A 251,230-nucleotide genomic window follows, 5' to 3' on the forward strand; every position below is an offset into this window, starting at 1 on the left:
CCACAGGCTAGTCAGGAGTTCAAAGTGACTCCCTCTGCCTAACTTCAGTAAATTTTCCATTGGGAAATTGTCTGAATTACGTTTTTGAGAGAGTTACATGTAAACCATATTGTAAGCGCTCAGCGTAAAGCGCAGGATAAAGGTGAGCCGCGCCTTGGGAGCAGAATAAACAAACAAACAAAGCAGTATAATAAACAGCAGTTGAAGAATTGGCTTTATTACTATTTTTTACGCCGTTCTACTTGAAGTGTTAGGTCGGCTTTATTCCTCAAGTCAGTACAATTACAGCAAAACCAGATTTAAATAGCATTTTTTTGTTTTGCCGGCTACTACACTAAAATGTGAAAATTTAAAACAGAGGCTCATACTAATGCAGAGAAATGACGGCAGAGCCCAAAACTACCCACAGTCCCACTCCTATACACAAAGACTATGAAAATACACTCTAGAATGCTAACAATTAATATAGCTTTCTCATGAGCCAGATCAGACACCCCCATACTTTGCACTGACGAGGGGCAAGCACCCCGAAACACCGTGTCTGCAAATTGGGATTCTGATCTGGCTTATATATCCTGAGTCATATTGCAAAGGATTGTTGAAAATCCACTTGTGACTTTTAGGATCGCTACTTCCAATAGGTGGCGCTGTGCTAGAGTTTGTCTCCTTTACTGGAGAGACAATTTGAATATTTCTTAGAGGGGCGTGGCAGCTATAAGTCCCCTTACCTGGCAGCCAGACTGGCTTGCAAAGTCTCCTTAAGGAGAATAGTATTCCCCCGTGGTCCCCACATAGCTTTCTCATGAGCCAGATCAGACACCCCCATACTTTGCACTGACGAGGGGCAAGCACCCCGAAACACCGTGTCTGCAAATTGGGATTCTGATCTGGCTTATATATCCTGAGTCATATTGCAAAGGATTGTTGAAAATCCACTTGTGACTTTTAGGATCGCTACTTCCAATAGGTGGCGCTGTGCTAGAGTTTGTCTCCTTTACTGGAGAGACAATTTGAACAATTAATAAGGGATCTCTGGTATTGCATTACTGTTATAGGAATATTTGAAACAAGAGATACTTAGCTTATGTATTGGCCAATGCATGTGAGCCCTGTAACCAGCAGCAAGGTGATCTGAATTTACCGGAACCCTAACTTAAATGCCTCTATTTGGGTTAAAAACCTACATTTCTGGGCAGAAAGGATCCAGCTATAAAGAAGGATGGACACACCCTGGTAATAGGGTATTTTCAGCTAGCACCTGTTGGATGTGCGGGTCACTCTTGTTGATATAATTGTAGTGCATTAATTTCTGACTGAGCACTCCGCCCTATAAAAAGGCTGTGTCCATCCTCCTTTATATCTGGATCCTTACTGCCCAGACATTGAGGTTTTTAACCCAGATAGAGGCATTTAAATTAGCTTCCTGGTATAATGAGATCACCTTGCCGCTCGTTACCGGACTCACATGCATTGGCCAATACATAAGCTAAATATCTCTTTTTTTCAAATGCATATTCCTATAGCAGTAATGCAATATCAGAGTTCCCTTATTCATTATTAGCATTCTAGAGTGGAGCTGTATGCATATTTGTAGTTATAGCGTGTTTTCAGCTAGCACCTGTTCACACCTATTGGATGTGAACAGTCTTTTTGTATATTTGTAGTGCATTTCTTTTGGACTGAGCATTCCACCCTATAACCAGGCTATGTCCATCCACCTTTATAGCTGGATCCTTCCTGCCCAGACATGTAGATTTTTAACCCAGATAGAGGCATTTGTCCCAGTATACAAGAGATCACCTTGTTGTTGGTTACTGGGCTCATATGCATTGGTCAATACACAAGCTAAGTATCTCTTTTTTTAAAATATTCCTATAGCAGTGATGCAATACCAGAGTTCCCTTATTCATTATTAATATTCTAGAGTGCAGCTAAATGTGTTTTTGTTGTTATATTGTGTTTTCAGCTAGCACCTGTTTACAGATCTTGGATGTGTGGGTCAGTCTTTTTGATATAATCTAATAAACAAAAAAGCTGTTGCACGAAGACTTCATAAGGTAATTTAAACAAGATTTTTTTCACTACAGGTAGCCATTAAATCCTTAAAACAGGACCATTATGGTCATCATAACTTTATTTTAACAGGTTAAATCCTGATGACAGGTTCTCTTTAAGTTAGACGTATTACATAATGGTGCATTTACTCAGGGGAAAAGGACAAACACTTACACAATGGCCTATTCTTACCGAGCCCAGCCCTGAGACTGCCACTACACAAATTTCCTGAGCAAAACTAAACTCTCTTCACGTCCAATAGAATATGTATAAAATCAAAAACATTATGCATTTAATTCTATAAAATTTGTGAATGGGAGAAATTATAGTAGTAGCCGCTAACCAAAGAAGGATCATCCATATGATGTATGAGCGCACAAATCCTCTTCTTAATTACAAGAAATAATCATTACAGCATAAAATGTTATTTTTTTCTGCTTCCTTATCTGCTAAGAATAAGATTTTAATGACAATAATGAGTTGACAACTACTACAGATCCTGGCCAATTTTCCAGATTTAATCTTTGTTTTGGCCTCAAAACATTTTAACCATGCTGTAGAGGAAATGAATGAAGACAATATAGTCATAAATCAGTTTATATTTATACATAATTGCAAATAATATAATTAAATAATGCATTACCGCACATGAGGAATTTAGCTTTTTACAAAAATGAAGAAACATCTCGATTTTATCAAGTCTTTTACGGAAAAGAATAACGCAACGCATAAATATAGTAGTAAACCACATAATAATACAGTTGGCGTCTATGCAGGCAGTTGCTCTAGGAATGCCTCTAGTATAATACAGATGAGATCTATCTTTTCTAGATTTCAGTTTATTTTTGCTGTCAGTTTTGAACTCTTTTGCCAACACATTGCTTGTCGGGTGTCAACATTACACTGACATCTGCCAATAAGGGTGATGTTGAAGTCACTCGCAGCAAAACAGATGAGACACACTGCAGAAAGGGCCAAGTAATGAAATGCTGGGGGCTTGGGGGTCATTTATTTTTGGCTGCCATTGTCTTTGTGTTTTGATGAGGAAAGCTGTGAGCGATCTTTACGATGGGCCTCAAGACGTTCTTTCATGTTTCGTTATGTTGAGCTCAGTAAACATCCTTGGAAAATTTCTTTTGTACTGAATTACAGTGTAAGTTGAACATAATTACATAAAGGAATGAACTTTCTAAACTAAAGTTTCCTTTTGATGACTCTAATGCAATGAGCCATTCAGAAAAGTACCATATTTTTCGTTTTATAAGACTCACTGGATTATAAGACGCACCCCAAATTTAGAGATATAAAAGGTAAAAAAAATGGTTCTGTCTTATACTCTAGTGGTGTCTTACCGGAGAGGGGGCAGCAGCGGTGGTGGGGCTGGGTCACAGGAGGCAGGGCAGTGCTGGAGTAGGGCAATACTGCAGGGGCTGCGGTGGGGGCTGTGCTAGCTGTGCGGAGTTGGGCAGTGAAGAAGGTGTCACAGATGCTGTGTTGGCGGTGCGGTCTTCAAAGAAATAGTGCCTGGAGTCGGCACATGCGCAGATTAAGCTCTCAGCTCAATGACAAGCTGAGACCTCATATGTGCACTCGCCACCTCCAGGTGTTATTTTCCCTAAGTCCACTGCTGGGAAATCAATGGGCCGATGGCGGCATGTGCACAGATGAGATCTTGAGCCGAGAGCTCCATCTGTGCTTGCACGGACTCTGGGAGCCATTATTTGAAGCTTGCACTACCAACAGAGCATCTCATCCGCTGCACCGCCCTGCTCCACACAGCCCCCAAAGCAGTCAGCACAGCGCCCCACAACAAGCACCATGCCCATTCTCCACCTCCCGGTAAACTACATTCGCATTATAAGACACACCCCTAATTTTCCTCTCACATTTTTGGTAGGAAAAGTGCATCTTATAATACAAAAAATACATTAAATTAATAATATATAAATGTTATAGTTAGAATTCCATGGATTTGGGTTTGAGCAAATCCTTCTGGATCATTCATGTAAACCAAGGTAAACTTGATGATGGAGAGATCAGGGCTCTGTGAGGGCCATATCATTATTTCTCATTGTTCTTCCTCATACTTCATGAAGATAGTTGTTAATGACATAGGCTGTATGTTTGGGGTCGTTTTGCTGGTGCAGAATAAATTTGGAGCCAATCAGATGCCTCCTTGATGGCATTGAAGTATGGATAAGTATTCCCTCAATATTTCTCAGCATTGATGACACGATTAATTTTGACCAAATTCTCAACTACATTTGCTGAAATGCAGCCCTAAACTTGCAAAGACCCTCCAACATGCTCCACTGTGGTCTGCAGACAGTCGCTTTACAGCCCTTAGGGGTACTTTGCACACTATGACATCGCAAGCCGATGCTGCAATGCCGAGCACGATAGTCCCCGCCCCAGTCGCAGCTGCGATATGTGGTGATAGCTGGCGTAGCGAAAATTATCGCTACGCCAGCTTCACATGTACTCACCTTGCCCTGCGACGTCGCTCTGGCCGGCGACCCACCTCCTTATTAAGGGGGCGGGCCGTGCGGCATCATAGCGACGTCACACGGCAGGCGGCCAATAGAAGCGGAGGGGCGGAGATGAGCGGGACGTAAACATCCCGCTCACCTCCTTCCTTCCGCATAGCCGACAGGAGCCGCGGTGAAGTAGGTAGGAGATGTTCCTCGCTCCTGTGACTTCACACACAACGATATGTGCTGCCGCAGGAACGAGGAACAACATCGGACTGTCGCAGCAAGGTAATTATGGTTTTCGCCGACGCTACACCGATGATACGATTACGACGCTTTTGCGATCGTTAATCGTATCATCTAGGCTTTACACACTACGATGTCAAGAGCGACGCCGGAAGTGCGTCACTTTCGACATGACCCCACCGACATCGCACCTGCGATGTCGTAGTGTGCAAAGTACCCCTTAGGCAATTAAACTGCCTTCTATTATTGCTAAATATTTCACATTTTGATTCATAAGTCTAGAGCACCTGCTACCATTTCTGAACCGCAGCTCTTATGTTTTTATGTATAGTTGAGTCACTTGGCCTTGTTTTCATGTCGAAGGTATGGCTTTTTGCCCACAATCCTCCCATGAAGAGCACATCTGGCCAGCCAGATTTATCGAAAAGCAGATGGGTGGGGCTTGGTTCCACCAGTTCCAGTTTGGAGCTTTTGACACTGTCTGATATCTTCTGAATTTCATGAAGAAGTAAGCATGATGTGTCTTTCATCTACTGCACTAAGTTTCCTTGGCAAAACACTGTTAATATGATCCTCAATGTTGTCAATTTCATGATAGCATTAACCCTTTCACCCCCGGGCGATTTTTCGTTTTGTTCTTTTTTTTGCTCCCCTTCTTACGAGAGACGTAACTTTTTTATTTTTCCATCAATCTTGCCATATGAGGGCTTGATTATTGCAGGACGAGTTGTACTTTTAAATGAAACCATACATTTTACCATATACTTATATATATATATATATATATATGTATAACTATACAGTTTATATATATATATATATATATATATATATATATATTGTACTGGAAAATGGCAAAAATAATTCCAAGTGCGGAAAAATTGCAAAAAAAGTGCAATTGAACGATTGTTTTTGGGGCATTTAATTCCCTTGTTCACTATATGGTAAAACTGATATGTCGGTGTGATGCTTCAGGTTGGTACAAGTTCGTAGACACCAAATATGTATAGGTTTACTTTTATTTAAGGGGTTAAAAAAAATTGAGAAGTTTGTCCCCAAAAACTTTTTGCACCATTTTCCGCTATTTTCTACTATGGGTAGTGAAACTGCAGAAATGATCCCTGCTTGGAATAATGCTAATGATAAGAATAGTTTGACCAGGAATTCACCAGAGTCTTGAGCTCCAAATGACTGCTCACAAGTTCCCCTCCACCTATGGGCGCTGGTGCACCAATGGTATGTCTGTCCCTGGGCAAAATCCTTAAACAAAGTCACGCTTAAATAAAAAAAAAATAAAAAATAAGGATTTAATCAATAAATAAAATATTAGTATATTCTCAAGTGTGAACACAAATGACAGCACTATAACCAAATATTTATATGATAAAAGTTTTTGTACTTTTGGCAGATTGCTGTACCTTTAATCTTATTTTCAACACATCCTTCATTGATATACAGGGAGCTGTAAGGATGAAAAGGTCACTGTACTTATTATTAATGTAATACATGTGAATGACAAAAAGGTTATATGCGTCAATGGAAAGAGCCAAAGATATAAAACATTTTGACATTTTGGCTGTGGGATTTTCTATGGCCGCAGACTAAGCTTAGAAAATGTAAATAGTTTTCTATTTTTATAATTTATGAGAAAGTTTCTTTGTCACTGTCCAAGGAGTGTTCAAGTCAAAAAACAACTTATTTTATGCCTTTTTACGCTAATATATCGCTTCAATGGCAAAAATGGAGTTAGTTTGGATGAAGAAGACAATATGTGACGGCTGTAACCCAAAATAATTATTTCATGATATAAGGAGGGCAGACCTATCAGTATGCCTTTATAAAGGATAGATTTGAGATGGGCGGTTCCGGACTGTAAAAGTCCGGATCCGCTCTTGTTATTTAATACCTGTGCACTAATCTCGGGCCCATTGTTCTCAGTGAACTCTGGGCAATTATTCAGATACGGCCACATGGGTAATTAAGAAAAAAGAAAGAAAAAAGAAAGTAAGAATAAAGAAAGCGTTTTATGCTTACTAGTCTCCCGCACAGTGGTAACACTACTTCTGGGGCCGCTCATTAACCTCATGCATATGCACTGCTTCCACCGTACACCAGCAGTCCCAGCACCTGTGATTTGTTGCAGTGAGACCACGCCCCCAGTCTGTGTGACAGCATGTCTGACCACTTGCAATAGCGCACACTGTCTGCATGTCTATGTTGATCTAAAGATAAAGAAAGAAAAAAAAATGTACCCCATGTTATGATACCCAGTACACATAAAGCATAAGGCTATAAGTTGCAGCCCCTAGCTGTGCAAGTGCACACAGTTATCTTGTGTTAAAATAAGAAGGATCCCATGCTGCTTTATTTTTAATTATTAAAATAAATATTTAAAAAAAAAAAACAGTGAGTAGTCCCCCCATTTTGATACCCAGCCATAATAAATCCAACAGCTGGGGACTGGTATTCTCAGGTTGGGGAGGTCCATGGTTATTGGGCCCCCCAGCCTAAAAATAGGAGCCTGCAGCCGCCCCAGAATTGTCACCATCCATTAGATGCGATGTGGCGCCCCTGACCTGGTCAGGCACCACTGAGTACTGCACCCATGCTGGGGGCAGTACAATACAGGTAATCCAGAAGGCTGACCGAGGTGTGACTACACAGGCGCATAGTAATCAGGTCTCACACATCTACCTTTGAGTGGACCTCTGGGGAATCCAGGAGGGGGCGTGGCCTCCATCTCCACTCAAGGGGTGTGGTGGAGAGCCTGGTTGCTAAGTTGCGTAGGCAAGACAGTGGGAAGGGAGTAGTGAGCCAGTCTGAAGTGGAGCTCAGGGAGAGCAGACACAAAGAGGAGACCTGAGGCTGCCACTAGTCAGACAATGTACGCGCAGTGACTACCGACGGGGGAGATCAGTCACCTGGTAGTGCCACCCAAAATCCACCCTAGGCTAGAGAGAGCAAAGGGGTGGCAGAGTAAGGGGACTGCCAGGGAGGTACCAGGCACGCAAGGGTAACAGGTCCAAGTGCAGAGATTTATTCAATTTTCTCCTGCCAAACCTGCCGGTGGGGGCACTTCAGACCCACGCCATACCACCACAGAGTCCGCAGCCACGTAGCAAAGTGAGGGCCCATAGTTCACAGGAGGCAAGCAGCCGGAGTGACCTGGTCCACGCTACAAGCAAACGGGCCAAAAGAAGGGGAGAGAGGCATCAGCAACTTCCCTGGGCGACCCCAGCAGGGCTTTAAGTAGGGGTCACCCCAAAACACACAGGGCTAGGAAGGCAAGTTGGTAGTCACCCTCATCAGCCAGCTGGAAGGATACCTGGTTCCAGCCTGGTTCATCCCAGCTACGCCCGGGTTACTTACTCTACCATCAACTGTGAGTAAAAACCATGAAAGACTGCCTGGACTGTGTTTGAGTCATTCTGCGCCTTGTGGTTCCACCCACTCAAAACGGGCTCTGGGGCCAGCCCTACTCTCGTGGGGCCACACCATCTAAATGCACCTACCAACAACCCCAGGCACCCCTTAACCTGCAGTGGCGGTCCCCTGACCGCAATACCGAGAGTGGCGTCACGAAAATCCTAAAGAGAAGGTTCCCTACCTGTGACCAGACCATCCGACGTGGAGTCCCTGAAGGTAATGCACCGACACAACACCTGTGGGGCTTCACAGTGACAATACCAACACTTTACCTGGCTTATATTGATTGCCCAGGTGCGGTGGCAATCGGAGCAATAAGGGGTTAATGACAGCTCATAGTTGCCATTAAGCGCTAGTTTAATAGTGGGCAGGGTCTATGAGACCCCCCGTTAGTAATCTGTAAATCAAAAGAAATAAACACAAACAGTGAAAAAAATCCTTTATTTGAAATAAAGTACAAAAATAACCATCCTCTTTATTACCCCAAATACCCAGTTCTGATGTAATCCACACAAGGTCCTACAATGATCCCAGCTCTGCTACATACATACTGAAGTTACAGTGCACGGGCAAAAAACATGTCTGCATGCTGTAGCTTCAGGCAGAGACTGAGCCACAGCAATCAGTGGTGACATCACTCAGTTTATTTGCGGTCACAGCTGGAGATTCCCACGGTACCCCACCTTTGACCGCAAGTAAACTGACCTCAGGTGACCTAATTAAATTCAGTAACCTCACCTCAAGTGAGGTCACTGAGTTCTCAGACCTGCATCTCCTGCCAGAAAACTGTGTTTTTTTTGCCACGAGAAGCAGATTTGGTGCCAAAATTTATACACCATATTCCTGCACCTTCTGGCAAAAAAACCCACATGCGGTTCTGATGCAATAGAGATGCAAGTTTTTGCCAGGAGATGCAGATTTGGTGCAGGAATATGGTGTATAAATTTTGGCACCAAATCTGCAGCTCTTGTAAAAAAATGCACAAAAACGGTTTTGACGCCGTTTTTTGTCAAGAGATGCAATTTTTGTGCTGAAATCTGCATCAAATTTCTAAAGATTATTATTAAAGAAGAAAAAACAAAAAGCCAGCACCAAATGTGCACTTCAGCACTAAACATTCCAAACTGTACTTATTATAAAAATTTTGAGATTTTTGGCAAAAAATTGCAATTTCTTGAGCTGCCTCGCCACGTCACGGCAAATCTCATTTGAGGCAGTCCTACACTAAAATATTTTTATAAAATGTGCCATACGGCCTCACATATGAATAGGAGAACTGCTCTTAGCAGCACTCACCTGGTCTATTTCAATCCCGTACCCATGACTGAGTCATGGCTGTGGGCGGGACAGGTCCAAGCAAATGCTGCATGAAGTAAAAAGCCTGTGGACAAGGCCTGATGACTTAATGTGAACAGTCACCAACGCCAAAATCTAGACAGATGGTATACATCCCATTATTAAAGAGTAGAAATTAGCAGAGCTCTACAAAGTTTCTAGATGCTCATAAAATATACGTGTGAGACAGGAAAGAGGTAGGACTGCACTGATCATAAGAGCTTGCAATCTACAGGAGAGAGAGAGGATCCTGCTGACCTTAAGAGCTTACACTCTACAGAAGAGAGGACCCTGCTGACCATAAGAGTTTACACTCTACACGAGAGAGAGGTAGAGAGGACTCAGCTGACCATAAGAGCTTACACTCTACAGGAGAGAGAGATAACCATGCTGACCATAAGAGCTTACACTCTACAGGAGAGAGAGATAACCATGCTGACCATAAGAGCTTACACTCTACAGGAGAGAGGGATAACCATGCTGACCATAAGAGCTTACACTGTACAGAAGAGAGAAGAGAATCATGCTGACCATAAGACCTTGCACTCTACAGTAAACAAAGGACTCTGCTGACCATAAGAGCTTACACTCTACAGAAGAGAGAGAGGACCCCACTGACCATAAGGGGTACTTTGCACGTTGTAACATCGCTAGCATCGGCTAGCGATGCCGAGCGCGATAGTACCCGCCCCCTTCGCACATGCGATATCTTGTGATAGCTGCCGTAGCGAACATTAGCGCTACGGCAGCTTTACACGCACTTACCTGCCATGCGACGTCGCTATGGCCGGCGACCCGCCTCCTTCCTAAGGGTGCGGGTCGTGCGGCGTCACAGCGACGTCACACGCCAGGCAGCCAATAGAAGCGGAGGGGCGGAGATGAGCGGGACGTAAACATCCCGCCCACCTCCTTCCTTCTGCATAGCCGGTGGAGGCAGGTAAGGAGATGTTCCTCGCTCCTGCGGCTTCACACACAGTGATGTCTGCTGCCGCAGGAACAAGGAACAACATTGTATCTCCTATTGGTGTGACATTATGAAAATTACCGACGCTACACAGATCACTGATTTTCGATGCTTTTGCGATCGTTTATCGGTGCATCTAGGCTTTACACGTTGCCACATCGTTACCGGCGCCGGATGTGCGTCACTTTCGATTTGAGCCCGACGATATCACGGTAGCGATGTCGCAGCATGCAAAGTATCCCTAAGAGTTTACACTCTACAGGAATGAGAGAGGAATCCGCTGATCACAAGAAATTACACTCTACAGGAGAGAGAGGTCCCTGCTGACCATACGAGCTTACATTCTACAGAAGAGAGAGGACCCTGCAATGCTGACCATAAATATTTACATAAAAGAGACTTAACAAGTGACTCTGGAGAGGGAAAATGACTATGCCATACAAACTGTGTTTGGCAGAGAACCCCTGATTTGGGATGTCCCAGGTACTGACCACCACTGTATAAGTTCTGATCATCTGTAAAATCTCATAGTGGCAGAACATTATGGGAAAGCCAGCACAACCACACAAGACATTACCTGGCTCTTCAATGCTTCAGCAATGTTGGAAATGGTAACTTGCAATTTTTTTTTGCAAACAGCTAATTAAATCTCAAAGTGTTTGAATCCACGTGAACCCACAGATTTTAGGAAATTCGACTCAAACTTAATACCCTGGGCCCCGATAGATCTGCTCATCTCTAGGAAAGAATGGTCTAAACTATGAACAGCCAAAGGCTCAAAAGAATTTTAGTAAAACAAGAAAGAATAACTCAAAAGAGTTCTAAATGTTTTATATTTAATATGTACAGCGGAAATAAAAAAATATTAATACTCTATTGGGGTTGGAGCTACCCTAATAGTTGATCATCGACAAATTAAGAAACTTATAGACACCACGGTTGGAAGAGTTATGACTGTTATTGAAAAGAAGGCTGCTGCATTTGTCACTGTTATTTATTTGAGAAGTCAGAAATGTATTTTTGAGAATAATTATGTTTTTTTACTTAGTTTTTAGATATTCTCATAAGAATGACAAAATCTCACTTTTCCAAATATTCAGGTTTCACATTTATTAACCTTTCGGACTGAACTGACCGACAACACTGTAATTGTTCAGTAATATAATTAATCATCAAAAATACAAATTGTCTACTAATTGTGCACACAATGTACATACACTACCCTATAATAACAAAGCAAAACTAGGTATTTTATTTATTCTAATTAAAAATGAAGAAACTAAGACACTACATTTAATTAAGTATTCTGACCATTTGCTCAATACATTGTTTGGCACGCTGTGCAGACATAACAGTATTTTGGGGTTTGAAGCTTCAGTTATTTTGGTAATTGTTTCCATCTTTGTTTGCAGATCTTCTCCAATTCTCACAGGTTGAATCTGGAAGGTTACGAGCATCATTTCTTTTCAAATATGTTTGATCATGTTACATCTGCAGCTGGGTCACTTAGCATCTCTTCTTTCAACATGTACAGTGGGTACGGAAAGTATTCAGATCCCTTTAAATGTTTCACTCTTTGTTTTATTGCAGCCATTTAGTAAATAAAAAAAAGTTCATTTTTTTCTTATTAATGTTCACTCTGCTCCCCATCTTAACAGAACCCCCCCCCCCAGAAATGTAGAATTTATTGTAAATTTATTAAACAAGTAAAACCTAAATATCACATGGTCACAAGTAGTTACACCCTTTGCTCAGTATTGAGTAGAAGCACCCTTTTGAGCTAGTACAGCCATGAGTCTTCTTGGGAATGATGCAACTAGTTTTTCACACCTGGATTTGGGGTTCCTCTGCCATTCTTCCTTGCAGATCCTCTCCAGTTCTGTCAGATTGGATGGTGAATGTTGGTGGACAGCCATTTTCAGGTCTCTCCAGAGATGCTGGGTTTAGGTTAGGGCTCTTGCTGGGCCAGTCAAGAATGGTCACAGAGTTGTTTTGAAGCCACTACTTTGTTATTTTAGCTGTGTGTTTAGGGTCATTGTCTTGTTGGAAGGTGAATCTTCGGCCAAGTCTGAGGTCCAGAGCACTCTGGAAGAGGTTTTCTTCCAGGATATCTCTGTACTTAGCCGCGTTCATCTTTCCTTCAATTGTAACCAGTCATCTTGTCCCTGCTGCTGAAAAACACCCCCATAGCATGATGCTACCACCACTATGTGTCACTGTTGGGATTCTATTGGGCAGGTGATGAGCAATGCCTGGTTTTCTCCACACATAGAACTTTTTGGTGAAAATTCTCATCAGACCAGAGAATCTTGTTTCTCATAGTCTGTGAGTCCTTCATGTGTTTCTTGCAAACTCTTTGTAGGCTTTCATATTTCTTGCACTGAGCAGAGGCTTCCGTCGGGCCACTCTGCTGTAAAAGCCCGACTGGTGGAGGGCTGCAGTGATAGTTGACTTTGTGCAACTTTCTCCCATCTCCCTACTGCATCTCTGGAGCTCAGCCACAGTGACCTTGGGGTTCTTCATTACCTCTCTCACCAAGGCTCTTCTCCCATGATTGCTCAGTTTGGCTGGACGGCCAGGTCCAGGAAGAGTTCTGGTGGTCCCAAACCTCTTCCATTTAAGGATTATGGAGGCCACTGAGCTCTTAGGAACTTTGAGTACTGCAGAAATTCTTTTGTAACCTTGGCCAGATCTGTGCCTTGCCACTATTCTGTCTCTGAGCTTGTTAGGCAGTTCTTTTTACCTCATGATTCTCATTTTGTCTGACATAACTGTGAGCTGTGAGGTCTTATATAGACAGGTGTGTGCCTTTCCAACTCAAGTCCTATCAGTTTAATTAAACACAGCTGGACTCCAATGAAGGAGAAGAACCATCTCAACGAGGATCACAAGGAAATGGACAGCATGTGACTTAAATATGAATGTCTTTGCAACGGGTCTGAATACTTATGACCATGTGATATTTCAGTTTTTCTTGTTTAATAAATTTGAAAAAAAATCTATATTTCTGTTTTTTTCTGTTAAGATGGGGTGCAAAGTGTACATTACGGAGAAAAAAAAACTTTTTTGAATTTACCAAATGGCTGCAATGAAACAAAAAGTGAAAAATGTAAAGGGGTCTGAAAACTTTCCATACCCACTGTGCAGAAAACAGTTCTTTTTTATATCAGCTCACCCCGTCTATTTTCGTGTAGTGCTCCGAGTCCAATTAAAACTGGGCGGTGCAAGGAAGGATACCAGGCGATCCAAGAAGCATATTTGTAGAAAGGAAATCCAGCATCTCGTCCGGTTGGAGTAGAAATAAAATAAACTTTATTCCATTATATTAAAAAATTCCAAAAAAGGGGATTTCCGTACCCCCTGTATATACAACATATATACAGAAATATATCAACATATCATTGAATATATCTCAAGACAATACCTCATATATAAAGCAAAATAAAAGCAGCTATTAGTTGCTGGTCTGCATTCATAAAGTGGGAACACTGTGCTCAATAGTATCTCAAAACCCCCAAAACTCTGCACCATAACTTTGCATAGCCCACACCACCTCCCCCCTTCTTTCCAAAAGCCACTTTTATTTGAACTGTCCTAAGGGAGGGAAAACAGGAAAAGAAGGGACGCCCGAACCATCTGTAGTCAGGGACCCCTTCCCTAACATGGTTTGCACTCGTATAAGACCATACAATGTGTTAAAATGGTACCTTTAACGTTCAGGGTTCGTACTGAACACTGGGTATCCGTGGCTCAAACCCCAACACGGTCCTTTACAAACAAAAGTCTGTGCCTGAGTTTGGATGCAGTTTGTGTGCTAACCACCCAATCGGGGTGCTCGGGTATGGTCTGTGCTCAGACCAGTGAGAGCTGCTTGTAGTCTCTGAATGGCTTTCACTGAGGGTACAAGGAAATGGAAAAATAAAACACCCACCCTCCCTTGGAAACGCTCGGTTTACGGCTGGCTGTATGTGAGTGGAGAGCCGAACTGCTGAATCATTGACTTACATTATACTCATTACTCAAATCTAACCTTTAAGTTCGGGTTCCCATTGACTTATATGGGGTTCGGAGACTGGGAAAAAGTTAAAGTCAAGTCTGGGTCCCGAAGCAAACGTTTAACTAAAGACCGGCCAAACCTGGCGAACCTGAACTTCCATGTTTCCGCTCATCTCTAATCATGACCCCCTGTGTGTGAGCTTAGCTTTAGATTGTCCTTCCTTTGAAATTTTTGACCAAAGCTTATACTGATAGAAAATAATACTTGCAATACTCACCTGAATGATTCACCACTGCTCCTAACCATTGCTTTCCCCAGTCTCTACTGCTTCTATTGCTGTTGTGGTTTTCAGTGACAAACTGACCGCTAAATGTGAGGACATCCCAAAGTAGTTGTCTGGGACTGAGATATTGATGACCTATCCTTAAGGGCCATTTACACGCTGTGACATCGCTAATGATATATTGTCGGGGTCACGGTGTTTGTGACGCACATCCGGCGCCGTTAGCGACATTGAAGCGTGTGACAGCTAGGAGCGACGAGCAACAATCTGAAAAACAGCAAAAATTGTTGATCGTTGACACGTCACTCTTTTTCCAAATGTCGTTGCTGTTGCATGCTGCTGGTTGTTCCTCGTTCCTGCGGCATCACATATCGCTGTGTGTGACACTGCAGGAATGACGAACATCTCCTTACCTGCGTCCACCGGCAATGTGGAAGGAAGGAGGTGGGCGGCATGTTCTGGCTGCTCATCTCCGACCCTCCTCTGCTATTGGGCGGCCGCTTAGTGACGTCGCTATGACGCCGAACGAACCTCCCCCTTGAAGGAGGGATTGTTCGGCGGTCACAGCAACGTCACAGAACAGGTATGTGCATGTGACGCTGCCGCAGCGTTAATGTTCGCTACAGCAGCGATCACCACATGTCGCACGTACGACGGGGGCGGGTGCTATCACGCACGACATTGCTAGCGATGTCGCAGCGTGTAAAGCACCCTTAAGGATACTGTGACAAATGGCATCAGTTAGTTGATGAGAGTGCAGACAGTGTTGTGTATTCAAAGAATTTGTTTTTTAAAATATCATTTTTGAACAATGCTTTAATTTCTTTCATTTATATATACATTACTCACAAAAAGTTAGGGATATTTAGCTTTTATGTGAAATTTATGTAAAACATAAAATGTTTACACTACTGAGATATTTTATGATACAAATAGGGCATTTAAGTAGAAGCATGCAATGGTGATTTCTTCATCTCAAACAATTTATTGCAACAAAAAATAAAAACAGTGGTGGATATACCCCCAAATTACTGTCAATGTGTCAATAACTTATCATGTGGCCTTGACATTATCTACAGCTTGACAGCGATGTCTCCTTCTATTCACAAGTGGAGTTATTGTCTGCTGAGGCATCGCATCCTACTCTTCTTGAAGGGTGACCCTCAGGTCATTGAAATTCTGGGTATAGAGTTACAAGCCTCTATACAGAGACTCAGCTGATCCCATAGCTTTCTATGGGATTCAGGTCTGGAGAAAGTACAGGCGACTCCATTAGAGGTACCCCAGCCATTCCCTAATGATACGACTTCGATGAGCTGGAGCATTGTCATCTATAAACATGAAATTAGGCCAGTGTTGTTCATGCAGAGGTACAATGACTGGATTAATGATGTTATGCAAGTAGTAGGGGCTTGTCATAATTTCTGCTCAGAGTGAATTGACTTTCATCATTGAACAACACTGAGGCCCACTGGTCCCTCATCCAGCAACAGAATAGCACCTATGTCTGTGTCTGGTGCTTTTAATATGCCTGCAGTTGTGGGGCATTCATCACCTGCTTCCCAAGGAAATTGTTCACAATGAAGTGGTCATCAGTGTGGGATGTGGCCAAAAGACGTCCACTTCTATACCTTTCTGTGACTCGTCAAGTCTCTCTGTATTTCAGTTGCAACCTGCTGATGACACTCTGTGACACTCTAAGCTCAGTAGCCATTTCCATCTGAGAACATCCTGCTTGAAGCCTTGCAATGGCGAGATACTGTTAATGAAGTGTTAGGTGTCATATTGTTCTCATGCAGTTAAAATGTGAACAGCATGATGAGGAGCATGATTTAAATAAGAATTCTAATTGAACCCAGAAAATTATTGTACGATTCCTAGATCAAACACCTGTTGTGAATTTTGCCATTAAGTTCCTTTTTTGAAAACAGAAAGTTGTGCAAAAAGTACTGAAACACTGAACAGTTGGACGTGTGAAATCAGAGGTTTAGAGAAGGTCACATTAAGTTCTCCTTAAAGGGTTAGAGTGCATTTTAGGATCATCCTGAAATTTCACCCAAAAGCCAAATATCCCTAACTTTTTATGAGTAGTGTATATATTAACCCCTCTTGACCTTTGATGTGCATGTACGTCAAAGGGTGTGTCCCAGCCTTTGAATTGGGCTTATATGCCGAGCCCACATATTTCCTGGCAGATGATGGCGGTGTTATTCAGCTATTATTTTAACAGCTGTCCATGGCTGTTAACCTGTTAAATGTTGCTTCCAATCTCTGACAGCGAAATTTTACACAAACCGGAAGGGGGCGCATCATTCCATGCGCCCATCAGCGTGCTTGTGATTGTGACGTGATTGTGAGGCGTCGATAGATTGGCATGACAGCTGAGGGTCTGCTGAAGACTCCATGTCTGTCATTACGATTCTCCTTGTGAAAGCTTTTATAGAAAACAGATAGACAGCAATCACATTGAGTGTTGCTGAAAAACCTCATGAAATATATATACTAGCAACAACCGAGGGATTTACAACAAAACGTCCACACGGGACGGGATGTGAATGGGGTAATCCAGTCTTCTTTTTTATTGCATGGTTCACGAGCACTTTAAACCACTAAGACACTATTGTCTGCAATTTCTTATTGTACAGTAATAGAAGTTACGTTTTATTGTAAATTCCTGGTGTTAATAGGAGATTGGGATTTTCACTATACATAGCAGTGCTGATGCACTGCTATGTATAGTATAAGTGATCTGATTATCACAGCTTCAAATGCCCTAATAGGATTTTTAAATACACTAAAAAGTACAAAAAATGTTTTTAAAAATATGAAAAAAGTAAAAAAAAAATCACAAAAGTTCAAATCACCCCCTTTTTCCTCCCTTAAAAATGAAACAATTTAAAAATAAAAAATACACTTATTTGGGATTGCTGAATTTGTAAAAGTCTGACCTATACAAAATATACTGTAACATAAATTAATCCGGTCAGTAAACGACGTAATGAGAAGAAAATCAAAACGCCAGAATGAAGTTTTCGGAGCTGCTACAACAATGCAATAAAATACAATAACAGATGATCAAAACATTGTATCTACCCCCAAGTGGTATCAGTAAAAACATCAACTCTAGGCGCCAAAAATAAATCCTCACACAGCCACATATCCTGATAAATTAAAATGTTACGGGTCTTGGAAATTAGCTACAAATCAAAATATTGTGTGTTACAAATTTCTGAATTTGTTTTTCACCACTTCAAAAAAAGTATACGTTTGGTATCTGTATAATCATACTGACCTGTAGAATCATACTGCCAGGTCAGTTTTAATGTATCTTGAGCATGATAAATAAAAAACACACAAAAAAACCATTGTGGAATTGCACTTTTTTGCAACTTTAATACACTTGGAATTTTTTTTCTGCTTTTCAGTGATGAAAAGAATGGTATCATTAAAAAAATACAACTTCTTTCTAAAAACAAGCCTTCGTATATATCTATATAGACGGAGAAATAAAACATGTATAGCTGTTGGAAGAAGGGGAAGAAAAAACAAAACCGCAAAAATGGAAAATCGCTCGGTGGTGAAGGGGTTAAAGGGAACCTGTCAGGTGCTTTACGCGTTCTAACCTACAAGCAGGGTGATGTGTGGCCTAGTAACCCCTTCCTACCCAAGCCTGTATTGTAATAATGTGTAATATGAATGTATAAAAAAGTTTTATAACTTACATGTTCCCTATGTAAATGATCAGAGGGTCTAGTCCCCTGGGTGTCGCATTGCCCCATGGGCGTTTGCATGTTTTCCTTGGTATTTTCTCCATGTGTGCATAATGCCATGGATTTACATGAGAGATGTCACCGTCGCTCCTTGAGAACCCGCGCTTGCGCGCTTGCCATTCCCACAGCCTTCTTATCCGGGTGCTTACGTCTTGGATTCAGATGCGCTCTGCGCATGCTCAGAAGACTCCTGCGGTTCTGACCATGCATAGAGCGTGTCTGAAGCCGACAACCAAGTACCTGGATAACAAGGCTGCGGGAATGGCAAGTGCGCACGTGCGGGATTTCAAGGAGCTGATGGGGACATCGCTCATGTAAATCCATGGTATCACACCCACAGTGGTGTGATACCACAGAAACCATACAAACACCCATGGGGCAAGCGACACCCAGGGGACTAGAGTCTCTGATTATTTACATAGGGAACATGTAAGTTATAAAACTTTTTTTATAAATTCATATTCCACAATATTACAACACAGGGATGGGTAGGAAGGGGTTACTAGGCCACACATCACCCTGCTTGTAGGTTAGAGCGCATATGGGGCCTGACAGGTTCCCTTTAAGCAATGGTAAGCTATGGACTTCCTTCTATTGACCACAGAAGAGAGGCACAGAAACTCTTGATCTGGAGAACTTGCATTACATACAGTTAGGTCCAGAAATATTTGGACAGTGACACAATTTTCGCGAGTTGGGCTCTGCATGCCACCACATTGGATTTGAAATGAAACCTCTACAACAGAATTCAAGTGCAGATTGTAACGTTTAATTTGAAGGTTTGAACAAAAATATCTGATAGAAATTGTAGAAATTGTACACATTTCTCTACAAACACTCCACATTTTAGGAGGTCAAAAGTAATTGGACAAATAAACCAAACCCAAACAAAATATTTTTATTTTCAATATTTTGTTGCGAATCCTTTGGAGGCAATCACTGCCTTAAGTCTGGAACCCATGGACATCACCAAACGCTGGGTTTCCTCCTTCTTAATGCTTTGCCAGGCCTTTACAGCCGCAGCCTTCAGGTCTTGCTTGTTTGTAGGTCTTTCCGTCTTAAGTCTGGATTTGAGCAAGTGAAATGCATGCTCAATTGGGTTAAGATCTGGTGATTGACTTGGCCATTGCAGAATGTTCCACTTTTTTGCACTCATGAACTCCTGGGTAGCTTTGGCTGTATGCTTGGGGTCATTGTCCATCTATGAAGCGCCGTCCGATCAACTTTGCGGCATTTGGCTGAATCTGGGCTGAAAGTATATCCCGGTAGACTTCAGAATTCATCCGGCTACTCTTGTCTGCTGTTATGTCATCAATAAACACAAGTGACCCAGTGCCATTGAAAGCCATGCATGCCCATGCCATCACGTTGCCTCCACCATGTTTTACAGAGGATGTGGTGTGCCTTGGATCATGTGCCGTTCCCTTTTTTCTCCAAACTTTTTTCTTCCCATCATTCTGGTACAGGTTGATCTTTGTCTCATCTGTCCATAGAATACTTTTCCAGAACTGAGCTGGCTTCATGATGTGTTTTTCAGCAAATTTAACTCTGGCCTGTCTATTTTTGGAATTGATGAATGGTTTGCATCTAGATGTGAACCCTTTGTATTTACTTTCATGGAGTCTTCTCTTTACTGTTGACTTAGAGACAGATACACCTACTTCACTGAGAGTGTTCTGGACTTTAGTTGATGTTGTGAACGGGTTCTTCTTCACCAAAGAAAGTATGCGGCGATCATCCACCACTGTTGTCATCCGTGGACGCCCAGGCCTTTTTGAGTTCCCAAGCTCACCAGTCAAATCCTTTTTTCTCAGAATGTACCGACTGTTGATTTTGCTACTCCAAGCATGTCTGCTATCTCTCTGATGGATTTTTTCTTTTTGTTTAGCCTCAGGATGTTCTGCTTCACCTCAATTGAGAGTTCCTTAGACCGCATGTTGTCTGGTCACAGCAACAACTTCCAAATGCAAAACCACACACCTGTAATCAACCCCAGACCTTTTAACTACTTAATTGATTACAGGTTAACGAGGGAGACGCCTTCAGAGTTAATTGCAGCCCTTAGAGTCCCTTGTCCAATTACTTTTGGTCCCTTAAAAAAGAGGAGGCTATGCATTACAGAGCTATAATTCCTAAACCCTTTCTCCGATTTGGATGTGAAAACTCTCATATTGCAGCTGGGAGTGTGCACTTTCAGCCCATATTATATATATAATTGTATTTCTGAACATGTTTTTGTAAACAGCTAAAATAACAAAACTTGTGTCACTGTCCAAATATTTCTGGACCTAACTGTAGTTGCTTATTCATTTGAATTGTGTCATGTAAGATCATATTTTCAATGGAAATGTGTGATAGTCTGCAGCTTTGCGATAAATCAGTAGAGGACACGCACATAGTTATAAAGAAGGAATGAATAGATTTGTACACAAAATGAGATACAAGCAAAAATGATTGAATCAGTTTGCAGGATCCAGGACCAGCAGGGACGTCAGAAATTTTGTGGATGCCGGAATGCCACTTATCAATCAGAATCCCGGGCACTATTTCAAATTTGTAGGCTCGACACAATGTCATTGTTGCAGCATCATGCCAGGTCTATTACTTGTAAGGGGCACTAGGGAAGCTGGCTGGTAGGCGGCGGTCCACAGAGCTCCGGTCTGGCGGTCTCATACTACTACAAATTGATTTGCTCGTCTTTACGTACAAGCTTTTTTGAGGTTAGAATGCATTTACATTCACTCTGAAGCCATGTATTCCCCAATGCCATTCATTTCGGCATTTTTACAATAAAGCAACTTCCTTTCGATGTTCAGTATTTAATGATCCTATAAGTCCTTAAGTTAAAAACATCCCTTAATGTGTACTACTTCCAGATAATCTTATTTCTTACACTTAGTAGCTCATTTTCTCTTTGTCCATTAGCTACTAATGTGCTAGCTCCAATTACGCCTTCTAATAATAAGTACATAATAAATGACTACCTGCTACATAGCAACAGTAATTCAGAATTAGCGTAGGTCACAAGACTATATAACCATACTAGTTCTAACAGTGTGACTGATAACATGCATATGTGCTGTTGGGAGATAGAAGTGTATGCACCTCACAGGAAGATATTGGACATACCAATGATATTGATTAGTTGATTTGTCTGAATTAATCGGTCTAATATTCTGTGCTGATTAATTTTAAAACTAATCTTTATAGGGATTTTATATGTAGCTTTACATCTCCCTTCAACTACCATATCATGAAAGAGAATCTGTCAGCAGGTTTTTACTATGTAATTCAAAGACAACTGGAGATAGAGGCGAACACCTACAGTTTAGTTATGTATCTGTAATTCTACCACCAGGGGGCGCAGGAACAAAGGAGAGATGTAGAGCTCCTAGGTGTAATGCGGCGTCTGCCCACTAGATGTCACAAGTATCTAGACAGCGAGGTAGCAGAATGGTTGTACACGCCGAGAGTCAGAGCCAGGAGGTCACGTCAGTGCAAAGGAGGAAGAGAATCCAAAGTGACATGGACGCCTAAGGTCGGTAGCTGGGGGGTAATGTCAGATACAGATGGGGAGCACAACCGTCATCAGAGAGCAAGCTGTGTTCAGAAGCTGAAGGGTAACGTCAGTACAAAAGGGGGAAGCAGGACTGAAGGAACAAGACAAGCGGAGGGTCAGGAAGTCAGGGAGCACAGACAAGATGGACGAGGCGGAGGACAGGTAGAGGAGTCGGGGTAGTAGGACGAGGATCAGAACGAACTCACAGGAACAGAAGCGCACACTGAAGAGCAGGAATGATCATTGGCGAAGTCCCGGTGGAAACATCCCAGAGATAAAGCAAGGCGATTACCGTAACGAGTCACCAAACATGCCCCGCCCACTGGCAAGGACCCAGGGAATACAAACAACCGAGCAATAGACAAAACCCAATGGCTCTGCAAGAAGCAGAGCCAAAGGTGAATTGTGACAGTATCATTTATTACCCTGCTGTTGACTTAGTGATGGTTTTATTACCTGGGATTATCGATAATTGCTAGAACTACACCACCTCCCCGTCTGATTAGCACGTCTCTATCTATAAATTTTGTACATAGAAAGCTGTGATGTGGGCGGAGTTAGCTTTCTCAGCTTTGCTGCATTGCTAAATCTAAAAACTCTCATTGAACCACAACTGCTGCACCCAGTAAACTAAGGGATGCATCAGTGGATTCAGAGTCTCTTTGCCTACAACATGCTGCTCTCAGATGACATAGCAAAAATTGGCTGACAGATTCCTTTAAAACAACTGTCTATTAGAGCAAAGCCATAATCTGTGGCTACAGTTTAACTACAGTGACAACAGGGAGTCTGTGGTAGTCTGCAACACACCTCTTCAACCCCACCGGTTCAAGCTTCTGCTCTATTTTTCCCCTCCAGCTCTGCCTCTTCAGCTTAGCTGATGAGAATGAACACATATATGTCAGGGTCTCTAAGTAGTCAGAATTGATTTCCAGCACAAGGAATGATTATTCAATATAAATTACTAAACCATTGTTGAGAAAAAGAATAGGAGAAATTTGTCAATGTCTCAGGAAATTGAGCCTAAATAAGGGACTCCTGGAGGCTTGTGTCAAAGTGATATCTAAGCTTGAAAACTAATCTTCATACGTTTTATGTATCTTATTAACAAATTCTGAAATAATAAAGGGTCAGAATTAGTGATGGGCGGACCCAGACTGTAAAACTCTGGACCCGAGCAGGTTCAAAGGTACCCGAATGCCGGGCCTGGGCCCAGAGGGAATTCTAAGTACTGATCTGGATCCAGCACTCGGATAATACAAAAAAATAAAGGAAAAATAAAAAAATAATATAGCAAGCGGGCTATACTTACTGAGTATACGGCGCAGGTGTAACTGTTCCCGCGGCCATTCATTCACTTCCGGGACCGCTCATTACCTTCATTGTACAGTACAGACCAAAAGTTTGGACACACCTTCTCATCTCTAGAACAACTATTAAGAGGAGACTTTGTGCAGCAGGCCTTCATGGTAAAATAGCTGCTAGGAAACCACTGCTAAGGACAGGCAACAAGCAGAAGAGACTTGTTTGGGCTAAATAACACAAGGAATGGACATTAGACCAGTGGAAATCTGTGCTTTGGTCTGATGAGTCCAAATTTGAGATCTTTGGATCCAACCACCGTGTCTTTGTAGAAAAGGTGAACGGATGGACTCTACATGGCTGGTTCCCACCGTGAAGCATGGAGGAGGAGGTGTGATGATGTGGGGGTGCTTTGCTGGTGACACTGTTGAGGATTTATTCAAAATTTAAGGCATACAGAACCAGCATGGCTACCACAGCATCTTGCAGCGGCGTGCTATTCCATCCGGTTTGCGTTTAGTTGGACCATCATTTATTTTTCAACAGGACAATGACCCCAAACACACCTCCAGGCTGTGTAAGGGCTATTTGACTAAGAAGGAGAGTGATGGGGTGATACGCCAGATGACCTGGCCTCCACAGTCACCAGACCTGAACCCAATCGAGATGGTTTGGGGTGAGCTGGACCGCAGAGTGAAGGCAAAAGGGTCAACAAGTGCTAAGCATCTCTGGGAACTCTTTCAAGACGGTTGGAAAACCATTTCCGGTGACTACCTCTTGAAGCTCATCAAGAGAATGCCAAGAGTGTGCAAAGTAGTAATGAAAGCAAAAGGTGGCTACTCTGAAGAACCTAGAATATAAGACATATTTTCAGTTGTTTCACACTTTAAGTATTTCATTCAACGTGTTTTCATTCATAGTTTTAATGTCTTCAATGTGAATCTACAATTTTTAGAGTCTTGAAAATAAAGAAAACTGAATGAGAAGGTGTGTCCAAACTTTTGGTCTGTATTGTATATGCACTGCTTTCTCTCCCACCGGCATCTGTGATTGGTTGCAGTCAGATGCGTCTCCATGCTGAGTGACAGCGTGTCAGCTGACTGCTTCAAATCACAGACTCTGTCTGCGGGTCACTATTGTACTGTAAAAATAAATAAATAAAAAAACATTTTGGCATAGTGCCCCCCGTATTATGATACCCAGCACAAATAAAGCATATGGCTACAGGCTGCAGCCCCCAGCCGTGCACTTATCTTGGCTGTGTATCAAAATATGAAGAACTGCATGCAGCTCTTTTTTTTAAATTATTTAAATAAATAATTTTAAAAAACAGTGTGCGGGCCCCAACAATTTTGAAACCCAGCCATGACAAGTCCATGGAGCTGGACTTGTCTCGTGTCTCGCTAGGTATGGCGAAGTACCAAGCGAACAGCAAAAGAGAAGGGAAGGGAAACCCTGTGTCTAGGGAAGGGGAATATGGGGACCCCTGACCAAACCTACCTCTGGTCCCTGGGGTCCCCCACCACCCTAGATAGGTTCCGCACCTATGCACCAAGCTGGATACCTGACCCAGATATCCCTAGAGCTGGGCCCTAAATGGAGAACAGGTTGGATGAGCTCTTTGTAAAAACCCACTAAAAAATAAACAAGACACAAGGAGGAAACATGAGGGAAAATGCATGAACAACTTATCCACAGATAGCTAAGTAGAATCGATGCTACAGATGAGTACAAGCCACCTGCTTGCAACCAGATCTTGAATGAACTAAATATCACCAGCAGAAGTCCAGTAAAGATGGGAGTATTTAAGCATAAGGAGAATACTGATAATCAGCAGCTTGATGGAAAATGAGCTCCCCTGGGTCCTAAAGGGGAAGAGATGAAAACCCAGCAGGGAATACTAACAGCAGGAAGAATAGATAGTCAGGGAGCACTTTGGCCAGCCAAATGCTGTGACCTTCTATTGCCAGAACCCACATGACTGTCTGTCACCCATGACATCTCACCTCTTCCTTTGGTCCCCTGCTAAATCTTTACATTTTATTGCCCTGAATCACTGTAGCATTCCAGAGAAAACTGAGCCTATCTGCAATTGTGCATCCAAGATGTCATTCATCCTGCCCGCGGATTACACACCAGAGCAGTATGTTTCCTACATCTAATATGTCGGAAAACTTTAATTGAACATCAGATTAGACTGAAGGTCTAGAAGTAAGTTCCATTTATTTTTGGGGCATCGGAGAGGATTGGTCTCTAGGGATGCTCGAATACATCATATATTCGGCTTCGCAAATATTTGCTAAATAGGTCACCACTATTCGACTATTCGCGAATATTCGATGCGCAATGTAAGTCTATGGGAAACCCGAATAACAACTATTCGGGCTTCCCATAGACTTACATTGTGCATCGAATATTCGCATAGCGGCGACCTATTCGTCGGATATTCGCGAAGCCGAATATTTGAGGTATTCGATCATCCCTATTGGTCTCTGCATTGTTCCCATCTTGTCCCTGATACCAATAAACGCAAAAAATTTTCATTTTATGTGCATTGATTTTAAAGTTTGAATAAAGTTTTAAGTTGAATAAGAAAGTCATTTGCCTCTGAAATCCCATGGCACAATGCAATGTGACACGCTGGCCCAAAGAAATTCAATCTCCACTAGTTCATTTGAGAACATTTCCCTTATTTCTACACAACACAGATGAAATATTACCAATGCTATTTTATATTCATGGATACAGACTACAAAGAAACCCTGTGAATTCTTATCCTACAGACATGTATTTCTCCCTTCCATTTGCCACTTCTGCTTGCCAACTTACTGAAGTTTGTAGATTGGCAGATGCCTTGAGTCCAGGATGAGACTACACAAAATGTATTTATAGTCTCTAACCTTGGAAACGCATAAAGAAAGAATACATTAGCACTGCAATCCGAAATCGTGAAATTCTTAACCGCTTATGCGCATTCAGTAGATATAAAAAGTCTACACACCCCTTGTAAAATACCATTTTTTTGTCAAATAAAAAAATTCAAATCAAGAATAATAATTACAGATTTTTTTCCACCTTGATTAACAAACTAAAATCCATTTTAGGGAGCAAATAAAAATAACAAAACTAAAATAATATAGTTTAATAAGTGGGAACGCACTTTTATAATTGGTGATGTGATTGGCTAATTCTGAATACAATTATATGTAAACTGATGTTACATAATAGTCATTAACATTGATTCTGATTATCCTCATATAAAGTTTAGCTGTTCTAGTACGGTTTTCCTGACATTTTCTCAATCGCATTTTACAGCAAATGTCATTGTCCATAAACAGCTTACAACACAGCAAAGGGATTTCATTTTTGAAAGTTATCAGTCAGGTGCAGAGTACAAAAGATTTCCAAGGCATTCGGTACACCATGTAAGACAGTGAAGAAGGTCATCAAGAAGTGGCTTAAGCATGGCTCAACAGTGACATTACCTAAAACTAAACATTCCTCAAAAATTGATTAAAAGACAAGAAAATTGGTCTGGGAAGCTGCCAAGATGCCTACAGGAAAATTAAAGGAGCTGCAGGAATTTCTGGCAAGTTCTGATTCTGTGCTACATGTGATAACAATCACTCGTATTTTACATATGTTTGGCCTTTGGGGTAGGGTGGCAAGATGGAAGCTTTTTTTGTACAATAAAACAAACATGCAAGCCCAGCTTTGTTTTTCTAAAACCTATATCAAGTCTGCCAAAAGCATGGGGGAAAACATGTTATGGTCTAATGAGAACAAGGCTGAACTTTTTGGCTATATGTCAGGGCCAGGTGGACGGGCAGACCCAGGAGGTGGATCCACTGGGCCGAACTCCTAGATGGTGGTAAGGGGTCCGGTAGCTGGAGCACTATAGGCAGCAGAACAGTCCGTGCACAGGAGTATAACGGAGAAGTCCCTGGGACCACGGAGTCACTGGTGGTAGTCCGGGTGACGCAGCTCAGGTTCGGAAGCCGAGAAGATGTCAGGCGGGGTCCGGAACCTTTGGAGCGAGATGACAGGTCACCGCAGGGATCCGAGATGGTACGGACTGTCAGGATGGCAGATGGACAGCGTTCGGGGTTCGGGATTCGGTCTGGACCGGATGGCGAGGCAGGCACGGCTCTACAAGAGAGATAGGTGAGTATATACACATATACACCAGGAGACCTGACTCCTAGCTTAAGAAACACGAAGATCAGGCCCCGCCCCCTTGGACATAAACCCCCTTTATACCCTGTACCTGTTTTGCATCATTTCCTGTTAATGGACGCTGGCCCTTTAAGAAAGGGTCAATGACCGCGCGCGCGCCCTAATGCGCATGCGCGCGGCCCGAGTGCCAGAAGCCAGAGCAGGAAGCTGCGAGGAGGAAGCAGCAGGGCCAGGATGGGGCTGTGAAGCCGACGGACGCCGGGTGCGGGGACCAGGACGCTGGGGACGCGCTGGCAAGGGGTGCTGGAGAGCGGGGAGCGGCGGTGACCGGACCAAGGAACCGGGAAGCGAGACGGGGGACCCGGGGAGCGTGACAGGTGAGCCGGAGGGCAGCACAGGGGACCCGGGGAGCGTGACAGTACCCCCCCCACACGTCCCCCTCCCCGCAACCGGGACAGGAAGGCACGGATCAGCGGAGTACCCACATTCTCCCGGGGCTCCCAGGACCTATCCTCAGGACCATACCCTGCCCAGTCCACCAGGAAGAACTGTCGACCCCGTACGGTCTTCATGGCCACGATATCCCTTACCACATAGATGTCGTCATCGGCAATAGGCAATAGGTGGAGGAGCCGAACTGGCAGCAGCGGAGAAGGGACCCAGGACAACCGGCTTGAGCAGGGAGACGTGGAATGAGTTGGGTATCCTCATCGTGGCCGGGAGCTGTAGCTTGTAGGAGACCTCATTGATCTTGTTGAGGACTTTAAACGGCCCGATGTAGCGAGGACCCAGCTTGTAGGATGGTATCTTCAATCGGACGTACTTGGATGCAAGCCAGACTAGATCTCCAGGAGAGAAACACGGAGGATCCAGACGTCTCTTGTCTGCGTGTCTTTTCATCCGCAGGGAAGCACGCCCAAGGGACGCCTTGACAGAGTCCCAAATGGTTGCAAAGTCACGGGCTACAGTATCAGCAGCAGGGACATCCGAAGAAGGGGATACAGGCAATGGGACGGAGGGCTGAAGTCCGTAAACGACATGGAAGGGAGAGCTGGAGGACGACTCACTGATGTGGTGGTTATGGGAGAATTCAGCCCAAGGAAGAAGCGTGGACCAGTCGTCGTGATGGGCGTTGACATAGTGACGTAAGAAAGAGGTCAATATTTGATTGACCCTCTCCACTTGGCCATTAGACTGAGGATGGTATGCAGATGAAAAGTCCAGAGTCACTCCCAGATGGTTGCAGAGAGCCCTCCAGAAGCGGGAGGTGAACTGAGTTCCTCTATCGGATACGATGTGAGATGGAAAGCCATGCAAGCGGAAGATGTGATGTATGTAGGCGTCCGCGAGTTCCTGAGCAGAGGGCAATCCAGCCATAGGGACGAAATGAGCCATTTTAGAGAATCGATCCACCAAGACCCATATGACTGTGTGTCCGGAGGACAATGGCAAGTCTGTAATAAAGTCCATCGCTATGTGTTGCCACGGATGAAGGTATCGGCAGAGGCAGAAGACGGCCATATGGCAGGTGTTTGGGCGTCTTGTTCCTGGCACAAGAGGAGCAGGCAGAGACAAAAGCAGCGACGTCCGTGCGAAGGGATGGCCACCAGTAATGACGTACAATCGCACCCCATGTTCTCTTCTGACCAGCATGACCGGCTGTTTTCGAGGCATGACCCCAGTGTAACACTATTTGCCTGTCTGTCTCAGAGACATAGGTCTTCCCGGGCGGTATCTGGGCCAGGGTGACAGGGGCCACCGGAATGATTTTGCTAGGACAGATGATGGGTTGGGTAGTCTCCTCCTCCTGCTCCATGGGCATGAAAGACCTGGACAAGGCATCAGCGCGTACATTCTTGTCCGCGGGTCGGAAATGGAGCTGGAAATCAAACCTGGTAAAGAATAAGGACCACCTGGCTTGCCGTGGGTTCAGTCGCTGAGCAGACCGCAGGTATTCCAGGTTCTTATGGTCCGTGTAAATGATAACGGGGTACACTGCTCCTTCCAGAAGGTAGCGCCATTCCTCCAGAGCCAGTTTCACTGTAAAATAAATCAATAGCGCAATCTAAGAGCACCCGATGTATTTGTGTTAGATTAGTGTAGTTAGAAGCTGCTCACCTGTTTTAGTTGTGCGCCCTCGCACAACCTCGGTGATGAGCGTGTAATTCCTCTGTTTTTGAGGGGCTGTGGTAACTGGTGTTATCCGATCCTTTTGGCTGGATGGAGCTGGAGGCTTAACGCTGATGGCTCCTGGTTCACCGACTCCTTTGATCCTGGAGCTTTCAGGTCGGCTCTCCGTCCTCCCGCTGGATTAATCAAAGTGAACTGATAGATTCTGTGATCCTCAGCAGCTCTTTGCCGGATTCCCCTTCAGGAGTAGGCAATGTAGATAATGGTGATGAAACCGGTCTTTGAGCGCTAATGATGGATCAGATTCTAAATGTTCTTTTGAAGATTAGGCTTTATTGTTAAAAAGATAAAGCTCTTGTTATCACTTCACAACGCGTTTCAGCAAGATCCCCTTGCTTTCCTCAGGACCTGAGGAAAGCAAGGGGATCTTGCTGAAACGCGTTGTGAAGTGATAACAAGAGCTTTATCTTTTTAACAATAAAGCCTAATCTTCAAAAGAACATTTAGAATCTGATCCATCATTAGCGCTCAAAGACCGGTTTCATCACCATTATCTACATTGTCCAGAGCCAGTTTGACTGCCAAGAGCTCTCGGTCACCGATGGTGTAGTTGCGTTCAGGCGCTGAGAAGCTCTTGGAGAAGAATCCGCAAGTCACCATCTTCCCGGAGGAGGACTTCTGCATGAGCACTGCTCCGGCTCCTGAGGAGGAGGCATCCACCTCCAAGGTGAACTGGCGGTTTAACTCCGGACGGTGGAGTACAGGAGAGGAGGCAAATGCCCGCTTCAGCGAGCCAAACGCGGCGTCGGCCGCAGGTGACCAGTCCTTTGGATTAGCCTCCTTCTTGGTCAAAGCGGAGAGAGGAGCAGTCAGAGCCGAGAAGTGAGGGATGAACTGGCGGTAATAGTTGGCGAATCCCAGGAAGCGTTGGATTGCCTTCAGTCCAGAAGGAGGAGGCCAGTTGAGAATGGAGGCGACCTTCTTTGGATCCATCTGCAGTCCGGTATCAGAGATGATGTACCCCAGGAAGGGGAGAGAAGACTGCTCAAAGACACACTTCTCATACTTCGCGTACAGACGATTCTCTCTCAGTCTTTGTAGAACCAGCTGCACGTTCTCTCTGTGGGTCTGGAGGTCCGGAGAGAAGACAAGGATGTCATCCAGATATACTACCGCACAGACGTAAAGAAGGTCCCGGAAAACGTCGTTCACCAGTTCTTGAAAGACGGCTGGGGCGTTACACAGGCCGAAGGGCATCACGCAGTATTCATAGTGCCCATCGCGCGTATTGAACGCGGTCTTCCATTCGTCCCCAGAGCGGATGCGTACCAGATTGTAAGCACCCCGAAGATCCAGCTTGGTGAACACACGAGCTCCTCTAAGCCGGTCAAACAATTCGGGGATGAGCGGCAGAGGGTACTTGTTTTTTACGGTGATTTGATTCAAACCCCGGTAGTCTATGCATGGGCGTAAGTCGCCCTCTTTCTTCTTGACAAAGAAGAAACCTGCTCCAGCAGGAGAGGAGGATCTCCGGATGAATCCCCTTGCCAGGCTCTCTGTGATGTAAGTAGACATGGCCCTTGTTTCGGCTGGAGACAATGGATATATCCGTCCTCGAGGTGGTGTTGTTCCAGGGAGCAGGTCGATGGCACAATCGTAAGGACGATGTGGCGTAAGTACCTCGGATTCCTTTTTATCAAAGACATCTGCAAAGGACCAATAGGCCGAGGGCAGCCCCGGTAGGTTCTCTGGAACCGGAGGTCGTCGGATGGGTTGTATGGTCTTCAGGCACTTCTCATGGCACGAAGAGCCCCATCGGGTGATTTCGCCAGTGCCCCAGCTGACTGATGGTTCGTGTGTCCGCAACCAGGGAAGTCCCAGCAGGATTTGATGGGACATGTGTGGGAGGACGTAGAGAGCGATGTTCTCGGTGTGCAGGGCACCGATACGCAGTTCCACCGGCTTGGTGATCCAGGAGATGGTGTCAGAGAGGGGTCTCCCATCCACAGAGGCAATCACGAGGGGCTTGTCGAGTGGAGTAACAGGCACCTGGTACTTGTCCACCGTGGCCTGCTGGATGAAATTGCCTGCTGCCCCGGAATCGAGGTATGCCTCAGCCGTGAACCGCGTCTCTCCCGTTGTCACTTGCACAGTCCACGTAACCGGGTCTGAGAGAGTCCCAGCACCTAGGGTGGCCTCTCCTACCTACCCTAGGCTTTGGAGTTTCCCGGCCTCTCAGGACAGGAGCGTAGCAGGTGTGTGTCCTCTCCGCAGTAAAAGCAGAGGCCCTTGGCGAGCCGCTCAGCTCTACGTTGTTCAGACTGCCGCACTCTGTCGATCTGCATGGGCTCGTGGACGGGGACCCCAGCTGTCGAAGATTGAAGTACGGCGGGCTTCTGCGGAGGAGAGGAATGCCGTACCGGTCGTCTCTCATGGGACACTTCCTTGGATCGCTCCTGAAAGCGGATGTCCACTCGAGTCGCTAGGGCGATCAGGGCATCCAGGGTGGTCGGTACGTCACGACCCGCCAGCTCATCTTTAATTCGCCCCGAGAGTCCTTCCCAGAAGGCGGCGGTTAGGGCCTCGTTGTTCCACCCGAGTTCCGAAGCCAAGGTGCGAAACCGGATTGCGTATTGGCCCACCGTCAGAGTCCCCTGACGTAGCCGGAGAAGAGACGAAGCAGACGCGGAGGCGCGTCCGGGCTCATCAAAGGTGCCACGGAATGCCTGCAGGAAGTCCTGGATGTTCGTGGTCACAGGATCCCCCTTCTCCCACAAGGGGTTCATCCACGCCAGTGCCTCACCCTCTAGATGGGACATGATGAAGGCGACCTTGGCTTGATCAGAGGCAAACAAATGCGGCAGCTGCGTGAAATGGAGGGAGCATTGGTTTAAGAATCCCCTGCAGGTCTTGGGGTCTCCGGCGTACCGGGGTGGTGAGGCCAAACGAAGTCTGGAAGTATCTGAAGAAGTCGCCACGGGAGCTGGAGCCGTGGCTTGACTAGTGGAGGCCCGGGATGCTGAAGACGTAACTGCCGCTTGTAGCGTGTTCAGGCGGGCGTCCACAGATGACATGAATTGCAGCATGCGGGTCTGAGTCTCACGCTGTCGTTGGAGTTCCTCCTGTACGGCTGCTAGTGCTGCAGCGGGATCCATGGCCTGATCTTACTGTCAGAGCCAGGTGGACGGGCAGACCCAGGAGGTGGATCCACTGGGCCGAACTCCTAGATGGTGGTAAGGGGTCCGGTAGCTGGAGCACTATAGGCAGCAGAACAGTCCGTGCACAGGAGTATAACGGAGAAGTCCCTGGGACCACGGAGTCACTGGTGGTAGTCCGGGTGACGCAGCTCAGGTTCGGAAGCCGAGAAGATGTCAGGCGGGGTCCGGAACCTTTGGAGCGAGATGACAGGTCACCGCAGGGATCCGAGATGGTACGGACTGTCAGGATGGCAGATGGACAGCGTTCGGGGTTCGGGATTCGGTCTGGACCGGATGGCGAGGCAGGCACGGCTCTACAAGAGAGATAGGTGAGTATATACACATATACACCAGGAGACCTGACTCCTAGCTTAAGAAACACGAAGATCAGGCCCCGCCCCCTTGGACATAAACCCCCTTTATACCCTGTACCTGTTTTGCATCATTTCCTGTTAATGGACGCTGGCCCTTTAAGAAAGGGTCAATGACCGCGCGCGCGCCCTAATGCGCATGCGCGCGGCCCGAGTGCCAGAAGCCAGAGCAGGAAGCTGCGAGGAGGAAGCAGCAGGGCCAGGATGGGGCTGTGAAGCCGACGGACGCCGGGTGCGGGGACCAGGACGCTGGGGACGCGCTGGCAAGGGGTGCTGGAGAGCGGGGAGCGGCGGTGACCGGGCCAAGGAACCGGGAAGCGAGACGGGGGACCCGGGGAGCGTGACAGGTGAGCCGGAGGGCAGCACAGGGGACCCGGGGAGCGTGACACTATGATTACAAAAGGTATGCTTTGGCGTAAAGTCAACACTGCATATCACCAAAAGAACACCATACCCACAGTGATGCATGGTGGAAGCTGCATCGTGCTTTAGGGGTTATTTTAACAGCTGTAACTGGGACTTTAATAAAGGTGGTGGGAATTATGAACAGTTTCAAATCTCAGTCAATTTTGCAACAAAACCTTCAGATTTCTGAAGATAAAGAATTTCACCTTTCAGCACAACAATGACCCCAAACATATCTCCAAATCAATATTAAAATGGCTGCTGCTAGAAGAAAATTGAATTTTTAGAAATAACCAGCGAAAGCCCAGATCTGAATCCAACTGAAAATCTGTGGGTGACCTGAAGAGGGCGCTGTACACAAGTTTGTATCCCTACTATAAGGAATAGTGCGCAAAGATGGTCAATTCTACATCTGCCAAGCTGATAGACTTCTACCTAAAAAGACTACTTGTTGCCATAAATCCAAAGGGTACTTCAACAAAGTATTAATTAATGGTGTGTATATTTATGTAACCACAATATTCTACTGCTTTATTTTTCTTTTTCCACCTGAAAAGATTCATTTTGTGTCTCAATGAATTTGTACAGATTATGGGGGACATTAAAGTTGGAAAAAGTTCTGAAATGATTCTTTTGTGTATAATTATTTTATTTGACAAAAATGTGGCATTTTAACAGGGGTGTGTTGACTTTTTATAGCCATTGTATAGAAAAATAATCTAAATTATTATTATTATTATTATAGCGCCATCAATTCCATGGTGCTTTACATGTGAAAGGGGTATACATAATCTGGACAAGTACAATAATCATACACAATACTAGACACAGACAGGTACAGGAGGATAGAGGTCCCTGCCCGCGAGGGCTCACAGTCTACAAGGGATAGGTGAGGATACACTAGGTTAGGCTAGAGCTGCGGCGCTGTATGAGACTGAGGGTTACGGCAGGTTGTAGGCTTGTTGGAAGAGCTGGGTCTTCAGGTTCCTTTTGAAGCTTGTCAAGGTAGATGAGAGTCTGATGTGTTGAGGCAGAGCATTCCAGAGTATGGGGGAGGCACGGGAGAAATCTTCTATGCGATGGTGGGAAGAGGAGATGAGAGGGGAGTAGAGAAGGAGATCTTGTGAGGATCGAAGGTTACGTGCAGGTAAGTACCAGGAGACTAGGTCACAGATGTATGGAGGAGACAGGTTGTGGATGGCTTTGTAGGTCATGGTTAGCGTTTTGAACTGGAGTCAATGGGCAATGGGAAGCCAGTGAAGGGATTGGCAGAGAGGAGCACAATACTGCTGTGGATTTTAACCATGGGGTTGTGCAGACAAAATCAGCAGAATACTTTTTATTTCTGGGGGTGGAAAAAAATGTTAGCAGAGGTCACCAGATTTTCTGGTTGATGTTGACCTGCAGTGTAAATTCTAAAATCTGCAACATGTCAATTCATTTACAGTTGTGTTTGGATTTTCGCCACTGACTCAAATTGGGCTGAAAAAAATCCACAATTAAATTTATCTTGAAAATTTTGTTGTTGATTACTTATGGATCCAAAGCAAAACGCTTGGGTATTTAACAACTGATAACTTTTTTAACTTCTTTTTTCAGTTTCAGCAGTAGGGAAGCCAACACCAAAATACATATGAGTTCCTGCAGAAATAATCTGTATTCTCCTCAAGTGACCATTATTAGAGGGGAAAGGGAGAGGGAGAGGGAGAGGGAGACCGCGCGGATCCGGATTTTTACAGTCCGGGTCCGCTCAACACTAACCATAATACAATCTCCTTGCACATGTCTTTAACAAGGACCTGTCACCAGGTCAAAAACATCCATTCTTTGTCCTTATTTTATTCCCGATGCTGCCTTGAATCTTACACTTTTTACAAATCTGCTTTATAGTTCTACAGATATGATGCTTTTTAAATTATTATTAATTTTATGGTTCTAGAAATATGTTTTTATGGTCTTTACAAAAGTCCTGGCTCACAGGATCCTCTTGGGTGGGCCTTTAGACTGCTCTGCATAATTAACCTGGAAGGCACAACTCCTTCATAAAGAGCATTAAAATTGCCACTAAATAAATAGGCCCATATCTCTGGAACCATATAATGGAATAAAAAACAAACAGACAAAAGAAAAATTACTATTTGGGGGCAGCAAGAATAAAAGCACAAACTGAGCATTTTTCTCCCAGGTATAGGTCCTCTTTCAGGAGATGACTGAAAGTATGGAAGATCTACCTTCTTTATGATACAACCAGATGTAGCACCCGGCATTGCTCGGGATAGCAACTGTCTCTCTGTTTCTCTCCCGGTCTCTGTCTGTCTCCCTCTCAGTCTGTCTCTCTTTCTGTCTGTCGGTCTCTCTTGCTGTCTCTCCTTTCTGTCTTTCCATTTCTGTCTCTTTCTCTGTCTGTCTCTCTGTCTCCTTTCCCATCTGTCTCTCTATCTCTTTCCATGTCTGTCTGTCTCTCTCTCTCTTTCCATGTCTGTCTGTCTCTCTCTCTCTTTCCATGTCTGTCTGTCTCTCTCTCTCTTTCCATGTCTGTCTGTCTCTCTCTCTCTTTCCATGTCTGTCTGTCTCTCTCTCTCTTTCCATGTCTGTCTGTCTCTCTATCTCTTTTCTGCCTGTCTCTTTCTCTGTTTGTCTCTTTCCTTGTCTGTCTTTTTCCCTATCTGTCTCGTCTCTCTATCTCTTTACCTGTCTGTCTCTGTCTGTTTTTTTCCCTGTCTCTGTTTCCCTGTCTGTCTCTCTATCTCTTTCTCTGTCAGTCTCTGTCTGTCTCTTTCCTTGTCTTTCCCTGTCTGTCTCTTTGTCTGCCTGACTGTCTCTTTGTCTTCCTGTCTGTCTCGGTCTGTCTCTTTCCCTGTCTGTCAGTCTCTTTGTCTGTCTCTGACTATCTGTGTCTGTCTGTCTCTGTTTCTGTCTGCCTGTCTCTTTCCCTGTCTCTCTCCCTGTCTCTCTCATTATCTCTCTTCCGGTCTCTCTTCCTGTCTGCCTCTCCCTGTCTGTCTCTCCCTGTCTCTATCCCTGTCTGTCTCTCCCTGTCTGCATTATAACATGCTAACATTCCATTTAAGGGCATGGCTGCGCATTCTTCTGAAGTTCTGGCTGCATTGTGGCATCAGCTCAATTGACTTTAATGGAGGCAGGTTTTTTTGGCGAATAACTGTAAAGTGTAGGGTTTAAATTTCCCCTCAAAACATAATCTATGACGTTACCTGAGTCAAATGGAGTGTCTGTGCAAAATTTTGTGATTTTACATATGAACGTGCGGATTCTTTTAGTGGACAAACACACAAATACATACATACATACACTCAGCTTTATATATTAGATTTTAGCAATGTTTTCTCCAATCCCTCAAGATTTAACACTATCTGGACTTCAATATGTCTGTGCTTGGCTATCGAGTTCACTATAGAAATGGAATATGGTTAGATGTTTCCCTGATTAGTCAGCCACTGTATATGACATGTATATATATATCCACCTCAACCACTTATGACGGATCTACAAAATATGTTCTGCGTCGACATACTTTTCTATTTCATCACATTTGCTTTTAGACCTTTATCTCTACAAGTTATTTGCAGCTGTGTCCAGATCTTGAGCCTGAATATCGATTGGTCAATGGTAATTAATAAATATGAAATAAATCTAAAAATATGTTTATACAGCTTATTTCTTGATGGAGGAATTTGGAAAATATTACTGTATATAAGGCCTGAAAACCAGAATGAATATTCGGAATCACCAGTCTGACGAGATGTTTGGAAATTGGATATCTTGTTGGGTTGTTTTGTATAATTCAATAATCTACTATAATCTAATTTGATAATGTGTTGAGGAAGGGAACATAATGAAGCTTGCAGAAATGTTTCACAATCTATAGAGTGCAATTAGTATGCCGGAATAATGGCCACATGTAACAATTTACATAATTATGAACATGTCATGTCCTACACCGATGAAGGCTAATGAGCTCGAAACAGCAGCATGCAGGCAGGAATACATGAAGACATGCCTCTGGAAACACTCGGTTTAGGCTTCATCCAGGCGTCATGTTTTCACATACATGTTCTACTAATGTGTTTTTTATACTTACAGAACACATATACATTACCCATTGTTGTTGTTCATATGTCCATTTTGATCCAAATCGCAGATTGTAAGTCTATATATCTTGACAGCATCCATTTTCAACAATGCAATAGATAGAAGAAGCTTTGTAATTTATGAATTTATCTTTTTAGATGAGAAAATCACTATTCATAACACTGATAGTAAAAACCAACCAAACTGAAAAAAATCAGATCGTTGTTTTTTTTTGTAGACCATAAAAATTATTGATGTCCAAATGAGGTTGTATCTCTTCTATACAGACTGGAATGAAATAAAAACTGAAATGGCACAAGGCGCAAATGGTGTCTTACCTGGAAATACCAGATAAAGGATTCCCCAGATACACTAACCTGATGTGGTGCGAAACACAACCACTATAAGGCGCGTGATCAGTGCCGGATGCTGCAGATCCCAGGGTAAACGGTGATAATATACAAAGGTTAGACGGAAGCAAAAACAGGCAAAATGCAATCAAAAGTCCACATGAATATATTTTTTATTTTTTATTAATTAGAGGACATAGGTGAACAAGCAGAATTTATGAGGTAAAAAACAAAAAGTAGTGATGCAAAACTGCAGAAAATTACCTAGCGATAGCCAAAAATAAGGATTAAAAAATCCCTGTGAAATCAGGGTGCAATATACTATACTGCCCAAACTCTTTTGACTGCTCCTTGTTTTCAGGGTCGTACAAATAAATCCAGGTCTCATCCATAGTGACCAGTCGATCCAGGAAGTTCTTATCAGTCCGAAAACACTAACAAATGGATCGGGAAGTTTTCACCCGCATGCTTCTCTGATCTGTTGTCAGACATTTGGGGATCCATTTTGCAGATAGCTTCCTCATGTCCAAATGTTCATGGATAATGAGAGAACCACGTTGACGGGAAATCCTCATGATGTCTGCTATTACTTTAGCTGAAATTCATCGATTCTCCAGTATGAGGTTGTGCACAGCATCGACGATCTCCGGAACAACAACCACTCTCGGTCGTTCAGGACGTTCCTCATCATTGGTGCTGAAGTGCCCGTTTTAAATTTGGCAGCCCAGTTCTTAACTGTGGAATATGAAGGGCATTGATCCACCAATGTCTGCGACATATCACCATGAATATCCTACCCGGACTTTCCTTGCAGAAAAAATAATTTTATCACTCCTCTGCTCTCAGTGGCTTTGAATATCGCATTAGACTCCGCCATTTTGTTTTCCCACATGCGTAGAACACTGTTGCCATAGGCAACGAACACAAAATTTTGAAAACAAATATTAGACACATAAGGCTTTCATGTGATGTAACATTCGTTACCATACAAACAAAAAAAAGATCACAAAGCCAAATACTTATCAGCAGCCCCTCATGTAACTTCTCCAGAAGCTCTGAGATAGTGCCCCGCGGCCGGCAGCTACTATCCCAGTGTCTGTGATGCACATGAGGAACTCCGGATGCAAATGGTGGCATTACCTCAATTAGCTATAAAGTCCTGCTAGGTTCAGCACACTGCCTTACTTACACATAGGCCAATTTATTTAAAGTCACTTCAAATTCTCATAGGTCTGTACAAAAATAGATTTTGTAAATTTTGCTCAAAAAAATGACAACCTTATGGAAGAAAAAAAGTTTCAAAAATGATTCTGATGTAAAATAGACATGAGGTGAATGTTATATATTTTTTCATTTGTGTCGTATGATTATTAGTAACAAGGGTTTAAAAACTTAAAGTTTGAAAATTGCTCATTTTTACAAGATTTGTATGAAATTTCCATTTTTTTCATAAAATTAACGCTAATTTTATTGATGAAGATTCACCACTACCATGAAGTAGAATCATGAAGAAACAATCTCAGAATCACCGGGATTGGAAGGAGCATTTCAAAGTTATTATCATATAAAGTGAGTGATTTGAAAAATGGTGTTTTGATAGGAAGGTGAAAACAGAATCCAGAAATAAGGGGTCAAAAATCACCGTTTACAAATGTTTGTATCAGCAGGCTGCGTGGCTGGGTGCGGATTTTATATTCATGTGGGACTGAATGAAAAATCTAAATTCAATTCCTGACAGATGTGCCCCAATACGTCTGATAATATAGTGTGCTTTGTGTTTGTTTTGCTCTGTTTCCAATTGCGTTTGCTATTCTTAAGGCTGCTTTACACGGTACGACCAATTGTGCAATTTCACAATCGATCGTACCCGCCCCCGTCCTTTTTGCGTCACGAGCAAATCGCTGCCCGTGTCGCACAAAGTCAGTAACCCCCGTCACACATACTTACCTCTCGTGCGACCTCGCTGTGGGCGGCGAACGTCCACTTCCTGGAGTGGGAGGGACGTTCGGCGTCACAGCGACGTCACTCGGCCGCCGGCCAATGGAAGCGGAGGGGCGGAGATGAGCGGGACGTAAACATCCTGCCCACCTCCTTCCTTCACATAGCCGGCGGCAGCCGCGTGACGCAGGTGAGCTGCTGTTCATCGTTCCCGGGGTGTCACACGGAGCGGCGTGTGCTACCCCGGAAACGATGAACTACTAAATTAAACGATATTATGGAACCTAACGAGCAGTACCCGACTCACGATTTGTGAGCGATACTGCGTCGCTAGGATGCCGGATGTGCGTCACAAAAACCGTGACCCCGACGATCTATCGCACGATAGATTGGTGTAAAGCAGCCTTTAGCCTCACTTCTCCTGACCCTAAACCATCAAAGTGACATGATGCGTATTTACATCAGAAGTAATATTGGACATCTCTTCTGGAGGCTGCGCTTGCGAACACCTCTATTTTAGCCCAGATTTCTGGCTGGCTTAAACATGTATTTTTATACTCTCAAGTCATTTGGCTGGGCCAGCTAAGCACCATAATTTATTCCCATGCTCAATTTGCACATTGTTTGTCACAAGATATAATAGTCTTATTAGGGCCTCTTCAAAAGGAATGGGGGATGTGTTGAAGAAACCGGCGGGGGCTCTGCCGAGTCTTGGGGTTATAGTAGTTGCCTTACTCCCAACTAGTCCGCTTCATGAAGAAGGGGGACAGTCTGTAGGGGTGGTGAGATAATGCCGGCTCTAAGAGGAGTGGTATCGGTTACCTCTGAGTTAAGCTTCAGTTCCATTAAAAGAGAGGCAGACTCTGGATTTTCTTTCAACATCTTCTCATTATTTAGCTGATAAACATCTTCCTCCTCTGAGAAGGTGCACTTCTTCTTTCCCAGAGACATTAACTTTCTTGCTATTCTCACTATTTCGGCTTTCATAGTTTTCCACCGGCCCCCTTGTTTTACCGGTCACTTTCCCTGCGAATACAGGTGTTCTGGCCATGCTGACCTCCCTCTTCCCAGGGAACCTCAGCAGCATTCTACCTGCCAGTCCTCAAACAACAGGGCAACCTGCTCTGCTTCAGGAGACGACGACCGTCCACTCTGTGTACTCTGTAGCCTCCTCCTTGCTTGTCTTTTTCACTACCCTCTCTCCTTCCTTCTCTAACTACCGTAGTGCCCTCCCCACTCTCCTCAGCCCTCCCTTCCCCCTCCTGCACACAACTATGGGGACCCTGTGCCCTCTAGTGGTGAGCCTCCAAAACTACACCCCAACCTACCCTTCCATCCCTTACAGCAGGGGTGGGGAACCTCCGGCCCGCGGGCCGTATGCGGCCCGTGGCGACTTTTTATGCGGCCCCCGGGCACATTCCCGGGAACCGCTGTGCTCTGGCGGCAGCCGCGCTTTCCCGGCTGCTGGCCCTTTAAATCCCACTGCCTTATTACCTGAGGGTAGATGCTAAAATGCATGGGCTCTACCCAGATCCTGACTTCCAGGACCTGACTGCAGCCCATACATTCTAGGCTTAACCCCGGCCTGTGCTAGTGTGCTCTGGTGGGCGGGGTAAGCAGCATGCTGCGATAATGTCACAGAATAGCTGCAGCAGATTACCGGCCTGCCGGGCCTGTGCTGTGCTGTGTGTGTGACTTCTCTCCCACTCAAGTACTGTGAGTGCTCAACCCATCGCTGCCCCCCCTCCCGCTCAGTGCTGTGTACCCCCTTGTGCAGTGTGCTGCCACCCAGTGCTCTGCCCATGCTGCCACCCAGTGCTCTGCCCGTGCTGCCACCCAGTGCTCTGTCCGTGCTGCCACCCAGTGCTCTGCCCGTGCTGCCACCCAGTGCTCTGTCCGTTCTGCCACCCAGTGCTCTGTCTGTGCTGCCACCTAGTGTTGTACTTGTCCCCAGTCATGTCTGTGCCACCACCAGGGCTGTCCATGCCCCCCTAGTGACGTATATGCCCCAGCCCCTCCTGTGATGTGTACTCCCAGTGTCTCCTGTAATTTATGCGCCCCAGCGTCTCCTGTGATGTATAAGTGGGTCACCCGGGGACCAGGGGTACTCAGATCCGGGCCACGGGGTCACTTCTGTGGGTATCACGGTGGCGTGACCCGGTCTGTGATCCCAGGCTCCACAGTAAAAGGGGATTTGGTAAGGGAGATTTATATTGTCCGTGACGCCACCCACGGTTGTGGTGATTGTGGACACCACCGCTGCTCTTTATGGGGATCCCGGGAGCGTTGACAGGGAGGAGCTTGGTTGTTATTTCTCCCCTCCGTGGGTAGGGGGTTGGTTGTCCCGGGGCCCGGTGATGGGGTAAGCAGGGAGCAGGGCGCAGTGCTGCGGTGCGGTGCCCGAGGGCACGGGCGTACTCACAAGAATTTCACACAGAGTCACTGGTAAACTAGGAATTGCCGGTGTCCGCAGCCTTCAGTACGGGGGTGTTAGTGCAGCAGCTCCTGTTCTTTCCGTGCAGCCAGGTGCCTTTCTCTCCACTCTCTTCCTCTTTCTCCTCAGCCGGGAACGGGGAATCCACTCCCCTGCAGTGATCCGGGTCACCCTAGGTACCGAGGCGCCACCGCCCTGCTCCGGCTACCTCTGGCCCCTTCCTCACTACAGCCTGTCCCGGCCCTCTTGGAGCACGCTTTGCTATCAGCTTGGGAGCTACAACTCCAGACTCCTCTTCTGTCTGTCTCTCCAAACACTCTGCTCCAGCCCCTCCCCTCTGCTCTGTTTTTCTCTTACACTGGGGGAAGTGGTTTGTCCTGCTGCTCCAGTGTGGGATCAGGTTACCAAGGAGGATTAACTCTTTCTGTGACAACCTGGCTTTGCCAGGGTGTCACACACCCCCTTGGTAAAACACGGCCCGTCCTCGGGCCGTCTGGGCACCAACATTTATTGAAACTGGAAAAATCAACACATTACAATCATACATCTTCCCACATAGGGAGGTACGTTTTCTAAAACTTTAAACTGTTCTGCCACCCCACACCTGCGGAGCAGATGGCCTCCTCCTGAACTTGAGGGCGTTCAACAGGGGTGACAGTCCATAAAACAGTCAACTTGAAACTGGCGGGTAGCCGTCCATGCTCCACTACCACCGCCGCTGCCGCCACTCCCAGTATGGGGCACGGGTTCCGTGCTCTGCCACCTGCTCAGAAGCCAGGCCCACTTGGATGCCCTCGGCGCCGGCTACAACCGGCCTCGCTAACTGCCGAGGGCTCCATCTCTCACTGGCCTGCTCCTCCTCTCTACAGGTGCACTCCGGCTGCTCCACAGCCGTGACGGGGTACCTGGGAGCGGCTGGCGCCACATCTGGGGCAAACTTCCAATCGGGTGCCACCTCTGTTGCGGCCGGGCGGACTGCCGGAGCCGACGTCATCACCGTGGCGGCTGGGCGCACTGCCGGAGCTGGGTAAGATGTCATCGGGGGTTGTGGCTACTGCTTGTCCAGGAACGGAATTAGGCAAAGTCCTGGCGTCCCTGCCTTTACAGTCCTGGTCACATGAACTGCGGTTCCTTCCTCCTGCTCCCCCTTGGTACTCGGAAGCAGTCCTTCTAGCAACTTTTAAAGTTTTCCTTTTGCTTCCGGTCCTCCGGAGCTTCACTTCCGCCCGCGTTCTCAGGGGGCGGAGCCTCTTTTTCGCGCCCACCGCTTGGGGAAGAAGGCACTGGGCGGGAGATTTTCGCGCCCACAATGGCGGCAAAGATGGCGACTTTCAAAATTTTCGCAGCAGAGTACCGCTGACAGTCCAGAACAAGGCGCACTTCCTCCAGGTAACTGGATGGGTTCGATCCTGTTCGTGACGCCAAATGGGTCGCCCGGGGACCAGGGGTACTCAGATCAGGGCCACGGGGTCACTTCTGTGGGTATCACGGTGGCGTGACCCGGTCTGTGATCCCAGGCTCCACAGTAAAAGGGGATTTGGTAAGGGAGATTTATATTGTCCGTGACACCACCCACGGTTGTGGTGATTGTGGACACCACCGCTGCTCTTTATGGGGATCCCGGGAGCGGTGACAGGGAGCAGCTTGGTTGTTATTTCTCCCCTCCGTGGGTAGGGGGTTGGTTGTCCCGGGGCCCAGTGATGGGGTAAGCAGGGAGCAGGGCGCAGTGCTGCGGTGCGGTGCCCGAGGGCACGGGCGTACTCACAAGAATTTCACACAGTCACTGGTAAACTAGGAATTGCCGGTGTCCGCAGCCTTCGGTACGGGGGTGTTAGTGTCCCACACACGGTGCAGCAGCTCCTGTTCTTTCCCTGCAGCCAAGTGCCTTTCTCTCCACTCTCTTCCTCTTTCTCCTCAGCCGGGAACGGGGAATCCACTCCCCTGCAGTGATCCGGGTCACCCTAGGTACCGAGGGGCCACCGCCCTGCTCCTGCTACCTCTGGCCCCTTCCTCACTACAGCCTGTCCCGGCCCTCTCGGAGCACGCTTTGCTATCAGCCTGGGAGCTACAACTCCAGACTCCTCTTCTGTCTGTCTCTCCAAACACTCTGCTCCAGCCCCTCCCCTCTGCTCTGTTTTTCTCTTACACTGGGGGAAGTGGTTTGTCCTGCTGCTCCGGTGTGGGATCAGGTTACCAAGGAGGATTAACTCTTTCTGTGACAACCTGGCTTTTCCAGGGCGTCACATAAGCCCCCAGCATCTCCATACCGAGGCAAACCTGGAAAAGCAGCTGTGAGAACCAAGATGATCAATATCACCAAACAACACAGCCGCACCAAAGAGAAGCAGCTCCAGCCACAACTGTAGGGGTGAGTTAATTAATCGTCTGACCAAATATAACAGGGTAGTTTTCAAGTTGATAATTTTGTGCGGCCCCCAAAGGTTAGTAGGAAATTCCAAATGGCCCCCGGCAGTAAAAAGGTTCCCCACCCCTGCCTTACAGTGTGGCCATCTGATTTCCATCCATTCATATTTTGACTTTGAACTCAAAGGAAGGTGTGGGTTGTAGCTTAGGTAAATGGAAAAAATGCAGATGGGATCTTCTGAAATTGTGGAGAAAGGAGGCCACTGGTTTTTAGCATTCACAGTGTCCTCTTGTTTTGAGGCTTAGGGACTACACTGGGGGTCACTTTTTCATTTGGAGTACTCTGTTAAATGCATCCCTGCCTGTCCATTAGAGCAAGTTAGTCACTCCGGAGAGGGGCAGAAGAAGTACATAATCATAAATACAGCAGACATAAAACTTTAGGTACCTGTGCCCATATTCTATCTTTTATACTATTGTGAGATTAGTGAAAACTGCAGTAAATAGGATTAGTGAAGAGCGAGCACTACCATGCTTAGGTGCGCAGTACTAGAAACGAACAGGTTGGACTCTTGGACGGGCTCTACTCTATTACCGAGTATAATGGAAGTTAATGGGAAACTTGAGCATTTTTCTGGAAGAGCATAGTAATGCTCGCTCATCACTAGATTCTTTAACATGCAAGGTGCAATAGAAAAAAAACACAAAAAAGATGTGAACCTGATTTAAACAAAAGGTCAGTTTTTGACAATAAGATTCCTTAATTCTCCTACAGCTGTAAATATTTTAGATGTAAAGTCTCACCAGCTGAGGTGGATTCTTGAAGCCCCAGGTCCGAAAGTACAGTTTTCGTGCATAGGGTCTTGCAGCACTGGGGTTCAAATCCCACTAAGAACAACATTTGCAGGGAGCTTGTATGGTCTCCGCATGTGCGCGTGGGTTTCCTCTGGGTTCTCCTGTTTCCTCCCAAGGCCCAAAGACATACTGATAAGAAGTTTAGACTGTGAGCCTCAATGGGGACAGTAACTGTCACATCTATAAAGAACTGTGGAATTAATAGTGCTATATAAGTAAGTAATGTCATGGCCAAGACAGAAATGACGATTACGGTCGGGACGAGAAGGTGGATCTATTGGGCTATGGAGCACGGTCTTAATCTGGAGGGGCATGTCTAACCAACTACCTGCTACCTGGTCTTCTCTAGAGCCTATGGAGGTGAGGTTAGACTTGTGCTGCAGGTAGCCCCTAGGTACCATTCCAAGGTAGTCCCTGGGTTCGCAGTAACTGAGCCGAATGGCAACAGGCGAGAAGGAATCGGAGATACAGCAGAACAGGATCATCGGACCGGTGGATGCTGGTACAGGTGCAAGACAGGATGGCTGATACAGACTGCACAGGTTCAGATTAGGGTTCAGGTTCAGATACAGACCAGACGGCTGATACAGTCAGGATAGGTTCTGGTTCAGATCGGAACACGGATTAAGGAACACCGGGCAAGTACCAGTACACAGGAATGGATTCAGGAACACATTCAGGAACACAGGCATGTTCCGTGACACAGAAACGGATTCAGTAACCCAGGCTGGTACCGGGACATAGGAACAGAATTGGGAACTCAGGCTGGTATTTGGACACAGGAACGGATTCAGGAACGCAGACTGGTACCAGGATGCTGGTACAGATTCAGGAACTCAGGCTGGTACTGGGACACAGGAACGGATTCACAAACTCAGGCTAGTACCGGGATGCAGGAATGGAATCAGGAACTCAGACTGCTACCTGGGCACAGGAAAGACCTCAGGAACTCAGGCTGGTACCAGGATACAGGAATGGATCAGGTACTCAGGCTGTTCCCGGGACACAGGAATGGATAGAGGAACACAGGCGGGTACAGAGACACTGGAACACATTTAGGCACTCGGGCAGGTTAGGGGTAAGGATCAAGACTGGTTCAGGCATACGGGCGAGTACCAAATTTGGAACAGGCTCCAGGGACCAGACAATTAGCTTATAGCTACAAGGCATACTGGCTAGAGGAGACAAACGTTGCACAGACACCTCCTAATAGGGGAGGGTACACAATAAGGCAAGCTGCCTTAAATACCTGGTGACTCCCAGCGATAGCCTGGAAACTAGGAAAATGTGCACTGCTCCTTCAACCAAGTGCGCAGCCAGGTGACCCGCACGGAGTGTACAGCCCTGGGAACCGGGAGCCACGGTGGACACAGAAGCAGGCGGAACCTTTGGGCTGCCGGGGGGGGGGGGGGGAGGGTGTGAGTACATCAGTGTCCCTATCGGTTAGTGCAAAAACACCAGTGTTACAAGTAAATAAATAAAAAGAAATAAATAGAATACAAGTACAATAGAACAGGGTTGTAGAGGTGCTGTTGAGTCGATGAAACAGAGCTTTAACAATGACAATTAATGTAGCAGATCTTAAACTACAGCAGCTGAAATAGTGGCCATGGTACAATGGCAACTGACGTAGCAGAGCTGGGACAGTTAGAAATAACGTAGTAGTTTTGGAACTATTATGTAGCAAAGTTATGGCAATGAAGTCTGAAGCAGCAGTGCTGAAACAATGACTTAGGAGAACCTGAACAACATACCTGATGTAGTAGAGCTGGAATGGCAACGCTGACGAAGCAAAGATGAGCAATGGCAAATGATGTAGCAAAATTGGGATCATGATATAGCAGAGTTGTAGCAGTGAAGCCTGAAGATGGAAGAACTGTTAAAGATGTAATAGAGAGTAGTAACGTAGTCTAAAGTAGTAGTGCAGGAACAATAATGTAGCAGAACTGAAGCAGTAAAGTTTGAAGTAGCCATTGTAGCAAGTCATAGCAGAGCTAGCGAGTTTTAGTGGAATCCAAGCAGCACTCAGTGATGGAGCTAAGACAAATTATTATGATTGGGTCTGTATCTCTGTTGATTTTGCTCCACTGCTCAATCAGTTGTTGAACACTTCATGGTCAAAGAAATGCCTAGTGCAGTCAATGACTTATAGAAAGCCTGAATGAGAAGTTGCACCAGCACCCTCTAATCCCGGTATACCATCAACATCAAAAACTACTACATCTACTATTTTGTATGACCTCCATGATTTTTAAAAACAGCACCAAGACTGGAATGAACAAGTCGGTGACATATTACCATATCTATCTTTTTCCATTCTTCAAGAAAAACCTCTTTTAAAGCCTGGATGGTGAATGGAGAATGATGAAAACTTGTCTCAGGATTCCCCGTAGGTGTTCGGTTGGGTTCAGATGAGGAGACACTTGAATCACTTTCACACTCTGATACTTCAAAAGTGCAAAATGTGTGTTTGGAACATTATCATGCTGGAAAAGTGCAAACCTACCAAGGGCACAGAATTGTACATTGGTGAATTCAGGAAACCATAAATGAGATGTATCTCCCCGACACCAGCAGCACTTACGCAGCCCCCATAAGGACACTGTCACCATCATGTGTCACTGTAGGCACTATGCAATTAGAAAAATGCCCTTGGCAAAAGTGCACTTTTCCAATATGATAATGTTCCAAAAACACACATTTAAGGCCACTGTTGCATTTCTGAAGAAGAAAAGGTTGAAAGTGATTCAGGGGCCAAGTGTCTTCTGATCTGAATGCAACCAAACACCTATGTGGAATTCTGAAGAGACAATTCAACACCTACAACCTCAGTTTCTTTAGTAGGGCAGTGGTGATCTTGGAGGTATATTTGGGGTTATTATTATGTTGGAATACTGCCCTGCGGCGAGCGGGGCGATGGGTGGGTGAAGGAAGGTGTCGGTCCCGAGCCGCTCAGGAACTGCACGCTTTTGCTGCACTCCTTCTCTAAGGAGCCACTATGTGCAGATGTCATTTTGGGTGGGGTGCACAACACTTACTGGTTTCTTCATGCCAGTGTCCTCCACCCCGCTGGCGGTTTTCATCGTAGACACTTAGTAACACACTCGACACCAGTGCTCACTTAGCCAACCAGTAAGTTCACTTTACTCTTCACACCGTTATAATAGACATGACTATCCTTTCCTTCCTTCCTTTCAGTGTGGGGTACTACCTCTTGACCTGTTCCCCTCCACTATCTTGGATCTCGTCCTCAAGCTCTGGGATCTGTGTCTCCTTTACCTGACTCTGCTCAGCTTCATCCAATCCTGGGCCCTGGCAGCTTTGTAGCCGGACAACTCTCTAAGCCCATCGTGGTGAGCCGTAGGCTCTGGACCTCTCGATGGTACCTCAGGATTCCCTGACTGGCCCCAGCAGCAATGCCACATCTTCTCACAATTAAACCCTATTCTAAACTGTCTCCTCTAAATATCTCCCAACCATCCTCTTTCCCAGATCTGTCACTTCCCCTTTAAACCTATCTGTTTCATTCTGTCGCTATGTCAGCCCAGCCACTAGGGGGTGCCTTTGGTAACAGTCCCACTCTACTGTATCTGGAACCTGCAGCCAGCTAGCAGCATAACATATTAACATATGCAATCAGTACTTAATATAACACACAGATTACATAACATAACCGGTACAGGGAATGCCAATTTTCTGCAGGGTGATCATGTTCTGCCTTAATATGTCGTACTACATGTTGGCAATCATGATTCCCTCAATAAACTGTACCTTCTCACAGCTGGCAGCACTCATCTAGCCCCAAACCGTGACACTCCCACCACCATGCTTGACTGAAGGCAAGACACACTTATGTTTGTACTCATTTCTTGGTTGCCACCACACATGCTTTTCACCATCTAAACCAAATAAGTGTTTATCTTGGTCTCATCAGACCATAGCACATGGTTCCATTAATCCATGACCTTAGTCTTCTTATCTTTAGCAAACAATTTGCAAGCTTTCTTATGCACCATTACCTCTGGGACAACAGCCATGCAGACCAATTTGATGCCCTGTGCGGCGTATAGTCAGAGCACCGATAGGCTGACCCCTCACCTCTTTAATATTTGCAGCACTGCTGGCAGCCCTCATGTCTATTTTGAAAAGACAACCTGTGGATAGGACGCTGATCGTCTGCACTCAACTTTTTTGGCTGACGATAGCGAGGCCTCTTATGAGTGGAACCTGTATTATTCAACCACTGTATGGTCTTGGCCACTATGCTGCAGCTCAGTTTCAGAATGGTGGCAATCTTCGTATAGCCTAGGCCATCTTTATGTACAGCAATAATTTTTTTTCAGATCCTCTGAGAATTCTTTGCCATGATGCACTATGTTGAGCCACCAATGACCAGAATGAGAGAGTGTGTGAGTGATAACACCAAATTTAACACACCTGCTCCCCATTCACACTTGAGACCTTGCAACACTAATAAGTCACATGACACCCGAGTGAGAAAATGGCTAATTGGGCACAATTTGGTCATTGTTACTTAGGGGTCTACTCACTTTTGTGGTCAGTAGTTTTGACATTAATGGTTGTGTGTGGCGTTATTCGGAGGGCACACTAAATACACCTTTACACAAGCTGTACATTGATTCTTTTACATTGTATCACAATGTCATATCATCAGTGCTGTCCCATGAAAAGATATAATTAAATATTTACAAAACTGTGAAGGGTGTACTCTCTTTTGTGATATATTGTATATGTGTATATATATATATATATATATATATATATATATATATATATATATATATATATGTGTATATATATATATATATATATATATATATATATATATATATATATACACGATAGATAGAGATATATGTATATACAGTATATATGCAGTGTATATACAGTATATATGCAGAAGGATTTGCTGTTATTGTTGATCCTGAAAGTAAAGATGATTTTTGGGGGTTTATGGGAGTGATCGATTCTGATTAACAACCCATGGAAACATGTTAAGACTGTACTGTTCATTTGTCGAGTGAAAGCCTTTTTGTACGCCTAAAAATTATAGTCAACCAGCAGTATGAGTTCAAATCATACATTTTTTGTGCTTTTTATTGTCTAGGTTTGTGTGTTTTATTTATTTATTTTGTTTGTGCCATATTTATCTTTTCATTTGCGCATTTTGTAAAGTCACTTACCTACACTACCCTACATTCAGACTTTAAGACACACCCCCCACTTTCCCCCAACATTTGGGGGAAAAAAGTGCGTCTTATAGTCCGAAAAATATGGTATTTATGTGTTTGCTTTTTTTTGTACTTTACCATTGTGGGATAGAATTTAAGCTTTCCACAGGCTTTCAGCTGATTCATTAATTCTGAATCTTTCAAAAAGTTGCAGAATTTTTTACCAAATGTACAACAGTCCCTGAAGTGACTATGTACAGTATGCCAGAAAATTTCAGTGCAACTTTTACAACTTACCAAAACCTGCAACTATATGTGGTAAAGAGTCGCAAAAAAGTTTCAAAACAAAAGTAAATCGGATTTTTGAGCATGTGCAAAATTTATGACCCATGTTGGCAATTTTGAAGAATTTGGCTCAAAAAATGGTAACAAAACAGGACAAAAAAAAAGTGACTTAAAGGGAATGTCAGCAGATTTTTGCTGTGCAAGCTGAGGACAGCATGATATAGGGGTTAAACAACAAAAAGCAACTGTGTCTCTCTTATCTGTGTGTGAACTATTGTTTACTTAAACTAATGGCTTTATTACCCTGTGATTAACATTGCAGGACTAGAAACTGACTTGCAGAGAAGTCCGACACACCCCCTACTGTGAAGTACACCTTACTGTCAATACATAATCAATACATAATCTCTATTGAGAACCTGGTGTAGGCGGTGACAGCTCACCCAGCTCAGCTACATGCTTAAAACTCATGACTTTGGTATAGTCGAGCTACAGTGACCCCCCAAAAACATTTTACCTTATCCCTTAATAACTTAAGAAATAAAGCACATACACAAAGTTGGATGAAATGGCCACATCAGCTTTTTTTAAACATATACACTCAGAAAATGAACTTAAATAGGGTGTGGTCCTCAAAGGTCATAAATCTGGTGATTAACTAGTACCTTATTAACATTACCTTCCCACTAAACCACTCTTACTCCCAGCCGTAACCACCAACTCGGGAGCACCAATAAAAAGGGTGGAAGGGATAACTACCAAACCGGGACCCGACATTTCATTGCCGGTGGTCCCCCAAATCACCAGACCACCATACAAACCGGCCAATGAAAGTGATCCATAATTCCATGAACTCCCCAGTAACAATTTACAACAACTTTGAGGACCCACCCTAACCGCCAACAGCCACCATGATCATGCAATCACTAAAATTAGGGGAGGGAGGGAGGGCGGGACAATGCCAGGGAAGCGCAGGCCTAAGGGATCCTCCACCCCCAGTCTGGTCTATATATGCTCCATTTGACCCATAATCCCCACCCCCTTCTGGGGGTCACCTCCTCCTAACCAAGTCATGCTGGCCTCCAACCACACCAGAGGTGGGGTTCCAGTCTTGTACTATTCTTTGACTATCTAAGAACGGCTGCACCCAGTAATCTATGTGATACACCGTTGGATTCAGAATCTCTTTGCCTACATTATGTTTCCGTCAGATGAGGTAGGAAATACCTAGTACTGACAGATTCCCTTAAAAAACAAATTTTATACTAAATAATTGCTTTTTGGAGGCTATTTGTTATTATTTTTTTTCAGCTGCTGTAAGATGTACTAAATTCAATAAGAGGAGCACATGAGTGTAAATTATAGTGAATCTTTGTGCTATAAGTTTTAGTAAATGCCCGTATTTGACCATTATCCACTGCACTTTAAAAAGAGGCATCACAGAAGTAAAAAATAGCAAAGATAGCTTAATATTTTCTAAAAAGGTTCAACTTTTTTATACCTGAAATCTGATAAAAAGAATTCTCCCTTCTTTTTTTATTCTTTAGCCTACTGCATCTTTCAAATACAATTTTGCAAATTATCCCCCTTAAAATACCTAAGATACAACCATAACGACTCCGAAATCTGTAGAAGAAATAGTGTAAATTTTCCAATTAAATGAAAAAATAAATGGTGCAGTATATTACAGTAAAATGTCTACTATTCTACCATTATACAATATTTATAGTACTGGTGGATCAGCTTTTAGTAAAAGGATTCTTGTGGTTCTTGGATACGGAATGAAAAAGAAAAGTGAAGATAATGGAGTAGAGATAAGTGGCAGGAAATTAATAATGGGTTGATGTGGGGATGGGTAATGGTTAGATAATGTCAGTAACATTGAAGAATTTGCATTTCCAATATATTGTGTTGGGGCCAATAATACACACTATATAGGCTTGATAGAACAGCCCAACATTAGGATCATTAGCGCATATAACGTCATACTGCAACTGCGCTTAAAGGGAACCTGTCACCAGATTTGGCCCCTATAAGCTGCGGTCACCACCAGTGAACTCTTATATACAGCATTCCAGAATACTGTATATAAGAGCCTAGGATGATCTGTATATCATAAAAAACACTTTTATAATAATACTCACCGAAGGGGCAGTCCGGTCTGATGGGTGTCACTGCTCTCCGGTTCGGCATCTCTTCTCTGCTGCAATCACCATCCTCCTTCTACCCAGCCCAGTATGGATGATGTGTCCTACATCATCCACCCAGGCCGGTATTGCGGTCCTGCGCAGATGCCTTGCTGAGGGCAGATCAAAGTACTGTAATGCACAGGCACGAGGAAAAGTTAGGCTATGTGCGCACAGTGTGTTTTTCGGGTGCATTTTTGTGTGTTTTTGGGCTCTGCTCAAAACTGCATGACTTTGCTTCCCCAGCAAAGCCTATGAGTTTTCATTTTTGATGTCCGGACACAACTTTTTTTTTTTTGCTGCGTTTTTGAGCTGAAAAAAAAAAAATGGTCATGTCAATTCTTTTCTGCGTTTTCCACCCATGCAATGCATTGGAAAAACGCAGCAAAACACAACCAAAAACGCACCGAAACACGGCAAAAATGCATGCATTTTTACTGATGCGTTTTTGCTGCGGGTGCGTTTTTGTGCGGCAAAAAATGCACAAAAACGGAGCATCATAAAAACGCAGCGTGCGCACATAGCCTTACATGTGAGTTTGGGTCATTATCATGTTGGAATCTGAAGGAAGGGGATCATGCTCTGCTTTGGTATGTCACAGTAGCTCCCCACAACCGGCAGCACTCATGCAACATCAAACTATGATACTCCCACCACCATATTTGACTGTAGACAGGACACACTTGTATTTGTACTCCACACCTTGTTGCCACCACACACATCTGACACCATCTGAACCAAATAAGTTTATCTTGGTCTAATTAGATGACAGGACATGGCTCCAGTAATCCATGTCCCTAGTCTGCTTGTCTTAAGCAAACTGTTTGTGGACTTTCTTGTGCATCATCTTTAGTAGACGCTTCCTTCTGGAACAACAGACATGCAGACCAATTTGATGCAGTGTACGGCGTGAAGTCTGAGCACTAACAGGCGGACCCCTCACACTTGTAACCTTTGCAGCAATGATGGCAGCACTCATATGTCTATTTTGAAAAGACAACCTCTGGATAGGACACTGAGCACGTGCACTCCATACTTTGGTCGACCATGAGGAGGTCTGTTCTCAGTGGATCCTTTCTTGTTAAACTGCTGTATGGTCTTGGCCACCATGCTGCAGCTCAGTTTCAAGGTATTGGCAATCTTCTTATAGCCTTAAGCATCTTTATGTAGAGCAACAATTATTTTTTTCAGGTCCTTTGAGAGTTCTTTGCCATGAGGAGCCATGTTAAACTTCCAGTGACCAGTATGAGAGAGTGTGATAGCGATAACACTAAATTTACCACACCTGCTCCACATTCACACCTGAGACCTTGTAACATGAATGACTCACAGGACACCGAGAAGGGAAAATGTCTAATTGGGCACAATTGAGCCATTTTCACTTAAAGGGTACCTGTCATCAGAAATTTGGCTTTCAACCTAAATGTTTCCCCCTCTGCAGCTCGTGGGCTGCATTCTAGTAAGGTTTCTATACTTTTTGTGCCCCCTTTTAAACCAAAATAAATACTTTATAAAACTGTACCTTTCGGTTTGAAAATCTTGTAAATTATCCATGGGGTCGGGCCATGTGGCGTCCGTTGCTGTATCTTACGCCGTCCCCCATGCTCCAAATTACCCTCAGGACGCCGCCCACTGCGCCCGAGGTCCCGTGCACGCCGGGACACCTAGTGACGTGGTCGCAGGCACAATAGTATGGACGGCGCTGTGATTGCATCTCAAGTGCCCGCCCATACTCTCGTGCCCGCCCTTTCCCCACTGCCTCCAGCGTTCTGCGCCGGCCCGACGTCACCTCCTTCCCATCGTACCCTGCAGCAGGAAATAGATGGGAGGAGCGGAGCAGGCCACTACAGGAGAAGCGGAGGATCTGAGCGACGTACAGAGGGGAGAGCGCGCCCACGAGAGTATGGGTGGGCACTTGCGATGCAATCACAGCGCCGCCCATACTCTCGTGCCTGCGACCACGTCACTAGGTGTCCTGGCGTGCACGGGACCTCAGGCGCAGTGAGCGGCGTTCTGAGGGATGATTTGGAGCATGGGGGACGGCGTAAGATACAGCAACGGATGCCACACGGCCCGCCCCCATGGATAATTTACAAGATTTTCAAACCGAAAGGTACAGTTTTATAAAGTATTTATGTTGGTTTAAAAGGGGGCACAAAAAGTATAGAAACCTTACTAGAATGCAGCCCACGAGCTGCAGAGGGGGAAACATTTAGGTTGAAAGCCAAATTTCTGATGACAGGTTCCCTTTAAGGAGTTTAGTCACTTTTGTTGCCAGTGGTTTAGACATTAATGGCTGTGCTGTGTTGTTTAGAAGGCACTCCAAATTTACACTATTTACACTGTTATACAAGCTGTACACTGACTACTTTACATTGTATCAGTGCCATATCTTCAGTATTATTCCACAAAAAGATATGATAAAATATTTACAAAAATGAGTGGTGTAGTAATTTTTGTAATATACTGTATATATACAGCGTATGAAATAAGTATTGAACATGTCACCAATTTTCTAAGAAAATATATTTCTAACAGTGCTATAGATGTGAATTTCTAACAAAATGTCGGTAACAATCCATCCAGTACACACAGGCAAAGAAATCAAATCATACGGTGAATGTCCATAAATTTAGTTATGTGTAATAATGAAAAATTACATGGGGAAAAAGTATTGCACACACTTACAGTACTGTATTACTTCGTACAAAAGACTTTGCTGGTGATGACTAGGAATTAGAGATGAGTTGTCCAGTGATTTATCAGGTTCAACCACACTATAGATAAAGTTCGGTTTGGATCCCGGACTAGAACTGAACCCAAAGTCACTAATTGTAAGCTGAAAATAAAAAGTGTAAATAGGGTCTTACCAGGTATTATAGGGAATTGTACATGGAGTGACACTCACCTATTGGGGTTGTGTAATATACAACCCTTATAAAAGCTTGAGATAATGCCGGCTGCCGCAGCCCAATGTGGCTTAAACTTCAGTGCTGGAGGGAGAACGGGGTTAATGCCATGCTGCTGCCACGTGAATAAACTGTTGATTTAATAAACTTCTTTATTTTATAGGTCTACGCGTTTCAAGGATCAAAGTCCCCTTCCGCAGGACAAATGAATTTTGGTAAGGAGATGGATGTTTGAATACCGCGCCAAAGACCACTAGTGCAGGAGATGAATTTAACGTGACTTTATTCCATGTTCAGGTCTACGCGTTTCAGGAGCATCCGCTCCCTTCCTCAGGACAATACAGGCACAAGCAACATCAAAATCAGCAATCAAAGAATGAGCCGAAAACTATATACATTCCGGTGTGACGTCATTGATACGCCCACTTGGACCAGAAAAGAAAAAAATCGGCGGGAATTGCATACATTCATTGAATGACACAGTAACATAATTTCAGTGCAAAAACCGCTTTGCCTTATCATAAACATATCTATTAAAAATATCATAAAACTTCCAGTTTAATAAAAGGAAAAGAAAAATTGTTGGAGTCCCGTGTGTTTGTGAAAATAGAAAAATTATATATGTATGAAAGAATAGTGGTTATGTGAAAATGGACCAAGCGGTGAATCAGGATAGAACCTACAAGACATCCGATTAATATGTGTAAAGAATGTGACAGGGGATTAAACCATTAGACCATACAAGGCAGGCAGCGGTACATATAAGAACCCGTTCCTGCATCAACAAAAAAACAATTGTGAGTGCTATAAACACACTGTATAGAATACAGGGAGCTGAAAACTGCACTTCTCAGAACAAATGAGGTCGTGAAAGTTCAAACCGTGGGAAAAAACTTATACGCATGCGGGAAAAAAGGTAAGGAGCGAGATAGATATGTGAGGTCGAGAAAGTTCAAAGCGTGAGAAAAACACCAATGCGCATGCGAAGAAAAAATAAAGAGATTTACCGTGCTGAATATGCACGGGAAATGCTGATACATACAGAAGACCAATGTGAAAGTGAATGAAACAGTGAACATATATCAAAAACCAGAATTTACATCTAATTACAAGAATTAGAAAGGACAATAAATACAAAAATATAAAAATATCAATATATGTACAACACTTTTGGCAATCATTAAAATTACACAACCAACATGGATGCTAGCAAAAACATAAGACTAAAAATAATGATAAAAACAATATTAAAATATGAGGTAAGACCTGAATATGAGCTATAAAAAACACAATTAAAACCACATTAAAACCAACAATACAATTGCACGTTAATCAATTTTATAATTAATACCCTGACGTATACACCTAATAATTATATATAAATTTATTTGTACGTATATGGGTATATATGTATCTATAACACAGAACAAAAAGGATAAAAAACTCATATATATATATATATATATACATAAGAAAAATGTATACACATATATACATGAAATCCTAAAAATCATAAATCTCTCCACAACCCTCCAGGGAGACCTATCATTTCTGGTATTGGTTCACTAACCGAGAACCTAGCAGCTTATATAGACCAGATAATGGGTATACATGTGGTCAGGTTAAAAAGTTTTTTACGTGATTCCACCCACCTTATTAACATTATTAAGGATATTGAATGGAAGGAGTCCTATCGGTTTGTTTCACTAGATATTGCTGCATTATATACAAATATATTACATGATCTGGGTCTCGAGGTATTTCAGCAATTCCTGGGGGTTGATGACCGCCTACCAGAGGCACAAAAAAACTTCTTTTTGGAAGGCATGGAGTTCATTCTGGTGAATAATTTTTTTACCTTCCAGGATGTATTGTATCGCCAGCGACGTGGGGTGGCGATGGGCTCGAAGGTGGCACCCACGTTTGCAAATTTGTTCATGGGATTATTTGAGTTGCAATATATATATTCTTCAAAATTTTTTAAACATATTATCATCTATAAAAGGTACATTGATGATTTATTTATGATTTGGGATGACTCTGAAAATAGTTTAACTCCTTTCCTGGAACATATAAAGAACAATAATTGGGGCCTTACGTTTTCTCCTTCAGTGGATAAGAAAACTATAGATTTTTTGGACCTCACCATTAAGCATGAGGAGGGCACTATTATTACTAAAACGTTCTTCAAAAAGGTGGACAGTAATGGATATATTGATTTTACTAGTGATCATTATTGTAAATGGTTGTTAAATGTGCCTAGAAATCAATATCAGAGGATACGTAGGAATTGTACCCTTAATAAGGATTTTATTGAACAGGCAGGGGTCCTAAAGGACAGATTTTTAAATAAAAAATATCCACATTCGGTGATTAAAAGAGCCTATAAAGAGAATTTAAAATCCCAACAGGTGGAATTAATTAAAGGGAAAAAGAATGAGCCTATGACAAAAAAATGTTTCAAGAAAGAGCTTAATTTTTCTTTAAATTTTTGACTACCTACAGTAGGGATAGTGTGGCCATAAAAAATGTCATTCAAAGACATTGGAGCATTCTTCTTAATGATCCCTTTTTGAGGGATGTTCTCCCAAAAAAACCTGGGATTACGTTTAGGAGGGCTTCCAGTCTAAAAAACCAGTTAGCCCCCAGTAGATTGAGGACCCTTTTACCTGTACCTTTAAGTAATAAACCTGTTGGAGTTTTTAAATGTGGTATAAAAAACTGTCTTTGTTGTAGATCCATACAGCACAGAAGGGAGTTCTTTGGTTCGTCTCCAGGAGGTACTGAGTTCACTATTAAGAGTCATCTCACGTGTCAATCGGAATTTGTTGTCTACCTTATTGAGTGTGACTGTGGTATGCGTTATGTGGGCAGGACCACGCAAGCCCTGCATAATCGAATGAACTCGCACAGGCACAATGTAAAAATTGGGTTTATGCTCCATGGCCTATCTAGGCATATGACCATGGTTCATGATAAAAAATTTTGTCTTAAAGTTACTCCTATTGAGCAAATACCCCCATATACCCCTAATCGGAATGAATTATTAAACAAAAAGGAAACGTATTGGATTTATAAGTTAAATACCCTTAAACCGTTGGGGTTGAACGAGGTAACCGACCTTTTTCATTAGGGGTCTTTGCTTTTTGGTTTTATAAAAAATTTTTTAGGATTTCATGTATATATGTGTATACATTTTTCTTATGTATATATATATATATATATGAGTTTTTTATCCTTTTTGTTCTGTGTTATAGATACATATATACCCATATACGTACAAATAAATTTATATATAATTATTAGGTGTATACGTCAGGGTATTAATTATAAAATTGATTAACGTGCAATTGTATTGTTGGTTTTAATGTGGTTTTAATTGTGTTTTTTATAGCTCATATTCAGGTCTTACCTCATATTTTAATATTGTTTTTATCATTATTTTTAGTCTTATGTTTTTGCTAGCATCCATGTTGGTTGTGTAATTTTAATGATTGCCAAAAGTGTTGTACATATATTGATATTTTTATATTTTTGTATTTATTGTCCTTTCTAATTCTTGTAATTAGATGTAAATTCTGGTTTTTGATATATGTTCACTGTTTCATTCACTTTCACATTGGTCTTCTGTATGTATCAGCATTTCCCGTGCATATTCAGCACGGTAAATCTCTTTATTTTTTCTTCGCATGCGCATTGGTGTTTTTCTCACGCTTTGAACTTTCTCGACCTCACATATCTATCTCGCTCCTTACCTTTTTTCCCGCATGCGTATAAGTTTTTTCCCACGGTTTGAACTTTCACGACCTCATTTGTTCTGAGAAGTGCAGTTTTCAGCTCCCTGTATTCTATACAGTGTGTTTATAGCACTCACAATTGTTTTTTTGTTGATGCAGGAACGGGTTCTTATATGTACCGCTGCCTGCCTTGTATGGTCTAATGGTTTAATCCCCTGTCACATTCTTTACACATATTAATCGGATGTCTTGTAGGTTCTATCCTGATTCACCGCTTGGTCCATTTTCACATAACCACTATTCTTTCATACATATATAATTTTTCTATTTTCACAAACACACGGGACTCCAACAATTTTTCTTTTCCTTTTATTAAACTGGAAGTTTTATGATATTTTTAATAGATATGTTTATGATAAGGCAAAGCGGTTTTTGCACTGAAATTATGTTACTGTGTCATTCAATGAATGTATGCAATTCCCGCCGATTTTTTTCTTTTCTGGTCCAAGTGGGCGTATCAATGACGTCACACCGGAAGGTATATAGTTTTCGGCTCATTCTTTGATTGCTGATTTTGATGTTGCTTGTGCCTGTATTGTCCTGAGGAAGGGAGCGGATGCTCCTGAAACGCGTAGACCTGAACATGGAATAAAGTCACGTTAAATTCATCTCCTGCACTAGTGGTCTTTGGCGCGGTATTCAAACATCCATCTCCTTACCAAAATTATTATCACAGGGATGACTGCTGCCGCTGACCCAGTTTATATGCCTGCATAGTGGTTGTGACTTTCACAACTACACTTGGTGAGTAACCTCTGTGAATCACACCCTAAATGGTTTGTGGGGTAAGACCCTATTGCGCTCTCTTTCCACAGTGTTTTTCACGCAGGACAAATGAAGACATCAACAATATATGTTGTTGATTCTTCCTTTGTTCTGAAGGGGACTTTGATTCCTGAAACGCATAGACCTATAAAGAAGTTTATTAAATTAAACAGTTTATTCATGTGGCAGCAGCATGGCATTAACCCCGTTCAAAGTCACTAATTGGGCAGTTCGAGTCTCCACCCACATGCAATCAGCCACAAACAGATCACTTCCGAGGGCAGGTGGGCAGGGTTTTTCCATTTTCAATTTTTTTGTACACACTAAATTTGATCATGCTGATGTTACCCCCAGAGTGAGTCAATCAAACACTGATGGTATCTCGCACAGGGCTGGGTACCGAGCGTTCCTGAGCACAGCGACACTTACTCAAACGGTTAGCATACATAAAGCACAAAAAAAATCTGTGTTGTAAAGCCTGTGTTGGTATGAACACCGAACCTCAGGTTCGCTCATCTGTACTAGGGATGAGTGAAACCAGACTGTAAAGTTTGGGGTTCTTACCAGACACTGGGTGTCCAGGTCTCGTACTCAAGCACCGACTTTAAAAAAAAAAAGGTCTGTGTCTGAGTTTGGAGTTCAGATACTGTTCGTATTTAGAGATTAGCAATTCTGAGGTTCCGTGATAGTATAAAACACAGACTTTATTTACTTTACGTATGCAAACCACTTGCACAAGCATTGCTGTGCTTGGTTACACTCGGTGTTTAGCCCAGTGCGAGCCGCTTGCAGTGTTTGTTTGGCTTGCACTGGGGGTAACAACAGCAAGATCAGATGTATTGAGCACCAAACAAAAAAAAAAAAAAAAAATGTAAAACCCCGCCCACCCTTTCTCAGAATTGATTTGCTTAATGTGGGTGGAGACCAAGAACTGCCCAATTAGTGACAGTGTAAAAAATTAAATAAATAAAAGCCAATTCTCCAATTGTTGTTGATTTGTTCATTCTGCCTCCCAAATATTGCAGTAAGGTGCTGCTAATATTTATCCTGTACTCTACACTGAGCGCTTACACCACAGATTACGTTGTAAATCTCTGAAAATCGTGATTCAGACAAAATTTGCAATGAAAAATTCACTGTAATGACGCAGAGGAAGTCACTTTTTTAACTTCTGTCAGGCCTGCTGTACAGTGGTGTCCATCTTTTTAGCTGTACACAAAAGTGCAGTTGATAACAGCTTTGTTCACCTTTGAAAAAACGGACACCACTGAATAGAGGCCAAATGGAGTCCACAGCAAGTCGGGTGCCTCATTAGTGAATGCGCATCGGTTGGGGGTTTCACCTGAATCACGTATTTCGGAGATGTAGATGGAAACACTGATGTACACACGTGGTCAAAATTGTTGGTACCCCTCGTTTAATGAGAGAAAAACCCACAATGGTCACAGAAATAACTTGAATCTGACAAAAGTAATAATAAATACAGAAATGATGGCACCCTCCCCTCCTCCTTAACTTAATATTTTGTTGCACAACCTTTTGAGGCAATCACTACAATCAAACAATTTCTGTAACTGTCAATGAGACTTCTGCACCTCTCGACAGATATTTTGGCCACTCCTCAAGAGCAAACTGCTTCAGTTGTCTCTTTTTGAAGGTTGCCTTTTCCAGACGGCATGTTTCAGCTCTTTCCAAAGATGCTCAATAGGATTTAGGTCAGGGCTCATAGAAGGTGACTTCAGAATAGTCCAATGTTTTCCTCTTAGCCATTCTTGGGTGTTTTTAGCTGTGTGATTTGGGTCATTATCCTGTTGCAAGACCCATGACCTGCGACTGAGACCAAGTTTTCTGACACTGGGCAGCATATTTCTCTCTAGAATCCGTTATTAGTTTTGAGATTTCATTGCACCCTAGACAGATTCAAGACACCCTGTGCCAGATGCATCAAAGCAGCCCCAGAACATAACAGAGCCTCCTCCATGTTTCACAGTAGGGACAGTGTTCTTTTCTTGAAATGCTTCATTTTTCCATCTGTGAATAAAGAGCTGATGTGACTTACCAAAAAATTCAATTTTTGTCTCATCTGTACATAGGACATTCTCCCAGAAGCTTTGTGGCTTCTCAACTTGTAGTTTGGCAAATTCCAGTCTGGCTTTTTTATGATTTTTTTTCAACAATGGTGTCCTCCTTGGTTGTCTCCCACAAAGTCCACTTTGGCTCAAACAACGACAGATGGTGCGATCTGACACTGATGTTCCTTGAGTTTGAAGTTCATCTTTAATCTCTTTAGACTTTTTTCTGGGCTCTTTTGTTACTATTCATATTATCCATCTCTTTGATTTGTCATCTATTTTCCTCATGCGGCCACATTCATGGAGGTTGGCTACAGTCCCATGGATCTTAAATTTCTGAATAATATGTGCAACTGTAGTCAAGGGAACATCAAGCTGCTTGGAGATGGTCTTATAATCTTTACTTTTAACATGCTTGTCAATAATTTTCTTTCTAATCTTCTGAGACAACTCTTTCTTTCGCTTCCTCTGGTCCATGTTGAGTGTGGTACACACCATGTCACCAAACAGCACAGTATCTGTAGCCCTATATACAGGCCCACTGACTGATTACAAGATTGTAGACACCTGTAGTGCAAATTAGTGGACACACCTTCATTTAACATGTCCATTTTGTCACATTATTTTCCGGGGTACTATCATATCTTTCCAGGCCTATTTCATGAATGTTATTTTTTTTTTAAATTTTGTGGAAGCGTGGATGTTTTTGACTTTTGTCTGTTCATTTTCATAGATTTTTATTTATTATTACTTTTGTAATAATTCAAGTTATTTCTGTGACCATTGTGGGTTTTTCTTTCATTAAATGAGGGGTACCAACAATTTTGACCATGTGTGTAAGTTCTCAGCACAGAGCACAGGATAAATATGGACTAATCAAAAAATGTTACATACTCCATTTCAAGTCCGTCATCTGTTAACAGAAATATTGGGTGCTTCCATTGCACTGGTAGCACAAAAATTCCTGAACAGCGCTATAAATCACCTTAATAAATTGGGGGAAAAAAAAAAAAAACCATCCAGCAAAAACTGCACTCCCAAACCCAAATGCAGAAGTACACTTGCACAATTGTTTTTGGGGTCTTTTGTTTCCTAGATGGTAAAACTGTTGTATCCATATCATGCCCCATGTCAGTACGGGTTTGTAGACACCAAACATGTATACTATTACTTTTATCTAAGGGGTGAAAAAAATTCTGAAGTTTGTCCAAAAAAAAAAAAAGTAGCGCTTTTGGCACCATTTTCGGAGAGCCATAGCATTCTAATTTTTTGGCATCTGGGGCTCAGTGCCGGCTATTTTTTGCATCTTGCGCTGACGTTTCTAATTATAACATTCTTGTGCAGATGACATGTTTTGATCGCTGGTGTACGCACTTTTAAAAAGTTCTGCGGCAACCAAAAAATACGTAATTTTTACATTTGGAATTTTTTTCTCGCCATGCCGTGTACTGATCAGATTTATTTTATATTTTGATACATCAGGCATTTCTAAATGCAGCGATACCAAATATTATTTTAAAAAAGGAACCTATCACCAGATTTTTCCCTATTAAACTAAAAGAATCACCTTCTGCAGCTCCTGGACTGCGTGCTATGAAGGTGTACCTTGGCCCCGACTCCCCTTCCAGACCCCAAAAATAACTTTATAAAACTTGGTCATTAGGTATGCTAATTACCTGTGGGGCTCAGATGGGCGTGCTCATTTTCTGCTCCTGTCCCCCCTCCTGCAATCCTGCAACTGATCACCGTCCTCCTTTCTCGATTGACGGGATGATGCCTTCGTCATCATCCTCGTCGCATTTTCAAATCTCGCCCCTGTACAGTGTTGTTGGCTCGCGCAGGTGCAGTTCGCTCTGCATATCGCGGCCAGAGCAGAAAATATAGCTGCCGGTGAGCTAAATGCGCAGGAGCGAGATTATGGTCGGCGCTGTGCATGACCTCACCAGTGCCAGCCTCGTACCAGCCCATAATCTCACGCCTGCGCATTTAGCTCACCAGCACGAGGGCAGCTATGTTTTCTTCTCTGCCCGTGATATGGCAGAGCAAACAACGCCTGCGCGAGCCGACAAAACCGCACAGGCGCGAGATTTGAAAATGCGAAGAGGATGACGACGGATACGTCATCATGTCAATCAAGAGAGGACAGCGAACAGCGGCAGGAGGGGGGGACAGGAACAGAAAATGAGCACACCCATCTGAGCCCCACAGGTAATTAGCATACCTAATGGCCAGGTTTTATAAAGTTATTTTTGGGGTCTGGAAGGGGAGTCAGGGCCAAGGTGCACCTTCATAGAAAGCAGCCCAGGAGCTGCAGAAGATGATACTTTTCGTTTAATAGGGAAAAATCTGGTGACAGGTTCCCTTTAAGTGTTTTATTTTCAATGGGGGGAATGGGAGTGGATTTGAACTTTGTTTTTATTTTTTCATATTTTTAATAACTTTTTCTTTACGGTTTTCTTTATTTTCCTAGTTTCCCTAGGGGACTTTATCCCTGCACAGGCTGTCACTTGTGCATTTCTATTGATCAGAGCTGCACAGCTCTGATCAGCAGAAATGCTGCATTCTCGTTAGAGCAGGCGCTTTGTTTGCTCTGACAGGAACTATGTTATGATAGCGAGAGGGATCATCACATGACCCAGTCGCTTCCATGGAAATCATCAGCTGCCTGTGATCGCATCACGGGGGCGCCAATAGCGGCAGAGAAAGGGCTCTTCTCCACTTGCGTTTTAAAAATCACAGCAATAATCTGCTACAAATGTGAGTCGAGTGTCCTGCGTGTGGTCTGCATACGGTGTTTTTTTTCCTCTTCTCACCTAGCATCTGTATGACATGTGAGTGCTATGTGAGTGTAGCAGCGTCTGACTCGCTACGGGAAGAATCTCCAGTAATACCAGGCCTGGCCGCGGTTACCTGCACTGAACTCTGGAAGTGTCACCTGAGATCAAGAGATCAGCCCGGTCTGTATGCAGCTGTGCTGAACTGCAATCGCCGGGGAATCAATCACTCGGCGCTCGCTGTTCAGGCTGCACTCTGGAGCTCAGGTGACAGCTCCGGAGTTCAGTGCATGTAACCGAGGCCAGGCATTACTGGCGATTCCTCCGGTAGCCAGTCTGACGCGGTATGCAAGTGTCAAGGATCCGCGTGACATGCGTATGCCACCTGTATTCTGATTTTTTTTCTCACTCCCATAGGATTGCATGGGGGTGCGAGAGCGGAGACTCGGTGAAATCGCAGCATGCTGCGATTTCACCGAGAGCCCGAGTCGTGCTGTTAAAAATTTAGCAAGAGGACACAGCCTCAATGCTTAACACTGGTGCAAGTGCGATCCGATTTTTTATCGGATCACACTCGCACAGGAAAATCGCAAGTGGAGAAGAGCCCAAAGGCGCAATCTATGCATTTAAATCCAGCTGTCAGTATTTGACAACGTGATCTAAAGTGTTAGCAGGCACAGGTGGATTGTGGATTCACCTGCGCTTGTAAGCCACACATCTCTGTTGGTCAGGTCAGCAGGCATGTGCAGGGAATACTGTGTGCTCGCCGCTGGAGCCCGTGGTTACAGGAGGGAGGGGACCAAGGACTTACCTTGGTCGTAAAGGGTTTTTTGTCACCACTATGACATTTTAAAACTGTTAATATGGGCACACAGGTTATAGAATGCTGAAAAGTCATACCTGTATGTCTCCTATCATATTCCTTGTTGTGGATAAATCTTTTATTACTTTATGTAAATGAAAGTTAACTCCACCTCCAGATATTATTTTAATTAAAAGGGGTGTTCCCGGTGTGATGGATAATGACTGATCACTGCAGAGCTGTGTGTGATTAGGCTATGTGCGCACGTAGCGTTCTGTCCCTGCAGAAATTTCTGCAGCGATTTGAACAGCACACGTGCGCTTCAAATCGCTGCAGAAAGAGTCCATAATGAAAAAAAAAAAAAAGCAGATTCCATGCGCTCTGAGTGCAGCACCTCCCATAGACGGAGCGGGCGCTGCATGCAGAGAGCACGGAATAAGTGACATATCACTTCTTAGAACACGCGCTTCGGGCAGCAGCCAAAGCGCTGCGCTCTAATACGCCACGTGCGCACGTCTCCTGCATAATCTTCATAGATTAAGCTGGGGACGCAGGACGCATGCAGTTACGCTGCGGTGCAGATCACAGCGTAACTGAATGCAAATACGCAACGTGCGCACATAGCCTAAGGCCGGAGTGACACTTGTGAATCACTCGAACGAGTCTCGCATCGCATCACCCAACACGGCCTGATGCTCTCCGGAGTCTCAGCTGCATAGAATACATGTAACTGATCCGCTCCTGTCAGGAGAGTGCGCAGCCGAGCAGTGTGATGCGATGCAATACTCGTGCGAGTCACTCACAAGTGTGACTCCGGCCTGACACTTCTGCAGCTTTCTCTCAGCTTCAGCCTCCATCTCACAGTCAGTGTTGCAATATTCTAATATAACCTAACATGTTGATCCAGAGGAAAGCAAAAGAAACCCTGGGGCATGCAGTAAGCACCATATTAGTGGAAAAATCTCTTTCCAGACTCCACATACAGCAACTAGACTAGTTCCCTGGATCATTGTCCCATCATAGAATCTAGTGCACATAACCAGTAATATTATATTTTTCAATATATGCATACAGGCCTCTTAAATTTTAGTAGTGAATCAACCATTACAAAATTATGTGGCAGAGCAGTCCAAAGTTTCACTGCTCTTACAGTAAAGATTCTGCATCAAATTTCAGCAACATATATTTGGTATCGCCATGTTCAGAAATGCCTGATCAAAATATAAAATCAATTAATCGGTAAACAGCGTAGCGGCAAAAAAAAAAAATTCTAAATGCCAAAATTATGTTTTTTGGTCACCACAATTTTTGCACTAAATGTAATAACAGGCGATCAAAATATAGCATATGTGCAATAATGGTACCATTAAAAACATCAGCTCGAGACTAAGCTGTCACTGAGCCACAGATACCGAAAAATGAGAACGCTACGGATCACGGAAAATGGCGCAAAATATATGCCACTTTTTTCGGACAAACTTCTGATTTTTTTTAACCCCTTTTTTAATTCCTGTATGAGCCATATGGAGCTATGTTGCCACAAAAGGCAGGAAACAATGAGAAACATGGCTGGGGCCTAATATAAAGGGTGCATAAGGCTGCTGTCACACATCCAGCTTGAGATGTGCGGCTCAATCCGGCTGTGTAAGCTATGCAACGGATGCGGTGAAAACACAGCATCCTTTGCATAAGTTTTTCCCATGCGGCCCGTCCGGTTTTTGCCGCTTGCGGCATGCTACTGAGCATGCGCAGTGGCAAAAACCGCATGCGGCGGCTGGATGCGGTTTTTGCCGCATCCGGCCGCCATAGGCATGCATTGAAAAATGCGCCGCATCGGCCGGATGCGGCGCAATGCGGGTTTTTTTGCCGCACAAAAAAAAGTGCCAGGCAACGTTCCATCCAGCTGCTGCATCGGCTAAATCTGCCTCATGCGGCAAAAAACGGATGGAACGCAAGGCCATGCGGCACAATGCGGCACTAATTAAAGTCTATGCAGGAAAAACGCAACCGGCAGCAAAAAAAAACGGTTGCGATTTTCCTGCAAAGTGCCAGATTGTGCCGCATTGCAGAAACCGGAGGTGTGAAAGCGGCCTAAGTGAGGATCAGGGGGCTGCTGAAGACAAAAAGTAAATGGTCAGTGAGATCTGAACAATTTAGTGTGGGTTCTGCATGTGGGGACTGTGTGAGTTGTGAAAGAGCAATGTGTGAACGCAGCCCGATACAGAACCAACCGGCAGTTACTGTTCACCAATGTCACACCGAGCTTTATCATTATAGAAATGAAAAAAAAAAAATCATCCCATACTTCTAAGTCAGGTTTTATTAAAACAAGTATATCAATTCTAACAAAAGGAGAAAAATATATTTATACATTATTTGGAGAGAACCATTGATTCCATGCTGTATATGGTGATGGGTTACACACAAAATACAGATTCTAAGTTAGGCTATGTGCGCACGTTGTGTGTTTGCGTGCAGTTATGCTGCGATCTGCACCACAGCGGAACTGAATGCGTCCTGCGTCCCCAGCACAATCTATTAAGATTATGCAGGAGACGTGCGCACGTGGGGTATTAGAGCGCAGCGCTTCGGCTGCTGCCCGTTGCGCGCGTTCTAAGAAGTGACATGTCACTTCTTTCCTGCGCTCTGCCTGCAGCCCCTGCACTGTCTATGGGAGGGGCTGTAGTCAGAGCGCATGGAATCTTTTTTTTTTTCATTACGGACACTTTCTGCAGCGATTTGAAGCGCACGTGTGCTGTTCAAATCGCTGCAGAAATTTCTGCAGGGACAAACGCTACGTGCGCACATAGCCTTACAGCGAATAAACCAATCCTGACAAGCTGGTACAGAGGGAGCAGGCTCTGCCCTCAGGGGGCTGACAGTCTACAGGGTGATGGGGAGGAGACAGGTCGGGGATACAAATATATAACAATCAACTTTACAAATCAATACATAGAATAAAACCATGTGGGACATCGGGGACAAAGAAAAAGATCTTTTGTATCTGAGTCCTCTAAAATTGTGTTTCTGCATTCAGGCCTAAGCCACACACACATGAAAATCAGAGCAAGTGGAGTGCGATAAAATATTGCATTCCACTCGAACCAATATTAACCTATGTCCCAGCACGCATGGGCGATTATTTTCTCAGCCCTAATTGGACCGAAAAAACAATCGCAGCATGCTGCAACTGTAGTGCGAAAAAACGCTTTCTCACACCCATTCAAGTGTATGGGGCAAGAGAAAGATCGCACTGCACTCGCATTACACCGGTGTACAGCGAGTGCAGAGAGAGAATGGCAATAGCCGGCTATGGAAGAGAGAGGGAGATAAATCCCTCCCGCCCCTCTGCAGCGCCGGCCCGCCCCCCTTCTGCAGGGCTGGCCAGTCCCTCCTCAGAGGCAGCCCCCTCCCCCCCCCCCAACGTGCAGCTTCACCCCCTGCAAGCCCTCCAACGTGCAACACCGCCCCCTGCAAGCACCCTCAATGTGCAGCATCGGCCACCTGCCTAGCACAAGCCCACCCCTCCCCCCCCCACAACATGCGGCCACGGCTCCCTGCATGCCTCCCAACGTGCAGTCATGGCCGCCTGCCAGTCCCCCAACATGCATCCATGGGCCCACTGCAAGCCTCCCTCCCCCCAATATGCAGTATTGCCCAGTGTAGGCCCACCCCAACATGGAGCATCGCTGTCTGCCCTGTGTAACTCCCCATATTTCCCCCTCCACAGCACTGTGCTCGCAGCTTCAGTACATTCCCTGTGAATTGTACACGACCTGCAGCCCCCAGTAGTGACAGGACCCAGTTTTTTGTGCCCCAAAATACAGTCTGAGACTAAAGTACTACAACTAATGACCAAAAGCTGAATTATTCTGCCACCTCAGGGTCAGTATCCATCCGCTCTGCACAGGAGACCTGACGTAATCAACAAGAGGTCCCATGATGTTTCCAGCTCTGATCCATTAGAAGCTCACAGTGAGCGGCCATAAAGCACAACCGCTAAGGCTAGGTTCACATTTCCGTTAAAATGTATCAGTCACAATCCGCGGCTATGATAAACGGCATCTGTTTAGTGTATTCTGTTGTGTCCCATAGACTTGTATTAGTGGCGGATTGCGACTGATGACCTTGCGTTGCATCTGCTGCGCCGCGGTCAGTCGCTTTTTGACTGACCGCCAGGCGAGAGCAACGCAGAATGTAACGTTTTTCTGGCCGTCAAAATTAACGCGCCACGCAGGAATCCGTCAAGCTTGTAATGGATGTCTATGGTGCTGGATTCAAAAGTTTGTGACAAAAAAAGGCAGCATGTTCATTCAGAAACCAGCCCCGTGATCAGTCCCTCTCTCTCCTCCCTCTCTGTCTCTCCCCCTCCCTCTCCTCCACCTGAGAGCTGTGGACACTCGTAACCAAGGTAAATATCGGGTAACCACTTATCTTAGTTACCCGATGTTTACATTGGTTACGTGTGCAGGGAGCCCGGCTCCTAGCAGCTGCAGACGCTTGTAACCAAAGTAAATATCGGGTATCCAAGCAAGTATACCCGATGTTTACCTTGGTTACGATCCTCCACAGCTGTCAGATGCCGGCTCCCAGTCTGGCACGTTTAGTTCCCCTCACTCCCGATCACATGACTCCAATGCCCGCCCCTAAACATCCAGTGACAGGATCCTGCAAAATAAGACATGCGTTTGCATGCATTTTTTGCTGTAAAAGCAGGATCCGCTTTTGCAGCAAAAAAACGTTCAGGACGCATGTTAAAAAGACGTAGTGTGAAAGCAGCCTTTGCATGCTGTTTAGTCAGGATCCAGCGACTTGCAGTATCTGGACGCAGCTCAAAAACGCTACATGTAGCGTTTTTGAAAGATGTTAAAAAACTGCAAGTCGCTGGATCCTCATTATAAGGCTGGTTTCACACTACGTCTTTTTAACATCCGCTGAAAACGTTTTTTCAGCGGAAGTACGGATCCTGCTTTTACAGCAAATAACGTATGCAAACGCATATGTTATTTTGCAGGATCCTGCACTGGATGTTTAGGGGCGGGCATTGGAGTCATGTGATCGGGAGTGAGGGGAACTAGACTGGGAGGAGGCTTCTGACAGCTGCAGACGCTGGTAACCAAGGTAAACATCGGCCTTGGATACCCGATATTTACCTTGGTTACGAGTGTCTGCAGCTGCTAGGAGCAGGGCTGCCTGCACGCGTAACCAACGTAAACATCGGGTAACTAAGAGAAGTGGTTACGCGATATTTACCTTGGTTCCGAGTGTCCGCAGCTCTCAGGTGGGAGAGAGAGGAAGGGGGAAAGACAGAGATAGAGAGGGTGAGGGAGGAGTAGAGAGATAGACAGATCACGCGAGACTGGTTCTGGGCATGCTCAGTACTTTCTGGGCATGCTCAGTACAAAAGCAGGATCCTGTCTATCAGCACGCCAGCGTTCACATGCGTTTGCGTGCGTTATAGTCAGGATCCAGCAATTTGCAGTATTTGGACGGAGCTCAAAAACGCTACAAGTAGCGTTTTTGAAACATGTTAAAAAACTGCAAGTCGCTGGATCCTCACTATAACGCAGGCAAACGCAGGTGAACGGATGTTAACGCGAGTCCATTGCAAATGCATTGAAATGAAAACGCATTTGCACTGGATCCGTACTTCCGCTAAAATAACGTTTTCAACGGATGTTAAAAAGACGTAGTGTGAAACCAGCCTAACGCACGCAAACGCAGGTGAACGCATGTTAACGCGAGTCCATTGCAAATGCATTGAAATGAAAACGCATTTGCACTGGATCCGTTTCTGCGTTAAAAAAACGTTCAGGACGCATGTTAAAAAGACGTAGTGTGAAAGCCGCCTAACCCCCAACCCATCCAAATACCACTACACAGCCACCAGCATGGAGCCTTCTCACCATAAAAAAAAAAAAACCCACAACCCAAACCCTTCCGTTTCCCACTCTGAGGACACTGTCCGCCCCCTGTGCAGGAGGCAATGTCAGTCAGGGCGAAGAATGACGAGACCGGCGCTGCAGAGGAGAAGCGCATCCACAAATGCGAGACGCAGGAGGCAGTGGCACTGGCAGTGCAATAGCGTCGCCTCGCGCCTTGTAAAATCAGACCACGCCCCTAACACGTGGCGGAAGTGACGTCATACCGGGAAGGAGCCCGTACAGTCTGGCATTTACCAATACATGATGGCGCGCTCGGGGAGTCTGCGGACGAGGCGAGCTGGAGCGGCGGGCTTCCTGGCCGTGGTGTCGGTGCTGTGCTGGACACCCGGGCTGTGCGCAGTGGCGCAGGAGGAGGGCGCAGTGACGACGGTCACCTCCAGCAACTGGACGACGGTGCTAGAGGGGCACTGGATGGTGACGTTGTGAGTATCCCGCCGGAGCCCGCACACTGCTGCCCCCGCTCCGCCCTGTATAACGTTCTGTCAGCGGTGGTGTCTGGGGGTCTCAGCAGGCGCGAAGCCTCTTCTGCCCACTGTAAGCGGCTGCTGCTGCTTTTGACAGTCGGCAATATGTAACACCAGGGCCAATCAGATGTCCGCATGGGGACAGGCCCCGCCCCTCCCCTCAGACGTGTTAATCAAAAGAAAACAGGAAGTGCTTTAAAAATCACATGACTGGCTGTAGCTTCTGATTGGTAGAAAGATGTGTGAGAGTAAAGGAGTCAGCTGCTATGGAGGATGTACAGAGAGCTATAGGTGTGCATAGTGCGCACTGTAGATGATGTGTGCTGTAAGGTGCCATAGGTGGGCGCAGTGAGCACTGTAGCTGATGTGTGCTGTGAGTGCCATAGGTGTGCGCGGTAGGTGAGTGCTGTAGCTGATGTGTGCGGTGAGTGCCATAGGTGTGCGCGGTAGGTGAGTGCTGTAGCTGATGTGTGCGGTGAGTGCCATAGGTGTGCGCGGTGAGCGCAGTAGTTGTGCTGCTGTCATCACAGGCTGAGACGCTTCTACTCAGGAAATTTGCATTGGCAATAGCGTCTCTGGAACAAAAGATTTCAGATAAAAATTGCGTTTTTTTTCATAGAAATCCCTGGAATTTGTATGTATAGAAGTCCAGTGGGCGGGGCTACTCAGTGACAGCCTTCATGTGCATGTAGAGATGGCTGTCAGTCAGTAGGACCGCTCACTGGACTCGTACGCTTACAATCAGTGGGGATTTCCAGGAATGAAATCCAAGTTATATTTCCCAGTACCCTACAGATCATTCCCGGCTTCCCCTCTTTGTCCCCTGCTGTCCTCGGAGCTGACTGCAGGTCCTAAGTGTTCAGGACTTGGATGTGAGATGCTCACTCTCATCATGGGTAAAGTTACTATTTGCAATTCACTTGTTAAAAATCCTGTGATCTGAAGAGAGACTTTTAATTTGATGGTTTACCGCTCGTTGGTCTAGGTTACGGTTGCAGTTCAGCAGCGGTGGGTGAGTGTGCCCTGAGCTTACAAGCTGTTTTTAATAGATCTTGTAAGCGCTTTTTTAAGTTTCTGGCACTCACTGCTCGCTCCCAATTCCGCCATTTACAGTGCTGCTGTGCTTCTCATAAGCTACAGAGGCAAGGCTGCGTCATTGTGGGCGCGCAGTTTGGGCCGGCGGTGCGACTCCTCTGACCTGGACCGTCAGTCCAGCAGGAGCTCCCCTGGCAGGTGGGAGGCAGGGGAGCATTGTGCTCCTGAATAAGGTGGGATGATGTCTTCAAGCTGTGGTAGAAATTGTGTGAACGCCGTTCACTGTCATGTACTAACATTTTAGTTTAGAGCAGTTAGGCAGCAAATGTCGTCTGTCACATAAACAGCCTTACAACTTCCTGACGCCTGTAGTGCGATGTCCTATGAATTAGTTGTGGCCCATGGAGGCGTTATCTTGTCCTAGAAGTCGAGGAGCAGCGCCCTGTAGCAGACACTACGCTCGCTGTGACAGGCGCTCAGCCAGATAAAGAGCCCTGGCCTCCCAGATAACAAGTCTACAGAGCGCCATCTCTCAACAACGTTAGCTACTCCCTCAGATGTGTATAAAAAGTACCGAGGCTCAACGCCACCCTCCCTGCCTGTGTGCTAAGGGCTGAAGGAACCTGGAACCTATGAAAACTCTACCTGCAGATATAGGGTTAATCTGTAAGTAAATCGTGTTACAACGCTGCCCGGCCACCTTACTGAAAGTGCAGTTACTGGGAGACAATTAAAGTGGAAAATCCTTTTAAAAGGAATCTGTCACCAGGTTTTTGCCACCTAATCTAGGGCTTTAAACGTAGGGGCAGAGATCCTGATTCCAGCGATGTGTCACTTTCTGGCTGCTTAGTGTAGTTTTGACAAAATCACTGATTAATCAGTAGTAGATTATCATTACAGGACTACGTGGCGTGCTGCAGGTAGTCCAGCATATTCATGAGCTCTGTATAACTGCTAGATCTGCAGCAGAGAAAACATTGATTGTATCAAAATGTCAGTAAACAGCTCAGTAAGGGACACATCGCTGGAATCAGGATCTCTGTCTCTACATTACGCTGCTCTCAGATGGGGGAGCAAAAACCTGGTGACAGATTCCCTTTAAATGGACAACACAGGTACAGTGCCTTGTGAAAGTATTCTGCCCCTTTGAATTTTTCAACCTTTTTCCACATTTCAGACGTCAAACATAAAGAAAAAAATGTTAATGTTCTGGTGAAGAATCAACAACAAGTGGGACACAATTGTGAAGTTGAACAATATTTATTGCTTATTTTAAACTTTTGTTAGAATAAACTGAAAATTGGGGCGTGCAATATTATTCATCCCCTTTTAGGTAATACTTTGCAGCGCCACCTTTTGCTGCGATTACAGCTGCAAGTCACTTGGGGTATGTGTCTATCAGTTTGCACATCGAGAGACTGAAATTCTTGTCCATTCTTCCTTTGCAAATAGCTGGAGCTGAGTGAGGTTGGATGGAGGTGTTTGTGAACAGCAGTTTTCAGCGCTTTCCACAGATTCTCCATAGGATTCAGGTCTGGACTGTGACTTGGCCATTCTAACACCTGGATGCGTTTATTTGTGAACCATTCCATTGTAGATTTTGCTTTATATTTTGGATCATTGTCTTGTTGAAAGACAAATCTCCGTCCCAGTCTCAGGTCTGTTGCAGACTCCAACAGGTTTTCTTCAAGAATGGTCCTGTATTTGGCTCCATCCATCTTCCCATCAATTTTAACCATCTTCACTGTCCCTGCTGAAGCAAAGCAGGCCCAAACCATGATGCTGCCACCACCATGTTTGACAGTGGGGATGGTGTGTTCTTGGTGATGAGTTGTGTTGCTTTTACGCCAAACATATCGCTTGGCATTGTGCCCAAAATGTTCAATTTTGGTTTCATCTGACCAGAGCACCTTCTTCCACATATTTGGTGTGTTTCCCAGGTGGCTTGTGACAAAACTTTAAACATCACTTTTTATGGATATCTTTGAGAAATGGCTTTCTTCTTGCCACTCTTCCATAAAGGCCAGATTTGATTGTTGTCCTATGGACAGACTCTCCCACCTCATCTGTAGATCTCTGCAGTTCATCCAGAGTGATCATGGGCCACTTGGCTGCATCTCTGATCAGTCTTCTCCTTGGTTGAGATGAAAGTTTGGATGGACGGCCGGGTCTTGGTAGATTTGCAGTGGTATGATACTCCTATCATTTTCATATGATCGCTTGCACAGTGCTCCTTGGAATGTTTAAAGTTTTGAAAATCTTTTTGTAACCAAATCCAGCTTTAAACTTCTCCACAACAGTATCACGGACCTGCCTGTTGTGTTCCTTGGTCTTCATGATACTATCTGCGCTTTAAACAGAACACTGAGACTATCACAGAGCAGGTGCATTTATACGGAGACTAGATTACACACAGGTGGATTACATTTATCATCATCAGTCATTTAGGACAACATTGGATCATTCAGAGATCCTCAGTGAACTTCTGGAGTGAGTTTGCTGCACTGAAAGTAAAGGGGCCAAATAATATTGCACGCCCCAATATTCAGTTTATTATTTTTTACAAAAATTTAAAATAAGCAATACATTTCTTCTACTTCACAATTGTATCCCACTTGTTGTTGATTCTTCACCATAAAAGTTACATTTTTATTTTTGTTTGAAGCCTGAAATGTGGGAAAAGGTTGAAAAATTCAAGGGGGCCGAATACTTCTGCAAGGCACTGTATATACGGGCTCCTAGTCTTGTATGGGTGATTTTCTTCCGTGCTGCCAATAAAATAACAGATGTCTGGGATTTATTTTCATTTTTTACAGACACACAATCTATACATTATAGTGGGTAAGTGTTGTCTGTTACATTTACGTGAAAACGCTTCTGAATGAGCCCCAAGAGGCACCGTACAAATCAATACTGCTTGAATGACACGGCCGCACGGACTGTAAATGACAGCTGCGCCCGCCCTCACACTGCTTGTTGGTAAAGGAACCAGAAGACCCCGCACACAGGGTAGGGGGTCATCGCCTCGGTGGTGTGCGTTTTTTCTTGTTTACTTCAGCACAGTATTTACATGGGGCCCTATTCATTGTTGGTTTTGTGTTTTTTATTTCTAGGTGTTTTTGCCTGTTTTTATTTGCACCTTATTCTTAATCTGCTTCTTTTCAAGTCTATTTTATGTTTTTACTTGTTGTGTTTCTTTTCTTTTTATGTTAATCATCGTAGACTTTTTAAAAAGTTACTCCATTTTTGCGCAGATGTACCCCAATACTGCCTGGACTGACTTTATAAATGTCTGATTTTTTTTGAGCAGACAATGTACAACATTTTAGAAAAACATGCATTTTTTTTTACACTAAAAAGTCACAAAACATGTCAAAGTGTAAATTAAAGGGAACCTGTCAGGTGCAATATGCACCCAGTACCACGAGCAGTTCTGGGTGTATATTACTAATCTCTGCCTAACTGTCCCTGTATACACTAGCATAGATAAAGAGATCTTTAGGGTAAGTATTCCTAAGGATCCTTTATGATATGCTAATGAGCACAGGGACCAGTCGCATGGATATTACTTCCCCTGACTAGTCCGCCTTCTTAGCATGTTAGCACACCCACAGGGGCATACTAACATGCTATTCAATGTCCATTGCCTAGTGCTAGTGTCATCATCGGCAGTGACGCACGTAACTGTGTCCTTTGCACCGTCTCAGAATTCCGGGCTTAGGGTCAGTGCACATCACCAGAAGTGACCTGATTTTTGCTCATGCGCACTACACCAGTTTGAAACCGGGACACGTACACCCGACTTCATAGTGCGTGTGACCGGAAGTGTGAGGACTTCTAAGGCTATGTGCCCACGCTGCGGAAAATGCGCGGATTTTGCCGCGGATTTCTCGCGGAAAAGCCGCGGATTTTCCGAAAATCTGCAGCACAGCTACTCCCCAGCCATTTCTATGGCATTTGGGAAATGCTGTGCCCATGCTGCGGATTTTTCCGCAGCGGAAATCGTGCGGATTTCCGTGCGGAAAAATCTGCAGCATGTCAATTATTGTAGCGGATTTCTCCGCAGGGTCCCATATACTTACCTGCCTTGATAGAGACACGAGTCACTTTCTCCGTCCGGTGTAGCGGCAGCAGCGCGGTGGATCCAGCCAGGTACAGGAAGGAAGAGGTGGGCGGAGCTTGCACGAGCTCCGGTCATGTGACAGCCGGAGCTAGTTCAGGCCCGCCCACCTCCAGCACAGTGAAACCAGACGCTGCCTGACAGTGACCCGGCCGCCGGAAAGTGAGGTGCTGCATGACGGAGGTAAGTATAAACTTCCCCGATCACGGCAGCACTTGTTCTGCATTGAGGATGCAGTGCCGAAGCCATGGTACTGTATCCTCAATGCAGAATGCCCGCAGCATATCCACAAGACATTCCGCAGCATGGAAACAGACAAAAGTTGTGGTGCTGTTTCCTGGGAGCTCCTGCGGAATGTCGTGCGGATATATCCGCAGGACACTGTCCCCGTGGGCACATAGCCTAATGATGCGTACTGAGACAAAAATCAGTGGGGGCAGCAGAGATGAGCTTGACCATCCTCTGACGCTGCACATTCATTAACATGTTAGTAAGCCCGCAGGGACGTGCTTACATGCTAATGGGGCCAACTAGCCAAAGGAAGTAATGCCCTTGCGACTAGTCCCCACACTCATTAGCATACCATAAATGATCTTTACAAATACTTTTTCTAAAGATCTCTTTATCTATGTACTATAGGCTGGGACAGTTAGGCAGGGATTAGCAATATACACCCAGAACTGCTCGTGGTTCTGAATGCATATTGCAACTGACAGGTTCACTTTAAAGAGCATTTTGTTTTTTTGCACAAAATTCATTAATCTCTAGTAAGCAAAGTAGAATTTACCTTTAAAAAAAACAAACAAAAAAAATAAAAAATAAATAAAAACTACTGAATAAGAAAAGGAAAGCGACTTAAAAATACTCACATGATGACTTTGACCCCACATCATTCCTTAGATTTTTAGTTATTGTTTTTTCTTTCCTGAAGCAGACTTTTTTTTTTTTTTTTTTTACCTTCTCTGTGATCTCACTTGCAGCCCAAGTTAGCACAATCTTATTCTGTGGCTGACTCATGCACACTGACATTGAGTTTAGCAGGGCAGGTGCTTCTAGATCAGAAGTAGTTGTCTAATCTGGGATCTAATTACGTTATACCATGTTTATGTAGATACGATGCTTTGATCGCCCGTTATTGCATTTTTACTCAGTGTTGTGGCGACCAAAAAAAAGTAATTTTGGCGTTTGGAATTTTTTTTCTCACTAGACCGTGTACTGATCAGATCAACTGATTTTATATTTTGATAGATCAGGCATTTTTGAACTCAGGGATATCAAATGTGTATTTTTTTTTTAAATTGTTTTATTCTCAGTGGGGCAAAGGGGGGGGGTGATTTTGGACTTAGTTTTTTTTATATTTGAATATTTTTTAATACTCCTTTTTTTTTAATTTAAATTTATCTTTCTAGACCTCCTAGGGGACCTTATATCTGCACGCTCTGATCAGGAGAAATGCTGTTCTCCTGTGAGTGTCGGCGCTCTGCCAGCATTCACTGGAAAAATGTCATGGCAGCAACAGGGGTCATCATCTGACCACACACTGCTATGGCAAGCCATTGGCGCCCCGTGATTTCATCAAAGGGCCGCTGATGGTGGCGGGGAACAGCATGATCCCCACCGGAGCACGTTAGGCTAGATTTCACTTACAAAAATGTAGTGGACAAAATGCAGTAAAAACGCGCCAAACGTATGCATTTTTTTATGCGTTTTTGCCTCGAGTGCGTTTTTTTGGGGGGCCAAAAACACTGCATTTTTGTAGTTATGCACTATGTGAACATAACCTTTGATTGCCACGCAAGCCCACATTAAAGGGAACAGACAAGGCCAGGGACATACCAGTACGTCCTTGGTTGTGAAGGGGGTTAAAAGGACTCTTGAGAGGACGTTTTTTGCCATGTAATCTGAAGCCAGCATGCTGTAAGGCCCTGTGCCCACGGGAGAAAATGCCTGTGGATATTGCTGCGGAAAACCTGTGGATTTTCCAGACGAATCTGCAGGTTTACGCAAGTCCAGGCACTCCCCATGTTATCCTATGGGATTTGGGCAGTGCTGTTTCAATGCCGCGGAATTTTCACCTGCGGAAAATGCTGCAGATTTCCAGCAGCCGCAAAGAACTGCATGTCAATTATTCCTGCGGATTATTCCGCGCGATCGCGATACTTGCCTTGATTGAAGACACCGGAGACTCTTCCTTCGGTGTAGAAGAGCGGGACGGAGCCAAGAGTGGGCTGCAAGAGGTGGGCGGGGCCTGCACGAGCTGCGGTCATGTGACAGCCAGAGCTCGTCTAGGCCCCGCCCATCTTCTCCAGGAGTCGGCCGGAAACAAAATTGCTGTGCGATACAGGTAAGTATGAACTCACCGATCACTCCAGCACTTGTTCTACATTGAGGATGCAGTGCCAAAGCCATGGTACTGTATCCTCAATGCAGAATGCCCGCAGCATATCCGCAGGACATTCCGCAGCACATCCGCACCAAAAACGCAGCACAACTCAGACAAAGTTGTGCTGTGTAGTTCTGGAAGCTCCTGCGTAAATATCCAAAGGACACTTTCCCCGTGGGCACATAGTCTGAGGCTAAGACCCCACTTTGCGTTTCCACCTGCGTTTCAGGTGCTTTTTAGGTCCGTTTTGAGAAGCACCTTTTTCATGCCAAAAAGCATGCGTTTTGATTTTCCAGCAAAGTCTATGGAAAATGGGGATTTCTAGTCCGCACTTTGCGTTTCTAAACGCTGCGTTTAATTTGCATATTTTGTGGCAAAAAACATGCGTTCAAAGAAGCAGCATGTCAATTGTTTTTGCCATTTTGGGTGCGTTTTGCTAACATTGAAGTCAATGAGAAATGGCAAAAACCAAGATTCCTTCAAATTCCTGCGTTTTACCTGCTTTTTCAGTGTAGAAAACATGCATTTTGGACATCAAAATAATGATTTTATATGTCCCTTTACACACACTCATAGTCCGACAATTACATTTAAGAAAAATATGCATTTATTGCTATTTTAGCGATAAAATGTATATTACCGCTATAATTTTATGAAATAGATATATTTTCATTATTTTTCCCATATAGATTTGATCCTTTTTTTTTCCTTTTTTTTCATTCTGTTTGACTGTTAAAACTTTATTAAGCAGTGTCTTGATGTTCAAAATGCATCTGTCTAAGCGCAGGTGAAAACGCATGTAAAAAGCGCTGAAAACGCATCTAAAACGCGGTAAATACGCATGCGTTTTCAGCGCTAAAGTTCAGAAAAAGACAACTTTGTCCAAATCAATTAAGCCTAAAACGTGCGTTTAGAACTGCAAGTAGGTGAACGCAAAGTGGGGCCCTAGCCTAAGAGTTAACATGAAGTTTACAGCCAGCCGTTCTGGGGCAGCTGATGGTGACGATGAATGGTGAGATCCCTGCCGGAGCACATTAGATTGCGCTGTCAGAGTTAAAGGGAACATGTCAGGTGTACAGTAATATGCACCAAGACCCACGAGCAGTTCTAGATCCATATTGCTATACCCTGCCTAACCATCCCTGTATACAGGAACATAGATAAAGAGATCTTTAGAAAAAGTATTTCTAAAGATCTTTTATCGTATGCTAATGAGTGCAGGGACTAGTCCCAAGAGCATTGCTTCCCTTGCTAGTGGGCTCCATTAGTATATTAGTACACCCATGTGGGCATGCTAATGAATGCACAGCATCACAGGATGATCTCGCTCATCTCTCCGACGCGTAATTTCGGCTCAGGGATCATGTGCACTATGAAGCCGGGTGTATGCATCCTGGCTTCAAACTGAAGTAGTGTGCATGACCCAATCTTCGGGGGTCATGCGCATTGAGTCGAAATCCAGCGTTGGACGTGATGGCAGCGGAGAGGTGAGTGAGATCATCCTCTGACACTGCGTATTCATTAGCATGATAGCATGCCCACAGGGACATACTAACATGCTAATGGGGGCAATTAGCCAGCTAGTGTGGATGACGTAGGATGCGTCATGCACTGCGGCTTCAGAAGACGGAGGACAAAGGTGGCCGAAAGAGGAGGTGTCGGTACCGGAGAACGGAGACACCCATTTGACCCATCTGCTCTGCACACACCGTTAGGTGAGTATTCTAAAGTGGTTATGGTACTGTGCAAATTTATCACCCATTCTCTACAGCAGATGTCTCATGGTCAAAGCTTGAAATTCTGCTCCATCACAATTTATGGCACTGCTGAAGAAAGTTTTGCACTATGCATCTCTCTCTCAGTCCTATAGACAATGAATTGAGCTACCCTGTTCATATAAGAGCTCCAGGGTCAGATGTTAACCACAAGTGTCAGCACAATGTGATAAACATTATTGGCACTCTTGATTGTTTGATATAAAAAAGCCAATATCTTCAGAAATGAGTGGATACGTACCACTGTATAGCCAGCTTTACACGTTACGATTCTGCATACGATATCGTATGCGATTTGCAACGCCCCCATCGTATGTGCGGCACGTTCAATTTTATTGAATGTGCCGCACAAACTATTAACCCCTGTCACACGTACTTACCCGTCCATACGACCTTGATGTGGGCGTCGAACGTCCACTTCCTGGAGTGGGAGGGACATTCGGCGTCACATCGACGTCACGCGGCAGTCGGCCAATAGAAGCGGAGGGGCTGAGATGAGCGGGACGTAAACATCCCACCCACCTCCTTCCTTCCGCATTGCTGGCTGTGAGCTGCAGGACGCAGGTAAGATCTGTTAATCGTTCCCGGGGTGTCACACAGAGCGATGTGCGCTACCCCGGGTATGATGAACAACCTGACGTTCAATCCATGAGGAATGAACGACGTGCGTGCGATGAACGTTTTACCGTTCATTCGCAATCGCACGGAGCTGTTACACACTACAATGTACCTTACAATGCCGGATGTGCGTCACTTACGACGGGACCCCGCCGACACATCATAAGATATATTGTAGTGTGTAAAGCTCGCTTTAATCATTAGAATATTTCAATAGCATGGCAAAGTTAATTTGCTCTTAATACCTTCCTTAGGCTGCTTTCACACTACGTTTATTTAACATGCGTCCTGAACGTTTTTTTGCTGCAAAAGCGGATCCTGCTTTTACAGCAAAAAACGCATGCAAACGCATGTCTTACTTTGCAGGATCCTGTCACTGGATGTTTAGGGGCGGGCATTGGAGTCATGTGATCGGGAGTGAGGGGAACTAAACGTGCCAGACTGGGAGCCGGCTTCTGACAGCTGCGAGGCTCGTAACCAAGGTAAACATCGGGCTTGGATACCCGATATTTATCTTGGTTACGAGTGTCTGCAGCTGCTAGGAGCAGGGCTGTCTGCACACGTAACCAACGTAAACATCGGGTAACTAAGAGAAGTGGTTACCAGATATTTACCTTGGTTACGAGTGTCCGCAGCTCTCAGGTGGGAGAGAGAGGGAGGGGAGGAAGGGGGAAAGACAGAGATAGAGAGGGGGAGGGAGGAGGAGAGATAGACAGATCACGCGAGACTGGTTCTGGGCATGCTCAGTACTTTCTGGGCATGCTCAGTACAAAAGCAGGATCCTGTTACAACGCAACTCAACGCATTCTGCTAGGCAGGATCCAGCGCTCATTGAAATGCATTGCAGCTCGTGGCGCAATGTGAAGGATCCTGTGAGATGCGTTATTTTGACAAACGTAAAAAACGCTACAAGTAGCGTTTTTGAAACATGTTAAAATAACGCAAAAGTATGGATCCTGTGTCTAACGCACGCAAACGCATGCGAACGCAGGTGGACGCGAGTCCATTGCAAATGCATTGAAGTGAAAACGCATTTGCACTGGATCCGTTTTTCCGCTAAAAAAACGTTATGGACGGATGTTAAATAAACGTAGTGTGAAACCAGCCTTAAAGGGTTATTTCATCTCGTGCAATTATCGCGTTCTCTTTAAATACATATATGGTATATAAATGCGTAGTAGAGGCAGGTTCCATCATCGTTTTTGAGACCGGGGCACTGATGTGTATTGTTTTCAGTGGGGGGATGGAGAGAAGGTCTACTCATTGTGTTAAGCAGTGGGGTCCCCCTTGCCCTGCGCATGTAGAGCCCTGATTAGTCCATTATGTGGCCTATGTTACAAGTAGAAACAATCACTCCTGCATAGCCTGAATTTGTATTTTTTTATAGGGACGCTTTGTCTTCTTCCATCTCACCCAACCCTGGTAGACCGTTGCATTAGCTTGTGTAAGGCAGTCACCATCAATCGGCACTGTAGGGGATGAAGGTCACCATGAATGTAGGCGCTCATACTAGTATTCTTTCTATTTGTTAGTGTAAGGGTATGTGCCAACGATCAGGACTCACTGTGTCCTGGACGCAGCAGGTCCTGACCGGTGGGGCCACAAGTCTCCTCCGCCGGAGAACGCAGGAGACCGCAGCAGCTTGTACCCACGATCAGGGTTCAGTGCGCTGCGGTCTCTTGCTTGTTTTCTCCCTACAGAGGACGCATGTGATTCCGCAGAAAACAATTGACATGCTGCGGTCTGGAAAGACGCTTCGCAGGTCAGTGTTTGATGTGGAAAAACAAGCACAGTGGGCACGGGAGTTCTAGACATACCATCCACTGTGCTTGTAGCCGAAGCATGCTGTATCCAAAATGCTGCGAATGCTGATCGTGGGCACGCAACCTAAGATGTAAGATCAGTTCAGGAATACCTCACTTTTTTATTTCAACATGGAAGGATTGTGATAAGATGTGGCAATGATTTTTTTCATAACTAGGGAGTTCCTAACATTACTCTTTAGTAGACTTTTTACAGACTTTGTACAGATCAACTCACCAGACATGGTCCATCGGCTACGTCAGAAACCTGCAGCTGCTGGATGGATGACTCTCCCTTAGATTAGCCAGTCTGGCCAGAAGTTACAATTGCAGTGTGGCACACATGTGATGTCGAGCCAGGCTGGTTAATCAAAGGAAGAGCTGCTGCTCCCATCCAGCAGCCAGAGGTCACTGACATGGCCGATGGACCGGGTCCTGCAAATCGATTACCACCAATTCTGTTAGTCAGTATTACAAGTTTGATAGATTTATAAGCCTTGGCTAAAAATACTCAATAATGCTTAGAATAGTACTAGCTGTAGTACCCGATGTTTCCTGGGATAGTAACTATCTTTGTCTCTCTCCCAGTCCCTGTCTGTCTGTGTGTCCCTGTCTGTCTGTGTGTCCCTGTCTGTCTGTGTGTCCCTGGCTGTCTGTGTGTCCCTGGCTGTCTGTGTGTCCCTGTCTGTCTGTGTGTCCCTGTCTGTCTGTCTGTGTGTCCCTGTCTGTCTGTCTGTGTGTCCCTGTCTGTCTGTCTGTGTGTCCCTGTCTGTCTGTCTGTGTGTCCCTGTCTGTCTGTCTGTGTGTCCCTGTCTGTCTGTCTGTGTGTCCCTGTCTGTCTGTCTGTGTGTCCCTGTCTGTCTGTCTGTGTGTCCCTGTCTGTCTGTCTGTGTGTCCCTGTCTGTCTGTCTGTGTGTCCCTGTCTGTCTGTCTGTGTGTCCCTGTCTGTCTGTCTGTGTGTCCCTGTCTGTCTGTCTGTGTGTCCCTGTCTGTCTGTCTGTGTGTCCCTGTCTGTCTGTCTGTGTGTCCCTGTCTGTCTGTCTGTGTGTCCCTGTCTGTCTGTCTGTGTGTCCCTGTCTGTCTGTCTGTGTGTCCCTACTGACATCTTATTACCGCACACATAAGCTTGTACTCTGAATGTCTTTCGTTGCCTATAGCAACCAATCACAGCTGCTGTTAATAACCTATAGCTTGTAGCTCCATTGACTTTAATGGAGGCAGGTTTGTTGGAGAGTAACTGTAGAGCGTGGGGGTTAAATTTTCCCATCAAAACATTGTCTATGATGTTCCCTGAGTCACATGGAGTGTCTGTGCAAAATTTTGTGATTTGTAAATGCGATGGTGCGGATTCCTTTAGCATACATACATACATACATACATACATACATACATACACTCATCTTTATATATTAGATGTCTTGTGTTTCTCAATTGTCTTAAACAACAAGTCTAGATGCAGTGCACGAGATCACTGCTGAGTTCACAGTTTGGATTATTTTCTGATTCAGTATTATTGAGCTGTCTATTAATATCAAATTAAAGGGTCAGTCTGGCACCTAAAATGTCTTTTTTAAATATCTATCTTTAGACTAACCACTTTTGTAATTTTCTTTATTACACCATACTCTACACCTCATCCTATGCTGCCATTCCCTAACTTTTTTTTTTTTTTTTTTTTAATTTTACGTGACGTCACCGGAGGCTGGGGCTGCACTCACTCCCCTCATCATCTATCTCCCCTTCTGAAACAGGAAGTCACCAAGGGGCGGCGCTGCACTTACTTTCTTGCATCGGTGCACTCTGAAGACGTCCTGGATCTTGGGTGATTATATGCTGTTGGTGTGGAGTGCAGCGCATCAGTACTCAGCTTCTATCTGCATCTCCACTGTAGCTTCTGTGAAAGACGTCAAGAGACTAACATAAAATCAGTGAGTGACATCAGTGTCACTCACCAGCTTTGGGGCGACGCTGCTGTCACTCACTGCTTCTATCCCTGCCTGACGTCTTCTCTCACAGAATCTATGGGGGTGGTAGATATAGGAGCAGCATGTCGGCACTTCTCTAACCTCTTCCACAACGTCTGTCACCATGGATGCAGGACCGTCTTCAGAGGGGGAGGCGATGCAAGAAGTTAGTATGTAACTGAAGCACCGCGCTCTGTTGATGTCATGTTCCTGTAGGGGAGATAGATGCTGCAGGGTGTGAGTGCAGCCCCAGCCTCCTGTGATGTCACATTTCACTCCTCTCAAACGAAACTTCACAGGGAGTGCAGTAAAGAAAACAACACATCTAGAGATTAGCGGGATAAGGAGAAGTTTTGGGTATTGCGTAATAAAGCAAATGACATAGGTAGTTATGGTGTAAAAATAGATACAGTGGAACCTTGGATTAAGAGTAACTTGGTGTGAGAGCGTTTTCCAAGACAAGCAAAGCTTTTTACAAATGTGTAACTTGGTTTAAGAGCAATGCTTTGCAATAAGAGCAAATGCTCACCGTACACACTTCTGGTTCTGTCCTTTTACCGCGCTCTGACTGCTCTGGAGGTAACTTTCTGTACATATGTACTGTATACAGTATACAATTGTATAGTGCAGTATATACTATATAGCATGTCTATCAATTTGCTTTTGTGGATACAGTACTGTACTTTCTTTCTGCTAACCAGTACAGCACATTGCTTGTCCTGTAATCTAATTGCCTGTGCAGTATTTCTACCCCACATTTGGCTTAGTTTTGCCCTTATTTAGGAGAGAATAGATTTGGGGTGTGTTTTTTGTGTATTGTACTAGAATAAAGATTGTCATATTTATACATCATTTGTTTCTCTCTATAGCACACCAACAATTCTATTGTAAACTAAACTGCATTTAATTTGTTTTGTTTTTACTGTACAGTATTTTGTATTAGTGTACTGTAATATATGAATACAGAACATTATCTTGTATTACTGTAATAAGTTTGTATAAATACAGTAAATATTTTTGGGTTGTGGAACGAATTGGCTGTGTTTCAATTATTTCCTATGGGAAAATTTGTTTTGATATAAGAGTAACTTGGTTTGAGCGCACTCCCGGAACAAATTATGCTCATAATCCAAGGTTCCACTGTATTTAGAAAATACATTTTAGGTGCCGAACCACCCCTTTAAGCTGTGAACATGCAGCAACTGAATCTGACAAAATAATTTCTTCCCTAACTCTTAGGGGTACTTGGCACGCTGCGACATTGCTAGCCGATGGTAGCGATGCCGAGCGCGATAGTCCCCACCCCCGTCGCAGATGCGATATCTTGTGATAGCTGCCGTAGCGAACATTATTGCTACGGTAGCTTCACACGCACATACCTGCCCTGCAACGTCGCTCTGGCCGGCGACCCGCTTCCTTCCTAAGGGGGCGGGTCGTGCGGCGTCACAGCGACGTCACACGACAGACGGCCAATAGAAGCGGAGGGGCGGATATGAGCGGGACTTAAACATCCCGCCCACCTCCTGCCTTCCGCATAGTTGTTGGAGGCAGGTAAACAGAGCTGTGGAGTCGGTAAACCAAACCTTCGACTCAGACTCCTCAATTTCTCTTGCACCGACTCCGACTCCTACATATATTGCTTATAGTTAGGTGAAACAGTTATTGTAATACATGAACATGTGTATGTGAACATCAGACATTTAATTATTTTTATGATACAATAATCAAGATATTTGGATAGAACATAAAATATATTTATTGGAATACAACTTTAGAACACAAACTGTAATAAATTGTAAATATGTAATATATATATATATATTTTACATATTTACAATTTATTACAGTTTTTTGTGTTCTAAAGTTGTATTCCAATAAATTTATTTTATGTTCTATCCAAATATCTTGATTATTGTATCATAAAAATAATTAAATGTCTGATGTTCACATTGTACTACAATACATTTTTCACTTAAATATAAGCATTATACTAAATGTTATTATTTAGTAAAATATTCAGCACATTCTGCATTGCACTCCTGTCCCCAATTTATTATATATTTTAGGAGTCTGAGTCGGTGCATTTTATACCGACTCCGACTCCACCAAAATGAGCTCCGACTCCACGACTCAGACTCCACAGCCCTGCAGGTAAGGAGAAGTTCCTCGCTCCTGCGGCTTCATACACAGCGATGTGTGCTGCTGCAGAAACGAGGAACAACATCGTACCTGTCGCTGCAGTGAAATTATGAAAATGACCGACACTACACAGATCACCGATTTCCGACGCTTTTGCGATCGTTTATCGGCGCATCTAGGCTTTACACGTTGCGACGTCGTTCCGGGCGCCGGATGTGCATCACTTTCGATTTTGACCCCGACGACATCGCAGTAGCGATGTCGCAACGTGCAACATGCTGGGCGACGCTCCGTTGCTTCCGCCCAGCGGGAGGAACGCAGCATGTAACGTTGTTTTGAGCAGCGGAATCCTCTGGATTTCACTGCGCATGCTCCTTTTTTTTTTTTTTTTTTTTTTTTTTTTTATAACAAAGTTTATTTTGGCTCGCGGTGGCCGAGCGTTCAGCTGAGCGCCCGGCCGTCGGCAAGTGACAGTGCTCAGCTGATCACCCAGTGGCCGGCTGCAGGGAGCGATAAGCTGATCACCCGGCGGCCGGCTGCAGGGAGCGATGAGCTGATCATTCACAATAGTCTGCCGCCGGTAAAACTGTATAAAAAAAAAAAAAAATCAAAACGGATTCTGTTTTGCAGCATCCGTTGTGCCACTATATGCAACACATCCGTTGCATCAGTCACACAACGCAATGCAACGGATACCGTTCAACGCAAGTGTGAAACTAGCCTTATACTTGTCCTAACTCCATAAGTGAATAACTAATGTGCCACACAGACATTTATGACCCACTTCTCATGCCTCCTACGCATTACCCGGTTTCCCGCATTTGCGGTTTCCTGATCGAAAAGTGATATAGACCCGTTCCTCGAACACTTGACTGCTGGGGCGTTCGGGAAACTACAATGTAAAGTGATCCCGGCCACATATGGTGATGTCCTTTGCTGCAGCCAACCACAGGCATTAGGGCGTTAGCAGTCAGATGTCCAAATAATGGGATGTCGTTGTTTTGTGTCCGAGGACTTAGGCTATGTGCGCACTAGAAATGTGAATTTTCTCAAGAAAATTTCTTGAGAAACTTCTGGGAGTGAAAGATTTCCGGACCTCCGGAAAAAATCCGCACCAAATCCGCATGCGGAATAGCCGCGAATTTGCCGCGATTTTCCCGCGGGTGGTTCCCTGCGGATTTTGCAGGCTGTACTGCCGAAATCCGCAGGGTAGCTGCGGAAAAGAATTGACATGCTCATTTTCTCAAGAAATTTTCTCGAGAAATTCTTTTCAAGGAAATTTCTTGAAAAAAATCCGCACAGTGCGCACAGCTATTTTTTTTTTCTCATAGAATTTGCTGGGAAATGTCTGCACAAAGATTGCAGACATTTCTCAAGAAATTTCCGCGGCAAATCCGCGGGTAAATCCGCGGGTAAAACGCACTAGTGCGCACAGAGCCTTTGAGCTGCCCCTATTATTGATCTTTTTGTCTTATTACAGAACAAAGGGGGAGGCTCCTGCTGCAGCCAGTTTGGCCATCCTCTTGTTCTTTCGGAATGACGATCTGTCCACCACATGTATGCAGGGGCATGTGACGAGTTATCCTCTTTAGCCTCCTCCTGTACTAGTTTCGTTCATTACCATGAAGGAGATGCTATGTGTCACATACTCATTATTAACACAGTTTACTTTAGCATCAGACGGCCATCCCCTGCAATGCTTCTTATGCTGCACCGCAGTTTTGTCATCCGCGCAGCCTCTTCATGGCGGCCGGCGCTTCCTGTGGTTTGTATTCTGAGCAGCTTCTGCAAACTTCTCACTCATTCTGTCTGAGGAATAAAACAGAATAAGCCGTCCTGTCATTTCAGAACATTTGCTGGGCAGGTTTTTTTTTTGTTGTTTGTGAAGGAAAAAAATTGCCACGGGGACCATCTCTGCACCCTCTCCACCTCATTACGGCTATGGCAGCTGTTTCCTGCAGCAGAAAGCCGTTATTGCTGTTGGTTTTGCTTCATTTGATGAGACTTTTGCAGCGTTGGACAAACTTTAAAGGGAAACAGACTTAAGTTGACTTTATGCATCATTTCTATATTTCTCCAGTTTATCATTTTTTTTGTACTTTATCGTATTGGGAGTAGGAATGTAAATAATGTTAATTGACACCCTGCAGCCCTACTGGGAATTTCAAGCTCGACACGTTGCGGTGAGACGGTCAGTGGTGTGTAGGTCGCTGGTTACGTTTAAGGGGCACTTCCACTTCACTTTCATCTATCGCCTAATTGTGCGTCAGAGCTATATGGAACAGTAGCCAGGCATTTGCGGCCAGATTCCCATCAGTCTCACATTGATCACCTATAGAGTAGATCTAAGATCAATATTGACCCCAACAACCAGCATAGTGCTTGTTATGGCCACTAAAGTGGTGTGCGCCGCCCGCGGCTGGCAACCTGATATACGGAGGAGACCGATTATAGACAGCTTTTTAAATCAAATGGATATGGTGGAGAATTGGGAGCCAATGGAGGGATTTGTAGAGGGGAAAAGTGGAGTGGTATTGAGTAAGGCGGATCAGCCGGGCAGCAGAGTTAAGGATGGACTGGAGAGGTGCGAGGGTGTTAGCAGGGAGGCCACAGAGGAGGATGTTGCAGTAAACAAAGCAGGAAATCATGAGGGCATGCAGTAGCTTTTTCGTATATTGAGAATTGAGGAAAGAATGGATTCTGGAAATATTTTTGAGTTGAAGGTGGCAGGAGGTGGTGAGGGATTGGATGTGTGGTATGAAGAACAAGGCAGAGTCATAGGTCATTACGAGGCCACGGACTTCGGGTACTGGGGAGAGCGTGATGTTATTTATTGTAATATATAGATCAGGTAGAGAGTGAAGGTGAGATGGAGGAAATATAATTAGTTCAGTTTTGGCCATATTGAGCTTTAGGAAGCAAGAGGAGAAGGAGGATATGGCGGATAGACGCTCCGGGATTCTGGACAGCAGAGATGTCACATCTAGGCCAGAGAGGTAGATCAGTATAGTCAGCCTATAGGTGGTACTGAAAGTCATGGGATTTTGAGTTGTCCCAGATCCCAGTATAGATGGAAAAGAGTAAGAGTCCCAGGACTGAGCCTTGAGGGACGCCAACAGAGAGATGGCGGGATGAAGAGGTTGTGTGGGGATGGGAGACACTAAAAGTGCGATTGGAAAGGTATGAAGAAATCCAAGAGAGGGCGAGGTCTCTGACACCAAGGGAAGAGAGGATCTGTAATAGCAGGGAGTGGTCGACAGTATCAGAGGCTGAGGACAGGTCTAGAAGGAGTATGGAGAAGTGGCTGTTCGCTTGAGCAGTAAGTAAGTCATTTGTGATTTTAGTCAGGGCAGTTGCAGTAGAATGATGTGGACGGAATCTGTTCCAGGAGAGATGACGCTTGATGCAGTCAGCGACCGCTTGTAACTATATCTTTGGCACCATGTGTGGGGACCCTATACTTTATTCCTGATAGATATATTGAAAAGGAATAAATCCAAGTTGACTTTTATGATAAAATATAATGTCTTGAACTTTTGCTAGATAGATATATTTTTATATATATATATATATATATATATATATATATATATATATATATATATATATATATATATATATATATATATATATATATATATATATATATATATATATACATATATATATATACATACATACATACATACATACATACATACATACATACAGTTAGGTCCAGAAATATTTGGACAGTGACACAATTTTCGCGAGTTGGGCTCTGCATGCCACCACATTGGATTTGAAATGAAACCTCTACAACAGAATTCAAGTGCAGATTGTAACGTTTAATTTGAAGGTTTGAACAAAAATATCTGATAGAAATTGTAGGAATTGTACACATTTCTTTACAAACACTCCACATTTTAGGAGGTCAAAAGTAATTGGACAAATAAACCAAACCCAAACAAAATATTTTTTTTTTCAATATTTTGTTGCGAATCCTTTGGAGGCAATCACTGCCTTAAGTCTGGAACCCATGGACATCACCAAATGCTGGGTTTCCTCCTTCTTACTGCTTTGCCAGGCCTTTACAGCCGCAGCCTTCAGGTCTTGCTTGTTTGTGGGTCTTTCCGTCTTAAGTCTGGATTTGAGCAAGTGAAATGCATGCTCAATTGGGTTAAGATCTGGTGATTGACTTGGCCATTGCAGAATGTTCCACTTTTTTGCACTCATGAACTCCTGGGTAGCTTTGGCTGTATGCTTGGGGTCATTGTCCATCTGTACTATGAAGCGCTGTCCTATCAACTTTGCGGCATTTGGCTGAATCTGGGCTGAAAGTATATCCCGGTACACTTCAGAATTCATGCGGCTACTCTTGTCTGCTGTTATGTCATCAATAAACACAAGTGACCCAGTGCCATTGAAAGCCATGCATGCCCATGCCATCACGTTGCCTCCACCATGTTTTACAGAGGATGTGGTGTGCCTTGGATCATGTGCCGTTCCCTTTCTTCTCCAAACTTTTTTCTTCCCATCATTCTGGTACAGGTTGATCTTGGTCTCATCTGTCCATAGAATACTTTTTCAGAACTGAGCTGGCTTCATGAGGTGTTTTTCAGCAAATTGAACTCTGGCCTGTCTATTTTTGGAATTGATGAATGGTTTGCATCTAGATGTGAACCCTTTGTATTTACTTTCATGGAGTCTTCTCTTTACTGTTGACTTAGAGACAGATACACCTACTTCACTGAGAGTGTTCTGGACTTCAGTTGATGTTGTGAACGGGTTCTTCTTCACCAAAGAAAGTATGCGGCGATCATCCACCACTGTTGTCATCCGTGGACGCCCAGGCCTTTTTGAGTTCCCAAGCTCACCAGTCAATTCCTTTTTTCTCAGAATGTACCCGACTGTTGATTTTGCTACTCCAAGCATGTCTGCTATCTCTCTGATGGATTTTTTCTTTTTTTTCAGCCTCAGGATGTTCTGCTTCACCTCAATTGAGAGTTCCTTAGACCGCATGTTGTCTGGTCACAGCAACAGCTTCCAAATGCAAAACCACACACCTGTAATCAACCCCAGACCTTTTAACTACTTCATTGATTACAGGTTAACGAGGGAGACGCCTTCAGAGTTAATTGCAGCCCTTAGAGTCCCTTGTCCAATTACTTTTGGTCCCTTGAAAAAGAGGAGGCTATGCATTACAGAGCTATGATTCCTAAACCCTTTCTCCGATTTAGACGTGAAAACTCTCATATTGCAGCTCTGAGTGTGCACTTTCAGCCCATATTATATATATAATTGTATTTCTGAACATGTTTTTGTAAACAGCTAAAATAACAAAACTTGTGTCACTGTCCAAATATTTCTGGCCCTAACATATATATCTATATATATAATTGCCTTATTCTGTCTGTCTGTCTGTCATGCTCCAAAATTGTGTCACGGTGACAGTGTCACGGTGACAGTGTCACGGTGACAGTGTCACGGTGACAGTGTCACGGTGACAGTGTCACCGTGACACTGTCACCGTGACATGTCCTTACGGTGACACAAAGCTGATTGGCCGCTGGGTTCGCCATGGCCACGCCCCCCCACACGGATTGGCCTCTCGCCCCGGCTGCGCCCCCACACGGATTGGCCAGCCGCTCGCCCAGGCTCTGCCCCCCCCCCACAGATTGGCCTCTCGCCCCGGCACCCTGCAGGCATTGGCAACTCGCCCACGCCACGCCCCGCCCCACTCACGCAATAGACGTTAGCTCTCCCCCCTCCCCCCCCCCCCCCCCCCCCCCGCATTGCCCGAACTGCCACGGTCACGGACCCACGAATCCCAGGTGAGTACTGTACTCCCCCCCCCCCCCCTTTTCCCCCTCCCCAACGGGAGCCCACATCAGCGTACGCCGCCGCCGTATGCTGGTGTCGGCTCCCGTGCGAGCGGGGGACGTCTTGCGCTGGTAACCATGCTTGCATAGTTACCAGTAAATGAAGGTCCTGCAGCGGCGCGACTTCCACACGCACAAACATAACAGCACACACACACGCATACACACACATCAGATCGCACTCACTCTCACAAACACCTCACACACAATTCACACACACATCGCATCCACATACTCACAGCATCCGGCGATATCGCTTGCTTCTCGGCCTCGATACTGTGCTGTTGTGATCTTCCAGGACCTGACGGACGATCACATGGCCAGAGGCATGTGGTATGTCCGGATGTTGTGAGTATCAGCGCGTATGTGCGATATCGTCAGTGTCTGTGAGTGGATGCGATCGGGTGTGTGTGAGTGGATGCGATCGGGTGTGTGTGAGTGGATGCGATCGGGTGTGTGTGAGTGGATGCGATCGGGTGTGTGTGAGTGGATGCGAGGGGCTGAGGCTGGGGACAGAGAGGGGCTGAGGCTGGGGACAGAGAGGGGCTGAGGCTGGGAACAGAGAGGGGCTGAGGCTGGGGACAGAGAGGGGCTGAGGCTGGGGACAGAGAGGGGCTGAGGCTAGGGACAGAGAGGGGCTGAGGCTGGGGACAGAGAGGGGCTGAGGCTGGGGACAGAGAGGGGCTGAGGCTGGGGACAGAGAGGGGCTGAGGCTGGGGACAGAGAGGGGCTGAGGCTAGGGACAGAGAGGGGCTGAGGCTGGGGACAGAGAGGGGCTGAGGCTGGGGACAGAGAGGGGCTGAGGCTGGGGACAGAGAGGGGCTGAGGCTGGGAACAGAGAGGGGCTGAGGCTGGGAACAGAGAGGGGCTGAGGCTGGGGACAGAGAGGGGCTGAGGCTGGGGACAGAGAGGGGCTGAGGCTGGGGACAGAGAGGGGCTGAGGCTGGGGACAGAGAGGGGCTGAGGCTGGGGACAGAGAGGGGCTGATGCTGGTGCAGCATGGGGGATGGATTACAATGGGGGGTGCGCAGCATGGGGGATGGAGCACGTTTGGGAGTGCGCAGCATGGCGGATGGAGCACGTTTGGGAGTGCGCAGCATGGCGGATGGAGCACGTTTGGGAGTGCGCAGCATGGCGGATGGAGCACGTTTGGGAGTGCGCAGCATGGCGGATGGAGCACGTTTGGGAGTGCGCAGCATGGCAGATGGAGCACGTTTCGGAGTGCGCAGCATGGCGGATGGAGCACGTTTGGGAGTACGCAGCATGGCGGATGGAGCACGTTTGGGAGTGCGCAGCATGGCGGATGGAGCACGATGGGAAGTGCGCAGCATGGGAGATGGAGCACGATGGGGAGTGCGCAGCATGGGGGATGGAGCACAATGGGAAGTGCACAACACACCACACACACACACACACACACACACTGGGAACCACAAACAACTGCCCTACACAGACACCTACACACACAGACAACGCTTCACACACACAACACCCAACACACAAACACCGCGGCACACACAAATATACGCACATACCGCACAACACACACATTGCACAAAACATACCTCCCCCCAAAACACACCACACACACACAAACCGCGCAACACACAACGCTACAGACACACAGCGCTCCACAAACAACGCAACACACATACAACACCGCTCTCACCCCCGTCACACCCAGACAACATCCAGAACATGTACAGCGCCTACACAAACACTTGGTAACTACACACAACATATATATATATATATATATATATATATAACAAAAATCATACATGAACTACACAATACGTAAATTCTAGAATACCCGATGCGTAGAATCGGGCCACCTTCTAGTAATATATATATATATATATATATATTATAAGAAAGATACAGTGTATGTATGTGTATATATGTGTGTGTGTGTGTGTGTATATAGAATATATAATATTAGTACAGACAAACAGTTTGGACACACCTTCTCATCTCTAGAACAACTGTTAATAGGTGACTTTGTGCAGCAGGCCTTCCACTGTTAAGGACAGGCAACAAGCAGAAGAGACTTGTTTGGGCTAAAGAACACAAGGAATGGACATTAGACCAGTGGAAATCTGTGCTTTGGTCTGATGAGTCCAAATTTGAGATCATTGGATCCAATCACCTGTGTCTTTGTAGAAAAGGTGAACGGATGGACTCTACATGGCTGGTTCCCACCGTGAAGCATGGAGGAGGAGGTGTGATGGTGTGGGGGTGCTTTGCTGGTGACACTGTTGGGGATTTATTCAAAATTGAAGGCACAAAACCAGCATGGCTACCACAGCATCTTGCAGCGGCGTGCTATTCCATCCGCTTTGCGCTTAGTTGGACCATCATTTATTTTTCATCAGGACAATGACCCCAAACACACCTCCAGGCTGTGTAAGGGCTATTTGACTAAGAAGGAGAGTGATGGGGTGCTACGCAAGATGACCTGGTCTCCACAGTCACCAGACCTGAACCCAATCGAGATGGTTTGGGGTGAGCTGGACCGCAGAGTGAAGGCAAAAGGGCCAACAAGTGCTAAGGAAGCATCTCTGGGAACTCCTTCAAGACTGTTGTAAAACCATTTCCGGTGACTACCTCTTGAAGCTCATCAAGAGAATGCCAAGAGTGTGCAAAGCAGTAATCAAAGCAAAAGGTGGCTGATTTGAAGAACCTAGAATATAAGACCTATTTTCAGTTGTTTCACACTTTTTTTTAAGCATCTCATTCCACATGTTTTAATTCATAGTTTTGATGTCTTCAATGTGACCTACAATTTTTAGAGTCCTGAAAATAAAGAAAACTCTTTGAATGAGGTGTGTCCAAACTTTTGATCTGTACTATATATATATATATATATATATATATATATATATATATATATATATATATATATATATATATATATATATATATATATATATATATATATATATATATATATATATATATATATATATATATATATATGGGCGGCACCTCTCCCCGCATCAGTTGGTTTCCTGTCCTTGAACAGGGAGCCTCCAGAGATCCACTAGATCCAAGAAGGTCCTGATGGGCCGAAGATTCAAGTCCGGCGCCCGGCCGGCCGACTCTGGCAGCGGCATGGGTCCTGCTGCGGTCGGCCGAGGCGCTGTGGAGCTGCCGCAGCGGACCCATGCGGGTCAGGATTGCGTGCAGCGTGCCCGATAGGAGCGCCAGAAGCCTTCGGGGACCAGGTAAGTCCGGTCGGCCGCAGGGCTCTCCCGTCGCAGCGTACCCACGGGGGTCCTGTCTGCACGCGGGCTCCTTCCCTCCCTACTCCCGCCCCCCCCCTCTCCTTACCACGCGTACCGGCACCAGGGGCCGGGATAAGGGTGGCTGCTGCTGCGCTCCCTGCGGGGCGTCCTCGTGGCGGCAGATGCTATGGCGCTTCCGGGTGAAGGAGCGCCATGTTGTGTGTGGCGGAGGGGATGTCCGGGCTGTGCGCATGCGCAGCGCGCTTTTTCCTATTGGACGCGCGGATGGGTCGTCATCCGCCGGAAGTAGGGGGCGGAGTTGCCAAGGGTTCTTTGAAAATCAGAGCGGCAATCTTCTCTATGGTGCCTGTGCTCTGTTACCATGACTGACAAGCAGTCAGCTGCGTCTCCTTCGACTCCCTCCTCCCCAAAACCTCCCTCTGATCATGATACTGCCTCCCTGAAGCGGCAGCAGAGGGGTGGCAAGGATGACAGTGTCACCGGCTCAGGGGTCAAGCGTGGGGTGACTGATGACCGGTCCTCCAAGCGGAAGGACCCTGACTCTCCTGACAGAAAACGGCCCTCTAAAAGAGGGAAGTCAGATGATGTCCCTGCTGACCCGGTATAGCCTCTTGCATCTGTGGGTGAGTGCAACTCATGAGTTCCGCTTCTAATGGCGGTCGTCTTGTCTGTGTTTTTTTTCTAGGATCGCAGTAAACCTAAAAAGTGTTTATCTAAATCCAGACATAAGGAATGTGCCTTGTGCTGTAAAGAACTTTCTGGTTCCTTGACTAAGAGACTGTGCAAAGGCTGCATTCAGCAGACTTTGTCGGAGGAACAGCCGGGATTTGCCTCCGATCTCCGGTCCCTCATACGGGAAGAGGTCAGGGACTCCCTCCGATCCCTGTCTGGAGCACAGAGTGCTGGGGGTTCTAGGCCCCCTTCGCCTACCCAGGAGGACTCTGATAGGTCTGATGGGGAATGTGATTCCTCTGGCTCTACTTCCCGCTCCTCTTCTGATAGCGACTCAGGGGGTCGCCAGTGCTTCCCAATCGAAAATATGAAGAAGTTGGTTAAGGCGGTGCGGACCACCATGGGCTTCCCGGATGAGAAACCTGAAAAATCTATCCAGGATAGGATGTTCGGGGGCATGGAGCAGGAAAAACGACGCTCCTTCCCGGTGGTGGATAAAATACAAGCCTTAATTGCCCGGGAATGGAAGAGACCTGATAAGAAGCATTCCCTTCCAGGCGCCTTTAAGAGAAAATATCCGTTTGAGGAGGCCTCCTGCACCACATGGGATAAGGCGCCAAAATTGGATGTGGCTGTCGCTAAGGCGTCCAAAAAGTTTGCCTTGCCATTTGAGGACATGGGCTCTTTGAAAGACTCGTTAGATAAGAAAGCTGATCACTTCCTAAAGAATGCCTGGGAAGCTTCTGCCGGGGGACTGAGACCCGCCATTGCGGCTACATCCCTGACTATATGGATTGACGAACTGGAAGACCAGTTTAGATCACGAGCACCTAAGGAGGAGATTGCTTCCTCCCTCTCCAAATTGCGGGGGGCGGCGGCCTTCCTTGCGGACGCCTCGGCGGACTCCACTAAGTTGGCTGCAAAGTCAGCGTCCCTCTCCAATGCGGCTAGAAGAGCTCTCTGGCTGAAATGCTGGCCGGGGGATCTGCAAACTAAGTCTAAACTCTGCAATATCCCTTGTCAAGGTGAATATCTGTTCGGGCCGGTCCTGGATGACATCCTGGAAAAAGCTAGCGACAAGAAGGGCGGCTTTCCCTTTCCATCGTTTCCTTCTTCACGGCGGTCCTTTCGGAGGAAGCCAGTTCACCGCCCCACCCGGCCACTGGATCGGAATACCTGGTCCGATAGAAAGAATCAGGGAAAGGGGTTCATGTTCAAGGGCCCCTCAAAAGATCAGAATAAGTCATCCAAGTGACTCGCTTTCCCAGGTCGGAGGGAGGCTCTCTCAGTTCCTTCCGGCTTGGGAAAGGATTTCATCCAGTGCATGGATACTGGGCCTTATACGCTCCGGCCTCCGGCTCCCCTTCCATCGGCCTCCTCCTCCCCGATTCCTGGTTACCCCTCTGCGTCGTTCTCCGGCGGAACAGCTGGCTTTGGAAGCAGAGGTCCGTCACCTCCTCTTCAAGGGGGTTCTAATGGAAGTTCCCGCAAGGGAACAAGGAGAAGGATTCTATTCCACCCTCTTTCTGGTGGGGAAGCCCGACGGTTCCTATCGCACAATCATCAACCTGAAAGCCCTCAACTGGTTCCTTCAAATAGACAGCTTCAAGATGGAGTCCGTGGGGTCCATCGTGAAATATCTGTATCCCCACTGTCACATGGCTGTCATAGACTTGCGCGAAGCATATTATCATGTCCCAATCCACTCTCTCTTCCAATGCTTCCTCAGAATAGCCCTCCACATGGACGGTCGGGTCTGCCACTTTCAATACAAAGCCCTCCCCTTCGGTCTGGCCATCGCCCTGAGAATTTTTACAAAGATAATAGCAGAAATGTCGACATATCTGCGTCAGAGAGAGGTCCTTCTGATTCCTTATCTGGACGACTTCTTGATTGTGGGCGCCTCAGCTCGCCATTGTGCGGCCCTTCTCCGGCAGGTGCAAGCTTCCCTGCGGGAGTTGGGCTGGTTGATCAACGAGGAAAAGTCCAGATTACTCCCGTCCAAGGTTCAGCTGTTTCTGGGACTCACTTGGGACTCCAACACTCAACTTTGTCAGTTGCCTCCTTCCAAAGTGGAAGCCCTCCAGACCCAGATAGACCGCGGACTCTGCGGCACCGGCGCATGTCTCTCCGGGGTGCGATGTCCCTCCTGGGCTCCCTGACTGCGGCCATCCCGGCCGTCCGATGGGCTCAGGCACACACCAGGGTCCTGCAGTGGAATATCTTACAGCATCAGACCGCTCACGGGGACCATCTGGACAGACTCATCATTCTCGACCATCGCACATTGCAGTCCCTCTATTGGTGGCTAGATCCGGTCCACTTGGGCAGAGGGGTGCCTTGGAGGGCACCGGAGCCCATGGTGGTAACCACCGACGCCAGTCTCTACAGTTGGGGTGCACACTTGGACACTCATTTCATTCAGGGACGATGGTCTGGAGAAGAAGCTCAAAATTCTTGAATACAAGGGAATTGCTGGCGGTAGAAAAGGCGTTAGGTTGTTTCCTGCTGTTGTTACGGGTTCGCCATGTGAAAGTTCTGTCGGACAACCAAGCGACAGTAGCATATCTCAACCACCAGGGGGGTACTCGCTCCAGACACCTCATGTCCGTCACAAGCAGGATCATGTCTCGGGCAGAGGCTCATCTGGGCTCCCTGTCGGCAGTGCACATCCGAGGGAAGGAGAACGATTTGGCGGACTTTCTCAGTCGCACCCAGTTTCACCAAGGCGAATGTTCTCTAAATCAGTCCGTTTTCGACCGGATAACGGAGATGTGGGGGGTTCCCGAGATAGACCTCTTTGCAACACGAACCAACAGGAAGGTTCCCAGATTCTGTTCCCTGGATCCGAGGGATCATCCCCACTCGGTGGACGCACTATTGCTCAAGTGGAACTTCCGCCTCGCATATGCCTTCCCTCCACTCATCCTCCTCCCTGCAGTGCTCAGGAAGATACGGGAGGATCAAGCAGTTGTGATTCTCATAGCACCCTTTTGGCCAAAGAGATCTTGGTTTTATTGGCTGACGCATCTGTCCATCACCGATCCGTGGGTTCTCCCGGACCTACCGGATCTCCTATCCCAGGGTCCAGCCTTCCACCCGCAGAACACCAGGTTGCATCTGACGGCGTGGCTCTTGAGCGGTCGCTGTTAGGCAACAAGGGGTTTTCTCTGGGTCTGATCTCCACCTTGATGCAGTGCAGAAAGCCTGTCACTACTCGTATTTATGGGCGCATTTGGGCCAAATTCCTGACCTCTACGGGTGCGGATCCTACTAAGCCACCCTCTGTCCCGGTTGTCCTGGAATTCCTCCAGAGGGGTTGGGAACTGGGTCTGTCGGTTAGTACCCTTAAGGTGCAAATCTCCGCACTGAGCGCCTTGTATAACCATGCCCTGGCCGGAGATCCCTGGGTGTCTAGGTTCGTTAGGTCCTGTACTAGGTCTAAGCCTCGGGGCAACATGCCACTACCGTCCTGGGACCTTAACTTGGTCCTTTCAGCTTTAACACGGCCCCCCTTTGAGCCCTTAGATTCTATCTCTCTCAAGCATCTGTCCCTTAAGACGATTCTCCTGGTCGCCCTCACTTCTGCCCGTAGGGTTAGTGACCTTCAGGCCTTATCCATTTCTCCTCCGTATACCCAGTTTTTTGATGACCGAGTGGTTTTACGAACTGACCCTGCCTATTTGCCGAAGGTGCATTCCCACTTCCATAGATCACAAGAAATAGTGCTCCCCTCTTTTTATGCCAACCCTTCTACTCCGGAGGAGATGGGATGGCACTGCCTGGATGTTAGGCGTTGTCTTCAACGGTATCTGTTGGTCACCTCGGAAGGGAGGAGGGATAAGTCTCTGTTGTAGTCTTCCAGGGTTGTAGGAAGGGGCTTAAGGCTTCTAAATCCACCTTGGCCAGGTGGATCAGGGATGCCATCTCTGTTGCTTACACGGCCGGGGGTGAAGCCGTACCTCCTGGTTTGAAGGCACACTCCAGGTCGGAGGTCTCCATCGAGCAGATATGTAAGGCGGCAACCTGGTCTTCTCCGTCCACCTTTTTTAATCACTATCGCCTTGATTTGTCGTTCACCGACATCACCTTTTGGGAGGCGGGTTCTGCAAACTGTTGTCCCTCCCTAGGTCTTCCTCTCTGTAATTCTCTCGTGGTGCCGTCATGCGTGCTGGAAAAATACGTAATTACTTACCGGTAATGTGTTTTTTCTGAACCCATGACGGCACCCTTACATTCCCTCCCTGCACTTGGGGGTTGCTAGTTTGCTTCCTTTTTCGCTCCTCTTCACTGGGCGGTTATGGTGGCGGGATATGTTTTAACGATGTTCCTTGTTTCGGAGGTCCTGTCATGCTCGGTAATCAACTGATGCGGGGAGAGGTGCCGCCCCTTTTTTATTCTGGAGGTTTCCTGTCCATGAAGGGCGGATCCCCTCTCTCGTGGTGCCGTCATGGGTTCAGAAAAAACACATTACCGGTAAGTAATTACGTATTTCTCTCATATATATATCTATATATCTGTCTTATATGAAATGTGAAGCCTGAACATCGTGAAATTGATTTCATCCTGGACTTTACAGGGATTAAAATTTAAGAATTGACTTAGTTCTGTAATCCCAGCAATAAAGCAGTAAAGTAATCTTGTGACAAAAATTTGTAGGAAAGGGAGCATAAAAGGTCAAAAGACTGCAAAAACCTGAAACACCCCCCCCCCCTCCCCCAATCTGTACATGTTATTTGGGTTTTGTATAATGGATGTAAATAGTTTTTGGAAACTAAACTTTTGGGTGAAGTTGCCAGCGATAGGTGTCTGTGTTATATTTGGATATCTGTGCTGATCCTTTTAATAATAGGGCTGTAATACAGTACATATTCTATAATCCAGCATGTGACCTTGGCTCTTTTATTGGCATTCGGCATTCTGTCAGTATGACCGTGTGTGTGATCGCGCAGGATTCATTGTATGCCAGCTGTGCTCTCCTAAAGGGAAGATTGGAGCAGTTATCAGGCCACAATACCAACTGCTTTGTTTAGAAGATGTTTTCCTAAATTAAGATAACCAGCTTCTGACCTAATTTTAGTTCCTCTCCTAAACGATAACATCAATTTTCAGTAGTCATTCAATTATCATCACAGTCAGGAGTTTAATGATAGGTAACACCGCTATATAGATAACATGGGATCCACCATTCAATGGTGATGGAAACGACAATCCTCCTCCCTCCCTGCGCAGTCACCTCTGCTCAGCTCTCACACCGTGCCCACAACCTTCCTCCATGCACGTCAAAAACTCCTCTTCTGACTTGAAGTCCTCTTGAGTTGGCGTTTTGAATTATACCATTTTTCCGTAGATACGATGCTTTGATCGCCTGGTATTGCAGCAACAAAAAAATGGAATTTTGGCGTTTGGATTTTTTTTCTTGATAACACCCTGTACCAATCAGATGAATTAATTTTATATTTTGATAGATTGGGCATTTCTGAATGCTACGATACCAAATATGTGTATTATTTATTCTTTCTAATTATGGTTTAATTCTCAATGGGTGAAAGGGGGGGTGACAAACTTTTTTAAGTATTTTTTTTTTAAACCTCTTTTTTTTTTTTCCCCATTTTTACTAGTTCCCCTAAGGGACTTTATGCGGGCCTGTTGATCCGAGTGATGCTTTAGCGATCTAAGGGGTTAACAGGTGCTGGTGGATTGGAAATCGGAGAGTCACACATGTCAGCTGATCTGATCAGCAGCCGTGCAGGGATTCTTGCAGGATCCCACGGTAACCGGGGGAGATGACGACGTACATATATGTCCTAAGTCATAAAGAGGATAAAAGGGAATTTGTCACCAAGTTTTTGCTATCCTATCTGAGAACAGCATAATGTGGGGGCAGAGACCCTGATTCCAATGACGTATCACTTACTGAGATGCTTGTTTTGTATACACTGTGCATAGGCAGAAATCTGACAATCGATGGCAAGGCGTGGTTATAGAGATCTTATGGATATGGAGGACTACATAACAGCAGGTTTGATAGTCCTCTAGAAATAAAATCACTGTTTTCTAAGTAGGCGATGATTAATACTACATCGAGCAGCCGAGTAAGTGACACATAACTAGAAGCAGGATCTCTGCCCATAAATCGCTCAGGTTAGGTGGTAAAACCTGGAGACCGATTCCCTTTAGTAATATTATTGTTTAGAACAGTACAGAGTCTTAGGGGTAGTTTGCACACAACGACATCGCAGCTGCGATGTCGGTGGGGTCAAATCGAAAGTGACGCACATCCGGCGTCGCTGTCGATATTGTAGTGTGTAAATCCTTTATGATACAATTAACGAGCGCAAAAGCGTCGTAATCGTATCATCAGTGTAGTGTCCGACATTTTCATAATTGCGCGGCAGCGACGGTACAATGTTGTTCCTCGTTCCCCTGCGGCAGCACACATCGCTGTGTGAGAAGCCGCAGGAGCGAGGAATATCAGCTTACCTGCGTCACCGCAGCTCACGCCGGCTATGCGGAAGGAAGGAGATGGGCGGGATGTTTACGTCCCGCTCATCTCCGCCCCTCTGCTTCTATTGGCTGCCTGCCGTGTGACGTTGCTGTGACGCCGCACGACCCGCCCCCTTAGGAAGGAGGTGGGTCGCCGGCCAGATCGACGTCGCAGGGCAGGTAAGTGCATGTGAAGCTGCCGTAGCGATAATGATCGCTATGGCAGCGATCACAAGATATCACTGCTGCGATGGGGGCGGGGACTATCGCGCTCGGCATCGCAGCATCGGCTTGCGATGTCGCAGCGTGCCAAGTACCCCTTAGTATCTCATTCTGGTATAAGATGGTGATGTGCCGCATTACCAGGTCTACACTAATGTCACTAAGTCCAGGTGCCAGCAGCTCCCTCACTGTCTCCTGATGCCATGCCACTGCCACCCTTCTGCCCAGCGATGGACACAATCACTCCTCATGAGAAAATCCACAGACTTTGTAAGCCAGAGAGTTCATGGACCATCTAATTGCACAAGTTGTCATGTCTTGGTTTGGGGCCATCTTAACCTTGGCCCATATGAATCCGATATAAACGCTAATTTGACTTATATTGTAGTTAGAATCCTTTTTTTTATTTTTTTAGTCCGAGCCTATGTGTGCACAAATGAGTAAAAAAAATGTCAATAATTTACTTTGCATTCCTCTTCGTGTAGTGATCCTGAGTTATAGCCGGCGCTAAAGTCAAAAGCCTTAACAATTCTGGTTACTTCAAGGCTGGAATCTTCCAGCATTCTTTACTCTGAGGTTTTTTTTTTTTTTTACGTGACTTGCTCCTTAGGACAGTAATGTATCTGAATAGCCATTAAAAAAAAAGCACCCCAATGAAAATTTGTGGTAGCTAAACTTGTGGAAATGTATATGTAGTCTAATATACTCATTGATCTCCATCTTCTCCGGTATTTATCGCTGTTCTTTTCGGTTTTCTAGGTCACATATTTCCGGATCCTCGCTACACTACATATACATTTACAGGTTTAGAAATTAAAAAGTTTAATGATTCTTTAATCATGACGTACATAGCATGTCATAGGCAATAAAGGGATTAGTTTCCCTGCCTTTGATGTGAGCTTGCAAGCAGAGCCAGTCTTTCCATGCAGATGACGGCTGATTCATTCAGCCTTCATCTGCCTATAACAGCTGCGGCTGTTGACTGCCATTGTGAATCTCTGACAGAGGCATTTAATGCATACTGGTAGGGCGTGCATTCTTCCGAGCCCTCATCTATTCCTCCCCCTGTCGCTATCATAGACGTTAATTCTGGCACCGGCAGACACAGGGTTATGAATAGATAGCAAGACTCGATCCACATATTTCCTTCCTGTTGCACCTGTCAATCAAATAGCAGTGCATTGCTGGAACTTTACTTGCACATATTTCTGAAATAAAACATCTAATCTCTGAACAAAAGCTATGCTTACATTCAGCATCCTAGCACCAGTATAGCACTGGCTTTACTTTATATATGAAATTCCTGCTGGTTGGTTCCCTTTAAGCACATGAATGAGTTACAAGCTATACTAGTTTTTCCTACAATAGTGCAGTTCCTTCTGCTCTATAAGAAACTGCTTTAATTTCAGATATATTCAGTGTGACAGGAATCCTGGAATTATCTCATTACTTTTGGCTTCATCCTCTGTAAGTAGAGAACAAAGCTGCTTTGTAAAGGGTTTTTCAGTAAAATCTCTCACTACATATTGTACAGAAGACTGTCTCCAGAAGCTATTTGTAACTTTCTTATCCTATAATACATGGGAATCCATCTTGCATTGTCTAATGTATAACTACATCCAGCATGAAGTAAGCTGGCACTAAGGGCTAAAGGCCGCTTTACACGCTGCAACATCGCTCAAGCGATCTGGTTGGGGTCACGGAATTTGTGATGCACATCCGGTCGCTTTAGCGATGTCTTTGCGTGTGACCCCTATGAGCAATTTTGAATCTTCGCAAAAACGGTCAAAATCGCTCATCGGTGACATGCCCCCCTATTATCGAATATCGCTGCTGCTCGGTGTACGAAGTAGTTCGTCGCTCCTGCGGCAGCACACATCGCTATGTGTGACACCGCAGGAACGAGGAACCTCGCCTTACCTGCGGCCGCGCAATGAGGAAGGAAGGAGGTGGGCGGGATGTTACATCCCGCTCATCTCCGCCCCTCCGCTTCTATTGAGCGGCGGTTCGGTGACGTCGCTGTGACGCTGAACGAACCACCCCCTTAGAATGGAGGCGGTTCGCCGGTCACAGCGACGTCGCTAGGCAGGTAAGTAGTGTGACTGGTCCGCGTGATGTTGTGTGCCATGGGCAGCGAATTGCCCGTGTCGCACAACCGATTGGGCGTGACCGATATCGCAGCGTGTAAAGCGGCATTAAGAGTCTCAGCTCACGCACCTCCATACAACCTATGGGAGCGTGTGAAACATCGCACTGTACTCGCATATTATGCGACTGCAGTGCGGTGCACGCAGAGACCCAGTGGAGGAGATGGTCAGAAAGTGTTCCTTCCGTCTTCTCTGCACCTTTGATGCAATCGCAAGATCGCATCAGTCGCATGACCCTCGGCTGACACCCGCAGCAGAGGGTCATTAGCATATCTCTTCCGATGCTCTCACATCGGAAGCTATACACAAGTGGACATGAGCCCTTAGGCAGCAGCACACTATCTCTGCTCCCCAGTCTCCATCCTTCAAACTCATAGACATGAAGTCTCTCAAAGATGTTAAATAGGGAGACAGGAGAGAGCAGAGTGGACTAGTTGACTTCAATATGTTGTTCTTAAAGGGTCCTAGCCATTGTTATTCTATTATCATCATTTTTTTTTGTTTTTATACTTGAGAAGGTTTTATAATATGATCTTCATTTACCTCCTGAAATTTTGGAGGAGGCTATATGTTCCCTTTCAGCTGCACTCTGGCAGATTTCTGCCCATCACAACCTTGTCTAGGAATCCATGTTTATTTTGCTACGTTTTGGTGGACCCTTTTCTATACATAAATTAGAATATATTCTGGACGCCTTCTGACCAGAATGAGTTAAGCCCAAATCTGACTTTAGAGCACAATAACCTTCCGCGGCTGCTTATAATGCAATGTTCTTGTAATAAATGTCTTGCTCGGAGCTACTTTTTGAGTATGATTAAGATTCAGCCGTGCTGTGGAAATTGAAGTACATTGTTTTCTCTTCTGCCTTTTCTCCTCTCCCCTAAAGTCGCACAAATTGTTTTATCTCGGAGATGTTCATTCATAATCCAAAGGGCAGATTGAAGAGATGTTAGAGCCTTGGGAGACATTTCATTATGTTGTGCTCATCGGCCCTTACAGCATCACAGAGAAAGAAATCTCACTTCCAAAGCTTGTTGATTATATTTTGCAAACAGATTTGATTTATGTCACTCAACATTTTCTAGTCCGAGGCAGAAATATTCACGTTAATGCCATCAGTCACTGCTGACCTATTACTAGTAGGACAATATCTTCATTTATATGTGCCAAAGATAGTACAGCATCTTTCTACTTTGAATGTTGTAAATTTACAGCATCTGCCTGAGTTTGATAACACTGTGATGTTAGGCTGTGTTCGCACTTTGCGTTTTCACCTGCGTTTCTGCTGCGTTTTGAACTGCAGCTTTTTCATGCCAAAATGCATGCGTTTTGATTTTCCTGCAAAGTCTATGGGAAATGGGGATTTCTTGTCCGCACTTTGCAGTTCAAAACGCTGCGTTTAATTTGCATAATTTTGGTCAAAAACTCTGTGTTCAAAGAAGCAGCATGTCAATTGTTTTTGCCATTTGGGCTGCGTTTTGCTAACATTTGAAGCCAATGAGAAGTTGTAAAAAGCAAGAAACCTCAAAATGGCAGCGTTTTACCTGCTTTTTAGCTGCAGAAACATGCGTTTATGACATCAAAATAATGGAATGGTATGTCCCTTTAAGCGGGCTTTACACGCTACAATAAATCTTACGATGTGTCGACGGGGGTCACGTCATTAGCGACGCACATCCGGCATTGTAAGTATGATTGTAGCGTGTAAAACCTCCGTGCAATTGCATGAAAATCCGTTCATCGCATGCACGTCGTTCATTCCTCACAAATTGAACGTGCGGTTGTGCAATGTTCCCGAGGCAGCACACATCGCAGTGTGTGGCACCCCGGGAACATTGAATGACAGCTTACCTCCGTCCGCGGCTCCCGCCGGCAAGGCGGAAGGAAGGAGGTGGGCGGGATGTTTATGTCCTGCTCATCTCCGCCCCTCCGCTTCTATTGGCCGGCTGCCGCGTGACGTCGATGTGACGCCGAACGTCCCTCCCACTCCACTCCAGAAAGTGGATGTTCGCCGCCCACAGCGAGGTCGTATGGACGGGTAAGTACCTGTGACGGCAAATAATCGTTTGTGCGGCACAGTCAACAAATTGAACGTGCCGCACATACGATGGGGGCGGGTACGATCGCATACGATATCGTATGCTAAATCGTAACGTGTAAAGCAGGCTTTATACACATATAGTCCGACAATTAAATTAATGAAAAATAATAATTTATTAGAATTATAGCAATATAATATAAAACCACTATAATTATATTAAATATAACTTTTTGTTCCTTTTTTTTTTTCCCCCTTTTTCCATAGTGTTGGTATGTCAAAACTTTATTTAGTAGTGTTTTTGTAATCAAAATGCATCTGACTTTAAGCAATGGAAACGCAGGTAAAAAGCGCTAAAAACGCACGCGTAGTTACCGCAATTTAGTGGTCAAAAGCAACTTTGGCAAAAGCAATTTCTGCCAGAGGATGCGTTTAGAACTACAACTAACACGACGCAAAGTGCGGACATAGCCTTAGTGTGTAGTCTGTATAGCTTGTCTGCTCCACCATTCTAAAATATTAAAGAGACTGTCAGTAGGTTTTTTTGTATGTGATCTGAGAGCAGCATTATGTAGGGTCAGAGACCCTGATTAAAGCGATGTATCACTTAGTTTATGGGAAGTAGCCGTTGTGATACATGGTTCTCTCTGCTGCAGATCTAGCAAAGTTCAGGATGCTCAGCCCTGTATAACCCTGCCCACACCACTGATTGACAGCGTTCTGTGTACACTCTATAGTGACAGCTGTCAATCAGTGCTGGAGGCGTGGTTGGACCGGAAGGCATGATGCAGCAGTCCTGTAGTGATAATCTCCTGCTGATAAAACACAAATGGTATTGAAACAGCAAAACACAGTCTAGTGACTCCATTGGATTCAGGGTCTTTGTCCCTACATCATGCTGCTCTCAGACTAAATAGCAAAAATCTGGAGAAAGATTTCCTTTTAATATTGTGTACACTGAAAATATTTGCAAGGTATTTGTTTCCTACGTTTGTATATTAGTTACCAAAATCGGCCTCTGACTATTTGCTGTGAACGTGGAGGAGAGAGCTACTTGACTCATATTCCAGTCACAAGGCACTTGCAAACACCACATTTTTATTATTATTTTATTTATAGAGCACCATTGATTCCATGGTGCTGTACATGAGAAGGGGTTATATACAGAATACATATACAAGTTACAATAGACAGACTAGTACAGAGGGAAGAGGGCCCTGCCCTAGCGGGCTTACATTCTAAAGGACCACATGATTTGAAACACTGGAAAGAAAAGGAAGGACAGAAGAAACGGAAGGAAAGAAGTTAGAGGGGGCAAAATTGGACTTGCTGAATCTCTACTTTGGTCTGAGATCACTTTAACCCCTTAACACCGCAGGCAGTAAAATTACGTCCTAAGCGGTCATAGTGTAATCCCCGCCGGCTGCGATCCTTGCACATGTCAGCTGATTTGTACAGCTGACATGGGTGCCTCACAGTCACGAGTGGCTCCGCGATACACGTGTGCCTGTTAACCCCTTAAATGACACTGTCAAAATGTGGCAGGGATATTGAAATGCCGGTCGCTATAAATCTTGACTCGCGCAACTCCTTCGGTGGCAGTGTGATGTGATCAACAAAAATTAACGAGTGATCAGACTGCTGATCCTTATGGAAATTAGTAAAATAAAATAAAGGAAAAAGTTTTAAAAACTAAAAACCAAAAACCTAAAGGTTCAAATCACCCCCTCTTCGCCCCATTGAAAATTAAAGGGTTAAAAGAAATATATATAAATATATATATATATATATATATATATATATAGTTATCAATGTGTACAGAGATGCTCAATATATCAAAATATAAAATCAATTAATCTGATCAGTAAACAGCGTAGCAACGAAAAAACTACAAATGCCTAAATTACAGTTTTTGGTCTCCGCAAATTGTGTGCAAAATGCAATAACAGGCGATAAAAATGTAGCATCTGCGCAAAAATGGTACCATTAAAAATGTCAACTCGAGACGCAAAAAATAATCAGTCACTAAGCCTCAGCCTTTTTATGGACAAACTTGATTTTTTTTTAACCCCCATAGATAAAAGTAAAGCTATACATATTTGGTGTCTTCGAACTCGCCCCGACCTCAGGCATCACACCCACACATCAGTTTTATCATAAAATGAACACTGTGAATAAAATATCTCAAACATTAGTGCTATCGCACTTCTTTTGCAATTTTTCCCCACTTGGAGTTTTTTTGCTGTTTTCCAGTACACTATATGGTAAAACTTATGGTTTCATTTAAAAGTGCAACTCTTCCCATAAAAAATAAGCCCCGGGTATGTTCACACATCAGGTTTTTGCTCTGCGGAAAAACACATCTGTTTTTTTTTTGCCGCCGGGTGCAGTTTTTTCCTCATAGACTTTTATTAACGCCGGATTGTGCCGCATGTACTTGCGTTTGATCCGGTTTTTGCCGGATGCGGAAAAAATTGTCACTCCGGCGACCGCACAGGACGCAGAGAGGATCTTTTTTTTTTTTTTTTTTTTTTTTTTTTTTCCCCTGAGTCGAAAAAACGCACAGCGCCGGGTGCGTCGCTGTGCGGCATGGTGCATAATGAAAATCTATGCACCCCGGATCCGGTGGCATGCATCAAGCGCCGGAAGCATGTACTGGATCCGGGTTTTACTGCTGAGCATGGCCAGAAGGGATAAAAAGTCATTGCTTGTCAGAAAATCAATCAATCAATCACTCTCTCTTTCTTTCTCTCCCTCTCTCCCTCCCTCCCTCTCGCCCTCCCTCCCTCCCTCTCGCCCTCCCTCCCTCTCTCCCTCTCTCCCTCTCTCCCTCTCTCCCTCTCTCCCTCTCTCCCTCTCTCCCTCTCTCCCTCTCTCCCTCTCTCCCTCTCTCCCTCTCTCCCGCTCTCCCGCTCTCCCGCTCTCCCGCTCTCCCGCTCTCCCGCTCTCCCGCTCTCCCGCTCTCCCGCTCTCCCGCTCTCCCGCTCTCCCGCTCTGACTGACTCTCTCTGACTGACTCTCTCTGACTGACTCTCTCTGACTGACTCTCTCTGACTGACTCTCTCTGACTGACTCTCTCTGACTGACTCTCTCTGACTCATTCACTCACTCTCACTACTCACCGATCACCGGAGCGGCGCTGCACGACTGTCACACTGCTCCGGCGGCTTCTCCTGATTTGAAAATGCCGGCCGCCCATTATTCAATCTCGTATTCCCTGCTTCCCCCGCCCACTGGCGCCTATCATTGGTTGTGGTCAGCCACGTGATGGTGGAAGCGAGAGTGTCTGTGTATGTGCGGTGATGGTGCGTGCGAGAGTGTCTGCGTGTGTGGTGATGGTGCGTGCGAGAGTGCCTGCGTGTGCGGTGATGATGGGGGCGGTAGTGCCGGTGTTTGTGCAGTGATGATGGGGTCTCTCTCTCTGCATAAAAAAAACAAAAAAAAACAAAAATCTGATTCGTTTTTTTTTTTTACCAGATTCGTCGCATCCGTTTTTACACAATCTGAGACGGATCCGTTGCATCAGGCACAAACCCCGGATTGTGCCTGATTGGAAAAAACTGATGTGTGAAAGTAGCCTTAGTTGAAAAAAAAAAATCTGGATGAATTTGGGAAAAATCGTTCTTGGCGCTGATTCATTAACCCTTGCAGTATGCGAGAGCACAAAATGTTGAAACTGAGATAGTTACCACTATTGTATTATCTGGACTCCAGATTTTAATTTTGGGTACAGTGGGTTTGTTTCTCTGTGTTACATAAAGAGCATTAATTTCGGCATGGCTTGGCACAATGTCCTGCAGATGGCCTGCCTTGGGTTACTCTTGTTCATTTAGTTTTAAAAGACTAAAATAAGCATTAAAAGGCCAATAGCAAAATAAAGTATAAAATGAATGGTTTGCATTGGCATGGGTTGTCTTATTGTGATTGCATTCATTTTCCAGATGAATGACCGCGGTACGTTGCTGGCAGTAAAGCTGTTAGGCGACTTCCAGAAGTACTCAGTCTCTTCAATAAAACCTACCGCTACCTCAAATCTATCAGGAAGGGATTTATAATGCGGCTTTGCTGACAGATTGGTGTTTATTTTGGTGGCATTGACAAGGAAAGTTACATTTCACAGTTTATGAGCTTTTAGGTCTTTGAACATTAATTATAATACAGAAACTTATGCACTTTTAGAAGTCATCTGTATTATATGGCATTCCTGTTTAATGGAAAACGGGCAATAATTCTCAAAAAGGGAGTTCCTAATAAAATAGTTAAAGGGAACTTGTCAACAGTTTTGGGGCCTATAAGCTGCGGCCACCACCACTGGGCTCTTATACAGTGTGTCCACCCATATCCTGTCCACCGCCATTAACTTGAGAATGGCAGCAGCTATAGGCATAGAAGTGGTGTCTAGGTATAGTAAAGTAGTCATGCGCTACGCAATGAAACCACATATAGCGCCACCTGGTCGGAAACAACGGAGTTAGCATTATTATCTTGAAAACAGAACGAGATAGAGAAAAAAATGAATTACAAAGTTGTAGGGCATCATCAATTCAATACGAATCGACACCTTGCATACAGAAATGATATGATATGAAACCCATGACCCCCCCCAAAACATTGAATGTTGGTCACGCATATGGCACTCATTTAACTTTGATACTCATAGTGGCCACCGTCAGCTGCAATGCACATCTGGACTCTGGACAGCATACTGTATCTTGCTGCACGTTGTGCAATATGGTAGGTGACACGTTTCCACAAGCCTCTGTGATACGTCGTCGTTTGTCCTGCAATGTTGGTGGAGGGGTCGCATACACCTGCTGTTTTGATGTGACCTCACAGAAAGAAGTCCAATGGGGTCAGGTCAGGTGAGCGTGGAGGCCACTCCACACAGCCACCATACCCAATAACTTGTAGGAAGGTCTCCATGAGGTGGCGGTGGACAGGATATGGGTGGACACACTGTATACAGTATTCTTACATGCTGTATATAAGAGCCCAGGCCACTGTGTAGAACGTAAAAATCACTTTATAATACTTACCCAACTGGTCGGTACAGTGCAGACTGGTCAGATGGGTGTCTCAGTTCTCTGTGTGCGGCACCTCACCTTTTCGGCCATCTTTGTCCTCCTTCTGAAGCCTGGGTGCATGACGCGTCCTACGTCATACACGTGTGCCAGCATTGAGGTCCTGCGCACTACAATACTTTGATCTGCCCTTGATCTTAGCAGATCAAAGTGCGCCTGCTCAGGACCTCAATGCCAGCATGTTGTAATCCCAAAAGTTAACATCAACCCTTTAACCCTTTTTAAAGGGTCTATACTGACTTTTAGAATTGCTACTTCCAATGCGTGGCAATAGCGTTCAAGTTGTTTTCCACTCTGTAGAGGAAATTTGCATTACTTCTGGCATAACGTAGGACTCGAGATAGCACTCACCTTTTTTCTCCTTACAATTACATAGGTAGTATGCTAAATTTGGGTTTATGAAAACTGTTTTTAATTCTATACCTTGTACACTTTACTTTATTCACCTATACCTTGAGATGAACAAGAATATTCATTATTGTAGCCAAAAATGTACGCAATATTATATATACATTTATTGAACATTAATTCTGCAATTTTATTGGAAATTAATTATTAACTTGCTATCCAGATTAACTCTTTCTCCTTGTTCTTTGCTAACATCACCAAGGTTTCCAGGGAAGTTGTCCAAATGGGAATGTAAACAATTTAATGTTAAATTCATCCGACAAGCCAAGGCTTTGAAACGTTTCGGCATGTTTTCCACAATGGACTTAAATTTTGGATCTTTGTTGTTACTTATAAATTTCTTCACAACTTCTTTATGGAATCAGAAGGCCTTTTCTCAACAGCCTTCACTTTTGTTTGGAACTCGTCGTCCTCCATGTTTCCAAATATCCAGATCCACAAAAATGTCTTCCCTGAAACTTGCTACACACGTACTTAAACGTTTCTTCTTCTTTTGGTAGAGCTTTCACAAACTGCTTCATCAGTCCAAGCTTAATGTGGGGTGGTGGCAGGAGACCTTTAGTGGGATCAACTAAACTCTCCATACTTGTGTTCTTGAGTCCAGGTTGCAGTGATGTCTTCGTCGGCCAACTTTTTTGGCTCGATTGATAAGTCCTATCTCGGCTGTCCCATTCACACAAAAAGCACGGGAACTTGAAGGAGCAAAGAGAAAACTTTCAGATGACCACATATTGATCATCGTAGTTAAAGTTCTTGAAAATAAAGTGTAAATTCTCATAGCTTTCCTTGAAGTGCACAGAATGGCCTACTGAAACATACTTGTACTTGCTGCTATTGTGCAGTAGCAGCGTTCAGATTTTTTTTTTGGGGGGATGAATCAAAGTTTCCACTCACTCACATTGTACTCAATGTTACATTTTTCTATCAGCCCACAAACCTCACAGCAAAACAATAGAGCACCATCTTGAGAAAAGAATGGAAGGAATTCCTTTTCTCTGCTTCTGTGCCATGAAAAATAGGTACCAGGAGCTAGCAGTTTTTTTTTTTCGTTTTAGTCTAAAGCCCAAAAGTTCTGCAGAATGTTTAGGAAATCCAAGTTCCTGACTAAAATCATCTAATTTGTGCTGTGAAGAAAGATGAGGCTTGCTATGTCCAGCGTGAAAGTCTTCATTAGAATCCTGCTCTTCTTGTTCTGACTTTTCAGAATCTGTGTATCATCAATTCTCTCTGGAGGTGAAGGGACAGGTATTCCTGGACCGTGAGGCACAGGGCTAATCGCTGGCGGGAGGTTGGGGTACATAATTTTTTTTTTTTTTTGTTGAATTCCTCCATGTTGCACGTTCAAAAAATAGCAGTCATCACTATGATTTTCCTGTTTCCTCTTTATCATAGGATGCCAAAATTAAAGCTTTCTTACCTCCCTTTAGACCAGCGGTGGAGTACCTTTTTACTGCCGGGGGTTATTTGTACTTTTCTTTCAACCTTCGGGGGCCACATAAAATTATCAACTTGAAAACTACCTGGCTATATTTGGTCACACAATTACCTCACCCCTGCTGTGGTGGTTGGAGCTGCTTCTCTTTGCTGCGGTTGTGATGTTAGGGGATATTAATCATATTGCTTCTCACAACTGCTTTTCCAAGCAGGCTGGGGGCATAGACATTACAGGAGATGCTGGGGCATAAACATCACAGGAGGGGCTGAGGTGCATAAAACACAGGAGATGCTGGGGCATGCACATCACAGGAGAGGCTGAGGCATATACATCATCTCACATCACAGGAGGAGCTGGGGCATATTTATAGGAGGGGCATATGCATCACAGGGGAGGCTGGGGACATATACATTACAGGAGGGGCATATGGATCACAGTAGAGGCTGGGGGCGTATACATCACAGGAGAAGCTAGGGCATATACATCACAGGAGGGGCACGGATAACACTGAGAGGCCAAGGACATCACTGACGAGCATGGACAGCACTGGCGGTGGCACGGACAGAACTAGTGGGGTATGGACTGAACTGGGGAAGCATAGACAGCACCAGGTGGGCATGGATTGCACTGGGGGTCAGGAACAACAGTGGCGAGAGCACAGCACTGGGGGGTATGGATAGGAGTGGGGGACATTGAAAACGCTGCCCGTGCCATGGAGAGCATTTGCTACGGCACAGACAGCATTAGGGAGGCACAGACAGGACTGAAGGGCATGGACAGTACTGGTGGAGCATAGACATCACCGGGGGGGGGCATGGACAACAGTGGGGGTACTCAGCACTGAGGGGGTACAGAGCACTAAGGGGGCATACACACTCAAAGTAAGGAGGTACTCCGGCACAAAACGTCCATGCAGACAAAAAATGTTGGCGATTTAAAAAAACATCTTTCATTCCTATTAGATAAAATACATGGTGAAGGTAATATTTCCTAATTAGATTTTATCCTCACCATGTATTTTATCTAATAGGAATTAAAGATGTTTTTTAATCTCCAACATTTTTTGTCTGCATGGACATTTTGTGCCGGAGCACCTTTTTTACTTTGATTGTCTACAGACTCCCTTGTCTACTGAGCACCGTCCAGGAGTTTCCATCCAGCTGAACGTGCAACAAACTGGTGAGCTGAAACCTTTTTTTTTTTTTTTTTTTTTCCGGGCATACACACTACTAGGGGGTATACAGCACTGGGTTGCAGCCTCACAGCACAGGAAGGTGGGGGAGTCACACACCACAGGTCCGGGAGGCATGTGCAGCAGGGGGGCGGTAAAGCTCCTGCTCCTGTAGTTCTTCTGTGGGACGGGAGTGCAACTCATGCTTACTCCGCCCACAAGGTAAACCCTGAGCACGCTGCCATAAGCCTGTGTGGGGACCTCATGATATGCGTATGCAGATGCGTGCACGTCCTCACATCACCATTGGGATTTAAAAGGCCGGTAATAATAATAATAATATTCATTTATATAGCACTGTTACTTCCACAGAGCTTTACATACATTGGCAACACTGTCCACATTGGGGCTCACCATCTAAATTCCCTATCTGTATGTTTTTGGAGTGTGGGAGGAAACCGGAGAACCCGGAGGAAATCCACGCAAACACTGGGAGAACATACAAACTCCTCCGCAGTTGCCGCCCCAGCACTGCAGTCCCCGGGAATGTGCCCAGGGCTGCAGGAAAAGTCATTGCGGGCCGATGCATCCCCATCCCTGCTTTAGACCATTGTCATAGTTCTACACAAACAGCACATACTACTGTACATCACTTTTACTTATCACCTAGTAAAATCTTATCACACCAAAGTACACACTTTTCTAGTGAAGTCCATAATCTTTCTTCATTGTTTCTTCACTACAACATAACTGCAAATATAGCAACAGTTGTTGGGTTAATTATGACACCCCCTTGTGGCCATTTTGATCATGTTGTTAGAAACCAAAGCTTAATCCGCCATAACGACTTAATACTGAAAGGAATCTTGGTAAGCACAGCACCACACTCTCTTATGAACCCTGTCTAAATGAAAAATCTGCCTTTGCTCCCCATAGCAAAGTATGGTGCAAGAAAAAACTTAAGGAGTCAGGGTTTGTGAAAAAAATAGTACATGATGGAATTTGTTTGATATTTTTATTGAGCGCAGCAATCGAAAGTATATAAAAATCACCTCTTAATTCTCAAACAATTTCACCTTGAGCATTATTCTTCCAGATATCCTAAAATGTCTGAAGGAGCTTCATCAGAGAAAATAACTTTTCCCCATTTTCTCGGCATATAGTTATTTTTCTCAATATGGTGCTGTGGGTCGGACTCTCGGCAGCCCCATAGGTAATGATTAGATCGCAGGTTGCACGTGAGCATTGCTGTCCTATTCTTAGGCCCTGTGCGCACTTGTCGGATATTCTCGTGGCTTTCCTGCGGATTTGCTGCATGTTTTGCTGCAGAAAATGTTTATAACATCTCTGCAGTGATTCACCAGCAAATCCTATGGGAAAAAAAAAATGATGTGCGCACTAGGCGGATTTTGACAGCTGCATGTTTTGCTGCGGGATTCCCGCGGCAAATCAATTGCATGTCATTTCTTTCTTTATCGTTCCTTTGGGAGACCCAAACCTTGGGTGTATAGCTTCTGCCTCCGGAGGACACACAAAGTACTACACCTAAAAGGTGTAGCTTCTCCCTCTGAGCCTATACACCCCCTGGTCAACCAGTCCTAACCAGTTTTTCGCTTTGTGTTCAGGAGGCATACATGCACACATGCGTTCCCATATGATTTTTCCTTTTTTTCCTTTTTTTTTTTTTTTTGGAAGAAGATTGAAGAAATGCGGGTCTGGACCCCCAGCATGTCCCTTCTCACCCCACTGTGTCGGCGGTGTTGTAAGGTTGATTATCCAAGGCTGGACCCTTACATGCCGTGCTCCTTCACCATCCCCTCTGGGCTCTGGATTGAAGTGGGAGCCAGCACGGTCTCCATGCCTGGCAGGAGACCGGTCTCCATCCACAGCCCCTTGAGGACCCTGCTGGACCGGAGCACTCACCCTCAGGGACCGGGCCCTGCGTCTCAGAGCTAAGTACCTTGAGACGTTTTTATTTTGGGGGTCCCTGTTCTTTGTGTGGGTAGAGTGTGTTTACTGTGTCTTTACTGTGTTTTTTGATATTTCCGGCGGGTTTTCTGGCTTTTCGCCCGAGAACCGCGCCGATGGTGCCTGCGCGTCGGCCGCGCTGCTCAAATTTAGGCCCCGGCTTCGCCGGAGGCCTAGTTTCGATTTCCTGCCCTCGCATGTCACTCATGCCGAGGGACAGGCATGGCCCCTCCCAGCGGCCGTCCTGCACAGGGGAGGGACTCTCCCCACTGCTTGGGTGTGACTCCCCCTCTGCAGGCCTCTATGGCCTTCCAGATCCGCCCTTTAATACAGGGACGCCCCTGTCCCGCTCCCTCTCTTCGCTCCGGCGGCCATTTTCTTCACTCTGTTCTGGCGTCCGGCACTCTGCACACCTGCCGAGGTGCTGTGCATTTGGGGTCCGGGTTTCAGGATCTGGAGGGCACACATCACCGCTCCAGCGGTCTGGTAAGCCGCAGCCGGTCTCCGGTTGTGGACCCCTGCTATATTCTCCCTGGGAATCACTCCTTTTGTAGAAGCCGTTTTTCCTCCACTCAGGCAGCATATCTCACACAAGGAGCAAGGCTCCAAAGCTTTATGCTGTATGTGCTGCATGTAAGCTTCCGCTGCCTGAAGCAAGCACCTATCTACATTGTGAGGTTTGCTCTAACTTGGAGGTGCCACGGCCTGGGGTCTCGGCTCCAGTGGTCTCTCAGGCTGCTCCTGAACCTGTGGCTGAACCCCCGGCCTGGGTAGAGTCTTTTTCTAGGTCTATCTCCCAGTCATTTGCTGAGTCCATGGGGCTTTTGTCCAGGACTTTGATGAATATGCATCAGCCCCCTTCACAGGGTGCCTCTAATGCTCTTGCTAAGGGGCCCTTAGGACTGGAGATCAGAGGATTCATCAGGGCACGGACCCCGTCCATCTAAGAGGCGCCACGGGGTTCCCTCTCCCTCCTCATCCTGTGGCTCTGATTCAAGGGCTGAGGACTCGCAGGACGAGGAGGATGCCTATACAGGGGGCTCGGAGGCTAACTCCATGTGCCCCATTGACCCTTCCGAGGGTGACTCAGAATTTAGTGACTTGATTGCTTCCATTAATTCTGTACTGGATCTCAATCCGCCAGTATCAGAAGAGCAGCCCTCTCTGGCAGAAAAGCACCAGTTTACCTCGCCGAAGAGAGTAAAGAGTGTGTTCTTTAACCACTCCAGTTTTCAGGCCGCTGTGACCAAACCCAGGGCCTGTCCTGACAAACGCTTCCCAAAGCGTGGTTCTGATGACCGTTTTCCTTTTCCACCTGAGGTGGTCAAGGAGTGGGCTCACTCCCCAAAGGTAGACCCCCCCGGTGTCTAGGCTCTCAGCCCGGACCGTTGTCGGTGGCTGATGGCACTTCCCTTAAGGATGCTGCTGATCGTCAGATTGACCTTCTGCCAAATCCGTGTATGAAGCGGCGGGGGCCGCGTTTTCCCCAGCCTTTGCAGCAGTGTGGGCCCTCAAAGCCATCTCTGCTAGTCTGGAGGAGATGCGTTCCCTCACCAAGGACTCTATGCCCGAGATGGTTGCCTTAACCTCTCAAGCTTCAGCTTTTTCTTCTTATGCCATGTCTGCCATGCTAGAGGCTTCTCACCACACTGCGGTGGCTTCGGCTAATTCGCTCGTTATCCGCAGGATCTTGTGGCTTCGAGAGTGGAAGGCGGATGCTTCTTCAAAGAAATACCTTGCTGGGCTCCCTTTTGCTGGTTCCCGGCTGTTCGGTGAACAGCTGGATGAAATTATTAAAGAGGCTACTGGTGGGAAGAGTACTTCCATGCCACAAACCAAGACCAGGAAACCTGCCCAGGGTAGGTTTCAGTCGAGGGTTCGATCCTTTCCTTTCGTTCCTCCAACTGGTCGTCCTCTAAGCCCTCCGCCTCGCCTGCTACCTCAGCTAAGGACCAGAAATCCAGCTGGCGCTCCAGAGCGCATCCGCAGAAGACAGCAGGAGGTTCTGCCACTAAGGCAGCCTCCTCGTGACTCTCTGTCCGATCCAGCCACATCCTTAGTCGGTGGCAGGCTCTCCCACTTTGGCGACGCTTGGTTTCAACACGTCTCCGATCAGTGGGTGAGAGATATCATCTCCCACGGCTACAGGATAGAATTCTCTTCCAGCCCGCCAAACAGATTTTTTTCTCTCAACTCCCCCTTGCTCCAAGGCCGCCGCCTTCTCACAGGCCGTGGCAGTCTTGCAGACCAACGGAGTGATTGTGCCAGTTCCCGCCCGGGAACGGTTCAGAGGTTTTTACTCAAACCTTTTCCTAGTTCCCAAAAAGAACGGTACCTTCAGGCCCGTCCTGGATCTCAAGCTTCTCAACAAGCATGTTCGGGTGCGGCACTTTCGCATGGAGTCCCTGCGATCAGTTATTGCCTCGATGTCCCAAGGGGATTTCCTGGCATCCATCGACATCAGAGATGCCTATCTGCATGTGCCCATTGCAGTTTCTCACCAGCGTTGGCTACGCTTTGCAATAGGAGACTATCATTTCCAATTCGTGGCTCTCCCCTTTGGGTTAGCCACGGCCCCTCGGGTATTCACCAAGGTCATGGCAGCCGTGATTGCGGTTCTGCACCTTCAGGGGTTGGCAGTGCTCCCTTACTTGGACGACCTTCTAGTCAAAGCTCTATCCAGCGCAGACTGTCAGCGGAGTGTCTCGTTCACTCTCAGCACTCTAGCCCAATTCGGGTGGCTTGTCAATCTTCCCAAATCCACTCTGTCTCCGACCCAGAGTCTCATGTACCTAGGGATGCAGTTCGAGACTTTGCCGGCACTTGTGAAGTTGCCTTTAGACAAGCAGCTGTCACTCCAGTTGGCGGTGCGCTCTCTCCTGAGGCTCCGCCGTCATACCCTCAGGCGTCTGATGCAGGTGCTGGGTCAGATAGTGGCGTCCATGGAGGCTGTTCCCTTTGCCCAGTTCCATCTGCGCCCCCTGCAGCTGGACATTCTCCGCTGTTGGGACAAGCGGCCTTCCTCCTTAAAAATGTCAGTGGCTCTGTCGCCACGGTCCAAGAGCTCTCTTCAGTGGTGGCTTCGGCCCCTCTCCCTGTCCCAAGGGCGCTCCTTCCTGGCCCCGTCCTGGGTGATTCTCACCACGGATGCTAGTATCTCCGGCTGGGGAGCGGTGTGTCTCCACCACAGAGCACAGGGCACTTGGACTCCGTCCGAGTCAACCCTTTCAATCAATGTGCTGGAAATCAGAGCCGTACTTCTGGCTCTCCTAGTATTTCACCATCTGCTGGCGGGCAGGCACATTCGAGTCCAGTCAGACAACGCGACAACGGTTGCCTACATCAACCATCAAGGCGGGACACGCAGCCGCCGGGCAATGATGGAGGTACATTCTTACGGTACGCATTCTTCAATGGGCGGAGGACTCCAGGTCCACCATATCCGCAGTCCACATCCCAGGCGTGGACAACTGGGAGGCAGATTATCTCAGCCGTCAAAGCGTGGACGGTGGCGAATGGTCCCTACATCCGGCAGTATTTCAGTCGATCTGCCGCAGATGGGGCATTCCGGACGTGGATCTAATGGCATCCCGTCACAACAACAAAGTTCCTGTCTACGTGGCTCGCTCCCACGATCCTCAGGCATTCGCCGCGGACGCTCTGGTTCAGGACTGGTACCAGTTTCGTCTGTCCTACGTGTTTCCCCCTCCAGCTCTCTTGCCCAGAGTCCTGCGCAAGATCAGGATGGAGGGCCGTCGAGTCATCCTCATTGCACCGGACTGGCCCAGGCGAGCTTGGTATTCGGATCTACTCCAACTATCCGTAGAGATGCCGTGGCCTCTCCCGGACCGTCCAGACCTACTCTCGCAAGGTCCGTTCTTCCGCCCGAATTCTGCGGCCCTCAAATTGACGGCGTGGCTCTTGAGTCCTGGATTTTGACGGCTTCTGGTATTTCTCCTGAAGTCATCTCAACTATGACTCGGGCCCGTAAGTCTTCGTCCGCTAAGATCTATCACAGGACTTTGAAGATTTTCCTGTCCTGGTGTCGTTCTACCGACCATCCTCCTTGGCCGTTCTCCTTGCCGACCCTTCTGTCTTTTCTACAGTCCGGTCTGCAGCTAGGACTGTCCCTCAACTCTCTCAAGGGACAGGTCTCGGCCCTGTCAGTTCTGTTCCAGCGGCGTCTCGCTCGGCTGGCTCAGGTCCGCACCTTCATGCAGGGCTCGTCTCACATCATCCCGCCTTACCGGCGGCCCTTGGACCCCTGGGACCTTAACTTGGTTCTCACGGTCTTGCAGAAACCCCCCTTTGAGCCCCTTAGGGAGGTTTCTTTCTACCGCCTCTCACAGAAAGTGGCCTTTCTGGTTGCTATAACTTCTCTCAGGAGAGTTTCTGATTTGGCGGCGCTCTCCTCGGAGTCGCCTTTTTTGTTCTTTCATCAAGACAAGGTGGTTCTCCGTCCGACTCCGGACTTTCTTCCTAAGGTGGTCTCTCCCTTCCACCTTAACCAGGACATTACCTTACCTTCCTTCTGTCCGGCCCCTGTTCATCGCTTTGAAAAAGCTCTACATACTCTAGATCTGGTGCGTGCTCTCCGGATCTATGTGTCTCGCACCGCTGCGCTTAGGCGGTGCACCTCTCTTTTTGTGCTAACCACAGGTCGGCGCAAGGGTCTCCCTGCTTCTAAGCCGACCTTAGCCCGTTGGATTCGGTTGGCCATTTCGGACGCCTACCAAATTTCGCAGGCTCCTCCCCCGCCGGGGATCAAAGCGCACTCGACCAGGGCTGTCGGTGCCTCTTGGGCTTTTCGGCACCAGGCTACGGCTCAGCAAGTCTGTCAGGCTGCCAATTGGGCTAGCCTGCATAGCTTCTCGAAGCACTATCAAGTGCATGCTCATGCTTCGGCAGATGCGAGCTTGGGCAGACGCATCCTTCAGGCGGCGGTCGCCCATTTGTGAAGTTAGGTCCTGCCTACTTCTTAGTTTTATGTTTATTTCCCACCCAGGGACTGCTTTGGAACGTCCCAAGGTTTGGGTCTCCCAAAGGAACGATAAAGAAAAAGAGAATTTTGTTTACTTACCGTAAATTCTTTTTTTTTTTATAGTTCCGTCTTGGGAGACCCAGCACCCTCCCTGTTGCCTGTTGGCAATTTTCTTGTTCCGTGTGTTTTCACATGCTGTTGTCGTGAACAGAGTCTCCGGTTGTTCCGGTTCTTGCTCTGTTCTACTTTTGGGTGGCTATTCTCCTTCAGCTTTTGCACTAAACTGGTTAGGACTGGTTGACCAGGGGGTGTATAGGCTCAGAGGGAGGAGCTACACCTTTTAGGTGTAGTACTTTGTGTGTCCTCCGGAGGCAGAAGCTATACACCCAAGGTTTGGGTCTCCCAAGACGGAACTATAAGAAAAAAAATTTACGGTAAGTAAACAAAATTCTCTTTTTTCCGCACGTCGCTGCGGGATTTCACTCCATTTGACTGAAATGTAATCGAGAAATCCCGCAGGGAATAACGCAAGTAGCAAATTCTGTGCGGTTCATTGCGTTTTCCGGCGTTATTCCCTTCGGTATTTCGCGTTTTCGGGACATAATGTTCATCACTGCCCTGCGTTTTGCAGGGAAGGGATGTCATTATGACAGGAAGTGGAAGCCGTGCAGAGAGTAAACACACACACATCAGACACAGACATATAGTAAACACACATATCGCACTCACAGACAGACCTATAGAATACACATAGAAATCAAACGTACATATAAAAATGAAAAAAAAAAAAAAAGCGTGTGCTCCGCCATATTTTTACCGTCCAGCCGAGGTAAACACGCAGCGGTGGCCCGGTATTCTCAGGCTGGGGAGGGCGAGGGCCATGGTGAATTTCAGTCCGCAGCTGCCCCGGGATGGTCGCATCCATTATGCGACAGTCCCGGAGTGTCCCCAGCTCTTCCCGATCGCCGTGATGCAGTGGTAATTCGGGGTAATAATGAGTTAATGGCAGCGGATTGCCGCCACTAAGTCCAGGCTTAATCATGGCAGCGTCTGAGACAGCTGGCATGAATAACCTGTAAGTAAAGTGAAGAAACACACACCGAAATTTTTTTTATTTTCAATAAAATAACAAAAAAGCCCCTCTTTCACCCCTTTATTACACCCCTCAACACACAGCTCCAGCGTAATCCACCAAGGTCCCACGACGCTTGCATCCAGCCGCGACTGACACTGTGCAGAATGCAGCCTTGTAACAAAACTGCAGAGGTAACCACAGGTCATTTCTCACTGTCGATAATGTGAACACACTACCGCTCGGGAGAACTGCAGAATCTATCTATTGATTATCTATCTATCCCTCCATCTATCCTTCTATGTATCTATCTATTTCTATCTCGGAAGGAAATGACTTTTTTTTTTTTTTTTCCAATGTGCTTTATTGCATTGAATGCATTAAAACATTAAAACACATGTACCAACCTGCGGAAAAAAACGCACCAAAACCGCAACAAAACGCATGCGGATTTCAGTGCGTTTTTTTTTTGCGTTTTTTTTTTTCCGTGGGTGCGGAAATCTTTCAGTGCCTGCAGAATTTTCTTAAGAAAATTCCATTTTTTAGTGCGCACAAAGCCTAACTAGGCTAAGGCTATGTGCCCACGGGACAACATACCCGCGGATTTTGCCATGGAAAACCCGCTGATTTATCTGGATTTATCAAGATAAATCCGCAGGTTCTAGCAAGTACAGACATTCCCCATGTTATCCTATGGGATTTGGGGAGTGCTGTATCAATGCTGCAATATGTGCGGCTGTGGAATATGCTGCGGATTTCCCGCAGCCGCACGGAACTGCATGTCAATTATTCATGTGGAAATATCTGTGGATGTCCTGCCTTTCCACTATGGAGATTGAGGGCAGGACTTCCACAGGTATTTCCGCACTTGTTACGCAGGTTTACCGCAACAAAAATGCTAGAATCCCGCAGCAATGGATAGCTGCGGATTCCAGGCAGCAGCTGCAGTAAACCTGCGGACAAACCTGCAGCAAAGTCTGCGGGTACATTGTCCCGTGGACACACAACCTTAGGGGTACTTTACACGTTGTGATATCGCTAGCGTGCGTACCCACCCCCGTCGAATGTGCGTCACGGGCAAATCACTGCCCGTGGCGCACAACATCGCTAAGAACGGTCACACATACTTGCCTTCCTAGCGACGTTGCTGTTGCCGGCGAACCGCCTCCTTTGTAAGTGGGCGGTCCGTGTGGCGTCACTAAGCGGCCGCCCAATAGAAGCGGGGGGCGGAGATGAGCGGCCGTAACATCCCGCCCACCTCCTTCCTTCTTCATTGCTGGAGGACGCAGGTACGGTGATGTTCCTCGTTCCTGCGGTGTCACACACAGCGATGTGTGCTGCCGCAGGAACGACGAACAACATCGTACCTGCAGCAGCAACGATATTTGTGATTAGAACGACGTGTCAATGATATGGTGAGTATTTTTGATTAACGGTCGTTCCTGTGTTTCACACGCAACGATGCCGCTAACGAGGTCGGATGTGCGTCACGAATTCCCTGACCCCAACGACATCTCGTTAGCGATGTCGCAGCCTGTAAAGTGGCATTTAGAGTTGCCTTTTCTGCCTATTGGTGTGGGTTTCAGCAGTCAGAGATCCATTGATATTGCGGATGAGTGATCATTTTTCATCGAAAACAAAACCCCTTTTAATATTTTATTTGCCAGATGTATTCCACAAAAGCAAGAGCCATTCTTTCTATACTTTCCCCCTCCTATGATTTGGACAATGATTGAGACAACTTCTTGACAACAATGTAAACTATTGAATGCATAAAATGTACAGCATGGCGTTACTACTTGTGCTGCTGTGAAACAATGGTGTTTCAGTTTAGGGGGATTATCCCATCAACAACTTTGAGGGTCGTAAGGTCCAGTCACACTAAGCAACTTACCAGCGATCCCAACAACGATAGGGATCGCTGGTAAGTTGCTAGGAGGTCGCTGGTGAGCTGTCACACTGCGACGCTCCAGCGATCCCACCAGCAACCTGACCTGGCAGGGATCGCTGGAGCGTGGCTACACGAGTTGCTGGTGTGCTCACCAGCAACCAGTGACCAGCCCCCAGCGCTGCGCGGAAGATGCTGCGCTTGGTAACTAAGGTAAATATCGGGAAACCAACCCGATATTTACCTTGGTTACCAGCTCACGCAGCTACATGTGCACAGAGCAGGGAGCAGCGCACACTGCTTAGCGCTGCTCCCTGCTCTCCTAGTACAGCACACATGGGGTTAATTACCCGATGTGTGCTGCAGCTAAATGTGCACAGAGCAGGGAGCAGCGCACACTGAGCGCTGGCTCCCTTCTCTCCTAGCTACAGCACACATGGGGTTAATTAACCCGATGTGTCCTGCAGCTACATGTGCACAGAGCAGGAGCCGGCACTGACAGTGAGAGCGGCTGAGGCTGGTATCAAAGGTAAATATCGGGTAACCAAGGACAGGGCTTCTTGGTTACCCGATGTTTATATTGGTTACCAGCCTCCGCAGAAGCCGGCTCCTGCTGCCTGCACATTAGTTGTTGCTGTCTCGCTGTCACACACAGCGATCTGTGCTGCACAGCAGGACAGCAACAACTAAAAAATGGCCCAGGACATTCAGTAACAACCAACGACCTCACAGCAGGGGCCAGGTTGTTGCTGGATGTCACACTCAGCAACATCGCTAGCAACGTCACAAAAGTTGTTCGTTAGCAGCGATGTTGCTAGCGATGTTGCTTAGTGTGACGGGGCCTTAAAGGCCCAGTCACACTAAACAACTTACCAGCGATCCCAACAACGATACAACCTGATAGGGATCGCTGGTAAGTTGCTAGGAGGTCGCTGGTGAGATGTCACACTAAAGGTGGCTTTACACACTGCAACATCGCAAACGACATCGCTGTAACGTCACCGGTTTTGTGACGTAATAGCGACCTCCCCAGCGACATTGCAGTGTGTGAAACACATCAGCGACCTGGCCCCTGCTGTGAAGTTGTGATCGCTACAAATCGTTCAGGACCATTCTTTGGTCCTTTGTTTCCCGCTGTGCAGCATGATCGCTAGAAAGTCTCAGTGTGTAAAGGGGACTTCACAGCGACTTCGTTAGTGACTTCCCTTTCAAAAAGCTGCTTTACAACGTCCCCAATGACTAGCTAGGGCGTTCTGCAGGTCCGGATCGCTGTTGCGTCGTTGGCCAGGTTTGCCTGTTTGACAGCTCACCAGAGACTTTGTAGCGATCCCGGCCAGGTTGGGATCGCTGGTGGGATCGCTAGAAAGTCTCAGTGTGTAAAGGGGCCTTAAGCGACGCTCCAGCGATCCCACCAGCAACCTGACCTGGCAGGGATCGCTGGAGCGTCGCTACACATGGAAGCATGCTGCGCTTGGTAACTAAGGTAAATATCGGGTAACCAAGAAGCCGGGTACGTGTGCAGGAATTAGGGAGACGGCTTCTGCGGAAGCTGGTAACCATGGTAAACATCGGGAAACCAAGAAGCCCTTCCCTTGGTTACCCGATATTTACCTTCGTTACCAGCGTCCGCCACTCTCAGCTGTCAGTGCCGGCTCCCTGCACTCCAAGCCACAGTACACATCGGGTTAATTACCCGATGTGTACTCCAGCTACGTGTGCAGGGAGCAGGAGCCGGCACTGACAGCTGAGAACTGCGGACGCTGGTAACGAAGGTAAATATCGGGTAAACAAGGAAAGGGCTTCTTGGTTACCTGATATTTACCTTGGTTACCAGCGTCCGCAGAAGCCGGCTCCCTGCACATTCAGTTGTTGCTCTCTCGCTGTCACAGCGATGTGCGCTTCACAGCGGGAGAGCAACAACTAAAAAATGGTCCAGGACATTCAGCAACAACCAACGACCTCACAGCAGGGGCCAGGTTGTTGCTGGATGTCACACACAGCAACATCGCTAGCAAGTTGTGCCTCAGCAGCGATGTTGCTAGCGATGTTGCTTAGTGTGACGGTACCTTTAGTGATCAGATGGCCACTGATCTTAAGAACGAGGGTCCTATATATCAGTAGTGTCCACGCGTGACCACCCCTGCATTCTCTGTTTATGGGAGCGGTGGTCACACATGCACACCACCACTCAATTCTTGGGGCCGGTGGGTGTCTCGGCAGTCCGACCCTCAGAGTATGCAATTATAGCCTATCCGGTGTGTCGTTCACAGAAAACCTCTTTGTACGTGTCCCTTTGGTTGTGTGGGTTTTCTCCTTTTACTCTGGTGACTTTTATACTGATAAGTTATTAGGTTTCCCTTGAACTGGACACTGGTTGTCTGGAAGGAGAGAGATTGGGCTGTGTGTGAATGCACTGGCACTTTGTAGGCTAATAATAATAAAATGTAATATATTAACATTATATTGTTTCTCATTTCAGCTTTGCCCCTTGGTGCCCGGCATGTCAGCAGATGAAACCAGAGTGGGAGGATTTTGCAAGGAGAAGTTCATTCCTTGATATAAACGTAGCAAAGGTGGATGTGACCGAAGAACCAGGTACATTCATATCTGGTGACAGTTCTGCTCACAATGTCTGGCATGTTGTCCATTTTAGCTTAGTGTATGTTTGCTATATGCAGCCATATGTTATGTGGTCTGGGAATACTTTTAGGCTACGTGCGCACTGGGAAATGGAATTTTCTTGAGAAAATTCCGCATGCTCTCAAAGATTACCGCACCCGTGGTAAAAAACTGCGGGAAACCGCACCCGAAAACCGCATGCGGTTTGCCGCGGTTTTACCGCGGTATTGTTCGCGGTATTGCCGCGGTTTTGCTGCGTGCGGGTTGGGATGTGCTTTATTGCATTCAATGCAATAAAGCACATTGAAGAAAAAAAAAAAAAAGTCATTTAATTCTGAGATAGTAGATAGACAGAAGAATAGATAGAGGGATAGATAGACAGACAGATAGAGGGATAGATAGATAGAGGACAGATCGCTGCATTTCCCACGGTCGGCAGTGAGTTCACATTACCGGCCGTGGGAAATGACCGGTAATTACCTCTGCTGTCTGCTGCTTTCATTCAGCGCTGTGTCTGTGACAGTCGCGGCTGGATGTAAGCAGCGCAGGACCTGTGGATTACGCCGGAGCGGTGGATTACGCCGGAGCTTTGGTGCGGGAGGGGTTAATAAAATGGTGAACGAGGCTTGTTTGTTTTATTTAAAATAAAGGATTTTTCTGTGTGTGTTTTATTCACTTTACTTACGGGTTGATCATGTCACCATCATTAGCCCCTTGTATTACCTTGCTGCCACTGCTACACGGCAGCAAGAAGAGCCGGGGACACGCCGGTGCTGCCGCATAATGCATGCGACAGTCCCGGGGCAGCTGCGGCTGATATTCTCGGCTGCGGGAGGTGGAGTGAGGCGGGGGACATTAACCCTGCCCCTCTCCCTCCCCAGCCTGAGAATACCGGGCCGCCGCTGTGTGCTTACCTCGGCTGGACGGTAAAAATACAGCGGAGCCCACGTTCTTTGTTTTCTATATTTCCGTTTTCTTTCTATGTGTGTTCTATGTGTCCTGTGTCTGTGTTCTATGTCTGTGATGTCTGTGTGTGTGTGTATGATGTGTGTGTGTTTACTCTCTGCACGGCTTCCTCTTCCTGTAATGACATCACTTCCCTGCAAACCGCAGACAGGCGATGTACATTACCGGAGGTAAACCGCGAAATACCGCAGGGAATAACGCAGGAAAACGCAGTGAACCGCACAGAATTTGTTGCCTGCGTTATTCCCTGCGGGATTTCATGATTAACATTGGAGTCAATGGAGTGAAATCCCGCAGCGACGTGCGGAAAAGAATTGACATGCACTTGTTTTTGCTGCGGGAATCCCGCAGCAAAACATGCAGCTGTCAAATTCCGCCCAGTGCGCACAGGATTTTTTTTCTCCATAGGATTTGCTGGTGATTCACTGCAGAGATGTTATGAACATTTTCTGCAGCGAAACATGCAGCAAATCCGCGGCAAAATCCGGTAAGTGCGCACATAGCCTTAGAGAGTGCTATTTATCGCTATAACATAGGTAGTCAAGCAATTGCATTTTTGCATTCTACCAATGCTGGCTACGTTTTTTAACAATTACATATGAAAGCAGATAAAGCTTAGCGTTGGCTACTTTTTTTTCTTGTAATGTGCCATGGTCACCAAACTGCCTTCTTTCTGGATTAATGCAGATCTGCCAGCAGATTTCATAATACAACCTGCATATACTGTATTAATTAAAAGAATTCTAGACCCCTGATGAGGCTTGGGTACTTACTTTGAAAATCCATGTCAGAATGGCTATATAGTCCATTGTGACATGTTATTCTCAGTCTGACCACTCTGTGTGATTCACAGGTTATCAATGTCTCTGCTTCCAGCTAATGCTGGGATCTCACAATGCTCAGGATATGCCGCAGTGGTCAGTCAGGTTGAGTGGACGGAGTCTAACTAAAATTTGGCTCATGAGTTCTCATTCAGTACCTGGACTCCTAAAATGTTCTGTTTGGTATCAGGATTACACAGCTATTTTGACCTCTGTATTTTCATAGTAATTCCAGCCTCGTACAAGAGATCTTTTGAATAACGTTTGTAATTTGTACTGTGAATTCTGGTGATGGATCCACTGGTCTAAGGATAGGCCACCATTATTACAACAGTGGATGCTTTGACACCTTGTATCTCCAAGATTAGCTCAATGAATGCAGTAAATACAGCATCCCATTCATTGTTTGCCAAGCGCAGTCCTGTATGTTAAATGAAACACTAAGCAACATAGTGAGATGATTTTTTTTTTTATCGGATTAAGCTGCTTTCACACATCCGGTTTTTGCCGTGCGGCACAATACGGCACTCTGCAGAAAAAACGCAACCGTTTTATTTTGCCGCCGGTGGCGTTTTTTCCGCATAGACTTGTATTAGCGCCATAGTGTGCCGCATGGCATTGCGTTGCATCCGGTTTTTGCCGGATGCGGCATATTTAGCCCATGCGGCGGCAAGATGGAACGTTGCCTGTCACGTTTTTTGTGCGGCGGAAAAACCACATCACGCTGAATCCAGCGCGATTTACGATGCAAGCCTATAGATGCCAGATGCGGCGTCCTGCGGCAAAAACCGCATCCGCCCGCCGGATGCGGTTTTTTTGTGCTGCACATGCTCAGTGTGAAGCCGCATCCGTCAAAAACCGGACGGGCCGCATGGAAAAACATATGCAACGGATCCGTTTTTTTCGCCGCATCCGTTGCATAGGTTTTTGAGCCGGATTGTGCCGCTCAGCACAAACCGGATGTGTGAAAGCAGCCTTACACTGATTCATAGACTAGTGAACCCCTGCCTTAAAGCAACACTCTAGCCCTGAAGAGGTTCTTTAAACCTCAATCCACTGCCCCGGTCTTATGCTCACCCGCTGCAGTCTTCCATCAGATATCGCTGCTGTTCTGGCCCGTCTCAATCAATTTGTGGCCTTCTTGCTGCTCCAGTGTTTCGTGGAGCACATCAGAGGTTTTTCACTCAAAGTTTTTAACTTCTGGCCAATCAGAAGCTTTAGGCACAAGATGGCGCCATGGGACCAGAGCAACTCTGAAAAAAGGTGAAGATGCAAGGGGCTTAGATGTAATCCCTTCCCGCCAATTGACATACTGGTGTGCCATATTTTGCTGTGACTTCCCGCAAATGGACATACCAGTATGTCATGGCAATCATGTGACCACAGGAGCTGTGTCTGCACGATCACAGCACTGAGCACGGGTTAAGTAATATCTGAGCTCTGGCTGTCACACCCCTGGCTGTTTAACCTCCAAAACGCGGTGATCAATAGCGATATCTGCATTTAGGAGGCAGGGAGAGGGTGGGGTCTCCCTCTCCAACCTGATTGGAAACCCTCGCGATGAGATCATGAGAACCTGATTGTTGTCATGATAACCCCAGGTCATCTTGACTATCTCTGGGTCAGCCATCATTGCAGTAAATGATACCAGCAATCGGAGTAATAAAAGCTGATCCGACTTGGTCTAGAATGAATCCGACGAACAAAGTCTGTGGAGCATCGTTCTGACACTCCATAGACTATGCTTACAGGCAATTTCAGGTCAAGCTGCGCTGCTTGAGATCTGGCACCTCTGAAGAGCGATTACATTAGTAACATTATTGCTGTTCAGAGTTGCAGGGTCACACTACCTTAGTTGAGACCCAGTGCCTCTGATGAGCGGTAACATTACTAATGTCCACCACTCTCCAGGTGCCAGGTCTCACGCACAGTGCATCGTGACCCAGAGACTTTGAACAGTGGTGTTTATTAAAATAAATTTGTGTGTGTGTGTGTGTGTGTCTACTTTTGGATTTCTGGGTTAGTAATGAAATTGTCTCTCTAGGAAAGGAGCGCCACCGATTGGAAGTAGCAATCCTAAAAATCAAAATTTGCCTTTTCATATGACCTAGGATATGGGTTAGTAATGGGGATACCTGATAGACACCTCTGCATTACCAACATCAGGGCTTGATGCCAGCTGACATCAACCCCAACTACCATTAGCCCAATTGTTACTGCACCAGGTCAGTCGGGAGGAACCAAGGCGAAGCGCCAGACTTGATGCATCTAAGGCTAAGTTCACATTTCCGCTAAAATCTATCAGTCACAATCCGCTGCTCTTGTAAACAGCGGAATCCGTTTAGCGGATTCCGCTGCTCCCATAGACTTGTATGAGCAGCGGATTGTGACTGATGATGCTGCGTTGCACCCTCCGCCCGACTGATCAGTCGTGGAACGACTGACCGCCGGGCGGGGGCAACGCAGCATGTAACGTTTTTTGAGCAGCGAGATCCGTCGGATTTCGCTGCGCATGCTCTCTGGCTCCCTGCACACGTCACCAGCTTTGGTTGGTTACCCGATATTTACCCTGGTTACGGTGCAAGGAGCCAGCGCTAAGCGGTGTAGGCCCGTAACCAAGGTAAATATCGGGTAACCAAGGTAAACATCGGGTGCTTTGCTGTTACCCGATATTTAGGCTGGTTACGTGTGCAGGGAGGCCAACACTTCCCCGCTCGGCCCCGCCCCCTCCCGCACTCACCACATGTATGTACACACACACACACACACACACACACACACACACACACACACACACACACACCTGTCCCCAGCCATGCAGACAAGCACTGCCACTGACACCCTCGTCTGGCCCCGCCCCCTGCTCGGCTCCGCCCCCTCCCGCACTTTGCATGTGCGCACACACACATACATACATACATACATGCACATACACACACTCACTCACACATACACTCACCTGTCCCCAGCCATGCAGACCGCAGCACTTCTACTGACATCCTCAGCGCCTGGCCCCGCCCCCCGCTCGGCTCCGCCCCCTCCCGCACTTTGCATGTGCACACACATACATACATACATACATACATACATGCACATACACACACTCACTCACTCACAGATACACTCACCTGTCCCCAGCCATGCAGACCGCAGCACTTCCACTGACATCCTCAGCGCCTGGCCCCGCCCCCCGCACACAACGGAATCCGACAAAGAATTCTGTTCTTTGTCATCCGTTGTACAGCGTTGAACAGCGCATCAGTCACATGCGTCAAGCGACGCATGTGACTGATACAAATCAACGGAAATGTGAACTTAGCCTAATCGATGCAACACTTCACGGGTGGCTACAGGCTGGTATTTTTAGGCTGGGAAGGGCCCAATAACCATGGATCTTTCGAGCCTTATAATAGCAGCCCGCAGCTGTCTGCTTCACCTACGCTGGTTATCAAAAACGGGGGGGACCCAATGTTGTTTTTTTTTCCTTTTTAATTAATTAACACTAGAAGAGAGGGGTCATTTAACATTGCTACCTTTGGAACCCAGAGATGGGTCCAATGACCTGAAGGATTTTAGCTAGCATCCTATATGTAATTCAGGCCATTACTGTCGCACCACAGGAGGTTGTTGTTTTCCATTTGAGTTTAGCCATTTAGTTTCTAGTCAGTTCTATTCAGATTATTGTATAGTGTCATTTGACCCTCTTTCGGGACTTCAGGGGGGGAGCTCGAAATCTCTGGGGCTTCTAGTGTTAATTATTTATTTTGTTAATGGATTTTACAGCTATCTATTATTTGTCTATTGTTTACTTATCTTTGCACATCTGTGTCATGTGTTTTTTTTTATCCAGTACGTGTCACACGGATGTCACATGAATGGCACATATACCAGAGACCTTTACACATGAATAGCACACGGATTGTCAATGGAATGAGCCACAAATGCATTTTTTTAACAGGCGTGTGAAGGGGGCCTTAAAGTAGTTTTTGACCACATATGGGGCATTGGCAAACAAATTGTACTGTTCATTTTCTTCTATTACCCTTTTTGAAAATGAAAACTTTGGGGCAACAGGAGTATTTTAGTGGAAAAAAAAATAGTATTTTTTTTTATATTCACAGCCCAATGTTATGTAATTGCATGAATCACCTGAGGGTTAAAATTACTCACTACAGCCCAAGATGAATTCCTTGAGAGGTATAGATTCTAGAATGGGTTCACTTGGGGATTTCTGCTGTTTTGGCATGTCAGGAGATCTTCGAATGTGACATGGCGTTCCAAAATTCAAATAGCGCTCCTGTTATCCTTGCAAAGATGAAGAAAAAAAAATTGGGGTTAAAGCAATATTTTTGTGATAAAAATGTATTTATTCATTTTTACAGCTAAACTTGATCAAATTTTGTGAAGCACCTGCTTGTTCGCTGTGCTCACCAAACCTCTAGATAAATTCATTGAGGGGTCTAGTTTCCAAAATGGGGTCACTTGTGAGTTGTTCCACTATTTAGGGACATCAGGGGCTTTGCAAATGCGGCATGGTGTTCCCTAACAATTCTATACACTTTTGAGTGCCAAAATTCAAATAGCGCTCATTCCCTTCCAAGCCCTGTCATGCGCCCAAACAGTAGTTTTCCACCATTATGGGGTATTGACTTAGTACGGAAAATTGACACAAGAATTTGTATGGTGCATTTTCTCCTTTTTAGCTTTGTGAAAATGGGAAGAAAATGGAGCTAAAGCAATATTTTTATGGGAAAAAGTAAAATTTTCATTTTTTCCTTCCACATTGCTTTAATTCCTGTGAAGCTCCTAAAAGGTAAAATTTCTTGGATGTGGTTTTAAGCAGTTTGAGGGGTGCAGTTTTTAAAATGCTGTCTCTTTTGGGTATTTTGTGTCACTTCAAATGAGATACGGTCCCTAAAACAAAGAAAAAATAGGTTTTGTACATATTTGGAGGAAAAGTGAGAAGTTACTGATAAACTTTTAATCTTTTTAACGCCCTAACAAAAAAAAATTATGTTTCAAAAATGGTGCCGATATAGCGTAGAGATGAGCGGACCCGTGGAAGTTCGGTTCTACAACGGTGCCATCACCACTTGTCATTTATGTGGAAACTAATGTATGAGATACTTGATGGTGGGGTGAAGTTGGTAATACCTATAGACTGGCTCTTCACTACAATGCTGCCAAGAGGTAGGGATCAAGGGTGGCTGCAAATTCTAAAAGTGCAGCTTGATCTGTACCTCCTGTACTCATTGATGCTTTCGCTGTCGAACATCCTTGAGCTCCTACCCAAATCCAGTGTTATGGGAGTTAATTTGTGTGCGGCTCCAGTACTGCTTATTAGAGAATCATACCGCCACCTACAGCCCCACAAGGCAAGGGTGTCCTGTTTTTTTTTTAAGGGTCGTAGGGGGAGTCCAATTGAAATTTACTGCTCTCCATATGCTACCTATACAGGTATTTAATGTTGGATCCTACTTTCAATTTGATCCCGATTTGTTCATCCAATACATTTTGACCTATATCCAAATTTCACCAAAATTCTGGTATAAAATGCAAAAGTCTCAAAATTTTTATGCAAGACAAGATTGTGAAAAACAAAAATTGCAACTTTTGGCATTTTCACGCCAGTTTTCCCAAGCTCTGCCAAAGTGGGCAGAATAGCGGCATGGTGGGGGGTATCCAATTGAGTGTATCAGCTCACCGTGTGAAAGCTCAATCCCGATTTCGTCCTGGAGCACGGACAGGCACTGCCACAGCCCGGTACAACGTGAAAAGAGAAAAGGATGTCCAGCTCTTCAGGCAAAGAAATCACGTCTTTATTTCATCATGCAGACACGAAGAATGACATGACCAGCACTACGCGTTTCAGGTGAAACACTAACCCTTAATCATGATTAAGGGTGAGTGTTTCACCTGAAACGCGTAGTGCTGGTCATGTCATTCTTCGTGTCTGCATGATGAAATAAAGACGTGATTTATTTGCCTGAAGAGCTGGACATCCTTTTCTCTTTTCATGGTGGGGGTGACAACTCCCGCTCGGCAAATTCACTGTAGGCTAACACATGGAGTTAGCAAACTTACCATGAGTATCGTATAATGCTGATATGCATATATCTGCAACGCCACACTGAGTCCTCTATTTTCCATGATTTTAAAATGAGACCATGAACTATTTATTTTAGTCTACAGTTTGTTTTTTTTTGGTTTTTTTTTTTTTTTGAAGCTGAATTTTGGACATATTGGACTTCTGTATCCAGAACACTTCATGCTGCAGCTAATGTACTGACTAGGATTGATATCTTGCCAGCAGCTCATGGGAGGTCCAAGGACAAGCAGATGTCTGGCCAAGACCGCCTGTCATTTGTCAGTCCGCTGTTGAGTATATTCAAGGACTCTTTGTAAACTGCTGCTATATAAAGTGTTAGTGCCGCAGTGGTTCTGGTATTTCTAATCCTAAGCGAGAAGCTTTTATTCAACGGAATGATCATTCACTTTATACCCAGATCCCCAACATTGATCAAGCAGAGATTGTATAGTCTCAGTAGAATCCTTTATCATTAGAGATGGGTGAACCTGCATATGTTCATGTTTGGCGGGTCCGACCGGACATGGAAAACAAACAAAAAAAAAACCAAGCAACTAACATCTGAACTTGAATATCTGCCCAGACGCCGAACCCCATATAAGTCTATGATGACCCTAACATTGTGCTGTAAAATGGTCGGAGAAAAGCTTAGTGGGATTAAAGCAGAACAGTTATACTTACTGAGTGTCCTGCTCAGCTGTCACACCGCTTCTGGGTCCGCTCATTAATGCTCATACTTATTCACTGCTTCCCCCGCTCACAGTCAGTCCCGGCATCTGTGATTGGTTGCAGTCAGACCACACCCCCACCCTGTGTGACAGCATCTTTGGTTGTAATCACACACTCTGTCTGTGGCCCAATAGTGATGTAAAAATAAATAAAAAATTTGGCGTAGGGCCCCCATATTGGGATAGGGCAAAAAACTACAGGCTGCAGCCCCCAGCCATGTGCTAATCTTGACTGTGTATCAAAATAAGAGGGATTCTATGTGGCTTTTTTTGTTTTTTGACTTAAAAAAAATACAAAAAACACACCCTCTTACCAATTTATTAATCCACCAAACACCCAGGTGCAACATAATCCACATGAGGTCCCATGACGATCCTGGCTCTGCTACATCCTGAAGTCGCAGCGCGCTGATGGTTTTTTTTGGGGTTTTTTTTTTCCCTGTATGTTATTTCAAAGAGAGGATTTTTTCGGTGTTTTTCTTTTCACTTGCATGATTAGTAATGGGGGGGGGTCTCATAGACCCTACCCATTACTAATATAAGGCATGATGGCAGCTGTGTGCTGTTATTAACCCCTTATATTACCTAGATTGCCACCGCACCAGGGAAATCAGGATGAGACGGGTAAAGTTCCGGGATTGTGTCCTCTAATGAATTTGACAATTTTGGGTGGCTGCGGGCTGCTATTTTTAGGCTGGGGGGAAATAACCATGGGCCTCCCTAGCCTAGAATACCAGCCCCCAGCTATCTGCTTTATCTTGGCTGGGTATGAAAACTGGGGCGGGGGACCACATGCAGTTTTTAAAATAATTTATTTAAATAATTTTAAAAAAAGCACCATAGGGTCCGTCTTATTTTGATACACAGCCAGGATAAGCACATGGAATTCCAGAGCAAGGTGGACTGTGTGGGTGGTTTTTTTTTTTTTTTTTTTTTTTGTTTTTTTAATTTTCGGTGAACAAAACAGCTCAGTACACTGAGCCTAATTCGTGAAGAACAAACACTTCCAGCAGTGCGGACAATGCAGGTAATCACTCAGATACAAGCACAGCGCGATACTCGCCACAGGGATTTTGACGTCATTTTCTAAACCTCGAGCCTGAGGTTCGCTCAACTCTAGTAGTGTTAGGCCCTGTGCGCACTGGAAAACGGAATTTTCTTCAGAAAATTCCGCAGGGTCTAAACGAGTACCGCACCCGCGGTAAAAAAAAGTGGCAAACCGCATGCGGTTTGCTGCGGTTTTGCCGCGGTATTTTTACCATGATTTTGATGCGGGTTGGTACATGTGTTTTAATGCATTCAATGCAATAAAGCACATTGAAAAAAAAAAAAGAAAAAGTAATTTCCTTCTGAGATAGATAGTAGATAGATAGATAAATAGACAGAAGAATAGATAGAGGGATAGATAGAGGACAGATCAATCAACAATCGACACGCTGCATTTCTCCCGGCGGTAGTGTAATCACATTACCGGCCATGGGAAATGACCTCTGGTTACCTCTCTGCAGGCTCGTTGCGAGGCTGCATTCTGCACAGTGTCAGTCGCGGCTGAATGCAAGCGACGTGGGACCTCGGTGGATTATGCCGGAGCTGTGTGTTTGGGGGGGTTAATAAAGGGGTGAAAGAGGAGGCTTTTTTGTGTTTTATTTAAAGTAAAGGATTTTTCGGTGTGTGTGTGTATTCACTTTACTTACAGGTTAATCATGAAAGCTGTCTCATAGATGCTGACATGATTAAAGCCTGGACTTAGTGGCGGCGATGCGGAGCCCGCTTTTTTTTTTTTTTATATGTACGTTTGATTTCTATGTGTATTTTATATGTCTGTGTGTGTGTTTACTCTCTGCTCCGCTTCCTCTTCCGGTCATAATGACATCACTTCTTTGCAATCCGCAGGCAGTGATGAACATTATATCCCGAAACCGCGAAATAACGCAGGAAATAACGCAGGAAAGCGCAATGAACCGCACAGAATTTGCTGCCTGCGTTATTCCCTGTGGGATTTCACGATTACATTGCAGTCGATGGAGTGTAATGCCGCAGCGACGTGCAGAAAAGAAGTGACATGCAATTGTTTTCGCTGCGGGAATCCCGCAGCAAAACATGCAGCTGTCAAAATCCGCATAATGCGCACAGCATTTTTTTATCCCATAGGATTTGCTGGTGAATCACTGCAGAGATGTTATGAACATAACATGCAGCAAATCCGCGGCAAAAAAACGATAAGTGCGCACAGGGCCTAACAGTCTTGAGAAAGATCGGTAAGTATAACGGTCTGATACGTACCCTGAACTTTACAGTTCAGGTCCGCCTATCACTAGTTATAATATATCTATCTTGTTTTATCTTAATGGCTCCTACATATTATGATGATGGTTTTTTGGCAATTTAATTTACCTTTTAACAGCATCTAGTACCCAGACTGTTGTAAAACTACCACTCCCAACATGCCTAAATATTCATGGAGTTCTGGGAGTTGTCATTTCACAATAGTGAGGGATCTAAAGGTTGCTGATCCATGAGTTATGGTCTTCAGTGATATTTTTGAAAAGTAATGTATGGTACTTCAGGACCCCACTTCATCCAATGTCCGTCTTAGGCTATGTGCGCACTAGAAATGTGAAGTTTCTCAAGAAAATTTCTTGAGAAACTTCTGGGAGTGAAAGATTTCGGGACCTCCGGAAAAAATCCGCACCAAATCCGCATGCGGATTTGCCGCGGATTTGCCGCGGATTAGCCGCGGAATTGCCGCGATTTTCCCGCGGGTGGTTCCCTGCGGATTTTTGCAGGCTGTACTGCCGAAATCCGCAGGGTACCTGCGGAAATAATGGACATGTTCATTTTCTCAAGAAAGTTTCTCGAGAAATTCTTCTCAAGGAAATTTCTTGAGAAAAATCCGCACCAGTGCGCACAGCTATTTTTTTTTACCATAGAATTTGCTGGGAAATGTTTGCACAAAGATTGCAGACATTTCTCAAGAAATTTCCGCGGGCAAAACGCACTAGTGCGCACATAGCCTTACTGTGGTTGTGCAGTGTGGAGGAACAAGGAACTAGTTACTGTGGAGGAACGATGGACTGTTGAATAACAATGAACTCTGGAAGAACTGGGAATGAACTAGAGATTCTGGAGGAACTGGGAATGAACTAGAGATCCTGGAGGAACTGGGAATGAACTAGAGATTCTGGAGGAACTGGGAATGAACTAGATTCTGGAGGAACTGGGGACTTGGGAAAAACGAGGACCTGGAGAAAAACAAGGGATTAAGGAGTAATGAGGAACTGGGGGTTCCTGTTCTAATTATCAGTTTGGCTCCCCAGTATCATACATCTTGTGGCAAGGCGATATTCGTCTTATCATTTAAAAATTCATCAGATTGCAACTTATTAAAATATGTGGTTTTTCTGTTTTTTTTTTCTTAGGACTTAGCGGACGATTCTTTGTCACGACTCTTCCAACAATATACCAGTAAGTATTATCTTACTTTAAAGATTGCAGGATAATTGGAGCCAGGAAGGGGTTTATTTTTTACTTTCTAATATAAGTAAATTGTGATCTCTTCTCTTATGGAACTTTTTTTCCTTCTTGATTTCACCAAGCAGGAATAAAACCAGAGCTGTAATTTTGTAGTAAAAAAAACAACCAAAAAAAACAAAAAAAAAAACAGCATAACATACAACTTATGACTTGGATTGTTTGCAATGGTCACTTTGCTGTGAGTTGCAACGTGTGGCCGATGGCGATGCAGCTTTGCTGAAGCAACTTTTTTTTTTTTTTTTACGCCACACAACAAAGACTTCATATTATTTTTTTATTTTTTTTGTACAATTTCCCATTGTTATGTTATTCTGGTGAGAATCTACTTTTTACAGTTCTGTAAGCTATGAACATTAAGATTAATGGTCATATTTTTAACATCTGGATACTTTTTCCTTTCGCCCCCAGCTGTCAGCCAGTGTTGCAGGTATTGCTGCCTTCAGCTGTTTATTTCTCTGGCAGAGAGGGGGCAGATGTATGGTGGCATAGATGGCCAACTATGTAATACATCACCAACCAGAGTTTGCTGAAGCCGCTCTACATTAGTGTGTCGGACATTGGCTTGTAGACGGCTCCACCTATGTCTTTCATATGTCTAATGGGGTCCTTAACCCACTATCTGTGACTGTGTAATAAACGTATACGTGTCATACCAATTAGTTCTAATCTCAGGCACAGGGGACATTGTCTGCCATATGACAAAGCAACAGTAATAGAAACGTCCAGTGTTCTTGTACTTGTATGAATGTAGCATCAGGATCCAAAGTTTTAAAGGGAACCTGTCACCACTTTTTTGGCGTATAAGCTGTGACCACCACCACCATGCTCTTATATACAGCATTCTAACATACTGTATATAAGAGCCAAGGCCACTGTGAGAACATAAAAAACACTTTATAATACTTACCTAACGATCTCGCGGTTGGCCATATGGGCGTCTCCGTTGTCCGGTAGCGGCGCCGCCTCTTTCGGCCATCTTCATCCACTTTCTGAAGCCTGTGTGCATGACGTGTCTACGTCATACACACTCGCTGGTCCTGCGCAGGCTCAGGACCTGAATGCCGGCGAGTATGGATGAAGTCGGACGCGTCATGCACCGCGGCTAGAGAAGAAGGAAAACAAAGCTGGCCAAAAGAGGAGGCGCCGGCACAGGACAACGAAGACGCCCATATGGCCCACCGCGTAACCGTTAGGTAAGTATTATAAAGTGTTTATGTTCTCACAGCGGCCTGGGCTCTTATATACAGCATGTGATGTTAGATGACCTTAAGATAGATTAATCAATATCAGATTGGTGGGAGTCCTACATCCGCCACCCCTACTAATCAGCTCTTATTGGCTCTGACCTTTACAGGTTTTGTTCAATGTGTAGCCACCATTTCCGGGTGCTCAAGTTCTTATTGATGTGTATAGGAGCTGATCTGCAGTAGCCATCAGTGGCTGCTAGATATTGTGTTTACATTCTGCCAGAGCTAATAACAGCTGATGAATGGAGGTGACTCCAGAAATCGGATATTGAGGAGTTGTATTTGGGTCTATGCCATGACCTCTTAAAGGGAACCTGTCAGGTCCCATATGCCATGCAACCCGGCAGCATTCATACCTGTGTTCACAAATTATCTGCTTAACCAGCCCTGTGTAACACTGATCACTAATATGAATGTTTAAATAAACAACTTCTAAACCTTGCTTTTCCAATGCTAATTAGGGCTGGGAGTAGCCGAAGGGGCGTTGTTTACCTGGACTAGTCAGCCCTCTTTCCATGTTGTGACACCCCTGTGGGCGTGATAACATGTTTTCCACGAGCTGACATCATTGCCAGCTAATGTATATCGTGCACATGCATGCAGCTCATTTTGGCCACGTCAGCGCGTCTCAGAAGCAGAATTAGGTGCACTGCACTTGATCGTAAGGTCAGGAGACGGCTCACTGGTGTGTCAGTCTCTGCAAGGAGAAAAGCTTTTCCCTTAGACCCCCTTTGAGTGACATATAAATTATTTACAATCTATTTCTTTTCCGAATTGCTAAAGATGAACTTGATTTTTATGAATTCTTCAGCTATGGCTTATACATGTAACCTCGTGTCTCCTAGTGTCATGGATGGAGCGTTCCGACGTTATCATGGCTCAAGGATGGCTGAAGACCTTCACACATTCATTGCAGAACAGAAATGGAAAGTGATCGAGCCGGTGGCTGGATGGCAAGCGCCTTCTTCTATCTTGTAAGACAAAAATAAATTAAAAGCTTACCGTAATGTAACAGTTCACTTTAACACCAGATTTTTCTAGGTCTAGAATCTTGCCCAGATTTCTGATTTGTCTTTTCTGATGCAGACATCCAAATTCTATGCATAAGTAAGACCGAGTTATCCATGCAATGTGCAAAAAAAGTCTGATTTTAAATGTGGGCTCCTAGTATGGGACCTGTACTCCTCTCCACAACTGGGGTGGCCGCCTTTGTCCTGAGCTTTCTTCATCCACTTCTATAGAAGATGCAGAAATGGCGGACCACAAGTGATTGGTGGCTTCCATGTCTCCGTTCTCCACCTGGCTGCTCTGGGCGCCTCACAAGTGGGAGATACTTTATAAAATTCCATTTGACTTCCTGCAGCCATCCCTTGAATAATAACCTGATGTATTTTTGTTTACGGGATTGTCATTTTTACCGTCATATATAACCTTTTTTGTTTTCTCACTTTTACTGTGACCTACAACACTTTTTAGTTCAGGACTTAGACATTGATCTATGTGTGACAGAGGTCATCAATATCAGATCCACTTACATGCCCACCATCTGACACTCCCAGCGTCCAGCTGTTTTCAGGTCCTAACTCTTGGACAAGCCCCACCAATGGCTTCTTTTAGGGATGTTGTGCCCTACTATGAGAGGTAACATTTAGTACACACTGTGTTCTGCAGCGGTTTGATGGCTTCAGTTGTGTCCCTGATGGAGCCCCCCATTACATTGAGACATATAGAATTGAAATGAACGCTTGTGCTCCTTAGCGGCTACGTCCTTCTTTTTAGAGAGGCACAAGAACATAGTTGACTAAACTCTCTTGCCCATCTGTGATGTCAGGCTCCACCGTGAAGGAGCACAAGCGGAGTCCATTTCAATTCTGTTTGTCTCAATGTAATTAGTGGCTCCATCAGGGTCACATCTAAATCTTTTTTTTCAGGGATCTGGACGGAGGCCATAAAAGCCACTACTGAATGCAGGGTGTACCAAGCCTTTTCGGTATATATTGCTCCTGATATGTCTGTCTTAGGCCGAATACTGACTATGATGAACGGAGCTAGTCGGGGGTCTCCTGACCCAAACTCCACTGCCTCATAGGCATATATCAGACTGTCAGGTTTTTGTTACATGATCCACGTATGGTCCATACTCAGACCACGCAACATGGATGTGTGATTCCGGCTTTACTTGCATTCCCTGTAAAGATTACTACACTGGAGTATCTTTTTTACAAAAACCTACTTTCTGCCGTTTCTCTTATTTCTCATGGAAATGAAGGACTAATTTGATAGTAGATAGCATTACATATCCCTTAGTAATTAGGGAAGGCAGAGCATTACACATGGACCTCATTGAAAATAAAAGGCAACAACTTCAATAAGTATAAGCATACAGAGAAAGACAGAAGTCTTTAGATTTGCCTAGATATCCATATATCCCACTGTCAAAAAATGGCAATAAAGAGCTCTATAGTAAACATAGATATTTATTAGACAACAAGTACATGGGATATAAAAATTATCAAAACATTAAAGACAGGAATTTGACAAGGAAAGGTGAAAAAAATCCCCATGTGGGGCCACATGCAAAACCGTGTACAGAATAGCTCCCCGGTAAGAAAGGTGCTGAGGGGTAAAAACAAAACATGCATATAGAGCAAAATAGGAGAAAGATACTTTAGTAAATAAGCTGAACAACGTCAGAAATCTGCATGCTAAAAATCCAGTGAGCTAAAGGTATCACAGCAGCACAGAGTACCGATACAGGGGAGCTTACCAAGGTGAAGTAGATCGCATGGGGACAAGTCCCAACACGTGTTTCGTGCGACTTCCTCAGGGAACCCCTTATTTACTTTATTTACTAAAGTATCTTTCTGCTATTTTGCTCCATATGTATGCTTGGTTTTTACCACTCAGCACCTTTCTTACCGGGGAGCTATTCTGTACACTGTTTTGCATGTGGCCCCCACATGGGGATTTTTTCACCTTTCCTTGTCAAATTCCTGTCTTTTAATGTTTTGATAATTTTTATATCCCATGTACGTGTTGTCTAATAAATATCTATGTTTACTATAGAGCTCTTTATTGCCATTTTTTGACCGTGGGATATATGGATATCTAGGCAAATCTAAAGACTTCTGTCTTTCTCTGTATGCATATGCCTTCGTAAACTGGTTTTCCTGCCAGTTGTACAATAGAAACTAATGCATCACCGCTGCTTCTAGCGATCGGCTGCAGGCAGCATATGGGAAAATCACAATATAATACTACATTTCTTTGCAGGGGAAAATTACTTACTGGCCCAGACCTTCCCTTGCAAAATCAGTTGTCACATTTAGAAAGGGCTTGTCTTTTGGTCTGTAATAAGGCAGAGAGAAGAAAAAGGAATGTAGGTGATTCTTTTACAAATAAGAACCCGATATATAAAGTGTCTCACTTATGTCTCCATATACATTTACGTGAATAATATCTAAATCGGGTCATACAGTAAAAATAGCCTAAAGTGTCTTCATGTGTCTGGCTCAGGATACACTTGGCTCTCGCAGGCATTTCCTACAATTATGATCAGCAGGACTTTATTTTATTTGAAAAATTGATTGTAATCTTCAGACAAAAGACAAACAGCAGAAAGAATGAAATCTCCAGTTATATTTAGGAAGCAGACAGAAAGTTGAGATGAATACAAGATTTTTGTGATGCAAGTGAACCGCGCCTCGAATAATCCTCTCCCAGCGGTATAACCCAAGAGGAAAAATGCTCAAATCACATTAGTGGGGAATTTAAAGGGCTTGTCTAGGACTAAGGTCATTGATATTAGTTTGGAATCTGCAAACAGCTGGTTAGTGTGGGGGGGGGGGGGGGGGGGAGGGGAAGGGGTCGGACCCCATCAAATCGGATATTGACGACCATTCCTTTGGCTAGTTCCTCAGTTTTTAAGTCCTGGACAAAAGATCTTTTATATGTCGCAAAAAAATATTCTATTTCTCGGTAAAAGTGAGAAAGCAAAATATGTCAAGAATTTGAAAAAACAAACTTGATAAGTATTTAGAGATCCATATCATAAGGAAGTAAGAAATAACTGCGTCTGTGAATGCAGCGGTGAAGCCGATGATTAAGGTCGCGCAGCTCGGAGTACTGGCTGAACCGATTCTTTCAGTTGAGGACCCTCCTGGCGCTTGCTTTGACATTCGCATGCAGCAGGCGGTTTACGAGGGATCTAATACTATATAGTTTGATTATAGAGCATCCCACTCCATTCAGTGCATTGTAAAGCACAGTCCAGGGACAGGGGTGCAGTTTTCTGGCCCCCAAAAAAATATAGCATTCATGCTGAATGGCAGAAGCACAGCTTACTAAAGATTTTCAAAGTGTTCTGGTTCTTTGAAATGTCCATTATCATCAGTCAGATCTCGGATTGCAGTGCACTGACTGGCAGCGCTCGGGTTGGGAGACGCTCAGTCCTTCCATGCTTTATGATCGAAGACCGGACCGATAACTAACACATGAAGGAGCCCTAAGGAACGATGCCACATCCTGTGGATAGATCTGTCGTGTATGGTACAGTATCATCAGCACATCACTAGAATGGAGCGCTGATATTGTTAACAGAAAGGAATCCTTAGGAAAGTCAAACCCCCTTTGTCACTGTCTGGAGATTTCTGTAACTAGAAAGTGGTTACGGCAAGAAGCCATATTCAGAGCAATTACATTATGCTCAGAATCTTGTGCCCGATAACAAGTGGTGGCCCAAGGTCAGACATGATGTGCACTTAGGATGTATCAGATGATCATGTTGACTGGATGTCCTTCATCAGAAATAATTTTCTTATTTAAAAAATAAATAAATATATATTTATTTATTATCTCTATTATATCTATCTAATATATAAAGCAGAATGTGTGTCTTACAACCACGACATTTTCCACGGCCACCGTATTTGGCCCAGGGAACGTCATAGACTATGTTTTGAGGGGAAAACGTAACCCCCCGCTTTACCGTTAATCGATAAAAAACATGCTTACATTAGTCAATGGTGCTGGGAACAGATCTGTTATTATAGACTCCAATTATGTACAGAGAAAGAGACACACACACACACACACACACACACAGAGACACACACACAGAAAGAGACACACATAGAAAGAGACACACACGCACATAGAAAGACATGTATGCACACTGAAACAGTTTGGATGTGTGAGGTAATATATTCGCTCTTGACAGATACTCTGGTTATTTATCAGGTGGCCTATAGCAACCAATCACAGCTCTGCTTCTATTTTGTTACAGGTCAAGGAGCTCTGATTGGTTGCTATAGGAATCCAGGTGGTCGTATTTACAATCTCGAAATTTTGCACTGACACCTTATTTGACTCAGGGAACGTCATAGACTGTTTTGAGGGGAAAATGTAACCCTGCACTTTACAGTTAATCGACAGAATACCTGCTTACATCAGTCAGTGGAGTTGGGAACGGATCTGTTATTATAGACTCCAATTATGTTCAGAGAAAGAGACACACAGACACACACACAGAGTTTGGATATGTGAGATAATATTTTGGCTGTTTTGACAATTACCCTGGTTATTTATCAGGTGGCCTATAGCAACCAATCACAGCTCTGCTTCTATTTTGCTACAGGTGATTAATAGGAGCGGTGATTGGTTGCTATATAGGCAATAAAGGACATTGTTAGTATAAGAAGCTTATGTGTGAGGTAATATGATTTTGTGGGAGAGAGAGGACGAGGCAGAGAGAATAGAGTGACATAGTGAGAAGTGGGAGAGAGACAACGAGAGAGAGTTGGGGAGACTCTCGCTTACTATCCCGGGCAACGCTGGCTAGTAATATAATGTATATCTCTCTCTCTATTAAAATAGATTTTGCAATTCTGCTGCTGACATTGGGCCTCATATTAAACTCCCAGTTCCTGTTATTTCTATGGTCACTGGCAGCAGTAGTGACTCTGCCCCTATTGGTTTGTATAAATGCATTATCTGAGCATGCTGTAATCTGGGCAAAGGTCATGGTGCAATAAGGGAAGGGAGTGAGCTGTGACATCACTTACTGTGACTAGTAGATCCTGTGTTATCTACTGCATATGGCAGTGTTACCACTTATTGTAATCCTGCCTGTGATGATAATAAGACTGCAGAAAAGTCTGCTGTAAAGAACAGGAAGTATGAGTCTAATATTGGGTCTAGTGACTAGAATTGCAGGACCTGGTTCATTGGTAGATCACTAATCTGAGAGCTGCCACCTACCTGATGGCCTCCGTGGCTCTTCTTTTGATTAGCCTGCATTGTGCACCGTGGAAGTCGTCACTTAAGGAGCGGTTCACAGGGCTTACATCGATCCGCACCAACTCTATTAGTGACCATTGTGAATATTGAAAAAAAAAAACCAAAAACCCACAAAACAGTATTTGAAGGATTTTTCATTACACTTTGTCTACATTTAATATTGGTCTGTGCAATAATAGACCCGTATTCACCTCCCTGAGAATTGCCACTCTTAATCCTCACATGCAACTGTGTCAACCGTTGAACTGGTAACATTAACATCCAATGGGGAGCATTACATGACGCCTACAGTCTGCGCCTGCTGCCTTTTATTTCCGTTTGAACCAAAATTGATGGATTGAGAAGGCTGGACCCTCAGCTGTCCGCGGGTGGCCTGCAGCCATCACGTGACCCTCACCGGAGAGCGGAGGAGCGGCGATCTTCATGGCTGTGAGGGCTAGTCTTTTTGTTTTAAAACCCAATCTTTGACCAAACAATCTTACATATTGTTGTGGAAAACCCATATAACAAATCAGAGTTTATATAGTCGATTTTTTTTCCAGAAGGAACTTCCCTCTTAGGCTCAGTCCGGTGGAACAACTAAAAAGCCCAAACTGTGCGTTTCCAGTGCAGACGGCCATTGTAGTAATCCATGTCTGCCAGGCCCAGGACGTCTCTTGCAGCCCCCGGTCTCTAGCCAGATCAAGACTAGCTGTAAATTGTGACTATTGATTGTTTGTGTCGCGTCTGTAATGTGGACTCTGTTCTTTTCAGGATGTCTGGGATGGCCGGTCTGTTTCACTTATCAGGATGGATCCGGGTAAGATTTCTTGTCTTGTATATTTCTGCTACAACCGTCAGATAATCTTTACTTGTGTGAACAACATTCTGTATAATCAGATTCTACAATTTCTCTTCATACCTGTTACATCGACATACCAACAAGTGCCCAGCAGCCTCTGTAAGTGCTAAGATGTCTGCAAACATTGAGTATATGACATATGGACTGCATTACTGCTGTACGGAATATACTTTAGTGCATTAATTCATGAGAGCCCACCAGCCACAACAAGGCCCACATATCTTTGGATGGACCCAAATTATAGGCTTTTGTGCATTTTCTAAGTATATTCTATATGGCAGTGATGCAGTTTAAAGGGAACCTGTCAGGTGCAATATGCACCCAGCACCACGAGCAGTTCTGGGCGTATATTACTAATCCCTGCCTAACCGTCCCTGTAAAGAAATAACGCTTGGAACACCATGCTTAGTCTGAACTGGGTGCAAAAACCCTAAAAAACACTTCACTATATAAAGAGAAGGGCTGCACACCAGCGACAGTGCAAGGGGAATGAATGTAAAGCAGAAACTGCTGTATGAATACTGACATGAAAAATACAATAGCTATATGTAAAAATGAGAATATGACAATGGAATCTGCATAACTGCTATAAACTTTAAGAATAAAGAGAAATTTAGCTATTGAATTGATCAATACAATAGAGCGCCAACACCTCGTCACGGTATTCTCTTATTGGGGTCCATAGCTAATGTGTGTCCTCTCATGCAGTTATTTCTTAATTGGTTTATAGTCTTTCGTTTGTGAACCCGACCCCACCCACACCTATTGCCGGTCCACATTATACATATATAGCCTGGGTCTCAGCTTTCCACACACGGTAAGTTTTTTTTTTTTTTTTTTTTTTTTTTTTAACTGCATGAGAGGACACACATTAGCTAGGGACCCCAATGTAAGAGAATACAGTGACGAGGTGTTGGGGTTCTGTTGTATTGATCAATTCAATAGCTAAATTTATCTTTATTCTTAAAGTTCATAGCAGTAATGCAGATTCCATTGTCATATTTTCATTCTTGCATATAGCTATTGTATTTTTCATGTCAGCATTCACACAGCAGTTTCTGGTTTACATTTATTCCCCTTGCACTGTCGCTGATGTGCAGCCCTTCTCTTTATATCACCGTCCCTGTATACACTCGCATAGATAAAGAGATCTTTAGAAAAAGTATTTCTTTATCGTTCCTATGGGAGACCCAAACCATGGGTGTATAGCTTCTGCCTCCGGAGGACACACAAAGTACTACACTCAAACGTGTAGCTCCTCCCTCCTAGCATATACACCCCCTGCTAGCCAGTCCTAGCCAGTTCAATGCTTTGTGTTTCAGGAGGTCACACACACATGCATTCTCTGATTTTTTGATTTTTGATTTTTTTCTTTGGATCAAAGATTTGGAAGAAAAGCGGGTCCAGTCTGGACTCCCGGCATGTCCCTTCTCACCCCACTGTGTCGGCGGTGCTGTTAAGGTTGATTTTCCAGGGCTGGAGCCTTCACATGCCGCGCTCCTACAACACCCTCTGAGAGGCTCTGGTTTGAAGTGGGAGCCAACACGGTTCTCACTGCTTTGCAGGAGACCGGTCTCCATCCACAGCCCTGTTCAGGATCCTGTCGGACGGAGCGCTCATCCCCCAGGGACCTGGCACCTGCGTCTCACAAGCTAAGTACATGAGACGTTATTACCACAGAAAGTGGTCTTTCCAGGGGTCCTTTATACTTTATTTTGTGGGGAGAGTGTGTTTTATGTTTGTGTTAACATTTCCGGCCGGTTCTCCAGTTTTCACTGGAGAACCGCGCCGATGGTGCCTGCACGCCGGCCGCATGTTTAAATCTAGGCCCCGGCTTCGCCTGAGGCCTAGTTTCGGTTTCCACTGCCTCTGCTTGTCAGTCATGCAGAGAGACAGGATGGCTCCGCCCAGCGGCTGTGCAGCACAGGGAATGGACACTCCTCACTGAGGAAGGATTCCCTCCCCTGTCTACCTCATTTGCCGCTCTCAGAGTAGGCCCCGCCCCCTCTCCTCGCTCCGGTCGCCATTTTCTCAGCGTTCTCTGTGCCTGCATAGGCACAGAGATTCCACATTGTGACAAGTGGGGGCCTGGGCTGAGGGACTGGGGGCACAAAAATGTCTATTAAACGGCCTAGCAGCCACAACCTCCGGTTTGTGCAGCTGCTTATTTTATCTGTTATATACTCTGCTGGGGGCCACTCTGGTCAGAGCCCCCACCTCTGCAGCATGTCTCACATCAGAGCAAGGCTGCAGGGCTGTTTTTAATTTGCACTGTATGAGGACTCGTACGGCCGGTACCGAGCACATAAACACAGGAGACGCAGAGTCAGCCTGGAGGCTCATCAGTGGTCCCTCCAGCTGCTCCGGCTTCGGTGGCTGAACCCCCGGTTTGGGCAGAATCCGCTCTTTCCAGGGGATGACCGTCCCGGACTCTGCGGAGCATGCATTAGCCCCCTTCTCAGGGTGTTTCTGCTGCTACTCGCTCAGCAAAGCTCACGGAGGACTCTCCTTCTGGTCTCAGACCCCGTCCTCCTAAAATGGAGACGCAGGGTCCCCTGTCCTTCCCCGTCCCGCAGCTCTGATTCACGAGCTGACTCACTGGACGAGGAGGATGTCCCTACCAGGGGCTCGGACGCTACTTTATGTACCATTGATCTGTCCGAAGGTGACGCAGATGCTAATGATGGGATTGCGTCCATTATACTTGTACTGGACCTCCATCCGTCTGTATCAGGGGAGCACTCCCCGCTGGCAGAAAGGCATCAGTATACCTTAAACAGAACAAGGAGTGTGTTCCTTACCACTCTAGTTTTCAGCCCACTGTGTCCAGGCCCACAGCCTGTCCTGTCAGACCCCAAAGCGGAGTTCTGATGACTGTTTCTCCCTCCCACCAGTGGTGGTCAAGGAGTGAGCTAATTTGTCAAGGGTGGTCCCTCCGGTGTCTAGACTTTCAGCCCGGATAGTTGTATCAGTGGCTGACGGCACCTCTATAGGGATCCCACTGTACATTACTTTTGTACTGGACCTTAATCCGCCGGAGTTACCTTGCCTAAGAGAACAAGGAGTGTGTTCCTTAACCACTCCAGTTTTTCAGGCCTCTGTGACCAAGCCCAGAGTCTGCTCTGACAGACGCTTCCCATGAAGCGTGGTTCTGATGACTGTTTCCCTTTCCACCAGTGGTGGTTAAGGAGTGGGCTCATTCACCAAGGGTGGCTCAGCCCGGGCCGTTATATCAGTGGCTGATGGCTCCTCATTTATAGTTTTGCTGTCCACCAGGTTGTCCTTCTGGCCAAATCTGTTTAGGGGCGGCAGGAGCTTTGTTCTCCTCAGCTTTATAGCAGTGCGGGCTTTCGTAGCCTCCTCTGCTTCTCTAGAGGAGATGCGTTCCCTCACAGGGACTCTATGCCCGAAATGGTTGCCTGAACTTCCAGATTCAGCCTTTTCATCCTATGCCATGTCTGCCATGCTGGAGACTCTCACCGCACCGCGGTGGCCTCGGCTACTTTCCTCGCTATCCGCAGGCTCCTGTGGCTTCGGAAGTGGAAGGCAGATGCTTCTATAGAAGTTCCTTGCTGGGCTCCCTTTTGTTGGGACCAGTCTTTCGAAAACAACTGGATGAAATTGTTAAGGAAGCTTTTGGCGGGAAGAGTTCTTCCATGCCACAATCCCAAATCAGGAAACCTGTCCAGGGCAGGAATCAGCGGAGGTTTTCGTTCTTGCGTTCCTCCATCTGAGCGTTTTCTAAGCCCTCGGCCTCGTCCACTAGTTCGGCCAAGGATCGTAAAACCCAAATGGCGCTCGAAGCCGCGTCTTCAGAAACCGCAGGAGATGCTGCCACTAAGTCAGCTTCCTCCGGGCTATCTGGCCACGCCAGCAACGTCCTTAGTCGGTGGCAGGCTCTTCCACTTTGGCGACGTATGATTTTAACACATCTCCGATCAGTGGGGGCGGGATTACTTCTCCATGGCTACAGGATAGATTTCTATCCACCCGCCAAACAGATTTTTTCTGTCAACTCCCCCCTGTTCCAAGGCCGCCGCCTTCTCACAGGCCGTGGCATTCTTGCAGGCCAATGGAGTAATTGTACCGGTTCCCAATTGGGAACGGTTCTGATATTCTGCTTAAATCTATTCCTAGTCCCCGTAGAGGGCAGGTACTTCCGACCTGGATCTCAAGCTTTTCAAGCATGTTCACGTGCGGCGTTTTCACATGGAGTCTCGGTCTTGTTCCGGGTATTTTCACCGGATCAATTGATAACCCAAGGACATTCCCTAGCATCCATCGACATCAGAGATGTCTATCTGCATGTGCCAATCGCAGCTTCTCACCAGCGTTGGCTACGTTTTGCAATCGGAGTGGTCCAATTCGTGGCTCTTCCCTTGGAGTTAGCCACGGCCCCTCGAGTACTCTCAAGGTTGTGGCAGCTGTGATTAGGGTCCTGCACCCCTAGAGGTTGGCAGTGATCTTTTGCCCTGAACGGCCTTCTTGTCGGGGCTTCATCCAGTGCAGACTCTTAGCAGAGTGCCTCCGCTCACTCTCGCCACGCTAACCAATTCGGGTGGCTTGTCATTCTGTCCAAGACCACTCTGACTTCGAACCAGAAGTTCACGTACCCAGGGACGCAATTCGAGACTCTGTCGGCACTTGTGAAGCTGCCCTTAGTCAAACAGTAGTCCCTCTGCTGGCGGTCGACGTCGTTCCATCAGGCACCAAATACAGGTACTGGATCATATGGTGGCGTCAATGGAAGCGATTCCCTTGCCCAGTTTCTCCTCGGAGGCTGGACATTTTCCGCTGTTGGAACAAGCGAACTTCCTCCTTCCACGGGGTGGTGGCTTCGCCACAGACCAGGGGCTCGTTTCAGTGGTGGCTTCGGCCACTCTGTCTCAGGGACGCTCCTTCCTGGCCCCGTCCCGGGTGATCCTCACCAGGATACTAGTCCATCCGACTGGGGAGCAGTGTTTCTCCACCACGGAGCGCAGGGCGCTTGGACTCTGTCCGAATCAGCCCTCTGGATCAATGTGCTGGAAATCAGAGCTGTGTTTCTAGCTCTCTAAGCCTTTCACCATCTGTTGGCGGCTGGGCACATTCGAAGTCCAGTCAGACGACGTAACAGCGTTTACCTACATCAACCTCCAGGGCGGCACACTCAGCCGCCTGGTAATGTTGGAGGCTCAACGCATTCTTCAGTGGACGAAGGACTCCTAGTCCACCATATCCGCAGCCCATATCCCAGACGTGAAGACTGCGAGGCAGATTATCTCAGCTGTCCATCCGCGGTCCACGATCCTCAGGTTTTTGCGGCAGACGCACTGGTGCATGTTTGGTCCCAGCTTCGTCTGTCTTACGTGTTTCACCCTCGAGCTCTTGCCCAGAATCCTGCGCAAGATCAGTAAGGAGGGCCGTCGGGTCATTCTCATACTCCAGACTGGCCCAGGCAAGCTTAGTACCCTGACCTGCTCCATCTGTCCGTAGTGTTGCCATGGCATCTTCCGGACCGTCCAGACCTTCTCTCAAAGGGTCCGTTTTTTTCCGCCAGAATTCTGGATTCTCAGATTGACGGCGTGGCTCTTGAGTCCTGGATTTTGACGACTTCTGGTATCCCTCCTGAAGTCATCTCCACTATGACTCGAGCTCCGAAGTGTCCTTGGCCTTTTGGCCTTGCCGACCCTCCTGTCCCTTCTACAGTCCGGTCTACAGCTTAGGACTATCCCTCTTTAAGGGACAGCTCTTGGCTCTGTCAGTGTGTGCCAGCGGCGTATCATCCGGCTGGCTCAGGTGCGCTCCTTCAAGGGCGCATCTCACATTATTCCGCCTTACCGGCGGCCTTTGGAGCCCTGGGACCTTAATCCGGTCCTCACGGTTTCCGGAAACCCCCCTTTGAGCCTCTCAGGGAGGTTTCTTTGTTTCGTTTTTCACAGAAAGTGGTCTTTCTAGTGGCCATAATTTCCCTCAAGAGAGTCTCTGTTTTGGCTGCACTCTCTTCTGAGTCACCCCCTTTTTTGTTTTTTCATCAAGACAAGGTGGTCTCCGTCCGACTCCGGACTTTCTCCCTAAGGTGGTTGCTGCTTCCACCTTAACCGGGGCATTTTCCCTGCCTTACTTTTGTCCGGCTCCTGTTCATCGCTTTGAAAAAGCGTTGCATATCCTGGATCTGGTGCGGGCGCTCCGGATCTTTGTGTCTCGCACCGCTGTTATTAGGTGGTGCACCTCTCTCTGGTGCTGACCACTAGTCAGCGTAGCGGTCTCTCAGCATCTACGCCGACCCTGGTTCGTCTTAGGTCGGCCATTTCCGATGCCTACCAGTGTACTCAAGTGCCTTCCCCGCCTGGGATCAGGGCACACTTGACCAGAGCTGTCGGTGCCTCTTGGGCTTTCAAGCACCAGGCTACGGCTCACCAGGTCTGTCAGACTGCCACTTGGATTAGTCTGCATACCTTTTCGAAGCACTACCCAATGCAGGCTCATGCTTCGGCAGACGCGGGCTTGGGCAGACGCTTTTTTCAGGCGGCTGTCGCCCATTTGTGAAGTTAGGTTTCGCCTACTTCTCAGTTTGTCTGTTTATTCCCACCCATGGACTGCTTTAGAACGTCCCATGGTTTGGGTCTCCCATAGGAACGATAAAGAAAAAGAGAATTTTGTTACTTACCGTAAATTCTTTTTCTTATAGTTCCGTCATGGGAGACCCAGCACCCTCCCTATTGCCTGTTGGCAGGTTTCTTGTTCCGTGTGTCTTCACCGGCTGTTGTTGTTGCAGACAGAGGTTCCGGTTGTTCCGGGTTTTACTCTGTCTCTACTTGTGGGTGGATGTCCTCCTTCAGCTTTTGCACTAAACTGGCTAGGACTGGCTAGCAGGGGGTGTATATGCTAGGAGGGAGGAGCTACACGTTTGAGTGTAGTACTTTGTGTGTCCTCCGGAGGCAGAAGCTATACACCCATGGTTTGGGTCTCCCATGACGGAACTATAAGAAAAAGAATTTACGGTAAGTAACAAAATTCTCTTTTTCTAAAGATTGTTTATTATACGCTAATAAGGCCAGGGACTAGTCTCAAGGGACTTTACTTCCTTTGGCTAGTCGGCCTACATATCATGGCAGCACACCCCTGTGGGCATACTAACATGCTAATGAATGCGCTGCACATACCTCACTCAATGGCGGCTGGCAGAGGAAGGATGTGCACGATCCGGAGTCCCCGGCACTTCTGATCATGCGCACTATACCTCACTGATGCCCGGAAGCTTACATCAGTTTAGTGCGCATGATCGGAAGTCCCAGGGATAATACTTTTTCTAAAGATCTCTTTATCTATGCTAGACTATACAGGGACGGTTAGGCAGGGATTAGCAATATGCACCCAGAACTGCTCCTGTGTCTGTGTGCATATTGCACCTGACAGGTTCCCTTTAAATTTCATATATTCATTGATAACAGACATCTTATCTCTTACTGAGGCTGCTGTTTTTTCTATTGTTTCCATTTTATGCAGTTGTAACAGCTTGTTCATGTTCACACTTGCTGTATTCTGTTCAAAAGTGCTGGTCAGTTTTGTTTTGTTTTTTTTGCCCATTACCACCCATAGTCATAATTTTTTGAGTCCCATGAAGGGTTTCATCTGAGTCTTATAAGTTAGGATTTCAATCTATTCTCCAAGTATCATCCTTGTATCGGCTGAATTGATGCCACAATTCTCGCTAATTGTCATTGTATGCCGGAACACGGATCCTATAGATGAAATAGAGTTCTGACCCAAATTATTAAAGGGTTTGTCTCAGAGTAAAGGAAATGGAGGGGGGGGGGGTAGTAATAAAATAAATGAGCCATCACTAATTTGTTGATGTTTGCCGTCCCCAGTTACAGCGCTGAAGCTCCAGTGGTTCTCGCTAGATCTTATTTATTTTTCCTACAGATATGATGTCACATGCATCCACGTGACATCAGCAGCCGGTCACTGGTCCCAGCGTCTCATACCGTACATGCTAGCTTCACCGCTGAGGCCGGCTTTTGGCTGCAGAAGCCTTGTGGATGCATGGCACGTCACACAGCATTGCTTATTTCTAATCTCTTGGACAACCCTTTAACCCTTTCACGACATGCACCGTACATGTACGCCGCAAGTCTGGTGTGAGTTCGCCCCATAACCAGCAGGTAATGGCTGTTTTACTGCCTGGCTCTAACAATTGCGGGCGGAGTGGACCACTGCCCACCATTGTTAACCTGTTAAATTCTCCTGTCAAACTTTGAGAGCGGGATTTAACATGTGTTGCCATAAGGGTGTGCTATTTTAAGTGCCCATCAGTGTGACTGTGGCGTGATGCCAAGTGACTGATGGGCTACTATGATAACAGGGGGTCTGCAGACCTCCGAGCTCGATATAGAAGCCCTGCCTGTGGCCGAGCTTCAAAGGAGACTGTGATTTTCACTATATGCAGCAATGCTGTGGTATATACTGGGACATTGCTGTATGTAGTACAAGCGACCAGACGGTCACAGCTTCAAGTCCCTTAAGAAAACTATTAAGAACAGCGAAAAGTAAAAAAAAAAAGTTTTAAATATGAAACTTTTTTTAAAAAGTTCAAATCACCCATCTTGCCCATTAAGAAATACACATATGTGGTATTATTGCCGCATTCAGAAAAGTTTGATCTCTCCATCTGTCAAAATCTAAAATAATTAACCTTATTGTTAAACAATGTAAACAAAAAAAATATTACAGAATGTCAAAATTGATTTTTTTGGACTCTGCAACACCACAAAAAAATGCTGTAACAAGCGATCAGAGCGTCTGATCTGTCTCAAAATGGTATCAATATAAACATCATCCTGCAAAAAAGAATCCATCAACCGAAAAATAAAAATGTTACTTGTCTCGAAAAAATTGCAACACAACCTCCCCATTTTTTTTGCACACTGATGATTTTTTCTCCTCCACTAAAATAATGAAAAACTGTACATGTTTGGTATCCCCATAATCGTGCTGACAAGGAGAATCCGATTTTGAGGTCCTTTTTACCACAAAATAAGCACTGTAAAAACAATTCCGAATTTGTGCTTTTCACAATTTCATCCCCATTTAGAATTTCTTTTACAGTACAGAGCCCCGAAGACTATATCTGTGAAAATTACCAATAGGACTCGAATGTGAGAAAGGGATGATGGAATGAGCCATTTCGGTTAGGGTACTTTCACACTTGCGTTATTTTCCTTCCGTCACAATTCGCCCTTTTGGAAAACAGCGGAATCCGTTAACGGATTCCGCTGTTTCCCACAGATTTGTATGGATGACGGATTGTGCCAAAAGGACCTGCGTTGCTTCCGCTCAGCGGGAGGAACGCAGCATGCACGTTTGTTTGAGCAGCGGAATCCTTAGGATTCCACTGCGCATGCTCTCTCTGGCTCCCTGCACCCGTAACCAAGGTAAATATCTGGTAACCAAGCAAAGTGCTTTACCCAATATTTACCCTGGCCACGTGTGCAGGGAGCCCGACACTTCCCTGCTCGGCTCCGCCCCCTCCCGCACTCCACTCCGCATGTACACACACACACACACACACACTCACCTATCCTCAGCGCCATTGCCCCGCTCGGCTCCATCCACTCCGTACTCTGCCCCCCGCACACATTCTCGGCGGCCGAACGATCAGCTGATCACCTGGCGACCAGCTGCTGGGAGCGATCAGCTGATCACCCGGCGCTGGGAGAGATCAGCTCATCACCCGGCGACCGGCTGCTGGGAGCGATCAGCTGATCGTTCACAATAGTCTGCCGCCGGTGAAACTGTGTAAAAATAAAAAAAAAAAAAAAAAAAAAAGGCTGATTGCGTTGTTTGTACGATCTGTTGCATCCGTTGTGCCACTATAGGCAACACATCCGTTGCATCTGTCACACAACGCAATTCAACGGATACCGTTTAACGCAAGTGTGAAACTAGCCTTAGGAAATCAGCCCCAATCTGTTGAAGCCAAGTTTCCCGGGGCTTTTTTAGAGTGGGATATTGACTACCACTTGTCAGACAGGACCAGGATGAATCTGTGACGTTATCCCGGCCGGTACCTGCTGCGGTCCATCTACTGCAACACTGCTCAGTCCAGAAACGCTACTCTTCCCTTTATATAACAGCAAAGATCTGGCAGGATCCTACTCTTATGTAATAGGTTTGGATTGTATTTTATAAAAAAAACCCTCCAAAACATTAGTATTCAATAATGAATCACTTTAAAATGAAGCCAAATGCATGTTTCATTAGATAACCTAAGAGCAGTGCATCCACATTCCCACTCCGCTCAGCCAATTCTGGCTGCTGCTGCCGGTGTGCAGCGCTGTCCCCCTCTCTAGGCTCCAGCCCCCCTCCTGATGCCTAATGCTCACAGAAGTCAGGCTAACTTTCTTTGCTGTAGATTGGTGCCACCTTCTGGTCGTATCTGATAATGGCGCTGCTTTAGTTCTCAGGTATAAAAAGATACGAGATAAAATAAAAAACAAAAAAGCATCTAGGCAATTTTGGCCTCTTTGACCTAGACAATTTATTTTAATACGGTCTGTCGTTGGTTTTTAATGTACCTGACCATAACAATACCAAAATGGTTTTTTTTCTGTGTAAGTTTCTGTTTTTTGTGCACAGTAACTAATACTGCTCTATACAGTGCTGGCCAAAAGTATTGGCACCCCTGCAATTCTGTCAGATAATACTCAGTTTCTTCTTGAAAATGATTGCAATCACAAATTCTTTGGTATTATTATCTTCATTTATTTTGCTTGCAAAGAAAAAACACAAAAGAGAATGAAACAAAAAATCAAATCATTGATCATTTCACACAAAACTCCAAAAATGGGCCAGACAGACAAAAGTATTGGCACCCTTAGCCTAATACTTGGCTGCACAACCTTTAGCCAAAATAACTGCGAACAACCACTTCCGGTAACCATCAATGTGTTTCTTACAATGCTCTGCTGGAATTTTAGACCATTCTTCTTTGGCAAACTGCTCCAGGTCCCTGAGATTTGAAGGGGCCTTCTCCAAACTGCCATTTTGAGATCTCTCCACAGGTGTTCTATGGGATTTAGGTCTGGACTCATTGCTGGCCACTTTAGTAGTCTCCATTGCTTTCTATCAAACCATTTTCTAGTGCTTTTTGAAGTGTGTTTTGGGTCATTGTCCTGCTGGAAGACCCATGACCTCTGAGGGAGACCCAGCTTTCTCACACTGGGCCCTACATTATGCTGCAAAATTTGTTGGTAGTCTTCAGACTTCATAATGCCATGCACACTGTCAAGCAGTCCAGTGCCAGCGGCAGCAAAGCAACTCCAAACATCAGGGAACCTCCGCCATGTTTGACTGTAGGGACCGTGTTCTTTTCTTTGAATGCTTCTTTTTTTTCCTGTAAACTCTATGTTGATGGCTTTTCCCAAAAAGCTCTACTTTTGTCTCATATGACCAGAGAATATTCTTTCAATACGTTTTAAGCTTTCTTAGGTAAGTTTTGGCAAACTCCAGCCTGGCTTTTTTATATAGGTAGAGAAAAGGTACTCCAAAGTATCATAAGGGTTAAGGGGTGGTTCCAGATTCTGCTGGGACCCCACACCATTAGCACAAACTCAACAACATAGTTTGGTAAGAAAGAACAAGAGTTTTTAAAGTGCAAAGCAGTACAAGTTTTTATTTAGACAAGGTGAGGATAAACATCCAAAATATCATTAAAAACATGTTAAAAATTAATGGCGGATAAGTCCCACATACATTAATAACATTGGCAATGGTGTATACATACAAGACACATACCAGCAGTACTAACGGTTATACGAAAGGGACACGTGGGCATAGGATGTCAGTGAGCTGTTTCTCTGCATGCAGAACAGCCCATAAGCATTGCAGCACAATAATGTATCTAGCCCATATAGGGCAAATAGCCCCACTACAGCCCCTGCACCGATAGGCGTGTGTGATGCCTATAGTGAAAATGAACACCAATACTCAGCCAAGATAGTGAAGACAAAGGGGACACCGTCAGGAACGAGCCTCAAGACGACCTACGTACGTTTCGATTTCAACTAATGGTAATCTTCATCAGGGAGAGGCATCTCGTACCACTCACTCCCGATGGCAGGCTTTAAATGTGTGGAAGTAATCGCTCAAAACCCGGAAGTCTCATTGACGGCGGTCACGCAAGTACGCCGGGCCAAGTCGCGCGAGACGTCAGCCGTCACGTCACGTCGCTATCGCGCATGCGCGGGAGCGGGGACGCGTCTCCAAGGCTCCCGCGCATGCGCGCGACGCACAGACGGCCGCGGCTGCGCGCGCACCACCCCGGCACCAAGCGCGACCGCACAGAGACAGCCGCGCCTCACAACAGCAGAGGTAATCACAAATATCAGTCTCTATACATATAATCCGCGTCTTATGATGTTCAGTGTTGACTTTTTTATATCTCTGGGTAAGAAGTGGGGTCTTCCTGGGTATCCTGCCATACAGTCCCTTTTCATTCAGACGCCGACGGATAGTACGGGCTGACACTGTTGTACCCTCGGACTGCAGGGCAGCTTGAACTTGTTTGGATGTTAGTCGAGGTTCTTTATCCACCATCTGCACAATCTTGCGTTGAAATTTCTTGTCAATTTTTCTTTTCCTTCCATATCTAGGGAGGTTAGCCACAGTGCCATGGGCTTTACACTTCTTGATGACACTGCGCACCGTGGACACAGGAACTTTCAGGTCTTTGGAGATGGACTTGTAGCCTTGAGATTGCTCATGCTTCCTCACAATTTGGATTCTCAAGTCCTCAGACAGTTCTTTGGTCTTCTTTCTTTTCTCCATGCTCAATGTGGTACACACAAGGACACAGGACAGAGGTTGAGTCAACTTTTAATCCATGTCAGCTGGCTGCAAGTGTCATTTAGTTATTGCCAACACCTGTTAGGTGCCACAGGTAAGTTACAGGTGCTGTTAATTACACAAATTACAGAAGCATCACATGATTTTTCAAACAGTGCCAATACTTTTGTCCACCCCCTTTTTTATGTTTGGTGTGGAATTATATCCAATTTGGCTTTGACAATTTTTTTTATTTTTTTTTTCATTGAAGACAAATTAAATGAAGATAATAATACCAAAGAATTTGTGATTGCAATCATTTTCAGGAAGAAACTGAGTATTCTCTGACAGAATTGCAGGGGTGCCAGTACTTTTGGCCAGCACTGTATGTAAACAAGAAAAGAAAGTGTTCTGTTCCTTTTTAAAGTTGATGATTTTTAATCGTATGGCTATGTAATATAAAAACGGGCTCAATTTATACATACTGTATTGTGGGATAGAAGCAGAGGTGAGGAAAATTCACTACAAGGGGGGAGTGGAATGTGGGTCATCTTATTTTATAATTTTAAGAAAAAACAAGAAAAAAGACCTGGAGTATGAGATGGTATACACGCAGCTTGTAAGCTCATGTTCAAACTGGCCATAAGACAAAGAAAACCCAAGGTAAAACCAATATAGACATACCACACATACCATATATCAAAAATAGTGTTTACTAAATACCTTCTATTTAGTTATATGTGCTATGCTTTTATCTACAGCAAGGGCAGAGTATATGTCCATATTATTTTTATCTTGGCCTTTTTTTTATAATTTTAAGGTCAGGTTCTCGCAACATGTGCAACGTGTTTTTTTTTTTAGGACCACTTAGTCCTGTACGCGGCAGGTCCTGACCTGTGGGGCCGTGAGTATCCTCCGCCGGATCAGGGTCTGGCAGCTGCGGTCTCTTGCAATGGATGACGCTTGCGACTCTGCAGCAAACAATTGACATGCTGCAGCTCGGAAAGCCGCACCGCAGGTCAGCTTTCGCTGCGGGCCACACATGCACAGTGGGCATGGAATTTCTATATATTCCATACACTGTGCTTGTGCTGTACATCGCAGTATTTTGGACACGGCGAAAACACGCTACATCCAAAAGGCTGCAAACACTGATCGTAGGCACACACCCTTAGGAGTCAAAAGTAGAGCTGTAACCCGTGCAGCACCATCACAATGTTAATCTGCATAGCTAACAGGAAAGTAAAGCAGCTCCAATCAGTTCAGGTGTGCGTGTAGCTACGAGCTGCGACCTGCTGACCCAATCATAGGAGAGGCCACTCTCTGTTGTGATAGCCTGTGACATGCAGCGATCGTGTGTACATAGTTTGGTATGTAGCTGCTGAAGCCTGTGATTGGCTGCAGCAGTAAAAAGCCTGATGGGTTGGATATTATAACTACCAGTGCAGGTGGGAGCAGCAGTCCTGGAAGTAATGTGGGTTCCGGGAATGTGCAATTTTTTCCCTAAAAAAAAAAAAAAAAAAATCCCCTACCAGCCTAATATCTCAATTTTTAGAGTCTGGTAAAACCCTCTTTTATGCAAGACAGTTATGATTCAAGGGGAGGCATTACTGACGAAAAGCCAAGACTTTTCCGTTACTTGGCCATACCCGCTGGACACTTGGCTGCATGACTCGAGTTGGTTCATTTCATTAGTATGAAAGCCACAATGGGTTTCTGGAGACTTGTTTCCATGTGACTTATCCAGGATTGTTACTGGTTTAGAAAACACAGACTCCCCTTTAACCAGTGTGAACCCCAGATTGTATTGATGACCTTGACATCCGCCAAACCACTGATATTCTGTACATTTTACCATCCGCACCGCAGGTCATTTTCAGCACAGAGGTTTTCAGCGTCCGGTGGATGAGTTTATTAGGCTCTCTTTAATTTAGCTAACACTTTATTATCCCTCAGATTTTCTGTACACACATCCGCACCAAATAGGCAACATATAAAATAATTTGGCAGGTGCATAATGAACAATTATCCTATAAAAAAAGTTAATCGTGCTCTGAGGTCTGCGGGGAATTACCGCGTGCTGTACATAATCGCAGCCCCGTAATGACGGCCTGTATTATGTTAGTTATCGGGCTCGTCTGCAGCAGCCCCGGCAGAAGCTGTCGGTGCTTGGGGTGCGTTACTGATATCATATTTAAATGAGAAAAATTGATATTTTTGCCATCCACAAACATTACTTCGAGCACCCTGAGTGCGGAGCTCCCATTATAATAAAGCGGCTCTTTCGCTTTGGGTTGACAGCATGATTTGCCATGTCATGCTGTAATGTGGTTCCAGTATTATTGAGCTGTTTATCACTTTTCTTCAACACATGGTGACCCGGGGGGATAACAGATTGAGTAATTATTTACACTCGTCTACATCAGGATGGAGATACACTCAGACTACCAAGCAGTATTAAATGATGGAAGGCAGAGCAGGAAAAGTGCACGTCAGCGCTGCCCACTACTGAACTTTAGGGGCTCCCCCTGAAATACTGCTGCCTGTGTTCTTCATGGATGACCTCTTTTTATTGTTGGGGGGGTGAAAACCACTAATTGTCTAGATATACCCATTCCTTGAAGAGGGTTATTTAGCGCATTGCACATGGGCAGGTAAGGGGCTACTCACGGGGCGGCCTTTGGTCACTTGCCGGATATCTGCAGATGTTGAGTACATCCGATGACCCGATGTGGACATGAGCCCCTGGATCACATCTTTAAGAAGGAACAGGTCATCGGATTGGATACTCCAGTGTGCTTTTTTAATATATTCCTCCATAAACTGGTGAAATCCTGTGCAAAGGGTAGGACATGTCCCAGTCTGCATGACCAAAAGGCGCCATATGCAGCCCTATCATTCGTTTGTGAGCTTGTACCATGGAACGCTGTACTTAACATATTCTACATCTGAAAATTGCTGGTAGGTGCTATATAGTGGCTACTACAAGACCCTACAACCCTATGACCCAACTTTAGCATTTATTTTTTGCATGTATGTATAAGCAATATATGTGTATATAATAAATATATATATATATATATATATATATATATATATATATATATATATATATATATATATATATATATATATATATATAAATTAGTGTGTGTACATTTTATGTACTGTGTGTGTGTGTGTATGTATATGTATATTTTTTTTTTTTATTTAATCCATTATGTCATACAAAAAATAGAAGGCATTCCACACACATAATATGCAATCCAGCAAGGGACTACATGTTTCAGCGCTATGCGCCTTTTTCACGGTCCTACTTAAACTGAGCTCTAAGGCCACGTTGCCTACTTACATGCATTTACGCTGCGTATTGCACTGCAGCGTAAATGCATGCGTCCTGCGTCCCCTGCACAATCTATGTAGATTGTGCATGATATGTGCGCATGTTGCTTTTTTTTGAACGCAGCGTTTTGGGTGCTAAAATTTTGACCCAAATCCTTGCGTTCATAAAAGCAGCATGTCAATTAATTCTGCGTTTTGGATGCAGCTCCCACTCTGTCTATGGTGGGGGCAGCAGCCAGAGCGCATGAAATCGTCTTTTTTTTTAACACAAATACTGCATCCATTACGCAGTGTTTCTACAGCGATTTGAAGCGCACATGTGCTGTCAAATCGCTGCAGAACATTCAGCAGTTACGTGCGCATGTGCCCTAACACTGACAATATATCCTGTAATGTGGAACATATTCAAATGACCCTTAATTAAAAGCAGTGAAACAAACCATATATATATATATATATATATATATACATATATATATATAATATAAGCGCCTTGTCGGATTTGGCAACAAAACCACCAAAATGGTGCTTGTTGCTTGATTTTGAGCAAATTCTATGATAATGAAGTAAAAAAACCTCAAGATCCTTTAAAATGTTGGACAATTTGCCTTCAACTATACAAAAAACTAAACAAACAAAACTGAACTCCAAAATATCCCAAAGGGGGTAGTTGAGTACATTTGTGCAAAGGAAAGAAGGTAAAAAACAAAAGCAACTTTTAAAAGAAGTTGCATATGATGAATTAGGCCCAGACCGGCTCTGTTTACGTGTTCTCAGACTACCGTTTACCGGCCCGGTTAGTGCCGTGTACACAACCGCTATTCATTTTCACGCGGCTCACTCCTTATCGCTTATCCATTTTAGCCGCGTCTTTTCTACTGCTCTGTGCCGTTTGTGAACCAAGAAAATCAGCATGGACCGCGATATGCAATATGTTCCACTCAGATAAGAAAGCATTACAAAAGAACAAAGAAAGTAAAAGAAATTATCATAAAGAAAACCTTTGGTGAGAAATGCTGCAATTTGCGGGGCACTCCAAAGGCCATGGTATGTCAGTGTGAGCATGAAAATCAAATAATCTGCAGAAAATAACAATAAAACACTGGAAAAAGTGTCCTCAGCTAGAATAGCAGAAGGGCAGTGTATGCTGGGACATTGGTCAGTATCCACCGGGCTCCTGAAGGCAGAGACTTTGTGAATTCCAGCATATTGATTTCCTAATTGTATGCGCTGAGCCCAGAAGCTGCGCCGTTTGCTTCCCCTGGTCGTCTCCGTGTCACAAACCTGGAAAAGATAACAAAACAAAAAAGAAATAAAATTGCCATCACAGCCTATTGTCCTCAGGGTATCCGAAGAATCAATAGTTTATCTGTGCGAGAGTGACCTTGCGAGACATTGCATATCCTCTGTATTATGGCAATGATACCGCCACCGGAGATCTTGAAAATCGCTCGGCTTTCCTCAATGTTCTCAAAATTGCCTTTTCACACCGAGTTTCTTGAGCGCACGCTGATATTCATCACGCTAGGATTCCCTGTGTCTTTCCTTTATTGGTTCTGACAGAAGCGGTGAGAACGAGAAATCTTGTCCACCGCAGAAACAGACAATTACCAGAAAGGCTGAGGTCGGGGAAATAATGATCACAATGTCCTAGCACGACTACTCTCATCATTGTGACTGGTTTCAGTGTCACTCCTTCACTCCTTCCTTTCTTGTTTCATTGAAAGGCCTGAACTGATCTGCGTCTTCACTGTGTGATTGTAGCTCATATAGTTAGGAGGCGAGTGATGCTCTTCAACAGCTTCCCTACGCTCACACATTTCTTCTATTTACGCCGTTACAATTTTTTTTTTTTTCTAGTGATCACAGAATTAAAATACATATTTTTATATTTTATTAGATTGGACAATTATACACCCACACAATAACAATTACTATTATATTATTTTATCATTTGTTGTTTTAAGTTTGCTATTTTGACTTGGGGGGGATGGTAGTTAACCATTTACATTTTTATTAACTTTTAAAATATTTTACAAGCATCTTTGAATGATGTTGTGTGTGGGTGTGGGTGTTTTTAGAGAGTTTGAAACTTCGATCCCTTGATGGCTTGCACAGTACACTGCAATACAGAAGTATTGCAGTGCATTGAAAAATTGACAAACTCATTGCTGTAACAGCCCTTCGGCTCTGTGTGTTCTGATTTCTCTCTGTCATGGCTGCCATCCTCTGTGTGTTTGGATTCCTCTCTACCATAGCTGCCATGTTCTGTGTGTTCACTCCTTTCCGCAACTGCTGCCATGCTCTGGTTCTTGTTCCTCTCTGTCATGGCTGCCATGCTTTGTTTGTTCTGATTTTTCTATATCATAGCTGCCATGCGCTGTGTGTGTGGATTTCTCGCTATCATAGCTGCCATGCTCTGTGTGTTCTGACTCCTTTCTATTGTGGTTGCCATGCTCTGTGTGGTCTCATTCCTCTGTCGTAGCTGCCATGCTCTGTGTGTTCTCATTCCTCTGTCATAGCTGCCATGCTCTGTGTGTTCTGACACTTTTCTACCACCGGTGCCGTGCTCTGTGTGTTTTGACTCCTTACCACCACCGGTGCCATGCTCCATCCTCTGGGTGTTCTCATTCTTCTCCACCATACAGTAGTTGCCGTGCTCTGTGTGTTTTGATTTTTCTATATCATGGCTGCCATGCTCTGAGTGTTCTCATTCCTCTGTCATAGCTGCCATGCTCTGTGTGTTCTTACTCCTTTTCACCATGAGTGTCATGCTCTGTGTACTGACTCCTTTCTACCACTTCTACCATGCTCTGTGTGTTCTGACTCTTTTCCATCATAGCTGCCTCCTTTCTAAATGGGCCTTAATATAGATGCTTAAATGCACCTGCTGGAAGAAGGCAATCTAACTCTGTATTGCAGACCCCCACATTTAGGGTATGTGCGCACTAGGCGTTTTTTTCACGCTGCGTTTTTATGTGTGGTTTTGTCTCAAAAAAGCACCCGCGGCTAAAAAAACGCGATAAAAACGCATGCGTTTTTACCGCGATTTGGTGCGTTTTTTGCTGCGTTTTTGCTCACTGCGTTTTTAATCAGTGCACAATGCCATTAAAGATTGTTGATGAAAAAAAAAAGGTCTGATGTCATTTCCTTCTTCAAAAGGTTCATTGTATGCAGGAGAGCAGACAGCTGCAGAACTAGTGTATGCAGGAGAGCAGACAGCAGCTGCAGAACTACAAGGCTCAGCATCCTCCATCCAGGACTAAATGCAGGATTTTTTTGCCCCCCAAAAAAATGACGTGGGCTTCGCCATATTTTTGTATGCTAGCCGGGTACAGCAGGCAGGTACAGGCTGCCCCCAACCCCAGCTGCCTATTTGTACCCGGCTGGGAACCAAAAATATAGGGAAGCCCTTTTTTTTTTATATTTCATGAATTTCATGAAATAATTTAAAAAAAAAAAATGACGTGGGCTTCGCCCAATTTTTGAGTCCAGCCGGGTACAACTAGGCAGCTGGGGATTGGAATCCACAGTGCAGGGTGCCCATGCTTTCTGGGCACCCCCGCTGTGAAGTGCAGTCCCGCAGCCACCCCAGAAAATGGCGCTTTCATAGAAGCGCCATCTTCTGGCGCTGTATCCAACTCTTCCAGCTGCCCTGATGCCGGGTGGCTCGCTGGGTAATAATGGAGTTAGGGCTAGCTGTATATTATCAGCTGGCCCTAAGCCCGAAATTCATGGTGTCACGCCAATATTAGACATGGCCACCATGAATTTCTAGTAATGATAAAAAAAAAACACAACACACAGAAAAATATTTTTATTAGAAATAAAACACAACACAATTAGTGACTCCATCTTTATTGAAATAAAGAACCCCCCTCCGCAGTAATCCTGGGTCAGGGTCCCACGCCGTCTAATCCGGATCCAATATCATCTGATCGGTTTGCTGGAAGGCAAAGCGATCAGATGATGTGTCAGGTTCAAGGGGCTGAAGCACATCACACATCAGCTGATTGTATAAAAGCCGATTATACAATCAGATGATGCATCATTGCAAAAAAAAAAATAAATAAATAAATAAATACTCACGTCTGTGCTGATTACCGGCAGCTCCTGCAGCGATCGGATGAGAGTCTGATCCTGTCTCATCGCTGCAGGAGCTGCCGGTAATCAGCTGATGAAGTCTCCTGATGGCAGGATCAGCTGATAGCTGGCCGGGTGCGAAAAAGCCGGCGACACCGCGAGAATTACGATCAGCTGATGCGTCAGGTGACTGCATCAGGTGATCCACCGCCAGGTCCTGCAAGCTTCGTACGTGCACATAGCCAGAGCGGCGGGACCGGGACAGGAGCGGGCATGGCACCGGGACCCTGCAGACAGGTGAGTATATATGACATTTTTTTTTTCTACTGTTCACTTTTGTTTTCGCCGCTGCCTCCACCTCCCGCCCAGACATGGCGCCGCACGGAGCTGACATGGCACCGGGCGGGTTGTGGAAGCAGCGGTGACGGTACCGGGAGGATTCATGCTTCTGTGTTTACCAACAGAAGGAATCCTCTTCCTGTACACGTCACTTTACTGCCCACCCCTTGCGTTTATAGCTGCGTTTTTAGTCATAGAAGCGCAGCTATATGCGTTTATCATTGCGTTGTTGAACATCTCATTGAACTCAATGGGTGAAAAACGCAGTGAAAAACGCAGAAATAATTGACATGCTGCATTTTTGTGGTCACCACAAAAACGCAGCTACAAAAAAACGCTGTGTGCGGACAGCACTTCTGAAAACCCATAGACATTGCTGGGGAAGCAATGTCACTGCGTTTTCAGCACAAAAACGCCGCTAAAAACGCCTAGTGCGCACAAGGCCTTATTCTCATTTTCACAAGGAAGGACTAGAAGCAATGGGATGAAACTGATGGGGAGGGGACACAGATTAGATATTAGAAAAACCTTTTTGACAGTGAGGGTGATCGAGTGGAACAGGCTGCCACAAGAGGTTGAGTTCTCCTTCAATGGAAGTCTCTATAAAGAGGTTGGACGGACATCTGTCTGGGGTGATTTAGTGAATCCTGCTTTGAGCAGGGGCTGGACTAGATGACCCAGGAGGTCCATTCCAACTAATATTCTATGATCCTCAGTCCATCAACTGAGAAGTGCAAGTCTCGTGAATGAGCAGCACAGCTTATTTGCTGGGTACAGTCCGTGTAAGCTTTCCCTGGGCATGTACATAGTCATCCTGCGCTCGCTGGCATGAGCGGTAACTGGAGACTTTTGATTACAAGTGCCACATGGCCGCTGTGTGCGTTGCTTAATAGTGACCTTGTCAGGCTGATGACTTTGCAGCGTGTAACATGTTGCTTCTCAGTGCTGGGAAACAAGTATGTGTCAGATCATCACCCTAATGACTGTGAACACGCGCTGACCTCCCTGCATCCATTAGCCGGCATTGCTGGAGGACAAGGATTGTTATTTCTTTGGTTGTCAGTGGACGCGCAGTTATATACTGACTTCAGTGCTCACGACACTGGTCTGGCTGGATACATTCACTCTCCAGGCACTTATTAGAGGAACTTCTAATTTCATTATTTTTTTTTGTTTCTTGACTTTTTTTTTCCTTTGTCTTCCTTGTCTGTGATCAAACCAAACTCCAAAATGTCCATCTTCTCTACAGAGGTTTAAATTGGATTTTTTTCTTATTTGCATTGTTGGGAATACAGAAATCATTTTTTTTTGCCCTCTGCATTGTGCTGGACACAGTCTCTCCACATCTGTAGGGTGAGTCTGCAGAAAATTAATCGGAGGGTGCACATGACCTTACGGTTTACATGAGTATTCCGTCAGGGGCCTCTATTTGAGCAATGTTAAGATGTGCCCTTGAGGTATCTTTTCATACAAGTCTAAAATATCAACACATTGGATGCTGTGTGACCACCTTTCTGGTGGGAATTCTGTTTTTGGGCTTTTTAAAGGGAACCTGTCAGGTCCAATATGCACGCAGAATCACGAGCAGTTCTTGGTGTATATTGCTAATCCCTGCCTAACCGTCCCTGTATACACTAGTTTAAATAAAGAGATCTATAGAAAAAGTATTTCTAAAGATCTTTTATTGTATGCTAATGAGCAAGGGGACTAGTCCCCTGGGCATTAGTTCCCCTTGCCAGTCGGATCCATTAGCATGTTGGTACATCCCTGTGGGTGTGCTATCATGCTAATGAATGCGCAGCATCACCGGATGATATCACTCACCTCTCTGTCGCCATCGCGTCTGACGCTGGATTTCAACTCAGTGCGCATGTGTCCTGGCTTCAAACTGAAGTAGTGCGCAGGACTGAAAGTCTAGAATCATGTGTACTGAGCCGAAATCCCCCATCGGACGCGATGGCGGCGCAGAGGTGAGTGACATCATCCTGTGATTCTGCACATTTATTAGCATGTTAGCACAGCCACTGGGGACTAGTCCCCTCACTCATTAATATATCATATTGGATCTTTAGAAATACTTTTTCTAAAGATCTTTTTATCTATGCTGCTAGATACAGGGACGGTTAGGCAGGGATTAGCAATATACACCCAGGACTGTACGTGGGTCTGGTGCATATTGCACCTGACAGGTTCCCTTTTAAATGGAAGTCCCCAACAGAATGCTCAGGGAAGGGTGATGAGATCTCTCCCAAGTAAAGCTTATACATTAGGAATAGACCCAAAGTCTGAGGCTGCCCAACGCAAAGGCTTTGATGACAACCTTTCCTGTGTCACATGCAGCTGCCCGTATTCTCATCAGTTATCACTTACACATGCACCCTCGACTTAACTGAGCATGCAAGTGTCCTTTCTATGAGAAGGGACTGGCCATCTCTGGCAGTGGCTTATCTCATTTTGCCCAATATACTCTATCCTACGGTATTTCCCCTCTGTCATTTTCTGTTGGAGGAGATCCTTGTGAAGCCCATGCATAACTTAACTGAAGGAGCGAGGCCAAACAAAAGTTGTCAGAAAATGAAAGTTCATACCTACACCTACATTTGCAGTCCAGCCAAAAAAAACACTTCTTTAGAAGTGTATCATGAGTGTACAGTCCATGTGTCTGCTTTTACCATCAGTGTCATCAGTGTTTTTCAGTTACAAAGCTTCTCCTATGTTTTCCATGTTAAACACCTACTGCACATGGATTGTACACAGATACCATCCGTGTGCTGTTTGTGTTTTGCATGTACACTGGATCTGTGTAAAAACAGACGTGATTAGCACCATAGATTGTAATGGGTACATGTGGTATACGTGGAAAATTCCACACATGCAACACAGGAGTCTCAATGATGCCTATGAGAGAGCTGCGATGCACTTCAGTGTTTCACTTGTGCCATTGCAGCCGTATATTACATGGTGATCCGGCTGCAGAACGTTTGGCAGTTATGCCAAAGACAGCGACACTTTATGAAACTTTATTCACATGATGCGGATGAGGTTGTGATGTCATTGAACGTTGTGTTTCTGAAAATGCTGCAATGTAGTTTTTGTACAGTGACTTCATGATGAGCAACTGACCTCCAGTGTATGAGGATCACCTTTATTACTCAGTGGTTTACATCAACTGGAGAGCTTGTTACAGGTTGAGGACTACTTATAGGCAACTTGTGTGCTGTGCTGGGCCTGGGGAAAAGTCATGTCATGCAAAACATACATAGCAGGACACATTTTTAGGATACTTGCAGCAGCCAGGGTCACCTATCTGGCTAACCGCTACTCAGATGCTTCCTTTCTGTGCCAGTCACTGCACTGGCTGCCCATATATCACAGGATGCAGTTCAAATTGCTTGTTCTCACCCACAGCTCTCCACAGTGCGGCACCCCCTACATCTCCACCCTCCTCTCTGTCTATCACCCCACTCGTTCTCTACACTCTGCAAAAGACTTTCAACTAATGTCCTCACTAATCCGAACCTCCCACTCCCAGATCCAAGACTTCTCCCGAGCTGCACTAATCCTCTGGAATGCTCTACCCCAAGAAGCTAGGACGAATCACAACTTACTCAGCTTCAGATGCTCCCTAAAAACGCATCTTTTTAGGGTGGCCTATCACACTCCCTAGCCGAATTAAATTCACATAGTCCCTCCACGTCTTCTCAGAACATAACCCCACGTCAAACTCCATGGCACCCAAATGCACCTCAAGGTTCTGGCTAACTGGTCCAGGCAGCCATTATCTATCCCCCATTTCCTTAAGATGGCTGGACTGCCATTGTAAATAAGCACTTTTGCCTTGCCCCCCCCATCTCATTGTAGATTGTAAGCTCTCACGAGCAGGGTTGTCTTTTTTTTTTTTTTTTTTTTTTTCCCATTCTCCAATTATTGTATTTTCTATAACTGTTATTTGTTTGGATATGAACCTCCTGAATTGTAAAGCGCTGCGGAATATGTTGGTGCTATAGAAATAAAGATTTATTATTATTATTATTAGTATTATTATTATTATTATTATTAATAATAATTAATTATAATAATACAATAATAATAATATTATTACTCCTCTGCTTGTAAGTCACTTTAATCTGGCTCCATTTCTATTTCAGCAAATCCACAACTACTTCACAGGACCTCTGGGAATCCCAGCCTGGGGCTCATACATCATCTTCGTTGTGGCCACCCTGATGATTGGACTTATACTAGGTTTGGTAAGTCTTGTATATATACGGTATACAAAAATCATCACCTTGAATATGTGTAGTCTGCATCAAGTGCTCAGGTATATACATTTAAATTAAACAACAAAAAATGTAATATATTCACTTTCCATTTTTTTTTAAACCAGATTTTTGAGGTATAAACCAAACCTACCACTTTAACGGGAAACTGTAACCAGGATTTTCCCTTATAAGCTGTGGCCACCACCAGTGAGTGAGTCCTTATATACAGCATTCTAGAATACTGCATATAAGTGCCCAGGCCTCTCTGTATAATTTAAAAAAGACCTTTTATTATACTCACCTGCAGGACAATCGGGTCCAATGGGCATCACTTGTTTCTGTCCTGTGCCTTCTTTCTTCCATCGCCGTCCCCTTTCATAGCTCCGTGTGGATGACGCGTCCTACATCATCCACACAGAGGCCTCCATTGCGCTCCTGCACATGTGCACTTTGATCTGCCCTGATGAGGGCCGAGCAAAGTACTGTAATGTACAGATCAAAGTGCGCATGCACAGGAGTGCAGAGGAGATGTGTGGAGATGACGTAGGATGAGTCATCCACACGGAGCTGAGAAGAAGAACGGCAAATGCATAGGATAGAGGAGGCGCTGGACCAAAGACCAGCGACTCCCATTGAACTCGACCGCCCACCCCCAGGTGAGTATAATATACAGTATTCTAGAATGCTGTATAAAGGGCTTACTGGTGCTAGCCGCAGTTTTTAAGGGAAAATCCTGGTGACAGGTTCCCTTTAAGCAGCGCCTGTGCTGCATTCCATAAAGGTGCATGTTATTCTCTGACTACCCCTGTGCATCCCACAATTACCTTTTTATATTCTCCTGCATCCTTGGTTGCGGCTCCTTTCCCGTCCCCTTGTGATGATTGACGTGAATGACGCCTCATGCACCATCCAAGTTGCCGAGCAGAATCTTGCGCCTGTGCAGAGACTTTGCCAACTCGTGCACGCGCACCTCGCTCTGCCCTACTGCAGACAGAGCCGAATACATAGGAGCACATGCACAATCTGGCAATGTGTCTGCCAGGCGCAATATTTCTGCCTGGTGATGTGGATGGCTCAGGATTAGTCACGTCAATCATCACAAGAGCATGTTGATCAGCGTGGATAGGCGGAAAAGATGCCGCAACCAAGGACGCCCATCGGACCGGACTCAAAGATTTACATAGTGTGGGAAAATGTAAAAAGGTATTTGTGGGGTGTACAGGGGGGTCGTGATAACATGCATTTTTATGGAATGCAGCACAGGCGCTGATTAAAGGGAACCGGTCACCAGGATTTTCCATTAAAAACTGCGACTAGCGCCAGTAATCCCTTTTATAAGGCTATGTGCGCACTAGGCGTTTTTACCCGCGGTTTTGCTGAAGAAATTTCTTGAGAAATGTTTGAAATCTTTCTGCAGACATTTCCCTGCAGAAACCTATGTGAAAAAAATAGCTGTGCGCACACTGCATTTTTTTTCTCAAGAAAATTCTTTGTGAAGATTTTCTTGAGAAAATTTCTTGAGAAAATGTGCATGTCACTTCTTTTCCACAGGTAGCTGCGGTATACCCCCGGTATTTCACTCCATTCACTGTAATGTAATCGCGAAATACCGGGGGTATACCGCAGGTAGCAAATGATGTGCGGTATACCCCGGTATAGCCACGATTTACCTGCGGTAATGTTCATCGCTGCCTGCGGTTTTGCAGGAAGTGATGTCATTATGACAGAAGAGGAAGCGGAGCAGAGTAAACACACACGTCACACTCCCTGGACGCCGCACAGAAGCACTTCCGTGTGACCTCTGGCGGGTGCCCGTGCAGTCTGTGTCCCGCTCCAACCCCGCGGCTGCCTGCACTGCAGTGTCAGTGTCTGCCCGCAGTATCAGCAGCTTGTCACGCTGCAGTGCTGGCAGCCGCGGGGATGCCGAGCGCTGCTGTCAGGAGGTGAGATCATTACCTGCTGTGACGATCTCCTGCCTCCTGACGTCACCGCTGTCAATGCCCACGGCTTCAGACTGTCACTGGCGGTGACGTCACGGGCTCTCTCGATACTGCTGAGAACGCGGCGGGCATAGAAGGCAGTGAAAGCGCTGATGGCAGGACTGCAGGAGATCATCACAGCAGGTAATGATCTCATCTAACCTCCTGATGGCAGCGCTCTGCATCCCCTGCAGTGACCTGGGCTGACCTATTGATGTTAACTCAGGTTACTGCATTACTCTCCCAGCCAATGGGGAACCTTCTGTTCTTCATTGACTGGGACAGTAACTATGGTATGGATCGCCGTGGGACCCCCTTATTGGATTACGCCGGACCCAGATTTGATTGTTCTTGTCAATAAATTGGTCAAAGAGGGAATGTGGGGAATGTTTTTTCAAATAAAACTTTTTTTGTTGTCTATTTTTTATTTCTTACTGACTGGGTTGGGGATGTCGGGTATCTGATAGACGCGTGACATCACTAACCCCAGGGCTTGATGCCAGGTGACATTACACATCTGGCATCAACCCCATATATTACCCCGTTTGCCACCGCACCAGGGCAACGGGATGAGCTGGGGCGAAGCGCCAGGATTGGCACGTCTAATGGATGCCCCACTTCTGGGGCGGCTGCAGCCTGCTATTTTTAGGCTGGGGAGTGTCCAATAACAGTGGACCTCCCTAGTCTGAGAATATCAGACCCCAGCTGTCCGCTTTACCTTGGCTGGTGATCCAATTTGGGGGGGACCCCACGTTTTTTGTTTTAAATTATTTATTTAATGTAAAATAACAGCGTGGGGTGCCCTCGGTTTTGGATTACCAGCCAAGGTGAAGCTGCCAGCTGTGTTCTGCAGGCTGCAGCCGTCTGCCTTACCCTAGCTGGCTACAAAAGATGGGGGGACCTTTTTAATTATTTTATTTATTTTTTGGCTAAATACAAAGCTAGGCGCCCTTTAGTGCCACATGAAAGTCACTAAAGGGTGCCAGCTTAGAATATGCAGGGGGGTGGGACATTATATAGGTCTTTCTCATCTATCTATCTATCTATTCATCTATTCCTCTTTCCCTCTATCGATTATCTATATTATTTATTGCAGTTCAGCATAAAAAAAAAAGCAGGGACCAACCTGCGGCAAAAACGCATGCGTTTTTTCCGCGGTTTTGGTGCAGTTTTTTACTGCAGGTGCGGTAATGTTCAACTCCCAGAAGTTTCTCAAGACATTTTCTTGAGAAAAATCACTTTTCTAGTGCGCACATAGCCTTAAGCATTCTAGAATACTGTAGAAAAGAGCCCAGGCCATTCTGTATAACGTTAAATAAGACCTTTATTATACTCACCTGGGGGTGGGCGGTCGGGCTCAATGGGCGTTGCTGCTTAAGGTGCTACTTTTGGTTTATGGCTGGAAACACATCTATGCGAGTAAAATCGGTCCGACTGAGCTGAAAAATACTCGGCTGATTTTAGTTCACGTTAGGTGCGAGTGCAACGCAAGTGCGATGCTTTTTGCTCGCGTGTGTGTCGCGTTTGCAATGCTAGTTTCATGCAACATCTTAATTAGATAAAAGCTATTACACATGTGTCATTTAATTAACCTATGGGATTATGCTGTCACATTCATCTAATGAGCGAAGTTACTGCCACACTCGCAAATGTGAACGGTGGTGCGCGTGTGTGATGCTACTTTTTATACCCTTCCATAGGAAATCATTGGGACAAGGTGCGAGAAACTCGCAAAAAAGCAGCATGCTGCGATTTTTTTTCTCAGTCCGATTTGGACTGAGAAAAAAATCGCAGATGAGAGCTGAATCATTCACTAACGTGTCCGATTTCAATGCTAGTTTTTCTCGCATTGCTCTACTGCGAGAAACTCGCAAGTGAGAAGCAGCCCTATTACTCAAAAATCTGGTGACAGGTTCCATTTTAAATATTGTAAAGCTGTGTGTGTGTGTGTGTGTGTGTGTGTGTGTGTGTGTATATATATATATATATATATATATAGATAGATAGATAGATAGATAGATATACGTGTGTGTATATTTAGCGTACGTAAAATAAAAATGCAAAGTGAATTAACAAAAGAGAAACGTATATCTAATCAATCTTTGGTGTGAGCACCCATTGCCTTCAAAGCATCATCAATTCTTCTAGGTGCACTGCACACAGTTTTTGAGGGAACTCAGCAGGGAACATCTGGAAGAACTAACCACAGATCTTCTGTGTATCTACACATCTTGCAAATCCTTTTGGTTTCTTCCAGTCCTGAGCTGGTGGCACTGCTAGACATCCTCTTATTTCAAAATGAAATAACCATGAGGTGTCTTTTTTTCTGATGGACTAAGTTTCCATGGTCGACCAATGCATCTATGTCCTCATCGTTGTCCATTTCTCCAGTCTGCTTTGAAATCTTTGCCTGGGAGAGGCCTTGCTGATGGAGTATAACTACCTTGTGTCTTGCTGCCAGGGCTGTGGAGTCGGTAAGCCAAGCCTTCGACTCCGACTCCTCAATTTCTCTTGCACCGACTCCGGCTCCGACTCCTACATATATTGCTTATAGTTAGGTGAAAAATTTATTGTAGTACATGAACATGAGTATGTGATCATCAGACATTTTAATAATTTTTATGATACAATAATCAAGATATTTGAATAGAACATAAAATATATTTATTGGAATACAACTTTAGAACACAAACTGTAATACATTGTAAATATGTAATACACTATGTAATATACAGTAGATTACATATATATCTTGTGTGTGTATATATATATATATATATATATATATATATATATATATATAGAGATATATATATATATATATATATATATATATATATATATATATATATATATATATATATATATGTATGTATGTGTGTATATATATATATATATATATATATATATATATATATATATATATATATATATATATATATATATATAATTTTTTTTTATTACATATTTACAATTTAGTAGTTTTTTGTGTTCTAAAGTTGTATTCCAATAAATATTTTGTTCTATCCAAATATCTTGATTATTATATCATAAAAATAATTAAATGTCTGATGTTCACATTGTACTACAATACATTTTTCACTTAAATATAAGCATTATACTAAATGTTATTATTTAGTAAAATATTCAGCACATTCTGCATTGCACTACTGTCCCCAATTTATTATATATTTTCGGAGTCGGTGCATTTTATACCGACTCCGACTCTGACTCCACCAAAATGAGCTCCGACTCCGACTCCACGACTCCGACTCCACAGCCCTGCTTGCTGCTGTGCTCAGTCTTGACATGGTGAATACCCTGTGACATGGAACAGTTTTCTATAACCTCACCTTTGTAGCAGAGTTTAGCTGATGCTCACCAAGTAGTAAACCTCCTACACAGCAGTTCTTGTTACAGTTAATGACAGTGCTTTATCCATCTTTCAGGAAGGCTGCCAGGTATGGTTAAACATTATTTTCCTGCAAATTACCTTTTTCTCTGTAGGTAGATAGCTTTTGTAGAGGTGACAGGTTCCCTTCTAAGTAAAATACTAGACTGAAATCTCCATGTTTTCTCTTTCCCGATGTCCAAATGAGTTTACTTTAAAGGCTCATGTTCTTTCCCATGTTATAAACAGTGTGTCCTTTTTCCTGGCATGTCTAATCTGTAAGCTGTTCCCATAAATTAATGCTTTCTGCTGTTCCTTTAGTATTCTTGCTGGAAAGTTATGGAACATACAGTGTTGTCTTCCTGTTTCTATAGCATGGAGGAGGTATACTCCAGAGTATATTCCCACTCGAAGGCGACGTATGTCTCTGCAGAGATCTCCAGTAGCATTTGTTGCCAAATAGGGTTTTTTTTTTGGTTTTTTTTTTACAAAAAAACATAATCTAAAGCAATGTTTTGTTTGTTATGAAAAGAAAAAAAAACTCTCATGCAAAAATGTAATTTATTTGCCCTTCTGAGTAAAATAGACTATGGTTTTCTGGCCCAGCATGTACCAGAGCATTCACTGGGCCAATGCAATTTCCTCCCCAAATAATTAGGTGACCAGAGTCTGACTTTATTCTGAGTGTTGCTGTAAAGAAAAGGGAGAACATAGCAGCTGTTGTCAAGTGATTTATTCCTTTGTTTTTGGAGGCTGTAGGGATCAATAACAGAAGAACACCACAGAGCAAAGATCTAAGAAGAGAACACAAGTAACAAATGGCACGTCAGATGAGCGGACAGGTCCTCTTTATAGAAATAGTCCTGGTATATGGATATTAAAGAGGTGGTTCACCCATAATTATTATTGGCCACAACGATATTATGTTGAGAAACAAGGTTTCTCTCAAATACCCTTTGTTGCCAAAAGTGCCTGTGAGCGGTGCTATTGTGGACCGCTCACTCCCTTCTTGTAACCCCCCCCCGGGCTCTGTGACTTCTGAGATCTGGTGATGTCACGTCAACTTCCTGCTCACCTGACATCACCAAGGCCGTCCCCAGTCTCTGTGAGTCACTGGGCGGAGTTTCACCGCTTGTCACAGCCCAGCATCGCTTCAGCTTGCATGCGAAGGAGTGAGCAGGGAGATGCTGGGCTGTGACGAGCAGTGAAACGCTGCCCACAGCCCAGTCACTCACGGAGACTGGGGCCGGCCGCAGTGATGTCAGGTGAGCAGGAAGTTGACGTGACATCATCAGACATCAGAAGTCAGAGCCCAGAGGTCAGGCGATGGGCAAGAGTGGACCGCAATAGAGCCGCTCACAGGCACTATTGCCAACACAGTGTATTTGAGAGAAACCTTGTTTCTCAACATATTGTTGTGGCCAATAATGAATATGAATGAACCACCTCTTTAATGCAAGTTACCAGAACCGATCATTAGTTAAAGCTTGTTGGCGTATTTTGAAATGTATTCCCGTTTTATAGGTAATGTCCTGAATGAGGCAAGTAGGAAAAAAATCAGATTGGGGACTCGGAGCATTTATCCTCTTAACACAGAGCAGATAATGGTGATTGACCTCTCCCATCTTGGAATGCTCTGCTCATCTCTACTGAATTATTCCTAAGAGAAAAGGAATTGGTCGATTTCTGACTCCTTAGATTTTTTTTTATATATATATATATATATATATATATATATATATATATATATATATATAATATAGAAGGTGGCCCGATTCTACGCATCGGGTATTCTAGAATTTACGTATTGTGTAGTTCATGTATGATTTTTGTTATATATATATATATATATATATATATATATATATATATATATATATATATATATATATATAGAGATGTTGTTGTGTGTAGTTACCAAGTGTTTGTGTAGGCGCTGTACATGTTCTGGGTGTTGTCTGGGTGTGGCGGGGGGTGAGAGCGGTGTTGTATGTGTGTTGCGTGTGTTGCGTTGTTTGTGGAGCGCTGTGTGTCTGTAGCGTTGTGTGTGTGTGTTGCGCGGTTTGTGTGTGTGTGGTGTGTTTTGGGGGAGGTATGTTTTGTGCAATGTGTGTGTTGTGCGGTATGTGCGTATATTTGTGTGTGCCACGGTGTTTGTGTGTTGGTTGTTGTGTGTGTGCAGCGTTGTCTGTATGTGTGGGTGTCTGTGTAGGGCAGTTGTTTGTGGTTCACAGTGTGTGTGTGTGTGTGTGGTGTGTTGTGCAGTGCGCGCGTGTGTGTGTGCATCAGCCTCTCTTCTCTCAGCCTACCTCTCCCAGCCTCCCTCCTCCCAGCCTCCCTCAGCATCAGCCTCCCTCTCCCAGCCTCCCCAAGCATCAGCCTCCACCAGCATCAGCCTCTCTCCTTCCAGCCTCCCCCAGCATCAGCCTACGCCAGCATCAGCCTCTCTCCTTCCAGCCTCCTCCAGCATCAGCCTCCCTCTCCCAGCCTTCCCCAGGATCAGCCTCTCTCCTCCCAGCCTCCGTCGTCCTAGCCTTCCCCAGCATCAGCTTTCCCCTCCCAGCCTCCCTCAGCATCAGCCTTCCCCAGCATCAGCCTCTCTCCTCCCAGCCTCAGCCTCTCTCCTTCCAGCCTCCCCCAGCATCAGCCTCTCTCCTTCCAGCTTCCCTCAGCATCAGCCTCCCCTTCCCAGCCTTCCCCAGGATCAGCCTCTCTCCTCCCAGCCTCCTTCCTCCCAGCCTCCCCCTCCCAGCCTCCCTCAGCATCAGCCTTCCGCTCCCAGTCTCCCCCAGCATCAGCCTCCCCATGCATCAGCCTCTCTCCTTCCAGCCTCCCCCAGCATCAGCCTCCCCTTCCCAGCCTTCCCCAGGATCAGCCTCTCTCCTCCCAGCCTCCTTCCTCCCAGCCTCCCCCTCCCAGCCTCCCTCAGCATCAGCCTTCCGCTCCCAGTCTCCCCCAGCATCAGCCTCCCCAAGCATCAGCCTCCACCAGCATCAGCCTCTCTCCTTCCAGCCTCCCCCAGCATCAGCCTCTCTCCTTCCAGCCTCCCTCAGCATCAGCCTCCCGTTCCCAGCCTTCCCCAGGATCATCCTCTCTCCTCCCAGCCTCCTTCCTCCCAGCCTCCCTCAGCATCAGCCTTCCCCTCCCAGTCTCCCCCAGCATCAGCCTCCCCCAGCATCAGCCTCCCCCAGCATCAGCCTCCCCCAGCATCAGCCTCCCCAAGCATCAGCCTCCACCAGCATTAGCCTCTCTCCTTCCAGCCTCCCCCAGCATCAGCCTCCCCAAGCATCAGCCTCCCCCAGCATCAGCCTCTCTCCTCCCAGCCTTCCCCATGATCAGCCTCTCTGCTCCCAGCCTCCTCCAGCACGCCGTGCTCCTCTGCCGACACTCACACACCCGATCGCATCCACTCACACACACCCGATCGCATCCACTCACACACACCCGATCGCATCCACTCACACACACCCGATCACATCCACTCACACACACCCGATCGCATCCACTCACACACACCCGATCGCATCCACTCACACACACAGACACTGACGATATCGCACATACGCGCTGATACTCACAACATCCGGAGGTATCACATGCTTCTGGCCATGTGATCCTCCCGCAGGTCCTGGAAGCTAACAGCACAGTATCGCCGCCGAGAAGCAAGCGATATCCCAGGATGTTGTGAGTATGTGGATGCGATGTGATGTGTGAGGTGTGTGTGAGTGTGATCTGATTTGTGTGTATGTGTGTGCTGTTATGTGTGTGTGCTGTTATGTGTCTGTATTTTCCGCCGCTGCAGGACCTTGATGTGTGGATGCGATGTGATGTGTGTGTGATGTGTGTGTGAGTGTGAGCCGGTGTACACTGGTAACTATGATACACATCGGGTAACTAAGGGACCTTAGTTACCCGATGTTTATAATGGTTACCAGCTTTCACGGCCTCCGTCAAGATCCCAGCATCGCAAGGTTATGTCTGGCGCTGCCGGGATCCTGACGGAGCCGGTGTAGAAGCAAGAGATATCCCAGCATGTTGTGATGTGGGAGGTGTGTGTGAGAGTGAGTGTGAGAGTGAGTGTGATCTGATGTGTGTGTGTGTGTGTACTCACCTGGGAATCGGAGCTCCCTGTCAGTTGGGCCAGAGCGAGCGTGCATTGCGTGAGGGGGGCGGGGCCTGCAGAGAGCCGGGGAGAGAGGCCAATCCGTGTGGGGGGGCGGGGCCATGGCGAGCCCAGCGGCCAATCAGCTTTGTGTCACCGTAAGGACACAATTTCGGAGCATGACAGACAGACAGATAGACAGATAGACAGACAGACAGACAGACAGACAGACAGAATAAGGCAATTATATATATAGATATAATATATATCTATAAAAAAAAAAATCTATATATATATATAGTAACACCTGACATTTTCATCCTAATCTCCTGCTCCTGACTGTCAGTAGGGATGTGGACACAGCATGGAGGCCGTGCATTCCCATGGGCATAGGATGTGCCAGGTTTAGTGTTGCCTCTACTCTGTCCCCCTTACATGAGGGATTGATTGCTGTATTGATGTTGAATATACTTGTGTTTGGGAGATGTGGGTGATGGCTATTTATATGAGGACTTCCCATGTTCTACCATTGACACCTGTTCCCTGCTCTTTCTTATGCAGATCCTTGTACTTCTTGCGGATTGTTTTTGTCCAGCAAAACCTAAGTATAAAGCGGAGAGATCTGGTAAGTATAGCCATCACCGTCTATATTACTGTGAATAGAGAGTAACATTGAACTAGGCGAAGTTTCTATTTCTAAAAGATAGTGGTAACCACACTAAATGGAGAGCGTTGGGCTTGAACCTTGTTCAGATTTCATTTCTGCAGTGCAGGATTTCACTTCACTTGAGATGAACCCCATGGGGGTCATAGACTTCAATACTATGAGCAGAGTTCAGATGATCTCCAGTTGTGTTTTTCTTTGTCGCTCCATTGGGAGACCCAGACAATTGGGTGTATAGCTACTGCCTCCGGAGGCCACACAAAGTATTACACTTAAAAGTGTAAACCCCTCCCCTCTGCTATACACCCTCCCGTGCCTCACGGGCTCCTCAGTTTTTATGCTTTGTGCAAAGGAGGCACACATGCACGCATAGCTCCACATCTTAGTCAGCAGCAGCTGCTGACTATGTCGGATGGAAGAAAAGAGGGCCCATATTAGGGCCCCCAGCATGCTCCCTTCTCACCCCACTCTGGTCGGCGGTGTTGTTAAGGTTGAGGTACCCATTGCGGGTACAGAGGCTGGAGCCCACATGCTGTTTTCCTTCCCCATCCCTTTAGGGCTCTGGGTGAAGTGGGATCCTAATCGGTCTCCAGGCACAGGGGACCGTGCTCCCTCCGCAGCCCCTGGGGAATCTGCTGGACAGGAGCCGGGTATCGTCAGGGACAAGGCCCTGCTACTGTGAGGTACTCTGTGTCCCCGTGGGGACCGCGCATGGAGCGCTGGTGCCATATACACTGCAGCACTGCTGGGTGTGTTAGTGCGCCGGGGGACCACCGCGCCGGCCGCGCTGTGAGGTACTCTGTGTCCCCGTGGGGACCGCGCATGGAGCGCTTGTACCATACACACTGCAGCACTGCTGGGTGTGTTAGTGCGCCGGGGACTACCGCGCCGGCCGCGCTTATTTGCGGGCCGCGCTTATAAATTTAGTCCCCGGCTTTTGCGGCCTAGTATCGCATATTCCCGCCCACAGGCCTGCCAGTCATGGGAAGGGCGGGACGCTGCACAGGACGTCAGCGCTGAGGGCTGGAGCATACTCTGTATCCTCCTCCCCCCTCACTCAGCACAGTGGGGCACTGGATTCCCGCACTTTCTAGGGCACGCCCACGGCCCCCTCCTCCCCACAGGACGCCGGCAGCCATTACTGTCAGCACTTCTGACGCTGGAGAAGAGAGACACCAGGGAGGCCCAGGCAGGGATTCTGGTGATCACACATATCTATATATATATGCTGTTCATGTATGGTCGCACTGTTGAATTTTGGCTACTCCAGGAGAAGCCTTACAGTCCTCCCGGGCACTGTTCAATCATTACCGCCCCCGGACCTGCCAGTCAGGGGGAAGGGCGGGACAGTCGGGCTGACGCCGACAGTGAGGGCCGGAGCACACTTCGCTGTCCTCCGCCCCCCTCACTATTCACGCTACGGCACTGATCCCCGCAAGGTACTCAGTGTCCCCTTGGGGACGGTGCATAGAGCACCTTCGCCTCAGACTTGGCGACTACCGCGCCGACCGCGCCTGCTTGCCGGCCGCGGTCTGTAACTTTAGCTCCCGGCTTTTGCGGCCTAGCGCCTTAAACTCCCGCCCCTGGCCCTGCCAGTCAGGGGGAAAGGCGGGACGGTCAGTCGGAGGCTAGCAGTGACGGCTGGAGCACACTTGGCTGTCCTCCGCCTCCCTCACGTTTCACTCAGGGCACCAGATTCCCGCACTTTTGGGGTTACGCCCACGGCTCTCCCATCCACTGTACGCCGACAGCCATGTTTTCATGCTTCAGGGTCGGTACACCAGGGGGCTTCTTCTCGATGCTGGGCCCCCTAGAGTGATGAACTGTATATGTGATGCACTGTATATATGGATATATAATGTTTGTATGCAGTTTCACAGTTCGGCGGTACATATGTATCCTCAGTGATCACTGTGAACATTGCTCGGGCCATGTGGCTCTCGCTCAGCCGGTGTCGGGGGCAATGTGGAGCTTCGCCGGCGTTCCCTGTCCAGGCGGCAGGGACAGAGTTACAGCTTGCTGAGAAACTCTCTGGGTCATTTTCACTATCCATGTCTCAGGCTATGGACAAATGGTCGGCTAAGAGACTAGGAGTTTGCAGTCCAGCCCGGCCCCTTACACAGGCCCCGGGCACTGCGAGATCGCACCAGGCCTCTATCGGTCTGCGACAAAGCGTGTTCCTGGGGTGGCCTCTAGTTTTTACGTGGTGAACTCCAGCACGAACCGCAGTCCCAGTCCGGCTAAGCAGCCTTGCTTGGAATCTTCCCCGACTTCTTCAAGGGTCTCAGCTTGAGGACCCTCTAGAGGATGGGGCGGAGGTCGCAACCCAGGACTCTGTCCGGACGTGGCTCTCAAGGCTTCACAGATACTGTCCAGAAGCACAGAACGCCTTATAACACACGTTGTTCCTTCCCCTCTGACGTTGTTCAGGTTTGGGCTCAGTGTCATAAAGTGCCCTCCAGTCTCTTGACCGGCGGCTAGATCTGTAGTAGCAGTGGCTGGCGGGCCCACGCTCAAGAATGCCACGGACAGACAGATAGAATTCCTAATGAGATCCATCTATGAAGCCATAGGCGCGTCCGTTGCCCCAGCCTTTGCAGGGGTGGGCACTCCAGGCTATTTCAGCTGCTCTGCTCAGATCAATGCGGTCATCCTGTGCTTCGCAATAGCGTCTTTGACGTCTCAGGCGGTGGTATTTTCATCCTCCGCCGTGCACAGAGAACCTTTTCTGCATGGCGGTCCAGGTCAGGGGAGACATTCTGTCTTACGGTCACAGGATAGAGCTCAGTTCTCGTCCTCCGACTCGTTGCTTCAGAGCATCTCCGTCCCCCGAACGAGCCGATGCACGTTTCCAGGCGGTGAACACTCCGAAGGCAGGAGGAGTTGCGATCCTCGTTCCCATTCAAGAACGTAGTCGCGGCTTTTTACTCCAGCTTGTTCGTGGTACAAGATAGGACGGATCACTCCACCCTGTTCTGGACTTCACACTGCTCAACGGACAGAGAACCTGACGGTTCCGGATGGAATCTCTCCGCTTGCCATCGCCTTTGATGGCCCAAGGAGGCTTCCTAGCATCAATCGACATCAGGGATGTTTATCTCCACGTGCCGATTGTACCAGAATATCAGCGCTTCCTGCGCTTCGCCATAGGGAACGAACACTTTCAGTTCGTGGCACTAACTGCCGGCCTGGTGACAGCCCTACGGGCCTTCACCAAGGTCATGACAACGGTGGTAGCGGTCCTACTCTCTCAGGCAATCTGCTGGTCAAGGCCCCCTCTCGGGTGGCATGCCAACACAGCCTGAACATTGCCCTAGAGACTCTCCAGAGATTCGGATGGTTCATCAATTTTTCCTAAAGTCAAAATTGACACCGGCCCAATCACTGACATATCTCGGCAGGGAGTTTCATACTCTCTCAGCGATAGTGAAGCTTCCGCTGGACAAACAGCGTTCACTACAGACAGGGGTGCAATCGTTCCTTCGAGCCCAGTCACACCCTTTGAGGCGCCTCATGCACTTCCTAGAGAAGTTGGTGGCAGCAATGGAGGCAGCTCCGTTTGCGCAGATTCATCTGCGCCCACTTTATTGGGACTGTCTCCGCAAATGGGACAGCAAATCGACGTCCCTCGACAAGAACGTTGCTCCTTCTCGGGCAGCCATGGCCTCCCTTCAGTGGTGGCTTCTTCCCACTCTTGTCGAAGGAAAAATCCGTCCTGCCCACATCCTGGGCTGTGGTCACGGCGGACGCGAGTCTGTCAGGGAGTCTTCCTCCGCCACAGGGCTCAGGGTACATGGACTCAGCAGAGCCCTCCCTCCAGATCAATGTTCTGGAGGTAAGGGCAGTGTTCTAGCCCTAAAAGCGTTCCAGCCATGGCTGGAAGGCAGGCAGATCCGAATTCAGTCGGACAACGCCACGGCGGTGGCATACATCAACCACCAAGGCGGCACAACCAGTCGGCAAGCCTTCCAGCAAGTCCGGCGAATTCTGCTGTGGGTGGAAGCCACAGCCTCCACCATCTCCGCAGTTCACATCCCGGGCATAGAAAACTGGGAAGCAGACTTTCTCAGTCGCCAGGGCATGGACGCAGGGGAATGGTCTCTTCGACCGGACGTGTTTCAAGAGATCTGTTGCCGCTGGGGGAAGCCGGACGTCGACCTATTGGCATCCCGGCACAACAACAAGGTCCCGGCATTCATGGCACGTTCTCAAGATCACAGAGCTCTGGCGGCAGACGCATTAGCCTCAACCTGACTGCGTAGCCATTGAGTCCTGGACCCTAGCGTCTTCAGGGTTATCTCAAGAGGTCATTGCCGCTATGAGACAAGCCAGGAAACCAACGTCCGCCAAGATCGACCACAGGACGTGGAAGATCTTCTTATCCTGGTGCTCTGATCAGAGTTTTACTCTCTGGCCATTCGCCTTGCCCACTTTTCTGTCCTTCCTTCAATCCGGAATGGAAAAGGGGTTGTCTCTCGGTTCCCTCAAGGGACAAGTTTCGGCGCTTTCTGTGTTGTGTCCAAAAGCGTCTAGCCAAACTCCCTCAGGTACGCACGTTCCTGCAGGGGGTTTGCCACATAGTCCCTCCTTACAAGCGTCGGCTAGAACCCTGGGATCGGAACAGGGTGATACCGGCTCTTCAGAAACCACCCTTCGAGCCAATGATTGATATTCTTTTCCACGACTTCGCAGAAGGTGGTCTTCCTAGTGGCAGTCACGTCACTCCGCAGAGTGTCTGACATAGCAGCGCTGTCATGCAAAGCCCCCCTTCCTGGTGTTTCACCAGGACAAGGTGGTTCTGCGTCCGGTTCCGGAATTTCTCCCGAAGGTGGTATCCTCTGTTCATCTCAATCAGGATATCTTCTTACCTTCTTTTTGTTCTCATCCGGTTCACCAATGTGAAAAGGATTTGCACTTGTTAGGTCTGGTGAGAGCACTCAGACTCTACATTTCTCGTACGGCGCCCCTGCGCCGCTCGGATGCGCTCTTTGTCCTTGTCGCTGGCCAGTGTAAAGGGTCGCAAGCTCCCAAGTCAACTTGGCTCAGTGGATCAAGGAATCAATTCTTGAAGCCTACCGTTCTGCTGGGCTTCCGGTTCCTTCAAGGCTGAAGGCCCATTCTGCCAGAGCCGTGGGTGCGTCCTGGGCGTTACTGCACCAGGCTACGGCTCAGCAGGTGTGTCAGGCGACTACCTGGTTGAGTCTGCACGCCTTCACGGAGCACTATCTAGTGCATACCTACGCTCGGCAGATGCCAGCTTAGGTAGGCGAGTCCTTCAGGCGGCGGTTGTCCACCTGTAGGAAGGAGCCGTTTTACGGCTCTTTTACCGAGGTATTCTTTTACCCACCCAGGGACTGCTTTTGGACGTCCCAATTGTCTGGGTCTCCCAATGGAGCGACAAAGAAGAAGGGAATTTTGTTTACTTACCGTAAATTCCTTTTCTTCTAGCTCCAATTGGGAGACCCAGCACCCGCCCCTGTTCCCTTCGGGCTATTATTTCTTGTGTACACATGTTGTTCAGATTGAATTGTTCTTTGGTTCATGGTTTCAGTTCTCCGAACATCCTTCGGATTGAATTTACCTTAGACCAATTTATAAGTTTCCTCCTTCCTGCTTTTGCACCAAAACTGAGGAGCCCGTGAGGCACGGGAGGGTGTATAGCAGAGGGGAGGGGTTTACACTTTTAAGTGTAATACTTTGTGTGGCCTCCGGAGGCAGTAGCTATACACCCAATTGTCTGGGTCTCCCAATTGGAGCTAGAAGAAAAGGAATTTACGGTAAGTAAACAAAATTCCCTTCTTTTCTGAAAGTGTCTAGGATTAACCAAAAACTATCTGCCTGTGAGTGATGGACACTTTTAGAAAAAAGCACCAGCGGAGTTCATCTGAAGTCATTATCACTGCAGTCTATCTCCACACCGGGGGTTCGTCTCAATCCTGTTTTTAGAGTGATTTAGACCAAAAATCCAATCGCGCTGCAGAAATGCAGTGTGAACAGATCCTTACCTCCAAAATAGATGATTGAAATTGGGTTTTGTGTGTTTTTGTTTTTATTTTTACAAAAAAAAAATGGCTCAAGGGTGGCTTAGTAACCATGTATACAATAAGTATATCAAAGATAAAAGGGCCTCGCCCATGGTTTATTTATAGACCGGACAGTATCTATAACATAAGGGCTTCTGTTTGAGATAGATATTATGGTGAAATCAATAAGGGTTAAAACAAAAAAAAAAGGCGCTGGATGTCGTTCTTGGGGGGTAATAACATTATGATATGCGAGGACCAAATGGCTGGGGATGGATTGCTGATCCAGGGAGTTAGGCCTCTTTTACACCTCAGTTTTTCATGTAAAAGTGCTATCCTTTTTCCCCTCAGATAGCAGTCATACTATCGGGCTGGTCACATGTCCATGATTTTTTGCAGACCGAGTATTCCATGCAAAATTGCGGAGACGTGTCTGATATTGCTCTAAGTGTCAGATCAAACCTGGCTATGAAAAAGCTTATGGATCCGTCAAAACATCAGACCGTTTTTGGATTGATAGGAAAAGGTGGAGAAACCTTTTTTTTTTTTGGCCTAATCAGTGTAAAAAAAACCTGATATAAATTTGATAACTGTTCATTTTTCATCTACGTAAAATACTGAATGAGACCTTATTCTGATTGTCATGTGCAGAATCATGAAGATATAGTAAATTGAAAAAGCTGCACACTAAACACTATATTATAAGGAAATATTAGTAAAGCATAACCGCTATAGGAATATTAGAACAATGAAAAATACATTTGGCTAACTGTCAAAAATGAAAAACATGAAAAAATGAAAATTGCATAACTGCTACGGATATTTGAAATAGAAGAGATATTTAGCAAATGTATTGATCAATATAATTGTGCCCGAATACCACGAGAAGGTAATCCCTTATTATTCGGGAACCTAACCATAAATGCCTCTCTATGTGCGACTAAAAATATGCAGGTCTGGGCAGATAGGCTGCTGGCTATATAGAGTGGTGAACAGAGCATAGCAGACGGACGGGGTTCTCAGACAGAAATAACTGAATACTAATAAGAAAAGACTGTCTGCAACACCAATATGTGTGAACTAGGTGCTAGCTTAAAAAAACATACCGTATATACTGGCGTATAAGACGACTTTTTACCCCCTTAAAATAATGGCTACAGTGGGGGGTCGTCTTATACGCCGGATATACGGGGGGGGGGGGTGTGTATGTACACTGCAGCGTCCAGGGGAGGTGGGGGCAGCAGCTCTGGAGCACAGGGGAACGCTGCGGGCTGCATCCTTTGATCTCCTGCACCCGCTCATATAATATGCACAGCCGCTGTCCATCTCCAATGGTGCTGAAATCGCACGCAGTGAGGGGCTGGAGCAGCGGTGCATATTATATGAGCCTGCGTCCCAGTGTGATCGCACATGTCCCCCATGTGTTAGATTTGGCCACCAGGCTGCTGCTCATTCTAAAATAAAAAAGCTTTACTTACCCCTGCAGCGTTTCTCCCTGTGTCCCTGCTTCCACTGTGATCAGGCAGGCAGAGAGCTCAGCCTGCTGTGCCGATCACATGACCGCACTGACAACCAGGAAGTGGAAGAACAGAAGCACGGAGCCAGACAGGAGGGAGCTCAGCGCTGGAGGAGATAAGGAAAGAGGGTTTTATTTTACTTTGGGCAGCAGCCTAGGGGCCATATCTGACACAGGGGGACTTGTGCCCATTATGGGCCCCGGTGAGCTGCTTCTAACCCCCCAGATGTATGCCCTGCCAATCCCCCCCCCCCGCCGATGCCGCGGGTGCTGTACCCGCCGAGCCGCGGTGCAGGCCCCACAGAGCAGCAGAGTTGTGTGTATTTGTCTGTATGTAGCAGAGTTGTATGTGTTTGTCTGTATGTAGCAGAGTTGTATGTGTTTGTCTGTATGTAGCAGAGTTGTATGTGTTTGTCTGTATGTAGCAGAGTTGTATGTGTTTGTCTGTATGTAGCAGAGTTGTATGTGTTTGTCTGTATGTAGCAGAGTTGTATGTGTTTGTCTGTATGTAGCAGAGTTGTATGTGTTTGTCTGTATGTAGCAGAGTTGTGTGTTTGTCTGCATGTAGCAGAGTTGTATGTGTTTGTCTGTATGTAGCAGAGTTGTGTGTGTGTTTGTCTGTATGTAGCAGAGTTGTATGTGTTTGTCTGTATGTAGCAGAGTTGTATGTGTTTGTCTGTATGTAGCAGAGTTGTGTGTTTGTCTGCATGTAGCAGAGTTGTATGTGTTTGTCTGTATGTAGCAGAGTTGTGTGTGTGTTTGTCTGTATGTAGCAGAGTTGTATGTGTTTGTCTGTATGTAGCAGAGTTGTATGTGTTTGTCTGTATGTAGCAGAGTTGTGTGTGTTTGTCTGTATGTAGCAGAGTTGTGTGTGTTTGTCTGTTTGTAGCAGAGTTGTGTGTGTTTGTCTGTATGTAGCAGAGTTGTATGTGTTTGTCTGTATGTAGCAGAGTTGTATGTGTTTGTCTGTATGTAGCAGAGTTGTATGTGTTTGTCTGTATGTAGCAGAGTTGTGTGTTTGTCTGCATGTAGCAGAGTTGTATGTGTTTGTCTGTATGTAGCAGAGTTGTGTGTGTGTTTGTCTGTATGTAGCAGAGTTGTATGTGTTTGTCTGTATGTAGCAGAGTTGTATGTGTTTGTCTGTATGTAGCAGAGTTGTGTGTGTTTGTCTGTATGTAGCAGAGTTGTGTGTGTTTGTCTGTTTGTAGCAGAGTTGTGTGTGTTTGTCTGTTTGTAGCAGAGTTGTGTGTGTCTGTTTGTAGCAGAGTGTAGTACCATTGTTTCAGTCCAGTTGTGGCTTTATACAGCAGGGAGGAGCATTCCTTGCTGTACTAAGTGAACATTGGAGCGATTGATCTGTCAATGGCCCTTTAAAAACATATTGTACGGCTCTCGCGGAATTAAAATTAACATGTTGCAATCAAAGCAGACTTTTTTTCATTTGGGAGCGGGGTAGTCTTATACAGTGAGTATATCCCAAATTCTATATTTTTAGGGCAGAAGTTGGGGGTCGTCTTATATGCCCAGTCGTCTTATACGCCGGCATATACGGTAACTATAGTGTAGAAATCTGCTGAGTTTTGGGGTGCCAGTTAATCGTAATTAACAAGAACTACTGGATCTTTAAAAGGGGATTTATTACAAATAGGGAATTTACAATGACATACATAAGGGAAACCTAACTAAGGGAAAAGGGTACAATGAAAGGGGAAAGGTAATGGGAGAGGGTGGTGGAAGATGGGAAGTGGATAGACTGACTAGCTTGGTAGGATACCTTTTATATCAGACACACAATCACACATGGCCCATACAGTGCCCATCCCTGTAACACCTCCACATATTAGTAGCATCCAATCAGGTCACAGTCTTTTGAGTTGTCCAGGAACGTGCATATGGCTGTTGATGTCAATGCTCTCCTGAAGGTGGCTCTCCGAGGTCAATTTGTTAAAGCATTAAGAGGAGTCTTGACAAACCTGTCGATCCTGTGGATAGTGTCCTGGTATGTAGCAAAGGTCTTTCATATCACAAAGCCTGAGGACAGATTTACACTCCATTCAGGTTGGAGACCTGATGTCCATCTCCAGTACAATGGCTTGTATTCCACTTGAACAAGGGATTGTTTACCAATATCCATTTTAATAGGCTATAAACAGGACATTCAATTCATGATTACCACAGGTATTGTGTATCTTCCAAGAGGCTAAAGGCACCATGTTCAATTCACGTGAAGATGCAACCTTTATCATGTTGATAGGACAAAGGTCAGTTCATCACAGAACACACAATGGCCTTCTTGCCTCTTCAATGGCCATGAAACTCTTCACTGTACATGGCCGATTCCTTTGATGTACAGTCCTGGTAATGTTGGTAGCTCATAGATACAATATGGAGTCCAGTAATTCCTTATGATACATACATTGTCCATGTTGGCTTCCAACATATAGTAAAGTGAAAAAGCTGCACACTAACTAACTATACACTAGCCGTCCGTCTTGCTGTGCTCTGTTCACCCACTCTATGTAGCCAGAAACCTATCTGCCTAGACCTGCAGATTTTTAGTCGCACATAGAGAGGCATTTACGGTTGGGTTCTCGAATAATAAGAGATTACCTTGTCGTGGTATTCGGGCACAATTGCATTGATAAAATACATTTTCTAAATATCTCTTCTATTTCAAATATCCTTAGCAGTTATGCAATTTTCATTTTTCATGTTTTTCATTTTTTTTCCAGTTAGCCAAATGTATTTTTCATTGTTCTAATATTCTTATAGCAGTTATGCTTAACCTATATTTCCTTATAATATAGTGTTTAGTGTGCAGCTTTTTCATTTTACTATAGTTATGTGTTTTTTAAGCTAGCACCTAGTTCACACACATTGGTGATCCAGACAGTCTCGTTTCTCATTAGAATCCTGAAGGATTATATACAGAAAATGTAGAAAATTGTGGTGTTGTCTCTTTGGGGGAGTGAAATCTTCCTCAATATCAACATTACAGGGGAATATATTGAACTAGATGAAGACATACATATTTTTTGCCATACAAATTGCAACTTGTAACTATGGTGGACCTTTCAACAGCATGTCATAACACGTGTATGGGATTTACTTATACCTTCATTCTTAAGGCCCTGTCACAAATAAGGGATAAATCTTCGGCAGATCTGTGGTTGCAGTGAAATTGTGGACAATCAGTGCCAGGTTTGTGGCTGTGTACAAATGAAACAATATGTCCATGATTTCACTGCAACCACAGATCTGCCAAAGATTTATCTCTGTGTGTGACAGGGCCTTTAGGCCGGGGTCAGACGAGCGTGCAGCATCAGATGTGATACTCTAATGACACTCGGCTCAAGCTCTAAAAAACGCATAAAAAAAACTCAATAAAAATGTACTGTGTTCACACAGCCTAAGTGTTTAATTTCTCTATAGCACCACCAGTGTTCTTCCCAAAAATTCAAATGTCCTTATAATGCAGTACAAGATAAGTCATCCAGTGCTTGAGGTGCTCTTTGTGATTTGGTTTTGCCTAAAATTAATTACCGGATTTTTCGCTTTATAAGACGCACCTGATTATATGACGCACCCCCAAATTTGGTGAAGGAAAAGAGAATTTTTTTTTTTTTTAATGTTAAATGGGGTCCATCTTATAATGTCAGCGTCCCTCTAACAAATCATGTAGGGTATATGTCCCTCATAGCCCCCATCCTAAAATTAGCCCCCCTTAATCTGGATATGGCCCCCTTATATTGAATATAGCCCCCTTGTGATGGCACACGTTCCTCTGTGCTGCCCATGGCCCCTATAGATCGCACAAGTCCCCCTGTGTTAGATATCGCCCCCATAGTGCTGCCCATGGCACCTATATAGATCGCACAAGTCCCCCTGTGTTAGATATCGCCCCCATAGTGCTGCCCATGGCCCCTATATAGATCACACAAGTCCCCTTGTGTTAGCTATCGCCCCCATAGTGCTGCCCTTGGCCCCTATATAGATCGCATAAGTCCCCCTGTGTTAGATATCACCCCCATAGTGCTGCCCATAGTAAAATAAAACACTCTTTCCTTACCTCCTCCAGCGCTGATCTCCCTCCTGTCCCCCTCCGTGCTTCTGTTCCTCCACTTCCTGGTTCTTGGTGCCGGTCATGTGATAGGCACAGCAGAGTGAGATCTCTGCGTGCCAGATCACAGTGGAAGCAGGGACACCGGGGAGAAACGCTGGAGGGGGTAAGTAAAGCTTTTTTTTTATTTTAGAATGAGTAGCAGCACGGGGGCCATATCTAACACAGGGGGGGCATGTGCCATCACAGGGGAGCGCAGAGACATATAATATGCACCGCTCCCCCAGCCCATCACTGCGGTGTGATTTCAGCGAAAAATACGGTATATTAAACAAGAGAGTCCAAGTATTAAAGAGGACCTGTTAAAAAAAAATAAATAAATAAAATGGTTACAGTTTTTGAATTAAAATTGCTGAGCTCCCCTGATTCAGGCTTTTTTTTCCATTTTGCGTTGCTATGCTTCATTGCAGAGGATATTCACATTTGTTTCTTCTGGAGCGCAGTATGTGAAATCTCTGCTTTTCAGGCAATCTGTGAGATTCTTCAGTCTTCTCTGGGGGTGTGCGCTTTCACCTCTTCCTCCCAAACACTGCCAATCACAGCTTGGCGGTGTCTAAAACTGCTAAACTGTTACTGTTGGCACTTGGGAGGGAAAAGAAAAAGCACATGAAGAATCTCACAGATTGACTGCGAAGCAGAGATTTCACATAGTGCGCTCTAGAAGAAGCAAATGTGAATATCTCTGCAATAGAGTGACGCAGCACAAGATGGAATTGAGCGGCAAAATCAGGAGAATTCGGGGGGTATTTACCCCAATTTTTTAAAGCATGTGACAGGGTTATTACTCGGAAGTCCCTATCAGGATGTATGAAAATGGGTTTCTTAAAACAATTTGCCTTGAAATGCCTCCATTGCATTACAGTCACCATGAGATATTATGTTTATACAAACAGGCCAAATCTTGCCACTTTCTTGTATTATGTTTTATATCTTTTATTTCTTCCATATGTCCATCCTTTTAAGATAGACATCTGTCTAGGTGAAATAAATTAGTTTACATTACTATTTGCCTTTCAAAGGGGTGCATGTATCTTCTTTCTTGCCAAACACATGGTGCCTTGAAAGCTTGCAATTACTTCATTTAGCCAGCTATGCCCCCTTTAAATCTTTCTAGTTTGTGTCTTTTTTTTCCATGTTTAACCTTCCCACTTGCTCTGTACATTTACTATCTCACAGCTCTGTTTTTAGAAATAGATTGTCTCCTTGGTCAAATTGGTTTCTTTCTGTAAACGATAAAGCCACATTTGTTTGGTGAGGCCTCCATAATGCTCATCTGATCATTATCTTGTTCTGCTTTGTATATAAGATCTCCTTTTAGAGTCCTTACGAAAAAACTAGTCTATCTTTTACAGCCAAGTGCTGTTCATCATCCCGAGACAGCTGGAGGAGAACATTGATCCTTATCCGTATGTTTGTAGATAATGAATGACAATTCAGCTTAGATTGTATGTTCTTCATAAGTCTTCTATTTGAGGTAGAATAATGATCTGTTTCTTTGCCTTCTCTACAGATACCATATGTTGATATAAACATCAAAGGCCTCCTTTAAACTGTCGGGGGATTCACATGCACATTACTGTAGAGGTGATTGCGCTTGTGGATGAAACCCCATATGTGCACCAGCTTCATCCAGACTTGCTGAGATACAAGCCTGCTGTGCATGCCTATCACTAAAAGTTGCCTATCTGGGATGATTTAAAGGTGTCCATACACATGAGATGAATTTTAGCCGAACCATCCTCGTTGAAAGGAAATGGCTGTGTATTGCACTATCCCGATTCTTCCCCTGTTGGCTCAGTCCTTTACTCTAAAGGCCCCCATACACATTAGATCATGGGGTACCAGCTATTTCTCCCCATTGCACAGGAACATTTTACTCTGCCAAGCGTTCCTGTCCTCTCTATGAGCGAGCCACTACTAGAATCCTCTGACATCGGCTTATCTCCCAGCTGAACGAAAGGATCAGTTGATGCTTGCTTGTTTGGGTGGCTCTAAACACATTAGATTAGCTAAAATTGGTGGATTCCGACAACTTTTAGCTAGTGTATATGGGAGCCTTTAGGGTGATAAACTACCACCATTGACGTTCGACTAATAACTAAAGTGTTATGGCCAGCTTAGTCCACACAACTTAGCTTGTGTTCATCCGGCAGCTATCCCTCCGTTTCTCATTATCTAGTTCAGCCATGTGTTACGAATAGGGGGAAGAGGACTAAAGTCCTGCAAGACACCTTGACTTATCTCCCTGCAAAAGAAAAAGATAAGTTATTGAATATCCGTTTGCCTGCTCTTTTTTTTTCCTGAAGGCATGCCTTTTAGGGTTGGTACTAGTGCTGAGCGAGTAGTTATCTATTTGTACTCCCTATGCTGTTAGCGAGTACTGTGCGCTACTCGCATATTTGTTACGAGTTGTGGGCGCAATGTAAGTGAATTAGAAATTCTCGCTAACTAATGAGTAACCTGAAAGCCGTACTTTTCGTGCGAGTAGCGAATAGTACAGCTTTCGGGTTACTCGCTACTTAGTGAGTATTTCCCATTCACTTACTTTGCGCCCGCTACTCGTAACAAATATGCAAGTAGCGGACAGTACTCGCTAACAGCATAGTGAGTACGAATAGTCAACTACTCGCTCAACACTAGTTGGTACGAATCTATTCACAGGACTTGATCCAGAAAAAATGTAAGTGTGCCCTAAGAACAGCCTCTTACTTGACGGCGTCTGTGTTTCTTTTATCGATTAGCCTGCCTGGCGCGATATCACATGTGGCATGTCCTCAGGCCAGCTAATCAAGAGGAGCTGGTTGATGTCGGCAAATAGGAGGTGCTTTGAAAGGCTACAGCCCAATGGTCACAGATTGCTGATTATGTCCTTTGAATCAGTTTGCATGGTTGCACAGTTAGTCCATTTTGATAAAAATTGTTATCTACCTATTAGGCTTTGGTACCCTGGTAGAATACAGATAAAGGTCCCGAACAAGTCTTTCAACATCTGCATCATTATAAACTATGGTTGTTTTGAGCATTGTCCTCCAAGACACGGATCTGTACTTATTAGAACGACAGGGTTGCAGGTCTACCTCGAGAACCACTGTCCCTTTCTTATCTAAGCAGAGGTCAAATAACTATGGGTGTTTTCTATGCTTCATGCTCAACTAAGTGAACTTTTGCATATCAGTCCATTTGGTCATCGCCCACCTGTTTTGGAGTCCTTGACTGAAACTTGAGTTAGTACATACGGCTCAGAGCTTGTTACAAGAGGTAAGTGCAGACTATGGCGGGCAAGGTCGGAGCAGAAGACACAGGCACAGATGTCCCACAGGATCTTTGGGTCTGAGACATTGTAGCACCTACTCAGCTGTGTGAGCAGGTCTAGGTTAAGAATGAGATGTTTCAGTATACATGAAAAACCTGTGATCCAGCAGGGCATTCGTTATGCCAGTGATGGGCAGGGGCATCTGCTTTGTGTGTAACCACTGAATGAATAAATGCCCATATTACCAGTCGAGCATTTAATGACCACTGAATCATCTATTCTCCTTTACTCTTCTGTAGAGAAAATCAAGGAAGACGTGGATATTTCAGATCAGAAAGACTCTTCTGATGAACCAAAGGAAGCGACTGAAAATGAAGATGTAACTGAAGCAGATAATGACGGAGACAAGGAAGACGACCAAGCGGAGGACAGTGACGATGCGAATTCTAATAGTGGTGCTAAGGATTCAGAGGAGGACTCGGCAGTGGAGAAATCTGACCCAGAAGATGCGGAAGAGCAGGATAGTCAACCACAACCCCCAAGCCCGCCAGACACTGAGAGTGCCTTGAGGCATCGCAGACCTGAAGCCGTCGACAGTGGACAGTAAACCTAGAGATTTCCACTTGAGTTTATTGTTTATGGACCAAAGATACGTCCCCATTATTATTGCTGCAGTTTTTATGGTGTGATTTGTATTCTGCATGGAAACCTTCTTATTTACAGTCACTTTGTAAGAAAGTTTTAGAAGTTGTCTTTAAGTGTTTAGGTCCATAGCACAAGATAAGCAACCACACAGGTTGTTTTGGGGGTTTTCAGCCATTGTCCGTTTACATCATGAGATCCCTCTCTTCCCCCCCCCCCCCCCATCCCACCCTTACGTCTGATTTTGTATCAGTTTACAACAGATTTTATTTTTGTTTTTAATGACATAAGGGATTAGTCATACAATTTTTACAGCCACAAATTTTTAACTGTTTACAGATTTTTTTTGGCTTGATTTTTCTTCTTTGCTTCAGGCACAGTGTGTAAGGGTTATAGTGAAATGCAGATGTTTCTATTGTTTAGGTAAAGAAGAGTTTAAAGTTAGTTTAGTTAAATCTTTTTCTGATGCACATCTTCATTAATTAAAGGGATCCCATCTAGAAATGCGGGGGAAAAAAGCTATAAGAGAAAATGATCTAAAGTAAAAAGACCACCACTACTTATCTGCTAAATCCCCTGTTGTCCCCACAGTTGTTTTTTTTTTTTTTTGTAAAGACCTCATTTACATCCACATAATTTCCGCAGCCGATTGGCGATCTTGATCTGTATGTGCTGTTATCAGCACTGTGGCCAGTTGATTTAGTGCAGTGGTCAAGTGGATGTATGTGATGTTAGTGCTGTAATATAAGGCCAGAGTCACACTTGCGAGAGACTCGCATCGCGTTACCCGGCACGGTCTACCGCCCTACGGACAGGAACGGGTCAGCTGCATAGAAATGCATGCGGCTGACCCACTCCTGTTAGGAGAGTGTGTGGCCGTGCCGGGTGGTACGATGCGAGACTTGTGCAAGTCACTCACAAGTGGGACTCCGGCCTAAGGCCGGTGTCACACTTACGATTGCCTTGCGTGTATCTCGCGCGAGTTTCACGTTGCAACACCCGACATGGACTCACACTCTCCTCACAGGAGCGTCTCAGCTGCATAGAAATGCATGCAACCGACCTGCTCCTGTGAGGAGAGTGTGAGTCCATGTCGGGTGATGCACCGAGAAACTCGCGCGAGATACACACGAGGCAATCGCAAGTGGGACACCGGCCTAATAAATAGACTAGCCGGGACCATAGTAGCACTATGGCAGTGGGTTTTTTCTCTACAAATCTGTAATGGTAGTTTTTTTTTTTTTTTTACATTTTCTGTTGGTAGTTTCTTAAAGTCCTGGACAATCCCTTTAAGTATCTCCTCCTCCTCCCTTTGTTGAGATGGAACTGACAGGCACATTACAGGAATATCCTCTGGACTGGGACCTGTATTCGTATGTGTATAAGTTTTAGCTTAGGATCCCTAGTTATTAGGTGGTAGGTGAGCATTTTTTATTATCATTCTAAGCTTTTGTATTAATGTCTTTTTTGAAATATTAAAATATTTCTACATATAAAGTAGCAAAAGGGAATCTGTAAATGAAAAACATTTGAGTGACAATCTACTTAATGTACATTCATGAGTGCTGGGTCATATCTCTCATTATCACCCACATCCATGGCCTTATTCACCCCCAGTAACCACAGGCAGGAAAACCTCGCCATAAGACAGAGAGGATGGTCCCCTTATCGGACCACAAGTTCTGTGACCAATATCAGTCTCATCCTGATTAGATAGCTATAACTTATAGCAAGATAGACAGACACATTGATAAATGGTTGTTGCTCCCAGAAAGGAAAGCTACTTCTGTATTATGCTTTGGTAGGGTATATGGATGATATAAAGATCAGTCTCTCAGTAAAGACTGAGAAAACATACAGTATAGTAAATTAAAATGTGTGGGAAGGTAGAATATATATAGACAATCCAGTAGTAAATGCTCATTAGGAGTGAAGTATCACTCTAAATCCATGATTCTTGTTAATAAAGTGTGCAATGTAAGGTACAAGAAATGATGCTGCAATCGCCCATAACCTCTGAGTCTTTGCTCCAGTAAAAATATAAATGTATTGATCATTATGGCAGACGGACTTATCCAAGCTCTCTTTTCGCAAGGCCAGCTGTTTCGCATTTCATTTGATGCTTCTTCAGGTGCATCATGCGAGACACAAAAGGGCTGTTGGCTGGACTTATTAGGAGTGAGCTTGCATAAGTCTGTCTCCCCAATTGTCATGAAACTTGTATTTTACTGGAATTAAGACTCTGAAATGTTTTGGGCAAGTGCTGCAACTATTTCTGAACTTCACGCTGCATGTTTCTTTATATACAGTAGATGAGTAGATACTGAGCACCACCTGGCAATCTGGGGCCATAATAGAAAAATGTGTGCAGGAGGGTGTAGTGCTGATCTGACTCTTTAGATGTGACTGTTGTTTACAAGGTGTATGCCGTCTGACAGCACGCTGGTCTCAACCCAATAATGGCTGTGGACTGGAAGTCATGTGACACAACAGGTCCAACAGCACCCTCTACTGACACATTCTGCATATGCGCTAGACATCCGGAACATAAGCAAATGAAAATATTTTAAGAGCACTTAACATAGTAAAGGTGTGCAGCAAATCAGTGGGAACCAAGCCCTGAGACCCCACCGAACACTCAAAACTTCAATGTACTTCATTGAGCCTGTACACAGTGCACGCTCAGATAGAAGCTCTGCGTTTCTGCCTGTTGAGCCATGCGCTGCAAAAGCAGATATTTAAGTGATCGGAACATATCTCGGGTCCCAGACCCCAACAATAGGCTGCACATATTGGGTTCTATCATTTAAAAATAACCAAACTTTCACCTGCTCAAGTCCTGGATGTCCAGCACACTAACACTTATGGAGTGTGAGAAGACTTTACTGACCATACAGGGTGACTTTACACAGTCAGTGATAAAACAGCACAATCCTTCTGATAAGTAAATGTTCGTACGTCTTCAATATTCCCTTATTTACTACCTTTGAAAAGATTATAGATAAAGCGTGCAACTGCCTCAGCCTGATGTCTGCAAGGACACATTGCTTCCTCCAGCTTCTAAAGCTGGGTTCACACTAAGCGACAGCGACAACGAGGTCGCTGTTACGTCACCATTTTCGGTGACGTAGCAGCGACCTTGTAAGTCGCTGTTATGATCGCTGCTTAGCTGTCAAACACAGCAGAAGCAGCGATCATAACGTCGCTGTGCTACATGTGCAGAGAGCAGGGAGCCGCGCTTAGCGCTGGCTCCTTGCTCTCCTAGGTACAGTACACATCGGGTTAATTAACCCGATGTGTACTGCAGCTACATGTCACAGTGCAGAGAGCAGGGAGCCGCGCACACTGCTTAGCGCTGGCTCCTTGCTCTCCTTGCTACAGTATACATCGGGTTAATTACCCGATGTGTACTGCAGCCACATGTGCACAGAGCAGGAGCCGGCACTGGCAGCAAGAGCGGAGGCTGGTAACGAAGGTAAATATCGGGTAACCAGGGAAAGGTCTTCCCTTGGTTACCCGATGTTTACGCTGGTTACAGCTTACCGCAGCTGCCAGTGCCGGCTCCTGCTCGCTTCATTTCGTCGCTCTCTCGCTGTCACACACAGCGATGTGTGTGTCACAGCGGGAGAGTGACGACCAAAAAATGAAGCTGGACATTCAGCAACGACCGGCGACCTCACAGCAGGGGCCAGGTCGTTGCTGGATGTCACACACAGCGACAGCGACGGGACGTCGCTGCAACGTCACAGAAAATGGTGACGTAGCAGCGACGTCGTTGTCGCTGTGTGTGACACCAGCTTTACTCTCCCGTCCATTTATATCTTGTTGATAGATATGAGATATGTATATATGACTTAGACTGAATACACAAGGAGGTGTATAACAACTGATAAATCTTCTATATGGAATATTGGGTGATAAATGCTCCTACTGCACAGATTCTAGTTGTTGTATTACCTAGTAATGCGTGTTGAGCTAGTAAAGAACGGTCTTAAGTAAAAATCACATTCTTTTTAACGTAGCCAAACACCTTTGATAGCTTATGGGCCAAATGTTGTTTCTGCTGAGATCTATTCTTCCTTACCCCCTATAAACATGCAAGATCAACCAGCTGAGAACAAAGGATTGGGCCTGTTTATTTCAACATGCGCGATCCCTCTTTCTCTCAACATCTGCCACTGGAGAATAGTCCACACACACACACACACATAGCATATATTTCCTGTCTCCCGAAAAAGGGATTGAATGATTTTGCTGTTTTATATTTACCGTATTTTTCGAACCATAAGACGCACTTTTTTTCCCCCAAATGTTGGGGGAAAGTTGGGGGTGCGTCTTATGGTCTGACTATAGGGCTGCGGCTGGAAATGAGGGGGCTGCGGGTCATCGGGGGCACGAGCAGGCAGCAGCAGCGCCTGCCGTGACCACGTGGGCCCGCTCATTACATATGCACGCCCATCCTCCCGCCCATCTCTCAGCGCTGAAGCCGGCACTGACAGGTGGGCGGGAGGACGAGCGGGGACGCGCGCATAGCAAAGAGCCGGCCGCATGATCACCCCTGGCAATTACAGCCTAGAGTGATCATGTGCGGCTGTATTCACTGCCCCCCGCGCGTCATTACCAGCGCGGGGTGCAGTGAATCAGTACACTCACCCGTCCCCGTGTGTGGAGCCGCCCCCCTGCTGCACGCGATGTCTTCCTGTCTGTGCCGGTCAGCTGATCTGTGCTGAGATGGTCAGCTGATCGGCACAGACAGGAAGACATCGCGATGCAGCAGGGAAACGGCTCCACACACACAGGTCAGCGGCGCAGAGAGGAAGATGATCGGTGTGCAGGGAGTGAGGAAAAGGTGAGTATAAACGTTTATTTTTTTCTCTGTGCTATAGGATACAGGCCATATACCAGGATGGTATATGAGCACGATGGGGGCATATAGCAGGATGGGAGTATATGAGCAGGCAGGATGGGGGGTATATGAACAGGATGGGGGGTATATGAACAGGATGGGGGGTATATGAACAGGATGGGAGTATATGAACAGGATGGGGGTATATGAACAGGATGGGGGTATATGAACAGGATGGGAGTATATGAGCAGGCAGGATGGGGGTATATGAACAGGATGGGGGTATATGAACAGGATGGGGGTATATGAACAGGATGGGAGTATATGAGCAGGCAGGATGGGGGTATATTAACAGGATGGGAGTATATGAGCAGGCAGGATGGGGGTATATGAACAGGATGGGGGTATATGAACAGGATGGGAGTATATGAGCAGGCAGGAATGGGGGTATATAAACAGGATGGGAGTATATGAACAGGATGGATGGGGGGTATATCAATAGGATCGGGGTATATGAACAGGATGGGGTATATGAACAGGATGGGAGTATATGAGCAGGATGGGGGAATATGAGCAGGATGCTGGTATAGGAGCAGGATGGGGGTTTATAGCAGGATCATATACAAGGCAGGAGGATCATTACCAGGATGGGGTACCTTAGTAGAGAATTTGGGGACATTACCCCCATAACAGTGTCAGCAGCAGATCCTCGCCCCATAACAGTGTGTCATGACCACATTTTTTGCTTAAAGTTTTATTTTCCCATTTTCCTCCTCTAAAACCAGGGTGCGTCTTATAGTCCGGTGCGTCTTATAGTCCGAAAAATACGGTATGTGTATATATATATATATTATAATATCAAAATGTGTGTATATGGTCAACTCCAGCTAAATAAATGTAGTTGTCCCCCTACAAACTAAGAGGGCGCTTATTAAAGAGGACCAACCACCATTATTTTCATATATAAACTAAAGCCAGTGCTATACTGGCGCTATCATGCTGATTCTATACATACCTTTAGTTGTGAGATCAGATGTATGCTTTCTGAAATACAGGCAAGTAAAGTTTGTGAAATGCACTGATATTTGATGAGGTGCAGCGGAATATCTAATAGGTGGGTCGGGTTTTGCTAGTTATTCCCTCCCCTGTATGCCTATCTGTCCCTATAATGAAAAAACTCCTGCACTCAAAAAAGATTTTTGTGAAAATCTTTTGACTTTTATTTATTCTATAGTAAGCAGTTGATGAAGAATTTGACGTTTCGGCATGAGCCTTCTTCAATGACTGAAGCTAATAAGATATAACAATTTTTTTTTTCCTGTTATTCGGATGAGACACCAAAGGTCTTCTATATCAAGACTGAAAGTGTCCTCTAGGGAATATAAATCTTATTCACATATATGGTAATTGTCCTTGTCTTGTTAATTTTATGAACACCTCAAATCATTAGATATCAGAATAAGATCTAAGGAAGATCCGGTACAAATTCAGAGAATGGACCATAAGTTGTTGGGTCTTATCGTGTTAGTAAGTAATCCTATTTGCGACCGTGACAATAAGAGACTTCAATTGTGTCTTCCTTGAATGTGTCTAATGAGATCAGGTGAATAGGCTGCAAAGTGGAGGCAGGTTCTAAAAGAGAACCTCAGTGATAGGTACTGTAGCGAACTGTTGTGCCGGTGGTCAGAAGCAGAATGTTCCTGCCTGTCCCTGTCCTTCCTCCCTTCTTCCTCCCACTGCAATAACAGAGACAGGGGGAGGAAGGACAGGCAGGCAGACAAGAATAACTAGCAAAATTAATCCCACCTACAAACTTTACTTGCCCGTATTTCAGAAACTATACATCCAATCTCACAACTAAAGATATGTATACAATCAGCATGATAGCGCCAGTATAGCACTAGCTTTTGTTTATATAGGAAAATCCTGGTGGTTGCTCCTCTTTAAGGCCTCTTTCACACGTCAGAGAAAATCATGCACGTTTTTCACGGATGTGTCAAAGGTGTGTATTGCCCTCCGTGTGCCGTGTTTATGGCACATGTGTGTTCTCCGTGTGTTACCCGTGATGACACACTGAGAACGGGAATTTTTTGCTCACCTGTCCCTGGCATTGCTGTCCATGGTGCTGATCTTCAGTCTCCAGCCCTGCTGATTCCCCGCTGCTGCTGCTTCCGGTCCTCAGTGCAGTGAATATGTGATGAGCATAATGATTGGGGGTCAGAAGCAAGTGCCAGCAGCGGCAGAGACAGCAGCGCTGGAGAAGGGGAGTATAGAAATTTTTTTTTTTTTTTTCCACAGACACGTGTGTTTTCTTAGGTGTGTGTCACACGGATCACATCTGTTAGGTCCGTGGGACACCCGTGATGCCGGAAAAAAACGGACATGTCTACATGTGTAGCAAACGGACACACGTATGCTCCACATGGTCCATGACAAAACACAAACATGAGCGCAGACCCATTGATTTTAATGGGTCTACGTGTGCCCGTGTCTCTGGCACGTGAGGAAACGGACGTGTGAAGGAGGCCTAAAGCAGATCCATCTGATTAACCTGCCCTATTTAGGGATTTATGCCATCAGGACTAGTATAATAAAGCAAATTTGTCCTCATAGCGACTTGTCCAAAAATAGCAATAAAACTTACTGATCCTGAAAGGTCTCCTTAAGCCCTATTTAAAGATATCATTAGTAATGTACTACAAAATCACCTGACAGATTCCCTTTAAAATAGTGGATGGTATTACGTGGAATATGGGTGACCAATCAGAGATGACAGATTCACCAGTCGGCCGAGTCCTAGCAGACATGTAAGGCAGCTCACAGACGGAGCACGTTTCTGACCTAGTCATCCCGAAAGATGCACCTTTTGGTGAATTGGCGATCCTTGCTACAACAAACCTTTCGAAAGTCTTGATGAATTCTCCCCATATTGTTTTTGGGGGTTTATTACAGTATTTTTTAAATCTTCTTTCATTAACGTTCTTTATAGATGTCCCTTCAGATACAGATGTTACTTTAAGGTTTAATCGCTTTGGCATTTTTATAAGCATTTTAAAAAGTAGAAGGAAAAAAAAAAGCTAAAGCTACGTGAAGCAAAAGAAGTGTACGTTTTTAATCTTTGTGACGTTGTCTCTGATATGTAGGAGTAGACTGCTGCGGACCCTTCCTCCTCGCTTGTCATGTTATTATTATTGATGCTTTTTGTTTTTGTGATGTTTCTTTTGTAATGAAGGGTAAACTGTGGGACATGAAGGGATAAGTTTTACTTTTTGTAACTTTTTATTTTTTAAGTTTAAACATGTAAATATGGGAATAATCCTGCTTTTTTTCTAGATCTATGGATTATTCTTCTCAAAGATTATTTTTTTTTATATAAATATTTTAATGGCTTTGGCAGCTTTGATGTCTTGCTATCGCTGCTTGCACAGAAAGTAAGAATATTAGTCACAGCTCGAGCTTTTAGTATTGAATCCACAGAAAAGATGTTTACATTGGCTTTAGGGCTTTGTTTGGATCCTTTAAGTAATTGTACAGATTTTTAATCCATTTTGGTGTCAGGCGCCGTACAATGTCCTAATCTCACACAAACTGTACACATACATGTATTTACTGTGTATTTTCGTATGACTTTTTTTTTTAATTTCACATTTTTTTCCGGGGAGACATGTTAATCAGATTTAATCATTAGCATAATATTCATTAGCTCAGTTTTGCAGCTTTTTGTCTATGCAATAAATACAATGTTGTTTGTGGGACTTTCGCCCTGCGCCATCTTGTGGTAGTGAGTGAGAATTACAATGGATATTGAACTGCAATAAAGCTGTATTAGCAACACCTTCTTGCTTGTTTGTTGCTTTTTTTTTTAAATCAAATGAGTAGCACAAGGTAAAATATCACATATAACTAATTTTGTATTTTTCCTTAAAGTTCCTGGAGTTATAAGAATTGGACAACGAAAGCCAATGTTTACCTATATACTTGTTATATAATTGTTACTTTTTAATGGATTGGTTTGGGAAAGTAAACTGCCAGATTGTGGGATTAGGTGGCAAGTAAAGGGTTTTTCTGGGTTATTAAAATATATGAAAGTATAAGGCCCTGTGCGCACACTGCGTCTTTTGCCGCTGTTTTTGCTGCAGAAAAGATACGGTTTTTGTTCATAACCTTTCTGCAGTCCTTCCCCAGCATCTATGGGAAAACCAAAATTCTGTGCGCACACTGCATTTTTTTTCCTATAGGTTTTGCTGCAGAATTTCTGCAGCTTTTCTGCACCAAAAAAGTAGCATGTCACTTATTTTCCGCAGGTACCTGCATTTTTGCCATGGGTAAAAAAACGCAGGGACCAAACCGTTGCAAAACCGCGGTGCGTTTTTCCCGCGTTTTTGCTGTGGGTGCGGGAATTCTGCCAGAGGGTGCGGATTTTTTTTTTTTTTAAGAAAAGCAAATTTCCCTGTGCGCACAGGGCTTTTATATAGTTATACCGTCATATAATGTAGCTTAGTTCCTAATGTACAGTGGGGGAAATAAGTATTGAATATGTCACTAATTTCTATGTAAATATATTTCTAAAAGTGGTATTGCCATGAATTTGTCACCAGATGTCAATGTCAACCCATCCAATCCACACAGGCAAAGAAATCAAACCATAGATGTCCATAAATTAAGTTGTATAATAATGAGAATGATGCATGGAAAAAGTATTGAACACACTTAGTAAAATTTATTTAATAATTTGTACAAAAGACTTTGTTGGTGATGACCGCTTAAAGACTCCTCCTGTATAGAGAGACTAGTCACATGCATTGCTCAGGTGTGAGTTTAGAAAGCACCTTTACAAATACCGTATATTTACTTAGAAAATCTTCTGACAATTCTTTTCACTCCTGAGTCCGAAATCTTGCGGGGAGCACCTGATCATGGCTGTTTTATGGTGAAATGATGTTCTTTCCACTTCTGGATTTGGCCCCAACAGTGCTCACTGGAGCCTCCAGTAGATTAGAAATTGTTTTGTAACCAATACCGTGAGTATGTTTTGCAACAGTAAGTGGCAGGATTTCTTTCTAATTACTGATAGATTTCATGACTTTCCATGGCTTTTGCACCTCTCCTTCATATGTTCAATACTTTTTACCTGTGTCATTTCTCATTATCATACATAACTTATGGACCTCAATGGTTAGATTTCTTTGACTGTGTGGATTGGATGAGCTGTTACTGACTCTTGGTGAGAAATTAATACTAACATCACCCTTAGATATATTTTTACTTAGAAAATTGGTGACCTGTTCAATATTTATTTCCCCTACTATGTATAGTTGCTAAGCTGCAGTAACCAGAAGTGGCCACTACATGGCGCCGTTATTTATGTATAAAAAAAATAATCTAGAGCTACGTCGAACACTGCCGTGTGTGTGCTCTGAAAAAAATATAATGTATTCCTTAAGAAACACTTTGGCACACTAAATATTGTGGGGAAAAAAGGAATATAGTCCACCTTTTAATGTATGCAATTCAGATATAAATATACCGACGTTTCGGCTTATAGTCAGCCTTCATCAAGGCTTTTTTAGGAGTGTATAAAAGAAAAGCAAAGCATAACAACATGCTATATATGTACAATTGAGAAATAAAATATACAAACCAGTTATACATTTTCATTTTCCGTTTTCTATGTTTGTACATGGAAATTTATACATAGTCAAGGATCATCATGAAGTCCCCAAGATGAAGAGACCTATGATCATTAAAACAGGAATGAGCTAGTTTTCTAATGCATAAGAATAAAAGCAGTTAGAAGTTGTTTACAACCAGACAAAGCTGCCACCAGGTGGGGGGTACCTGGGGGCAAATTCCCGCCCCCCCCCACCACTCTGATCTGAACTTGTGTATAAGGTCTGCATATAGTTTTTTACATTCTGCCGTCTAGTTAACTCTTAAACTTATGAAACAGCGATAGGGCGACAAGGAGCTTAGTGTCTTTTAGACGTATACCTTGGGAATGAATAAGCCAATCTTCTCCAGGTATTATCCATTTCTTAAGGTATAACTTCCCCCAAATATCAGTGATCCTTCAGATATAACCTTCCATCTGCACAGAAATGGACAAGGGGTGCAAAAAAAAAAAATCCATACTTCATACATCAGTCATTTAACTTCACTGTGTGCTGAACTTTCTGGAAGAGTTGTCAAGACTAGAGTTGAGCGATGTTCGATTCAAACCGTTGTCCAATTTCAAATTCCAGTGTGGGCGGTGTTAGAGTTGTTCGACGAACTCGAACGATTTGCTTCAAGTTTGGCTGTTCGAGTTACCGTTCGATCACCAAAAGCGTAGCCAGTTGCTAGCTGGCTTTTCACTGTAATAGTGTCAGTCACTGTTAATGATATTATCAAAATTCAGCGTATAGTGTGCGGGGAGGGGGTGGGGGGGGACAGGTTTTAGATCAGTGCTGCTGCTGAGTGCTGAAAGAATGGCGATTGACTTTTTTTTTTATTTATTCCTAACCGCGTGTACAGTGGGGCGGGCCAGGCTGTCAGCCAATCACAGACACACTCACAGCAAAGTGGATTTCTGCCAGACAAGCAAGGGCATGTGTCATAGGCTGTGCATGTCATATGTCCTTGCGCTACAAGACCCGGACATTTTCCCCTTCGCCGCCATTATCTGTCTGCTGCGGGTGTGTGACAGTCACCGCTCCCGCTGCTGCTGATGTGTGCGCTATAGATTTATACACTGCAATCTACACATCGGTTTAGGGACTACTTGTAATTTGAGCAGTTTTCAGGGCTACATTACAGCCGTTCATAGCCATTTTTGCTAGGCCGGTCTGTGCCAGCGCTGTGCAGGGGTTTATCACAGCGTCAGGCTAAATCAGCTCAGGCAATTCTTGGGGCATAGTTTCATTGTCAGGGATATTACGTGAGAGGTCCCCCATTTTGTTATACCACATGTGCATTGTACCCCACCTGTCCATTTTTGCTACACAATTTTAATTGCAAAAAGTGCTGCCAGTTTTAGGCCTATAGTTTCATTGTCTGTGATAGTCAGTGTTGGTTCTTCAGCTGTCAATAAAGCTAGACCACCTCTTCATTGTACACCACCTCTCTATTTTTGCTACGACATTTTAAGTGTCCAATTTGTTCACAAACAAAATGAGTGGCAAAAGGACAGATGCTGGTGGAAAGGGGAACAGGCGTGTTGGAAAGGGAAAAAAGTTTGTGTCCGTGGGGTAGGTGGTAAAGCAACAGTAACATCTGCAGAAGAAAAGCCATCTTCCGGCAAAAGTAAGATGTCTACTACTTTCCGTGGACAATCTGATGTGATCCCTTTTTTACGGAACCGTCCAACTCGACCAAAGGTAGATGATGCACAAAAAAAGCACATGCTTGAATGGATCTCAAGTGCTCGATCAAGTGGCCTCTCCTCCACCTCAACTTCAACATCCCAAAGACTCCAGTCCTCTAAGTTGTCACCTCAATCGCACTTGCTTTCTAACAGCTCTCAAGTCTCCACCTGCCCTGCAGAGTATGGGGTAACAGAGATGGTTGAGTCTGCAGAGCTGTTCAGTCACACTATAGCCTGGGAATCAGAGGTCTCCTCCAAAGCGACAGTGAATCCAGACCAGGAAATGATCTGCAGTGATGGCCAGAAGCCTTGTGAGTCAGATTCAGGCCCTGATGAAGACGTTTCTGAGCATTATGTAGACCCTCATTCCAAAACTGTTACTCCTCTTGGTGGAGACAATGAGGAACATGCTGATGACGATGAGACTCGGATACCTGATTGGAATGACAACAATAGTTAATACGAATATGGTCAGGGCAGGAAGAGGTTAGCTCTGAGGACGAGGGGAGTGCAAACACACAGGATGATGATGAGGTTGTAGATCCCACTTACTGTCAACCCGCAGTCAGGCACTCAAGGTCAGCAGAGGTGGTGGAGGAGGATGTGACTGACAACGAGGTTAGCTTGCGCCTTCCTGGACATAGACTGTGTAAAACTGTAAAGGGGAAAAAAGCGCAATAGGGTCTCACCCGGTATGAGGGTGGACAGACAAGACAAAGAAGCACTCAGTGAGGTTGTGCCAGTCACAACCCCTTATGATAGCCTGTGAGTGCCCGGTGGTTTAGCTGCAGCCCCGGGAGAGGAATTTTGTATCACACAGGAAGAAGAGAAGACCGGGTTTAGGCCGTGCTAAAAACCACTGATGCGTGTAAATTAAAAGATTTCCTTTTTATTGGACAGTTCCTACGCGTTTCAGAGACATCAGTCTCCTTCCTCAGGAAAAGAAATCAACTCACTATTGGAACCTTTTATTGGACTGGAACTGTCCAATAAAAAGGAAATCTTTTAATTTACACGCATCAGTGGTTTTTAGCGCGGCATAAACCCGGTCTTCTCTTCTACCTGTGTGGGCATAGACTGAGTACTGGAAGCATGTCAACAACTGCATCCTCAGCCACAACTCTGCCTCTGAGCACAAGTCGGGGTGGCTCTGCAGGTCGCATGGGCTCTAAGCCTTGCCTAGCCTGGTCCTTTTTTGACATCGCAAAGGATCTCCCAAATCATGTGATCTGTAAGATTTGTCGCCAATCTCTAAGTTGAGGCCAAAACCTCACTAATTTGACTACTTCGTCCATGAACCGTCACATGGATATGAAGCATAAGTCCCAGTGGGAAGCTCACTGTGCTACAATGCGGCCTAGCGGAGCGGGTCAACCACCGTCTGCCCCTTCAAGTGCATCCGCGCACTCTTCATCCTCTATGACTGAGGGGACAGCAGTCACACATGCTTTGCGGCGCAGACCTTCCACCTCTTTAACCGCAACAGGCAGTGTGATTGGCAGGTCGTCAGTTGTTTTGGAAGTGGAAACAGCTGCTGGTGTTGAGCTCTCTCAAACATCGAAAGCACCAACTTTGGATGAAGGCAACATTATGTCTCCGCCTGCATTTTCCTCACAGACCAGAAGTTTTCCAGGGACACCCTACTCCACACCGTCTCAGCACAGCAGCCAGCCCTCGGTCCCTCAGATGTGGACAAGTAAAAGACCATTTCCTCCTAGCCATGACAAAGCTAAGAGGTTGACTTTCACCCTCTGCAAGCTGTTGGCTACAGAAATGCTGCCTTTCCACCTGGTGTACACAGAGGATTTTCGAGACCTTATGTCCGTCGCAGTGCCCCAGTACCAGATGCCCAGTCGCCACTACTTCTCCAAGAAATGTGTGCCTGCGCTACACCAGCATGTCGCACACAACATCAGCGCTTCCTTGAGAAACTCTGTGTGTGACCGGGTGCATTTCACCACCGATACTTGGACCAGTAAGCATGGACCGGGGCGTTACATGTCGCTGACTGGGCACTGGATAACTATTGTGAGAGATGGAGAATGGTCTGCTGTACAAGTCTTGCCGTCCCCCCGAGTTGTGCATCAATCCTCTGTATGTAGAAGTTCCTCCACTGCTTCTGCCTCCTCAACCTCGTCTGGGTCCTCCACCTCCGCCCAAAGCCTGTCTGAACAGGCCACCCGCATTGTAACTGCGCACAAGGAATCCTGCACACCTCCTTACTATGCTGGCAGCAGAGATCAATGGCATCAGGCGGTCTTTACTTTGAAATGTCTGGGAAATAAGAGTCACACAGCTGACCAGTTGTGGTCAGCTCTGGAGACCGAATTTTGTAAATGGTTGTCTCCACTCAACCTGCAGCCAGGGAAGGCCGTGTGCGACAATGCTGCAAACCTGGGTGCGGCCCTTCACCGGGGCAAGGTGACACACGTGCCTTGTATGGCTCACGTGTTGAACTTTGTTGTCCAGCAATTTTTAACCCATTATCTTGGCCTAGATGGGCTTCTGCACAGGGCACAGTAACTATCTGCTCACTTCCTCCGTTCAACCGGCGCAGCTGACCAACTTGCATCACTCCAGAAGTCTTTTGGCCTGCCGATTCACCGTCTGAAATGCGATGGGTTGACACACTGGAATTCGACTCTCCACATGTTGTAGCGACTGTGGCAGGACCGCAGAGCCCTGGTGCAATACGTTATGACATATAGCCTGGGCCAACCAGATGCAGAGGTGAGGCAGATCACCCTGATGGAGTGGTCTCAGATCAAGGACCTATGCACCCTTCTGCACAGTTTCGACATGGCGACGAATATGTTTAGCGCTGACAATGCCATTATCAGCATGACAATTCCAGTCATTTACATGCTGGAGCACACGCTAAACTGTATTCGGAGTCAGGTAGTGGGACAAGAGGAAGGGGAGGAAGTACAGGAGGATTCATATGCGGAAGGGATACCAAGATCTACAAGGTCCAGACGTTCATCCTCACCAAGGCGGTAGGCATGGGGAACGGTGGGGAAGAGGGATTAACAAGGGCGCATGGTAGCAGCCAAACTGTTGAGGAAGGTGCAGGAGCCCAGGAAGAAATGGAGGACAAACTGACAATGGGCATGAAAGACTCAGCAGATGAGGGAGACCTTGATCACATTTAGGTTGTTCGAGGTTGGTGGGAGACGTCAGAGGAAGGAAGCTATCACCTCGCCGACACAATCACAGCAAGGACTTGGTCCGCATGGATGCGCAAGACACATGAGCGCCTTCTTGCTGCACTACCTACAACATGACCCTCGGATTATCCGAATTAGAAGTAATGCTGACTACTGGGTTGCCACACTCTTAGATCCCCGGTGCAAGTCAAAATTTGGCGAAAAATTCCAGCCATAGAAAGGGACTCACGTATGCAGGAGTATCAGCAAAAGCTGTTATGCAATCTTAGCTCGGCTTTTCTACTTAACACCAGTGGTGCACAGAGTGAATCTCACAGTTGTAACTTGACAAACATGGGACTGTCGAGTCATCATCAGTCAAATCGTACCAGCAACACCGTATCTGGTGGTAACAGCAATTTTATGGAATCGTTTCATGATTTTGTTTAGACCATCCTTTGCAAGACCACAAGAGACAAGACGTCTGACACATAGTCAATGGCTGCAGAGGATGATACAGGAGTATCTCCAAGTGAATATAGATGCCATGACTGTGCAACTGGAGCCTTGCTCATTTTGGGCTTCCAATGTTGAAAAATGGCCTGAGCTCGACACTTACGCCTTGGAGATCTTGTCGTGTCCCGCAGCCAGCGTTCTCTAGGAATGTGTAATCAGTGCTGCTGGGTGTGTGCTGACAGCTAAGCGCACGCGTCTGTCCAGTGACAATGTGGACAGACTGACGTTCATCAAGATGAACAAGTCATGGATCCGCAAGGACTTTACTACCCCTGTGTCATCCTGGGGAGAGTAAAGGCTTGTGGATTTGGATTGTCCTTCATGCAAATCAACATGTCAAGTTTGCAACTGGGGACAAGTGATGCCACTTAAGTGGTGTCTGTGGCCCAATTTTTGGAAAAAAAGGAGACTCTGGTTGGAGTCCCCTTGCTGTGTTTTACATGATTTTAGAAGGGCATGACATGCCTATATCTGTGTCTCCGCCTCCTTTTACTCGTCCAGCTATTTTGTTTTTAATTAATTAAAACTGAATTTTATTTAGAACTAGAAATAGGCCCGATACTAACGCAGTTTGAGTGCAGTGAAATGAACATCTGTCTATGCTTAGTGGTGCTGACAGGAGCAGTGGACATGTGTCACACTGATTGCACTTTAGAAAATATATCAGTTGTAGGTCATCCCTCTGCATTTGTGTATTGTATGTGTTGCGTCATTTGACCTCTTTGACGATTGTGCACTCTCTCTTCCTTATTGTGTGCTGTATATTGGTATCTGGTGTTGTGTTTCTTGAAATGTGTTCACTATGCGCTGTCTCCCATGTGTGCTGTGTGTGTTTACACTATATGTTATCTTGTAAGTTGTCGTGACTATAATTGGAGTCTCTATCTCTGTGCCGCCTGCCATGTCTCGTCGCTTGCCGCAATTTGGGTTCCGCCTGCACTGTTGTCCCTGGTTATCATGGCTATGATGTGGGCGTGAACTGACAGTGCCGCAGTGCATTATGGGATACGCTTACATCTGCAACTGGCAATTATTTATATAGATACTGTATATAATAATTTAAAATTATTCAAAAAAAAGTAAGAAGTCCATATATCAGGATGGCATCACCACAGCACAATTGTGATTTATAATATTCATATATAATGATGCCATTATTAACAAAAGTAACATGCTGGGGAGAAGGAAAAATTGCACAAACTATTTGCCTATTATACATATAATAACTAATCCTCACAATGTATAGAAGGTAATTATAAATTACCGTAATGCCAGTGGTAATTAGTTGTATAAATCCTAATACAATAGGCTCCCATCAACCAATGTAAGGAAAAATGCACCAACAAGGTGGCTGCCTATTATAAATATATTGCACAATCCTCACCTTACATAGAGGGTAATTATAAATCCGTGCCAGTGCTAGTTATTTATATAAGTCCTATACAATAGGCAAGGTGAGGATGCATGAACAGTGTCATTATTCTCCAATATAACCCTACAGTGCTGAATGGCACCATTAATGATAATACTGATCCATCAAAGCTGCGATGTGAAGTATCCCAGGTGTCAACGCGCATTTCACCTCTTTATCAGGTACGTATGTTTGAGGGAATCCTATTGTTTTAAATTATTATTATTATATATTCTAAATAAAATTCAGTTTTAATTAATTGGGTTTCAGCACCATTTTTCTCTAATTGATATGTTATTATAATATTTATACAGAGGTAGTAGGATGTCAATTTGGGTTTACAGCACCATTTGAACACATATGTATCTGTGAGAGAACAAAATCCAATTTGTTCTTATGGTATCCATTTTGTGTTATAACTTTATGATGTCATGATGGTCAGGTAACACTGATGGGCTGGAATATTTCACATTTTTATTCACACCCCTACTGTTCCTATTGGTTTATAGTTCAGAAGAACCTTGTTCTTTTGTCTCTGACCCTATTTAAACTGGTCACATGAGTGAATAAAGCAGAAGTCTCCAGTACATTATATTATGCTGTGTGCTGTATTGATTTCCTGAGCGCTCAGAAAATAAATCGTATTAATTTGGAGTTCAATTGGCATAGAAGGAGTGTATTTCGCTCACAACTCTCAATGGTTACAAAGTACTTACATCTGTCGTGCGTTTTCTGATCCTGCAGTTATATTACTCTGATGGATATGTTTACTCTGCGCTGGATCCACTTAGGATGCTCCTTTATAAGTTCTTTCATTTTTCCGACACCATAGGAGCAGCATGCTGCTATTGTTGGCTGTCTGAGATTCTCATAGAGAATGATTGGACAAGTATTGCTCATCTCTGCCCACCACTCCATTGCAACATGAGTTTTCAAAGCTGGTTCTGAGGATCAGTGGAGGTTTCAGTGGTTGGATCACCATTGACCTGCAAGTTATCATCTATACCTCGAATGATAACTTTAAATGATGGCCGTATTGTTAGTAAGCCCCCCCATAGGGGTGGCTGCGGGCAGACAAAATGTTTAAGGATGTTTGAAAACAAGCAAGAATTTAGAGCTCTGTCTTAGAAATAATGGGCTCTGACCTCTATTAAAGAGAATCTGATAGCAGGTTTTTGCAGCATGATGAGACCCTGATTACAGTGATGTGTCACTTACTGGGTTGCTTGGTGCAGTTTTGCTAGAATCCCTGTTTTCTCTGTTGTACATCTAGCAGAGATCAGAATGCTGAGCTGTGTATAACCCCACCCACATCTTTGGTAGCAGCTTCCTGTGTACCCTGTGCACTGTTAGCAAGCTGTTAGGGGCAAGGGTGGAGTTATACAGATTAGCTGGATTGGTCTCAACGTGAGATCTAGTCCTCTAATGATAATCTCCTGCTGATAAAACACTGATTTTATTGAAGCTACAACACAGCCTAGTAAGTGACAAATTCCTGGAATCGGGCTTTCTTGCCCTATATTATGCTTCTCTCAGATTAAACAAAAACAAAAAAGTGAGCTGGAATATGAGTTGGTATACATGTAGCTTGTAAACTCATAGTCACACTGCCCATAAAATACAAAAAAGGCAGCTTGCCTCTGAAATGCTAAAGTATGAACACTATGAATGTGTGAATATAGACCTGCATTACTGCTAAGGGAAATCTAAGAAAATGAAATATTTAGCATATAGAAATGGACATTTGTATATCTGCCCAGTTGCCGCAACATGGGATATCTCGTAACTGGGTACCTACCTATGTTGAAGCCTCTCTCTGAGTTAAAAAAAAACCTTTATTTTTTGTGTTTTATGTCATGTTCAGTTATGCGCCTGTTCACATTTCAGTTTGGTGAGTGCAGTCAGTCTTTTTGTCTATATTCAAGAGGGTTATACCTTCTGACACTGCACCCGTTCCCCACTTGCCACAGGTGATCTTATCCTATATAGCAGGTTCCTACTTGCCCATACACAGGAGGTTTTTCAACCCAGAGAGAGGCTTCAACATAGAGTAGGTACCCAGTTACGAGATATGCCGTGACATGGCGACTGGGCAGATATAAAAATGGCCATTTCTATATGCTAAATATCTAATTTTCCTTAGATGTCCCCTAGCAGTAATGCAGGTCTATATTCACGCATTGATAGTTTTCATACGTTAGCGTTTCAGAGTGCAAACTGTCTTTTTTGTATTTTATGTCATGTTCAGTTATGCACCTGTTCACATTTCAGTTTGGTGAGTGCAGTCAGTCTTTTTGTCTATATTCAAGAGGGTTATACCTTCTGACCCTGCACCCGTTCCCCACTTGCCATAGGTGATCTTATCCTATATAGCAGGTTCCTACTTGCCCATACACAGGAGGTTTTTCAACCCAGAGAGAGGCTTCAACATAGAGTAGGTACCCAGTTACGAGATATGCCGTGACATGGCGACTGGGCAGATATAAAAATGGCCATTTCTATATGCTAAATATCTAATTTTCCTTAGATGTCCCCTAGCAGTAATGCAGGTCTATATTCACGCATTGATAGTTTTCATACGTTAGCGTTTCAGAGTGCAAACTGTCTTTTTTGTATTTTATGTCATATTCAGTTATGTACCTGTTCACATTTCAGTTTGGTGAGTGCCGTCAGTCTTTTTGTCCACACTGGCCACAAGACATAAAAAAACAAAGTAGAAAATAATATGAACATACAGTATATCCTGCTGTAACTAATTAAAAGCATAGTGCATATAAATAAACATGGGGTACTTAGTAAACACTATTTTTGATCAAAAAAGCGTAAAGCCATCCCACCGCGACAAGGTGTACCCAATCAGGACAGTACCTACACTCTCTAATATTAAAACCTTACCATGGGTCAAAATAGGCCACAATGTGAATAAGGGCAGAGAGTGGCTGAGTCCCAACAGAACACACAGCCATGGGAAGCATAAGATGAAATGCCCAGCTCACTGAGAGGGAGGGCCACACCCTATTTGTACTGAGTTCAAGAGACTACAAAAACACAAAAAACTGAGCCGGATTATGAGTTGGTATACATGCAGCTTGTAAGCTCATGCTCACACTGGCCATAAAACGTAAAAAAAAACATAGAAGAAAATAATATGAACGTGTATCCTGCTGTAACTAAATAGAAGCATAATGCAAATAAATAAACATAGGGTGCTTAGTAAACACTGTTTTGATCAAAAAAGTGTAAAGCCATCCCACCACGACAAGGTGTACCCAATCGGGACAGTACCTACAACTCTAATATTAAACCTCACCATGTGTCAGTAGACATCAATCTGGATAAGAGCAGAGAGTGGCTGGGTCCCAACTGGATACACAGCCATGGGAAGCATAAGATGATATGCCCAGCTCACTGAGAAGGCTAGTAACTGACAAATCCCTGGAATCAGGCTCTCTCGCCCTATATTATGCTACTCAGATTAAAGGGATCCTGTCACATACAATATGCCTTCTGACCTATCAGCAAACGCATGTGTGCCCTAATTACACCTTCCTACCCATCCCTGTGTTGTAAAATTGTGTAATATGAAACTAATAAAAAAACCAAAACGTTTTATTACATATTCCCTATGTAAATAGCAGAGCTCGTCACCCCATGGGAGTCGCATCGCCCTGTGGGCGTTTGCATACTTTCCATGACATCATGCCTCTGTGGGTGTGATACCATGGATTCACATGAATGACGTCATTCGTCACTTATCATTCCCGCAACCTTTTCCGGGTGTTTACTCGCCATCTTCAGACGCGCTCTGCGCATGATCAGACTCTTCCGAAACTAACAACGAGCATCCGGAAAAGGCTGCTGGAATGGTAAGTGCAAACACACGCGGGATTCTGAAGGAGCTGACGGTGACGTCGCTTATGTGAATCCATGATATCACACCCACAGGGGCGTGATACCATGGAAAGTATGCAAACGCCCATAGAGCGATGCGACTCCCATAGGGCAACAAGCTCTGCTATTTACATAGAAAATATGTAAGTAATAAAACGTTTTTTACTACTTTCATATTACACAATTTTACAACACAGGCATGGGTAGGGAGGTGTAATTAGGGCACACATGCGTCTGCTGATAGGTCAGAACGCATATTGTGTGTGACAGGTTCCCTTTAAGTAGCAAAAATCTGCAGACAAATTCCATTTTAAGAAATTAATGACATCAGTATAGACTTTTGGAAATAAACATGCTAAAATATGCAGTCTTTAATTCTTATTAAAAAAAAATCTGATGTCACGCGCTAGTGTCATGACACTAGAGATTGAGTCAGAATGTATAACCGGCCGTATAAATAATGGTGGAATAATTGTGAAGCCACAAACCCTAAAAGCAGAAAGTGAGACCTAGATGAGTCAGACAGCCAAAATCTGAGTCCACGGTGGCTGCCGAAACCCCACGGATGCTCGCACAATACAACTCTTGTACATGACCTCTACCTGGTTTATTTAAAATTCTGCTAGGAAATGTAAAGTGAGGTATTAAAGTTCTTCAGATTAGAGTTTTAGACGTCGCAGACAGAAAATATATTCAAACTATTTTTCTTAAAAAAAGAGAAAAAAAGTCAAGCGAGCGGGATAAGTGAGCGGTTTCAGAGGTTATATTATTACTGTTTAATATGAGCCTCATCTGGCATGCATTACCGCAGCGCACAAACTGGCATGGGAAAACAGTTGACTCTGACCACAGCTGTTGGGATAGGAAGTTAATAGTTAGGGAGTTAAAAAGAGTTCGGGAAAACTAAATGTGCCCTCTGTTTACAGGCACAGATGCACGCTGACATTAACCAGTGGCACAAACAATAAGCTCTTGCAAACTAGAAACACTCCTCGCCCGGCATGAAATATGTCTCACAGGGGTTTAAAGATCCAACATGGATTTTTGCAATAAACAAAACATTTTGCAAGCTACATTAACATATATAAAAGAGTCCCACTACAGGACAAGGGAGGTTTATGGTGTGTTATATTAGACGATGTGACCTGGCTAATACATCGCAGCCATCCCACATCCCCTGCTACCATTTATTTCATGTAGTGAAGCCCACAGGAACACTGCGGTTTTCGGAGTCTGTGGGACACAGTACGGAAATAGTGTATTGGCAGCAGAATAGAACAATGATGTTCTCAGTTTGTTCTCGCTGCCGGAGTTCGGTTTATCTTGGGGCCACGTATTGTTCTCCTTATAAATAGCCCCAAAAAAAGTGCAACTCGGTTTTTTTTTTTAAGTATTTTCTTTTGCAGCAGAAACAAACTTCATAGGTCTAATATGGATAATTGGAACATACAAATGTCTGGACGTAATGTAATGCAAATGGATTGAAAGATGACCGATTCCTGTCATCTTTTTTTTTGTCTTTTTTTGTGTGCATTGCAGACTATGCATTGGAGTGTGTGAACACCCATCTTTCACATGGGAGTATATGCGGCGTTGAGAAAAAAAAAGAAAAAAAAAGCAGGAAAATTAAAGCTCTATACAAATCTTTAATTTTCCTACTTTCATTTTTAAACTCAACATATACATCAGGGGTGGGGAACCTTCTCTGTGGTCGCTTGGCAGATTGCCGGGGTGGCAGTGCTCAGGCAACCGCCGCAGTCTTGCCGGCCGCCGGCTCTTTAAATCCTCACATGCGCTTCCTGCACGTACCAAATGGGCTCTCATGCTGGCCAGTGCCAGCATGCTCAGGACTTACTTCTTGGGTGTGTTTAGTGCTCTGCGCTTCTGTCCCACAGCAGCTTCACAGATTTCAGTGGTGTGTGTCTGCCCTCCAGTGCTGTGTGCCTAGTCCAGTGCTTTGTGGCCCCCCTAGTGCTGTGTGCCCCTTCCTAGTTATGTGTACCACCCCCACATGTTGTGTGCAAACCTCAGTGCTGTGTGCTTCAAATGCTGTGTATCACCCAAGGTTTGTGCCCCACCCCGTGATGTCTGTGCCCCCACTAGTGCTGTAACCCCCCAGTGCTGTGAATCATCCCCATTGTTGTGTTTTCCCTTAATGCTGTGTATCAGCCCCAATGCTGTGTACCCCCCAGTGCTGTGTATGTGTGACGCCCTCCAGCCAGGTAGTCACAGATAGAGCCCCGCACAACACCAGTCCCCTAGCAAGGTAACATCAGCCAACCACATAAAACCATAGTCACCTTGCTCAGGGCTGGATGAACACACCAGGGGGCGGAGCCAGGTGGTTGGCCACACCCACCGAGGAGTTCAGAGAGCCTGAGGGAGGAAAAACACAAAAAGTTCTAAAACAGTTGTCTTAGAGTGCAGTGGAGGAGGTCAGGCCTGTGTGATAGGCCTGTGACAGGCCTGTGACAGACTGACAGGTGCCAGGGTTGGAGCCCGGGCACCTTTGGCTAGGAGGCAAACAGAGGCCTATGTCTGCTGGAGCCAGGAAGATGGCTCGGTGGAACCGTGGTGGACCGGGACAGGGTAGTGGCCCGCCGGTACCAACCCGGGGAACCGACTCGGAAACCGGAGCAGAAGGGGTACTCAGACCCTGAAACGAGGTCTAGAAACTACTGGACTGAGTTAATTAACTGATTGCGGTCTGGACTTTAGGTCCTTTCTCACCCAAAGTCCCTCATAGAAGACAACAGCCCAACGAGGGGGATAGAAAGACACCGCCAAGGGTCAGAGAACCCACGGGCCAGCGTCTGCGGGCAAACGGGCTCTTCTGACATCCGGACAAGCCGGGGAGCAGACTCCTGACGCTGCAAGCACAGGTAGTCTAACAACTCAAACAGGTGCTGGAGAAAGGCAGAGACCACCAACCAGGTGGGGGAACCCGACTGCAGCCGGCTGCGGGCACCGACCACCATCATCTTGGTTTACCAGAGACTCGAGTGTTTCATTCTAATAGTGAGTACACCAGTGCCCTCCGGCCTCCCATCTCCCTGCACCGCCAAAACACCCCCAATGGGTCCCGGGGCCACCATCCCTGCCCTGTTAACAACTTGCTGCATACCATCTCCCCGGGTGCCCCGTAACTGCAGTGGTGGTGTCCACCTTCACCACATCCCGTGGGTGACGTCACGAACTTAAAACACGGCTTCAGCCGTACACCTACGTCTCCGAACTGCCAACCCCTGTTTGGTCGGAGTGACCGCAGGACCCCTGGGTCTGGAGACCCTCGAGCCACCCACTGAAGGTCCGGGCCCGAGTGGCTTGGTTACAGCCGAGCACGGGGCAGCACATATGTGCCTCCAGTGTCTCCTGTGATGTATATACAGCAGTCCCAGCATCTCTTATGTGATGTATGTGCCCTCCAGTGTCTCCTATGTGATGTATGTGCCTCCAGCGTCTTCTGTGATGTATCTATAGTGTCTGTCATGTGATGTATATGGTTTACCAATCTTATTATCACAAAGAGTGGACTTCGCTCCAGACTGAGACAAACCTGAAAAAGCAGTGAGACTCAACATGATTAGTATCACCAAACATCACAGCCGCACCAAAGAGAAGCAGCTCCAGCCACCAGAGGTGAGTTATTTGTTTGACCAAATATAGCAGGGTCATTTTCATACTGATAATTTTGTGTGGCCCCCGAAGGTTGGTAGAAATTTCCAAATGGCCCTCAGCAGAAAAAAGGTTCCCCACCCCTGATATACATTATGCCATCACATATAAAACATTTTCATAAGTTGACTGTGACTGTTGTGGAGGACCAAAGCAAAAGCCTAAAGTTAATTCTGCACACTATTAATATATTAATCATAATTGTTAAATATTAATCAAACTTACTGTAAGTATGCTGACCCACTGCTACTCCTAATACATGTAATGATTGGGCTTATTGGAGTGGCTCAAAAAAATGATCAATTATACAGCATGGGAGGAACAGAGCTATCCAAAAGCATGTGTGAAAAAGACTTAGGTATACTAATAGATCACAGACTGAACATGAGTCAACAGTGTGACGCAGCAGCAAAAAAGGCAAACCCCATTCTAGGATATATTAACAGAAGCATACAGTCTAGATCACGTGAAGTCATTATCCCGCTTTACTCCTCTTTGGTCAGACCTCATTTGGAATATTCTGTCCAGTTCTGGGCACCACATTTTAAAAAAGACATCAACAAACTGGAGCAAGTTCAGAGAAGAGTGACCAGAATGGTGACTGGTCTGCAAACCATGTCCTATGAGGAGCGGTTACAGGATTTAGGATTGTTTAGCTTGCAAAAGAGAAGACTGAGAGGAGACTTAATAGCTGTCTACAAATATCTTAAAGGCTGTCACAATGTAGAGGGATCAGTTTTATTCTCATTTTCACAAGGAAAGACTAGAAGCAATGGGATGAAACTGATGGGGAGGAGACACAGATTAGATATTAGAAAAAAGTTTTTGACAGTGAGGGTGATCAACGAGTGGAACAGGCTGCCACAAGAGGTTGTGAGTTCTCCTTCAATGGAAGTCTTTAAAAAGAGGTTGGACGGACATCTGTCTGGGGTGATTTAGTGAATCCTGCTTTGAGCAGGGGGTTGGACTAGATGACCCAGGAGGTCCATTCCAACTCTAATATTCTATGATTCTATGATTATTTGCTAAAAATCCAATTTTTATTATAGTACAGTTGGAATAAATCTGTGAATTTGCACTTTTTATATGATGCATGCCACTCTCAGATCGTGCTGGTTCCCTTTCCTCTTATTGTAACCTATATCCCTACCTGTAGCAACTAATCAACACCATGTAATTTACTGCTTTTTATTAAGTTCATAAATCATATGCTTCTGTTATTCAGCTCTTGTATTTTGATCAACAGTTCCTCCCACCCAGTATGGCATTTTCACAGCCCTTCCCCACACATGGTAGGACGGTCCTCACAAACAGCCACACATAGTATGATGGTCCTCATAGCACCCCACACACTGTAGGACGGTCCCTACATCCTCTAAAATACGGTATGTTTGTCTATACAGACAGTCACATGGTATGCTGGTCTTCACAGGTCCCCTATAAACTGTATGTTCCCATACAGCCGCCCACACACAGTGCCTCATACAGTATGATAGTCCTCACAGCCCCCTTATATACAGTATACCATACACAGTCCTTCAATTTAGCATATGAGGTCACAGAGCGACCCACTATATAGAGTATGATCCCACACATAGCCCCTTATATGCATTATGTGCCCACACACAGCTCCCTATATGCATTATGTGCCCACACACATCCCCCTATATGCATTATGTGCCCACACACAGCCTCCCTATATAGAGTATGAGCCCACACAGCCCCTATATACAGTATTAGCCCATTAGCCCACACACAGCCCCCCACATACAGTATGAGACCACACACAGCCTCTATAGATAGTATAGTCTCTCACACAACCCCCTATATATAGTTTGATCTTACACACAGTTCCCCAAATGGTATGATGCCCCCATACATTCACACATTTAAAGTACCACTCCAGCTGTTTTTTTATTCTTTCAGCCCTGAACTGACACTTTAGAGGTAAGTCCCCTGCCCCTAGCACTATACTCACACTCCGACGTTTTCTTAAGCCGGTGTCACACTTGCGAGTGCCTTGTGTGTATCTCACGCGAGTCTCTCCTTGCATCACCCGGCACAGACTTAAGGCCGCTTTACACACTGCGATATCGATACCGATATCGCTAGTGTGGGTACCCGCCCCCATCTGTTGTGCGACACGGGCAAATCGCTGCCCGTGGCACACCACATCGCCCAGAGCCGTCACACATACTTACCTGCCTAGTGACGTCGCTGTGACTGGCGAACCGCCTCCTTTCTAAGGGGGCGGTTTGTTCAGCGTCACAGCGACGTCACAGCAGCGTCACTGAACCGCCGCCCAATAGCAGCGGAGGGGCGGAGATGAGCGGGACGTAACATCCCGCCCACCTCCTTCCTTCTGCATAGCAAACGGGAGGCAGGTAAGGTGAGCTTCCTCGTTCCTGCGGCGTCACACGGAGCGATGTGTGCTGCCGCAGGAACGAGGAACAACTTCGTTACTGCTGCAGTAACGATATTTGAGAATGGACCCCCATGTCACCGATGAGCGATTTTGCACGTTTTTGCGACGATGCAAAATCGCTCATAGGTGTCACACGCAACGGCATCGCTAATGCGGCCGGATGTGCGTCACAAATTCCGTGACCCCAACGACAACGCATTAGCGATGTCGTAGTGTGTAAAGCCCCCTTTACACTCTCCTCACAGGGAGGGGTCGGCTGCATCCATCTCTATGCAGCTGAGATGCTCCTGTGAGGAGAGTTTGAGTCCGTGCCGGGTGATGCAACGCGAGACTCGCGCGAGATAAACGCAAAGCACTCGCAAGTGTGACACTGGCCTTACATTTTTGCTACCGCTCCGGTACTGCCGCGCCATCTTGTGAGTGTGACTTCTGACTGGCCAGAAGTCAGAAGTTACGTCAAAAGCTCCCAATACAAGTCTATGAGAGCAAGAACGAGACCAGGACGAGGTCAGAACGAGGCCAGAACAAGGCTCTCATAAAGATGTATTGAGTTGTGACCTTCATCTTGCTCCATGAAACACTGGTGTTGCTGGCAGGTCACAAATTCCCAGAGACCCAAGTGGCAGCGATGCAAGATAAAGCCGCCAGAAGGTGAGTATAATACAGGTGTCAGGAGAATTATATCTAGAGCACCACTCCAGCGGTGCAATAAAAAAAACAAAACACTGGTGTGGTGCTTTAAAAAAATAAATAAATAAATAAAATAGAAATACTCACCTTGCTCCCTTTCCCTTTTTTGATTCCGTACAGGAGAAATTACATAATCTTGTTTGCGATCTCAGGTGCATATGCTGAATGGTGGAAGAAGCCGGCGGCTCCCTATTCCACCGTTATATTCACTGCTATCTGCAGCTTGAGGATGCAGATAGTGGTGACATTGAGATGCCATATGGGGGATGGCAGCCACTAGGTATGGCTTGTGGGCCACTGGTTTCTGCCCTTCAATTATCTTGGTCTGTGGACCGGATAGGAAGGACAAGAGGGCTGGATGTGGTCCACTGGCAGTATAAAATCTACATCCTAAAGGTTGAGGATCATTACTTTTAACAAAAAATTATTTGTATTTCCATTTAGTTCCAAAAAAACAATTATACCAATTCTGGAAGTCTGTAACTTGGCAGTTGGATCCATCTCTTGATGTACCACCTACGAACATCTTTACTGACGTAAGTACAGATTCTTTGATAATTTCTCTTTCTGTTTTCAAAGCAGACTCATCCATCTTCTTCTACTTTATTACTTTTGTTCGTACATTTTACTTTATGCTAATCACAAAAATAATCTTATTAAAGGGAAATTCCATTTAAGTGAAAAACTTGAAGGAAACTTCTTAAAGACACAGGAGAAGCTATGTTCTGAAGAGGAAATAAGACAGGAAATGTTTGTAGAGTCTTTTTTTCCACTGTGGGACGCCAAAGGAAGGATTTCTTTTTCCTAGGTAAAATGTAGAATCAAATTCACCAGGATGAAGTCACCTCCTAATAGTAATAACCACACAATAGCGTCGCTATATTTTGGTGCACCACGCTTGATCCCTCAAGTTTGTTACTGTATAGTTAAAGGAAAAGTTAAGTGATCCTTCTCTTACTGAATGGATGTCTACATCTCTGCATTTTAATGGTAATTGGAAATAGATCACACAAAGCTTTCAGTTACACTTCCCTTCCTGAGGCAAATAGAGGTACATGGACCTCAAATCAGGTCTGTAGAATTAACCTTTGTTGTATCCTGGGTGGCACCAAAAGATGTCTGCGTGGTAGAGTATTTTTCTATAATTGCAATGTTTATAGAGGCACATATTCTTAAAAGGAACCTGTCAGGTGCAATATGCTCCCAGAACCATGAGCACTTCTGGCTGCATATTGCTAATCCCTGCCTAACCATCCCTGTATACACTAGCATAGATAAAGGGATCTTTAGAAACAGTATTTCTAAAGATCTTTTATCTTATGCTAATGAGCGCGGAGACTAGTGCCAAGGGCATTATATTCCCCAACTAGTCCGCCCTCTTAGCATGTTAATACGCTCACAGGGGCGTACTAACATGCTAGTCAATGCAGCATCACCAGCGGTGATGCACGTACCTCTGTTCGCTGTGACCACGCTTTTGAAGGCCAAGTACTTCCGGACATGCGCAGTATGAAGGCACTTCCGGTCATGCAGAGTATGAAGGCACTTCTGGTCATGCACAGTATGAAGCCTAGTATACGCATCCCGACTTCAGAGAGGTCTCCTGCGCATGACTGGAAGTGCCACGGATTGTTCTCGTAAACAAAGGTTCCACTGTATACCCAAATGACCACTTAAAGGAAGGATGATACAAATATTGGTAATCCCTCAGAAGGTTCTGGCCCTGCCTATCATTGGAGTATATCATCCTGAGTTAAACAGTGCCCCCATTCCTTGATGGCTATCCCTAAAATCTCTCTACTCTCCCTATCTTTAGAACAATGGTAAATAAATAACGATACCAACAAGTTGGATTAAAGGGAGAACACTTTTGAAGACAAGTCTAATGGGTGAACACAAATAGTAATAACATAACCTAAAAAACTTTCCAGAAACGGAAAGGTCCACAAGTAATAAAACCTAAAGGATGTAACCCCAGTGAAGATGTAAACAGTATATAAAAAGAGGGGGGTACAGGGGAAAAAAGGACCACAGGAAGCAATAAAACTTAAAGGATGTAACCCCAGTGAAGATGTAAACAGTATATAAAAAGAGAGGGGTACAGGGGAAAAAAGGACCACAGGAAGCAATAAAACCTAAAGGATGTAACCCCAGTGAAGATGTAAACAGTATATAAAAAGAGGGGGTACAGGGAAAAAAGGACCACATCATCCTGATTTAAACAGTGCCCCCATTCCTTGATGGCTATCTCTAAAATCTCTCTACTCTCCCTATGTTTAACACTATGGTGAATAAATAACGATATCAACAAGTTGGATTAAAGGGAGAACACTTTTGGAAGACAAGTCTAATGGGTGAACACAAATAGTAACAAGTTTGGGCACTTATCTGGTATCCTTGCAGACATTAGCCTCAGGTAGCTGATACAGTATTTTTCTACATTAGCTCAATTTTTCAATTAATTTCCTCCTGAAAAAATGATTGTAGTTCATCAGGAGACTGGATAGGGTGCAATGGCCAAATAATGGCTGCTTTACTATTTCTTTATCAGCCAAATAAATAAACCATTTTTTCCCCCACCCCTGCCTGAGAAAAAACCCAAAGAGTACTAATTTCCAGTCCCATTTCACCTGAGAGAGCTGGGGGCTGGTATTCTCAGGCTGGGGAAACCCATGCTTATTAGGCCCCCTGCCTAAAAATAGCAGCCTGCAGCTGCCCAGAATTGTCGTATCCATTAGATGCAACAATCCCAGCACTTTACCTGGGTCTTCCCATTTGCCCTAGTGAGATGAAAATCGGGGTAATAAGAGATTAATCACAGCTCACAGCTGCCACTAAGCTATAGATTAGTAATGGGAGGTGTCTGTGAGACCACCCCATTACTAATCTGTAAGTGAAAGTAGATAAACACAAACACCAAAAAAATCCATTATTTGAAATAAAATACAAAAAACCCCACACTTTTTTACCACTTTATTAACCCCAAAACACCCCTGTAGTTCCAATGTAATCTACATGAGGTCCCATGACGATCTCAGCTCTGCTACATCTGAAGTGAGAGCGTTCGATCATGGCACATGACCACCCACTGTGGACTTCAGGCAGAGACTGTGCCTCAGCGATTAGTGGTGACATCACTGGGGGGATTTGTGGTCACAGCTGGAGGTTCCCACAGCCCTTCAACTGTGACCCCAGGTTATGCAAAACTCCATGTGACAGCTATAGTCTCTAGCCAGATCTTTAAAGTATATTTTCTCTGAAATGTTGGACTATTTCATATAAAAATATACTTGAATCAGGATGAATCAGAAGAAAGGATCCCTTTATGTAAAATGAAAAAAATCCTGTCTGAATGTGTTCATATTCTTTACTGGAATAAGATGGACTGCAGTGCTAAAAATTATTAGTTTAGGAAAATGGCAGGTACAGTTTTTGTATCTACTGTAGATTAGTAACCATAATAATGTCTTGAGAATGAAGATTCCTATATTTTAATAGAAGGGGTTTCTTTACTATAAGAGCAGTGAGTCTGAAGAACTCTCTGCAATATGTGATTAACTCAGTTAAAGTGTTGAAGAGACCTCTGTATTCCTTTTTCAAATTCTAATTGTAATAATATTGCTGATCATTAATACAGGTATTACTTTGATTTTTAGTTATTTTTGGTGTTGGAAAAAAAGAATTCCTCATAAAATTATGAAGTACTCAATGTTTTTTTATTTTCTTTGAGTTAATATTTTAGGATTATAGGTTTAACCTGCAGAAATTAACACTTATCCTGGGGCCTTTAACGATCCTGAGAAAGGAGCTCTGCACACCATCACGCAGTCCATACTTGTCAGTCTGATGCAGTTTCATAGACAATGAATGGAGCGATGGTGAGCACTGATGCACCACAGAGGCGGCTGTCAGTCAATGCCAGGGTGTGGTTACAGCGGCCACTGTCTGTATACTGAGTGCTGACTGAAACGAAGGCGGCTGAGCCTCTATGACAGAAAGTCGGAGGCTGCAGGGAAGAATAAAGGTACTTTCCTCCCAGTAGCCCTCTGATAACCTGCAGATTAACCCCATATCTGCAGGTTACTAGTGTTTTTCCACAAAACAGGTTTTCTATAAATTGACTTTTTTCAGCCTTATCAGCTAAGTTACAATGTAAATTGTTTATTCATGGTGACTTGGATTGGCACAGTATCTATCGTGTATCAGAAATCAGGTTTTGTTTGACACTAGAATAGTTCTTTTTACTTCTGAAGTCAATTAAAAAACAGATCAATGAAGAAACAGAAACTCGTCATACTTTCCATTTCATGAATTACAAGCTAAAGCCTGGATATAATCTCCTAATGTCTATGGAACATCCGGTTATTCTGAAATAAAACACATTGCATCCTTTTATAATGTCTTACTAAATTGCTATGTTTATAATTATCGTTAGCCAAAGAAATGAGGGACAGACACAATAAAAAAACCTTATTTTCCTTTTCTTTCTAGTTTCTGAATTATTACAGAAAGTTCTTCTCCACACATTAGAGGCACTGATGACCACAAGCAGAAGAATGCCCCGAGGTATGAGCACTATATTATGGGCCTTGCACAGTTCAATAACTCATTAGAATGCACAATTCCACCTGTTTTACAGGTTGGAAATGGCCTCCTTACCTCTTAGACCCTTTTAACAGGTTGTACCATCGATATGTCCATTCCTGAGCAGAGCTATGCTCAAAAGTGTATGTACAGAATAATGCCTGAAGAAGCGATTTGGATCATCTACCCTGGCGAAACACACGTCAAGGGATCTGGGGAGCTTTTTCTCTATGGGGCAGCCTGACTACTCTGAACCAATCTATAGCATACTCTGCACTAGGCACTTTAAATTTTGATGCGTATCGGGCAGTTGCAATGGGATGTATTACCATGCACTGATGTGTAGGGATTTTTAAGCTATACATGCAGCTGGCCACTGATTTTAGCGAGATGTATCAATTATATTGTATTTCAGTACCTGTCCCTGTTTATATGAGGTTATTAGGCCTGTGATTGGTGAAATTTAGGGGATTGTACTGTCATGTATCTAGATGCTGCTATCCACCATACTTTATACTGCATGAATGCCCTGATTTTTTACTGATGCATATTATTTGGAGTAATATCATTATTATACTGATTTCATGTGGTTGCCCAATGCACTCTATGCTGTAAAAGAGCTTCTTATGCATACAGTGATTCTGTACTCAGGTGTTTTGTCCCCTTCATGCATGTTTTTATTTTTTATTTTAACATGTTCACCACCTATTTTCTGTACTAAATAAACTTTAATAATTTTTTGACGCACTTTATACTCCACTTTTCTCCTGTTCTTTATTCTTTTAAGCAGGTTGTACTATCGATATGTCCGTTTCTGAGCAGAGCCATGCTCGAAAGTGTATGTACAGAATAATATGGAATCTTTATGGCATTATGGACCACACAGAGGTGCAGTAGGCGTAGCAGTAATTTGCCCTACACTTAAAGTGAACGTATCACCAGGTTTCCCTGTTGTAAGTGCTCGCCCCTATTGTGATCCTGTTGGGATCATCTTTTGAAATGTATGTTTAGTTCACCACAATGGTGGGGGATAACATTAAAAATAACCTTTAAATATTGTCCTGCTCAGTATGTAAATCCCCATGAGGAGTCCAGTGTTTGGCCCAGACTGTCTGCATTCTGCGTGTATTTATTTGCCTTGCTCCTTCCGGTTCATCCACATCAACAGTAAATCTTGTGTTTGTTCCTTTCACTCATAGCTCAGTGCATGCACATTTCTCAGTAATCTCTTCTAGAACTGGCGGACAAAGAGAGGTGAGGGCCCCTGTGCAAGACCAGTTAATTGGCCTTTTTCAGTCCAATAACCATAATGCACCATTCCACTTGCTTTAGAGGACGATGTTCTAATGTACCAGGGATGGGTTGTCGTGGGCGAGGGTTGTAGTCCTCAACCCACCCCGGAACGCTACAGACATGGGGGCAGAGTGGTGTATGAAGTGGGTGTGGAGGTGGTTCATGCTCACCGGCATCGCACGCCGTACTTTCAGTAACGAGTCCGCCATCGGGTAAAATCATAACAACTGTATTGTAACTCTAACATCTTTTAATACTCAGCTTCCACTTCTTAAAGGCAGTTTTTACACCAAGATTTCTCACAGGCATCTTTTTCCGTACAGAATCCAGCTCCTTAGCTACAGCCACCAAGGAGGGGAGGGCGATTTATCCTTTCCTTCCTGACCCAACCATTTAGCACAATGGCTGGTTTGACAGCTCTTCTCTTTAGCAATGAGAGGACTCCTTCTGATGGTGCTCCCACTGTGCTAGCGACCCCGCAGGCCATTTGTCTGTACTACGCACAGTTGCCAGCCTAAGAAAGGGACTCTCTCCTCTTCTACTCTGTTTTACGGGAATTATGCTGTGTAGCTGAGGGGGCTCACACTTCACTTCGGTCTCCTTGACTCTTTCTCTTCTGTCTTCTCTCTCTATGCCTGGCTCCTCCACCACATGACTCCATTCTGCTACATCTGACCCTGCAGGTCCTGTCTCTACACGTCACTATACCCTATCTCCAGAAACAGGAAGCTCCTTTTCCTATATCTCCTCTATGCTGTGGATGGTCCTCCCCCTTTTAACCCATGCCAACCTGTCACTCCATCGCATTGTGACACCTAGTGGCAGACAGCCAAATTACACAGGAAAACGTACACACATAAATACATCACTCTAAAACATCTATACTTGATCATAACACTTCTTCAGGGGCGGCAGGGCACTGGACACCCTTTTACATTGTGGCTCCTTATCGCTTGGGCCCCTGTGTGACTGCGCCAGTGATATGTCCGCCCCTGTCTTCTAGGCAGTAAATTAACTTGCCTACGTGCATGTGCCAGGCTTTGTGTGAAGGGAGCAATTGCAGGATTCACTGAGAGGTATGGATGATATGGAGGACATTTTCCAACGTACAGTATAACTTATTCATGTCATATGCCATTGTGACGCCCTGGGCAAGCCAGGCGTCACAGGTCATCACACCACCACACCCTACACCCCAGTTAGGAACATCAAAGCTAACCCAAAATCCTTGTTGCCTTCCTCCAGGGGCTGATGTTCACACCAGGGGGTGGGCCAGGCGGTTGGCTCCGCCCACCGAGGAGTTCACAGCCCTGGAGGCAGGAAGTACCAGGCAGATAGAGTTTGGAGGAGGAAGTGGAAGGAGTGGCAGATTAGCCCAGGCAGGGCTCGAGTAGAGTTCAGTTCAGGAAGTGAAGGAAGTAAAGTGGTAAAGGAGGACAGTAAGAGTGGTGACAGGAAAGAAAGAGTGAGAAAAGCCTGAAGTTGGTCCAGCTGTGTGCAGGACAGAGTCAGCAAGGTAAGCAACGGCGGTGATTGTCCGGAGGAGTGACCGTTTGGAAGTTCCTGGAAGGACCGCGGACGGGTGGTGGCCCGGCGGTCTGGAGCAGTGTACAAAGGACAGTCAGCACCAGGGCAGGGGCCTCTCGGACCCCGGCAAGGCTAGGAGTCGCCATAATTTGCCAAATCCATCAGTGAAGGGGACGTCGATCCCCCAACAACCAAGTCCCGATTGAAGGCAACAGCCCAACCATTATAGTAGAGACACCGCCACCGCCAGGGCACCAGTTTCTAAGGCCCAGCGCCTGCGGGCAAAGAGTAGAGCTCCTCCGGTCCAGCTTGAAGCCGGGGAGCGGGTTACCGGTGGGAACCCATCGAGACCATCAACAACATTAGGTGCAGGAAAAGGGACATCACCGTCACCTACTGGGGAAAGCAAGTGCAGCCGTCCGTGGGAACCATCTTTCCAGCCGTGTGTTTTACCGAGAACTGTGTCAACGTCTCAGGCTGAGTGAGTACCACAGTGCCGCAAGGCACAGCGCTGCCCCCGCGTCCCTGCGCCCACCAAGCCCTGCATCTCCCACCTCATCACTGGGCCCCGGGATCACCAACCCCTACCCATGGAGGGGCAACACAACAACTTGCTGCTTCACACCATCACTCCCGGGATCCCCACACCGAGCAGCGGTGGTGCTAACAAATCACCACAACCGTGGGTGGCGTCACGGACAATAAACAATCCCCACACCCAAATTCCCCTTTCACTCACGGGCGAGGAGCGCCGCTCGAGAACCTCCGGGATCCGGCCCACCGCTCGAGCCACCACTGAGCAGCAGCAGCCGGACCCGAGCAGAGGGGTGAGCGCAGTGCTGACACCCTCCTCCCCGCCCGCGACAACTTGGCGTCACGAACAGGATCTTACCGCTCTGCCGTCTGGTAGAGGTGCGCCTTGTTACCGCCGGAGATGTCCGGCAGAAAAATTTCAGAAGCCGCCATCCTTGGCGCGAAAAGTTCCCGCTCGAGCGTCTTCTCGAGTAGCAGAGGCGCGAAGGCCAAAACCCCGCCCCGAGAGAGGAGGGGCCGAAAAGAGCTAAGGGGGACGTGATGGCGGCTGGCTGCATGTGAACGCAGCTATAAAAGCAGGGATGCCAGGACTCTGCAGACATCTTGTTCCTGGGAAAAGCCGCCAGCAACATGTGGATGCCGTCCCGCGACACCGTAGCCCCCGCGCCTGGGACCGCGGCGTGGGTAGAGATCCGGACCGCGCAGCTCTACCAACGGCTGCAGGTCAAGATGCAGCTCCTCATGGAGGAGTGGGAGGCCGACATGGCGGACGTTATAGCAGCCGTGCGGAGACGCGAGGAGGAGGCGGAGGAAGGGAGGGTGAGTGACCCATGCCCCGATGCCCTGGAAGGGCCGGTCATCGCGGCTGCGGGACCCGGTCCAAGCCCTCTCCCCCGTTGCCTCCCTCGCCACCCGTCTCGGAGGTTGTGATCCCGCCACTAGGCCTGCTACCACCGCAACCGGTAGCAATACCCAGCGTCCCCGCCCAGGCGGGCCGACCTGTAGCCGGAGCCCGTAGTCGACCGGAGGTGTTGCCCTGGAAGGTCCCAAAAACAGAACTGGAGGCATCCCATGAAAAGTCCCCCGAGCCGGAGCTGATGACCCGCTCCGAGCCAAAGGCCCAGCAGCGGAAAGCCCCTATGCCCATCCCCCACACCTCGGCTGAGGTAGCGCCGGGTTGTTGCTGTAAGGCAGCGCCCAAGGCCAAGACACCGCGGGACACGCCGCCCAGATTCCTGACAGTGGGCAACGTCCAGAATGTCCCGCGGGGCCCGACCCGTGCGCCGGAGCTCGCAGCAGCGCCGTATTGGGATAGGGAACCGGTACCGTTGGGCCTGGAGATCGGTGAACGGGAGAGAAAGAAGGCCGAGCTGGTGGCCAGAGCCATTAGAGAAAAGGAGAACCTCCGGCAAGCAACATTCCGTGTCCGGGGACCGCTGTACGAGGGGCAGGTGAGGCGGTTTGATGTCCGCCGGGGCTACGGGTTTATCTATGAACCAAGCCTGGAGGCTGAAGTGTTTGTAGCGCGGCGAGATGTGAATGCCCACCTACCTGAAGAACATCCCGGCCATAATCTAATGCCGGGCGACATCGTCCAGTATACCCGGCACTGTGGAGAGAGAGGGTGGTTTGCCCTGGATGTAAAACTGCGGGGCAGCCAGGAGAGCAGAGTGAGTCCCGCACCCCCTCCCTCGGAAGAAGCTGAAAGTCCGGAGTAGGGCAGCGGATGCCCGCTGCAGCAGCCCCCGTTGGGGCCACCACTGAGTTTCATGTTTAAAAGTTTGTTTGAAAGTTTTGAAAATGATGAAAAATGATGATTACCGAACAGTCACCTGATTGTCCTACAGTGATTGAACCGGCCGGAGCCGGCACCGTTGTCCCCGTGGGGACCGTTTGAAAGTTGTTTTGCATGAGGAACTGCTCATGGACAAGCCCGTGAACTTGCAGGGCAACCACAAACGTTAGTGGCTTGTAAATAAGTTGTTTGCCGTTACCATTTCCGCAATGCCGCCTCCGGAGAGGCAGGTTGGAGGGAAGGCCCTCAGCAGAGCAGGCTGGGGCCCAGCCACCAAAGGAACCGGTGGCTACCCTCTGGAGGGGAAGGACAGATCCCCCTCGGGTAACTTGTGCTGGACTGTGGGTCAAGGGGTGCTGCCTGGGTTTTAGGGGCAGCATCAGGGCCAGGTTGCTTGGGTGGGAGAGAGCGGAAACCGTAACCGTGAACCGTTTTGCAACATTTAAGAAATGTGCCTCCCGTTGTGGGAAGAATTATTAAAAATGAAAATATGTTACTGTTTACTTTTTATGCCTTTTCAGAAAAATAAAACCGGTGTTGGATGGGCAGCCCGCGGACGGTCTGCATTTTGCTAAGGGGGAATGTGACGCCCTGGGCAAGCCAGGGGTCACAGGTCATCACACCACCACACCCTACACCCCAGTTAGGAACATCAAAGCTAACCCAAAATCCTTGTTGCCTTCCTCCAGGGGCTGATGTTCACACCAGGGGGTGGGCCAGCTGGTTGGCTCCGCCCACCGAGGAGTTCACAGCCCTGGAGGCAGGAAGTACCAGGCAGATAGAGTTTGGAGGAGGAAGTGGAAGGAGTGGCAGATTAGCCCAGGCAGGGCTCGAGTAGAGTTCAGTTCAGGAAGTGAAGGAAGTAAAGTGGTAAAAGAGGACAGTAAGAGTGGTGACAGGAAAGAAAGAGTGAGAAAAGCCTGAACTTGGTCCAGCTGTGTGCAGGACAGAGTCAGCAAGGTCAGCAACGGCGGTGATTGTCCGGAGGGGTGACCGTTTGGAAGTTCCTGGAAGGACCGCGGACGGGTGGTGGCCCGGCGGTCTGGAGCAGTGTACAAAGGACAGTCAGCACCAGGGCAGGGGCCTCTCGGACCCCAGCAAGGCTAGGAGTCGCCATAATTTGCCAAATCCGTCAGTGAAGGGGACGTCGATCCCCCAACAACCAAGTCCCGATTGAAGGCAACAGCCCAACCATTACAGTAGAGACACCGCCACCGCCAGGGCACCAGTTTCTAAGGGCCAGCGCCTGCGGCCAAAGAGTAGAGCTCCTCCGGTCCAGCTTGAAGCCGGGGAGCGGGTTACCGGTGGGAACCCATCAAGACCATCAACAACATTAGATGCAGGAAAAGGGACATCACCGTCACCTACTGGGGAAAGCAAGTGCAGCCATCCGTGGGAACCGTCTTTCCAGCCGTGTGTTTTACTGAGAACTGTGTCAACGTCTCAGGCTGAGTGAGTACCACAGTGCCGCAAGGCACAGCGCTGCCCTCGCGTCCCTGCGCCCACCAAGCCCTGCATTTCCCACCTCATCACTGGGCCCCGGGATCACCAACTCCTACCCACGGAGGGGCAACACAACAACTTGCTGCTTCACACCATCACTCCCGGGATCCCCACACCGAGCAGCGGTGGTGCTAACAAATCACCACAACCGTGGGTGGCGTCACGGACAATAAACAATCCCCACACCCAAATTCCCCTTTCACTCACGGGCGAGGAGCGCCGCTCGAGAACCCCCGGGATCCGGCCCACCGCTCGAGCCACCACTGAGCAGCAGCAGCCGGACCCGAGCAGAGGGGTGAGCGCAGTTCTGACACCCTCCTCCCCGCCCGCGACACCATAAATGCCCGATAGATGTAGGTATTGCCTCTGAGACTCACCAAATGAAATAATGGGGTCTGGTGACTCCTATTTGCCAATTTCTGACAGTTGTACTCTCCATACATTGTGAAAGACAGATGGTTGTACCTATACATTCTTTTGGCTCTTTATATTAATTTCACAAATTGCAATGGAGCAGATCATGCACGAGCTTAGCCCCCTTTCCATTGAAGACTTGGGAGATTGCAGCAGATGGAACTAGTGTCAGGGTATTTTCCTCACAGGTGTCCCATGAATATGCCATAAATGTTAAAATGCAATTTGTCACCCAAAAATTATTTATTCTTCAAATCAAGTTTTTTTTTATATATAAAATATATTTTTCAGTATTTTGATAATGCTTTTGCTTGTCTTCAATTTTTCATATCACTATTAACATAAACAAATCAGAAATCCTGCAATTTTCACATTTGCATCTAAGTCTAATAAGCTCAAACCTCCTATATATACAGATTCCTTTTCACATGGGAAGCAATATACTGGCTCTGAATGATTGACTCCTGTAGTATAGCTGAGGCATGCACTGATCTGGGAAGAGGCCATTGTAAAGTGAGGACGAAGTGGTGAGCTGCAACACCTATTCTGAATGGTTGGTTCTTTATCTAATGAATATAGAGGTGTTATTGACTTTCATTGTAATCCTGCCTGTGATGATAATGAGACTTCTACAAATTTATCTGTACAGAACTAGAAATATGAGTCTAGTGTGAGGTGTAGTGGTCAGTGTGAAAATGGCAAGTTTCTAATTTTTTTTTTTATAGAAATAGTGATAAAGGTTGAAAAACATTATCAGAGATTAAAAATAACACTTAATATAAATATCTGATTTAAGCACTAGGCTATTTTCTGATGACACATTCCCTTTTCAGATGGAAATACACCTTCAAATTTTTATTAAAGGAAATGTTCCAAGAACAAAGTACACTTTAATCAATAGATCTTGGAACAGAAATACATTTCACAATTTAATGTGTTAAAAAAATGTTCCTGTGCTGAGATAATCTTATATATGTGCCCCTGCTGTGTACTGTGTAATGGCCGTGTCTGACTGTACATGGACATGGTTCAAATTTCTATTATAACTTTTTTTGCAATTCTTAACTCTCTTTCTTAGTCCCCTTAACGGACTTGATCCTCTGATCATCTGATTGGTTGGTATATGTTATACTGCAATATGACAGAAATGTGCAGTATATAGTCTTTTATGAGCCACAGGCTGATAGGAATACCAAGATAATAGTGACAGGGGTCTTCAGCTGATGCCAGGCTGTCATGTAAACCCATTGGTGCCCCACAATTGCTTTGTGGGAAGCCATCGAGTGTCGGCAGCCACACAATTTAAATGCCACTGCTAAAGAGGGACATCAGCATCTAAATGGTTAACAGACGTTAACAGAGCTAATCTTTACTTGATGCTGTTATAGAGAGATGTAGTTTAACATCTATCGTTTTGTAGTGGAAGGTTAGCTCATTGGTTCTCTCTACACATGCAGATCACAGTTCCATCATTTTGTATTAAGGGATTAATGTGTATTTAAGCTTTTAGAATATTTTTTTTATATGTTTGATACATTTAAAATAGACTATCAATCAGTGGAAGGTGGGTCCTGCTAACATTATTAATCTCAGATAACCACTGTGTAGAAGTGCTCAGCTCCTGCATGAACACACACACACACAAAAGCCTATGGCCCTGATTCATCAAAACTGACAATCTTTACATTAGTCTTCATGAAGCGGTGGAGTGTGAGGTTCATTAGGGGTGTGTCCCCCTCTTAAAGAATCAGTTGAGGCGTGAAGTGTCATGTGCCTCCATGTGCGCTTCACCACAAATATTACTCTAGTGCCTGCTGGAGTAAGATTAGTAGAGAACACAGCCACTTGTCATCAGTTTGATGAGTGGTGGTCATCATGCCCTCATCCGTTACAGTTCAGCCCACTTTGTTGGAGCAGGCTGATAATTGCGCGAGAACACCAAAAGTCACACAGTTTAAATGCAATGTAAAGGTAAGGCAAAGTTTTGCAACTTCTCCAACATTTTTACTCCAGAAATCTAATTTTTCATGAATTGTGCCCCATAGGTTTAATAGAAAGTCTGTGGGTCCATGCTGTGTGCAAGCTCATGTAGGAGTTGAGCTCTTCTGCCTAGTAGTTTGAGGAACCGGTAGGAGTCTCAGGACCTGGATCACTCCAAAATATATATATATATATAAAAGTTACAGTTAGTAATACTTTAAGTGGATCAGTTAATTGAGAAATTGCAGTAATTTAAGTTTATTTATATCTCTATAAATATGTTTGATAATATACAGTATTTACTGTTGATGTTCTTGAGCTCCTGTCTACATGTTTTGTGGTCAGCAGGTTGTCATGCCCTGTAGCGCTGCCGAGACCGCCTGTGGTGCTTAACTGTCTGTCATAGAAGATGGAGTAAACAAGCTGAGAAGGCCTATATGAGAAAATAGTTGTAAGAAAGAGCAAATTGGTTGTCACCATTTCCTCTGTAGTATGTACCGAGCATACAGCTACTCTCCAACAGACACCATGTGATAGGATCTCTTCAATGTGGCTGCATTTATAGTAATTTCATATGGAGCCAGCTATTTTCTGAAATATATACACGCTCTGGTCTCTCCAGACACCTGAAGTCGAGCCACCATGGGGCATTATACCCTTTCTATCACAGGCAATAACTTGTCTCTGGTACCAATGAGGTTCACTCTGTTACATGGCAAAAATAATATTGCATATAGAAATATAGAATGCAAAAAAGCAATGAAAATCATAGGAGACAACGTGCAGAACATAACATCTTAACTGACAAGAAGGTGGCTAGAGTCCAAAACTTAGTCAATTTTTGCAACATTTAAAATTGAATTTTATGTTCTAATTCTTGTTTGAAATTGTCTTGTTTTAAGAAATAATCAACTGTGCAATGCCACTCAATAGGTATCTGTTCTAGCAATTATAGCCTAGTCTGTATATCTACATATAGGTCTCTATCAGCTGAATCCCTCATGTACATATTTTGGCTCTGCAGAAGAACAAGAGATCTAATTGCTAACATATAATGGAAAAGGCCAAAGGACACAAGAAGATCAACAGAAACTTTGGAATACCATGAAGGATATGAGTTTACCGAGCCATCTGACCAGACTCATCAGGAACCTCTGCATCCACGAAGAAGCAACAGTCTGAACAGAGCATGGTGACATGGCATGGTTCAAAGTACAACGAAGCATCAGACAAGGCTGCATCAGGTCACCATTTCTCTTCAATTTATATGCAAAAGCTGTTTTCAGGAAGGTTGGACTTACCAAAAAAGAAGATGGAATTAAAATTGCTGGACATATCATCTATAATCGTAAATACACAGATGACAAAACAATAACAACAAGGGTAGATGGACTGAAGGACTGTGTGTCAAGATGGAAAGCTCAAATATGGGACTCCCACTCAATACAAAGAAAACAAATATATTGACTAGTGATGAGCGAGTACTAAAAAGCTCGGGTGCTCGAAGCTCGGGCCGAGCCTCCCAAGATACTCGTGTACTCGGCCCGAGCACCGAGCCCAATGTTATCCTATGGGAGACCCGAGTATTTTTGTGAAATGACCCCCCGGCAGCATGTAGAAACCCTAAAAATGTCACAAAAGTCTCAGAAGAGTGCTCAAATGACATGGCATCAGCATGGGGAAGACCCCTTGAAGCATTTATCACTCAAAAGTCACAGCTGTGAACAATTTTGTCCAAGTTTTACGCCATTTTTACGGACTCACCAGAAAACCTTCCAAAATGACACCAAAATGAATTTTCATGGCGGAAATGTTAAGGGCACATACCCAATAGTGAGATAGAGCTGGTGTATGTTACTTTTTGAGATTATTACATGAAAGATTTTACATGAAAACCTTGTGTGGCACTCCGATGTCCAAAACGCACGTTTTGTGCTTTTTACTAGCGATGTCGGTCATTTTTTTTTTTTATTCTATCTCCCTCAGTCCGTCGGTCTGTCTCTCTCTGTCTTGTCTGTCCCCCTCTCACAGTCTGTCGGTCAGTTCCCCCCCCTCTCTCTTACTTACCGTTCCCCGATCACTGCCGCGGCGCTGCACAGCTGTTCAAACTCCGGTGGCTTTTCCTCTTTTGAAAAAGCCGGCCGCTCATTAATCAATCTCCTATTCCCTGCTGTCCTGCTTTTCGGCGCCTATGATTGGTTGCAGTGAGACACGCTCCCACACTGAGTGACAGCTGTCTCACTGCACCCAATCACAGCAGCCGGTGTGTGTATACTGTGCAGTGAAATAAATAATTAAATAATTAAAAAAAACGGCGTGCGGTCCCCCCAATTTTAATACCAGCCAGATAAAGCCATACGGCTGAAGGCTGGTATTCTCAGGATGGGGAGCTCCACGTTATGGGGAGCCCCCCACCCTAACAATATCAGTCAGCAGCCGCCCAGAATTGCCTCATACATTAGATGCGACAGTTCTGGGGCTGTACCCGGCTCTTCCCGATTTACCCTGGTGCTTTGGCAAATCGGGGTAATAAGGAGTTAATGGCAGCCCGTAGCTGCCACTAAATCCTAGATTAATCATGTCAGGCGTCTATGAGATACCTTCCATGATTAATCTGTAAATTACAGTTAAAAAACACACACACCCGAAAAATCCTTTATTAGAAATAAAAAACACTAACAAAGTCCCTCATTACCAATTTATTAACCCCGACAAACCCTCCATGTCCGGCGTACTCCACAGTCCTCCAGCGTCGCGTCCAGCTCTGCTGCATGGAAGTGACAGGAGCTGCAGAATACACCGCCGCTCCGGTCACCTCCACGCAGCTAATGAGATGAGTATAGCGATCAGCTGAGCTGTCACTGAGGTTACCTGGATCCAGCGGTGGATGCAGCGGTGGCCGCGGGTAACCTCAGTGACAGCTCAGCTGATCGCGCTACTCACCGCCGCTCCAGTCAGCTCTATGCACCAACTGAGGTGAGTATAGCGATCAGCTGCTGTCACTGAGGTTAATCGTGGCCACCGCTGGATCCAGCGGTGGCCGGGAGTTACCTGACTGACAGCAGCTGATCGCGCTATTCCCTTCATTAGCTGCGTGGAGGTGACCGGAGCGGCGGTGTCTTCTGCAGCTCCTGTCACTTCCATGCAGCAGAGCTGGACGCGACGCTGGAGTCCGTGGAGTACGCCGGACATGGAGGGTTTGTCGGGGTTAATAAATTGGTAATGAGGGACTTTGTTAGTGTTTTTTATTTCTAATAAAGGATTTTTCGGGTGTGTGTGTTTTTTAACTGTAATTTACAGATTAATCATGGAAGGAATCTCGGGGAGACGCCTGACATGATTAATCTAGGATTTAGTGGCAGCTATGGGCTGCCATTAACTCCTTATTACCCCGATTCGCCAACGCACTAGGGTAAATCGGGAAGAGCTGGGTACAGCCCCAGAACTGTCGCATATAATGTATGCGGCAATTCTGGGCAGCTGCTGACTGATATTGTTAGGGTGGGGGGCTCCCCATAACGTGGAGCTCCCCATCCTGAGAATACCAGCCTTCAGCTGTATGGCTTTATCTGGCTGGTATTAAAATTGGGGGGGACCGCACGCCGTTTTTTTTAATTATTTATTTATTTATTTTACTGCACAGTATAGACCCGCCCACCGGCTGCTGTGATTGGGTGCAGTGTGACACCTGTCACTCAGCGTGGGGGCGTGTCTCACTGCAACCAATCATAGGCGCCTGTGGGCGTGGAAAGCAGGGAATATGAGATGGCTGTGTACAGAGCACAGCGCGCCGGCCGGTATAAAGGCTCGGTCACGCTGTGCAGGCCGGCCAATCACTGCAATTCCACAACTAACAGGGCTGTGGCATTGCAGTGGTCTGCCAGCCAATCCCTGCATGAGGGCTGGCTCTCAAAAGAGCGCCAACATGCAGGGATGAAGACCACGAGTACAGCACGAGTATTGCAAAATTACTCGGTACCCGCCGAGTAGCCCGAGTACAGTGATACTCGTGCGAGTACCGAGTAGTAACAAGCATACTCGCTCATCACTAATATTGACTACTGCCAGGTATGACCGGGACATATTTGAGATGGACAGCGATGAATTAGAAGTTGTAGAGGACTTCAACATACTCAATCAAGATGCCACGACACCAGAAGTCAATAGGAGAATATCTATGGGCACATCAACCATGAAGTCACTGGACAAGGTCTTCAAATAGATGAACTTTTCACTGGTGATGGAGACAAAGCTCATACAGTCATATGAAAAAGTTTGGGCACCCCTATTAATGTTAACCTTTTTTCTTTATAACAATTTGGGTTTTTGCAACAGCTGTTGCAATTTCAGTTTCATATATCTAATAACTCATGGACTGAGTAATATTTCTGTATTGAAATGAGGTTTATTGTACTAACAGAAAATGTGAAATCTGCATTTAAACAAAATTTGACCGGTGCAAAAGTATGGGCACCCTTATCAATTTCTTGATTAGAACACTCCTAACTATTTTTTACTGACTTACTAAACCACTAAATTGGTTTTGTAACCTCATTGAGCTTTGAACTTCATAGGCAGGTGTATCCAATCATGAGAAAAGGTATTTAAGGTGGCCACTTGCAAGTTGTTCTCCTATTTGAATCTCCTATGAAGAGTGGCATCATGGGCTCCTCAAAACAACTCTCAAATGAACTGAAAACAAAGATTATTCAACAAAGTTGTTCAGGGGAAGGATACAAAAAGTTGTCTCAGAGATTTAAACTGTCAGTTTCCACTGTGAGGAACATACTAAGGAAATGGAAGAACACAGGTACAGTTCTTGTTAAGCCCAGAAGTGGCAGGCCAAGAAATATATCAGAAAGGCAGAGAAGAATGGTGAGAACAGTCAAGGACAATCCACAGACCACCTCCAAAGACCTGCAGCATCATCTTGCTGCAGATAGTGTCAATGTGCATCGGTAAACAATACAGCGCACGTTGCACAAGGAGAAGCTGTATGGGAGAGTGATGCGAAAGAAGCCATTTCTGCAAGCACGCCACAAACAGAGTCGCCTGAGGTATGCAAAAGCACATTTGGACAAGCCAGTTACATTTTGGAAGAAGGTCCTGTGGACTGATGAAACAAAGATTGAGTTGTTTGGTCATACAAAAAGGCGTTATGCATGGAGGCAAAAAAACACGGCATTCCAAGAAAAGCACTTGCTACCTACAGTAAAATTTGGTGGAGGTTCCATCATGCTTTGGGGCTGTGTGGCCAATGCCGGCACCGGGAATCTTGTTAAATTTGAGGCTCGCATGGATTTAACTCAGTATCAGCAGATTCTTGACAATAATCTGCAAGAATCAGTGATGAAGTTGAAGTTACGCAGTGGATGGATATTTCAGCAAGACAATGATCCAAAACACCACTCCAAATCTACTCAGGCATTCATTCAGAGGAACAATTACAATGTTCTGGAATGGCCATCCCAGTCCCCAGACCTGAATATCATTGAAAATCTGTGGGATGATTTGAAGCGGGCTGTCCATGCTCCGTGACCATCAAACTTAACTGAACTGGAATTGTTTTGTAAACAGGAATGGTCAAATATACCTTCATCCAACTCACTAAAAGCTACAGAAAGGGACTAGAGGCTGTGATTTTTACAAAAGGAGGATCTACAAAATATTAATGTCACTTTTATGTTGAGGGTTCCATACTTTTGCACCAGTCAAATTTTGTTTAAATGCGAATTGCACATTTTCTGTTAGTACAATAAACCTCATTACAATCCAGAAATATTACTCAGTCCATCAGTTATTAGATATATGAAACTGAAATAGCTGTTTCAAAAACCCAAATTGTTATAAAGAAAAAGGTTAACATTAATACGGGTGCCCAAACATTTTCATATGACTGTATCTAGTCTGGACTTTTCTGTAGTAATGTAAGCATGCAAAACCTGGATAATAAAGGAACAAGACAGAAGAAGAATCAATGCCTTCGAAATTTGGTGCTGGAGAAAGATATTATCAATACCATGAAGGGTAAGAAGAACAATCAAATCAAGTTTGGAATAAATCAAGCCAGACATATCACTTGAAGCAAACATCAACAAGCTATGATTTGCCTACTGTGGACACATCATACAAAGAGAGTAATCACTGGAGAAGGACATCAAGGTCGGAAAAATAGAAGGAACACGGCGAAGAGGGAGACCAGAAACCTGATGGCTTGATACAATCACGATAACGTTGGAGAAGAGGAGAAGACCCTGGTGGACATATCTAGGCTGCACAAGATCGATCTTCCTACAGACCGTTTATCGATGAAGTCACCATAGGTTGAGATTAAGCTAAAGGCCTTTAAATAATTATAAGAAATAATAGGGGTTGAGTTTTAAAAAAAGTTTTGGTATATGTCTCTCATCTATTAAAATACAGTTCATGCCATCTGTGCTTGCAGGAATCTAGCACAGGAGTACTGTACTGTATTTCACTGGAGGAGGCCAAGAAGATATGTCTATCCCTTCATATACAGCTACCTAAATGATGGGAGCACTGTGCAGACAAGACAGAGGGCTTGTCAAATTAGGAAATATGCTTCAATACTGACAGAGAAATATTAGTAAATTACTTATAAGACTCATTCACACACATTTATTAATATTCCAGATGAGTCCACTGCCAACTTGTATTAATATTTGGTTAAGGACTCTAATTTTGCAATACAATTACATGATCTGCTAGCCATACTCAGCAATTAACAAAAGCACTGGGTGACCGCACATACAGTATATAGGATAAACATTTCCTGGCAGAGTATCACAAATCATGTAATATTGAGCCACATAGAGATCAGAAAGGTAACTAAAGACACATCTGTAGCTCTAAGGTGGTGAAAAAGAATATTATATGTACAGTAAGTGTTAGTGAATGATAAAGATTTTTTTTTAAATATTTGTGTAGTGACCCTGAAACCATCAGGGTTCTACAAGGTTCTGCATCCCCACCAGGATGCAGGACCTACCCCCTAGGTCCCCGGAAGACCAGTGCCGGTAACACACAAAAACTCCAGGTAATCTCAGGTTTCCCCAACAACCCCCATACAATGGTACAAGGCTAGGGTCGGACCAATGAATGGCCGCCTAGAGGTGGAGCCAGTCCAGTCCACTAGTTGACCACGTGGGAGGGGCCGACTGTGGACTGTAGTCAGTACAGAGTCGAGGGTTGAGGGTTGACAGTAACCTGGTACTCAGGAGGGTAGTTGTCGGTGGCGTACGGTGGAGTACTCCCGGAACTACGCACCGATGGGGGTACAGGACCCTAGGACAGGTAGAAGCTCCAAGCCAGCCTGTTAACACCTGAACAGTGAGTGGACCATTAAGGAACTCGCTTACCCTAAGAATCCAAAGACTCAGTAGCAAAGGAAGAACCGGGAACAGGACCAGAGACTCCAACCCCACAGGGTTCACGCTACCGTCAAACGGACAGAAATGGACAAACCACCGGACGGGGACCCCCAGTTGCTCTACGCCACGGGGACCCATTAACCAGAGTCAGGTGCAGGTTAAGAAGGTACCAGATTACTACACTGGCACTGGAAAAAACGGGACCTGGAGGTGAAACCAGCCGGCCTCGGGTAACCAGTTACCACCAACAAGCAGTGAGTAAAGGCCAGTTGCACTAAACTACTGTGTGGACTCCCTTCTTCCGATGTCCGTCACATCAAGAATCCTCTGGTGCCCGGCCTTGCTTGTGGAGGGCCTGCCACCCAGGCTGCAATTAACATCAGCCCCAGTAGTGACATTTTGCAGCAGCGGCTCCATCTGTCGCGGACGGGTGCCGCCTCTGCTGAGGCAACCGGGGCTGCTCGAGTGGCACTCGGATCCGGGATCGTGTCCTGGGCTCGAGTAACTACCAGTGGGTTGCGGTGATGGGATGGTGGCACCGCCACTGCCTCTAGGGGCCGGCGTCCAGGACCGATGATGTGGGGGCAGCAAGGTGGTATCCCCTCCATGGGTAGGGGAAAGGTGTAGTCCCGGGCCCAGGTGTAGGTAAGGAGTAGGGCTGAGTCGCCGTCGGCAGGTTGGACTGGATGACACCGGTGTACTAACAATTAGGAAGAAATCACACCACGTCTGTATTGTAAACCAAGGCCAGATGTCGGTTGCCTGTGGAGTGGTATGCTGGTCCTGCACACGGGTTGGCAGTGTAGGGGCCCTTCCTCCTGCAGTCGTGTTTTGTGATGTATGGATTAACCACATGTGGAATGGGAGAAATCCGCTCCCCTGCAGTTTTGGATGCAGAGGGAGTCGTTGCCCGCAGACGCTGACCCGTGGGACTTCAGTGGGTTCTTGGCGGACACCCTGTCCCCTGCGTTGGGCTGCCGATCTGCTCTATCTGGGCTTCTCTCTTCGGGAACAAGGCCTGGTACCTTGTCCTGCTGGTCAATTAACAAGGGGCTTGAAGCTTGGCTCGTCCTAGGGTCTAGGTACCCCGCCTGTGCACGGTCTCCGGACTGGATTCCCGTCGTCGGTACCGGCGGGCTACAACCCTGCCCCGGTCCACTTCAGCTCTTCCATGACCGGAT

At 45.5% G+C, this 251,230-nt stretch overlaps 1 protein-coding gene across 1 annotated transcript; it reads left to right on the top strand.

Moving 5' to 3' along the window:
- The first annotated feature begins 72,617 nt into the window (after positions 1-72,617).
- On the top strand, positions 72,618-202,090 carry TMX4 (thioredoxin related transmembrane protein 4). Its single transcript, XM_075338076.1, has 8 exons — positions 72,618-72,866; positions 129,902-130,017; positions 142,064-142,109; positions 144,271-144,399; positions 150,476-150,521; positions 175,283-175,384; positions 185,430-185,493; positions 200,744-202,090. Exons 1-8 carry the CDS (start codon positions 72,685-72,687, stop codon positions 201,049-201,051), a joined length of 993 nt encoding a protein of 330 aa, XP_075194191.1. The 5' UTR covers positions 72,618-72,684; the 3' UTR covers positions 201,052-202,090.
- Positions 202,091-251,230: the final 49,140 nt, after the last annotated feature.

Source organism: Anomaloglossus baeobatrachus, chromosome 3 (assembly GCF_048569485.1).
Source record: "Anomaloglossus baeobatrachus isolate aAnoBae1 chromosome 3, aAnoBae1.hap1, whole genome shotgun sequence".
Classification (NCBI taxonomy): domain Eukaryota; kingdom Metazoa; phylum Chordata; class Amphibia; order Anura; family Aromobatidae; genus Anomaloglossus; species Anomaloglossus baeobatrachus.

Bases quoted from the DNA above. Each gene is read 5' to 3' on its own strand.
- TMX4 (XM_075338076.1), top strand. From the start codon at position 72,685: ATGATGGCGCGCTCGGGGAGTCTGCGGACGAGGCGAGCTGGAGCGGCG. The intron at 144,400-150,475 runs GTAAGACAAAAA...TGTTCTTTTCAG, and splicing joins CAAGCGCCTTCTTCTATCTT to GATGTCTGGGATGGCCGGTC. The intron at 185,494-200,743 runs GTAAGTATAGCC...ACTCTTCTGTAG, and splicing joins GTATAAAGCGGAGAGATCTG to AGAAAATCAAGGAAGACGTG.